At 52.1% G+C, this 283,256-nt stretch overlaps 3 protein-coding genes across 8 annotated transcripts; 2 read left to right on the forward strand and 1 right to left on the reverse strand.

Annotated features, from left to right (window-relative positions):
* The first annotated feature begins 30,405 nt into the window (after nucleotides 1–30,405).
* Nucleotides 30,406–112,007, forward strand: CCDC85C (coiled-coil domain containing 85C). Its single transcript, XM_060097889.1, has 6 exons — nucleotides 30,406–31,210; nucleotides 91,110–91,183; nucleotides 101,979–102,086; nucleotides 106,858–106,953; nucleotides 107,801–107,899; nucleotides 108,816–112,007. Exons 1-6 carry the CDS (start codon nucleotides 30,406–30,408, stop codon nucleotides 108,903–108,905), a joined length of 1,272 nt encoding a protein of 423 aa, XP_059953872.1. The 3' UTR covers nucleotides 108,906–112,007.
* Nucleotides 112,008–112,471: 464 nt separating this feature from the next.
* Nucleotides 112,472–131,991, reverse strand: CCNK (cyclin K). Of its 5 annotated transcripts, XM_060095659.1 has the most exons (13): nucleotides 131,900–131,991; nucleotides 131,612–131,740; nucleotides 127,194–127,442; nucleotides 126,635–126,716; nucleotides 124,975–125,106; nucleotides 121,049–121,154; nucleotides 120,491–120,548; nucleotides 119,351–119,520; nucleotides 118,728–118,999; nucleotides 117,977–118,010; nucleotides 115,106–115,177; nucleotides 113,212–113,833; nucleotides 112,472–112,856 (listed from the first exon to the last, which is right to left on the reverse strand). In XM_060095659.1, the coding sequence occupies exons 3-13, from the start codon at nucleotides 127,388–127,390 to the stop codon at nucleotides 112,820–112,822; spliced, it is 1,782 nt and encodes a 593-aa protein (XP_059951642.1). In that variant the 5' UTR covers nucleotides 127,391–127,442; nucleotides 131,612–131,740; nucleotides 131,900–131,991; the 3' UTR covers nucleotides 112,472–112,819. The 5 variants fall into 5 exon arrangements, with proteins under 5 accessions (XP_059951642.1, XP_059951643.1, XP_059951641.1 ...); XM_060095660.1 differs by having other exon boundaries at nucleotides 131,548–131,978; XM_060095658.1 differs by having other exon boundaries at nucleotides 131,612–131,950.
* A 215-nt stretch (nucleotides 131,992–132,206) lies between these two features.
* On the forward strand, nucleotides 132,207–204,410 carry SETD3 (SET domain containing 3, actin N3(tau)-histidine methyltransferase). Of its 2 annotated transcripts, none has more exons than XM_060097890.1 (13): nucleotides 132,207–132,323; nucleotides 144,852–144,961; nucleotides 147,492–147,584; nucleotides 149,728–149,876; nucleotides 152,091–152,163; nucleotides 152,469–152,725; nucleotides 190,854–190,912; nucleotides 191,779–191,893; nucleotides 196,582–196,656; nucleotides 197,697–197,863; nucleotides 198,745–198,830; nucleotides 202,147–202,307; nucleotides 203,032–204,410. In XM_060097890.1, the coding sequence occupies exons 2-13, from the start codon at nucleotides 144,859–144,861 to the stop codon at nucleotides 203,476–203,478; spliced, it is 1,785 nt and encodes a 594-aa protein (XP_059953873.1). In that variant the 5' UTR covers nucleotides 132,207–132,323; nucleotides 144,852–144,858; the 3' UTR covers nucleotides 203,479–204,410. The 2 variants fall into 2 exon arrangements, with proteins under 2 accessions (XP_059953873.1, XP_059953874.1); XM_060097891.1 differs by having other exon boundaries at nucleotides 198,751–198,830.
* Nucleotides 204,411–283,256: the final 78,846 nt, after the last annotated feature.

The following is a 283,256-nucleotide window of genomic DNA, read 5'->3' on the forward strand; positions in this document are numbered from 1 at the left end:
ACTGAAGGAAGAGGGGCGCGGTGCAAAACTCGGAACTCGGCGCAACCTCTGTTCCCGCCGTTCGGGCAGCCCCTTCCTCCTGGCCCTGGAGTCTTTCCAGTTACAATGGCAGGGACCCAGCCTCCTGGGGCCTGGGTGCGGACTGTGTTTCCCGTTGCCGTCTGGGACGCAGCTGGCCCCCACCCCCGGCACTTTTTAGCGCAGGACGTGCAGGAGCCCCCCGGCCAGAGGCTTGGACCCCTGGATTCCCGGTCCTACCTGTGACTGGGCCAGGGGAGGAAGACGATGGAGCCAGCGGTTGGGAGTGCTCACAGAATCACTTAAAAATGGGAGTGCAGCCGTGTAAAGGGCTGGTGGTGTTGCCCTGGGACTCACAAGAAGTGAAACCTAGGCCCAGGGTGGGGAGAGAGGATGGGGCAGACTCTAGAATCCAACCTTGGCCCCCACCCCAGGCTTCTTCCCTTTCTGCCCGCCTGGGTCAGCAGATTCCCTGACAGCCTGGGACTGCAGGCACCCCCCGCCCACTCCTGTATACCTCCTGGGTGGGCATCCAGTCCATCCTCCAGCTCCTGCCCCAGCTTCTGCCCTGTATCACGCACCTGGGTTATGGAACCAGCTTCCCCAGCAGCCCCAGGCCTCTCCTCCCTCCCTAATGCCACCACTCCACAAAACCAGAGAGGTTTTTCTGGAAAGCAGATACTAGAGTCCTTCCCCTGCTAAACCAGGTCTGAGGCCTCTCGGAGCCCAGGGCAAGGGTTTGCACACTCTTTGGAGCAAGCCAGCCCCCTAAAAATGGACCTTCTGAAGCCCAGAGATTGTTACGGCCCCCTACAAAACTCTAATTCAAGAAATTCTGGGATCATTCTTTGAGCAACCCTGGTGTACAGCACACAGAGCAGGCCAGGTCTCAGCCTCGGCTCCTGCTGCTCAGACAGGACCCCCTATATGCACGCACACACACACACAGCCCCCCCTCCCCAGAATCTCATGGCACCAAACCGCCCCCCACCCCTGGGCACTTTCCCCAGTGGACCTCGGCACTTGCTCCCCCCAGGAATGCCTTTCTCCATCTTCTCTGTCTGGCAAACTCCTACTTAGCCTTCATGGCCCCAACTCACAAACCCAGCCTGGGCAGGTCTCTTTGGGCTGCCCTGGGGAAGGGGATCTGTGTCTTTGTGCCACCCCTCATGGCAGGACTGGGGGTGGATTCGATTCTGCAGGACTGTGAGCTCCCTGAGGTCTGTGGCTTAGGCCCAAACAGGTGCCGTGTATGAGCCAGAGAGTACCCAGAAGATCAAACATCTCTAAGTATTTAAAACAAGGGGAATTTAATGCAGAGAATTGATGACCAAGAAGCCATACAGGGGACAGTGAGGCAACCTTGAGACTAGCAACAGCAGGAAGATTCCACAAGTCCCTGACTGGCGGAACAGCAGGAAATGCTACTAAGGCCAAGGGGCGAGGGTCACCTGGTCAAAGCTGGACACCCAGTGGGTCTGTCTGGTGGAGCCGGAGGAGGCAATCCCTTCAGAGATTCTGCCTGAGACAGAGGGAGAGAAATTCCCTGGCTTCTCCCTTCCTCTGGCCTTCCAGCTCCTTTCACTGGCCTACCTAGCAGGCAGAGGCTGGAGCTGAAGCCTGGGAAATGCAGCCCTCAGGGGCCCTCCTGCACACGATCTGGGCCAGGGCAGAGCCAAGACAGGAGCTGAAAAGGGCTTCTGCAATGGCCCCTTCCTCCCAGCCTGGAGTCAGACAGGGTGATGATACCTGTCTCAGTCTGCTCAGGCTGCTATAACAAAATACCACAGACTGGGTGGCTTGCAAGCAACAGAAATTTATTTCTCACAGTTCTAGAGGCTGGAAGTTTAAGATCAGGGTGCCAGCACAGTTGGGTTCTGGTGATGGTTCCCTTCTGCGTTGCAGATGGCTTTCTTATTGTATTCTCATATGGCAGAAAGAGTGATAGGAAGCAAGCTCGTGTCTTTTTACAAGGGCACTAATCCCACTCATGGGGGCTCCACCCTCGTGACCTAATCACCTCCCAAAGGCCCCACTTCCTGATACCATTGTCTTGGGGGGTAGAATTTCAACATATGAATTTTGGAGGGACACAAACATTCAGACCATAATAATAACATCAACACAGGGCCCTGGAAAGGGTGTATGGGGATGGGAGAGAAGGGGGGGACACGGAGCCTGGGCTATAGCCATGAACTTTGGGGACAGCCTCATCAATGCCCAATGTCATTCCCACAGGAGATGGCCAGGCAGACACCCTCCCCACCAACATACACACCTGGCGTGGCCAGTTCCCGAGGCACAGTCTGAGACCAGAGCATGGTGTCATGCTGAGCCCCCATCCCCATCCGGGTGGAAAACCTAGAGATTTGTTCATTAGTTCATTTAATAAATGTTTATTAAGCAGCTATGGGACACTAGGCTCGAGGCCCCTGTGCCCACCTGGCTGTTTTCTGGTGTGCTGGGCTGTCTGACCTCAGAGAAGGCCTGCTGCCTGAGGTCATGGGGAGGGAGGCTGGAGGGCCTGGACTCTGACTGGTGCCTCCACCATGGACTCACATTTGCCAGGGTCCCCAACATGGCTGTTGTGACAGGTCTTGGCAGCATGTGGGCACAGAGTCTTTGTGTTGAGACCCACTAGACAGACGAGGAAACACAGGCTGCATCACACAGCAAGCTGGTGCTTGAGAGTCTCTGGCACCTCTCTGGCGTGTAGGAGTTTGGAAGTTGTTACTCCTGTCTTGCCAATAAGAAAGAGGCTGAACAAACTGAAAACTGGTGACTTTTCCCAGACCCATTCGAGAACTGAGGTCCGCGGGTCAACCGCCACCCCCAAATCTGGAGAGACAATTAAGTCCAGAGTCCCAGCAGTGACCTGCTCACCTGCAACAGAAGTTGCTGGAACCAGAGCCTGTCGGCAGGCTTCAAAGGTCATGTTGACGAATTGCTGGACGCTCAGTGCAGAGGAACTCCTGGGGTGGGGGTGGGATTTCACAGTCTAAAGGAGGGGCCATGGTTTGGGGATTTTACCTCTAGGAAGCCCTCAAGCCCCCCTCACAGCTCTTGCAGGGGGAGAGGAAAGTGGCCCTCGTGAAATACTCCCACAGTGGTCTCCATAACAAAGGCCTACTCTCCAGGATTAAAGGCTTTCCCAGAGCCTGTCCGCTACCCCACCAAGGCAGCCCCCCAACTCCAGCCCCGTCTAACCTGCCTGTCTTACCTAAGTGGGGGACAAGCTAAGACGCACCAGTGAATGTCATAGCCTCTGAGGCCTGGGCTCCTGCCAGAGCTGGGGGCCATGGGCTAGATGGCCTGGACGATTTCACCAAATGCCATCTGGAGCCAGGGACATTTGTAGGCGGGAGGGGGACACTATCTAAGCAGCAGGAACAAAGCTGGTTCTTTGAGCCGATGTTCCCTCAAGCCCCGTGTGATGGAAACAGTGGCGGAAGCCAGGGCTGTGGCTAAGGAAACCGGATTTTCTTCCCCAAACATTGGCTTCGTGTGTGCTGTCAGGAGATGCTTCAGGGCCCAAAGGCTGCCTTCTTGCCCATCCAGGACCCTCCTGGCACAAGAGGACACCCAATCCTGCTGTCGACTCCCCTTGTGACCCTAGGCAGGACCCTGCCTCAAACTCAGCCCCAATTTCCCTACCTCTTGAGTGGAGGTAGGGTGGAGGTGAAACCAGGCCACTGCTGGCCACTCAGCAGGCCACTGAAGCCCATTGGCCCTGAGGATTGCCTGAGGGTCCAGGCGCATTGCCCACATTTCCAGGAGCCCAGAGGGCACTGTCGGCTGCCAGAACCAGGACACACAGGCCAGAGGAACACCCAAAGCCTATACCGGTCAGACTGGGTCAGTGTGGGCAGCCGGCCATGCTTCAACTCCTGCCGACCAGACACCCACTAATTACACAGCCATTAGTTTCTTCCCCAGAGTGATGGGAAAGGCCATGGGCCAACCTGTCTGCCCAGCGGGGCCACTTGCCCTCCCTGTCTCGTTGGGGCAGCCCAGGTATTGGCTAATCCTTTCTCCCCAGGGCCACCCAGCCGCAGCAGGAGAATATGCTAGACGTCATCTCATGAGCACTGTTGGGGGAGGGAGAGGTGAGCTGGTCATTGCTCAGCCACCCGGGAAGCTGGACTACCTGTGTGATGTGGATCACGGCCTGGCAAAGGGCCTAGGGCCAGAAGAGGCTTTTGTAAACTTTCACACCTACAGGAAATTACACAGCACAGAAGAAAGAACACCCAAGAACACACCACCAGACTTTACCCGTGTTAATATTTGACCACAACTGCCGTAGACGTCTTAAGTCTTTTCTCAAAACAAGAGGAACACTGAGCCACAGTGTGAGAGGCGACGTGGGTTAGTAATCCAGAGCGTGGCCTCTGCCACTTACTAACTGTGTGACTTTGGATGGCCCGATTAACCGCTCTGTGCCTCAGTCTACTCATCTGTTAAATGGGCTGGTAGGTGAGCCTGTTAGAAGAGTACCTGGCACGTAGTATGTACTCAGTACAGACCTAGTCGGCTCCCGCCCCCTGCGCCTCACATCAGCCTCATGGCCTTTTCCTCTGCTCCTGAGGGAAGCTTCTCCTGAAGGTGGGTGCGTACAGGCACCACAAAGAATATAGAACATCATCTAACAGCTTCTTAAACTTGCTACAACTGAGCTCGTGCTGTGTACTTTTCCTCCTGTGCCTTGCTTCTTTCCCCTCACCCCGGTGTTGGAGACATGTCCACGTGGATCAGGGTGCTCGCTCATCGAGCTGCCACCTAGGACCACATCGGACCATCAGGGCTCCCTTCTGCCTATCTCGCTCGTCACCAAAAGGCAGCTCAGGCCGTCCGCGAAGACCTGCTCACCTGCCAGTCTGCTGGTCTCTTTTCAAAACATCTATTTTTAATTTTAAACTTGGAAGAAGAAGAAAAAACCAGAAGACAGAAATCGCGTTTATTGAAGACCTGCAGGGGTGGGTGTTGGGCCTTTGTCTGTGCCACCTTGTGCAGGCCTCACACAGCACGGCTGCACACATGAGCTGTGTGCCGCCAGGTCTCAGGCGCCAGCGGGGGCCACACGGACCCGCGTGCCGCCTCCACCCCACCCCTGTGCCTGCAGGATCCCCTGGTCTCCCCAGTTGCTCCGAGTCTCTGGGGGTGCGGCATGAACTCAGGGGCAAGCTTGTTGATGTCTCGCAGCCCTCGAAGACCTCCCTCCCCTCTTGCCTGTACCAGCCCATGCTGCCACTGAGGTCCCCGCCACATGCAGATGGAGACACTGAGGCACGGGGTGCTGATGACAAGGAATCACGATGGGGTCAGGACATGGCGGGGCCAGGATTTGAACCCCGGGCTCAGTGTCAGGATGCTTTCCGGAGGCCCTGAGGGTGAAGGCAGCAGACTCTGTGACCTCAGCCTGCTTCCTCCCTCTGACTGGCTACCAGCTGTGTGGCCTCATCGCTCCAGCCCCGTCTTGTTATCCCGCGGAGAGGCAGCAGCTGCTTGCTTACCCCCCCTGTGGCTTTGGTGACGCCTCCGGTTTAATGAACTATAGCCCCAGCCACACTCCAACCCTCTCCTAGGAAAGGGTGCTCTTGGCTGGTTCTCAGGGCAGCACCTCCAGCCTGTGGCCTGGGTGCAGAGAGGCCAGCGGCTGGGGCGGGATGTTCACTCCAGGCTGAACTCGGAGCCGTGATGCAGAGGTGGCCCCAGGAGCCGGTGCCAGAAAGGGGGTGTGGAGAGGGTGGCCGTGCCGACAGGATCGGGCTCAGCCCTTGGATATCAGGTTCCCTGCGTCAAGGAATAAATAACCCTTTCTTTAATCGGAGGGGCCCAAGGACCAACCTGAAGGCCGAGGGGTGGGAGGCTGAGAGGAAAGTCGCCTGGACACCATACAGTCCTGGGCTCAAATCTGCATTCTGTTTCTAAGTTGACCTTGGAGAAATCCCTCCCTGAGCCTCAGTTTTCTCATTTGCACCACAGGAAGATGGCCCAGCTGTTCTGGGGGATTCAGATTTTAAATGTTCTCTTCTGATTTTTCCCATGCTCTGTTCTGTAGAGTATGGGTCCCGGGCGCTCTTATCAGGGGCTGGGCTGTGTGGGGTGCCACAGTCAGGTGAGTTTGGGAAACACCACATTCCAAGCCTCTCCTAGAGATTCAGGATGTACCTCTGCATGCTAAAGGCTCTGAGAAGTCCTGCAGCCAAAGCCTGGTTTATTTATTTGCTCAAATAAGACTTCATAGGGACTTCCTCAGTGGTCCAGTGGTTAAGACTCAGCGCTTCCGCTGCAGGGGGCGTAGGTTCTATCCCTGGGTGGGGAACTAAGACCCCACGTGCCGTGCAACTCGGCCCACACAAAAAAAGAAAAAAAAAAAGTAAGGCTTTTTTTTTGGCCACACTCTGCGGCATGTGGGATCTTAGTTCCCCAGGCAGGGATCGAACCCATGCCCCCTGTATTAGGAATGCCAGTCTTAACCACTGGACTGCCAGGGAGGCTAAAACCAGGACCCAGAAGTAAGGCTTCTTATTTTTCCCAGCACACATGTTAACACTCTTCTAGTCTGTTGCCTTGATATGTCTCTAAGTCAGAACCCTCACATCTCCACTTCCTCATCTGTAAAAACGAATCACATGCTCGCCCTAGGAGGAGTGGATAAGACTTAGATGGGAAATGCAATGGAAGGGCCCCCAGAGGGAGGCTGGTAGATCATGCCCCTGCCCCCCCAGCATCTCTAGAGCACGGGCACCTCCTCTCCCAGCCCTAGATAGAGGCTAACCCACGCTCCTGCTCAGAAGCCCTGGGGAAGATGTTCCCACATGCTGAGCACACTTCCCCTGGGGGTCTGGGGCTGGGAAATTTTTCTGGAGCAGACTGTGAGAGCTTCTTCCTTCTGGGAAGCCTCCTTTCCTCATCCCGAGGTTCCATGAGAAATAAATGCCAGCTTTGCTCCTGTCCTGACAGGCTCCCAGCAGTGGGAGCTGCAGCCTTGCTCTAGGACAGACCTTAACTCCTCTGGCCCACTGTGGGCTGTTCAATCGTGTCCTGGAAGTGCAAGGAAGGAAGGAACGGCAACCAAAAGACATCAGGGCACTTGTTTCAAAATCAAAGGTCTGGGGAAAATCCTAGCATGCGGATGTCAGCTGGAAACCAGGCTGTCATTTTATAGACAGGAAGGCTGAGGCTACCTGATCTCCTCTGCCTTCCCTCTGCTTCCTGGAAGGACAGTGGCCCCTGGAAAGAGTCCGTGAAGACAGCCTCCCTCACCTGATGACCCTGGACTTGGTAAGTGGGATAAGTTAAAGCTGTCTTAGAACTTTGCCAGGTGTCTCTTCTAAATCTGCCCCTCCTCTGCCCAGAACCCATCCACAGCGCCTGTATGGCACCCCAGAACAGTCTGCACCCTAATGCTGGCCTCAGGGAGCCCCTGGCTGGACCCAGATCTGACTCATCCCTCCCAATCCTGCAGGTCTCAAGCCATAGGGGCCCACACTCCATTGGTTGTGACATGGCTCTGGGGTCCCCCGGCTTGGGATGTGTTGCAAATAGTTCTGCTTAGTTACTTTGGGGGGTCTGCCTGACAGCATAGATTCTCCCTTAGGTGTCCCTACAATGCCTGGCAGCTGATGCTCCCCTGAGGCTTCAGCTGAAGCAACAGAGGGCTTGATAGGTGCAGGTGTGCTGGGCTTGGGTCACCCACCCTCCCCCTCCAGGGTCATGGGCTGCAGCATCTTATAGGGCTTCCCTGGAGTGGCTGCCTTCCCCAGTGTGCTCCTAGCCCCTCATGTGTGGCCCTCCTGCCCCTAGAAGGCTCCTCATCCATCCAGTCAGGCCCACCCATCACTTGGCTGGACATGGCCAGACTTGCCCAGGTGGGTCCAAGTCCCAGCCATGGATAGAGCTGAGACCCCAGATGGAAACCTCTCTCCACCCCTCTCCCCCTCATCAGTAGTTACATTCAAATATGTGTATATGTATATATATTCATATATATATATATATATATATATTCATAGTTTGGATTTGGAATCATGTAAATCCCGTGGCTCCATCCTGTCCACTCACTGGCAGCGGCCTGGGTGGGGCAGACCCATCTCCTCCATCACCACCTCTGGCTCCTCTCACCCCACAGTGTGCGTCAACCATCATCTTACTTGATACTCACAGCAACCTTCTAGGGCGAGCATTATTATCAACCCATTTTACAGATGAGGAAACTGAGGCTCTGGGATGTTGATACTGAAGACTGATCAGAGGCACCGGATCAGAACATGGCAATGCAAGGGCATTTCTGTAGACACTGGACAGCAGGAAGTGGGGAAGGGGAGGCAACAAGAGGAATTTATGGGTACTGTGAGTGGATGGGGGAGCTGGGCAGCAGGGCCTTCTCCCTGTTGTTACAAACAGCTGCCTGCCCTGTGTGTGGTGGGCGAGTCCTGTATTGGCTGGGGGCTTGTACACAATGACCTCAGAATCCCACCTGTTGCTGGGATTCCAGAAACTGGACTCTGAGTTTGTTGGAGGCTAAAACCAGGACCCATGGCTCCAGGGGGTGCTCAGCCAGTACTAAACATCCTACTGATACCCAGAAGGTCATCCCAGGTGAGGGAGTTTAAACCAGGGAGATATGTTTCTGTCCATAGAGAGAGGGTCTTTCCAGACTGGGAGCTGATCCGTTAAGGAGTCAAGCTTCCCATTTGCTGGAGGCGTGCAAGTCAGTGCTGCTATAGCAGGGGGAAAATCCGATCACTTCCAAGTTCCTTTCTGCCCTTGAATCTGTGAGTCTATGAATGTTTAGATCTGTCATGTACTTTATTTATTTATTTATTTATTTATTTATTTATTGACTGGGTTGGGTTTTCGTTGCTGCGTGCAGGCTTTCTCTAGTTGCGGTGAGCGGGGGCTACTCTTCATTGCGGTGCGAGGGCTTCCTATTGTGGTGACTTTTCTTGTTGCAGAGCACGGGATCTAGGCGTGCAGGCTTCAGTAGTTGTGGCATGCGGGCTTCAGTAGTTGTGGCTCACGGGGTCTAGAGCACAGCCTCAGTAGTTGTGGCGCACGGGCTTAGTTGCTCCGTGGCATGTGGGATCTTCCCGGACCAGGGCTCAAATCCATGTCCCCTGCATTGGCAGGTGGATTCTTAACCACTGCGCCACCAGGGAAGCCCCTTTTCATGTACTTTTAAGTATAGGCAATATTTCTATAGAGTTCAAAAACCAGAAAGCACAAAACTAAACCAGTGAAAAGGGCTCCTTCCCACCTGTGCCCAGGCCTCAGGTCCCCTTCTGGAAGCCATGGGTGATACCAGGTTCTGTGCCATCCTCCGGAGTCTGTGTGTGCCAGCACACTCGCTCTTAATTTTTCAAATAAATACATGTTCATGTTATTTTTTTTTTTTTGCTGTACGCGGGCTCCTCATCGCTGTGGAGCACAGGCTCTGGACGCTCAGGCTCAGTGGCCATGGCTCACGAGCCCAGCCGCTCCGTGGCATGTGGGATTTTCCCAGACCGGGGCACGAACCCGTGTCCCCTGCATTGGTGGGCGGACTCCCAACCACTGCGCCACCAGGGAAGCCCTCATGTTATTTTTATTTGTGCTCTGCCTCTTGTTTCTCTGACCATGGTTTTTTGGCGGCAGTCTGATGGTTCAGGACAGTCCCCTCCAGGTGTCCACATGTATAAAGTGGGGGTAACCCCTACCTCATGGGGCTGTTGGGAGGTGACCTTTCCCTGGTGACACCCAGCAAAGCACCTGGCACGCGTTCAGCTCCCTGAGAATGGTCCTATGTCAGGGGGTGTCCGGGAGTGAGCCAGCCCTGGCCTGCGTGGCTGCAGGAACTCCTCAGGCCACCAGGGGGCCCCCGTGGAGCAGCCCGGTCCTGCTGGTGGCCGTACCATATCCCGAGGTGACCAACACAACACCGGAGGCTCCTTGGCGGGAGGGAGGCACCTGGGCTGGGGCTCAGCATCTTGAATTTCCAGGAGCACTGCCTCTCCCTCCATCCTGTCACTGTCCTCCTTGTCCAGGAATGCAAGGGCAAGAAACAGAGGTCACCTGTGACCCCACTTACCTCTCCTGAAAAGAGCAACAGTTTTAAAGACATCTTTTGGGGTTTTTTCATTCAAAGACAGAGAGGAAGAGGTTGTCCCATGCACAGCCACAGCCCACCTGCCCCGTCCCGTCCTAACCCCTTAGCACCTGGGCCCTCGGCCGCCCCTGGATGCTGGGACCCCAGCCTGCCTTAGCAACACTCCCTGGGGACTGTGGTCCCTGTGGGACCTCGTCACCTTCATGTTGTCCATTTGCTGAAGGAACCTTGCAAATCCACCCTCTCCTCCTCCTTGCTCAGGCTGGTGCCTCCCCACTGGGTGCCCCAGGTTTCCTCAACCCTGTGTCTGTGAGCTAGCCTTCTGGGCAGCCTGCAGGCCAGGCACCCGTCCTTCTGGGAGCCTGCAGGGCCAGCTTTGGGCTGACAAAGGCGCTGGCGCTGCGTTCCCCATTCGGAGGCCGCAGACTTGGTCTCTAAGCCCAGAGCTGGGGCAGCTGGGCGGGCTGTGTCCCAGAGGCTGGAAATGGGTCTTCAGCAGTTTCTACCCCTGTCTCTTGGTCCCAAATGCAGGACAGACCAGAACAAGATGGAACTGGAATCCTGGCTGGAGCAGGGAAACAGGGAACCTGCTAGGCAGGCTCCACCGGGGCCTCTCAGCTCCATGGGAACCAGGGGGCCTGAGGGGCTCAAACACACGGGCCTGGGCCCCCAGGGCCAGCAAGCCCTCTGACTTCACCAGGCCAGAGCCGATTCCCCCTGAGGCCACAGGGCTGTCCCAGCCACACATGGAGACCACCATGCCACAGGGTCTATCACCACCAAGTCCCGTCTCGGTGAGCCCACCTCTTCTCCAGCATCAGGGCAGACAGCCCCTTTCAACTGACCCCACCTGGAGGGACAATGGTGCAAACGTTTATTGGACACCAGCGCGGGCCAAGCACACTTCCAGCCCGCAGTCCTCACAATGACCTTGAGCTTTGCCCTGTTGTGCAGATGGGGAAACAGAGCAGCAGCTGAAGTCACTTGTCCAGGGTCACACAGGGAACAAGCAGAAGCGCCAGGATTTGAGCCCAGGGACCATGCGCTTGCCCAGCAGGATGCACTGCCTTTTGGAGCAGGGCTACTTAGCTTGCCTGGGGGGTAGGTCTGGGGGGACTCTGCTTTATGAAAACAGTGAGTGCCTCTGGTTGAACTTTCAGGGTTCCCATCCATGAATCCCTGCTGTATCCATCACCAAATGCTTCCAGGAGCACATGGGCAGTGAGTGGCTGCCCGAGTCCAGGATCTGCCAGAGGGTGGGGGAGACCCCATGTTGTTGGCCCAGCCTGCAGACTCAGGCCGCATGACGGGGCCTCACATCTTCAGTGTAGTCCTGGGGCCAGATGGGACAGGACTCTGCCGAACCCTGGACACCAGCCAGGCACCTGGTCCCAAGGACGCAGCCACACAGACCTGCTTGCCGAGGGCACTGCTCTCAGTAATAATAATTACAACTATTATGAGTATTCTATTGTGATGATGGTAATAACCTTGGAAGCAGCTTTGGCGTGGTGGCCAGGAGACCAGACTCTGTGTCAGGCAGACTGGCACACCTTGGCTGCAAGACTTTCTGCCAGTGACGTGACCTCCCTGACCTCAGTTTCCTCCTCTGCAAAGTGGGATGAGGTTGTGGAGAGGTGTCAGTTCCCACGGGCTGCCCGGGGGTGGGGCTGCCCAGGGCAGAGTCCCGGCCAGCCTGGTGGGGACTGAGTTGCAGCCACAGGAAAGGAGGCCCCGAGGTGCTGCCACGTGGTGGAGCCTGAACCCACCAGCAGCCCAGGGAACCTACAATTCCAAGTTCCGTGGGCTGCAGCACCTGCCTGTCATCAGCAGACGCCCTCGGCTGGTGGCTTCTGCACTTCATCCCCAAGGCAGGTTTCACTAGGTCAGGGACTAGTTTTTTCTCCAGGCTCCTCTCTGTTAAGCAGATTTGAAATGGATGGGTTGCCCATTTTATTTATTTATTTTTATTTTTATTTTTTCGGCTGTGCCGCGAGGCAGGCGGGATCTTACTTCCCTGACCAGGCATTGAACCTGTGCCCCCTGCAGTGGAAGCATGGAGTCTTAACCACTGGACGGCCAGGGAAGTCCCTGGGCTGCCCATTTTAGAGATATGGTGACTGAGGCACACGGGAGGCCGAGGGCTTGCTTCGGATCTTAGAGAGGGGCCCAAGGCCAGTAGTTCAAGCAGGGATTCCGAATTTGGCCTCCTCTGTGCAGTGAACTAGGCTTCTGGGGGAAAGAAAAAGGGACACAGATCACAGTTGCATGAACACGGGGGCGAGAAGGGAGTCGGGTGGCTTACAGAGGCCACCAGTGCCGTGAAGAAACTCACGCTTACAGGCCAGCTGCTCCAGCTGCCACCAGCCTTCTCTCCTCAGATCCCAGGATGGGGACACGGGGGAGGAGAAGCCAGGTCCCACTTCTGCCACTACCAGGGTCAGAGAAGGGGCAGGGTGTCCCCAGGTCGGGAGCTGGGGCTATAAATGCCTCATCCTGTGTAAGTTGATAAGGAGACCAGACTTGTCCTTTACTGAGCCCTTCTGCCCAGACACCGTGTCACCGTGTCACCGGTTTTGCATGTCTCCGGTCGCCACAACAGCCCCTCGGGGTAGGCACTGTTGCTACCCTATCCACAGGTGAGGTGAAATCCAAGAGGTGAAGTGACTGTTTAGGCCACATAGCTGGTGGAGGGCAGGGCTGCCCTGGAACCCAGGTCGGGGAGTCCCCAGGACCCTTGCATTGTCTCATCTCATGCTCCAGGGAGCCCCCGTGCCAAGAAGAAAGAGGAACAGCTGGGTGTTGAGAACAGAGCGAGGTGGAGAGTTAGCTCTGGGCTCAAATTCCGGCTCCGCTAAGCCCTTGTTCCGAGATCCCATCCCCTTGCGTGCAGGCACCAGTAACTCCCCCGCCTCGCCAGGCTGCCTCGCAGACTTGAAGGCAGTGCAGGGGTGCCCAGCTCACGTAGTGGATGCTCGTTAACAGTACGTTTCCATCTTCCTTTCCCTTGATAATAAAGCACTTAGTAGGTGCTCAATAAAAGTTAGTTTCCAACTTCCTTTCCCTCGGTAATAAAGCAAAGTGTTCCCTCTCCCAGACAAAATATTTACATTTTAGTAGAAGCCCTTGTCTTAAGAAGGAACGTGAGGGATGGTGGAATTCGGGGCGGCGGCATGCTGTGTCAGGCCAGGAGGCGGCCAGGAAAGGCTCTTCTGCGAGCGGCCCCAGGGAGGCTGGCGCTGCCAGGGTCCTGCCCTCCTCCCCTGCCAAGCAGGGTTATCATCATCTCAAAAGCACCACTTCTAAAAATCACCCACATTCTCCCGAGCTGAGCTCATTTCACAATCTTGAGATAATAGAGAAGGATTTCCCTGGGCTCATACATACCTTTGGGAATCGTGGTTCTCAGAGCCAGCCTCATAGGGAAACAGGCATTCAAAGAAATACAGAATAAGGCTGCTCCATCACCATTCATCCCTATTAAATCACACACACACACACACACACACACACACAGCCGTACATCATTAAAATGATAAAAGCCCGTGCTGGCAGCTCTGTAGGAAACAGAACACCCAGGAAGGCTAGCATGTTCTTCCCCAACTCTGCTGCCTACAGAAATGGGGAGCCCGCTTTCAGGCCCAGCACATGCATCTCCTCTACCACGAAGCCTTCCTAGCTTCTCACTGGAATCACTGCTCCTCCCGGCGGCTCCCATAGCACCTTAGTCTCATTTAAGGCGTGGCTCTCTGTCCCCTTCTCTAGCCCCAGCCGGGCTGAGAACTTGATGACCGGGACCGTGGCACCTGGCTCATTCAGCCAGTGAACACAGAGAGCCCGCCCCACGCTGCGCATTTTGCCCACGTGATCTGTGATCCTCAGTAAGCCTCGACCCAGCGAGCGTCCTCATGGGACAAACAAGGACACTGAGGCTCAGAGAGGTTCAACCGTTTGCCTAGGCCCAGCTGGCCCCGAGCCTGGGCTCTTTCAACAGTACAGAGCTTTCTCTTTAGGCGCCGGGTCCTGCCTGGGCTTTGGGAACCCCGGGAACCCCAGGGTGTAAGTGGGGGGGCTGGGCAGACAGGGCCAGCACTGTGCACGGGGGCCACGACCAGAGAAGCCAGGGCCCTGTGGGAGCCTGATGGGTTGGGAGGGGGGTGTGGAGATGGACTTTACAGACCTGTGTCCTGGCGTGGGAGTCAGCCAGGTGAGGAAGAGGGACAGGGCTTCAAAGGGACAAAGGGAACACTGTGGCCCAAGGCATGGAGGTGTGACAGATAAGAGTGTGTCTAGGGGACAAGCTCTTTATGCTGTGCTTTTGGAGGAATGGAAAATGTAGGCTGGAGGGCAGAGCAGTTAGGAGGGAAGTCATGACTCCCTGGACAGAGTGACCCAGGGACAAAGTTCACTGTGTAAATCAGTGCAATCAGATGTAAGAGGGTCTCTAAAGATGGGCCATAGGTCTCTGCCTTCAGCTCTGTTCACTTCCATCCAGGATCTGCATGGAGCCACAGGAGGCTTGCTTATCAGATGTGCAAATGACAACGCCCCATGAGAACACAGCATTTCCAGGAACCTCAGCAGGTGAAACAAGGCACTGAAACCAACCAACAGAATGGAATTGAACAAGGAGAGCCAGAATAACCTGCCTTGAAGCACAAAAGGTTGTATGCACAGACTGACATGGTATTGGTGAGGCTTTTTCCCCAAAAAATTGTCTTTAAAATGGGCATCTCCTGTGGCTGAGATGGGCAGACCTGTTTCCTGGGCTTGCCCACAGAGGGTTCTTTATAAACTTTCTGTGGTCTGTGGGACCCGGACGGCTGTCCTGTGCCATCAGGTGTCCTGGCCCTGGGAGAGTCCTTCAGAGGAGGCAGCCAGCGGCCTGGCTCCAGGAAAGGCATCCCCAGCGATGCCTGTAAGGCTCCCCTACCCCCTCACAACAGCTGGGGTTGGCCTAACCCACATAAGCCCCCAGTCCCACCCAGGAACAACCATCCCTGCTGCCCTGAGACCAAAGAGGGCCACGGCCGGGTGAATGGAAGCTCTGGGGCAAGGCGACAGGAGTAACTCCCTTCCTGTGGGAGTGGATGGACGGTGGCTACCTGTGCCTGTGATGAAATACAGACAATGGCTGGGAAAACTGGTCAAGGGGAGACTCAGGAAGCGAGGCAGCCTGGCGCACAGCAGGTGCTCAGTAAACAGTGATGAGTCCTGAATGAGTCAGCCATCTTCAGATCACCAGGCAAGCCAATTTAGCCCCTGTGCCTCAGTTTCTGCAGCTGTAAAGTGGGTATAACATCCAGATCAGAGTAAGTACTGGGCAAGCAGTGGCATAGGCTGGGCACTCAGCCCAGGAAGACCCTTCTACCCAGCCAGTACAACCTCTAAGCCTCCGAGAGGTGGTCCACGCTGCCTTAGCTTGTGCACCTCCAAGGACAGAGAGCTCACTTCCTGGAGTCTGAAACAGAGCAGACACCAGCCTGCCTTCAAAGAATTCATAGTGGGGGGTGTAGAAGGGAGCACACTAGTGCCAGGCTCTGTAGGACCATGGAACTGAGAGGCTGGCCTCCTAGGGCTGACTCCCCCTGCTCCTATTAGAGGCGTTCCCATAGGGGTGGGCCAGAGTGTCCCATAGGTGGGCCCTGGAGGCGTGGCCCCCACCTCAGGCAGGCCAGAGGGGCCAGGGGCCAGAAGCCCTTCGCTGTCTGAAAAGACAAGGAATGATCAGCCCACTGGTTTCCAGGCCTTCTTTCTGGCCTCTCCCAAAGCTGCTGACAGATCTGCCTCCCCAGGGAGGTGAGGGATGGTTATCTCACTTCCTGTGACCCCCACGGAGAAAATCCATCACCTGCTGGTGGACCAATCCAGGCGGGCCCCAGAAAGATGGCATTGAGTCACCTGGGCCTTCCTTGCTCTGACAGCCGTGAACGCGTCAAGCCGGTAATTAGCTCTTACAGGAAAGGGCCAGATCTGTCATTTTCCTCCGGAAGTGCCAAGGGGGACTTGCCGGCTGCCCCTCCTTGAAGCCAGAGAAAGGCCGGATCCTCATCCCGGCGCTAGACTAGATCAGGGGTGTGGATAGGAGCGGGAAAACATCTATCCTTCCGCTCAGGAATCCCACTTCTGGGAACCCATCCCAAGGAAATAATCCGACAGGAAAACCAAGCTGTGCACAAACATGTCCCCACGGGAGTTATTTATAATAGTTCAGCCCCGGAAAGAAACCTCGTGTCCAGCAGTGGGGGAGCAGCCAAGCACCTCTGCTGCTTAAATATCACACCCAATTGTGAAACTGGGTGAACTGGGGAGTGGTGCTTGGAGGTCCTGGCTCAGTCACCCTGCGATTCCTGATGGCCCCATCCCCAGCCTGGCCCCATCAAACAGATCAACTCCAGGCTTTACCCCGAGGCGGTGGATCAGAATCTCCAGGGAAGGGGTCTGGGTGACAAGTGTCCCACGTGATTCTTATCACCAGGCAGGTGTGGGAAACCCTGCTCACAGCTAAAATTGCAACTTCAGCAATGCATTTATTTAAACCTTGGTAAGTCTTAGTTTTTGCATCTGTGAAATGGGCCTAGCACCGGGTCTGCCCGTGGGATGCTGGGAGGGTTAGTGAGATTATGGACACGATGGGCCCATTGGGATACGGGGCTCTGTGAGCTGCTGTCACCACTTATACAGGCTATGTGTCCCTCTTCCTCTCCCCAACCCCGTCCTATCACCACCAGGGGCATTTACAGCTGTGCATTGCACCCAGGCCACACAGGCTGGTTTGAGGACATCCAGTGCCGAGGGGTGTGGGAAGGCTGGTGTGATGTTTCTGCAGGGTCTTCTCCCTGCTCCCCACTGCCCGGCCGGGCTCAGTTCCAGTCAGTGGAGGGGAGGAGGGAGGCTCTCGTGAGAGCACGGCCAGCCCTGCGCACCAGGGTGTGTCAGGCTCCAGAAGGGGGAATGCCGCCACCCTTCCCATTCCTTTCCTACCTGGGCCCCCAAGAGCCAGGGGTGTTCCTGGGGGTTTCTGAGCCCCTGCTCTGTACCCAACCTGGTCCAAGCATTGGGAGGGGCCCCGTGGAGGGAGGCTCCTGAGGGAAGCAGGTGGGCTGAGTTCCCAAGAATCTTCCAGAGCGAAGGAAAGGCCAGGCAAAGGCCTGGGGCTATTAGCTTTTCAGCTGAGGGAACAAGGCTAAGGGGACATTAGGGAGGTGGCCGCACATGCAGGTCCGGAGCTTCGGGTCCTAGTGGGTTTATTTTTTAAATTTTTTTATTAAAAAAAAATTTTGGCCACACCATGCAGCATGCAGGATATTAGATCCCCAACCAGGGATCGAACCAGTGCCCCCTGAATGGAAGATGGAGTCTTAACCACTGGGCCACCAGGGAAGTCCCCCGAGTGGGTTTAAAAGGCATGAGGCTATAGAAGCAATTGTAAAGCCGGGCTGGGTGTGCCTCTCCAGGCAACCAGGAGGATCTAGGTGCAGAGTCCAGGGAGGGTGAGGGTGCCCCACTCCTTGGATGGATGAGTCTCTTTCTTCCCACTAACTCTCGGTATCTCCGTGTGTTCACTGGAGGGGCAGGACCAGGTTGGTGGTCCTGAGCCATTGCGTTTGCTCAAGGGGCATTTTTGTTTTTGTTTGGTTTTTGGTTTTTCTTTTTTGCCGTGCCATGCGCCATGAGGGATCTTAGTTCCCCGACCAGGGATGGAACCATGCCCCCCGCAATGGAAACGTGGAGTCTTAACCACGGGACCACCGGGGAAGTCCCCTGAGGGGCCCTTTTGAACCTTAAGAGTTTGGGGCTACAAACCTAGATAGACTGGACAACAGCAAACTCGTCAGCAATGAGCATGACTTGGAGCCCATCTCAGGAGCATGGAGACCCCGGGAGCCACCCCTGCCCCCGTTGGCTGCACCTTCTGCGTGGAGGTGCCTGTCCACTGCCCTGCCCGGCTCTCTCACAGCCCCCAGGACGCCGCATCTAAGTGCAGTCCCAGCTGACGCCAGCCCTTCCTCTTTGGCAGCTGGTGGTACCCCCTCGACAGGACACCCCCCACCTGCTGGGCGAAATGCTCCTTCTATCGGACACTGGGGGTGGCGTGTGTGACTACATATTAGGAAAGATAAACTGTAGAGTCGAGTGAAGAGTTTGCAGCCTCCCTGCTGAGCGCCTCCAGGCCAGGAGGGGTGACTCCGGCCCTGAGATTCCAGCGAGGCTGCCTCTCCCTGGCTCTTCAATGGGTCTTCCACCGGCCTTTGTAGCAGGTGCACCTGTCATGGCAGGGACCTGTTACGGACCCCCAGATACACACCAAACCTCAGCTTCTGTGGGCACGAAGGGGCGTAATAATTCCTGCTCACCTCGCAGGCTTGCTGGGAGGATGGGAGGAGGAAGCTGCCCAGAGAATGCTTTGTAAACTGGAAACAGCCGTGAGGAATGTCGGGGCGGATTAGGCTGGGCGGGCCGCCAACGGGCGAGGCTGTGGGGCCTAGGCTGCAGCTGATGAGGGTCAGGTCTGGGGGCTTCTGTCAGGGAGCATCGCTGGTCCTCCTCTCGTTTTTTTTCTTTCTTTAACTTTTCACTTTATATCGGAGTATAGCTGATTAACAGTGCTGTGTTAGTTTCAGGTGTACAGGAAAGTGATTCAGTTATACATGTACATGTATCTATTCTTTTTCAAATTCTTTTCCCATTTAGGTTGTTGCATAATATTGAGCAGAGCTCCCTGTGCGCTAGACAGTAGGTCCTTGCTGGTCCTCCTCTCTTGTTTAACACGCCCCGGCCCGGATGTAGGTTTTATTATTATTAGATTAATTATTTTTATATTGCAAACAAAACAATGTGTGAACTTAGGTTAAAAAAAATCAAATAACATGAAAAGGTTCAGAAGGAAATGAAATATTTCCCTGGCCCTTCCTCCTCTTCCCCACTCTCCCGAACAACCTGTTTCCACATTTAGTTGTTCCTTCTGGTTTTGGTCTCCACGTTTCTCAGTAAGATGCTCCCGTGGCTACTTCTTGATTTTTCAATTCTAGACTTTTCTAGAATTCCTTCCTGTTGTGACAGGTGAGGCTTCAGCTCCCACTCCCTCAGCATCCCCTCAAAGAGTCTACCCAATTCTTAGTTGACCAGTGGTCCAGGGTTTTATTATTATTCTGTAAATGTTACCTGTGAAAGTACCTAGTAGGGCTTCCCTGGTGGCACAGTGGTTAAGAATCCGCCTGCCAATGCAGGGGACACGGGTTCGAGCCCTGGTCCGGGAAGATCCCACATGCCGCGGAGCAACTAAGCCTGTGTGCCACAACTACTGAGCCTGTGCTCTAGAGCCCACGAGCCACAGCTACTGAGCCCACATGTCACAACTACTGAAGCCCTCACTCCTAGAGCCCGTGCTCTGCAACAAGAGAAGCCACTGCAATGAGAAGCCCGCGCACCGCAACAAAGAGTAGCCCCCACTCACTGCAACTAGAGAAAGCCCACGCGCAGCAACGAGGACCCAACACAGCCAAAAATAAATAAATTTATTAAAAAAAAAAAAGAAAGTACCTAGTGGTTCCTTTTATGGTGGAGCTTTGTTTGTTTCTGTCCTGGCGTTAATGCGCTTTAAAAAAAAACAAACTTGGGAATTCCCTGACGGTCCAGTGTTTAGGACTCCTCGCTTCCACTGCAGGGGGGCAGGGCTTCCATCCCTGGTTGGGGAACTAAGATCCCGCAAGCAAGCCGTGTGGTGCAGCCAAAACAAACAAACAACAAAAAAACTTGTAAGGTCTTTTTTTTTTTTTTTGGCGGTATGCGGGCCTCTCACTGTAGTGGCCTCTCCCATTGCGGAGCACAGGCTCCGGACGCGCAGGCTCAGTGGCCATGGCTCACGGGCCCAGCCGCTCCGCGGCATGTGGGATCTTCCCAGGCCGGGGCTCGAACCCATGTCCGCTGCATCGGCAGGCAGACTCTCAACCACTGTGCCACCACGGAAGCCCAGTTGTAAGGTCTTTATGTGTCTCTTCTTACTTTTTCTATCTGCTCCACTCTAACCTAGTGGTAGGATGGTCAAACGCCCAGGCATTTGGATATCTTATCTAACCCCTCCGGGCCTGGGCTCTTCCAGGCTGAGCCATCCACCCCCTGCTCTGGGGCCTGGGCCTGCCCCTCTCCCTGCTCCCCCCAGGAAAGGACCTGCCCTCCTGGGGAGCCCTCCTGTACCCTGGTCTACTCTCAGCATCTAGAGGAGCATGTGCTTCAAAAGCTTCCTGAGAGGTGCACAGCAGTTCATTTTTTTCCTTTTTTTGGCGACCTTGCATTTCTGAAAATGTTTATATTCTGTCTCATACTTGACTGATGCTCTCTGTGGGCATAGAATCCAGGCAGGAAATCCTTTTCCCTCAGACTTTTAAGGCAACCGATTGCTCTGTGATCTTCTAGCATCCAGGGTTTCTAATGAGAAGTCCAATGCCAAGCTTTTTAAAAATGTATTAATTTAAAAACACGTGCACAGGTGCTTCCCTGGTGGCGCAGTGGTTAAGAATACGCCTGCCAATGCAGGGGACACGGGTTCAAGCCCTGGTCTGGGAAGATCCCACATGACGTGAAGCAGCTAAGCCCGTGAGCCACAACTACTGAGCCTGTGTGCCACAACTACTGAAGCCCATGTGCCTAGAGCCCATGCTCCACAATGAGAGAAGCCACCGGGATCAGAAGCCCGCGCACCGCAACGAAGAACCAACACAGCCAAAAATAAAAACAAAAAAAACAAAACACGTGCACAGAGTTTCAAAAATCAAATACAGTTATAAAACTTAAAAGAAAAAAAAAAAACAAAAAACACTCCCTTGCCTCATGGCTCCACCCCTGATTCCTGCTTCCCAGAAGCAACTACTTTCGATTCTTCTGTGACTTTTCTCCACATTTGAAAACAACACACTTACACTGCTCTTGACTCTCCAGTTTAGGTAGTACCACTGCCTTTCTCTTAGGGACCAGGAAGGTTTATTCTACTCATGCGTCCACCCTCACATATGCCACCCCTTCCCCTACCCTCCTAGGATAACTGTATCGCAATTTTTTGGTTAAATCAACGTTGTTTACATATTATACTATTTAAACACTATGGCCAACAGACCCACGATATGTCCTATGACTGTATTTCCTTCCTTGTAGGACTTCTGGGTTTCCCTGGTGATTAGTTGCCTCCTTGTTTTGACTTGCTTGGTTTTCTTTGTGCTTGTCACTATTTCACCACCAGACTCTCTGACAGAGCTCTAATGTTCCTCTCAAGACAACCAAGGCCCCAGGGACTCCACGACTTGTGTTCTCTTTCTTGGCCAGATCCTCCTGGTGCCCTCCCTCCCTGTTCCAATCTGCATTGACTGCTTCTGGCCCTGAAGCCCTCCCTGTCCCACTTCCCTATACCATCACTTTGGGATTCCCCATTTCCTGAATTTGGGTCGTCTCGTTTCTTTATTTAATTCCTAAGTTTAGAGGAAGAATGTCTGAGAGGTAATTTTTATTTTTTTAATCTGAACATGTCATACTCTACCCTCATACTTAATTGACCGGATACTGAAATAATTTTCCTTCAGAATCTCGAATGCATTGTTCCATAGTCTTCTAGTTTTTGGAGATACTGTAGAAAATGGCTCCTAGGTCAGCCTGCTGCCAATGAACAAGAGCTTCATCTAACCCAGTGCTTCTCAGCCCTGCCTGATGGACTCCCATCCTCCAGATATTCTGATGGAATGGATCTGGGGTGGGGTCTGAGAGTCTACATTTTACCAGCTTTAAGGCGATTCTAACCAGTGCCCAGAGCTGAGAACTACTGCGCTGACCCACTGGCCTTGTTCAGAGTTAGTCTGACTAGCTGCCTCCTTAGGACACTGACTTGTTTACAGGGGCTCTGAGTGCTTGGGATGCTAAGATGTGATTCTTTGTTGCAAAGCTCTGTCCTGGTATTGGGTCTTGGGGGTGCTGAGCCTGCTCTGGAAAGAAGGCTCAACTCTTCTCTTAGGGTCTCAGAGTCTCAGGCTGGGCTCTGGGGCATTCCCAGGACTACCCTTAGCAGACCAGCACCCCACCTGCCCCATTGTGTGGCTTGTGGTTTGGGCCTACCTTTCCTGGTGCATTTGAGTATCTTTCTACCCCAGCAGGAGGCTTGGAATGATTCCATTTCCAGGTATGATCCAGAGGTTCAGAGAGGGGCAGGACTCCCCAGGGCTACCCTGCTGGGAAATATCAAGTCAGAGACACAGATTCTAACTCCAGGGCTTTTCTACTTAACCCAGCTTCCTCCTGTAGCATTCATTTATTCCACAAGCACTCACTGAGTCCCCAGGCTCTCTTCTGGGAGGGCACCAGGGAGCAGCGATGAACAAAAAGGTGAACTTGATGGTCCAGTTTTAAAGTTATTCATGTCACAGCTTCTCTGCCCAGCTGTGGGCTCAACTGGGGGCTGGGGGGACAACTTGACTTCAGCCCAGCCTCGCCCAGAGCAGGTCACAGGAGGAATTACTGTTACTGCTGTTGCTATATCAAACAGGAGGGGCAGACAGAGAGGGCGGGGAAGGCTGGTCCTGCAGTCGGCAGCAGCCACATTAACAATTAAGGTCTTCACCGACTTCGTTTCACCATCAGGGCATGAAATATTCAGGCACTGGAGGAGGCTGGTCTCCGGTGTCTGCAGAGGGCAGGGCCGGGAGGGGCAGCGTTGCTGGCTGTAGATACTGGGCCAAGGGCAGCCGCCAAGGCCTGGGGTGCAAGGCATCTGGAGGCTGTAGGGGCTGGATGGGCGTGGCCCGGGGTTGTCTCATGCAGAGGGCGCAGCTGCAGACACCCATGGAACACCACGGGGACCAGGCCTCTGAGGGCCCTGGAGAAGAGGGGGCTTTGTCCTCAAGGACAGTGCAGCTGCAGGGAGGCAGATGAAAAACACCCATCACAGGTGGGCCTGCCCGCCTGGGCTTCACGCTTCTCAGCACAGTGATGCCGGCAGTCACAGAGATACACAGCTGGCCTCAAAGACCATGTGTCTGGGGTCTGGAACTTATCACCCGGAGTAAACCCTGCGTATCTGACAAGTAGCATAAGTCTTGTAGCATTGTATTTGTGCATGCGTGAAAGAGTCAATTTGATAAAACAAACATTTCAAAGAAGTCATGGTAGGCAAGGCTGCTATACTGTTTCTTATTTTTTTTCCTCCCTTAATATACTGGGTGCCTCGAATATAAAATTTGACCTGGGTTTCTCCTGTGCTCTGAGAGCCATGAGGGTACAGACCCCAGAGAAGCTTGTGGCTTGTGGGCATCAGGACCCATGTACAGGGATGTCCATGGCAGCATTGCTGGTTACAGCAAAAAAGCTAGAAACAGGAGAAAAGTAAAGGTAATGTACTCATGCAATGGAAATTAGATGGCAGAGTTCTCAGCTGGGGAGATTTTGCCCCCAGGGGCCATTTGGCAAGGTCTGGTGACATTTTTGGTTTTGTTTCTTAATTTTTATTTTATATTGGGGTATAGTTGATTTACAATGTTGTGTTAGTTTCAGGTGTACAGCAAAGAGGTTCAGTTATACATATACATATATCCATTCTTTTTCAGATTCTTTTCCCATTTAGGTCATTACAGAATATTGAGTATAGTTCCCTGTGCTCTGCAGTAGGTCCTTGTTGATTATCTATTTTATATATAACATATGTATCTCTTAATCCCAAATGCCTAATTTATCCCTCCCCCCACTCCCACCTTTCCTCTTCGGTAACCATAAATTCATTTTCTAAGTCTGTGAGTCTGTTTCTATTTTGTAAGTAAGTTCATTTGTATCATCTTTTAAGATTGGAGACATTTTTGGTTTTCACAACAATAGGGGCAGGGGTGTTACTTCCATCTAACTGGTGAAGGCCAGAGATGCTGGTAAACATTCCGCAGGGACGGCCCCTGCCCACCCCGACAATAAAGACTTCTCCAGTCCAAATTGTCAACATGCTGAGGCTGAGAAACCTCTTTATACAGCCAGCCGCACAAATAAATGAACCACAGTTACATATATCAACATAATAATACATGACTTAAAAGCTTGTTGCCAGAGAACACATGGAGTATAATACCATTCAAATAAAGTTCAAAAGCATGCAAAATTAAGCAGTATATCAGAAGGGAGAAATACAATATTGTGAAAGCACAGGAATAAGCAATGCAGCAGTCAGGATCGTGCTTACCCTGGGCTCAGGTGGGCTGGCCAGGTGAGCAGGAGGGGCTCCACGGGCCGGCGAAAGCGGTGATTCGTTAAGCCGGGCAGTCGGGTTCCAGGCCCCTGCTGCTCTGCAGTTTGTTGTGATAGGAAATCGTTCATAATAAATATAGTGCCTTTAAGTGCACTGAGGTGGGAGCTGGTCCTGCAAAGAGCTCCCCTGATTCAGTTTCCCTGTGATTGAGCATCCCTCCCTGCCCTGCTCCTCGGGGCAATGGTCTGAGTGGATGTCAGCAGCTGAAAGGGGAGGAGGGTATTTCAGTGGCTCCAGCTGGGAAGGGAGAGACAGGGAGGGATGCAGATGCTGATACCTGCCCCTCCCCACCATTGGTCCCTAAAGGCACCTTTCCCCCACCTCTGCCCTGGCCTCTGGCCAGCCTGGCTTTGCAGCCTCCTGCCTGTCTCCCGGCCTCCGCGGACCCTCTCTGATCCATTCTTCCCCTCACACCTCCTGTCACCTGCTATCAAACAAAAGTCTGCCAGTTTTCTCTTTGCTCTGTACTCTTCTGTGGTTCCCATTGCCCTCAGGTTAACCTTGAGGCTTTTGCCTGTGACATCAGCAGTTCCAGGCAACCATCCTATGCATCACTGACTTCCTGATCCCTGGAACAGGGCCTGACCATTGGGTAATGGCGTGAGTGAATGAGCCCACCCTCCCCCCAGACCACCCAGTGCTGCCCTCCAGGGGGTCGACATCCCCACAAACTTGCCTACTGGTGGCCCCAGCATCAGTGCAGTCTCCCCACCTAAAAATGTGGGAGTTGAGACACTTCATCACTAAATCCCATATTCCATGCTGCGCCCACCCCAAAAGGAAGTTGGTGGCAGCCCAGGGCCATGGCCGGCATCCTTTGTAGCCCCGTTTGCCAGGGGCAAGCACTAGGCTTCCTGGACAGCCCTTGTTTCAATGTACCTCAGGGTTTGCATCTGGAAAATGGGTGCAATTTCAATGTACATTATGGGAAGACTGTCCTGATCCAGAGGGTGGGGAGAACACACAGGGAAGGGAGGCACGCACATCTCTTCGGAGCTGGGCAAGAGCCCTGCTAGCTGCTTGACACTGGCCCTTGTGGAGGAAGGCTCGTATGAGAAAACTGTGGCTCAGAGAGGTTAAGGAACTGGCCTAGGGTCACCAGCAAGTTGGTGAGAGAGGAGCTGTGAGATGGAGCTGACAACATGCAGTGATTGATCTGTCAGCAGGAAGAGCTGGAAAGCTCTTCCCAGTGGTCCATCCAGAGGCTTGGGGAGTCTCTCTGGCTTGGTGACAATGTGGAAGGCTGAAGTAGGAGGAAGCTGGGTGATGGACATGGTCTGGGCACAGCGTAGGCCTCCACATTGTAGAACCAGAGTCACAGTGAAAGGGATGTCACAGAGCAGTTGCAGTACAGGAGGCTGTAGTCTATGGGGTAAGGTGCACTCTTGGGCTGAGATGGTCGTGGGTTTGAATCCCAGCTCATTCACTTGCTTGCTGTGTGACTTTGGACAAGTGACTTAACCTATGAGCCTCAGTTTGCCCGTTTGTAAAATGGGGATAGAGGCTCCTAACTCACAGGACTGCAGCGAGAGCTCAATGAGACAATCCTTGTAAAGCCTTAGCACGGTGCTGGGTAGATACATAAAAAGTGCTCAGCTGCGGGTTCCCTGGTGGCCTAGTGGTTAGGATTCTGGGCTTTCACTGCTGTGGCCCTGGGGTTCAATCCCTGGTCGGGGAACTGAGATCCCGCAAGTCACGTGGCAAAAAAAAAAAAGTGCTCAACCAACACTATCCTTTATTTATAATAATTACAGTTGCTTTTCCATGAGCCCTGATTTTTCATCATAGCCCCTCAACTGTGCATGGTGACTTCCCCTGTTCAGGATCCTCCCTGAGGTGGGGTGCAGGAAAGAAACCCCAGAGCCCAGCCCCAGACCTGGCCAGCTGCCACTGCCTTGCTGACTTGCAGAAATAGTCAGCCACCACACAAACCTCCACTGGCCACACCAGAGTCCTTGAGCATCCACCAGCCTCTGAACACTGCCCATAAGTTCACACACAGTGGTCTGAGCTTCGTGGAGACAAACAACCCAGCCAACAGGAATCCACATTAAATCCTGAAGAGCTAATGAGACCACCATTCTGATCATCACGTGAGGGCTGGTTTAGAATCCCTGGCACCCACTGGGTGCTGGGTAAGTGGTAGGAGGTGGTAGTTATTATTATTGCTGTTGTTGCTGCTGTTTACTATCAGAGCCCCAGGGAGGGGGCCACGCTCCCCCTGTGACTATTCCCCGCTGTTCTCTGCCTCTCCTGTACGTTCCGGCAATAAGGCATGGTTGTGTCTACATGCCCCCCTCACCACTGCTCACCTCTAGGCCTTGGCTTTGCTCTTCCCTCCACCTGGATTATCCCAACCCTCACCTTCCCCATCTACAGTCTGATAAACTCCTACTCACTCTGCAAGATTCACTGGGGGGTCACCTCCTCCAGGAAGCTGCTCCCAGGGCCTTCGGATGTTCCCACAATGATGTGTTTTGCCCCGCTCATCTGTGATACTTATGACAACGCGTGTACAATGCATATGTGATTGCACATACACATCTGCATCTATGCATAAATACTTAACCAATTATGTTTGTGTGTTCAGGAAATCAGTGAATGAAAGTGACCTTGGGCAAGTCATTTCCCTTCTGTGGCTCAGTTTCCTCATCTTCAAAATGAGGGGCTCAGACTCAATTGGTCACTTACTGAAGGGTCACACATTCACTCAGCAAACAGCAAATAATGGCTGCTCTGAGGTCTCTGTTCAGGGCCCCAGCCACAGAGGAGATAAGAAAGCCCCTTCCCCTCCCAGTGAGGAGACAGTGTGCTCTCACCATTTCCCAGGTTCACAGACACTGCGATCGGGAATTATTTTGTCTACTATGTATTAGTGTACTGGCTCTCAAAAACATGTGTGTGGCTTTAAATGGACACACACAGCCCTGGAGATTCAGAAGAAAAAAAATTGGGGAGTGGTGGTCCATCTTTATTTTTTAAAAGACCCACAACTACTTTTATTGGGCATCTAGAGAATTACTGTATTAGAGGTCCATGATTTGGTTTTACTGATTTCATAACAAAGCAGAGCTAAAAAAGCAAAGACACTTGACATTTCAGATCCTGGCTCGGGGTACAGGGTCTGTTGGATGGTGAGTGCTCGAGGGGGCTTTGCACCTCTTGCTGGAGGCTCCCTTAGGGAGGGGGCTCTGGCTTAGATGGTTCCCCTTGCTTCAGGACCCTTTTTGAGCTCTGGACCCTCTCAGTCTCCTGCCGTCTATCCTGCTCTGCCCCAGCCTGTCCAGCCACGGTGCGGAGAGCAAAGACTGTCCCTGGGACCACCCACCCAGTAGCCTCATCTCTAGAACCTTGTCTTTGCTGCACCAGGGGGCTGTTAGGGATGCTCTCCTGAGTCTCGGTGAGGGGGACCCATGGTCCCACAGTCTGTAGATGATGCAAGCAAGCCCCGTCTAGATGAAGGCTTTTTTTTTTTTTTTTTTCTCTTGGAGAGTTCAGCTGAAGCTGCCAGCTCTGCAGGATCAGAGGGCAGAGATGCAGGCCATGGGAGCCACCTGGGGTCACACACAAAGTTGGGGTGGCGGCTCCCACAAGCAGGGTTAACCAACTCAGCAACTTCCCTAGTGAGCCCATGTGTCCTATGCTCACCCCTCACTCTCCCAGCTCAGGCTTTGTTCTGGGGAGAGCCTCCAGTGAGCTATTTAATCTGGTTGGCCTTTTGGGGTAAGAAAGACCTGTACCCTTCCCAAGCGGGAGCTGGAACCCTTTCTCTCCTCAAACTCAAACTCAGATGCCCTGGGCTGGGTCCTCGAAGCACAGTGCCCCAGTGGGGAGGGTGACCGCCCGCAGGCTCACCTGCCTGGGGGAACCTCACCTACCCTGGGGCTTGACCCTCAAAGCTCCGCTCTGCCTGGCACATCCTCTCCCTGAACATCTATATGGAGAGAGGGGGAGAAGGGTGGGGAATGAGGTCCTGAATCTGGACCTCTCTGCAACCCCCCCCACCCCCATCCCTTCTCCACACATGGGCCAGAGTGAGTCTCTTAAAAGGAAATCAGGTCATATTGCATCCTGCTAAGCCCCCACTGCTTTCCCAGCTGCCTTAGAATCATGGATGATCCGGCCCCTCTGACCTCATCTCTCACTCTTCTTCCGAGCCCCCTCCCAGCCCCACTGGCCTTCTTTGAATAGGCCACTAACAGGCCAACCCTAGGGCCTCCTGCACTAGCTGTTCCCTTCACCTGGAGTGCCCTTCCCCCTTATCTTTGTCCTTCGTGTCACTCAGATATCAGCTTAGACGCACCTCCTCAGAGGTCCTCCCTGACCACGGGATCTAAAGTAACTGATAATCACTTTCTGCGACAGCAGCTTGTCTTAATCCCCTGCACAGCACTTCTTACAGACTCATAGCTATCTAGTTTGTTTATTATCTTCTCTCCCCTCCTCCCCACAGGGTGCAAAGTCCCCTCCCCCCCAGAGGGCAGTGGCCTCCGCCGTTGTCCCCTACAGAATCCCCCAGTGGTCTAGAAGAGGCCTGGCTTACAGTAGGGGCTGTACACAGTTTTCCAATGAATGGTTGAGCAGCTGTAAATGGGGACATCAGCTGTTGCGCGGGCGCGCGCGCCAGGCCGTGGCGCTCACGGTCGAGTGCGCGGATTTTATCTCGTTGCGGGTCCCGGGGGAGGGACGCCCACCTCTGGCCGGCTGGCAGCAGACGCGCAGTAAATGCACTTCAGGGACGCGAGGATAAACGAGACGGACTCACACAGCCAGTGGGAAGACCCGGGTGCCGGGCCAGGCTGCGGTGGGGAAGGCTTTTCGCCGCCGACTCGGCGCCCCCACAGATAAGACCCCAGTGGGAGACCATCCTCCACCTTCCCCAGTGGTCTACCACGTCGTGAATCACAGATTCTCTCCCGAATTCCGGGACGAGCGGTCGGGTTGGCGGGGGAACGGTGCGTGTCCCCGGCGCCCTCGCACCCTCCTGGCAAGGAAGAGGGTACGGACCGTGCTCCGGGACGGTTGACAAGGCCGTGGCCTTCCCGGTGCGCAACCCGGGGCTGGAATGGAAACGCCGCAACCTCGGCGCGCTCCGGCAGGGGACGGGGGTGGAAACGGGGGCGGAGGAGCCGGGGGCAGGGAAGGGGACAAAGAGCCGCTCTGCCGCCGGGGAGAGCGATCCCCGTGTCAGAGTCCTATTGTCCGTCGTATCTCAGACTAAGCTGGACTCTGGTGCCCCCGGGAGGGAGAAGGGGAGCTGTCCTTCGGATCTTGGGTATTTGTTTATTTGGGGCGGGGGAGGCCGGGCGGGGCACGCGGGCCCAGGAAGGGGCTGGGCGACCATTTCCGCGCGTCTCCTTTAAGGGAAGCCCTGCCCTACCTTTCCCACCTTCCCCCTCCTTGCAGCCGTACCTGCATTTTAAAAGCACCCTGTAGCCCTGGGATTGGCCGAGGCCGCGTCCTCCCGGCGCAGAAACTTGAACCGCCAGTGGACTGTACCATCTCCGCCGCGTCCCCCGCTTGCGCCCCGCCCCTCCCGCACACCCCCGGAGAGGCCCAATCGGACGGGTGTGGGGGCGGGACCATGGCTCGACCGCGCCTGTGGCAGGGGCCCGGGCGGGCGGGCGCACGGCGCAGGGGGACGTGGGGGCCGGCCGTGCCTCGCCCGCTCCCTTTCCCGGAGGCGGGGCCGGGCCGCGGCGCCCCGCCCCTCCCCGCCCGGAGTGGGCGGGGCGGCTGGGGCTCCGGAGCTGGGCCGGGGGCGGGCCTCCGCTTGCTTCGCCTAAGCCCGGAGAGCGCCCGGCACTGCAGCCGCCGACGCAGCAGCGGTCCCAGCTCGCCGAGCCTCGAGACACGCGGGTTCCCGGGCGGCCCGGGAGGGCGCTGCGTGAGGGCGCGCGAGGCGGCGCGGGGCAGGCCGCACCCGCCCCTGGTCGCCCCCCGCCCGCGGGCGGACCGGCCCAGCGCAGCCCCGGCAAGGGGAGCGCCGGCCGGGCGAGGGCGCGGGCGATGCCGCGGTGACGGCCCCGCCATGGCGAAGCCCCCGGCGGCAGCGGCGGCGGCGGCGGCGGCGTCGTCGGAGGAGCTGAGCCAGGTGCCGGACGAGGAGCTGCTGCGCTGGAGCAAGGAGGAGCTGGCGAGGCGGCTGCGGCGCGCCGAGGGCGAGAAGGTGGGCCTCATGCTGGAGCACGGCGGCCTGATGCGCGACGTGAACCGGCGGCTGCAGCAGCACCTGCTGGAGATCCGCGGCCTCAAGGACGTGAACCAGCGGCTGCAGGACGACAACCAGGAGCTGCGCGAGCTCTGCTGCTTCCTCGACGACGACCGGCAGAAGGGGCGCAAGCTGGCGCGCGAGTGGCAGCGCTTCGGGCGCCACGCGGCCGGCGCCGTGTGGCACGAGGTGGCCCGCTCGCAGCAGAAGCTGCGCGAGCTGGAGGCGCGCCAGGAGGCCCTACTGCGTGAGAACCTGGAGCTCAAGGAGCTGGTGGTGCTGCTGGATGAGGAGCGCGCGGCGCTGGCGGGGGGCGCGGGCGGCGGCGGCGGCGGCGGCGGCGGTGGCGGCGCCGGCTCCCGTAGCTCCATCGACAGCCAGGCCAGCCTGAGCGGGCCGCTGGCGGGCGGCGCGGCCGGAGCGGGGACCCGCGACGTGGGCGACGGCAGCAGCACGTCGAGCGCCGGCAGCGGCGGCAGCCCCGACCACCACCACCACGTCCCGCCCCCGCTGCTGCCCCCCGGGCCGCACAAGGCCCCGGACGGCAAGGCTGTAGCAACTCGCAGGTCCCTGGACGACCTGTCGGCGCCACCGCACCACCGAAGCATCCCCAACGGCCTGCACGGTAAGGACGTCACCTGCCGGGCGGCGCGGGTCTCGGGCCCAGAGTCCCTTACCCCGCGGGCGGCCGCCGCTCCAGACCCCTCCTCCAGCTGGCATCCAGAGAGATCCCGAGCCCACCCGCAGTGGGGCTTTGGGTGGTGATTTTCTGGTTAAGTGATGGAGGCGTGTCTCTGCCCCCCTGAATACGCAGCGGGCCCGGGACCGCCAGACCCCAGAAAAGTTTCTCTCCTGCGGAGTTTATCCGTATCAGAGTCTGGCACTGTAGGGCTAGCCGGAGGCACCGCATCCCTGCCTGGAAACCGTTGTCCGGGAGCGGGAAGTTTTTAATGGAAAAGAAAGAAAGAAAGGCCCTTTGAGGGAAAGTGAAATTCCCTCTCTTATCTGGAGCAACAGGCAGCCCCAAACCTAAGCAGTGTTCACCTGTGTGCTGGGGCTGGAATTCCACCTGACCTTCTCCCTGCTGCCTGCCCGCTGGGAAGGATCAGAGGCAGGTGGGCCAGAGTACCCGGGGCTAAGAGCCTTCCTCGGCTGCTGTTAGTGCTGCCTTTCTCGGGGCTCAGGGACCTTTCTCAACCCAGGCTCTAAAACTTTCCAGAGGAATACGGGCTTGGAATGAATCCTGGCTTTTTGTCTGCAGGCCTCGGTTTCCTTATCTGTAGAATGGAACCGATAATCCCTACCTCCTGGATTTGAGGTGGAGATAAAAGCCTCTGAAGGGTTTGTAAACTGTTGGTCACCTTACAGGAAGTGCCACAGTCTGCGGCGGCCAGGGTGTGGGTGGGAGGACCTTTGGCCTCAGGAAAGCTCAGCTACTGTCTTCCACGCCTGTGTGACCCAAGGCAGAGGGCTCTGTAGGAGCGGAGCAGCCGGCCCCCATCCCCAGCCTTCTGATCAGTGCTTCTTCCTGCTGCCTGTCTCCTCTCCCACCTCCCTGTCCTTCCACATTTTTTAGTGGCTTGACTCCTACCTCTGGTGGCAGTTGCTGCTGCCTGAACTATTTGCCTGAAGGTGGAGATTAAACAGCCCTTTCTGGTTCTCTTTAAAGGCTTTCCTAGTTCAGAGAAAGTGTATCTAGGCTTTAAGTGACTGTTCTTCCCCCCGAGTGACAGCCAGGAGGTGGGGTGGGGTGGGGACAGGGCGCTCTCTCTTTGGTTTGGTGGCCAAGTGGCCTCTGCAGGTGCCTTGTGGGGGTGGGGGCTGGGGTGGGAACTGGACCCGGGGAGGTGGGGGTGATAGCCCAGCACCGTTTTTCCTTCGTTTACCTTCCCAGCCTGTGAGTTCAGGGCAGGACTAGGTTTAGAGGGATATTTTGTTACTGATTAGCAATCTAAGGCTACAACTTGGGTTTCTCTCGGTAACTCTGTATCCACCCCACCTCCCACCAGCAGTCTCCTTAAGGCCAGTGGGAGTAGCTCAGCGTTAGGCGGTTTAATACGTTAAGGTTGCACCATCTGGGCAGTGGGGAGTCCCAGGCCCAGCCTCTCCGGCCTCGGCTTCTTGGGGGCCTTGGGAGGGTCAGATTTCTGGGCCTCGGTTTGCGCGAGTGCGGTATGAGGCGGGGGATTGCTGCAGTCCTGCCTGTGGCTAGGAAATGAAATGTTTCTGGTTTTCAGCTGTGTCATCGATGACACTTGGCCAGGGCGATTCTCAGCAGGGCGCTGAAGCGCGCAGTGTCAGAGCGCATTTGCTGAGAAGTTCTGTCATGTTTTGGACAAGGCAACGCGGACCCCGTCTGGCTCAGGGTTTTGCTGCCTCCGTGAACAGAGCAGGAGTGGAGGACTGGACTCTACCCGAGGTTCCCACCCCACTGGGGGAGGGCGGGACCGGTGGAGCTGTAGGGTTTCCTGCAGAAGCCATGCTGCCACCAGTCCCGTGCGCACTCGGAACAGGACTGCCACAGATTTTGTGGTGGCAAAGCTTTGTGTTGGGTGGCATCAACATTCGGCATGATTATCATGAATTTCAGTTATAAGTGGGATCGCTGTCGTTTAGTTTTGTCTCATAAAGTCAGGCGTGGCCTTGAGTTGTTCTCCCAACAATGTGAGTAGGATGTCTGGAAACAAGGAAAGGCCCATCTCTTAGAAACCACTTTTCTGTACTTGGACCTGTAGTTTTGAGCGGAGAGCGAGCCAGAGATGAGGCAGGTGACAGGCCTCAGTCTGGGTGGTGGCGAAAGGAGTCAGATACCAGGCTTGTGCCTCGGGCCCTTATCCCCATTGTACAGCCAAGCAAGTGGAGGCTCAGAGAGGTTCTGAGCGTTTCCTGGGAAAGCAACTGAGATTCAAATGTCTCAGTCCCAGTTGCCTGGGTGGTGCCCCGGGGGTCCTCTACTGCCCAGGCCGTGGGCTGGCTTGCGTCTCCGGCAGCCTGCTGTCATTGTGGCCGATAATATTCATCCGCAGACACTGCTGACTCCCTATTCTTGGTTCCTGACCCACGTTTGCCCTCCTTCTCCTGTCCTGGGAAGTGTCACTTCCTTATCGGTGACCACTGAGCAGATGGCTGATAACCCTGTTACCCAGAGGGCTCAGACTGTCTCGTGTTCAAATCTACACTCTTCCCTCTTCTCTTTGGCCAGTTACTTAACTGCCCTGAGCCCCTTTCTGCTCTTCTTCTGTAGAGTGGGGCAAACCCCGAAGTGCCCCCTTTATCCCTACACGCAGTGGGCCTCGACAGTTGTCAGAATCCTTGCCGTGCCTACTTCTTCCAAGTCTCCTCATGAGAAAGAGGGGGACCTGTTGGGGGTTTGCCAGATAGACATCGGTGTTCTCTTTGAAACTGTGTTTGCTGTTTAGACAGACCCGCTCGCTTGAATGTTTGCGACTGAGCCGGTGTCTGGTGGCACCTGCGGATGTGCTGGGGAGCGGTGGCCCTGTAGTCCTCTCTTGGAAGCTGCAGGGTACCTGCAGCCCTTCTGGATGCCAAAAGGGCCCTAAGCAGCTGTGGTGGGTGGTGGCCCATCGGTATTCCAGGCCGTCCCTGGCTGGGGCTGGGCCTGGTGGGCCTGTGAATGGGGATGCAAATAGGCCTTTCTCTTGGTTGGTTTGTTTTGTCTTGTTTTGATAGAGGTCTGGGCTGGGCTGACTAAAGTCTGGACTGGGATGCTCTTTACTTTAATCCGGTGGGGCAAACTGAGGCAGGCGAACCCCAAACATCAGAAGGTCAGCTTTGGCCACTTTGACCTGATGCAATTTTCAAACAAAAGTATTTCCAACAATTCTCCCCTCCCCCTCCCCATCCTGGGTGTCCTGCCTTCTTTCTCCCTTCCCCCCACGTCCCCATTCACATCTGTCCCAGTCCCCCCATCACACCATGGGGTCCACTCCCCTTTAGCTAACCCACAGACACCGGGGCCTCCAGCAGCCTTTGTGTGGGCCCTGTTTACTTTTAAAAGTTTGGATTAAAAATTTGAGCTTCTCAAAATAAGATGGGTTTGTCCTCCTGCTTGTGTTTTTTGTTGGTTTAAAGGGTGGTTGGAGCGAGGGTGGTCTGGGCCTCTGGCCCTGAATAGGTCTTTTATGAGGGGCCTCCCAGCTCAGCAGCTCCTGGGCAGGATGCTAATAAGGCAGCTTTTCCTAAACCCAGTCAGGCCTGGGGGCAAAGGTCAGTAAGGACAATGGGGCAGGTTGAATAAGCTTTTCCCCCTCCCTCCGCATCCTGACTCTGACCATCCATCACTGGCCTTGGGGTACCGAGCCCCCAGGGCCACATACCAAAGGGGGCTGGAGCTCACTGGCCTGTAACCCAGGGTGGGACCAGGGTGTGCCCGGCACTTCACAGTTTACCACAGAGGGTGTCCCAGTCCCAGCTCCATCCTGTTCAGAGCTCCCAAATGGTCCCATATCGCAGGTGGGGAAACTGAGGCATGGAGCGGTATGGTGACTTGCTCCCGGTCCCGTGGGCTGGCTGGGGGGCCTGGGATCAGTCTGGGGAATCAGTCTTGGCCTCCAGTGTCAGTCTGGGCCTGCCGCCCTGTGCCTGCTGCCCCTCTGGACCGGGACAGCCTGAGACTCCCATGGGAGACCCCCACCAACAGTGGAAGGCTGTCTGGAGCTTGGTCCTGGGCAGGACCCCCCCTGTAGATGGACCCAGGCAGGATGGGGTGGGAGCTCCAGGGGCTGGACCTGTGTAGCAAAGGTGTGGCACCTGTTCTCAGTCCAGACCCAGAGGCTCAGTCATGCTGTCCTGCTTCCTGGCATGACGTTCACTGGTTCACGGTTCTGGAGATCAGTGGGATGGGGAAAGCGCAGGCTTCTGCGCACGGAGTCCCTCCTCACTTATATGTTTCATTTCCTCGCTTCCCTGCCAGGCCGGTTTCCCTCTGCTGTTGTGGCCCCAGCAGACCCCTTACCCATGGCCTGGCCTCTGAGTTGTTAGGACACAAACTTGGTTTCGTATCGTTCCCGGAGCAGCACGATTAGCAAGGAAATCTTCTGCTGCTTGTCATCTGTGTTTTGCACCCGTGGGGATTTTCTGCGCCGTGTTTGTCCTTGTTATCAGCACAAGGAATTGGAAGGCTACGACCTTGCTCGAGTTGCAGGACCCCTGTGGACCTCTGTTTTCTCATCTGCGAAGTGGGAAGCTGTTGCCCGCCTTTGGGTTGAGGGAGGAGGGAGTGTGGTGATGTGTGTAAACTGTGCAGCGTGTGTGAGGTGGCAGCTTACTGCACCTCGAAGCCTCACCTGTGTCTCGAGGAGGATACTACTCTGGTCCTAGAACTGAGCCTTAAAGGATGGGTTCAGTGACCCTCCACTGTCACCTGGACCCTGCAGACTTGCCTCCTCGGGGTGGGGATGGGGGACCCCCTGACACATGCTCGTGAGGGGGGCCCTTGTGCCCACCCCGTGTCAGAGCCAAGTGAGTTGTTGTCTAGTTGAACGGAAGGGGGCTGGCATTCCAGCAGCAGCAGCAGGTCTGCAGGTGGATCTGGACCATGGGTGCCGAGAGCCCAGGGCCTATGAGGTGTTCTCATGACGCGTGGGGGAGGCCTGGGGCCTGGAAGCCTCCTCATGGGAACAGAAAGAACCAGAACATTGAGCCGGGGGAGGAAAAGCTTTGGGGCTGGAGAGCTGCTGCTGGGCGGGGAGGGCTGTCAGCCCAGCGGGGTCAGTGCTGTGTGTAGCCCCCCAGGGTGGACCCCCAAAGTTCCAGCGATTCGGATTTCAGCCTTCACAGACAAGAGCGGTCCAGGTGGACTAGGTTGCATCTGGAGGTGGGGAGCTCCCTGTCAGGGGAGGCATGCAAGCACAGGGCATTCCTGAACCCACTGTAATGGGACATCCAGAGAGCTGGGCATCTGGTTGTGTGAGTACAGAACAGCGAGTAGAGAATAGTCAGGGAGGTGGGCAGGCAGGGCTGGGTGGCTGAGAGAATTCACCCTTCAAGCAGGAGGGAAGACAGGAGCAGACGTTTATTGAGTGGTTACTCAGTCTGAGTTCTGAGTGCCACTCGTGGTGATTCATGTAGCCGGGCTTGGGGAGCGGCGGTTCCGGAGCATTAACCTGGGGTCCGTCGTGGTGGCGGCTGGGCTGGGGACAGAGGGGCAGGAAGCTTGGGGCCTCCAAGGTGGCCATGGCTGTGACCGTGGTCATGGGAGAGAACCTTCTCTGAGGTTCTCAGATCAGGCAGGTCTGCCCCAAAGCCCTGCCCCCAACCCCCGTCTGCCTCCTTGTGACTCTGACCTGTGGGGTCAGGGGTCAGTCCTGAGCCGCTGGGGGGCTCGCGTAGAGTAGCACCCGTGGGCGACAAACTCTCTCTCTCTGCAGCCTCACTGTACCTGCCCACAGAACAGTTACACCCACGGTTGCTCTGCCCACACTGCAACCTGGGTGCCCGGGATCCAGGCAGGGAGTGCTCTGGGATTTCCTCAGAGCTGGGGAGGCAATGAGGGGACCTCAGTGGCTTCCCCAAAGCCTGGCGACAGAGGAACAAACTTGTCTGCTAAAGGGACGTGACGCTCCTTTGATCATGAACAGGGGGGAATGGTGCCCCTCTTCCCAGGCACCCAGAGCTGGTCATTGTCACACGTTCCCCTCTTGCTGTCCTCTGCTGCCACAGGCCGGTGGGGGCAGGTGGGTGGAGTGTAATAGGGCAGGTCTGGAGCTGGGTCAGTCCCCTGGTGATGAGTGCCTGCCTGCTCTTGAAGGAGTCACTGTTGGTCTCTGCTCTCTGGGGAGCAGGGCAGAAAGATCAGGAGTTTTATCGATTCGTTTGTAAGTGTTCTTGGGATCACCCTGTGTATGATGTTTAAACAGAGGTGCGGAGCATCACTTAACCAAAGCAGAAGCCGGGAGCCCTGGGATGTAGGTGAGGGTCTGTTTCCCTTTCCTCCTTCCTGCTTCCCCATTGGCCAGAAGCCTTCGTCATTTGTTATTTCCTGAATTCAAAGGTGGGCTTTCCCCTCCTCTGTTGCAGTGCAGGGTGCATCTTAGAATCAGTGTGTGTGTTTACTGCACAGGTTTCCCCTCCCTTACTCTGGAAAATTGGGCATCTGTGACTGATAGTATCTTAGAGTGGAGGAAATGCCAAGCCTGGGAAAGCCGGAAACCCTGGCGCAAACTGCCCGGAGCCCTAAAGGCGCTCAGAGGAGACTTGGAAGGGAAGGGGGAACCGCCCCAGGCTTGGCCACAGCGGTGCTGAGATGCACTGGGGTCCCCATTTCTGCTGAGGAAAAGCCTCAGGGCAGTGAGGCAAGTCACATCCGATCATGTGGGGTGGGGAGGGGGCCGTCCAGCGTGATGCTGGAGCCTGCGCTCACCTGTGCCCCCCTCGTCCCCGTCTGACTGTTCATCAAGCCCCTTTCACTCTCGGAAGTGCCCTAGTTTGGCTCTCAACCCCTTTAGGTGGGCCGGGAGCTCAGCAGAGGGGGTGGCTGAAGCTGGGAGCTGAGATGGGCCTGGGAGGTGGAGCCGGTCAGTACAAGCAGGGGAGAGCAGGGGAGAGGCCAGGCGTGGTGGGAGGAAGAGCTGGGGAGCAGGCACATCTGTCTCCGAGGGCTGACGGGTGACTGGGCGATGCTGGGCAGGTGGGGTCTGTGGCACGCCTCCCACTGTACCTGCATCCCCCACCCCCCGGCCCCCCGAAGTCCCTGGGCTGCGCTTTTCTAGCTGTGAGTGGTTCCAGCGGTGACCTTCTCTGTGAGTTTTTCCATAGTTACGTGTGAGGGGTGCACTCAGAAACCGGTACTTTTACATGGACCATCCCCTCCCTTTCCCCTGTGCCCCACTTAATACATACACGGGTGGCCCCATCAGCTGATATGGTCACCACATCTGGGGCTTTGGGGACACGGCTGTGCCCTCCAGGGCTGTTCTGTGTGGGTTAGATGACACAGGACGAGCAGCTTGAGCCCCCTCGTGACCTGACCTAATGCAAGCCCCTTGTTTGCCCATCTGTAAAATGGGAAGCTTGGATGGGCCCCGCCCAGGGTCCCAGAGACCCTAGCATCCTCTACAACTGGCAGAGCCACAAGGAAAGGGCCACCTGCCCTGCCCATCCTGCCTCTTGTCGTTGCCTTTGTGGTTAGGTCTCTTGCCTGGTGACTGGTCCTCAGCTTGGGGCAGGTCTGGGTGGTGGCAGTGCTGTGGGTGCCCTGACACACAGGCACTGCTCTGTCCAGCGCTGGCTGAGACCGAGGCCCCTGGCTGGCCAGCCTGTCCTCGTGAGGGGCTGCGGCGAGTGCCCCGGTGGAATTACCTGCCTCTGCCATCCGATCGCCTCCTGCAGGACTGGGTAGCAGGTTTGGTGCTAGAGGAGAATGCCTGGCTCTGGTTCCCTGGTGTGGGGTTGCCTGGGACGAGGCCACCTGCTCTGGACTTTTGCCATTTGCTGTCCTATTTCTCCCCAAGACCCTAACCTTCCCCAGGGCGGGGTCCAGTCTTCCTGGCACATGGTGGGTGCTCAGTAAATGTCGGGCAGCCCGGAGGCACTGGACGAGGTCTCCCTCTTGTTTTAAACCCGACAGTGATCAAGCTGCCTTGGCCACTTGCCTTTCTTTTTTGCATTTGTTCCATTTGGCACCAAATGGTCTTCAGCTACTTCAAAACAAACAAACAAACCTGCCCCCCACTCCCAGGATGATAACTTGTACACCCCGCTGTCCCTCCTCTCCCCAACTTCCCTGTTTTCTTTTAACAGTTACTAAAAAATACGTTTGCTTTTTTTTGCTTGTTGTTTTTGGTTTATTTTTATTGTTATTTGTTTAATTAGTTATCTGTTTTATACATATTAGTGTATATATGTCAATCCCAATCTCCCAGTTCATCCCCCGCCCCCCCCCCCCGGCTTTCCCCCACCCTTGGTGTCCATACGTTGGTTCTCTATGTCTGCATCTCTATTTCTGCTTTGCAAACCGGTTCATCTGTACCATTTTCTAGGTTCCACATATATGCATTAATATATGATATTTGTTTTTCTCTTTCTGACTTACTTCACTCTGTATGACAGTCTCTAGGTCCATCCACATCTCTACAAATGACCCAATTTCACTCCTTTTTATGGCTGAGTAATATTCCATTGTATATATGTACCACATCTTCTTTATCCATTCATCTGTTGATGGGCGTTTAGGTTGCATCCATGACCTGGCTATTGTAAATAGTGCTGCAGTGAATATTGGGGTGCATGTGTCTTTTCGAATTATGGTTTTCTCTGGGTATATGCCCAGTAGTGGGATTGCTGGGTCATATGGTAATTCTATTTTTAGTTTTTTAAGGAACCTCCATACTGTTCTCCATAGTGGCTGTCTCAATTTACGTTCCCACCAACAGTGCACGAGGGTTCTCTTTCCTCCACACCCTCTCCAGCGTTTGTTGTTTGTAGGATTTCTGATGATGCCCGTTCGAACCGGTGTGAGGTGATACCTCGTTGTAGTTTTGATTTGCATTTCTCTGATAATTAGTGATGTTGAGCATCCTTTCATGTGTTTGTTGGCCATCTGTATGTCTTCTTTGGAGAAATGTCTGTTTAGATCTTCAGCCCATTTTTGGATTGGGTTGTTTGTTTTTTTAATATTGCTCTGCATGAGCTGTTCACATATTTTGGAGATTAATCCTTTGTCTGTTGATTTGTTTGCAAATATTTTCTCCCATTCTGAGGGTTGTCTTTTTGTCTTGTGTATGGTTTCCTTTGCTATGTACACGTTTGCTTTTATCAGTGGTTCCCAACCTCGGCTGCATATTAGATATCACCTCAGGGAACTTTAAAAAGTGCCAGTGCCTGGACCAGCCCTCAGAGATGGGCCCCAGTTGGTCCTGGAGCCTCCTGTGGTGGTAGAAGTTCCTGGGGGTTCTGCCGACTGCAGAGCCACTGTGGGAAGCTCTGGGAGAGAAGCTGCTGGGCCTGCAGGGCTGCCCAAGCTGGAGATGGCCCATCAGCAGGTGAGCCGGAGGGAAGGACGTGGCCCCACACTGGGGCATCACGGAGCCCGGCCCGCAGCGGGGGGAGGCTGGTGTCAGCTCACGTTAGCTGTGAGGGTGGAACAGGCCCGTTTGTACACTGCCTTGCTGACATTCGCCGTGTGGATGCCCCGGGAGCTGGCTTTGGTTCGCCCGGCGGGGCTGCCAGACAGCAGTGGAAAGCTGGGTTTGAGCCTGGCCTTGCATTTCCTGAGCACCTACCCCAGCTCTGGACACTGCCCGGTTTGCTCCCCCAGCTCCCCGCCCTGGGAGCTAGAATAGACTGCCAGGCATCGGCACGGAGGCGCCGCCTTTGCCACCCCTGTTGTGGGGTGCTAGGCCGCCCCAGACAGGGTGGGGGCCTTTTAAGGCTGCGGTCAAGGGAGCAGAGGCAGGCTGGGCCAGTGGCACCCAGACGGCAGCTTGCGAGGAGAGCCGACCCATTTCCAAAAATAGCCCATCCACTGTCAGGGGAAGCATCTCTTTGTCTTCCCAAATCTGTCTTTCCGTCGGCTCCCGGGTTGTAAGGCTAGAAGGAGGCACGCTCTTGTCTTGGAATCAGAGGCTCCGGGAGCCACCCTCCCACCCCCCCTACAAGGGCCCGATTGTCCGGCGGCCCTGAATGCGCCCGCCCGTCACGGAGCGCGCCGCACCGGCCCCTCTCCCTAATGAGCCCGCTCTGGGAGTGGCCCTTTGTGGCGGGTTCCGGCCACGCTGCCTGTGCCAGGGCTCTCAGAAGGCTCGATTTCCCGGCCGCTTCACATCTCTCGGAGCTGATGGGACAATGGGAGGCTCCCGCCGTGCCCTTTCTCCTTTTTTTTCTGTGTTTTCTGGAACGTGCACACACCGCTCTTATATACGGGACAGAAAATTAAGCAGCAGGTTTCTCCCTCTCTCAGCACCCTCTGCCCCGGCGGGGAGGGCTCCCGGCTCTCCTCGCCTTTCCCAGCCCTTCCCGTGGGACCTCCCCCCACCATTGTCTCCCTCCTCTTGTTCCCGGGTCTCTCCGGGCTCCTTCCCCTGAAAACAGGCTCATGTTTCCTAGTCCAAAGCAATAAACAAAATCCTCTCCTTTCTGTTTTCCTGCCCCCGGCTCCCTTCCTTCCCCACCCAATATTCCGAGGAGCACCAGAGGCCCAGCCCACCTTCCCACCCGCAGCTTCTTGGCCCCTGGCAGTCCTGGACCCCGGGGAAAGGCAGCTCCAGCCTGGTCCAGTGGCCTGTTCTCATCCTGACCTCTTGGTGGTGTTTGATGCCCACTCTGGGCTTGTCTTCTAGAACAGGGCAGTGTGGCTGGTCACCGCCGACCTCCCTGGCAGCAGCTTCTGGCTTTCTGTAGCTGTCTCCTGCCCGTACTGGGAAGCATCACTCCCGGGCTAAGCCCCCAGTCTTTCTCTACCTTTCGCTCCTGACCTGGAGACCCAGCGGTCCAGTGTCATCCTGGTCACCATCCTGTTGACTCTGTGCCCTCTGAGTTTGGGCTCCTTCGTCTCACCTACACTCCTGTCCCCTCTGCCTAACGGGTGGCGACCCCACTTCAGGGTTTCCTGGCTCTAGCCCTGAGCTGCCCACTAGTCACATGAGGCTGTTTCAACTCAATTTAATTAGGACTGAGTAACATGAGCGTTTCAGTTTCTGAGCTGCACTCAGCCCCCTTGCCAGTGCTTTGCACCTTGTCATTGCAGAAAAGGAACATCTCCGTCCTTCCAGAGGGTTCTGTCGGCAGCGCTGATCTGGACAACTCCTTGCTGCGCCGTGCACTGCACTCGTGCACAGAAGGAAGCTCTGTGTGTGAGCGTGGTGTCAGGGACTCTGCCCCGTCCTGCCAGGCTCCACGCACGGTCCCGGGGTCCGCTTGCCTTGCCGGTGCACAGCAGGCCCTTAGGGTTTCTGCTGGCAGGAATTGCCCTTTCCTACCTCCTGCACCCACTGAGATCCCGCCCTTCCCTTGAGGCTTAGGTCTGCCCTTAGAGATGGACAGTCACAGGATGTGTGACCAGCAGCCCTCGTCCACTCCGCGTCTGCAGGAACCTCAAGCCAGGCTCTTGCCGTTTGCCCTGCAGCCATGGATGCCACTCCCGCTGGTGGCCTTGTGTGTGGGTTCACGTGTATGTGTAGGACACCCAAGCCCCAAGAGGCCACAGGGCTCCAGGAGGCTGCAGAGGTCTCCCCCGTAGAGCCCAGTCCCCCACTCCCAGCCACCAGCTCCTTATCCTCGAAATGAGGCCAGGAGGCCTGCGGGATCCGAAAACAAAGAAAATGGCTTTTCAGACGGTGGGGTGAGGTGGGGTAGGTTGCAGGGCGATGGACACAGGCCCTCCTCTCTCTCTCGTCCCTCCCCTCTGTGTGTAGAGGAGGTTGCAGACCTGCTCCGGCCGGTCCCCAGCTCTGAGCACGGTCCCCCTCCGGCCCTCCATGCGTGGCTGTGACGGGCAGCAGGCATTCTCACCACCTCGGGGTTAACTGAGCTGCCTGGGTCCAGCTGCGGGTCATTACGCCAGCCGGTCCCTGGCGGGGGAAGCCATTACGCACCGCACCTGGTGCTCTGGCCCTGGCCTCGACCCCACTGCTTACTGCCCTTCCCGTGCCCTTGAGCCCACTGTTGGGTGTGTGTGTGTGTGTGTGTGTGTGTGTGTGTGTGTGTGGCGGGGAGCATCAGGGCAACCGGTGAGATGATAGCAGGATGGCTCCCCCATGCCCCCTCCCCGCTTTGAAGGCCTGATGAGGCATTGGCTTGGCCCCGGGAAGAGGGGCTAATATTCGGGCTTCCCTGACCTTGGGGGCCAGGAGGGTCTGAGGAGAGCCCCATTCTGAGGCATCTTACTCTGGAGATGCAGTTGACGGCGGTGGGCTGGCGGGAGGGGGCCATCCTGGGTGTCAGCTCCCTGGAGGTCCCCAGCACCCCGTGCAGCCACTGGGCCCCGTTCCTCCTGCTGTCGCTCCTCTCCTGAGGGCATTTCCTGGCCTGGGGCCGAGGGTTTCCTGTGAGCCCTGCTCCACGCCCCCCTGCCAGCCCCTTCAGCCCCCCCGCCCCACATGTGGGAACTCCTGCCGACCCGCAGCAGCTCCTGAGCGTGGCCAGGAGGCCCCAGAGATGCTCCCTGCCCTCCCTCCGAGGTCCCCACCCTGGAGGGTGGTCCCCAGCACGGTGCTGTTTTCATCTTGCCTCTCTCCCTGCAGAGTCCTTAATCCCTGTCCCCCGAGTTAAGGCCTCGTTCCCGTGAGCTGGCCTGGTTGTGGGCAATGTGATCCGCTCCCAAGCGTGTGGGGCTGAAACACTGTGGGTAATGCTGGATGAAAAGACCCCTTGTTTGTGGTGCAACCCAAACTCATGAGCGGGAAAGTGGCAGCGGGGGGAGGTCGGGGTGGTGGCCGGCCCCCTGAGTCTGCCCCCTTGCCCTCCAAAAATGCGGCACAGGTGGGGTCACTGGAACCTCCTGGCCTGGGGATTTATTTGGCGGGTTGTGATGGGAGGGAGACACCCGGGTCAGCTCAGCCTCCTCTGGTCCCTCCGCAGTCCCTGCTGCTTCAAGGTCAGCTGTGTCCTGCTCTGTGTTGACTTCAGTGGACACACGCTCAGTGGTCTCCTTAATCTGGGCATGACAGGCTTCGGGGAGCCCTGGGCCCCCAACATGACTGTGTACTTATGCAGGTTCTCAGAGGTGGAGAGTGGTCTGTTCCCAGGAAAGATTCAGAACCACAGTGGGATGGGTAGTGAAATCCCTCCCTGAAGCCTTAAAAAAATTTTTTTTAAATTTATTTATATATATATATATATATATATATATATATATATTTTAAAATTTTTGTTCAGTTTCTTTTTAAAAATTTTTACTGAAATATAGTTGATTTAGTTAGTTTGTGTTGTGTTAGTTTTAGGTGTACAGCAAAGTGATTCAGTTGTACTTATATATAAAAATATACTTTTTTTTACATTCTCTTCCGTTGTAGGTTATTACAAGATATTGAGTATAGTTTCCTGTGCTAAACAGTAGGTCCTTGTTGGTTACCTATTTTATATACAGTAGTGTGTGTATTTCAATTCCAAACTCCTAGTTTATCCCTCCTCTCCCTTCCTCTTTGGTAACCGTAAGTTTGTTTACTAAGTCTGTGAGTCTATTTCTGTTTTGTAAATAAGTTCATTTGTATCATTTTTTTTTAGATTGCACATATAGGTGATATCATATGATAATTTTCTTTCTCCGTCTGGCTTACTTCACTTAGTATGACGATCTCTAGGTCCATCCATGCTGCTGCAAATGGCATTATTTCATTCTTTTTTATGGCTGAGTAATATTCCATTGTGTATATATACTGCATCTTTATCCATTCCTCTGTCAGTGGACATTTAGGTTGCCTCCCCTTGAAGCCTTTAAAAAGTAAAAATGAATGAGCTTCATGCACGCACCTCGCCAGGAGGCTCCATGCAGGAGTCAGAGAGTGAAATCTAAAGGCATTCTTGGTTTGAGCCTGTGGTCTGGCGGGTGTGCATGTTGAGCTCTGGCTCACGCCCACCCCATCCTCTGTTCTCAGAAGTCACACCTCTTGTTCCTCTTTCCTGAAGTTGTCTGTATTCATGTGAGGGTTTAGAGTTGGGTAGGTGTTTCCACGTACGTCTCTGCTTCCTGGACTTTTCTCTGCGTGTTGCTTCCTTTCTGCCTCGTTTTCCCTGGGCCTCAGTTTACCCAGCTGGGAGATGAGGCAGTTGGACCAGGTCCATGGGGGCTCAGAGACCCTGGAGGAACTTGAGAAAGTTCTAGATGCAAGGTCCTCCCTGGGTATCAGCCTTGCCCTGGTGGCTGTTCCCGGCCTGGCCCCTTCTCCCCATGCAGCCGAACCAGTGCCATTGGGTCTTCTTTTCTGTGTGACATTCCTGCCACGCTGGGGCTTTCAGCGACCACGGTGGCCCAGTTTCTAACCTCAGTCCCTCACGTTCCAAGTGCTTGCCCAGGTGGGGGACTGATCTGACCCAAAATCAGAAAGCAGGGGCCAGGAGGGATCGCTTGCTGCCCTCCTCCACCGCACCCACCGAGGCTTCGCTTTCCAAGCTCCGCCCCCGCCCCAGAGGCACACATGCCAACTCCCTGCGGCTGTGGGCACAGCAGCCATTGCCAGCAGGAGCAGAATGAAAATGGGAAAGTCTTCTAATTTCCTTCTTTTGAATTGCAACCTTGATCCTTCCTCTCTCCTCCTACAGACCACGCCTCTGGTGACTTTTGAATAGGTCTGTGGGCTCCCTTTTCTCCAGCTGAAAATATGTGCAGTAGTGCTTCATTTGCCTTAATGAAAATGGCAGGCTTAGGGCCCTGGGGAGAGGAGGAGGCCTGGGGGCGAGGAGAAGGCGGGTTTGGACTGCCGGGCCAGCGCCCAGCCTATGACTTTGACTCTGAAGCGTGCTCATTCACTCATGTGCAAGCTGGTGTTTTCAGCCTCCTGGATGCCAATGGGGCAGGGCAGCTTTGGGGGGAGGGGGGAGTCCTGCATCCAGCCGAGAGGCCACGTCTCCCGGTGTCATCCCCACTGGCCCTTCCGTGGTTCGCTGATTAGTGCCTGGACGAAGCGGAAAGGATGGTCACAAGGGGAGAATGGGGTCTAGGAAGCCTCAGGGGGTGTGCGGGGGGCTTCCGGTAAGGGGGGGCCGAGGGGAGATGGAAGGGACGCTGGGCTGGGTTCTCTGTGTTCCCCACGAGGACGGGGAGGGTGGCGTGGCTTTGGTACTCGCGTGGCAGACATTTCTGAGGCTGTCCGTGGTGTGGGCCTCCAGGCGTGAGTGACTGCCTGCTGCTGTGTCCTGTTCCCGCACCTGGGAATGAGCCTGCGGGAGGAGGGGTCAGCCCATCGCAGGGACAGGGAGGTGGGGAGGGGCAGGGAATCCTCAGGTGCACCTGCTCTGCCGTGACCACCTCCCCACGGCATGGTGCCCTCGGGTGTCGACCACGCCGGGCCCTCTGCTGGTCCAGTTGGGCCGGGGAGCCCCTCAGGCAGGGGAGCGGTGAGTGACAGTCTGACCTTGTTGAGGCCCCTCCCCCATCCTCCCCTCCCCCTCCCAATCCTCGGGCTCCACTTTGTCACCAGTGAAGCAGACCCTTGGGTTAGGGATCTCGAAGGGCCCCTTCACAGGGGGGTGGAATAAATCCACATACGCCATTCTCAATTTTTTTTCCTTCGAACACATCAGAAAACCAACATACACCACCTCCCTCAGAGGTCTTGAACTAGACGTAGTTCTGACCATTTACTTCAGGCACCGAGGCTGTTTTTGGTCACGATTCTTAGAGGACCAGGGGGGAGAAGGTCTTGGAAGGGGGAGTGACCCATGGCAGTGGCGGCTGTCAGAGCCCAGGGGGTCCTGCTCTGAACCGCCGGGCACTGGGCCTCCCCCGAAGCAGGTGGCTGCCTCGGATAACGTGCCCTCGTGTCCTACAGCTGTCCTTAGGGTTTATCCTTTTAATACTCGGGGTGCGTGAGGTGTCCCGCAGGCCCGGGAGGGGAATTTGTGGGGAAGGGGGTGTCCCAGTGGGAGGCTGCCCTGCTGGGGGGAAGGTGAGGTGGCCTGGCCGGGATCTGGGCCCCTGCTCTGCCTGTACCTGTCCTGCTGGGACCATCCCTCCTACCCTCCCCACAGGAGCAAGCAGAGCCCTGGGTCAGGAAGGCAGGGACCCACCCTCGCGAGCTCCGGAGGTTTGCCTGTGGCTCCAGGACTTAGCTGTGGCGCGCCAGCCCTGAGGCCGCCTGGTAGGATTTGGGGACCTGGACCGGCAGCGGCAGGGGTGGTGGAAGGGCCCGTGGGGCCGGGAGCAGGGCCGGGGGCTGCCTTGCTGGCACAGCACTATTCCTGTCCACGTCCCGAGAGGCTCAGACAAGGAGATGCTTGTGAGCCAGAGAGTTGTGAGTTGGCATCTGGAAATGATGCCTCATTACAGAGCTTGCTTCCTAAAAATGCGTGCATTTATCATGAAGGGCCTTCAGGAGGAGTCCTCGGGGCTGCTGGGGCCCGGACGTGGGCGGGGGGGGGGAGCTGGCGCGGCCCCGTAGCACAGATGAGGACACGCGGTCCGCAGGCCCCTGGGATTTCGCAGGCACCACCGCCCCGTCCCTGTGCCTTAGTTTCCTGCCTGTCTCCCGGGGGCCGAGTGGGGATGTTGGTGGTCTTCTCAGCTCCGTGCTGGGCTGTCTCAAGCAGAGAGCCTCCGGCTGTGAGGGGTGGTGATGGCGGATGGGGCCCGGCCCCTGGTGCCTGCTCACCACCGCGTCCCTCCCCGCAGGCTGCTGGCCCCTGCTCGGGAGACACTTAGGGTCTGGTGTGTCTCTGAGTTGCGTGTGTGTGTGTGTGTGTGTGTGTGTGTCTGTGTCTGTGTCTGTGTGGTGGGCAGTTTTCTGTGGGAGCCCTGGAGGAGGGTCGGGGCCTGGTTCTGGCCTCAGCCTGTCCTGGACCCCCTCTGTGGGCCTCATCTGTAAGGGGCCCCTGAGGTCCCCCAGCCCTGCCCGTATCTGGGCCTTAGAGTCACGTTGGGTCATCATTACCATTTGGTCTGAGCACCGCCCAAGGCAGGCAGGGCCCATCAGGAAAGAAAGACCTGCCCAGAATGGGACGGTCCTCCCTGCAGGGAGGAGGAAGGAGTTCCCCGGGTGGCTGGCCTGGCCCCTGTCCCTGTGCCCTGAACGTGGCCACCTCTCAGCCTCCCGCCTGAGGTCCAGGGAAGAGGGGCTCTGGCATCTCACACACCCCACTGCTGTGCTAGGCCAAGGCCAACTCACCCAGCGGGTCCCAGCTGAGGCTGTGATTGTTACCTGGCTGGCACCAGGTGCCACCTGATAGGGTCCAGATGGAGGGTCCTGAGCTCTGGTCATGGGTCCACCTGTGTAAACCCAGGCACGCCACACAAACCTGTGTGCCTCACCTTTCCGCCTCTGTTAGATGGAGTGACCCCATCCAGTTCATCTTAGGGCTCTTGAGGACGGACCAAGATGCTCACATAGCAACAGCAATAGTACCAGTAGTAGGAACAGTAAGAACTCGTGGGTGCTCGGTGCTGTCTACGTATCCGCTCCTTTAACCCTCACAAAGCGCAGGCACCTCTGTTTTCCCCCTTGGACAGGAAGAGGAAGCGGAGGCCCAGAGAGGTTAAGCTGCCCAGGTCCCGGGGAGAAAGGCACAGAGCAGTGCCTGGCTCTGGGGCCCGCATCCCTAACCATTGCCTTGCACTGCCTCTCCGTGCACAAGCCGCATCGTTCCCATGGATGCATTTTCTTCTCCTAACACAATTGCCTGCTTATTATAGACAATTTAGAAAACTAATCACCTTGGGTCCCAGCACCCAGACGGCCTCTGTGTACCAGTGCGATGTGGCCAGCGGTGGTACTGTCAGTAATCGGTACATTTTCTCACTTCCCGTGGGAGGACTGGCCATTGAAATGGGTGAGTTAAGGAGACAGTCAGGAACATTCTAGGTCTGAGTGCAATTTTTCTCCTCTCTGTGGGCAGTGGGGCAGTGAGTGGACTTGAACCTTGCGCATCGGTAGAACGCTTTTTCTGGAACCTCTTGGCTCCAAAGCCCCTTTTGCAGCATGACGCACGTTATAGATATCTCCCAGTGCATCACATGCCCCAGTCTGGGGACACACAGCCCTCTCTTGCAAGCCTGAGCTCAGCCTTCCTAATTTATCCTGGGGTCCCCTGACAGGAGTTCCCAGGGGGCTAGAATGTCTGCTGATGCGTGAACCCCACTGGGGATGGGGAGCGAGGCAGCCCCTTCTTTGTCTGGACTCTGTGGGTGGGAGTGCGTGAGGAGCTCCGGACTTTGTTCCGGACAGATGTCGTGTCCGGCTGGGGTTGGGGACACCCCTACAGTTGTCGTCTCACCTGGTCCTGTCTCACCTGGTCCTTTCAGGCTGCAGACTCTGACCCCCCGTGGTTTATCCTGGAGGAGATGCAGAGTATTGTCCACCCCTAAATAATCCTTTGCTTATTGTGTGCTTATAATGGGAGGCTTGGGAGGTACTGGAAGGTTCAGCATGGAAATTTGAAAATTGCCTACAATCCTGCCCTCTGCAGAGAACAGAAATTAACATTTTCCTCCTTTCCTAAAGGGGGAAATGCCGGGTGGAAAAGGGAAGTCTGTGTACACCTTCTGTGAATTTTTTTTTTAAGAAGGTATTGAATATAGTTCCCTGTGCTGTACAGTAGGTCCTTGTTGTTTATCTATTTTATATATAGTAGTGTGTATCTGTTAATCCCGAATTCCTAATTTATCCCCTCCACCCCCTTTCCCCTTTGGTAACCATGAGTTTGTTTTCTATGTCTGTGAGTCTGCAAATAATGCCAATTGCAGTAACGTGGATGGACCTAGAGATGATCACACTAAGTGAAGTAAGTCAGACAGAAGAAGACAAATAGCATATGATATCAATTATAGGTGGAACCTAGAAAGGATGATACAAATGAACTTAAATACAAAACAGAAGTAAACTCACAGAACTAGAAAACAAACTCTGTTAACTTTTTATTTTGAAATAATTATAAACTCATAAGAAGTTGCAATTGTAGCGTAGACGGCTCTCGTGTGCCCTTCCCCCTGGCAGTGACATCCTCGTGAGAACGGGGCATTATCACTTTTAAAAAAAATTTAATTTTATTTATTTTTTATACAGCAGGTTCTTATTAGTTATCCATTTTATACATATTAGTGTATATATGTCAATCCCCATCCCCCAATTCATCACACACACACACACACACACACCCCTTCCGCAGCTTTCCCCCCCTTGGTGTCCGTACGTACGTTTGGAGAACGGGGCATTATTGCAACCAGGACAGTGACGTCAGCACCACACAGTGACCAGACCTCAGACCCTCCCTCCAACAGCGCCTGCCTCTCTGTGCTCTCACTCCTGTGTGTGTGGAGAGTTCTATGAGCTCTTGCCACACGTGTAGAGTTGTCATACACACTTTTAAAAAGAAATGTTGCTGTTTAGAACTGTTTATCGATTTACAGAATCATTGAGAAGATAGCGGAGTTCCCATGAACCCTGCGCCCAGTTCCCTTGCCGCTCACTTCCTCCGCTGGCGTTGGGGCCTCCGTTACAATTCACGAGCTGATATTGATACACCGAGCCGAGCCCACACTCCACATTTCCTCAGCTTTTCCCTAACGGTCTTCCTCTGTTCAGGATCTAATCTAAGACATGCATTTTAAAAAGCAACTTTTGCCACGTTGTATTACAGTTTGTAATCCCTTTTTTTCCCCCGGGAGCATATTGAGAATATCCTTTTTTTTTTTTTTAATTTTATTGAAGTATAGTTGATTTACAGGTTGTGCTGAGAGTATATGATCAGAGCATCACTGGCAGTTCTTACATGCCAGTTTGAGTGGCCCTCTGCTTGTCCCATCTTGTGGGCGTCCCCGCCGGGACCTTCCAAAGGGGCACCGTGCTGCCTCTTGGCTTCTTTGGTCATGTCAGCACCCCGTCCGCCCCAGGGTGGTCCGCGGCGCAGGCCTGGCACCCCTTCCTTGTGAGGTGGGGCAGCTTTGGGGGAACACAGGCCCCTCCCAGGGCCCCCCTGGGTCCCCAGACTGGAGGAGGTCACGCGGGAGGGCCGAGCGTGGCAGCAGGGTGGATGGTGTGGAGGAGGAGGGCTGGCTCTGCCCCCCACGGCCCCACGAGCCTGGGCGGTCCCACCACCTGCGTACGACCTTGCAGCCCAACGATCGCTTGGGTTAGAGTAGCCACTGGCGTCCGGGGCCGGTTCCGAAGGGTCGTTGGCCCCCACCCGCTTTGTGGCCTTTCCAGGCAACGCCAGGAGCGGCAGGGCCCCGACAGGATGTTTGCTCCACAAGCCCATGGAGACATCCCTCTGGAAATCCTCCTTTGGCCCTGGTGCAGGCAGGCGAGAGAATTGAGGACAATGGGACCTCAAAACAAAAGGCAGTTGTTGGGCAGGGTCAGTGGATGCCCCAGGCCAGGGCAGGCCTACCATCAGGCGGGTCACTGGATTGCCGCCCATCAGGGGGCTGGCCCCGAAGCAGGGGAGTCAGGCGCCAGGCCTGAGACACCACACTGAGTGCTGTAGAGCTTGGAGTTTAACTTTGGGGCCCGTGTGCTTTGCAGGAGGTCCAGACACACAGTGGGGCTGCCCGGCTTGGCGTGGCGTGGTCCGTGGCCTACTCCCACCTTGCCCAGGTCTTTGCTGCCCCGCCGAGCATGTGGTTTATGGTGAACTGGTGCCACCCTGAGTGTGGGTCTGTGATGTCCAGGTGTGGGGCGCTCCTGCCCCACTCTGTCGCTGCTGGTGCTGGGACTTCACCCGCCAGGCCCACCTCTGCTCCAGTTTCCTGGAGCCAGCCTCCCAGGCGGCCTCCCTGCCTCCAGGGTCTGCACCTGCAGCCCCCTCTCTGCCCTTACAGAATGTTCTTCCGGAAATACAGCCCCCACCTTGCGCCTCACCCAAGGGACCCTCAGCCTCAACATCAAGCCCAGGCTCCTGGGAGCACGGCTGGAGGCTCTCTGTGATCTGACCCTGACCCCTTTTCCACGCCCCCTCCCATCTCTTCCAGAAGCTTCCGTGACTCCAGGCCAGTAGCGGTTCCCGAATGCTATCCAGGCATTTCCATACCCCCCTGCTGTTGCCCTGTGTCTCCTCCACCTCCAACCCCCTTCCCCTCCCTTCCCCTCCCCTCCCCTCCCCTCCCCTCCATTTCCATTTGGAAAATCCTGCTGGTCTGCAAGCTGTGGCTGAAATGCTGCCCCCTCTTTTCACAGTTCCAGCCACCCTTTCCCCGCAGGGCTCAGTGTGGGTCTCTCTGAGTCATGTCTCACTCTGCCGGGGCTGCCTGCGCCTATTTCCGCATCAGCCTCTGCTGTGAATTCCCAGGACGGCCCCACGTCTGAACCGTCGTTGGTCTGGCACCCACTGCCCGCGTGGGGAGCGCCCCGTGGGCGCCTGGTGCCTCCCCTGCCCGACGCCGAGTGCCACACCGAGCTGCCCGTCCCCTGCTTCATCGGGGGCCCCGATGGCCAGGCCGCCTGCTTCCTGTCCCGGTGGCTCCATCCACCTTGGTGACGGAGTTCCTGGAAGGCGTCTGCCCTCCAGCAGCGGCCCAGGAATGTGAGGCTTGGATGAAGCGGCCAGCCTCGCCCTGGTGACTCGCTCCGGGGTGTGTGTGGTTTGCCACAGTGGCCGCTGCTGGGGTCACTCCATGTCCCAACCCCAGGCCGACGCCCAGAGCTGGGGCACCCAGCCAGATGGGGGTGGGCAGGGGTGTCTCAGGCCATCTGTGGGCGGACAGCCTGACACCCTCTGTGCCTTGGCGTCCTTGTTGGTAAGATGAGGACAGTGAGGGTCACGAGAGGTGGCGGCGGGCAGGAGGTGGTGTGGGAGCCCCTCCCCCAGCGGCCCTGCCCTCGCGGCCTCTCAGCAGGTGGGGGTGGGCAGGGCCCTGAGAGTCACCAGGCAGCCGGCGCCGTCCCATGCCCTCCTGGGTCACGAGGGCACCCTGCCTGCCCTCAGCAATCCTGGACCTGCTCCTTGCCTTCTGGGCTGTGCCCCATCCATCTGTGTTTCTTGCCTGGACTCTTTGGGGCTGGGTTTTGGCAAGGCTCGGAGGAGGATGGGCTGAGTCAGTCACTGGTCCCCCGGCTGCCAGGGGCATCTGGAGCGCCCGGGGCCCATCATGGGTGCCTGGGGGTCCTGAGGGGTCCTGTGGGGCGAGCTGGCAGGAGGCTGGGGTTCGGGGTGCCCCCTGCCTGCCCCTGAGCCCCGAGTCTCCTGACTGTGGAGTCAGCCACCAGCTTCTTGGATTAACTCAGCTGCAGCGATGACCCAGGAAGCCGAGGAAGCGTGGCCTCTCTCAGCGTCCCCTTGACCAGGTCCTGGGAACAGGGCCCCCCCTGAGCTGCCCTGGGCCCAGTGCCTGGCGTCGGGCAGGAGCCAGGAGAGGGGCCCTGGATTTGAAGGGGAGCCTCGGGGGTTGGCTTGGGGAAGACGCGGGGCGGCCGGGGTGGAAGGGGTGTGAGTGTGCGTGCGTGTGAGAGAGTGTGCGTCTATGTGAGTGTCTGTCTGAGTGTGAGTGAGAATGTGTGTGTGTGTCTGTGTGTGTCTACATGTTTGTGTCTGCCTGAGTGTGAGTGTGTATGAGTGTGTGTGAACGTGTGAGCCTCCAGCCTGCCCACACAGCCTGTCCCCGCTCCCCTCGGTCACGTTCAATAGCCTGAAAGCATCCCTCCCCGCGGCTTCTATTTCTTGCTTTCACGTCACCTTTATTTAAATGCTCACAACTGCTGGGCCTTCGGTGCGGTGCTGAGTTTATCACGTGTAATCGGGAGAGAGGGCAGTCTCATTATGCTGCCTCCCCCCAGCCCCTCCCCAGAGTAGAGCTGACTTCTGCAAGCTTTTTCCTGGGGGGAGGATTTCATGATCTGCCGGCGAGTATGACTGCACCCACGGAAGGTTCTAGGTGACAGGCGGGTGCTGTCTGTATCTGTGTTGGTGTTTACACACTCACGCCACCCTCCTCCATCCACAAGTCCTGTTGAATGCGTGGGAGGGTGGGCGTTTGCTGAGCCGTGCCCCCGTGGGAACACCGGCCCTTCCTCTTCGCTGCATCTGAAGCCTCGGTGCAGGTGAGGAAACCGAGGCCTGGAGCTCAGAGGGAGCTGCCTGCTCATGCAGCAGACACCTGGCAGACCCGGGTGGCCCTGAGCCCTGAGGTGCCCCTGGGAGATGGTGCCCGGGAGACGCTGGACCAATGGGATGGAGAAGTGGAGGGGCTGGGCGCCCACCATGGGCAGCGTCCTCGCCATGGTGTCCCCATGGCGTGTCGGTGGCACACCCTGGAACCTGCAGGCCAGTGGAGGAGAAACCGCCATAGGGGTGTGCTGGGCTGGGGGGTCCAGTGTGACTTGCCGCCCACTCGCTGGGCAAGTTGCCCACCTCACCTGGACTTAGTCTCCGCGGCTGTTAAGTGGGCTCAGGGACACTCAGGTGGTTCCGTGCAGGTCGGGGGCCCACACCCAGCACAGAGCAGGCTCTCAGTGGTAGAGATGCCTTTGTTCATCCAATATATGTTTATTAAGCACCCTGAGTGTGAGAGACGAGCAAGATGTAGACTGGAAACCCGAGAGGAGACAGGCCAGGAGTGTTGTTTCTGGGGTTGGAACCGGGCCAGCTCGGCGCAGGTGCAGCCGCATCCCCTGCCGGTGTCTGCTGTGACGCTGAGGCCTCCAGCCGGCTGTAGAGCTGATCAGGAGTGGGGGCCCCTGGGGCATATGGTGGCCCCCCTGTGAGCCCAGGCAGCCTGGGCCCGGTGGGACAGCTCATCCATGGGTGTGGGCAGGGGCTCTGACAGGGGCATCCAGGGTGGTGGGGTGGGCAGGGCGGTGTGGAAGGAGTTGCTGACGTGCTGTGTTGCCTTGGGCCTGTGTTCTTACCTCTCTGAGCCCTGATTTCCTGCTGAGCGACTGAGAGTCTGTCCCTCTCCCCCCGCCCCCCGAGTCCCCAGGGTGTTGTGGGGTAAGAGGGCTGTAAACCTGAACGAGGCCTTGCAAATGTTAGCTGCTGTCCAAGCGTCCCTCATCAGGAAGCCTGTTCTCAGCAGGTCTGGTGGGAAAGGGCTCGGGGTGGACGTGGGCCCTGGGGGAGCTGCAGGTGAGCTTTGTAGCCGTGTGCACCCTGCATGCTCCCGGCATCCCTGTGTGGATGTGGGCCTCAGCTCCTTGCTGATTACTCCCTGGATCTCACAGGTTCTCGGAGGTGAGGCTGCCGTGCCAGAGAGGTAGGTGCCACAGGTGAGGTTCGTGGCGTGTGAGTGGATGGTGCCGTTCTGTCCTGGGGACGGTGCGTGACCAGGCAGAGGTGGGGGTGAGCCTCCCGGGAGCCCCTTCTCCCAGACCAGCCTGGTCCCGTGTGTCGGAACCGGAATGGACGCCATGCACTGTCTGGCCGGCTCACCCCACTTGCAGGGACCCTCAGGATCACGCTCGCTGTCTCGAGGCCTCTGGCCCTGGGTTTTAGATGTGGTCAGTGGGGAAGGTGAGCAGCCACACTCAAATTTTTATTTTACTAAGGCATCTAGAAATCCCCGCCCCATGTCACCGCTTGATTTGGTGATCTGTCAACCCCTTGGATGTGCCCTTGGCCCCCTTTGTGGGATGGTGGTTTCTCTTAGGGGATGGGGGGAGATGTGACTGTCAGTCTAGCCACGCCCATTAGAACTGCATGGACAGGGGAGATTTGTGGGGTGGGCGCAGGACGCACACCCTGGTTTTCCCTAGGGTTTCCTGTCGCGACTTGAGTTCTGGGAGGGAATGGAGGGCATCGCCGGCCCCCAGGTGTCTGATTTGGCCTGGGAGGTGATCTGGGTTCCTGACTTCCACCCCGTCCCTCCGGCCAGCAGCCGTGAAACACGGGCCATCTGTGAGGGTCAGCCTGTGGGGGGCATGCCGACCCTCTGTCCTAGGTGTCCCGGGGTGGGAAGCTGCCTTCCCGTTGGTTTTGTTTTCTCTCTGATGGCCTGTGACTGTCGCTGTGACTCAGGGCAGGACTGCGAAGCCTGGAGTAGGTTAACCTCTGCTCTAGGGCCTGGGGCACGAGCGTTCCCTGCACGGAGCACGGCTTGGAGCTGGTCTGAGGCACGTGAGGGTGTGGAGGTCTGCCACTTCGTGTAAACGTTTGTGAATCATCTCCTCCGGTGTGGTCAGCGTGGGTTTTTGTAGAGCTTTGTGCTCCAGAGAGCTTCCTCCGTTTCTTGCTGGGTCCTCATGGCAGCCCTGCAAGGCCCATTACCGACAGAAGGGGACCAGGCTCACGGAGCGATTACTGGGTGCTGGTGTCCTCCGAGCCCTGCAGGGTGCGCGGTGTGCCACGGGCCCAGGTGGCAGAGGGGGCCCAGCACCGTGCGTGTGAGCCGCGGGGCCTCTGTGTCTCCCGAGGTCCTTGCCAAGTCCCCTGGTTCGGTCATGCTAATGCCTGCAGAGCGTCCTGATCCCCCGCGCTGGCCCAGGGTTAGGAAGCGGGCCCCACCCCGTGGCTCCCGTGTCACGGAACTCGGCCGGATCCTGGGGGTGGTGCCAGTTCAACAGGAAGGAGGAAGCACAGGCCGTCCCCGCACAGGCCGGGACTGAGCCCCATTCCGGATGAGATCCTAAAGGCTGCCCTCTGGCTGCAGTCCCCACCTCCAGGAAGCCTTTCCTCCCTGTCGCTGGTCGAAGCCATTTGCTTGGTGACCTTGGCAGTCACTCGCTTCTCAGGGACTCCGGGCATAAAAGTGGGATGCCGCGCGGGGTGGCCAGCGTCCCACTGAGCAGCTTCCACAGCCCATCCCTGGGTGAGGACCTGATCCATGGCCTCGTCAACCTCCAGAATGCCCTGTGGCGGGTCCTTCTTTGGTCCCTCTGCACTTGTGGGAACATGTTGAGGAATGTGCCCAGGTCACGGAGCTGTGAGTGGCGCGGCCGCAGGCAGACCCCAGCCTGCCCGGCTGGTGTACCACTCAGGGCAAGTGTGAGGACCAACAGAATCATTTCACTTTTTGTTTTTTGGCTGCGCTGCGTGGCATGCGGGATCTTAGCTCCCAAGGATCCAACTCACACCCCCTGCACTGGAACTGTGGAGTCTTAACCACTGGACCGCCAGGGAAGTCCCGGAATTGTTTCACTTTGACGAAGCCCCTGGTCAGTGCTCGGAACCCCAGCAGGTGTGCCTTTCGCCCTGATTGCCTCTCTTCTTTTCTACCCTTATCTCCCTACATTCCCTAAATTCCAGGCCCTTCTGCCTCCCAGGTCCCCTTCAGCTTTATCCCCTCCCCCGCCCGCACTCCCCCGGATCTGGATTGAACTTGTTGGGTTCTCTGTGCCTCAGCCTGGGAGGTGGGGAGGGAGTATGCTCTGCGTGTGCCAGGCCCTGGCTGGGGGGAGAGCCAGCTGCGGTTGGGATACTGCTCAGCCAGCATCTCTGCCTCCCTGATCCAGGAAAGATTTATGCTGAGATCTAACTGCTTCTACTGTGAACACACAGAAAACCCCCAGAGCAATTTTCGGTTCTTCATTGAGCTGCCTGCCCATCCCCCCTCCCACCGACCCGTCCTCGGCTGCGAGGTGGTGGGAGGCCAGAGAGGCAAGAGCAGGTGTCGCAGAATTTAACCCCTACACAAAGCTGGCAGGTGAACGTGCCCTCCACGGGCAAAGATGTCCGGCCGAGATCCCGGGTCCCAGACGGCAACTTCTGAATTCAGCCGTCCCCGTCTGTCCTTCACGTCCCAGGATAAGCAAGCAGCAGGGTTCCAGCAAGGCAGGATCTGGAGACTTCCCTGGACAGCACCCCACTTGTGTATGGGCTGTGGAGACCAGAGGCTTTCTGCAGGTTGGGGGGCACGTGTTAACACGCCCAGCAATCTGAGGCTCAGAGATGGGGAGGGACTTGCTCAGGGTCACCCAGCAGCTGCCTGGGCCTCACCCAGGCTCGTCTGTCTTCGCCTGCCCCGCCACCCTTCCACGGGGCAGGTGCAGAGGGCATTGAGGGTCTCGGTGGGGTCGTGGTGAGGGCGCATTTGGCGACAGCGGTTGTAAAAACCAAGTCCTTCTGGAAGGCGGACACCCCTCCTCCCCCCCCACCCCAGCAGCACACACCTGCCAGCGATTGTGGAGGACAGGGGACTGTGTGTCATGGGGGCCATGGTGCTACCTGGGCTCTTTGGAGACAGGAACTTGGAGCCAGGGCCGAATGCTGCTGCCCAGGGCCCCGACCCGGGCGGGAGTCCAGCCTCCTGGGTACGCGCTGCCGTTCGAGCCAGAGCAGCTGGGCTGTGGGGACCTCATCACTGACCAAGCAAGGCCCTGTTCAGCCCGCTCCTCTAAGGGGACATCAAGGCCCAGAGTGGGGGAGGGTGGTGACGACTGTGAAGCCTGTGGCCTCAGCCAGTGCCTGCAATTTGGTGACAGCAGGGGGTCCTGTGCTTCTAAGTGAGACCAAATGACCTTCAGTGATGTTAAAACAAACCTCCCCTGAGCAGTCAGGCAGTGCAGGCTGCGGGGGGGTGCGGTGGGGGGGTGGTGGTGGAGCAGCACCCCTTCCTAGTCCGTGCGGGCTGCTGTAACAGAATACCACTGCCTGGGGGCGTTATGGAAACAGAAGTTACTGCTTACACTTCTGGAGGTTGGACGTCCAAGATCAAGGGGCCAGCGTGGTCGGGTTCCTGGTTCACAGCTGACACCTTCTCGCTGTGCCCTCACAGGGTGGCAGGGGCAAGGGAGCTCTCTGGACTGGAGCCCATGGTAAGGCACTCATCCCATTCATGGGGCGCCACCTTCATGGCTTAAGCGCCGCCCAAAGGCCCCGCCTCCAGCAGCATCACTTTTGGGGATTAGGGTTTCTGTATGAATTCTGGAGGCGCACAGACATTCAGACCGTAACAACCCCCCCCACCCCCCCCCCCCGCACCAGGCAGAGCCAGCTCCCCGGGGGCTCCCATTAGAGTCGTGACCACCCACGGCTCCTTCCTCTGCCGGGAGCACCCAGGGGGCTGGCGTTCCCTCTGGGTGGTCGGCCCAGCTGCGGGCGTGGTGAGCAGTGGCAGCAGTGGGGCGGCAGGGACTCTGGGGGCTCCAGGAGACATTAAATGCGCGGTGGCCATCTCTGCCTGGTTGCTGAGCGCCCCCGGAAACCGTGGCAGCCTTACTTGTCCTCTTCGGCACCAGGCACGTGGCGTCGTCTCCCGTGGTCACCGTGGCGCTATGAGGTTTTCATCGTCCCATCTTATACACAGGGAAGGTGGAGCTCAGAGGTCCAGGAGGCTGGTCGGAGTGGTCCCGATGTCCTTCACCCTCTGCGGTGCTCAGGGCGTGTGCTGTCATCTGTTCATCGAGCACCTATTTCATGTCGGGGCCCCGTTTCCACGCTCTTGGGATATTTCCAGGAGAAAAATAGAGGTCTCACTGGGGAGACAAACTAGCCAACAGATCAATGGACAGGAGGGTTTTGTGTACTGGTGAGTGCTGGGAGTGGACCAGAGATGGTGGCAAGGGTTGCGTCTGGGAGGAGGGCCGCCTGGACTGGGGCTTGGATGAGCAGCGGCTGTCCCTGGAGGTCTTCCAGCCTGGGGAGGATGTGGAGGTGGGCGGGGATGAGCCCGGTGCTGTTCAGGACAGCATGGAGGCCACTGTGGCTGGAGTCTGGTAGCCGAGGGGGCAGAGTGGGCGGCACTGTTGGAGTTGGCATTTTATCTAAGTTGGGCAGAGATGACATCTTCTCATCTCACACTTCTCGAGGTGTTCTGGTTTCCCGGTGGAGGATGGGCTTGGAGTGGGGTGTGGGTGCCTGTATTGGAGGACCCCTGCCACCGGTGTCCTGGTGACAAAGGCCCTGTGCACAGCTTTCAGCCTAGGGGGAGGAGGTGACACCCCAACATGCTGGCGTTGGAACTTATGTATTATTTCTTACAGAAAAGTAATTCATTTTTTAAAAACAATTCATTTTGGGGGGCTTCCCTGGTGGCGCAGTGGTTTAGAATCCACCTGCCGATGCAGGGACTCGGGTTCGAGCCCTGGTCCGGGAAGATCCCACATGCCGCGGAGCAACTAAGCCCGTGCGCCACAACTACTGAGCCTGTGCTCTAGAGCCTGCAAGCCACAACTACTGAACCCGTGCGCCACAACTGCTGAAGCCCATGCGTACCTAGAGCCTGTGCTCTGCAACAAGAGAAGCCACCGCAATGAGAAGCCTGCGTACTGCAACGAAGAGTAGCCCCCGCTCGCCACAACTAGAGAAAGCCTGTGCGCAGCAACGAAGACCCAAAGCAGCCACAGATAAATAAATAAAATAAATTTATAAAAATAAATAGATTTATAAAAATAAATAAATTAAATAATAAAGAGAAGTAAATCTAACACCTGGCACATACTCCTTTTTTAAATTAAAAAAAATTTAAATTAATTTTTTTTTAAATTTGTGGACAGGCCACAAATTACCCTGTGCCTGTGATTCAGGTTCCCACCCACCTTTTTCTCCAAGGAGTTCCTGGCATCCTAAATCTTGCTGCAGACAGAGGGGAAGAAAGGAGTCCGAGGTGGTACGGAGCACTGTAGCATCCATGGACCAAGTTTGACCTTCCTGGTGGTGGAGGACCCGGCCGGCTCGCGTCCCTAGCGTCCCGCCCAGGGACGCCCTGTTACCTTGGCCTTAGGCCCGCCCTTCGCTTCTCTGATCTGCTGCTCACCTGTCACGTGGGGCTGGGGAGCAGCTCAGCAGCACGCATGTACAACGGGCACTTGGTCCTCCTAGCAGTCAGAGCTGGGTGTTTTTAATTAAATTGTTGGCTGTTACTATTGCTGCTGTGGTTGCCCCGGCTGGCAGACCTCGGCGAGATGGGAAGGCCTGGTGGCCCCGAGGCTGGGCTTCCTGTGACTCCGTCCTCCCTGTGCGTTGCCCTCTCGCTGGGGTGGTTCGTTGGAGAGAGTGAGCCCCTGGCAGAGGTGGGGATGGCGGGGCTGGGGGGACAGTGAGTGGGCGGTGGTGGAGACCCTAAGGCTGGCCTTGCCACTTGGAGCTGGGGAGGTGGGAGGGAAGGAGTCCTGTTTCCGTCACCAGGGACCCCCCCAGACTGCGGCCAGCCCCAGTGCCAGCCCCAGCATGTGCCACCCTCTCCATTTTTGCTTTTGCTCTTCAATTTGTATCAGGGCCTGAGTCTTTCTGCTTCTCTCTGAAGCCACACATACCCATAAGGTTTGTGTTTTCTGAGGTCAGTGGCCAAGGAGGTCAACACCTGGATAAGGTGCACTTGGCTCCAGGAGGACCCCTCGTTCCCAGGGGCCCGCAGGGCATATCTTGGGGTCCAGGGACGTGTTTTCATTTCTCCTGTCTGGACTGTCAGGTTGTAGCCCCATGCTCCCCTCTGACTGTCCCCTGCTGGCCTGTCACCACCTTAGAAGCCTCTGCCTGGGCCACTTCTGGTCCCTGTGGTGGTTCCTCATCTATAGAGTGGGGTTGATAAGGGACCCACATCACAGGGTCTGTGTACAGTAAGGGGCCAGGCACGCAGGCCACCCCCACATTCCTGACCATCCTGAGCCCGGTGGGAGGAAGCTCTGTCCAGGGCCCCTTTGAGGGGTCACAGAAAACCCCAGTGTTGGCTGCTGTGTGGCTTTGGGCTGGCCGCTTAACCTCTCTGTGCCTCTTTCCTCATGGGTCTAGTGGGGGACTGTTAGAACCTTCCTTACTGCAGGGTGTGGTGAACGCTGGATGGGATGAGGTGTGTAAGGTGCTCAGGTGTGTAAAGGAGCGAGGCCGTGATGTCCACACGTGGATGTCACTCCCTGCGGAGGGTGATTTGGTTTCGGGAAAGCATATTTCCAGCCCCACACCAAGGGTTCCTTCTTTGGAGCCATTCTCACTTCCACAGGTCCCCTCCTGCTCTCATCGTAAGCTGCCCGGTGGAGGCTGGCCCTTAGCTCAGGATCTTTCCAACCAGCTCAGTGGCAGCAAATGTCCTAAATGAGCCCGCGTCTGTGACAGTAACTTTAATAGTGATGGTCCGCACCTTTGTGTGCAGGCACCACGTGCAGCCCTCCTGTGTGGTACCTCAGAGGCGTGAGGTCGGAATGAAGGTCTCAGGCTCTAACGAGAACCCCTGGGCTGGCGGGGGATCCCAGTGTGAGGTCGGATGCTCCTGGTTTTCACGTGTTGCTTCTGGAGTGTCCTGGCTTTGTAGCCTCAGGCAGCTGGGTCCCTGTCTCTTGTCTTCTTAGGGCCTCTCTGGATAGGAGACGTTGACTTTTGCAGCTGCGGGTTTTGCCTTGGCACCAGGGGCCCCCCTGTAACTGCCAAGGGCCCCGGGCAGTGGTGGTGTACGGCCCCCCAGCCACACGCACTGTTTCGGAACCCCGCCTGGTGCAGCTGAGCGAACACCCCGCTGGCCAGTGGCCTGTTTGCTGGGGGCATCAGCGCTTCAGAAACCGGAGCCCTGTGTCGCGTGGTTTCCAGCTTCCTGGTTCCTGAGCTTAGCTTCCTTGCCATGGGACCGCACTTGGGAGTTAGAATTTGGCTCTTCCTCTGTGGATAAGGCATGAGGACACGTGGGTCTTTTTGTCAAAGTTGGCTGTTGCGTGGCTGGGTTTGGGGGCAGGGGCTGGCCTGTCAGGCCGAGGCTTGGGATCTGAGCATCCCTCTCTGCCCCCTTTCTCCCTGTAGCAGCCACCCCCTCGCGATCCCTGGGACCCTCGGTCAGCCCACCGAGGGGGCTGTTTCTGTGGCCCATGTTCCTGCCGCTGTACCAGGCACCGGCCTCCCCAGGAGAGAGTGCCCTGCCTGCCTTTCAGGACCACGTTCAAGGTGGAGCAGGGCTGGGGACCCTGGAGAAGCCGGATGGGAATGCTCCCACCCTCACATCGTTTCCAGTTCTGTCTCTGACAAGGTAATCCTCTCCTTTGTTGACAGCCTGACTGAAGTCATGTTTTATCTGCCCTTTTCTCTGAGCCTGTGTCTGGCTTTTGGCCAAACCACTAGTAATCACACAACTCGCGGTAATCCTTACAGTTGTGGGATGTGTGGCCCGACCCTGTCCCCCGGCCCCAGAAAGGCCCAGCTTCCTCCTCCCTGAGGACGCTGCACCCTCGTCAGCTGGTCTGCGTCCCCGTCCGTGTTGGCACAGGGTCCGGCGGCGACTTCTCTCCTTGAGCGGTGCCCTCACGTCTGCTCACATGCCAGCCCATCAGGAGGGCGCTGTCTTCTGAGGGTAGGCGTGTGTCCAGGGGTCCACAGAGGAGGCCCCTGGGGCTTGCCTGCACCCTGCAAGGCAGCTAGGGAGGTGGGATGTGCCTCGCGATGCCTGGGACAGAGGTTCCAGGGCGAGGAGGGGCAGAGGAGGTTGGAGAAGGTTGGAGGGGCCCCAGGGGCCCCGGGATCATCCTCCTCCCCAGGTCCTCGGAAATGCACACACCTGGCTAGCAGCCCCCCACCTTGGGTCTGGAGGCCTGGGTTACACAGCAAAGAGGTCTTTCCCACTGCCGCTCTGTTGAACAGCTGTGGATGCCCCCAAGTACACAAGGCTGGCCGTCCACTCCCAGCAGAAGATGGGCACCAAAGTAGCAGAGGCAGGACTATAGATGCTGGAACTCTGGGACCCTGGTCTTCCCTAGGCAGAGGCAGGAGGGCACGGGCTGGCCCAGTGTCCTGACTCCGGCCAGTCTGGGCCAGTGGCCCCTTGAGGGCTAGCCCTGGGTCAGTGAGGCCAGAGTCAGGGAGCAAATTCATGGGTAGCAGGGAAAGGTCACAGACACTGGCCCCTGAGGGTGTCCCGGGCCGGGGGTCCCTTCTGCCGTGAGAACAAGGCTCTCGTGGAGCCCTTTACAAAAAGTGTGCTGTCCTGTGTCATTGGTCCACATGCTGTGTCCTGGCGCCTGCGTCAGGGCGGCTTTTCCAGGGGCTCCTGGGACTGCTCCTGCCATTTCATCCTTGTGTCAGCCAGACTGGGGCTGGGGGCCTGCCTTCCGTGTTCCTCAGAGGAGGGGCCCCAGTGGAGGCCCAGACACGGGCCGAGCTGGCAGCTCGGGGACTTGGGGCAGCTCTCCACGTGACTTGGGGAGGGCAAGGGGGTTTGGGATCTGCGGGCCTCGCCCCACCTCGTGGCGTCTGGGTGTAGCAGACGTAGCAGCACAGCAGCACCCTGACCGTGGCGGGTTGCGCAGAAGTTCCAGCCTCCTCAGCCGCTGCCGCTTTGGGGATCAGAGCCACTGAACCCCTTCCTTTCGGCGGAGGGTGAGGGACAGTGAAGTGGCCGAGAGCCCACTGCCACTTGCAGAAGGCAGGTGCCCAGCCGGGAGGGACATGTGGGGTGGTGGACCGTGCTGGACTCCGGTCTAAGGGGGTCGCTGGGCATGGGGCGGGTGGCGGACGTGCTTGAGGCCTTTTCAGGGCAGCAGACACCTGGCAGGAGGCGGGCGCCTGCCCAGACCCTGACACTGAGAATCTCCCCTGCTGTAAACGGCTGCAGGGTTCCCAGGGTCAGGCGGGGAGCTGTAGGGCCTGGGCACCTCGCTCACTCTCCAGGAGGGGGTGAACAGGACGCCTCCCCTCCCTGGATGGCTGACGGCGGGCGGGGGCGGGGAGCAGGGAGGCAGGAGACTGTAGGTTAGGGATGAAGAGCCCAGCTCTGAGAGGGTCAGCCCTGGACTCAAGGTCTCAGATCCACCAGCTACCATTCTGGGTGATGTGGGCCCTTGACACCACCCCCCGGAGCCTCAGTTTCCCCATCTGGAAAATAGGGCGATGATGGTGCATCCCTCGTAGGCCTGAGTAATTCGTGTGATGTGTTTGGCGGAGTGCCTGGCACGTAGCAAGTGCTGAGCAGACTTTGGCAGGGGCCGTGACGGCTGTGAGTGAGCCTTCCCTGCAGTCGGTGCTCAGGAAGAGACCAGCTTCCTTTTGCAGTAGCACCCAGTTTAAGCCGGGAGGATGCGGGGTCCCTTGCCGCGCCTCTTCCGATCTCCGGGGACCCTATGTAAAGTTGCCCCGTTGCGGCCCACAGCTGCCTTCCCTTGCCTTGGGGTGGGGGGCCGCCAGCATGCCCCTCCTGCATCATGATGCCTCTTCTTTGGGGTCCCCCTGCTCTGCTGGAGGCCTGTTTGTGTTTGTGGCTGTTCCAGTGTCTGTTCTGCTCAGGTCCAGTTCTGTTAATAGAACAGCAGACAGTGGTTATGAAGCAGCAGGGGCTGGCGAGGGAGGGGGCATGAGGGTGCCGCTGGCGTCCTGCTGGGCTCCCCTGTCCATCACACGGCAGGAGGAGGTGGCAGCCTGCCCACTCCCAGCCTGGGCACGTACCACCCTCTCTCCCAGGGCTACATAAATCATGGGGGCACACTGCCCCTGGGTCAGTGCACACGGAACTTGTTACCGGTCTGATTTTTAGGCCTCCTGTGCTGGTCTCAGGTTTGTGCCGCTCAGGTTTTGGATCATCTCTGGTAGAGGGTCCTAGGTGGCCCGGCTTCTACGAGGGGGACTGAAGTTCGTCCCTCTCAGCACAGTGCAGGGCATTGTGTGCCAGAGGGGTGCCCGGCCCGGCGCCCCCCGCCGGGGGTCGGCTCTTCCCCCCGCCACGTGCATGCTCCACGTCCTGGGAGATCCTCTGAGAGCCTGAGTCCCGGGCTGTGGTCGCAGTGGAAGAGAGGACCACTGCAAGGAAGGGGACAGCACGTCCAAATGTCCTGGACAGGAGCGGAGGCATTGCACTGTTGGCAGGTGTGGGAGGGACTCATTGCTGCTCACGCCTCTTCCCGGGGCTCCCGGAGGCCCGTGGCGCCTGGCGTGGCCCTTTCCGGCTGACTTTTCAAAACCATCCACTGCCCGCTCCCCCGCAGGTCTGGGGAACGCCGAGGGAGTCCCGGCCCAGCCCTGTAGTGGGACTCAGCCACCCTCCCTCCTTCAGTTTCCTTCTCCTCTCCAGGCCCCTCTGTCTCCATGTCCAGGGACCTTGGTCCGGTAGCTGGCCTCTGGGGCTGGGGTTTTCTTGTGTCCGCCCCCGGGCTTTAACTCCCGGGCTTTCAGTGGGACGGAGCGGTGTGGTAAAGCTGCGCTCTGCTGTGTTGTGCAGGCTTGTTGTGTGGCCCCCTCCCCCTTTTGCAGTCTTGTTTGCCTCGGCTGGCAGGCAGGCGTCTGTGCCATGTGAGATGCTCTTGGTGGGGCATGGAGCTGTGTCTGGGCCTGCAGGCAGACGATCCGGGCACACATCCTGCGCCCTCATCTGTGGAGTACACTTGGTCAGTGGTGGACTCTCTCTGAGCCTCAGTTTCTTTGTTGGTTAGGTGGGAGAAGTTAATGCAAGCTGGTCCATGAGGCTGTTGTGAGGCTCAAACGAAGTGCTGGGGCAGACGAGTTTCGTGTCTGTAAATAAGCCTCCACAGGATGGACGTCCCAGCTTCATGTAATCAGTGGGCACGTCTGCCGCCTGCCCCGAGATGCTGAGCCGCCAAGGGCGGGAGCTACGGGTGCTGCATCCCCGAGCGAGGCCCGGGGCGGGGAGTGGTGCGCCTCTGTCTTAGGACCCCCGTCCCCCTCTGCAGCCCCCCTTATCCCTGCCCACCCAGGCCCACCCCCATGTCTTGGGTGCGGGATGCAGGGAGGCCCCCATCCGCTGAGTGTCACGGGTCAGCTCTCCCTTGCTGACGTTGTATCTGACCTGTCAGGTCCTGTGACTACACAGCCTCTCAGCCCAGTAGCTGTGAGAGGACTGCGGACTGGCTGGGAGGAGGGGAGGAGGGGTGGCAGGCGTTAACGCGGTGCATGGGGACCAGGGTCCCCAAGCGGCTGTGCTTTAGCCTGCTCTGGCTGTCATTGGTAAACCCAGCTGGGGGACGGTGCGATCAGTGGCCCGTGACTAAGCTCCCAGAGCAGCCGCTTGGCTGCGTGCTCAGAGGCCTGAGGCCACCTGGGGAGGGTCCGTTTCCCTTCTTCTTCGGGGCTGGTTGTCCCCGGTGGCCGCTGCTCCCGCCCATATTCCTGGCAGTTCCAGAGCATTCCGGGGACAAGCACACGTTCCTCACAGACTGTTTCCTCTGCATCCGCCCCCACCTACTCCCCACCCTCCATCCAGTCGCCCTGTAAACGCATGCAGTCTGTCCAGAAGGTCTCAGATTGGCCACATGCCCATCTTTCTGTAAAGACAGTTTAATGCGGAGCGTCCCCGAGGGGGCTTGACAGGCTAGACCTTGTTCCTGGTATCGGGAGATGAGCCTGGATGAGCCACCAGCCAGCTCCCCTGCCTCAGCTTCCTGACAGCTTTAACCGGCCACTTCCCACCGTCAGGATCCATGCCAGGCACCGTCCAGGGAGATGCACACACATGACCTGAGAGACGCACACACAGGTTGGCCGAGGCCCTGCCCTCAGGGAGCTCGCAGTCAGATGGTGGAGGCTGATTCGGGGAAAGGGTGATGCAGTGAGACAAGAATCACAGAGGGCTTGAAGCTCTGGTGCAGGTAGCCGGAGAGCACGCGACCCCAGCAGGGCAATTCTAGAAGGCTCTGTGGGGGAGGGGGGCCTCAGAAAAGTGGTGACCTGTGCCTGCTGAACTTGACGCCGGGATACACACATCTGCCCAGCTGCAGGGGGGTGTGTCCCGGGGTGAGCCGGGTCCTGCTCCCCTTTTCCAGCCACGCCAGCCAGGGGTGCGGGGGGGCAAGGGGGGCCAACACCGGCCAGAGGAGGCACTTCCCCGGGTGAGAGGACCAGAAAGCAGTGAGCAGGCGGCATGCGGAGCTTAAAAGGCCTCCAGCCGGCCAACTCCTTCTCTTCCAAGAGCAAAGGACAAGACAGAAAATTTTCTCATACGTGCGAATGGGAGGCGGAGGCTGTCATGCACGCTAATGGGAGTGTGAATGGGGCCAGCCCCTATGGAGGGCAGTTTGGTGACTTAGAAAATTGCAGAGGCATGTCCCCTTTGGCCCAGCAATCCCACTGCCCGGAATTTATCTTACAGCGGACAGCACGCGTGCAGTTGGGGCACACCCCGGCCCTCATGGCAGCTGTGCTCGTGATGGTTGAGATTGGAGACAGCCCAGGGGTCCACTGCCTAGGACTGGTGTCTGCCATCCCCCCACCCCCTGCCCCATGCGCCCTGGGAGCCATCCTCAGAGGGAAGGCGGGACTCGGCCAGCCCAGTCTGGCGTGTGCCCAGGAGTTGCACAGCCCACCTGCCCCCTCGTGTGCCATTCACAGGACCCCTTTCCCTTGGAGAAGCACGCTGGGGCTGCTGGCACATGGAGGCCAGGGCAGCCCATGGGAGGGGATGATTTATGCCTGCCTGCTGGGAAGCACTGCTCCGTGCCTTCTGCCAGCACTGGGGGAGTGTGGTGCCTGGCGTCTCCCTGCCTGCTCTGTCGCCCTCCCCATTCCGTCCCGGTGTCTTGCAGATACAGAGTCACCACGTGGTTCTGCCTACTTCCCTGGCGGCAATACACCTGCCTGAGGTCCTCTTGGTGGCCCAGCTGTGCCCTAAGCCGCCTGTGCCTGAGGGCCAGGGACCAGGAGGCGGTCAGGGCAGGGACGAGCGAGGCGTGGCTTGGGCCAGTTCCCGGGTGTCCTGCCCACAGCCCCTGCTGGGTCCTGACAGGATGAGCGATTGGCTTGAAGGGGCCGCTGGCCACGCCATGCCATCTGGCAGGGCTATTGTGGACCACACAAAGGATGGAGCATGGCAGGGCAGGGGCCAGCCGAGCAGTGGACAGTGGAGCGGGAGGGAGGGCGCCAGCGTCCCAGCCCACACCCCGCCGGCGGGAGCCGGCCCGTTTGTTCCTGCCGTGGCCGCGGCTTCAGAGCAGAGACCTGGTTTATCACTTCCTGGGGCGCCGAGGGGTGATTTCTCACCGTCCCCGCCCCGAATCTTCGGCTAGAATGCTTTAAACAACTCTGGTTCTGAGCTGATTTATTGCTCTGCTAAGATGCAAAGGCAGTTTTATGTACTGGGTAATTAAGTGGCATTATAGATGGCTCGAGAGTAAGTGGCTGCTGTTTTAATAATTAAAATAAATGACCCCTTGACTGCTTCCCAGCTCAATACTTTTTCCTCAGTGTCGAGACCCTGGAGAGAGGCGGGGCACGTGTGTGGGTGCATCCCCGTGTGAATGTGTGTACGTGTGGGGGGGTGCGTACGTGCACACGTGCGAGCTCACGTGTGTGAGTGTGAGGTGTGCAGGGGAAGGAGAAGTAGGTGGCTCGTTCGCAGTGTCTGGTCTCCAGCACAGCCCTCGGGGAGCACGTGTCACTCGGGCCAGGCGGTGCGCTGTCCCGGATAAACCTCTCTTCCGCTTGTGAGGCCAGGCTGACCCGGGGCGGGCGCTGGACATCACCCCGCCCCTGTGAGGCAGGCCCTGATTCAGACCCCAGCTCTGGTGCCCTCTGGCTGGTGTCAGGCTGCCCCCTTGGAGGCTGTTTCAGTTCCCGTACGATGTGGTGACAGTCCCCATCTCTGTACCGGGTGCCAGGCACCTAGGGGCATGTTAGCTCTCCTCTAAGGATTGAGAGGCAGTGAGCTCCAGCTCTGTGTGGCACTGGGTGGGGGTGGCCACTGCCCTTGAGACCTGAGTGAGCAGTAGGCTTGCCAGAGGGGTGCAAGGTCATGGGCAGCAGAGGCAAAATGGGGAGCAGGACTTCCGGCCTGGGAGGGACCTCGGCCCCGGCTGGCTGGATCGTCTGTTCCTCTGAACATCTGCTGCCTGCCGGGGGCTGCACAAGCCCAGGGGGCAGCGGGCCAGCCTGCTGGGGGATGTCATTGTCTTCTGCCCCAGACTGTGCTTTTGTTTTGTGGGAGGGTGGCCTTCCCCCAAAGATGTGGGCCATGGTGAAACACATAGGCACCTCCGTGGGGCTGACCCTTGGCTGGCTGCCCTCCGGGCATTTCTGAGGGAGGATGGCATTGAAGGAAGCAAGAGGCCCAGTGGGCAGCTCTGCACCAAGGTCATCACGTGCGTGGCCGGGGAGGGGAAGGAGGGGACGTACACATCGCTGGGGGCGGTCAGGTCCGGTGCTAGGCTCCCCACGTCCTGTGTCCTGCGGAATTGAGTTGAATTGAACCTTACCGGCTCTGCAGCAAAGGTGCTTCTTTCACAGCCGGGAGAGTGGCAACTCAGGGGCCCAAATCACAAGGCGGGGCCGGACGTGAAGTCCCCTTCCTCCTGCCCTCCCTCCTGGCCCCCCATCCTCGGTCCGTCCTCCCACTGACGTGTCCTAGGCCACAGTGCGTGCGGGCACGGTGCTGGGAGCTCGTGGGTGGAATGTGGCTGGGCCGAGCCGGGCCCCCAGGCAGAGGCGGCCCTGGCGCAGCCTGGCCCTCGGAGGGCGTGTGCTGCCCTGCCTGCGGGCGCCTCACTCGGGCCCCCTCCCCTTTGCTGCTGCGAGCTCCCAGGGCAAACCCTCGTCCTCAGAGTCTGCCTCCAGGGCCTGGCACGGTGGGGGGCACCCACTGAGCGTCATCTTGGCCTGGGTCTGCCCATCGGGGCACAGCTCTGTGGTTCGAAGCCCCTCTTCCTCTGGCCCTGTGACCCTGCCGCTCTGGGAGGCCCCAGCGGCCCCCCGGCATGTCTCCCCCAGGGCGCGAGTGTCTTTTCAAGCTGGGTAAACGGAATGATGCCAGTGAGGTTTGGTTGCCAGAGGAGCTCGCCCAGGCTCAGGCGGTCCCAGCGCTCACATCCAGACACGTCTAGGCTTAGTGTTGCCTGTTGCAGCAGGGGCAGCCATGGGAAGGCCACCCTCGGGTGCTCTTGCTTCCTGAGGGACCCTGGAGCTGTGGGGGACATCGCTCCAGATGGGCACAGCCTCCCAAGGCTGCCCCGTGAGCACCCCTCCCCACAGGGCCGCAGGCTGGGGCCCTACTTCTTGTGGGCAGAGGTGAGGTACCTGTAGGCCCGGGAGGGAGAGCGTGGCATGGGGTGGACACGGGCAGGGCCTGTCTGCACTGTGGTTCCCCGAGGACCTGCTGCTGCCTGTCCCCACCCCTCCACCGACCCGCCGCCTGTGTAATCCCTGAATTTTGGAGCCTGGGGACTGAAGATGATCCTGAAGACCTGGGAGGTTGCCCGGCACCAGGCAGGGGCGTGAAATAAGCCTTGCTTCTTCTCCTCGCTCCCCTCGGAGCCCGGGAGAAGGGCCGGTGCCGCCTGGGGCTTCTCTCCTGTGGTGGGATGGGCTCCGGCCCAGGCTGCGTTTGGGCCTCGGGGTAGCAGGAACTCGTGAGAAGCAGAGAACCACGTCAGAGATGTTCTGGTCCAGCCCACCGTACAGGCTGGGACCACACAGTGAGGGGTGGCAGGCCAGGGCTCCACCTGGCCCGGCGCAGAGAGGCCATTGATGCCCCCACATGGTGCCCTCCAGGGGCAGTGCCAGCTCATGGTGCCTGCACGTGAGTGAATTGTCCTGGCTGGACCTAGGGCGCTGGCCTGTGGCTGCAGCCAGTCCCCCGGTGCAGCTGGAATCCCCCCAACGCTGCCGGGGACAGTGGGCGGGCCCTGGCTTCTCATCCTGGCTCTGTGACTCTCTGAGAGGCTGGACCCCTCTCTGGATCTTGGTTCCCTGCAGAAGGGATTTCTCAGGCTCCCGTGGGCTCCGGCGTCGGGGCAGAGCTGGGCAGTGGCTGTTAATTAACCAAACTGCGCCCTTGGGGGTGTGCGACCAGCACAGGGACTCTCTAAGCTGGGAGTTTTCTTGCATGTGTGACCTCTCGCCAGGCCGTGGACCCACCTGGGCGGAGGGGCATGCTTTGAATAGCTGACTCCCTCCAGGGCCCTCTGAGAGGGAGTGTCTCCTTTGCACCCTTACTCAGTGGCATGGGAACGTCCGCGGGGAAAGGGCAGCACCCACTGGACATTACCGAGCCCCCTCCCTGCCTCTCCAAAGTGAGCCTGGTACTGTGGCCTCGTGGGGCTGCTCTGAGAGTCAAGATGGGGAGTGCTGAGGGCCTGTCCGGCGCCTGGCCTGCTGCAGTGGAGTGCCCTAGAATTGCTCCATGAGGGCTTTGTCATTCCCCTGCCTGCCCCTGTGCTTTTATTCAAGGCGATTTTGCCAGCACGGCTGCCTTCCAGTGATCTCACCACGTGTGTGATCATCACCGTTTCCCGGATGGGAAACTGAGACTCAGAGGCTTCATCCCAGGATCTCCCAGTCCAGAGCCTCCCGCCTGCCCCTGTGCTGGTCCGAAGACCCCTCTGTTGGCCGGGACAAGTGGGCAGCCCTGGGTGGCAGCCACTCAGAGGCAACTCTGGCCCGAGAGCTCCTGGGTCTCCTCCCTTGTGTCCAGGGCACGTCTGCCCGGGGAGGCAGCTGGTGTGAGCCAGTTTCGACAAGGAGAGGGATTCCGTGGCTGCGCAGGGCGGGGAGTGAGGGCCAGGCACAGGTTTGGTTGATTTTATTTCTAAGGGGATACCTATGCATTAGAGAAACAGGAAGATTTGGAAAAGTAGAAAGAAAATCAAAACATGTTGAGCCCAGTCCCCCCCGACCCTGCTCTGAAGATCTCCCACTACGATGGCAGTGTTTTATTTCCACCCCCCCCTCCACCCCCGGTGCAGGCGTGTTTTGGCTGCTGGTTATCTCGCTGTGTGTTTAGTGTGGAATCTGGCTTTTTTCACTCAACATTGCATCAGATGCGCTTTTCCTCTTGGTCTTCGTAAACCTTGTTAGTGTCTATACAACACCCCTTCAAGTGGGTTAACCAGAATTTACGTGACTGGCGCTCTGTTTTTGGAAAGCATAGGTTGTTTCCTGACGTGTTGGCAGCTACGTTTCCTGCACGCAGTGCTTTAGGTCAGCGCTCGGCCTCTGCCGGGAAGGAGGGCTGTCGGTTTGGGGGCTGTGGCAGGGACTCCAAGGTCCCTCCGTGGACAACGCTCTGGGCAGCACGGCAGGGTGACGCCCGGGGTGGCTCGTGGCTCGTGCTGGAGGTGACGTGTGTGGCTGCGAGTTGCTTGGCATGTCCCATTCTTGCCCTTATACGTCCCTATAGGAGAGAGTGTGTTCGTTTCCTAGGGCTGCCTCATCACTTGGTCATTCCTTCTCTGTAGGTGGGCTGTTCTTCCCCTGAACCATTTGAGAGAAGTTGGGGTTAACACACCCCTTCAGCCTCAACACTCCGGTGTGCGTTTCCTAGGATCGAGGACTTTCACTTAGGTGGTGACAGTACGGTGGCAGTGTCGGGAGATTGAAGCTGTCACGCTGCGCGTCCCAGCACGGTGCTTTAGAGCAGTTGCTCTCTGATCGGGGGTCCAGCGCAGGATCACACACTCCCTTTAGCCTCCCTTTAGCCTCCCTTCATTCGGAAAGTCTCCTCCATCCGCCTTTGACATGTCATCTGCGTTTTGAAGACCACAGACCAGCCCCGCGTTTGGCTCAGGGTTGGATGCAGGCTGTGTGTTTGGGGCAGGAACGGCCCCGAGGGGATGCTGTACTGTCGGCCTGTCCTGCCAGGAGGTACCTGGTGCGGCCCGTCTTGGGAGCAAACTTCCATCCGTTGGGTCAGGAGGTCTCCTCACTGTGAGGTTAGTACATACAACTTTGTAATGAATAAGTAACCTGTGGGAGGCACTTTGAGGTCACACAGGTGTCTGATCCTCACCGGGCGCTCACAAGGCTTGCGTCCACTGGCACCGCTCTGGCGGTGGTAATGGTGACTTGCTAACTTCTCTGTCCGTCTGCACCCAGCAGCTGGACTTCTGCTGTGAGGGCCCTTCCCCTTCTCCCTCATCGGGCTGTGTGTGTGGACGTGTTTTGTATCAGTGTGGATTCTTCTTTTATCCAACATGATTGTAATCCCTGGCTCTCAGTGTCATCGTCATTGTCAACTTGCCCGGGACAAACAGCTGGCTAGATGCCGGGGAGGAGAAGAGAGTTGGGATTTGACATGTGTCCACTGTAGGGCCTGGGGGCCAGGATGGCCTGTGACCTCAGGCAAGTTGGTGAGTACCTCGGGGTCCCTCGTTACCCTGATGTTAGCAAGAGAGGTTGGGCTGACCTTGAAGGCCCTTTTGCTCCCTTTGGGGTCCCCTTCCAGGCCTTGTGCTGTCCCCCTGCTGAGACTGGGAGTTGGCTGTGGGGCAGCTCCTGGTGGCCAGCTGTCACCTGTCGTCTGTGGGTGTGATGACGCAGAGGGAGGGTCCTTGGCCCCTCCCACCTCACTTCCCCATGGCGCTTCTCCAGCAGGGCCCTTCCGCTGCGGGACTGAGGTCTGTTTATTCTCGTTAGTAACCAAACACTGACCTCATCCTGGCACCAGCTCTCCTGACCTTTGGGTCTGTTAGCGTTCATATCTTTCTTAAAGAAACACAGCTGCGTGGGCTGGCGTAGTGCTGCAGTGATGGCCCGTACCCACTGTGCCCACCACGTCCACCTGTGCCCACCTGTGCTCACCAGGCCAGAAGGGCCCTTGGAGGCTTCCAACTCCCTCATTGTGCAGAGAGGTGTTCTGGGGCCCAGAGAAGGGAGGGGACCTGCCCAGGGTCACACAGCAAGTGATGGCAGGGCCCGCCTCCTGGTGCATAGCACCTACTCCCCCCACTGCTGCTGCCCACCTGCCCTTTACAATGCCGAGCCTCACCGTCCCCTCTCAGAGCCCGGGCTGGGTGTTTGATGCCCGGGCTGGGTGTTTGACCCCCACCCCCCCAGGAGGGGGCTGATGTCTCCTGCTCTGTGTAGCGTACAGGAACGTGAGGCTTGCCAGCCTTCTCCGGGTGCTGTCTTGGTGTGTGACACAGCCCTGCAAGAACGTGCAAAGGGGCGTGAGGGGCGGGCACACTCCAGTAAGAAGCACCCTGCAGCCCAGGACCCAGCGCATCCCGGGGGAGTGCCTTACCTGCCAGCTCCGGCAGGGACTGGGGGTCTCCCCGGCAGCCGAGGCTTGGCCAGAGGCGCCGTGGAGGAGCTGCTGTGTGGGGACAGTCACAGTCACCTTCGGCTGAGGGTGAGGGCGTGGGGGGAGGGGGCGTTTAGGCGGGAAAGCCGGCGGGGGGGCAGATCTGTGCAGTGAGTGGAGCAGGATGACTCCAGCCGTCAGGGGTGGTGGGAGGAGGGTCTGTCTGCAGGGGCTCTGCGCGCAGTCACAGAGCAGCCCAGCGGGCCACCCTGAGAAGCAGGCCTGCCTCTGCAGGTGGCGAGGCCGAGGCCCTAGGGAAGTCCCCTGCTCGAGCGCCACACGGGGATGGGAACTCTGAACTTGTGCTTGTGGAGGCTCTGGAAGGATCTGTGAGAAGATTGTCTCCACCCCCGCAGCCCAGTGAGCAGGAGCATCATTCCTCCCATGATGAGGATGCAGGGGCTCAGAGACGTTGAGTCGCTAACGTGAGGTCACAGGGCAGGTCCCCCTCCCGTGGAGGACCACACCCCCGGTACGTCCTGAGTGGCCTGGGGTGACCAGGTGCGCGGCGAGTAGGGTGTTGAGCTCCGGGCCTGCCTGTCCCGTCGTGAGCCACCGACTGAGGTCACGGTGGGAAGTGGAGGGTTTTCCAAGCCCTGCCCAAGGTGAGCAGGTGACCTTTGAGTCCTGGAAGCTTGTGCACCCTCTCCCTCGTGCGGAAAGCTGTGGGTCCAAAGGGCAATTTCAACTCAGTTTACTGGGTGAAAGGCAGCCCGGGCCGCAGGGCCATTCAGAGAGCTGAGCCGATAAGCGATGGCAGGACCGGAGTGCACCTGGGGGGATGCGTGAACCCCAAACACCCAGAGCCCCCTGTCGGCACCAACACCTGCAACGCCGTGGCCCTTCCCTGGAAGGGTGGTGTGCAGGGAGCAGGCCCTTCCTTTGGGAGGCTCGGGAACCTGCTCTGTCTTCTTGGTTCCCAGGGCACACTGAGGCTTGGGCGGGGGTGCCCCTGTCCAGCAAATGCAGCCGGCCCGGACCTGCTGACCCCATGCCCAGGCCCTCTCTGCTGCGTGGCAGGGATTGGGGCGGTGCCCGTCTCCTCACTGCCAGCTTTGCTGGGCCATACCTCCCTGGAGCCAGCCTCGAGAAGGCCCCCATGATGACCTGGGGTGGACACGCAGGTCTGTGAGCTTTCTCAGAGCGGTTGGGTCACACAGCAAGCTCACGGCACCCCCAGGCAGCAGCCCGGGTCCTGTCCATCCGCCCTGGATCCTGGAGGAGACCCCTCCGTTCTCCCGGCATGGGAGCCATCTGGGCGCAGGCTCCTCTGGCCTGGGAGAGCTTTGTCCTTCCTCTCCCTGCGTCTCACACCTGGACCCCCAGCTTTGGGGTTTGCCCCATCTTTGCAGCATTCGCATCAGACCTCCAGGCGACCTGTGACCACGGACGTCCTCCCTGGTCTCCCTCAGCCTGGGCTTCTCTTTGCCACATGGGCCTGGGGCCCGGTTAGTGCCGGCTTGGGCCATTTCTCCTCTTGCCACATTTCTTTCCTCTTTTCTGGACCCACCTTTCTGCCTGGATTTGGCTCGGACTGTCTCTCTGAGACCTGTTTCCTAGGGGGCTTTGAGCTGGGGTGGGGGCAGTTTGCTGGGAGGCGGGAGGCTGAACCTGGACTCACCTGCTCGCTCACTCCCTCCCTCCCTCTAGGCTGCCTGCTGTGCATCCATGAACACAGGGCTGGGCGCTGGCTGTCAGTCACTAGGGTCTGTTCAGCCCCAGTGGTCCAGGCACACAGGACCCTCACCCGCCCCAGGACTCTGTTTATGGTGGGGAGGTCTTCCCTGCAGTGTATGGAACCAGCCTCAGTTTGTTCCCCTATCACAGCCAGCTCAGCGGTTCATGTACTCCATGCTCTACAAAAATCTCAACTTAAAATAGAGAAGAGGGCATTCGCCTTATGAACAAACAATACCACCTTTGCTTCAGATAACCTCCGAGTGTGACATTCCTAAATTGGATTCACACCCCACTTTTAAGAGTTTGTGGTGATGCACCAGCCTTTGCTAGATTTGAAAGGGAGGCAAATGCAGGGGGCTCGGGTGGGCCAGGCCCTAGGTGGGCAGTCCTGCAGTGGAGGTGAGTGTGGCCTGATTCTGCCGTCTCCATGGAGACCTGGTGCTGGTGTGCCCTCAGCTGGCAGCGTGGAAGCCTCAGCTCGCCGTTCTTTCCCATCAAAGTCATGCCACTGGAGTGTGGGCAGTGGAGAGGTTGGGGCTGGTTTTTATTGAGCATCTACTAAGGAAGTGCCAGGCACGATGCCAGGGGCTTTTAGAGCTGCTACCTTTCTTAGTCCTCACAGCAGCCTTCCAAAATTGGTGGGTTTTTTTTTCTTTTTCTTTTTTTTTTTTTTTTGGTACACGGGCCTCTCACTGTTGTGGCCTCTCCTGTTGCGGAGCACAGGCTCCGGACGTGCAGGCTCAGCGGCCATGGCTCACGGGCCCAGCCTCTCCGCGGCATGTGGGATCTTCCCAGACCGGGGCACGAACCCGTGTCCCCTGCATCGGCAGGCGGACTCTCAACCACTGCGCCACCAGGGAAGCCCCAAAATTGGTGTTTTAAATCTCATTTTTAAATGAAACCGAGGTTCAGAGTGGCTCGGCAAGTCACCTGCAGTCGCACAGCCACAGCTTTTAGTTCCTCTGTTAGATTCCTATGGCTACTGTCACAAATTACAACCTTGGTGGCTTGAACAACACAAATGTATTATCTTAGAGCTCTGGAGGTCAGAAGTGCTAAAATCAAGGTGTCAGCAGGGCTGCGCTCTTTCTGGAGACCTGAGGGGGAATCCTCCTCCTGCCTTTTCCAGCTTCTAGTCGCCACCCGCATTCCTTGGCTCGTGGCCCCGTTCCTGTCTTCAGAGCCAGCAACAGGACGTTTCTCTGACCATTCCTCAGTCACCTCTCCTTCTGACCACAGCCAGGAAAAGCTCTCCGTTTTTACACAGTCATGAGGTTAAATTGGGTCCACCTGGATCATCGAGGCTAATCCCCCCTCTCGACCGCCATAACCTTAATCGCATCTGCGAAGTCTCTTTGGCCACGTGAGGTCACATATTCATAGATTCCAGGGGTTGAGCGTGGGCATCTTTGGGTGGATGGTTGTCTGCCAAGTGCAGTTCATAAGCACAGGCTGATATCTTTATTGTGATGTCATTTGGGGAGACTGAGGCCCGAGGGTGCTGCCGGAGCTGCAGCCTTTCACCAGTTTTCTCCTCTTGCGACACGCCCTGGCCACAGAAGGAGGTGGTCCTTCACCGGCTGGAAGGACGCGCCCTCCCCAGGACCTTGGGGGATGCACCCCGGAGCCCAGTCTTGTCCATGATCTTTTGGTCAGCAGTCACCTGCTGTGGGGTTTCTGTGACGTGGGAAGGGCCGTTTGCCATCCTCGTGCCGAGTCTGTGTCATTTGACGGCCAGGTCCTTGCTGCCCTGCCTATTTGCAGGGATGCTGCCTTGTAGGGGCTCTGAGTCGCATCTCTGTCCTGCCCTCTGACCCTCTGGGTCACCTGGGCCTCCTGCCCGCCTCTCTCTGGGCCTGGGGAAGGGAAAGGGCTTGTTCAAGGTCACAGAGCAGTTGGGGCAGAGAGGGAACCCGCTCTTGTGCCCTAACTGTCTGCGGGAGGGTGGTTTCCCACTGCTGTCAGCCTCCCAGCCCTGTGGCCCTTCCTCCCCATAGGCTCTTGACCTGCTGCCATTTGACTGCTCCCAAGGGGTGGGGGGCGGCACCAGACGAGGCTCGTTGCCAGGGATGTTGTGAGGTTTTCCAAAGGCAGCCCGGGAATTGGGACCAAGGGAGTGGGTGTTCCAACATCCAAAGCTTCCAGTATCTTTTCTGGAGCGTCTGTTGCGCTGCCCCAACTTTCTTCCTTTTACTTAAAAAATGTTATTATTACTCTTATTGTTAAGAAATATATAAAAAGAAACAAGCTTGGAGAATAATGAGGCTGTTTATTCCACTGCTCACCTTTATCCGATTGCCAACAATAAAGCATTTTAGCATCAGATCCTTCTGAGAGATAAAGTGTTGCAGGTAGAGTTGAGGCATCTCGTGGGTCACCTCCCCACCCCCACCTCCCGAGAGAGCCTCGCCAGGAATTCGGTATTTAACCATTCTCCTGCACAGATGTTATTTCTCTTACAGGTTGTACGTCCATAAGCAAGGTACGATGATGCTTTGCAGGTTTTGGGACTTTATAAATGATGTCACATTTATATGTGTCCCTCAGTTCTGCCTCCCCGCCCCTCCCCACATCGTGCTTTTGAGATGTATCCTTGTTGATGGTACCTGTCATTCCAATTCATTCGTTTCTAGTTCTGCATAGTATGTCATTGTTTGGTTAAACCACAATTCATCTGGTCTCCCAGGGAGGACTTTGAGGTGGTCTCCATTTTTTTCGCTACTTTAGCCGGCGCTGGGACACATCCTTGTACCTGTTTCTGCACGCCTGGACCGCCGGGGGTCCTTGAAGGCAGGTGCATCTTCAGTGGCGGGAAGCCATGCCGGGCGGCCGTCTGGTCTGCGGTGCCAGGGCGCCCCGTGTCCTGGTTCCTGGGTCTTACGCTCTTGCCGTGACATGAGTGACCACTGTTCACTTTCTGTCGGTCAAATGGCTGAAATTGTCTCATTGTCCTGGTTTGCAGGAGGCTGGTCTTCTGACTGCGCTCACAGATCTGTGGTCTGCTGTTGGGCAGGGTTATTAATGTTCACACAGTTGAGTATGACAGGCCTTCCCTTTATGGTTTGTTCTTTTTGCTTCTTGATGAAGAAATCCTTTCTTACTTGAAAGCTGGAATTGCTCTTTTTATTTTTTAATTTTTTTTTTGTTTTTCTTCTTTTTCTTGTTTTTCCTCCCTCCCTCCTTCCCTTTTTGGAGTTGCTCTTTTTATTGAATTTGTTCCAATATTGCTTCTGTTTTATGTTTTGGTTTATTGGCCACGAGGCATGTGGGATCTTAGCTCCCCGACCAGGGATCGAACCTGCACCCCCTGCATTGGAAGGCGAAGTCTTAACCACTGGACTGCCAGGGAAGTCCTGGAGTTGTTCTTTTTTAACAACAGCTGTACTGAGACAAAATTCACACAGTTAATACATATATGAAAGTATACAAGTCAGTGCTTTTTACTATGTTCACAGAGTTACCCAACCATCACTGTCTAATTCCAGGTCATTTTTATCACCCCAGAAAGAGAGTCTGTACTCATCCGCAGTTACTCCCTGTGCTTCCTCCCTCTCAGCCCTTGGCAGCCACTAATCTATTTTCTGCCTCTGTGAATTTGCCTACTCTGGACATTTCATATAAATGGAGTCATACAATATGTGGTGTTTTGTGACTGGCTTCTTGCCTGTAGCATAAGTTGTCACCCCCTTTGTATCAAACAAGCCCAAGGTTTTAGAGTTATTTTTCCACATAGAACTCTCTATCCTTCTTGGAACTGCTTTCTGTGTGTGGTGTGAGGTTGGGATTGAATTTTCACTCTCCGCACCCGCCGCAGTCCCTTTCATGAAACACTTCGGCCTTCCCCCACCGGCACAGAATGCTGCAGGGCATGCGTGCCAGGCGTGCAGAGCTTCTGGGGGCCCTCACCACCCCAGGGATCCCTCCACCTTTCTTGTGATGACTTATTCTTGCTTTTACTGAATCAGCAAAGCACCGTCCAGACATGGTGCTGCCACCAGAGCTAACTGCTTGGAGCCCCCTCTTTCTCTTGCTTCCTATGCTTTGAGCCCCAGCTCTGCTGCTCACTCACAGGGCGGGGTTTCTGCTGAGGTGTCAGATCTCCGGCTGGACTTCCAGCCGCTCCCCTGTGTCCGATGATGCAGCCAGAGTTTCTGTGTGCTGGGCCTGCTCCACCTGCCACAGCTCCCCGCACCTCACGCCTCTGCAGGCGGCTGGAGTGTGCCCTGCTGTCCTGCCCCCCCCTCCTGCCTCCTCTGCTGGACAGTTGGCCCCATTCTGGGCCCACCAGCTTTTCATGCTTGGTAGAGACCTGCATGATATCTAACAATGAAAGCAAACTCCCTTTCCCCCTGAAACCAGCAAGGTCTGCACTTCTGGCTACCAAGGGGCTTGGCACATACATTCAGGGGCTCCGTCAGTGTTTACCCGCCTACCCCCTTTCCTCACCACCTTCAGACATCCGTCCCGCATGTCCTGGCCTCCTCGGAGCCCCTGTGGCACAGCTGTGTTTGCAGGGGTTGAGCCCCAGTGAGTAGTCAGGGCCAGGAGGCGTGGGGTCCCTCGGGAAAGGAGCCCGAGAGGGGGACAATTTGAACAGTCACTGCTCGGCATAGATCAGGGGTCCCCAGCCCTGTGTGCACGTTAGAATCACCTGGAGGACGTTTAAAATGTACATGGACATCCAGGCCCCTTCGCTGGAGTCCAGTTTAGTTGGTTCCAGGGGAGAAGAGATCAAATGTTAAAATGTCCCCAGGGAGACCCAGGCCAGGTGCGACTCGCCTTCTGTGTGGCTAGGTGGCCGTGCTGGGGCCTCTAGGTGGTCTGTTCAGCCTCTATCAATAATTCCCAATCATTCAGAGTGAAATCAGGTTGTGGGGGGAGGGGACATGAACAGTGCTGACACCTGAACTGTCACCTAAGCACATAGGTTAACTTCTGGGCCTGAAAACTGAAGGCACAGGAAAGGAATTCTTTTTTTTCCTGTTTTCCCCTGGTTTTGAAATAATGACACAGTTTCAATTTGGGATGGTCGGGCTTCCCAAGTGGTAGATGGATAACTAAGTTTGAGTTTTCAGCTTGAGGGCACCAGTGGATTCAGGCGGATCCAAACCGGGGTGTATTCTATTTTTTTGTGTGTTTTTTTGTGGTACACGGGCTTCTCACTACTGTGGCCTCCCCCGTTGTGGAGCACAAGCTCCGGACGCGCAGGCTCAGCGGCCATGGCTCACGGGCCCAGCCTCTCCGCGGCATGTGGGATCTTCCTGGACCGGGGCACGAACCCGTGTCCCCTTTATTGGCAGGCGGACTCTCAACCACTGCGCCACCAGGGAAGCCCCAAACCCGGGTGTATTCTAAATGAGCCGGGTTGGACTCGGCCTCCTGCTTGGCCGCTCCCTCGAGATTTCAGCGCAGGTTGAATTAAATGCCGGGCGGCCCCGGGTGGACAGAGCCCCGATCCGTGGGGTCCTGGTCTGTGTGTGTGGCACACGGAGGGGCAGGTGGCAGCCAGGAGACAGCCGTGCGCCTGGTCACGAGAGGCCGAGCGGCCAGCGTGGGCAGATGCCAGTTCTCATCAATGCAGTTGTTCGTTTCTCTCCGTGCCCATTAGTTTGCTTGCCTCTGCCGGCTCAGGATGGAGAGGGTGGGGTCACGGCTGTCCACTTGAGTTGGGGATGTGGGATTTGAGGTTTCCAGGATCCCACGGATCAGGGCATGGAGCGGGGAGCTTGGGAGGGGCTGGGGGCCAGCCTTTCGGACACTCGTGACCCCGTGAGGCCCAGAGTCTTGGGGCTTGCAGATGCCCTGGGGTGGGGGTCCCAGGGGTGAGAGGGCCAGGAGAACACCGTCCAGGGTGGAGCTCCCTGGAGCCTGGGCCCAGTCTTAGAGGCTGAGAGTCTCCAGAACTGCCCCACGAAGAGAAGTTTTGCTCAGGGAGGGGAGGGGAGGGGAGCCATGAGTCTTCCCAAGCCCTGCCCTCCTCTGCCTCGGTGGGTGGCCTGGAGGAGCACCGGGTTAGGGGATGGAGACACACGCAGACACACACGCACGCACGCATGCACACGTCTTGACTTTCAGCCCTGCTTTTATGACTCTGTGACTGGACCGGTTACTGGGCCCCTCCCGAACCTTGGTTTCCTTGTCTGGAGAATGGACGAAAATTGCTGTGTCTCCCTGGCAGAGTCAAGGCTTGGAATGAGCAGCACCAGCCACCATGGTGATGATGTTCTGAGAGGCCCAGGGTGATTGTATGGGACCCCCAGGGCTGCTGGGGAAGCTTTGAGGCAGGGTGGAAGGAACCTTGGCTCTGGACAAACCTGGGTTCAAATCCCAGCCCTGCAGTGTTTTCACTGTGTGACTTTGGACTTGCTCCTTAACCTCCCTGAGTCTCAGGCTCCTCTGCAGTAAACAGGGATAGCTCGGTGTGAGGATTACGGGGGCGTGCTGGGAGGGCTGGGGTTTTGCGTGGCGTCTGCTGGCACATAATAGGTGCTCAGTAACATTTGTGTGTGCGAATGGGAAAGAAGCATCCCTTCTCCATGTCCTGTGTGGACTGGGGAACTCTTATTCACGCCCGAGGCTCTGGTAGTCATCTCAGAGTTTGCAGCCGGCTGCCTTGGCCTGCCCACAGTGCAGACCTGCTGGTGGGCAGCTCAGGTGGGCAGGCCCGCCTGGAAGAGGGAGGGGCAGGGGCACCCTCCCCGCTCAGTGCTGCCACTCCCAAGAGGTATCCTCGCAGGAACCTGATGTTCCTCTGATATACCTCCTCAGCCTTTTCACCTTCATCCATAAATAATATCTGTCTCACATTCAGCCCCCACCTCCTGGGGCCGCGATGTATGCCAGGAGGCAGATGCGCCCTCAGCTGGGACTCGCCTTCCATCCTCCCCATCCCCATCCTGCCTTGTCTGCCTGTCAGAGTCCTGCTTGCTCTTAAGTGCTCAGCTCAGATGCCGCCTCCTTCAGGAAGGAGTCCCTGATTTCTCCCCATCGGCGCATCCTTGCTCTCGGCCCCCCTCATCCCTGGGCTGAGCCTCTTCACTCCACCCTTTCCCCTTCCACAAACGTGGTTATTCCTGCAGCTCCTGCATTAGGCTGAGAGACCCTCGCAGTAGGGGACCATATGCCCTTACACAAGCACGCGTGATTGCTGGTCCTGCCGGTGCCTGGCTCTGTGACGTTGGGTGGACCCATTCACTCGCTGAGCGTTCTTTTTGTCCTCTGTATGATAGGCTTTCTGCCGCCCACCTGGCAGGGTCCCTGGGGGATCTAGAGGGTAGTAGAGTGAGTACATTGGCGCTGGGGTCGGTGAACAGCTTCCCTCCTCCCAGCTACGTGGGGGAACTTCAATGTTCCAGGAGCTTCCGTCCAGTATTGAGCTTCTGCTTGCTTTTCACTAGTGATGGGGAGCTCACAGCCCCCTGGTAGCCTGGACTGTCGTGAAACAGGTAACTTGCCTTTCTAGTCCTGGATTTGGGGACCCGCTGCTCTGCAAGAATTCAGTCCTTTGGTGACCTTTGGGATTGTTCAGGGTCTGGGGAGTAGGTGGGCCTGGGGTTGGAACATCCTCCAAGTCCTTTAAGAAGACAGGACCGTTCCCAGGCTCTGCTGGATCAGTGTCCCGGGCCTTGATGGGGATGCTCATTCATCAGAGGTGAGGGCAGCAGGAACATCAGCCCAAGACCTGCCGAGCCTGGTCTGTGGGCAGGGTGGGAGGGCAGCGGCCGCTCTGGGGCTGAGTACCGGCCTATCTCCCAGCAGGACTGGGTACTGCAGAAAATGTGGCCTTTGCCTTGAGCCCAGGGCTGCACTGAGCCCGAGGTAGGGAAGGCTGCCTGGGGAGAGCAGGTTGCTCCGTCACTGCCTGGTCTGCAGCTGTCACTTCACTTCCCGGAGCCTCAGTTTCTTCATCTGTAAACAGGGGTCGGTCACCTGCTCACAGTAAGAGACGATGAAGACGATTGCCTGTAAGTAAGGCACACTGTTGGTGCTCATTAAGTGTGCTGCTTCTTGCTGGAATGACCTCGCCTTGCTCTGTGTCTGTCTTACTCTGTTCGAGCTGCTATAACAGAATACCACAGACTGGGTGGCTTATAAACAATAGGAATTTCTCTCTCTGGTCTGGAGGCTGGAAGCCCAAGGTCAAGGTGCTGGCAGACTGAGTGTCTGGAGAGGGCCACTTCCGGGTTCATAGACGGTTGTCTCCCTGCTGTGTCTTCGTTTGGCGGAGGAGGCAAGAGAGCTCTGTGAGGGTCTCTTTGGTTAGGGCACTAATCTCACTCACAAGGGCTCCACCCTCGTGACCGAATCACCTCCCAAAGGCCCCACCTCCTAACACCATCACATTGGGCGTTAGGTTTCAACATATGGATTTTGGGGGACACCAACATCCAGACCATAGCACTGTCCCTGGTGCCCAGAGCTGGTCAGAGCTCCCTGGGGGTGGTTCTCCTGGTGGCCTTGCCTGTGTGAATTGGTGTATCACTGCATCCTCATTTCTGTGCCTGTGGGGGGATGGGGATACCTCCCCATAGGGGTGAAGTGTCTGAGGTTACCTGTGAGAGGTGACAGCTCCATCACATCCTGGGCAGGTGGGAGGCAAGGGTGGAGACTGAGGCGCCATGGTGCAGAGTGGGCCTGCCCTACTTGGTTTTGATTTCCACGGCCCGCAGGTATGTGTGGCACTCACCTACCCCCTTGGGGGCCAGTCCTGGGGCGGGGGAGAAAGGAGAGAAGCCCAGGAACCGACTCACGGGAAGGCAGACGCTCTCAGGAGCTGCTCTCATCCTCTGGGGCAGAGAGGGAGGGAAGCCTGGAATGATGAGGGTGCTTCTGTTTAATGAGGCCCTTCCACCTCGGTGAAGCCACCGGCCCGGATGCCACAGCCGATCCCTCTTAATGAAGTGGAAGAAGGGAATTGAATCAGCCGGGCTGCGTCATGGAAATGCCAGCCATCTCACGGCAGAGCTGCTGGGTGTGAGCAGGGGCCCAAGGTGTGGCGTTGCTGAGTCTCCTGCTGATGACCTGCCGCAAAGCCTACCTGTCCCCGAGACCTTATAGGGACCCCGCTCAGGGAGAGGGGGCTAGAAGGGAGGCAGGGCTGGTGGGGACCCTGGGAGAGGCAGCAGCTGGAGGATCAGGCCCCCATGTGGCTGTGTGTCACGGTGCCACCCCCCAGCCCCCTGCCCCCAGCCTCCATCCACTTCCTCCTTTGCAGAGAGGGAAAGTCGTACTTTTTCCCAAGCTGTGGCAGATACTGTTGGCGCCCTGCCCAGATCCCCGTGGCACTTACCGCTTCCGTGCCCACTGCCCGCTTCACCTGTGGGCGCCTGCAGCTCTGCCTGGGAGCTTGCCCTGTCCCCTCTCCAGGTGGGCACTCCTGGGGCATGAATACCGCTTTCCTGCCAGGAGAGCCTCCCACCAGGGAGCCCTTGGGCAGGCGAGTAACGGTGAGACCCCCAGCGGGTTCACACCCTTCTCCTCAGCTCCCATTCCCCGCCTCGCCTCTCCACGCCCTCACCTGGGCTTCCTGGGGTCACCTCCCACGTAACCCGCTTGTATGCGAATCCTTGTCTCGCCCAAATTAAGATGAAAGTCCCGGTGAGGTTGGCACAAGACAACAGGGTAAATGCCGTGGGCTAAGGTCTGAGGGACAGTTGCCCTTGGCCGCTGGCATGCTGTACCCTCTGGGGCCTTGGGCGTGCCAGGTCACTGTCACAGGCTGAGCGCTTCTTACTGTCATTGCAGCTGCTGCTGGGGGGAGCTCATAGGATTAAGAGTCAGCTCTTTTGGGGAAACCTGTTCGACCCAGCCGGTAGGACGGATTCCTGTTAGGTCTTCAGGTTTTCTCCAAGGGCCTACTACGTGCTTTAGCAGTGAGCTAGGTGGGGAGGGGGTGACGGGGTGATTGGACGTGGCCTCTGGCCCCCAAATTCTTGCAGTTTGGACCGATGGTGAGGCTGGGGTGACATTGCCTAGGCAGGCAGGGGGCCAGGCTGGGGGTGGGGGGAGATGTGAGCTGGCAGCTTCCGGGAGGGCAGAGTGCCCTGATGGTCAATGCCAGCACCTGGCACAGGACTCCTCGGTGGAGCCAATCAGTGCCAGTGGGGAGGGGCTTGCAGACCCTCGGCTCCAGGACTCCCACCCACCCATGGGCTGCACTGGTCCTCCACGCCCCTGGGAACAAGGACCTGTGAGGAGGGGCGTAGGGAGGGCTGATGTTCAGGCTCCTGGGGGCGAGAATGGTGCGGGGAGCTCTCCCTGTCCCTCCAGATGGAAGGTGGATCGTGAGTCCCCCAGAATTGGACCAGTGGGCCCTGGGAGGGTCAGGGAATGTCCAGGGGATACCTTGGCCAGCCTGGCTCGGGGTCCTTTTCATAGTCACCTCTCTCATTCCCATGCCCCCCCCCCCCCGCCAGGAAATGGCGCTTCCCTCAGAGGCCGGGGCATGGAGGCGCCCCGTGGGATTGTGAGTTGCCCGAGGCTGCTGGGAAGGGTCGTCCTCCCGGGGAGCTGGGCCCTTCCTGGCGTCCCCTGCCCTCCTGCTCTCCCCCCAGCCACCAACCCCGACTTGAGGGTCCACCTAGCTCTCACTCTTCCCCACGGCAGGGCACCTGCTCTGACCCCCAGGTGACCAGATGTCCGGCTCCCTGGCTCCTGGCAGCATGCAGAGCCTGGCTTGGGGAGATGGGGGTAGGGGCAGTGGGGACGGGGTCCCGTGTGGCCGGGGAGGCTTATCTGGGTCTTTGAGGAGGCGGCCTCATAGCCTGTTAAACTCTGCAGGATCGGGCAGGCTCGGGGCTGAGGCTGGGCCTCGGAAAAGGCCCCCAGAGCAGAGCTGGGGGCAGTGGGCAGAGGGTGGCCGATGGGGCCCACTTTCCACGCCGTCCTCTGGGCCACCCTTCTGTTTGCCTTGACCTTAACAGGGGACTCTGCGATGTGAAGGTCCAATCGTTTAGTCCCTTCTCCTTTTTTATAAAGAAAGATTTCTCCCTATTCTAAAGGGAGATTATTTGAAAATTAACAAGAAACAGTGTGAATAAATAAACAGTCATGCGTCTCCTCGTGAGCAACTCCTCCACATTCAGTATCTCTGTGTGCCTCGTTCCTGGATTTCTGTTTCAATACATCGATATTTTTAAACATAACAGCAATTCTACAAGTAGTTTTGTGTCCAGTTCTTTTCCCTGGCATTTAAGTGTTTTTCTTACCGTTGAGAGAAACTCTCCTAAACGTCATCTGCTGACGACAAGGGTATAAACTCTCTGCTGCTGTTGGACAAATAGTTGTGTCCAGTTTTGGTCACTGTAACACTGTCTGCATTCTTCATGATTGGAATTAATTCCTTAGGATACGTTCCACTGGGAGCACTGGGTGATTAAAGACATTTTAAGTTTCTCACATTGTTCTTTTGGAATTCAAAAGAAAAACCCAACAAACCTTGATGTCTGAAGTGTAGTTCATCCTCTGCAGCCTCTTGGGGTTTGGGGGAACCCAGACAGATGGGCTGAGCGGAGCGGTTCCTTGCTCTGGGGCCACGGACGCGGCCCGTGGTTTGTGGGATGAGCGATCGCCTGTGTCCCTTCTCGCGGCGCTGGCTCTGTCGCCGCTTCTTCCCGACTGCCATCCTGGGAGGTGGGCGTGAGGCTGTGGAGCGGCGGTGTGCCCGGCCCGCCTGCTGCCCGGCGCGGGCGCTAAGCTGGTCGGCACGTCTGCTGACTCCCACCCAGGCCGTGGCTCCAGAGGCAGCCTGGCAGAGAAGGGAAGGGCTGGGAGCTCCTGGCTCAGCCCATCGGAATGGCAGAGGGACACAAACTCGCCCCCATGGCCAGGAGACCATGGGCGGGCGGTGTGCCCGCCTTCAGGGTGGCTCGGTGACCGTCCAGGGCAGCGTGAGAGCTAGTGACCTGACTCAGGTCGTTGGTCACACACAGGTGGCTGGTCCTTCTCCTGACTTCAGGGCTGTGCCTGGCAGCACACCCCCTGGTGGGGCTGCGGTGAGCGGGGGGGCTGGCTTGTGGCTGTGCCCGAGGGTTGGGCAGTAGTGGTGCACCCAGGGGAGATGCTTGACCAAGAGCCACGTCTCATTAGGGACCTCTGCCGGCTTCTCGCAACGGCACGGCGCTGTGAGCCCCTCCCAGAGCGGCGGGACGCCTGGGGTCCTGAGCACTGACCTATGGGGGTGGGCCTGGGTGGTGGGGAGAGGGTCTGGAAGTCTGGGCCCTGGGCCTCCCTGCTCACGTGCCAGCAAGTAGGGACACTCTTCCTTGTGGCCTCCTCGTCTGGAAAACGGGGACGATGCCTTTTGGCCCCTGCGAGCCTTCAAGGAGGGGCCAGGTGCAGGGGCTGCCGTGTGTCACACAGGGGGTGGATGGGGGGGACCTTCCCTCCCCCACCGACCCCACCCAGAGGGGGACCACATAGGGGTCAGTGGTGGTTTTAACGTGTAAGGTTGAGGGAGCTGGGAGGGTCTTTACCTTATCCGCTGTTTCCCGGGTGGTGTTCCAGGGAACCCTCCTGCCGGCAGCAGGTGGAGGACACAGAGGATTGGGGAGGCCAGGCTGCACCCCATCTCCGTCCCCCTGCTCAGAGGGCCCAGCACCCCTATAACACTGAGCCCCTTCCTGTCAGGCCTGTTCGTGAGGGCGGGTGCGGACATGATGTAGGAACTGCTGGTCAGTTTGGGCTGATGGACGGGTAAAGGCTGGGGGCCAGCATGGGGTGTGAACTGTAGTGACTGCGCAGGGGGCTTGGGGCCCTGGGGAGGGGGCCACTGGCCGCCCCATCCTCACAGGGCGCCCGTGGACTCCTCCTCTGCCGGCAGGCTCTGTCGGGGAGGGGCGTGGCATCCATGTCATACACCAGGACGCTAAGGGCCCAGGACTCGTCCGCAGTCGTGCTGACTGCTGGCGTGGTTGCATGACGGTCCAGCTTGTCCTCTGGCTGCACCTCAGCCCCCTTTGCCCACCTGGGAAGGTTAAAAGCCCCTCCGGTGGGGTGGGAAGTGGTGTGGGGCATTAGGGAGCTGGCTTTGGTCTAAGGTCTGGTGCCTTCTGAGATGAGGGGCCGCTGGTGAGATCCGGGAAGACCCTGGGTCCTGCTGGGGGTCGGGGCCGGTGGGAACAGCACACTGGCCCAGGGGTGGGCAGGGTCCAGGCTGGCGTCTGGGCTGGGTGGCCTCTGGCCGGGCGCTCGTGCAGGTGAGAGGCGCATAGCCGTCCCTTAGCAGGTAGCAGCAGACCTCCTGGGGGAGGTACCCCATGCTGTCACAGAGGCGCTCAGACCTACCTTTCTTCCCTCGGCACGGGCACCTGCTGTGACTCTTCGGTCCCCTTGCCTACCCGACCCTGTGTTAACCTTCCCTGTCCCGTGTTCTGCCTCCCTCCCCTTGCCCTCTCTGCCCCAGGTCACCCTTGGCCTCCACCCAGGCAGGCTCCCTTGTCCTGGCCTGGAGTGAGTTAGTCATTAGTTTTCTCCTCTGAGCTGATTTCCAGCCCAATGGAGAGGCAGGACCAGGGCTGTGGGTAGCCAGGGTGGCGGAATTTCTCTCGTTTCTTCTTTTTTTTTTTTAAATAGAGACAGGATGCTTTAAGGTGGTTTTTAAAAATTAATTAATTAGTTAGCTTCTATTTTGGCTGCATCGGGTCTTTGTTGCTGCTCATGGGCTTTCTCTAGTTGCGGCCAGCGGAGGCTTCTCTTGTTGCGGAGCACGGGCACTAGGCACGCGGGCTTCAGTAGTTGTGGCACGTGGGCTCAGTAGTTGTGGCTCGCGGGCTCTAGAGCTCAGGCTCAGCAGTTGTGGCCTACGGGCTTTGTTGCTCCGCGGCATGTGGGATCTTCCCGGACCAGGGCTGGAACCCGTGTCCCCTGCACTGGCAGGCGGATTCTTAACCGCCACGCCACCGGGGCAGTCCCTCTCCCACTTCTGATGTGATTGTGCAGCGGGGTCAGCGTGGTGAGGGAAGGTGGATTTCACCCCCTCCGCGTTCAGGAACTGGGGGCGTGTGGTTGGAGGTATCTCACTGGCCCCTGACTGCAGGAGGGGTGGTGAGTTATCTGCACTATGCGGCCCCCCGAACAAATCGCTTGTAGAAGTTCTGTGCGTCAGGCAGGATGGAGCGGAGGAAGCCCAGATGCTAACTTGGCATGCTCGGGGCCTCAGTTTCCCTCCTGAGCAGGGGAGGGCCTCCCTGGACCCTGGGCCGTGGGGTGGGCTGCCCCTGGGTGAGGGTCCCACCAGGGGAGCGTTTGTGAGAACTCGTTTTGGACCTAAAGCATTGTGGAAGCTGAAGGAATCAGCCCAGGACAAGCTGGTGAGGGTCCCATCATCCCCTTTCCGCAGGTCAGGGAAACCTGGGCTCAGAGGCCCACCGGAGGGGGCCCAGGGGAGGGTGGGCCCTCCTGTTGGATACAGTTTGCTGACAGGTGACGTGCCCCCTTTGTGTCGTTACAGATCCCTCGTCCACGTACATCAGGCAGCTGGAGACCAAGGTGAAGCTGCTGGAGGGTGACAAGCTCCTGGCACAGGTAGGCTGGCCGTGGGCCAACCCCACCCCGAGGGCCAGCGCAGGCCCTGCTGCCGCCCACCACCCGGGGCCTGACCCTCGCCCCAGCACGCCTGGGGCTCCCTTCCCCCTTCCCACCCCTAACCTTCCACCTGCCCCCGACTCCTGCCCGGAGTCACCTCCTGGGACACCCGGCCGAGGACGGCCACCTGCCTTCCCTCCATCACAGCCTTTCCCTGTCTGTCCCACCCCGTGGTCTGAGAGCTCCCTGGGGGCTGGTTTTGGGTCTGTCTCAGAGATGGCACAGAACACACACACAAGTGCTGAGGAAATGGACTGCTTTGCCCTTTGGATGGGCGCATCAAGGCCCAAGAGGCGGGCTGGCCCGTCCCCGCGCAGACCCACATGGAAACTTCCCTGCCCGTGCCGTGCCAGGTCCTCTCTGGGCTGGGGTTGCCCTCCTCCCTCCTGCCTGGCCTGAGTCCACAGACAGATGAGGCCAGGCCTCGTCCCCGGCCTGCCCCGGGCCTGTCCCCAGCACAGGGACGGCGGGTTAGAGATGGGTGATGGGGTCAGTGCGGGGAGGAGGTGGTGCCGGATGAGAGGTGGGGGGAAGGCGTCTGTGCCCTTGGTGAGTGCGGCTGGAGCGTGGAGGGGACATGGCTGCCAGGACGAGGGGCCCTTCCTGCTGTTGGCAGGGTGGTGATGGGAGGCTGTGATCACCCCGGTCGGTCGGGGTGTCTGGAGCCAGCTGGCTCCGCTGACCCTCCAGCCTCTTTCTCCCTTGTACTCATCCCTGACTTCATCTCAGTATCCCTCTCCCCTGCCACATCTGCTGGCCCATAAGTGGCCGGCCAGGATGCCCAGAGTGTTTCTCTGGGAACCAGCCCCAGGGAGGGCTCAGCTGCCTGGCCTCGTTGCTAGGCGACCAGTGGGCTTGGCGCCACTGCCCTGCTCAGACACCCTCTCTGCCCGCTGGGCGGCGGCTGGGATGCTCACAGCCCCAAGTGCAGCCCGACGACTGCCATCCCACCTCTCGCCCTCGCAGGGGCTGCTGGAAGTTCCCCCTGGCTCGGCAGGACCCTGCAGAGTATGTGGCTCACGTTTGGGTCTTTGCTCCCCGACATCCCATGGCCAGCGCACTGTGTCAGGCGCATAGCCAGGCACTGAATTGCAAGGCTTGTTTTCAAACAAAATGTGTCATTTGTTAAGGTGCTGGAAGGGCCTGGCTACAAGATATGCTGGCTCCTCGGGGCTGGCAAGGGCAGGGAGGGCTGGGGCCTTGCCTGGCTGTGGGCTAGGGCTCCTTAGACCTGAACGCTCCACGTGCGCTTGTCCTGGTTGCTAAGGGGGGTGTGTGGGGCGGGCTGCAGGAGCTGTAGGCAGAGGTGATGGGGGCAGCCTCAGGACTTGGGGGCCTTTGCCCTGGAGCTGGTTCCCATCCAGCGAGCAGGGGAGCAAGTCACTCACTTCAGCCACCGTACAGCAGGAGGAAGGCCAGGACCTCGCTCTGGCAGTGGAAGCCTCCAACCAGGGGGCTCAGCAGCCTTGTGAGCCTGCCCCAGTCCAGCTGTTCTTTGTGTCACTGTTTCTGGGGAGAAGCAGGTTGAGAGCTTGGAGCCCAAATTTGGGATGCCATTTGCAGTGCTGTTCTGCGGTCCAGCCAGGGCATGGCTTGTGGTCCTGTTTCCAAGGACAAGGACAGGAGTGCCCCTGTGGCCCCTGCTCTCCTAGGCCACGTTGTCCCACCGTGAACAGGCACCCAGTTCCACGTGGCAGACTTGACCATGGACTTGTGCAAAACCTGCACACGCTCAGGCTGCGGAGTGGCAGTCCTTCCTCTTCCTCCTCCCTCTGGGAACCCCCTGGCCTCATAAGGGGTCCCCCCATAGCTGTGTCCACTTGCCCCGTGCCCACAAGTGCAGAGGTGGAGGTTGACGGGGCCCTGTGTCTGGAGCATCAGGGGTGCGGCCACCACCTGGGCAGGGGGTGTCTCTGCCTGGTCCCTCCCCGCCAAGCCTGCTCTGACCCGCTCCCAGGGGTCAGACTGGGGACCTTGTCCTTGTCCTGGAGGCAGCAGCAGTGGGGTTCTGTCCCCGACCTGCTCTCTGGAAACACACAGCCGTCAGATGGGGGCGCGGCCTCTCGCCTGGGCCCAGGCGTGCTGGCTTCAGGCAGATTGGGCTTTAGGGACAAGAACCTGCTTTGGCCCGGCTCCGCGCTAGTACAGGAGAAATGCTGGGAACTCAGAGACCATCCAGTGTGCCAGGGTTCCAAGTTTCTTGTTTCTTGAGTAGACGTCTCTTTCTCCCCCAGTGAAGCCTCGTGAGGCTGAGCGGCTCTGGCAGTAGCCGGGGGTGCTTGTGTGTGTCATGGGGGTGGGGCGCCTGGGTCCTGTTCTCGTCTCTTTCTCACGAAGACTCTGCTGGCGAGTGGGGGCCTTGCCCAGGGTCTCTCAGTGAGCGGCGTCAGGGCCATGCCCAGCATCCCGAGAAGGGGGGCAGCCGTGTGGTGCTGGGGCCTTGGCCCCCCAGTGCACTGCATACCCACCTGCCCGGGTCCCCTTGCTTCAGCTGAGGGCTGACCCTCAACCTACAGTATGCAGAAGCACCCAGGGGCCAGGGTGTGGGCAGGGCATCTCCAGGGTCATGGGCGGGGCTCCTGTTGCCCCTGCCCCCTGCTGCCACCAGGGCTTGGCCTTGAGGGTGGGTGGGTGCCCTGGAGGAGGGCATTGCTGTTCTGAGCCACGCAGGAGATGTGAGAAACAGTGAGAGAAGGGCCGCTTCTGGCCTGCTCAGGGCTTCCTGGCAGCAGTTGATACCTTGCCTGCCTCTGGGTTCCTAGGCTGGCTCAGGTGGCATCAGCTTTATGAGGACCCTTGAGCCACTTCCTCTCCCCTGGCCTCTGTTTGCTTACCTGTAAAATGGGCACTCGCTCACTCACTCCATGTGTAACTGATCACCTGCTGTGTGCATGGCCCGGGGGTACAGTGGTGTCCAGGCAGAGGCCTAGCCCCAGGGGACACTCTTGTGCTGCCTACTTGTCCTGGCCAGCAGGCCCATGTATATGGGAGGGCTGTGGAGGACAATGGAGGTGGGGAGAACTCCGTGGGCAGGGCTCAGCCCACAAGTAGACCACTGGTCTTATTTTGATGGGGTCCAGGGAAGATGGGGTTTCCTTAGCCTCCTTCCTCCTGGCCTCCTGCCAATAGCCTTCCCCAGTCACCCCCAGGTGGCCTGGCACTTGCTCTGGGCTCTCTCAGCCCCATAGGCTGCCCTCTCTTGCTGATGGGGTATTGGGATCCTCCTTGTGAAGCCTGGCCTCGACCCCTGCTGGACTGTTAGGTACTCAAGAACTGGGCTGCTGGGTCTCAGTGCCCAGCTGGACTTGGTGGATGCATCTTGGGAAACCCTGGCTGCACCCACCTGGTCTCCCAGGCCAGGAGGGGAGGATGGTTCTTGCCCAGAATAAGGAAGGTCTGCTTAACCAGGGAGAGTGGCTTCATAAGGTAGTGAGTGTACCATCTTTGGAGGTAATCAAGTGTGGATGGATGGATGGATGGATGGATGGATGGGGGGTATGGATGGCCATGTTTGGGAATATTGAAGAAGGAGATTGCTGCCATGGGTGGGATTCTGGCCACAGTCTCATGGGCTCTAGCTTGTGAGATTTTATGATTCTGGCACCTATATCTTTTCAGTGAAATCAAATTGCACAGAAACCTCCAGCTCTGTGCAAAGTGGAAAATCTGTCTTTGGCGAAAAGCAGGGGAGAGCAATGTTATTCTTTTAACGTCTTCGGGTGACGTGGCTTTGGGGTTTGGGTGGGAGGGCAGAGAGCCTCTGTGGATTCCCGTTCCCCGCTGCCCACCCTCTCCCTCCACGGCCTCTGTTTAATTCCAGAACAGCTTTAATTAAAAATGTGCCAGAGTGTTCACAGGCTAAATTACTGTATTGCAGTTCATATTTTCTTTCTCATGTCGGCTTTAAAATTTCATCAACACAGCTGCTTCCTCTGCAATGATTCATCTGGAGCCCCGTATGTGATACGATTTTTCCCGTGGATTCTGTGCCTAGCCGGGCTGGGCTGGAGACGGCTGTCATTGACGCGGGGGCCTCCGCTCTGTGGTTCCCTCCATTCAGTTCCCTGCTGGGCTGATCAATGAAGGCGCCGCATGTGCCCAGAAGCCAGCTTCACAAAAGAGCAAGAAGCAGGTTGGGCAAGAGTGGGCGGCCATCTGGGGGAGAGGAGGCGGTGGTCCAGGCCCACGGCTGTGACCCGTCCCAGCCGGCCCCCCTCCGCCTGGCCCCTGTGCCCGCTCTTCCCATCCTGCCACGCCACCCAGGGTCACCGTACACTCAGGTTGGAAGTGACCCCAGGATTTACACCAAGCATGGATGGGGAAACTGAGGCCTGGGTGGAGGAGGATTTCCTGGGACAGGTGATTGTATTAGTTTGCTAGAGCTGCCGTAACAAAGAACCACGCACTTTGGCAGAGGGGGGTGCGTGGAGAAGGGGCTTAAGCAACTGAAATGTATTGAATGTATTGTCTCACAGTTCTGGGGAGCGTGGGGTCAACAGGTCAGCATATGAATTTGACTGGGACACAATTCAACCTGTAGCAATGGTGGTGTTGGCCTGACGGTATAAGAAAGTGGGTTTGAGCCCCAGAGGAGTCTGGATTCAGATAATCCCTGCTGTGTGGCTTTAGGTAAGATACCTTATGTCCCGGTGCCTGGTTTCCTCCCCTATAAGACAGGGCTGATGGTGATGCCTGCTACAGCACTGACTGGAACCTGGGGGCGCCCGGGCAGTGCTCACGCTTCTCTCCTTTTCCTGGTCTTGGGAGCCTGGGATTTTTCAAGGTCTGGCAGACCACGCCCATTCAGCCGGGCTTGGTCCCTGATGGACTGCTCCTTTTTGCCTTTTGTCTGAGTTTTGAACCATCCAGGCCTTGGGACTGAGGAACAGTCTGCTACTATCTGAGCCCATTGCTGATACCTCAATACTGTTTCCTGCATCCCCAAGGAGGGTTGTTTTGGTTGGTTGGTCCCCTTGCCCAAGCCCTGCGGAGATGCTGGCCTCACGGTATGTCTGTGGTGGCAGTTCTGCTCGCTGGCATCTTCTGTGACGTGCTGCTTTGTTGACAGGCTCTGGGCCATCCCTGCTTCGCCTTCGTTTGGTGTCGGGGTTGGCTGTCAGGTCCCCGCCCCCTCTGTCGTGAGTGCTGTGCTCTCCGGAGGCTTCGTCTGCTTCATAGCAGAACCGTAGAACCAGTGCACGCTCTTCCGCAGCCACAGGGAGGAAACGCCCTCTTCCCGTCATCCAAGCAGATGGTCAGTGTAGCAACGTGGGCGGGAAGAGAGACTAGGAATTCTACCTCTGTCCCCTATGCCCGAGGCTTAACCAGTGTCCACCAGGTGAGCCAGACGCCAGGTGGTCAGCATGGTAAGAGGCCAACCCCAGAGCCAGAGGGCCTGGTTCCAACCCCCAAAGTGCCACTTGCCAGCTGGGTGGCATTGGGCCAGTGGGTTAACCTCTCTGTGCCTCAGGTTTCCCAACTGTGAAATGGGGACACTAACGGTGTCTGCCCCAGGATTAAAGGGCAAATCACGGAAGGCACTGAGGGCCGGGGCTGGCTGGCGATAAGGGTCATGGGTCAGCCACTGTGACCTCGCCTGTGGGCCATCCAGCAGCTGGGTGTCCTTCTGGACCCCAACTGACATGCAGGCAAACAGAGACCTGGAAGTTGGCGAGTTGCTCAGATCCACTCAGTTGCGATGGGATTTGGATTTTGCGACACCTGTACCCTGCAGAGTCCCCCACCTGCCTCCACGGAGGTTACATGGCCTGCCCCTCACTCACCTCATCGGAGCAAGTAATGGTCCTGCCAGGGGACCCGTGAGGGGATGACGGTCACTGCGGTTGAGACCTGGTCAGCGCGGTACCCGTCAGTTACAGGCCACATGGTTCTGGGCGGTACACACATCTGGGTTTGAAAAATGGTTTAGGACCTGAAGTTGCATGGGAGTAGGGGGCAGTGCCAGCTGCGGGTGAGAAACATCAGCCACGCGTTAACCACATGTGGACGCCACGCTGCCTCGTCTGAGCACTAATCCGAAGAACCCACTGGATCCCCGGCCACGCCGCAGCCCCTTTGATTCACAGCCTGCTAATGAGTTCTCGTAAAATTAAAGGGGAAAAAAAGCAGGTAAATCTGGTGGGTGGGACCCGTATGTTCTCGTGAGAGACCTTGCAGGCCACCTTCGCCCTGAGGACAGGCAGATACCTGGCCTCGCCCCGCTGGCTGGGATCTCGGGGTGCCTCTCAGAAGGGCAGCCGTGTTCCGGTGTGAGCCTCGGGGAGGGCTGTGAAGGGGCCCCAGTGCCTGGCGTGTGGCAGGTGCGCTGTCAGTGTTTGTGCAATCTGGAGTTTCTAAAAACGCGGGGTGCCTGTGAGACGCCTTGGGGACCCCGACCTCGGCCCTTGGCCTCCCTACTTCAGCCCAGCCGAGGTCTTGGCGGCTTTGGGCTAATGGGTGTCCAGGGGAGGGAGGGCAGAGGTGAGGGTCGTGGTTGGCATTGCTGGGTGACACTTGCTCTCTTCCCTTCCAGCTGCCCCGCCCCTACGGCCGCCCGAGAAGCTGGCTTCAGGTAGAGCTGCCCGGCAGGGCTTGTTTGCAGTGCTGTGTGGGGTGGGGGCCGTTTGGAGTGCTGTGTGATGCACTGTCTGCGCTGGGTGCCCCCCGCAGCGCCCTCCCGTCTCTTCCTGGGAGCTGACCACCACCCAGGGTGCCCTGGTCCTGCCTTTAGATTCATCGTGGGATCCGCCCTCTCTGAGCCGGCGTTACTGCCCAGCTTTACAAATAACAGCCAAAGTGTTATGAGACGGTAGCCTCTCGTGCTGCTCCACCCAGGCCCCTCCTTACCCACCTCTCACCGGATCTGCCCAGGTTGTGAGGTCAGGGGGCAGGTCGAGATCTGCACTTTGCAGGAGAACCTGCAGTGCCCGGTAGGGTGAGGGCTTGCCAAGGCCACAGGAGTTAGTGCTGGCTTCCAGCTGGCCCAGGTCCTCGGGCGAGGTCTCCAGGGATGCCTGGAGGTGTGAAGAACCCACCAGCGCCCAGTGCTGGGCTCCCACCCTCTCCGAGCGCTACAGCCTTGCCACCCCCGGGAGGTAGGCGTTACTGCCCTGTGTTAGGGTTTCGGAAAGCGGGGCTGGTGTCACTTGGTGTCACTCCATCCCCATGATGGAGACACTGACATCTCCCTGTACCACGAGGGCTGGCAGGCTGAGGGATGGCTCCCACTGATGGGGTCCTGCCCCTGGTCACTGCATACACATCGGCCCATGGGCCCTGGGTCTGGGGACCTGAGCGGTCACCTGCGGACAGATTGCCAGGTGGGGACGCCCGGGCACCCCCGTGTCGGTGCTCACCTTCCATCTCCGCAGTGGCAGGCCTTGCTTCACCTGTCAGGCACTGCCTCCCTGCCTGGGTGCACACAGTAGGACCATGTCCTGTGGTAGCCTACAGCCCACCCGAGGGGCTGAGAGCCCTTTGGGACCAGGAAGCCAGGGTGAGTAGCTGCCTCTGAGTGAGCCCAGAAAGCGGCCCCGCAGTGAGGAGCCCTGAGTGGAGGGGCGGGGAGGTGGGCGCCTGGCCTTGTCTTCTCTGAGTTCTGCCCTTGGCCCGTTTCTGTTCAGCACGTCCTTTGACGGCGTTCCCCAGGAGGATCTGCAGGTGGCCTCAGGGGAGCCCCCGGCTGTGCAAGCAGGAGTCCCTGGGTAGGCGATGACTGGGTGCTCCCGTTGCCGGGGGCCTCCTTGCAGCCCCACAGAGGCCCGGAGAGGCTGGGGTGGCCCGAGTTCACACCACCCGCCGCGACCCGCTCTGAGCTGGATAGCGTTGCAGTGATGGCCCTGGACAGAGGCCCCGGGTGCCCTTAACAGTGGGATGGGTGGCTCTGCAGCCTCCTGGGTCTCTCCCCCCGGTCCAGAACTCTTGTGCTGCTTTTTTGTGGGGGACAGGGTGGGGGGGAAGCGGCCGTTGCTGCAGCTGCAGTGCTGGATCGTTTCCTTCCCTTTTAAGGATCCGGGCAACCCTGTTCCAGCTCCTGCTCTGTGTGTCAGATCCGTTTCCCTGTGTCCCGAGGGACCCCGTTAGGGGGCCTGGCGGGGCAGGGCAGTCCTCTCCTGGGGAGCAGTGGTGCGCCCCGTGTCCTGCCCGCCCCGCCGCCCCAGAAGGCCACTTCAGCTTCGCTCCACCTCAGTGGTGAAACCCTGGGGATTTCATCTTCCAGGGCACCAAGAGGCAAATGGCAGGGATTTTAATTTGGGTTTAAGTGCAATCATGTTTCTTCACGTCGATGCGTCATTAGCTGCGTTGCCCCAGCATCCTCCACGCCGGCTTTGTGGCTTTTTGCTCATAAAGTGCTGTGGACTCGCAGTTACGGACACATCGCCGAAGGCAGGGGTGGGCATTGCATGCTGCGAAGTAAAAACTCCCCACCCTCTTGCACACACACCTGCTCCCCAGGGAATTATCTGCAGGGAGGGAGGAGACACACAGACCTGTGTTTTCAGTAGCAGCACGTGGGCGGCTTCTGAACCCATTTGGTCCGGGATCAGAGACGCTGTGGAGGAGGGGAGACTCGGCCCAGAGCAGAATCTAGACGGGGTGCGGGTAAGGACAGGGCAGCACCCGCCGTCCTGGTCCCAGGGGCCGACGGGAGAGAGCAGTGGCTCCAATGCCTGGCCCTGTGGTCAAATCCGTGTGTGTGTGTGTGTGTGTGTGTGTGTGTGTGTGTGTGTGTGTGTGTCCGTCCAGCCGGGCCTTACACCTGGTCCCTTGACTTTCTCTCGCCAGGCAGGTGGGGATGTGCCTGCAGAATTGTGTCGGGGCCCCAGTGAGAGGCCTGCGGCCCCAGGGGTGGACATTCAGCGTGTTGAGTTGAGAATGCGCTTTTCCCCTGGAGAAGATTTTGTAACTGTCACAGAGACCTGGCCAGGAAAATAATTGGTTTTGGGATTTTTGCCTATAAATGGAGCTGGGGGTGAGACCCCCAGGGAGGCAGGGGTGCCCTGAAGGGGGGATCCCCAGGGGAGGGTGAATGAGTGCTGGGTGAGGGGCGGCGTCTCTTTCTTGTTGGTGCTCGGCTCAGATAGACCCCTGGCTGGGCCAGGGAGGGTCAGTATGCCTCGGGCTCTAACGCCTCAGGTTAACCCAAACAGGACTTGGTCGGTGTGTGACAGTCCCATTTTAAGATAGAGGACTGTGACCGAGGTCCCCTGGTAAGACCCTGCTGCAACTCAGGGGACCCCACTTCTCTCCCCTCTGTGTCCCTTGGTGACCTTGGCCACACTCCGGTCCTCCCTAGGCCACGGGAACAGTTCTTAGCTAGGCGGCTGATCTCTGCTCTCCTGGGGTGGGCGGGAGCCTGCGGTGGGGATGGGATGGGAGTGGGGTAATGAGGGGGAGTGACTACCTTTCTCCTGTTCCCCCGGGCCGCCTCCACTCCTGCCTGCTCTGTGTGTGCCCAAGCCCTTGAGACCTGGGGCGTCTGACCTGGGTCTGATGGGGGCGGGAAGGCAGAACCCAGGGAGTTGATGAGGCTGGAGGTCCTGTGAGAAATGGGGGCCTGGGTCCAGCGGCCGGCGGGGGTGGGGGAAGCTGGGTGTGTGCGGGGGGGCCCCCGGGCAGAGCAGGGGAGTGCTGAAGAGGAGGAGGGGGGGGCCCAGGAGTGGCTGCCGCCCGCCCCGTCTTGCTCCCCCAGCCCTGGCCTCTTCCCCTCCAAGGGTTTGTTTGGGCAACTCAACGGCCTGCTGCTGATTTATGGGACGTTCCGCTGCATTTTATCTGCCCAGAAGTGTTTCCGCAGTTCCTTTGAAGTAGAAGAGGGTGTTGGGGTCAGAAGCGCCACCCAGGGTTGTAGTGATGCAGAGGGTCCAGAGGCCAGGGTTTCTGCTCAGCGGGACCAGGGGACCTCCGCAGGATTGAGCGTGACCGCTGGGTCCTCCCCCTCTCTGGGTCCAGCCCCAGCTTCTGGGGGCCTCTGCTTTGCCCCAAGGGGAACCACCTGAGGCCAAATACGTGCTTGTTCATTCATTCATTCATTCACTGATTCATTCATTCACTCCTGCTTCCCCTCTCCTTCCGAGCGTGCCCTGAGCATCCATTAGCCGTGAGCCCGGCTGCGCTGGTACCTGTGGATACAGAGGGTGAGGCCCGGGGCTCGCACTCACGAGCTTCTTTCTGACGGCGGAGGCTCACGGGCAGCGTGTCAGAGCGCTGTGCAGGCTCATCCCTTGGGCAGCCCCAGCCCGGTGGAGGCGGGAGGATTTCCCGGAGGACCTGGGCCCCAGGGGCTGCAGAGGCCGTTCCCCAGGCCATTCGGGGACCGAGTGCAGGATGCTGGAGCGGAGGAACGAGGTGGGCGGGGCGGGGCGAGCCACGCCCCCATTCACTCGCCTGTTTATTCAGCCATTCAACAAACGTTTGTAAAATACACAGCAGGGAGCGAAACAAAGCCCCTGGCCTCGTGGCTCTGACTCTTGATGTCGCTTGATGACGCTTGATGTCGACGGCTACTGATGACAGTGGCAGTGAGGACAGATAAACTGGGGGGGCGGGGGCGGAGGGAGGACGCACGGGCCGGGCCTCCAGGCAGGTGGGAGGAGCAGAGCGGAGGGAGCCCCGCCTGGACCGGGCGGGCGTGTCTCGTCCAGCGGCCCGAAGACCTGACGGGAGCATCCTCGGCCCCCTCAGCCCAGCCCCTCGCCCCTCACGTCTAACCCCTCTCCCCTTCTCTCTCACGCAGCAGGCAGGATCCGGAGAGTTCCGGACGCTGCGGAAGGGCTTCTCCCCGTACCACTCGGAGTCCCAGCTCTCCAGCCTGCCGCCCTCCTACCAGGATGCCCTGCAGAATGTAAGTGTCCCTCCCCCAAGAGCCCCACTGTTCCCATGTGGACCGCCCACCTCCGGAAGTGGAGGGGTGAGGCTCAGACCGGCTGGTGACCTGCCCAGGGCACGAGGATGGTCCACGGCTGAGCTGGGATTGGGATCCTCAGCTTCTGCCCGAGCTGCTTCCAGGGCAAGGCTTGGGCTCAGGTCCGGAGTGGCCTTCCTCATGCCTCCGCCCTCCCAGGACGGCGCCTGGGCTCCTGACCCTTGACCCTCCACCCTCGACCCTTAGAACCTTGTAAGGGCCCAGCGTGGTGGTGAGAGGTGGAGGCCCAACTTGGGATACCGTTGCCGGCAGTGCAGGCTGGGGCAGAGGCCACGAGGCCCAGCCGCCGTCTCTCTGTGCAACTCGTCCGCCTGTGTCACTCCTCGGACACAGCAGGGAGTGGCTGCCCTGTGTGTACGTGAGGGCGACTACCCCAGACTTTGTAACGGAGGTGGAGGAGGAGCTCAAGTTTATGACCGTGGGCTTCCGTTATCACCAGGGCGCCTCCAAGGTGATCCTGGCTTCTCGCCTGGGCTCTGACCTGCCCTGGGTGGGACAGGGAGGGCAGCGTGCGGCCCGCCCCCTGGATGTGCATCCCGGCTCTGGACCGCTCCCTGTGGGTGAATGTGCCGTCATCCCTCTGTGACTGAGGGATGTATTCTTGTATTCAGAATACACAGCTCTACAGAAGCAGAAAGTACATTAGTGGTTGCCAGGGGCTGGCAGGAGGCGGGAGGAGGTGATGAAAATGTTGTTGGATGACTGCACAAATCTGTGAATGTGCAAAAACCACCTCCCAAGAAGCACGCGTTCGCGTGAGCTCTGTAGACGTTTATTGAGCATCTGCTACATGCAGGGCCGTGCTGGGCGCTCTCCACACACAGAAGCCCTGCAGCAAGGCAGGGACTTGATGAGAAGTCCCCACAGAACAGATGAGAAACCGAGCTGGCCTGAGGTCACTTGCAAGGTGGGCCTGGACTCTCCCCCAGGGTCCCAGCCCGGCTGTCTCCCTTCCATGCCGGCCAGCAAGGGCAGCCCCAGGGTTCCTCCCTGGGCCTCTGCGCTGGCAGGAGCAGGCTGATGCCGCCACTGGCTGCTGGCCGAGAGCTCTGCTGTTTCTCTTCTGAGGCCCTCGCACCTTCTGCAGGAATGTAGCTGCTGACGCTGTGCAGGCAGCAAAGCCTGCTGATGACAGATAATCCAAATATTTATCCAGGAGCCCCGTGGCTGAATGAGGCTCCACGAGGAAGGGCTCTGAAAAGCCCAGCGTTGCCGCCACAGGAGTGGCTCCCCCAGCCCTTCATACCCTCTGCCCTCTGTTCATTCTGATTGACTGTGGGAATCCTAACAGCTAACGGTACTGGGCACTCACTGAAGGCTTCTTGGTGAGCTGCAAACTGTAAAGTGCTGTGCAAGCCTGGCTGGCTCCTAGGACGTGCAGATGGGAGCAGAGGGGAGCAGAGCTCACTCCCCTAGGCTGAGCCCCTGAGGCCTCGACAGTGCTGCTTAATGCTAGGGGAGGGCATGAGTCTTCCGGAAGGCTTCCTGGAGGAGGCCTTAGGAGGGGCTCCCTGCGCCTTCTTTAGGCTGCCTGCATGCCATGGGTTGTCACCCTCTTTGGAGGGAAGGAAGCTGAAGCCCACCGGGGTGGGGTGGGGTGGGACGGGACGGTTTGCCAGGGTCACACGGCTAGTGCGTGCCAGCACCAGGCCAAGCTGGGCTTGGAGGCCAGGGGCCAGCGTGCAGCACGAGGCTGCGGGCAGGTTCCCGGGGCAGACGGAGAGGGTGATGGTGTCTTGTGGGAGGGGCAGCCACAAAGGCTGCTGAGGAGTCAGTAGAGGGGCCGGAGCTGAGGTGGAAGCTCAGAGGCCAGGCCTCTTGGGGTGTTTATAGGGCGCTGAGCCCTTGCTGGGCCCGTGGGTCCACAGGGAGAGGAGGTGTGTGTGTCGGGGGGACCCCCTGTGCTCTGATGCTGCCGCGGGCCTCGTCTCTTCCATAGCTAGGTGTGGGCACATCTTCTGGAAGGCTACCTGCATGTCCACATGTCAGAGAATCCCGGGGTGAAGCAGGTGACCCTGTGGGGTGGGGACACCTCCTCCCTGCCCAGCTGGATGTCCCCACCCTCCCCGACCCCATCCCTACCCACTTCTCCCACCCACTGCCTGTCAGTGGAGCGAGCAACGGAGTTTGTACCCATCAGGGTCTCAGAGGAGGAGGCTTTTGACAGCTCCCTCGGGAAACTGGTTTCCCTACTCTTTTTTGGTCAGTTGACTATTTTTAAGTGTCCATTGCAGTGGATTTTAGAACCTTCACAGATTTGTGCAGTCATCACAGCAGGACATTTCCATCACCCTGGAAAGAAACCCCGTGCTCCTTAGCAATCCCTCCCCGCAGCGCCCCGCCCCCAGCCCCTTGGCAACCACGAATCTACTTTCTGCCTCTCCACGTTTGCCTTTTCTGGATATTTCATATAAACCGGAATCATAAAATATGCCATTCTTTGTGACTGGCTTCTTTCACGTAGCACCACGTTTCTGAGATTCATGCACATTGTAGCATGTGTCAGACCTTCATTGCTTTTTATTGTCAAATTTTATTGTCCACATAAATTTGGACAGAATTTTATGTCCAACAGTTGTGTGGGTAGCCCACATTTTGTGTAGCGTTCATCAGTTGCTGTGCATTGGTTTGTTTCCATTTTCTGCCTGTTGTGACTCGTGCTTCTCTGAACACCCCTGCACAGGCACGTGGGTGGACGCCTGTGTTCAGTGCTCTTGGGGGCATTTCCCCGCTTTTGGCTCCAGCGCTGGAGTCCCACAGACTGGGGTTGGAGGCTCGGCCCCCTGGTTTACTAGCTCTGTGGCCCAGCCTCCCCTTCCTCATCTGTAAAGTGGGAGCATAGAAAGACAGCGTCTGTGCAGACGGTTGCCATCAGCACTCCGTGGGCTGCTCTGCTCTGAGTGGGCTCTTAGGAAGTCGGGGGGAGGCATCACTGGGCTTTCCAGGCTGTGGTCCTCCCGCCATGGCAGGCCTGCAGGGGTGAGCTGGGTTTGGGAAATGCTCTAAAGGTCGCAGTCCTGACCGCTGTCCGGTGGTGGCTTCAGTCGCAGGATGCCGGGGCTATGCCGCGGCTATGCTCTCATTAGCGCCTGCCGTCCGCTCGGTGGGGTGGCCCAGGAAAGGGTTGGATTGCACAGCCTATCCCGGCCACTCCTGGCCTTTGCTTCAGAATCGGCCCTCTTAACAGTGCGGGCGGTCGGGGAGCCCCAGGCGCAGACAGGACCTGAAGCCAGAGGAGCCCAGGGCCGGGCGCCTTCCTGGGCTGTACTTGTGCGCGGTCGCCCCCTGCTGGCCTTTAGTGGGGAGGGCAGCCTTCTGCCTCAGGGTGCACACCTATGTGTGTGTGACCCGCCCCCCACCTGTCTCCCAGAAGCCGCTTTGGTTCCCCCGCATGACACACCCGGCCGGGAACCGGAGACCGGGCAGCCTGGGCCAGAGTTAGGGAAACAGCATCCCAGGCTCTCCTTACATCCTGGGACACAGGGACCCTAGCTGTCGTGCAGACAAGGAAACCGAGGTGCAGAGTGGGTCGGGCCTGCCTGGAGAACCCTGCCCAAGCCCAGCTCTGCCGGCATTAAGGCTGTGGGGTCTGGCCTCTGCCTGGAGCCAAGAGCAGGGTGAGCCTGCGAGGCCCTGGGAGCAGGTCCGGGCCACACGGGCAGGTGGGGAGAAGGCAGAGGGTGGCTGCTGGTGGTGGAAGATTCCAGGCCCCGAGGGTCCCCGCACAGCGTGGCCTGGCTGGGCGGGGTCCCAGGGCGATGGCCTCATCAGCCGAGCTTACTGAGTTGGCCTGGTCCCTGGAGGGGTCATCGGGGGCCAGCGACGGAGAAGGAAACCAAGACTCAGAGACAGGAAGGATGCCCAAGGACGCCAGGGTCTCCTCCCCCTCACGCACTCCCTGGGGTGTTCTTGGGGTTTAAGCTCTGCCTTCCAGCATCTGCTGGTTCCCCTCAGGTCCCCTCCCAGCGTCTTCTGACCTCCCGGCTCCTGCCGCCCCGCGGTTCCATCGGTCTCCTTGTGTGTGGGCTCCTTCTGTGCGGCCCTGATCCCTTCTTGACCTTGCTCTGGGGCCGGGGTCCCCACTGCAGCCCCAGCCCAAAGCCCTGCCTTCTGCCCCATGGACACCTGGCCAGAAGGAGCTGGCCAGCTGGCGAGAAGCCGGGCAGACAGACACGGGCGGGCAGAGGGCCAGGGAGTGGATCCCTTCCTCTCCCGGCCTGTCTCCCGGCCCCCCAGGCTGATGTGGGTGGTGGGCACATGGTTGCCAATTAGGGTGCTGGCAGGATGAGGTGGCACTGTTCCTGGGTGGCCCGACAGAGCTGGGAGGGTCAGGGCTGGAAGCCCCAGGAATGCCCTGGGGGGTGGAGGCCGGGGAGGGAGGGGGGCCTTAGGAGGCAGGCCGCCTGGGGCTGGAGCCCAGGTCCTTTGCATCGTCCCAGGTGACCGGCACAACAGACAGCAGACCTTCCCTGCGGGCTGTTTAGAGGAGCTTGCGGGGTGTGTGTGCGGAGTCCCGATGCTGCCCCCCCGCCTCACGTCCAGCCTCCTCTCCCCCGTCACCTCCACCCCCGTTTCCTCCCGCCTGGGCCCTGGCCCCGCAGACGCAGTGCCCTCTCCCAGCTGCTGGCACACCTGTGGCTGCCACCTGGGAGCCAGCCAGGGCGCGCTGAGACGCACTTCCTTCCCACAGGGCCCGGCCTGCACGGTGCCCGAGCTGTGCCTGCCCACCTCGGGTGGCTACAGCTCTGCTGGACAGAAGCCCGAGGCTGTCGTACACGCCATGAAGGTGAGGACCCAGGCCCTGCCGCTCCCTTGGGGGCCCCCAGACCCCTGCTGCACTTCAGGAGCCTGTGACCTCGGGCCCCACGTTTGCCCTCTCTGAGCCTGGGGGCAGCTGAGCGGCAGGGCAGGGACTTTGGTCTCTGGGTGGCCGTGGCTGCCTGGAGCACCGTGGTGGGGGGATTCCGCGGTGCTGGGTAGTGGCCAGGGAAGCTGAGGCCTGGGGGAGGTGGGGGGAGGGCTGGCACTCTCCAGGGTCGGGGATGGGGGTTGGGGGGCGAGGCTCAGGGCTCCCAGGCCCACTCTCCTCCTGCGCCGTGCTCAGGGCCTCAGGGTGTGCCCTGCGGTGCATCTCCCACCACGGCATCCCCGTCCCTTCACGTGTATGCGCGCCGTGGACGCAGCGCACGGTCCCCCGGGTGTAAGGCCCGGCACGGCTGCACAGACACGGCACACTCGCGCCTGTGCGGGCGGTGGCCGGGACACACCCCTGACGTGCGTGAGCCGGGCCGCCCTGAGGCCCAAGTGGGGGCCCGGGGTCGGAGAGAGTCCCCCCATGTGACCCCACCTGTCCTCCCTGTTCCCGCGTGACCTGTCTTCAGCTCTGCCCCCGGTGCTGACACGGGGTGGCTGCCTCCCTCGTGCGGCGTCCTCGTTGTCGCTGTCCTGCGGGGAGAGGTCGCGAAGCGGGCAAGGACGACCTGGCCCTAAGGCCTCTCCGTGTCCCTGTTCCCCGCACACCACCCCTCCGGCCCGGGACCCCACGGCTCCCGTTGGCAGCTGGGGCTCAGGGCGACCTGCCTGAGGCCTGCCTGGTGGCTTCCGCCCCTGACCCTGGGCCCTGTCCCCTGCAGGTCCTAGAGGTCCATGAGAACCTGGACCGGCAGCTCCAGGACAGCTGCGAGGAGGACCTGAGTGAGAAGGAGAAGGCCATCGTCCGAGAGATGTGCAACGTGAGCCTCCTGGGGCCCGAGCCGGGGGTGACCTGGGGGGGCGGGCCCTGTGCGGCCAATACTCCCCCAGGAGGGGCCGGTGACCTGGGGGGTTGGGAGCAGGTGCTGGGGCTTCGGGAGCCCTGGCCTCTCTTTGTCCGCTTGACTTCCTCCCCCCTCCCGCCTCCCTTCCCTCTTCCCCTCCCCTCCCCTCCCCTCCCCCTTTCCTTTTCCTCCCCTCCCTCTCTCTCCTTTCCCCTCCTTCTTTCCTTCCCCCCTTCCCTCCCCAAGAACAGGGTCCCTGACCTCTGGTCTTGCTCACCCCATTTATCCTGACCCTTGGCCCCTGTCCCCTGATGTCTGTCTGGCTCCCCGCCTCCCAGCATGCTGGTGCCCCTGCTGGCTGCCAGCGCACAGGTGCTGCTCACGGGGCTGCAGGTGGAACGCTCCATTCTGCAGGACCCTCCACCCTGGAGCTAGCTGCCTTGGCTTGTGGAAGCTGGGCTTCTCTGGGTCTTTGGGGAGGCAGACGACATCCCCCGACCCGCCTGGCCAATACGCATGGTCTCCTTGGACTCGTGAGGGAGCCAGCAGGGAAGGTGGATCACGGGGCTGCACCTGGGCCTCGCTTGGGGTGGGGTGTCCCGAATCCCCGTCCTCTGCCGCCTCCTGGGTCTGTAGGCCCCACTGGACAGCTGCGAGGCCAGGTCTGCCCTGAGATGTGACCTGCTCGGGGTGGGAGGTGTGGTTGTGAAGGGTGGACGTGCAAAGACGTACTCTGAGGGTCTCTGGGCCTCACGTGGCCTCCGTGTCCCCTCCAGGCCCCATGGCTCTCGGGACGCAGGTGATCCTGAAGAGCAATGGGGCAGTCTGTGCGCACAGGCCCCTGGGCAGGCGTGGGACGGGCCCTCCACTCACAGCTCGCCCCTCCGCACAGGTGGTCTGGAGAAAACTGGGAGATGCCGCCAGCTCCAAGCCCTCCATCCGGCAGCACCTGTCTGGAAACCAGTTCAAAGGGCCTTTGTAGGGCCGTTCCTCCGTGGACGTGGACTGGCCCTGCCTGGGGTCCCCAGACGTGGGCAGGCCCTCGCGCCGAGCCACCGTCTTCTTTTTCCGTGGTGAATTGTACATAGGACGCTGCCTGCTGTGGCCTGGCTGCCGGGGGTGCGACTCCATTTCCCACCTCTCACACACCAGCAAACCGGGAAGACTATTCCCCGCAGCAGAGCGGCCTGGACAGCCTCGTTCCTGCTCTGGGGCCTGGGCTCTGGGCTCCATTGGCGAGAGGCTGAGGCTGCTCAGAGATGTCTGGCCCAGGAACCGTGCCAGGCTGTGCCCAGCCTTGGTGGAGGGGCACCTCATCAAGACCTCCATCCCCGGCTACCACCTGTGCTGGACAGAGGCCGCTGGCAGCTGGACTGATGCACGGGGCACCACTTCTGACCTGCCTGCTGTGGCCTGAAAACTGGCTCCATAAGTACTGGGTCCCCAGAGTCGTGGAGGAGGAAACTCACCCGCGGCCCTTCCTCTGGCCCCAGGGCCCAGCCTCCCCGCTGCTGGCTCTGCTTGTTTTTAGAGTTCACGCCCCTACCCCTTGCCACACACTCTGCAGTGTCCCCTCACCCTGTCCTAGGCTGTGCCCTATCCTTTTGGGTCCCTCCTGCCCTGGGCCCGAGGCGCCTACATGTCTGTGCTTCGCATCATGGGCTGTGTGGAGTCTCTCCGCATGGGTGGCACTGGGCTGTGGCCGGGCCTCTGCTCAGGAACGGTTGCCCCCAGAGCTTGGCCCCCTCTTGGATCACTGTGGACAGAGTCGCGTGGCCATAGGTGAAGGAGTTCTGCCCTCCTTGGGAGGAGCCCTGCTTGGCTCTGGTTTTCATTTTCCTGTGTGACCCTCAGCAAGTCACTCAGCCTCTCTGGGCCCCTGGTCGGGAAAGGAGGGCTCAGAGGTTCGAGGCCATCGGCTCTAGTCAGCCTGTGTCCTCACTCGCAGCACGCCAGCCAAAGGGTCCTGCTGGAGAGGCGGCTGGTGGGTGGGCTGGGAGGGGCGGAGGCCCCAGCTGAGTTCCGCTGCCTTGCTGCCTCCTCTCGGTGGACGCTCACTTCCCTTCCTGAGCCTCAGCGTCCTCCCCTGCAGAGTGGGCAGCCTGAGGCCCTCCTTGCAGGGCTCTGGGGATCAAATAAGACCTTCAGTGTAAAAGGATCGTGTATAAACTGTAAAGCGAGACATGTAAATTTTAAAGTTTGTGTGCGAGGGCAGTGAGGCCCCGAGGGGGTAAGTGATCAGTGGCGTATCACAAACGAGATCCCAGAGCCTGGAGGGCGGGGACGGGCTGCTGTTGTAACCAGCCCCCGTCCACCCACCGTCTGCAGTTCCTCCCCCATCGCTGGACTCCAGCGGTCATTAGAGCTCTGTGTGTGGGCGAGCAAAGAGCCCGAGAGGCTGGCTTGGCATCGGACAGGCCTCGTCCGAGGCTCACGCGAGGGATGGGGACCAGGTGAGGGGACGGACGAGGCTGCCCCGTCCCTCTCCCCAGCGGGGACTCTGAGCCGTCCCCACCGCCTGTCTGCCATCGGCACCCTTGGGTCGACACTCAGGGGAAAGGCCCGCGGCCCTCACTGTGCCCGAGGAGTGCTGAACGGGTGCCGGTGGCGGCGTCGGGCACGGTCCTCTTGCCCTGGGTGTTACAGGAAAGCTGTGGGCTCTCTGGAAGGAGCTGGTCCCTAGGTCACGTGGTGAGTTCCCTGTCACCAGGGGTGTGCACTTGGAGCTGGGTGAACATCCTTGGTCATGTTCTGGGTGACTCCTGCCCGGGTGGGCAGTCAGCTGGAGGGCAGAGGCCCCCTCCCGGGTCTTGGAGTCCGAAGAACCACGGAGCTGCTCGAGGGGGTCTGGGTCTCTTGGGTGGGAGCCACATCTGAGAACCCGTGTGTCACGTCTGGGTCAGGCTGGCTTGGCCACCACGGAAAATAAGCAATAAGTCAGGTGTCCTGGTGACTGCAGGTCTCCTGCAAACTGACCCAGGGAAGAACAGCCTCCAAGGGACCTTCCCCTGCCAGAGGGAGGTGACCCTGTCCCCTAGTGCTGCGGTGGCGTCCGGGCAGTGGGTCAGGCGTTCCCTCCAGAAGCAGCCTCCCGCCCGCCGTGGAGGCAGCAGCAGCCGGTGCCGACGTCCCCTTCCTGCCCCTGCCTGTGTCCCCGAGCCTGCACCGCACGGGGGTGGCTTCTGAGGACAGAACCATACCTGTGACGGCGTCTCATTTAACATACGCTGTCGAAAAGCCTGCAGTGCCTCTGCGCGCCCCACGCCGGCCTGGGGCCCAGCTGCAGCGGGAGCCCACGGCTGGGAGGAGGGTCCCGGGGGCCAGCTCGGGGTGAGTCCCCGCTCTGCCACGAGCAGGGAGCGTGCAGAGGGTGACACCGGCGACCCTCCCCCCTGGCGCCTCAGCTCTGAGAGCTCGTGGTGGGGTGTTGCTGGACCTGGTGTCCTTTCATAAACACTGATTCTAGCGCCTGAAGCCCCGTGTGACACCTGTGCTGTGGCTTCCTTTCCCACTGTGATGGATGCCACCCTTCCAGCCTCATCCCAGGTGGCCAAGCCCATCCTGGAGTCGGAATCCACTGAGCACATTTTTATCCAAAAGTTATTAGCCACACATCAGTGTTGTTTAAAGAGAAAAAAGTGACCTTTCTTTTTTTCTTGAAAACTTGAGAGGAAACAATACATACTACTGACTTTTTTTTTTTTTTTTTTTTTTTTAGAAACAAAGGAAATGCATGACTGCAGAGCGGTAGAGGTGTATATTTTTCCTAACGTGGGGGAAGTACTTGTGCTGCTCTCTGGGAATGGGCGGTCCGCCTGGCCCCTGTCCCCAGGCCGGCAGCCGCGCTCTATCTACCTTCTGTCGGATGTGACCGCCCGAGTACTGGGGCCGCCCCCGCCCCGGCTCTGGGCAGAGCTGGGAGCCCTGGACTCCTGTACCCGTTTCTACCTTCTATTGAACCACTTTGATTTGGGGAGAGAAAAAAAATTAGAACTTTTTGATAGTGTGGTAAAAACATTGATTTGAACTATTTTAGTAAAAGGAGTAACAGAGAAGATTGTGATAGTGTATACTTTGCGCTAGATAAATAAAGGCTCTTTGCAAGCCTCCGTGGTGGGTACGCGGTGCTCATTTGTTTTGGGTGATGGGGCCCCTCAGGGTGGATGGCGGGGGCCGCTGACTGCTGCTCCATGGCCTCTATCTAGTCCTAGGCCAGAAATGCAAAGCATTTCAAATCCAAACCCTGGTCTAACCCAGGAACCTGTCTATGGAGGGACACTTGACAGTTCCAAACCGGCTTGAAACTCAACTGCTTCCTCCCAAGAAAGCCCATGTAGGCGCTGGATGTGGGAGGCTGCCCCATGTAGGTACTGCCCGGGGAGGGGCTTGGGTCTGGCCGGTGGCCAGGCCTCTCCTGGGCAGCGTTCCTCCACTGCCTGCTGCTTGGCCCCCAGGGTCAAGAAGGAGAAGATCTGCTTCTGGGCTGCAAACCCAGGGGCTGCTAAGGCTTGGAGCCCCACCTCGTGCCCGTAACAAACAAAGGCGTCATTTCAGAACTGATTTTATTTGGGTAACTGACTGAAGGAGTCTCATTTGTAACCGAGATGGAATTCACAGTATGTTGTTACATTCACACTTAAAAAATATCTCTCTAGGTACAGGAATTTGCAAGTTGATGTAAACATACATTACTTCCAAGTACATTTCTCCCCTTCTTCCTGGAGGAAAAAGACTAGAGCCATCCAGCAAGTCAACCCCTTCAAAAGAACTTAAACGCAAAGGATTAAGGATCTCTAAATCAGAAACGTGGTTCCGTTGACTTACAGGTGTCACGGGGGAGAACATCATGGAATGACAGCAGGGCCAACAGCTTGACTTCCGACGGAACCGGACTATTTAAAAGGGAGTTTCCGGGAAAAAGAGGCACTGACTGCTAGAAGGAAATTCACTCCTTGTTGAAGCTGTTTATTGAGCCAATATGGCTGGTTAACATTCTCACTAGTGTAAAGTAACTCGGCGCAGGACTCGTGGATGACGCCGGTTGAGACCAAACGCACAGTCGGGTCACAACCGGCTCTGCCTGGGCTCCACTGAGAGCTGCTGTCCCCACTCCCCAGGTGTGGAGGACCACCCCAATTTCATCTCGGGGGGTCCGGTCCATTTCTTCCCATACTGCAACTGTCTAGCATTACACAAGGTACCCTGCGGCTTACCCACTTAAACTACTTTTCAAGTTAATTAGAAAAACTTTTCTTTAAAAAACAAAGAAAGAAAGGGCGCCAGGTTACCTCATCCAGGCTGCCCGCCCCAGCCCCCCGACTGGGGGCATGCCAGGTGGCGGGATGGGCGGGGGCACAGGCGGCTGCCCTCCAGGGGGCACAGCTGGAGGCGGGTAGCTAGCCGGCGGCAGGCCCAGGCCTGGAGGAGGGTGAGGGGGCACCGCGTGGGTGGGCGGCATGCGGGGGGGCGGTGGCGGGAAATTGGGGTTGTAGGTGGGCGGTGGGGGCGGGTAGCCAGGGGCGGGGGGAGGGATGGCGGGCGGCGGGAAGGAGGCTGGCGGCGGTGGCACGGGCGGTGGGGGCGGGTTCGGGGGGTAGACGTGGGGGTGATAGGGCAGGTGAGCCGGCGGGCCGTAGGCGGGGGGCAGAGCCCCGTAGGAGGGGCCCTCGGTCTTCATCATGGACTGGAGGCTCTGGTAGCCCTCTCCGGACATGTAGGAGCTGCTGGTAGACATGCCGGTGATGTAGCTGGAGGGCGGAGGGGGCGGGGGCCGGTGCGGCAGCGGCGGAGGCTGGTGCACGGGGGCCGGGTGGGCCGGAGGGGGGATCTGGACTTTGGGGAGGTCGCCGGCTTCCACGGGGCCCGGCGGCTCAGCCTCGCCCAAGGCGGCTGCGAGGGGTGGCTTCCGGTCTGCAGAGGGGAGACAGGCCACTGCCAGTTCTGGGACAGCTCCCGGCAGGGCGCCCCTGGGGGCTGTGCGTGTAGAGGGGGCGGTCCACCAACTCCCTCAGGGCAGGGAAGCCCCCCACCCCCACAGCTCACGGCCACCCCGGAGGTTCCTGGCCCTGTCAGAGCACCGCAGGCCGTCTTCCAGAGGAGCGGCAAGCAGCTGTCACCTTTGTGGCCAGACAGCACGGCCCGCACCCGTGTCCCCGAAGGCCCTGCACCTCGCCTCCAGCCACTCTGGGCGTTCCCTCCCCGCTCCCCAGCACACCAGGCACAGGCGGTCCCGGGCGCGCACGGAACCCCTTCCGCCCAGACCCCCAGCCCTCTTTCTAGTACAAACGTGCACGGGGCCCCTTCTTTCTGCCCGTCTTGCCCCCAGAGGCTGCGAGCCCAGGGCCAGGGCCAGGACGCAGCACCGTCTGTGGGCGGCACTGGCATGTGGCAGGACGCCTGAGAGGTGGTCACATGAGTGACGTGGAGTTAAACACACGCCGGGCCAGCCTCTGACATCCCAACGGCCCACACGAGCGGCATTCCGGCCCGTGCCCTGGGTGGCGGGGGCACCGCTCCCCGCCCAGGCTCCCTGGCGGCCAGCTACTGGCCGGAAGAGCTGAAGCCCCCAGAGGCTCAGAAGTCGCTGGAGTATCTCCCACCTTCTGGCACACACACCCTAACTCCTGCCTTCTCTAGTTGTACGCTTCACCTTCCAAAGTGTCACCACAGCTGAAGAATGAAAGTTCTTTACAACTTTTCTCCTCTATTTTTAATGACGCTGAGGAAGCGTCCCAGTTCACTGTGTGCCTGTGAAGGCCTTTTCACTCTATTCTCCACATGACTCCATGAACACCTGCTTACTCTCCAAAGGGTACCCAGAAGACACCCTGCCGACGGGAAGTGGATGCGAGAGCCTGGAGTCTAAGGTCGACAGCGATCTGCCCGGATCTCGACAATGTTTCTAAGTTGGCAGGGCTTTGTTTTCCTAAAACTGATTCTAAAGTCATTTATCCTCCACCATTTCTGGATGCGAGAGGTCAGAGAATATTCAGGTATACTTAGAATTCACATCCTCAAGCTATCTGGTTGTAAAAAACAATTTTTTAAAAAATCCTGGGTCATTAACGTCTCTCTAAATTTCTGAAATTCTTCCATAAATCCTCCCCAGGATTTCCCAAGTGTGCCCTTCAAAAAGGCAGAGAGAAAAGCTGCCCCTCCCAGCTGCCTGCAGGCAGCACTTACCTGGAGGTGGATGGGCTGGAGGCAATGGAGGGTGAGGGGGCTCAATTTTGGCAATTTTAGGTGGTGGTGGTTCTGAAAAGAAAAAGTACATTAAAAAGCTACTCTTCAAATAGAATAAGTATGTCAGAGAGAGCGAGAGAGGAGAAAAAGAAAAAGGCACTGTTAAGGAATTTTCTGGGGGAAAAGGCTGATATGACCAAGGCTTTAAGGGAAGCTGAGGAAGGCACCAGCTAAACCACCCTTTTAAAAGAACAAAACAAATGAAACAAATACATCCCCCCTCCAGCTCCTGCCACCCCGCGCCTCTCGCCTCCTCCAAAAGTAAAAACCCTCTCGCTGCTTACAGTCTGCCAGCCCACTGTCCACCTCTGCCCGACTTCCTCCTGACCACTCAGGACGAGCCCTCCAATGACACGAGAGCAGCAGACTGCATCTCAGTTACCAAGTGGTGCCCGTCGGCGTCCTCACTAACACACAGAGCACCGAGAAAGCCCCCAAGTGCTCCCAGGAGAAGCCGGCCCCTTTTAACTCTTGTCTAGGCACCCTTAAGTTTGTTTTCTCTCTCACAGATATTTACTCCTAGTTATAGCAGCACCCCTGAACTGGCGTCGGTAGAGACCTGGAGGCTGGTGAACGGACAGAAAAGCAAGGTAGTTGGGACCGCCTGGGGCAGAGGACGGAGCCCACCCTTCAGGGTTGAGCGGCTGCATGTAACCAGCATCCTCAATGACAATCCTAAGTCGCCAAGACAGGCTACGCCACATCCAGCATCTTCCATCTGTGACGGTAGAGTGTGCGCACACAATCAAAAAAGAACGCCATCTTCTCGCTTGTATGGTTTGGTTCTTTCTTCCTGAAACTCACTTTATTCTGGCTCGTACGCTGCTCCGCTCTGGCACTGCTCAACGTTCTTGGCTTCCTGTGTCCCAGATACAGGCTGAATTCAAGGTCCAGGGACATCCCTCTCTCTATTCTCTTCCTCAGAGACCAAATCCCGCCTCTCTGGGCAAAGGAGCTGGAGATCTCTGCCTCTGCCTTCCATCTCTCCTCCCAAACCGCGGAGCAGGCTCCTGGGCCCTGTCCCGAGACCAAGCAGCCCACGCCTCTCACGCAGGCGCCCCCCTCCAGCCCCTCCCACAGACGGCTGAGCTGAGGTCATCTAGATCAGTGCTGTCCGACAGAAATATAAGGAGAGCCACACAGGCAATTTTACATCTTCTAGTAGCCACGGTGTAAAGTACAAAGAGGTGAAATTAATTTTAATACGGTCTTTGATTCAAACTGGTATCAAGAATTTTATCGTCTTAATGTGGAATCAATGTAGAATTTTATTAATGACATTTTTAATGTTCTTTTCTCTAACTCTTAGAGATCGGTGTGTCTTCTGCGCTGAGGGCATGTGGTGTTTTTGGAGTAGGCCACCTGTCAAGTGCTCACCAGCCCCCTGCAACCCAGAGCACAGTGGGGTCCTGCTTCCAGGCCCCAAGGCACCCCCAACACCAGGTCTCGCGCCGGGCTCGCAGGCTCCTGCCCATTCCCTACCCTCTGTGCCGTTACTGCTGCCAGGGGAACTCTCTCTGTAATGAACTCAGACCGTGCCATTCTCCTGCGCAAACGCCTCCAGTGGCTCCCCTGCCTGTGCAGAATCCACCCTCCACCGGGGGGGGCGCTATCACCTGCTGCTAGCACATTTTCAGTCCTAGCAAAAGCTACTCCTTTTCAACCCTTCACAGTCCAGTAAGACTCCCCTCTCTGTTGTCTCCCAAATTCTCCACCCCACTGTTCACTCCGCTCCTTTGCCTGAAGGCTCCACCCTGTCAGTCCTCGCTGCTCAAGGCAAGTCCCCCTCCAAGGCCACCCGGGCTCGTCTCTGCCTCTTGCAGACACAGCGCCAGCTCAGCTGACCCAACATCCACGCGGCACGGAGTGCAGCCCCCTCTTCTGTGTCTCGCACTTACTGTTTGCCCATCTGGAGCTAAAACAATCTCCCCTGTAATGAACTCATCATTCCCCCAAAGATCCTGAGAAAAAGGAGCTTTACTGTAACTTGAAGATCTCACAATAGTTCAATAAATAATTCACTGGGTTCCTACCCTGGAACTAAGTGACAGAGAAACAGAAATGAGTAAACATGGTCTGTGCCAGCACAGGGTTCAGTACTACGGGCTGACCTGGAGACAAAACACTTCTGGTTTTCTCCTCTGTGATCTTTCAGGTTTTGCTCACACTTTGTTAGTTTCCAATATAGAAACAAGTGAATCAACTCTGGGCTCCACAAATATGGGGAAAAAAACGTGTTTAAAAGAAGTGTGCCCCCCGTAAGCAGCAGGGCAGCACGCCTACTGCGGCTCCCATCCTTTCTACCCATCGCTCTGCTGCTTGCTGCTCAGTCTGGGGGTGCCCGGGGCCCTTCACTCTGTCGACTGTGGTGGGCTTAACTAACCTCCAAAAATAAATGTTGCTGCAGCAGTTCGCCTACTTTCCTAATTATATTTTGATATACAGTCGGCCCTTCGCATCCGTGGACAGGGAGGGCGGACTATGAAACCCAAGCATCTGCGAGTTCTGGCATCCAAGGCGGGTCCTAGAGCCAATTCCCCGTGGATACCAAGGGATGACTTATGTTACCAAGCACATTTTTATTGTCACTAATTTTTTTTTTTTCTGTATTGATACTGTGAAAGTACAATCCAAAAATATACAGTCAGGGAATACACAGAGAAGACAACACAGCTAGCGTAAAGTTTTTGATGGGCTCTAACGTTAAATTTTAAGGCCAATCTAAATCTGAAAGAATTTTTGACTAAGAATTTAAAGTCTTGATAAACAACATATAAAACTAAAAAACGAAACACAAGAACATAAAATTACCTGCTGCTTTGTTCTCTTCTTTGGGAGAAACAACCTGTTACAAAAGAAAATGCACAACTGTTAACCAAGACCCTAGATGCCGTGAGGAAAAACTGATTATTCAGGCACTGAACAGAATCACAGCCAGAACGTGGACTCAGACAAAAATTAATTTTGGCTTGAACTTGCAGAGCAAACCATGGCACCTAACAGATCATTTCTGCCTCCTTCCTCTTCCCCTTTCAAATCAGACAGCAGGCAGAATTACTAACTTTTCTGACTAGTGAGTTCTGAGCACTAAGCTTCGCACCCTCCATCGAGCTGTCTTATCCGTGGTGAGGGTGCTTGCTGACTGCCCCTATCCCGCGGGGCTTCCTTGGGGTCTGTGTCGCAACGTACGGCTTCCTCCACTGGCGGGTCTGCTACCATGCAGAGAAACTTTTACAAATACCCCCGTGTCCTTTAAAGACGGGAGACACCTATTCCGGCAGTCAGTGTGCAGATGTGGAAACTACACCCGGGCACGTTTTGGGGCCCTGACACAGGCAGCAGCGGCTGGAGGAGGACAGAGCCGTCCTGGCTCCAAGAGGTACCTGTCCTCCGACCGCGCCAGCGGTCAGGCTGCCCGTGGCCAGGCAGGCAGACGGGGAGGTGGATCGTGTCACTCCCCGCTTCGGGTGTTCCGTGCGCTGCCTCAGGAAGGGGAACACACACAAGGTGGGGTGTCGCCACGGGAAGCCGGCCGCACCCAGGGCCAACCTGGCGCACTCACCACGGCGCGCTTCACCTGCCGGGGGGGACTAGGCTGCGGGGACGGTTTCTTGGGCTGCTGGGCCGGTGGCGGTGGCTGCGGCTGGGCTGGCTGCTGCGAGTCCTTCTGCGGGGGCTGGGGCGGCTCGGAGCCTTGAGGCGGCTGTGACTGGGGCACTTGCAGCGCTTGCGGCGTGGGCTGGAGAGGTGGAGGCTGCTGCAGCTGATGGGGCGCGTGATGAGGCATCTGTTGTTTCCCTTGTGAGTACAGATCCAGGATTTGGTGGCAGATGTCTAAATGACAGGAAACAATTACATGTGCCACAAACTGACATTTTAAATAAAATTCTACCTAGGAAAAAACATACTCCCATTTCCCTTGCAGGTGCGGTTCCCCTACAAGGGCCAATATGTGGCTGTCATATCTGTAATTCACCAATCCCTGGTGTGCACAGCACTGGTGTGCGTTTTTAGTTCACCAAAACTATGTGTTTGGATAGAATGAACATTACATTAGAGAATTTAATTAAAGAACAGTTTGCATGTACCTGTTTGGGAGAATCCATGCTCGGGACTCATTCTTCCTCACAGGGAAGAATGATCTAAATCTGGAACACCCTGCAGAAAGCTCAGCACGCCCCATACCTTCCAAAACATCCACAGGGACGTCTTGCACAAACTGCTCCCACCATCTCCGGTACATGGGTTTGGAGGTCCATTCCTGTATTTCAAATTTGCACAAACGTCCCGCAAGATACATCACTGCCACTGCTATGATCTCTGGTTCCCACTGTAGTGACAAGGTCGTGCAGAGACTAGTTCAACAAGAAAAAGAGGTGACTTGACTGGGATGAGCAAACGTTTATGATTAACCCAATGCATGGAGATTAGATGCCATATCTAGATGTCAGTTTGCTTATTTTTCCCTACACATGATCAAATAAAGTATTATAAAGAAGCAAGTTTTTCGTCTTCTAAACGTACTGAGATAAGTTACTTTAACTATAGCTACTAATTTGTTCCTTAAAAAATCAGAATTCCAGCACATTCAAAAATTGCTATGTCGGGCTTCCCTGGTGGCGCAGTGGTTGAGAGTCCACCTGCCAATGCAGGGGACGTGGGTTTGTGCCCCGGTCCGGGAAGATCCCACATGCCGCGGAGCGGCTGGGCCCTTGAGCCATGGCCGCTGAGCCTGCGCGTCCGGAGCCTGTGCTCCGCAACGGGAGAGGCCACAACAGTGAGAGGCCCACGTACCACAAAAAAAAAAAAAAAAAATTGCTATGTCATGAAATACAAATGAAAATGCTTAAGTTCTTCAAACGGCTGGAACCCTAGCACTGAACCATCTCCTTACATGATGGCAACTCCACTCGCGGGCATTCTGTTCCCCATCCAGCACTTCCTTAGATCTCTCAGCTCCAAGAACATCAAGGCTCTACAACCATTACAGGGAAGTATAAAGTTGCAAATATATAGTTTGCAATTTGCAAAACAAAATGGATTTAAGTATATACTTGTCAAAATTCTCTGGTGTATTGTTTTGGACTTATGTTTCAAACCGGTGATAAGATTTCAGCATCCTATACCACCGTGATGTGGCAGGGTATCCCCTCTGCCGGGAAACAGATGACCTGGACTTTGACCCCAAGTCTGCCATTATCTGGCTCCTTAAGCTGGGGCAAGTCAGTTTCCTCACTACAAAATAAGAGGTTTGGATTAGATGACACATAAAGTCCCTACCTATTTTAAAACACCATAATTAAACCAACATTTGAACCCATGTACCTGTCGTTTACGAATGTCCAAGCCATTTGAACCAACTTTTGAATTTTGTTTTTATCACCTAGAAACGGGGAAGAAAAGGCAAATTAGTAATAGAAAGGAAAAAAAAAAAAAGAATGCATGAGAAGCAACGAGTACTTATTTAAAGCCTACTGTGTGCTTAGCACCACCCCCAATACACAGCAAAGAGCTTCTGCCTGGGAAACAAGGACAAATGAGCGGGCCCACGTCCCACCTCTGTTCGCTTTCTGCATGACCTACACTGAACCACCATTTATGGGAAACCTGGCTCCAAGGCTGATTTTATTAGGCTATTTAAAAAATCCTTACTCATTTTCCTGCCTCATATCACTTGGCAACTGGATGACAGAATCTGTTTATACATAAAAGGAAACAGCGTTAACAGCTATAATACTGAATTGTCTGGAAAGCTATGGCCTAGGTACTTCACACACTGAACTTTCTGCTGTCCTCTTTTGAGAAGCGTCATCTGAGTGTCATCAAATTATTATAAAGATCTGATTTCAGAATGCAAAAGTTCTCTTAACTGTTTTTTCTTACCTTTGAGTTGTTTCGCATACTTGAGTAGGAATTGGTATGGATGTTCCACCTGTAAATCAAACTTTATGGTCTGTAGTAAGATTCTCTCCAGAACCATTACTTCTTCCTAAAAATGAAATAACAAATGTTGAGACAGTAATTTCAATCACAGGTCTGAAACAGCATTAAAAAAGTGACATTTCCTTTTATTCTCTCTTCAAGCTATATTTTAGCAACTATTTTTCATTCCTTTTCCCCTCTCTCCCACTCAGGCCTTTAACATGCTCAGAGACAATGATAAATTCTGAAAAGAACTAAAAGTAGGAAGACAAAACAATCAGAGTTAATTTTTAAAACCTACTTGAAACAAAGTAAACATTCTTAGAAATGTTATTACTTTCCATACAGATAAGCCCCCTTTACAAAATAGACCTTTACTTTATAGATACTTTAGTTTCCTTCCAGACCTCCATTAAAAAAATGCAATCTTCCAGGCATTTACATTGAAAATTTTAAGCAAGAAAGATTATGACAGTGGCAGCTTCATGCAAACCTGGACAGTGAATTGTGTGTGTGTGTGTGTGAGAGAGAGGGAGAGGGAGAGAGGGAGGGAGGGAGGGAGGGGGAGAGGGAGAGGGGGAGGGAGAGAGAGAGAGAGAGAGAGAGAGAGAATGGAGGAACATCATTTTTGTGTTTTAATCTTTCATCTACCTGAAACAAGGTATCCCAATGTCACTTACTGAGTAAATTATCATTTTCTCTTTTATTAAGCCACATCCCGAACTGTCTATACACACACACACACACGTGTGCACACACACGCAATCTTTTCTGTTCACTGCTCTGTTTGTCTACTTCTGTACCAGGATCAGAGATTTAACATTTGGAAGGGTCAGTTCAATGATTATTCCTCTTTTAAAAACCTTTCTTGTTTTAGCCATGTTCCCCCCACCACCTGCATCTTAATATCATTTTATTTAGTATCATTCTAGGAAAAATGAAAGCTACTGATGTTCCGATTGGGAACTCACTGAATTTACAGGATAATTTAGGGAAATGGGCATTTTAAACTACACTGAATCTTCCTATCAAAAATTTATTTATGAAAATCTCCTTTTCAGTCCTTCAGTAGTTTTAAAGCCTCCCCGCCCCAACACGGTTTCCACAAATTGATTATAAGGTTTATTCCTGGGTATATTATTTTACTGCTGCTACTGTAAATGGAATCTCTTCTTTTATTATACTTTCTAACTAATGTCCATAAACAACTTCGTGAATCCAACCTCTGTAGAGCCTGTCCGAGCACTTACGATTTTACTTGATTGTAAAATACAATTAAGATGCTCTGTGTGGCAAGAACAATCCCAATCACCTGTTTGAGTCGAAGAAGAAAGGGCCTTGGAGAGACTGGCAATCTCATCATTAACAGCGGCGTAAACCCGTTAACTCTGGGCCGAGAAGCCACGTAGATAACTGGCTTTCAGGTTAAAGGATGGCATCCCACTTCACAGAAGGTAGCGGTGATTCTACCATGAATGTCATTCCAAACGGCAGGGCAAGGTGAATGTCTTCCCACCCTTGTTTCCCAAGCGTTCTCTCAGGAAAGCTTTTAAAAATCTTTAGGTTTTCACACAGTATCAAAAAAAAAATCCCACTAACACTGTCCCCCCACCCCTCTTTTGTCACCACCTGTTTCCCAGAAGTTTCAACATATCCCTTAAATTTAGAAACAATCTTTTACCAAGTGTCCAGACTGTAGCCCATATAGTATTACGAGACAGCCCAAGGCCTGGCCTCCCTTTGTGTTTCAAATACTCAATTAATGGAATAATTATAGGTCTGTGTGCCAACATGATTCCTCAGGGAACTTTCCCTCAGCCCCATACTTCCTGTCTGGAGCACCTGTCTAGGTTCCCAGATCGAATGCCCTCACCGCACCTTTCAATAACTTTTATAGCATTTATCACAACTCATAATCAGATAGCTGGCTATCTGAATATTTGATTAAAATCTGTCCCACCACTCAACTGTAAAATCCACGAGAGTAAAAGCCAGGCCTGCTTTGCCACCTGTTAATGTCTAGTGCCTAAGGCAGAGCCTGGAACAAATATTTGTTGAACACATGAGAAATTAATGTAACAGGGAGAAACCACAGAGTTAGGGCAAAGCTAAGTAAGACAAAAAAAGCTGCACATGATTCAGGACCGTATTTTTTTCTAATTGCTTATATTGCCGCCTCCCCCCAAACTTCCCTCCTCTCCTCTCCGGCGAGGAAAATGTCTTCCACAATGTCCTCACCGCTCCAGATCCAGGTTCCTTCCTTTGGCCCCGACACCCAGTCATGCCTGGGGAGACTGCACATGAGAGAGAGGAGGGCAGGCTGCAAAGCCCCTCTGCCCACCTGAGTCAGGCTGGCCTGGCTTAAAAGCCTGATTAGCATGGCTGTTGCCCTCTTCCTGACTTCTGGGCCCTGGAGCTGCAGCACTTTTGCCTCACTGTGCCTGGCCGGGATCTCGGTTTCCTGATGTGCTGGTACAGTGGGTAAAGGCTGAAAGCAGAAGGGGACTCCTCCAAAGGCGCCCTGGACAGAACACGCCAGCTGCTGCCACGCGCCCGTGCCCTGCGGCGCTTCCAGATCTTTGTGACTCCTTCTGGGTAACCACAGCTCATCAGCCACAAGGTCCCTCTGCCCCTGTGACCAAGACCTGACTAAAGCACAACACATTCCTACAACTGTCTCCCCGCTGGGTGGAAATCAAAAACCCACGGGCGTTGGAAACATTATCTGATGCTATGCTACTTTTATAAAAGTACACTTTTGACCACTGTTAGTATGAATTCCTCATAGGTTCACATTTTTATAAACAGGTGAATGGGTTTATAAATAAGTTCACGGGACAGAGTTATCCACACTGACAGCACTCACAAACCACAACCACAGTATGTGCAAAAGCATTCTGGGCCTGTTACGTCCTGGAAGGCGCACATGTTGTAGACACGCATGCAGATTCTGCTGGGCGGGGGGGGGAGGGGGCGTACAGCTGACCAGGAAAAATGGCCATGGACGTGCTGAACGGCTTCGTCTGGCTTAGTTCTGCTTTGACTGTGATTCCGAGTCTCTCCCCACATCCTTAGTTTGTCATTTATTCAACAAGTACCTGTTGAATGCCTACTCTATCCAGCCACTGCACTAGGTATCAGGCAAAAGAGACAGGGTCTTAGCTCTCACAGATCTACAATTGAGAAGAGGAATGTTCTCTGTGTGATTATCTGGTTAAAATCTATCCAATTATGAGCCGTGAAAACATTATGAAGGCTAATTCGCAAGTGCCATAACGGTTACAATGGGGGACCCTGACAAGAACAGGGGAGGAGGAAAGCTGCCACCGACCCGAAAGTGGTCTTTTTAGAACATGATAAAATCATGTACACAATTATTTGACCACCGTTTCTTGATATTAGCAGGGGTTGTGGGGAAGGGACAGGATGGATAGTATATCAATCTGGGTGTCTGCAAATGTTAACACCTTCCACCACTCTTGGGAAGCAAAAGACACACAGCACACGTAGACACACTTGTACATTCAGCATCTGTACATTCTGTCTTCCCAGAAGCCAGCTGGGGATGAACCCAAGAAGCCAAACTGCTTCTGGGCCTAGGAGTGCTAGGGGCCATGAGAGGACTTTGCTCACACACGTTCTATTTGCTACTGCCCTTAACGGGCTCACAACCCAGCATGGCACGTTAACAGATGCTACCTAAGTGTAGGCTACGTTATCTTCCCTCCTTTCTCACAGAAGCAAGGAAGAATACCTTCTGCATAAGTCCTCTTAGGGACACAGGGGACTGGCAGATACAGGGCCACAGCCATTGTCAACACAAGGAACTCTATCATAATGCTGTTGTGAGGAATCAAGGCCCGAAGGCAGGAAGTTATGACTCTTACCTTTGGGTCATCTCCAAACTGGCCAAATTGTACATCATTTAATAAACTACGAGCTGTTTTGATGATATCTTTACATTTTTTTGGTGTTTCTTCTACTTTCCCAGCCAGAAAGAGACAACAAGCTCCTGTCACCTAAAAGGAAGACAAAAGCTTCTGAGATCCTGTTATCAAAGCTCACACAGAAACAGAAAACGCATTTTGGCCCTTCACAACAAACTGGGCTCCCTCACTCTCCTACCGGCTTCTTTCTCATTTGCAAATACTCGGACACTCTAAAATCTTGAAGGAAATGTCACATACAAATACTCCACCCGCCCCGCCATTTGGCTTCACAAATTATTTTAAATGTAGTTTTCTGAATAAAATGCCATGTAAACAAAGTAGCCACCAGAAAGGGAAAAAAGTCACAGAAACACACTTTTCTTTTCCCATTGCGATCTTAAAGACACTGACTCCCTGACTGGTGCACCCAAACGCATGTCCTCTGGGATTCGCCTCTGTACCACTGCCCACGCCTTCTGTTTCCTTCCTCATGCTGCCCGGCTCCTGGTCCAGTTCCTACACCACTGCGATCTTCTCACTGCTCCACCTTCAGCTTTTCTTTGCCCGCTCGCTCCCGTCTCTCCTACATGCCCCTCCCTTCACAGAATCCTGACCAAGTGAGACATCAATGAGATCCTGTGCCGGGGTACAAAGCGGATCCTGACACGGTCTCCTTCCCCTAGAACATCACAAATTAATGAGGAAGATGTGTACAAAACTAAGTAAAATCTTAGCAAAAGGAAGACCCCCAGCAGACTAACTTCCTGTTACATCTAATTCTTCTTCTTCATGAAACCCTTCCATCACCTCAGTTTACCTACTGAAGCCACAGTTCCCTAGTCCGGCATGCAAGGCCCGCTATGGTCTGGTTCAGTCTACCTCACCGCCCAGGGTCCCACCGTGCCCCTCCTGCCGCCAGGCCTCCTGGCTGCCGCGCACGCCTCCGCCAGGCCTCGGCTCACGCCGCGCTCTGTAGGACTACTGCTCTGTCCCGTCTCAGCACGGGTAAGTCCTACTTACAGTCAAGGCTTCACTCAGTGCTGGCCCCTCCTCCCCAGCATTTTCCTCGATCCCTCTATGATGTAGTGAATCTCTCTCCCTTGAATGCTACAGCCTTCCTTCTGCACCCCTCCTATGGCCTCACTCTCTACAGTGTGTTCTGTACCTGTCGTACCATCTACCCTGGACTGAAAGCTACTTGAGGCAGACTCTCCCACAGAGCATACGACAGTCCATGTCTTAAGGAGTAACTGAAGAATAACGGATATGGCGTAAAGAACTACTATGCCGTCTTGGCCTTTGTTGGGTCTCAACTGTAAGGCCAATTTTATCTTGGGAAAAGTAACAAGGAAGCAAATTTTCACACTAAGTACAATATGATTATGGTTCACACTGGACTAAATAAAAAACTTAAAAATACTTTAATACAGTTAACTGGGAAAAAACAAAGTTTAGACTGTTTTTGTTTATATATGATTTTGTTTATATATAACATGTACCATACAAAAATAAATACTTCCTGGAAATTAAAATAAAAAGGGAGACTACAATCTGTCCACTGAACTGTGTGGAAATAATAACATGTGATAGAAAATTATAATAAAATTCAAACACTTACATATCTTGGGAATTGCTTGAAGGAATGAAACATATAGAAGCGATGAAAATAAATTATTCCAGTTGCCAGGGTATCATAGTGTCTGTTGTTCTGGTTAAGGGCTTTGGCCAAGAATTTTTACAGTTTACGTCTTGGTTAAATGTGGGAAAAACAATAAAGGCAAACAATAACAACAAGAGCAATGGGAAAGCAAACGCTATCAGTGGCAAAGCAGGTGAATGGGAATCTCCGGGCGTCGGAATTCTGGTACAAGCTGAAGTCTATGCTTTAATAAGGCAGGGCTTCACTATCCTTTAGAAATACTTCAACTGAGGTCACTGGGTGCTATTTTCCATCCTGGTGGCCACCTGCTCAAAGGCTAATTCTACACATTTAAATGATAAAAAGGAAATAGAAAATCCCTGCAGAGCCAAGCAAATCTGAAGTAACGTTTAAATAAGAAAGCTAATTAAGAGCTGCTTTAGTCAGGGATGTTACTTGGTCTTTTGTCTATAGCATTTAATTTAATTTGTGGTGGTGGTGGGGAGTCTGTCTATCATAGATCCCGGAATCAGGATACAGTCCCAAACGTGTGCCCACATCAAAGATGAACCGAGCCCCTTCTCGGCGGTAGCGGGCCTCGGTGGCTGGATCGAGTCCTTCTAGTTGAGAGGGTGTATGAGCCAAGTCTTTTTTATCCCAGTACCAACATGGTTTTGTGTGGTCCAGGTTTGCCGAGGTTACTGAAGGGCTTGAATTTTCTTTATTCTCCTTCATTTATTGAAGTAGACTTGTTCTTTCCAACAGACTTTCTGAAAATGTTAGAATCCTAAAAGAAAGAGAAGAAGCAGGAATGTTGGAAGGGGATACCTCACGTTAAATAAGCCCAATCATTATAAACAGTCTACGATCACAGATTTGTACTTGATAAAAATTTTTCAATAGAAGAAGCACTACTGATTGGTAGTTAGAAGCCCAGGCTCACTTCCAAACACAAATTTCACACTTAAGTGACCCACAGTATGATAAATCCCAAACTTCATCGCTTAAAAGGAGGAGCTTTCCTGTCTCATTTCCTTCTGCCTTTTTTCACTAGGCCCAGCTCCCTTATGCTGGTCTAGATTCTGTTCTTCAGTAAAACCCAGGTCGGTCCTAACCCCCCCGCAAAAGATTTATGCTCCAAAATTTTCCATTTCTTCCATCCAGCATCCAGTCAAATTTTTCCCTTTTTTAGTTTACTTGATTTCATTTAGGTCCTTTCACTTAGAAAAGCCACCAGACTGGATGAATTCATATCTGCACAAGCCACTGAACTGAGCAATGTACATCAGGTGTGGGTGTAGTGATCTGGGGAGAAAGGATGGAGGGAGGTGGTCCACAAGGGAAGGAAGGAGTTCCTTTAAATTTTTCTTGCTCTCTCATCCTCTTCTCTTTCATTCAGAATGAAGAGATTCTCTAAAAGCTGTATGCTGAGAAAAGAAAACAAAAAATAAGGACTCTCACCTAGAGGCCGTTATAATATGGAAATTGTTTGTAAACTGGATCAGAGAATAGACGTTTTCATACAGGGCGGCAAAAGGGTTCTAAAAGAGGTAGCTAGCACCAGGTTGGTCTGGTTCGTCAAGAAAACCGCAGTTCGGCAGCCAGGCTCTGGGCCGGGGCCGTCAGCTACTCTGGAAGCCTAACGTCTCCTGTGGGCTGCCTCATTGATGGGGGGAACGGTGACATGGAGGGCTGACCACTCTCCTCCTTGCACCTGGGAGCTCTAAAGAGAAACGTTCCCTCCAACAGGAGGAATTAAGTACTACCTGGAGAAGAGTAACCTTCTTGAACTAATTTACACTCCGTGTGACTGAACTGGGCAACGGGTGGGGGCCGGGGGAGACCGGTTAACTAAAGCCTCAGTGTGTATGAAGAGTTCCCAGTCAGATGCTCAGTAAATATGAAGGTAGCTGGGAGTTAGATGTCATACTAGATATGTTTTCTCACCTATCAGATTGGCAAAAAGTCCAAAAGTTTGACAATATACTCTGTTGGCAAGGCCAGGGAGAAGCAGGTAATCTCCTATGTCGCTGGTGGGAGTACAAAGTGGAACCACTCTCACAGAGGGGAATTCGGCAAAATCTAACAAAATTACATACACATTTGCTCCTTGATTTAGCAATTCCAATTCTAAGTATTTACTCTGACAATAAGGTCACAAATATGAAACAACAGGTGCACAAGATCATTCAAAGTATTGTTTATAACAGCAAAAACTGTAAACAACGTGAAAGACCATTAGGGCACTGGTTGAATAATATGGTACATTAACACAAATGCGTACCATGTAGCTATTAAAAAAGACTGAGAAAGATCTTTAAGTACTTGTATAGAGAAATTTCCAGGATCAGCAAGGTGCAGGAAAGCATACATGCTATGTTAGTATCTAAATAAGAAAAGCGAGGAAATACAAAGTAGAAATATCTATTCTTTTTTTTTTTTTTTTTTTTTTTTTTTGCGGTATGCGGGTCTCTCACTGTTGTGGCCTCTCCCGTTGCAGAGCACAGGCTCCGGACGCGCAGGCTCAGTGGCCATGGCTCACGGGCCCAGCCGCTCCGCGGCATGTGGGATCTTCCCGGACCGGGGCACGAACCCGCGTCCCCTGCATCGGCAGGCGGACTCTCAACCACCGTGCCACCAGGGAAGCCCCACAACTGAGTTTTGATAAATTTAATAATTCCTGGCAAATTTACATCTTGTTAGTTTTGGTCTATAATTTCAGCCTTTGAGAACTCTTGAATCCTGAGTGTCATCTAACATACTGGCTAACTATCACTACAGGTTTTGAGTGCATTTATTAATTTGAGAAGCATGCCTCATATATTTAAAGTTGGTAATAAAAAAAAAGTGCTAACCAGAGTAAGGGCAAGGCCAGAGCCCTGCAACTTATCTCTAAAGATCTCTCTTCAGGTTGACATCAACCCATTAACCAACATTTGGGGTTTGGTAATTTGAATGGACATATATCCATCTAACCGGACCTTACCCAGTGTACTTCTCTCTTGTGTCTATTAGGATAGGAAGAGGGATTATGTTCGGTGTCCTCAGGAAACCTAAATGGACTCATGTCTAGCAATCCCCCACCCACCACCAGTCTAGTAAACTTATAACAAAAGAAAACATGATTTGTGTCACCTGGGTTTTTTAAATTGAAGCTCTGCTGGTTTGAGGGTATGAGCCCTCTTTCCCAAGTACTTAGAAGCTCTCTTTTTGTTGTCCCAACAAGACTCTAAAACAGATTACTAATAAGCTCTAGCATCCAAAGCCACCTAACTGCTCTCTGCAAAAACCGACACATTTATCAGACTCCAGTCTTCTATCATTAACTGCACTTTTAAGATTCCTCAAAACCTATGAAAAATAATTTCACAATCTTATCTGCATGTATTTTGGTACATCATTTATTTGACCCTGAAAATAGAATTAGATGTAATCCAATTAGATATTCTTTATAATCTCCTCAATTACTTTGAACTTAATCCTTCTTGATTTTGTCTTGACCTAGTTTTAGAGACAACAAAACATTTTTCCTTCTAGATACTTAGCAAGCTCTCATTGCTTTCAAATATAATCTCCTGAAACGAACAATTTATTTTGTAAGCCAAAATTATGACCATTGTTTTTCTTTATGACGTTCAATTTTAGAAATGGCATTTAAGATTTAACGATCTCATTAGCAATTAAAATGTTTCTTTATTGATTGTTGGTGTAAACTGCGTTTCCAAAATGGAACAAATGTTTAACATGCTTTATGCAAGAATCAACTAATATTTCTCAACAAAGCATCACAAGATAATCAAAATGAGACAAAAGTAAAAAAAAAAAAAACCAAAACAAAACTAAAATTAGACACCAACGGTAGTCACTCTGAAGAAACAAAGCAATCCTGGATAACTATTACATTCATAGTCAAGATTATTTAACAGGCAGGCATCTAAGAACACTAAGAATCTTAACCAAATGTCTATCAATACCGCAACTATTACCATCATCCATCCATTCATTCAGCAATGAAGAGAGCTTACTATCTGTCAGGCAGTGCTCTAGGTGCTGAGGATATAAAGCTCCTTCCTGGAGATTTCATTCTAGCAACATCATTCATACTAACCTTAACCAGCGCCAGAATTGCAAGGCAGTGTGCTAGGTATCTTTAACGATACACAAGCATTATCAAGTTTACCTTAAAAACATAAAAATGGCCACCTTCAACTAAATGCTGTGAGAAGCCATTCCTAACGTCAGAAGATTTAGCGAAAGCTCCGTTTGACTGGCAAGCCAAATTTCGGGAGTGCTACCGACCATGCTTAGTGCGGGGAATAGTCTGAGAGCTTTTAGATATCCTCTTGCCTTACGCCTCAACCTTCTAAAGAACAATTCCTCTGGTAACAAACCAAACAACCCAGGACAGGCTCGGTAAGCGCGATGTGTCGGCAAGAACGAAACTAACCGCGGAAGTGCCTTTTCCTCATTCCTAGTCCCACCCTTGTTACACGGGTCTTCAGATTCCGAAGTCAGAGTACCCCAGATGTGGAACGATACCCAAAGTCTCAGGCGTTACCAAGGTAGGGACCGACACACTGCGAAATAACCGGAAAGACGTGGGTAGTCTTCGGTTGTACCGCTGAGCGTGCGCGCGCATAAGACCCCTGCCCTTTCTCCCCACCTTCCAGAAAGTCCCCGAACCCTAACCGCCCCTCACTTGGAGCGTCGCTACCTGCTCTACCGTCCGCGCCGGCCTCCCTGACCCGCTCCTGCGCCTCAGACCCTCTCCCGGAACGCGTCTCGCGGCCCCGCCGTCGCCCGCTAACTTCGATCTGCACCCGGGGGGTAGCGGAGGGAGGCGGAATCCGGAAAGAGAGACTCCGCCAGCGGATGGAGGCAGGTGGCCATACCCTAATCCGACCTCCAGGTACGCGGGACTTGAGTGGCGCTGCCCGCGGTCCGTCGGTCACTCACCCCTCGCCTGAGGCAAGCCCCTTAGCAACGTCTCTCCTTGTTGACTGCGGCCATCTTGGACGTGGAATGTCGGGGAAGCTACGTCATCGCGCTGCGTCCGGGACTGGAAATAAGCGACCGGAGGGACGCCTGTCAACCAATGAGAAGAAAGTAGAGCTCTCAAATGTGGAACGAGCCGCCAGTCTTCTCCTGGCCCCTCCCCGCGGGTCAGCGGTCACTGCGTGAGGGAGGAGGAGCCCACCAGAGGGCCCATCCCGTCGGAGAGAGGGAATTCGGGAGCAACCGAACCTGCTAACGGAACTTGGGCGCGAGAGGCGGGGCCCGGGGTGCCGGTCCTCCAATTAACGCCCGGGTATGGGCTCAGCTCAGCCAATTATGGCCCGGAACCTGGCGGGGGCCGAGCACGCCGCTCTGGCCCCGGAGCCCGCCGGCCCAATGGCTGGGCAGGAACCCGAGCGGACTGGTCGGGGGGCGGTGGGGCGGTGCCGCGCCCATGCGACTGAACCGCGAGCCAATGGGCGGCGGCGACGGCGGCTCGGGGGCGGGCGGAACCGGGTTGGGCCGCGACGGCGGGGCCGTCTCAGGCAGCGGTCCCGCCCCCTCCTGTCCGGCCGCAGCCGCCGCTGCTGCCGCCTGGGGCTTGGTTGAGGTGGACTGTGGGTCCCGGGGGAGTGTGGCACCTCCGCCGCTGCGCGAAGGGGCAAGCGGGCAGGTGAGTGCCGGCGGCGGCCCCTCCGCGCGCGTGGCCTGCGGGGCAGACTCGCGTCGCAACCCCCCCACACCGCCCGGAGTGCTGCGAGGCTGCCCCCAACCCCGGCCGGCGCCCCTCGGCCGTGGTCCAGCCCGCGCCCCGCCAGCCGCTCTGGGCCCAGGGTGCAGGGGTCGGTGTGCGCCCTGGGGCCCGGCGGGCAGGGCTGGGTGCCGGGGGCCAGGCGAGGTCGGCGGGCGCCGCATGGCCTCTGCCCTCCGGCCCTCCTGGGGCGGGGGCGCGCTCACCGCTGCCTAGCGTCCCTTCCCGGCGGCCGTAGCTCCGTTCCCCGCTCTGCCCGCCCAGAGGTGGCAGCAGGTGCAGGAAGCGCCCGGCCCCTCGGCACCCACCGGGTGCGGCCGGGGTCGGTCCCTCTCGCTCTCGTCGGCTCGGCTCTGCGTGGGGCCGGCTCGCGCACCCGTTTCCTTCCTCTCTCCCTCCCTCTCTCCCTCCCGTCGTCACTCTGCTGCTTAGGCGAGGACGGTGTGGCTTTCATGTTCCTCTCTCCAAACCTCAGGTGCCCTCGGGGGTGCTCGGGGACTAGCCCCTGCTTCTCTCCCTCACTTTCCAGTTATAAAAACAGTCGTTGAAAATAGGTCATGTTTCTTCCCACGCGCCCTGGCCATCTTCCCCACGCTCCGTGCCCTACTAGGGAGAAGAATTCAGTGCTTTGGAGTTTGTCATTCCAGCATCAAACTCTTCCTCCTCGTGGCTCCAGCCTGGCGATGCAACTGTGTATCCTCTATCCCTAGTGTCTACTCGGGGGTGGGGTGGGGGGTGGGCGGGGGAGGAGCCGATTAGCGTTGGGCGCCCCTTGCTGCGGGGGGGAGGGGTGCTTACCCCTGCCGTGTGTTGACTGGTGTAGGATCACTTGGGATCCTAAATGAGGGAGGTGGCGTTTTGCATTTCCAAACGAAGGAGGTGATGTTTCCAAAGAAAAAGTCCTTTTTAAAGTATGTTGACAGGTGAATTTTGCTTTTAAGAGCCTCCGAAGAGTTAACCCTTTAGTGATGGATCTGCACAGAGCTTGATTGTGGTGTGGTTACAACAGCCGTGTGCGTTCGGCAGAACTGGCAGAACTGGCCACTGAGAAGTTTGAATTTTGCCGTGTGTAGATGATAACCTCTTCCTCCCCGATTTTCTTCTCCAAAATGACCCTACTGCTATTTCAAAACTGAAGGAACCAGAAATAATTTTGGAAAGGTTTTTCTTACCATTTTAAATGAATGAATTTAACTTAAGAATATAGCAAAATAAACGCAGCTTTCCTCTGTACCCTTAAAATTTGGCAAGACTTACTTGAACCATGGTATATTGTATCCATACAGAGTCTACTATGTATGCAGTCTCATCTTAACACATTAGTTGCTGGGGCTGCTGTGATTGATAGTTTGGAAAAGTTCCAGCATTTTAAGGAGTTTTTCTCGGGCCTAGAAAAGCAATTTGAAAAGCCAAGTTCTCAGAGAGCCGCACAACAGCTTGTTATTGGGCTCCAACGGCCTGGATTTTCCTTCTGCTAACCCTTCCTGTCTGCCCTCTTTTATATATATTCAAAGTTGTAAGTTAATGTCTGAAATGAAACTCTGGTCTGAACGAGTAAAATGGTTGCTGCTTCTCATCTCTTCTCCAGTGATCCCTGGAATAGGAATGGTGTTGGACTCGCAGATTAAAACATTTATGTCTATGTGTGCTGTAGAAATGAAAGTTTCTGTTCAGTTCTGTCGATAGGAGTGCAATAAGATTGTCAGGAAGAAAGTAACACTTGCTGAACATTTAGGCCCCGTTTTCAGTGACGATTAAACCTTTGCTTTAGAAGCCACTGGAAACTGAGAGAGCTGTAAAGGTTGCACTGAAATAGTTTTCCATTCTAAAATTCAACCCCTGGAAAACTGTTTTGTTCTGAGAGCTCTGATAACTGATCACAACCGTTTCCTCAAAACTTGCCGCTCTCATGATCCAGGAGAGAATGGCAAAGGAGATGACAGCTGGAGGAGAGTATCTGCAGTACGCTGGAGTCTGCTCGCAGTAAATATTTAGCAGATAATCATTGAATTCAATGGGAACCAGGTACCTACTCTGTGGCACGTGGAATTTTAGTAAAAATATGAATGGAAACCTTACCTCCTGGCTCAGGGTTTCTCTTTCTTTTTACTAGATGTCAGTTTAGTTTGAAGCTTTCCAAGTCTCTCAAAATGTTTGAATTACAGTCTCCTTTTTTCTTATCACTAATCTGCAGTAGCTTTTAGAAATGTAACTAATAATACTGTATCTTTTTTGGTGTAGTTTGATGAATATCTATCACTGGGAGGTTTTTTTTATCTTTAGAAACTGGTTTGTCTTCTCTGGCTTCTGTGAGGAGTAGGGAGGAAGAGTTTCAAGTGTGTTTTCTCTTCTTGTACCTCAGTCCTCGGAGTGGGACCTAGATTTTGTTCCCGCACAAAGGAAATGGAGTCATTTATTACTATGGCATTAAACATTTTAAACAGAATAGTGAAGAGTGAATATATCTTTATTCTTATGATACTTTGGAAGTTGCTTGTGGCCAGTTAATTTGTTTTCTCAATGAACAATAATTATATTTGGGCCCATTAATTTATCAGAAAGAATATTTTGATTTGCTGTGCATCCTTTTTTTCTTGCTACAGTTGAAGAAGTGTTTATCTTGGATATCAGTTCATTCTGAGTCATATTTAAGCACTTAAGGGTGTCAGATTAAGGATTCCTTGGCTTTTAAACTTTTCTGGTTTTCACTTTTGTTGCATATACAAGTGTACCTTACTTGGCAAAATTGACTTCTGTACGTTGGATTTCCTTATGTCATCTCATTTTCCTACTCATAAAATTGGAGATTGTTAAATATTTTGATCTGCAAGTATAATTTACATAATATTTATTCTCAAAGTAAAATTTCTAACAAAATATTAATACACATTTATTTTATTACAAAGGAGTTGAGACTTGTTTTTTTTTTCTAAGTCATTTTAATAGTCTTATGGGGAAAAAGTTGATTAACAATAGAATCCTTTTTGTTGTTAAATTCATTCAGTAACTCAAGCCAGAGATTAGCTGTGTAGACTCCATTTACATTTGGGAGTTTCTTCTAGGTTTAGGAGTAAACAGATCGTAAAACCAGAGGTACAACACAGCTATTGATAATTTTCAACTGAAATATATTTGAATGGAAGAAAAATGATTCCAAATGATTATAAAATTCAAATACCAAAGTTAAGACTTTGAAAATTTTTTTCTTATTCAAGTCCTTTCCAAGTAGAAGTTAATTAATAATCAAGATAAGTCCAAACACTCTTGACTGGCAATGGAAGACAAGTCCAGCTCTGAAGTTAAGATTTTGAAAGGGAGCTGAGTGATACTGATTACCAAGCCAGAGTAACATTTTAACCTCTTACATGCGTAGGCTGAGTAATGGGGGTTCAGAGGGACGGTGGGCAGAGGGACAGGGCAGGAAAAAGTGCTGTCACTATTTTTTAGAAGGACTAAAAAATTGTCTAGAGAATTAGATAAGCAGGTGTCTACATAGAACTCTTAATAAGTATTCAGTATTTTAGCCTTATTACCTATCTACCATCCTGAATTTCACTTTCCACTTTGTTTACGATACAGTTCATTAGAACATAACAAGGTCTAAAAATTCTATGACCAAGTGGTTTAAAGGTTTCAATCTCAGAAAATAGGCCTGACTCTTCAGTATCAATAGTTTTCTTTTAAGCACTGTTAAGAGAAAGTAAGGGTTAGTGTTGAAAAATACTCATGAAAGTTGCCTTTATCATAAAATTTGGAAGTTTTGTTCATGTTCCAAATTTAAGCTGAGGCCACTCCTTTGTTTTTGGACGAGGCCAGCGTAATGACTCTATAGTTTTAAAAGGCCAAAGGGGTAAAAGCTTTACATGGTATGTTTTACAACTGCAAAGGAATACTGTTATTTTGAATTTCAGAGATAATGAACCTCCAGAGCCTCTCTAAGGGGGTTGGTTTTGCACTGAATCCATGAAATACTATTGGGCATCAGTGACGTTTGACATCGAGCTGTGCTGATGAGGCTCTGCTACCAACTGTCTGTCATGCTGCATAAATTTATTAACCTCACTAAACTTCGGCTTTCTCATCTGTAAAGTGGGCATAATATCTTTCTTTGTCTAGTGTGTAAAATGCTTACCTCAGTTCCTGATACAGGAAATGTCTGATGATGCAGTTATGATGAAGACGGTCATGTTGGGGGCCTGCCCCAGGGCACACACAGGTTCAACAGCCCAGAAACAAACAACGTGACAGCATGAATAATTTGCATTTAGGTTCCAAAACTCAGTTGTTTAATGTAGCACATGTATCTGGCTGAAGGTCAGTTTACGTAACAAAGGGTGTAGTTGGTTACCACCTTATCCTCAAGACTGTGGGACCACGTCTCACTTATCCCTGCATTTCATATTAGATACTCAAACAATGTGCACTGAATGCAAGCATGAATTGACTCATTCACTTGGCTGGTAGAAAAGTAAGGCAGTGTTAGCTATACCGACCTTCCTTGAGTGATGATGGGGTTGCATCCTGATAGCATGTTGAAAATATCCTTGTCGAAAATGCATTTAACATACCTAGTGTACCAAACATCACAGCTTAGCCTAGCCGACCTTAAAAGCACTCAGAACACTTAATTTGCCTACACTTGCGCAAAATCATCTAACACAAAGCCTGTTTTATAATAAAGTGCCGAATATCTCATGTTATTTTTTGAACACTGTACTGAAAGTGAAAACCAGAATGGCTGTCTGTTCAGAAGGGTTGTAAGGGTGTTCGTTGTTTACCCTCATGCTCCGTGTAACCGGCGGGGAGCTGAGGCTTGCCACCACTGTCCAGCGTCACCAGAGGGTATCGCACTGCATATCACTAGCCTGGGAAAAGATAAAAATTCAAAGTTTCGGGCTTCCCTGGTGGCGCAGTGGTTGAGAGTCCGCCTGCCGATGCAGGGGACACGGGTTCGTGCCCCAGTCCGGGAAGATCCCACATGCCACGGAGCGGCTGGGCCCGTGAGCCATGACTGCTGGGCCTGTGTGTCTGGAGCCTGTGCTCCGCAGCGGGAGAGGCCACAGCAGTGAGAGGCCCACGTACCGCAAACAAAACAAAACAAAACAAAAAATTCAAGGTTTCTACTGAGTGTGTATGCGCTTGCACTATCTGTATTAAAGTTGAAATATCCTAACGTGAACCACGGTAAGTTGGGGACTCATCTCCTTGGGTTGAATTTGGCAGTGGAGAGCAAAGCACTTTGATAACCATACCTGCTACATAACATTAGATATCTTTATTTTAAAGATGTTCAGGCTTGAGGGTTAACATAGATAGCCCCAGAGGTCTCTTCCAAACCCGATGTTCCACAATTCTAGAATCTAGAATCCTTATGGGAGGAATGTGGGTGGTTTGAAAGTAATTTCTTGACAGATTATAGCTAGCTGTTCCTTCACCCTTAACATTTTTCTTTTTTCTTTTAGAAAGCTATAATAGGAAATGGTTATTCATGATACTGAATGATTCTTTGCTTTATGAAGAGTTTGTTTTGCAACTTCCTTTAAATAGGAGGCTCATTTTAAGTGTATTTACAACTTAATTCAATAGCAGTTTAAAACTAAGACTATTACGTATTGAAAAGTCAATCAAAGATGGTTTAAGCGTCTCTAAAATTATCATGTGTATTAGTGGAAATATAGCAAAAACATTGTAGAAAGCAAGTTTAAATCTCAAGTTTGTATATATCTATATCTATCTATGTATCTATCTATATATGTATATATGACAGCCCAGATTGTTCTGTATAAAGATTGAAATTTTAATTACATGCAGCTTATAGGTCTACATTCATCTTGGTATGTATGTAGCTACTGAGTTGAAACTAATTCCATCATCTTGCCTGTCTGCTTGCCCTGACTTCTTGGTACTTTTGAGCTGTGACACATCAGCGTCTCCTTTGATAGAGATTGGAATGATGGGTGCTAGTTAGCCGCTTGAACCTGTATAAGTTAGTAAGGCTTGACCCTGTTACTAGATCCTGCTACTGTGCAAAGAGAGGGGTTTCCAGTATTTCAGTTAACATGGTACCAACGCAAGGACCATGTATGCTGCATCAGTTTTTGTAGGAGAGAGACCTTAGCACAGTTAAATGCTTTTCAATTTGGGAGTGCTTTCATTTTCCTAGGCCATCATCCTGTAGTTTGTGTATTTAATTCAGAATGTAGTCATCTGATCCTAATGGCCTGCGAAGTATTTTAGTGAGATTCTTTTCTCCCTCCAAAAATTAGGCAGGCTTCACTCTCCCTTCAAGTCCATTTACAGCTGGGAGCCTGAGGTGGGAGGAAGCCCTAGGACCATTCTCTTCCTTAGTCAAACCAGCTGTAAAGTTGGGAAGATGGAGCATACATTGAAAAACAGATGCTGGGTTTGAGCTAAGGTTTTCTGGGTAAATTGCCAAATAAGTATAATCAAAAATGTTTATTCTAGTTGTATTTAGTTGAAAGCAATTCAAGAATATCACAAATATACATTCATTCCGTTTAGAATTTTGGGGGGAAAGAAAAAAAATACCCACACAGCTGAATTCCATCTCAGTCTGTTCAGTAGGTGTGAAGTATGCTTTGTAAAAATGGGTTAAGTATCCCCCTCATCACGCCCACCACCCCATCAGCCAAGTTCCTTAAATGCACTGTGTTCTTATTTCTCGTCACCTAGGCAGATTGTGTATGAAGGAATCACTTCACTGGTCAGAAGTGGTTGTTGATTACAGATGACACTTGCATATTAGTCAGCAATTTAAATAATAATTGAATATGCCATCTATTTTACTGTTTTCTAAAGTTTGTTGTATCTCTTAGGTGGAGAGATTGTTGATGGACTTGCTAAATAGTTTATGGTGTTATAAAGAGCCAGATTTTGAGGATTTTGTAGATTTTTAAAATATCTTCATGGTGAAGCAATGTAGATATGTGTGGAACTCTTAGCTTGCTGTTTCTTTTTATAGATGCCCCTTCCTTTGAAGGACTGTCACTGTAATTGTTTACTGTAGAATCCTTTTGCCTGTCAATCCTATTGCTTTTCTGCATATTATTTTCTTTTGTCTTAAGTATTGTTTAAGTCCTTTTTTTACTGTATATTTGTTTCCCCCAGATAATTCATTAAGAATTTGGAAATTATACCTGCTTTCGATGTAAACTTTGGGGGAAAAAATCTTTCATTTAGCATTGTACCTTTGGCTAAAATTTGGAATTTAACTTTGTGTGTGCATACGCGTATCTAATTTAGCACATCTTTGTATTTTTCTAATATACATATTTGAAATAAATGTTGAAGATAAATATTTGGTCTTTGTAGGAAGTTGATGAATTAAACTAATAGGTAGTGTTTTTCCACGGAGATCACTAAGAATATTCAAGACGCCTATTTGGCTCTTTCATTTGTTGAAACTTGGAATCTAGCCCCGGATTCAGCTGAACTCACAATGAAAATTATTCATTGTATGTAACAAGTTTTTGAATCATAAATGAACAGGGTAGGTAGTTATTTTAAATCCATGAAGTTGGGGAAATCTTTGTTAGCTAAAAAAGGCAGAAGGGGGTTGAGTTTAGGAAACCACTCAGCCTGGATTCTAACACTTTCTCAGACTGAATTGTAACATCTAGTCCTTCTTCTTTACCTGTACTTTATTCCTTACCCCTCTCTGGTTACTTTGCCCGCACATTTTAGGAGTTATCCAGGCTGAGTCCAGGGTCCTCACCTCCTCATCCTTGAGGCCTGCAGGGCTGGCTGTCCCTCATCTGGCTGTGGTCATCTTCTGCAGCGGCCAGTGTGGTCCTGGCACGTGGATGCAGGAGACCTTGTTTAGTTGTGAATGTGCTGGATGTAACACAGGGTTTCAGGTTGAAGCCGTAGGTCCACTGCTTGTTGGCTCTGGGCTCTTGGCCAAGTCATAGCCACGCCTGAGCCCCCTGCCATGCCAGTGGTCACCACTGGCCTCTGCAGGCTGTGGCGGGAATGTGTCCGGCCAGTGCAGAGAGCCGTTACAGATGCTCGTGCCCCCAGTCACAAGTGCCCCTGGAGCTTGAAGTTGTGCTTGAGTAGCAGCTCTTCCATTTCTATTGGAAACGGACTTATTCCTGCTTGGTTGTTTTCTAAGAGACCAAAAACACTTTAAAAAATTAGTTTGTGTTTATTGGAGAGATTCTTTTATGAACTTTAATATCTTAAAGCTTTTCTAACAACTAACTACGGTTTCCCAAAGGAAACTGTTTTTTAAATGTGAATTTTATATGTGTACATTTATGTTTTGACTTTTAAGAGTCCTCCTAGTTCTTAGAAAGAGTAGTTAAGTGTTAAGTGAACGTCTCATTTTGGCTGCTGTTCTGTCACTGGTGGGAGAACGTATCACAATGGTTCCTTGCTGTATAATCTCACTATCGTGATGGGAAATAAATCTTACCCGTAAGTAACACTAGTAAATTCAAATAAGATTTTCCTTCATTCAACAAATATTTGACCCTCAACTGTGTCCGTGGCACCATCCTAGACCCTACAGATAATTTAAAAATGGAAGCTTTGGTTTTTTTCTGCCACAAGACAGAAACCCACACCAGTGGGTGAGGTAGGCACATAAATGGATGTCAGCTACAGCGCGTGAGGCCGTGGAGGCTCCAGGGCTGAGCTCTGCAGGGTGTGGAGTGGGGAGGGGGCCGTCGGTGAGCTGGGGTTTGAGTCAAGACTCAGACACCTTCACCAAGGGCTGAAGGCACGTAGGCCGCAGAGAAGAGGGAGCGTGTGGCTCAGAGGATGGCATGGCGCCGAGGGGCTGAGGGAGCCGTCAGAGGGTGGCAGGAGGGCCTGATGCTTTGTGGGTTGAAAAGAAGTAAATGCAGGGCTGCCACCTTTGAGGTACTTTTAGGGGGGGTGTCACACAAATGCGAGAAGAATTGGTGCCAAACCATATCGAATCCAGAGGCAAATGAATCTTATAGACATTGACGTCTGTAAAGTTCAGAAAAACAGCTGCTGGGCCATAGAACTGGGTACAGAGAACCCCCGCCCTCCAGAAACGTTAGTTCTTCAAGTACACACTTAAGGCTTGAGGACCTGCCTCTGATTCAGTGCGCCGGGGGCTGAGTAATTAGGAGCTCCGGGACAGTGGGTCCAGGTGACTGGAGGCTTTCCTGGGTGAGGTCACTGTCAACCCGGTTTCTGAGTAGAACAGATTAAGAGCGGGTCTGGACCTAGGGTCCTGTACCCCAGGGAGGTACATCCCCTGGGGAGAAGGACAGCCATCTTCCTACCCCTCCTTAATTGAGAAGCGAGTTAATGCCTACTGGAAGATTCTTACTGTCTAACCTGGGCAAGCTGCTTTCTCTCTTTAGGGCTTATGTCCCTGTGGGAGGGAAACAGTCCAAAGAGAATTCCAAAAGACCGATCTCGAGGTAGGCCAAGCCTTTAGCATCTGTTAATCACCTTAAACTTGACCCGTTCTTACTGATTTGCATGGAAGTGAGGGCTGCATGGAGGAGCCTGGAATTTCCTCAAGGCCATGGGGGACATTTTGACTGAGTATGTGAAAAATTTTGCCAGGAGGAGACAGGGGTAGCTTTATTTCAGAAAAAGGGGAGAACAAGAGCAGATCCTAGAGCTGTGTTGTGTAAGGGGTGATGGGAAGAATAAAGCCTGGCAAGTAAAATGGGGTGAAGCAGTGAAGGGCCCTGAGGGCTGTGCTGGGGAGGTTAGGGGTCACCTTAGAGCCCTGGAAAGACCTTGCGTGGAGCGAAAGAAGCCTACACGTTGTCTAATTTCATGTGTATGAAGTTCAAGGACAGCTGCTCTCCCAGGTGCTAATTTCCTGATGTGTTTTGAAGTTTCACCTGTGTTGTATATCGGTACCTGTTACTCGGTGGGGGCAGATTTAAGTGGCAGGGGTGGCCTTGGGCAGGGAGAACGCAGGACACTTACAGTCCAAGCAAGAGGTGAATTCAAGACGAGCAGGTGGCCAGAGATACTCAGGGGTGTTACCACTTGGCCGGATGTTGTCGGTGTCGGGTCTGGAAGACGGGTCCGCCCTCCTGCTCCCTGCGGAGCCCTGTGCTTTTGCTCTGCATGTCACAGAAGCAGTGGGGCAGTGGCCGAGCACAGGCTTTAGAGTCAGGCAGACCTGAGTTCTAAGTGCACCTCTAACCTTGGACAAAGATGGAGGACTTCACCTTTTTTAGAATGTCATCTAAAAGCTGAGGCTAATACCTACTGACAGAGTGTCCTGCAAGATCGAATGAAGAGATGATCTTAGCCCAGTGCATGGCAGAGGTTACGGACTGCACACAGGGTCACTACGGCTGCTGCTTTAATTAACGATTGTTATCTCAGGACAGGTATCTAGATGCCAGAGAGTCATGGGAGTTGGAGGGATTCCTGAGGGAAGACGTGGGGTGGGGAGGGGAAAGGGGCTGCAGGCAGAGGGAAGAAGCCTCTTGTAGCCCTCGGGTCCTCGCGCTGGGGGCGCTGGCGTAGCAGGGGCGCGGCTGCCTTGGGTTCACTGTGCCCCAGGCCTGCTAAGAGGAGGGAAGGGTCTTGGAGTTCCTATCTGAGTGATGTTTTTGAGTTGTTTGGCGCCTAACACACAGAAGGTCCCGCTGGCAGGGAGAGGCCGGCCAGCCCATCTCTGACGGCGGGCTTCACAGTTCTTATATTTGGAAGTGTGATTAAAGCCCTACTGTCCAGGCTTACTGATAGTCTTAGTTGTTTTCAGGTCAAGTTCAGTGGTCCTCCGCAGAGATGCCGTTGGTAGATGTGGAGAGGGCCTGGTGCCAAGAAGAGCGGCAGGTGCTCCGTCCAGGGCTCTCAGCCGTGAGCGAGTAAACCCGGGAGCTTCCTTCTCCTTTAGTCCTTGAGCTTAAGGAAAGGTGCTTAAACCATTCCCCTGCCTGCTCCCCCCACCCCACACTTTTTTTTTTCCTTCTGCTTTTGATCTCAAAATAACTAACTCTCTTCGCTGCCGAAGTTTTAGGTATTGTTACCTGTTCACTTTTGTTCCAGGGTGCCTGGCACTATGTGTTCCACTCTTGTGGCTTTTTAGATACGTAAGTTACAAAGTATACTTCACGCATCAGATGCATCAGAGAAGCTGCGTAAGATAGCCCTTTAATAGAGTGCTATTTTCTGTTGTTTTAGCATGACCTGTATTTGCATGGAGTCATTGCAGTGGAATCAGTGATCAGCTAGGCTGTGGGAGGATATGCGTTTTCAACCTTTGGTCCCATCACAGCTCTCCACACCACAATAGTCATTTCTCTTTGTAAAAAACAAGTAGGTCAGAGTTTGCCTTTTGGTTCTCCCTTGAGATTAATTGTAGCTTGTTGGCAAGGGGTCCGTGGAGCGTCAGCGTGGTGTGTGGTATTCATTAGTGTGTGGATGGCTCCAGTCGCTTCTCTGGGGGGATCTCTCTCCATCTTCCTGGGTTGTCATCCTCAAGCGCTTCTGTCTTAGGAGGAATGCTCAGATCAACGTCCTCGGGCAGCAGCTGCAGCCCTCCTGCAGCTGGGGGTCCTCTTTCCTACCGCTCCCCACAGAGGCCTCTCCACCTGGGGTGCTGTGCCCCCTGCCTTGCCTTTGAGTTGCCCACCCTTTCTTCATACATCCCAGTCCCTTTCTTTCTTCAAGACACATCTCCTGACTCACTGCTATAAAATGTTTTCAGACAGATGTCACCGACATCTCTGCCCAGTGTCCATCGGTGCATCCCCTGTCCCCTGTCTCGTCTGCTTGTGGCATATCCTCGCCATTTCTTATGTGTTAGACCGTTGAGGGCTCCAGGGTGGTTGAAGTGCCAGACTGGGAGGCAGTGGAGACCTCTTTCGAGGGTAGGGTCTGCCATCGGCTTCCTGTGAAACCCTGGGCAAGGATTTTCCTTGAAACAAGATGAAGGAATTGAATTAGCTCTCTGAAGTTTCTTTGGTCTCTAAAATGTCTTCAGCATTTGTCTAGAGAGTCTCATCTGTTGCTTATGATATAGTTACTCTTTATGGGAAATTATTCTTTTAAAGCAGAGGGAGGAGAGACTATATAGGTTTTTGTGGCCATGTGATAATTTGTGATACACGAATGTAGATGTAACTTCTATCTATGTAGTATCACAGAATCCTAGGATATACAGTGAAGTCTATGTAATTTGAAAAAAGTTCTAGAGTAAAACTTGCTTCTACTATAGTTTTTGTAGGTGGAAAGGAACGAGCTTTTCTTCCAGAGACAACAAAGCAGGTTCTTTTTTTCACATTTGAGGGCCTCCAAATACTAGTATTTGTTACACGTTGCTTTTTCTGGAAGGAAACTTCAGGATATGGCACCTTTGAGGTAAGATCTTCATGTCTCAAGGCTGAGCTGCTGCTGTGCCACGTTTTATTACTCAGTTTTGTTCTCTGGAAATGTAATGCTTTTCTCTTTGTTTTTTCTTTTTCTTCTCCGTAGTCAGAAAATGGGTAAGAAGAGTCGAGTAAAAACGCAGAAATCAGGCACTGGTGCTACAGCAAGCGTGTCCCCGAAGGAAACCTTGAACCTAACCAGTGAGCTGTTGCAGAGTAAGTCTTGGCCCGGCCTTCCCGCCTCTGTGTGGGACACGTGGGTCTCTCTCCTCACACCCCTGCACCGCGTGGGGGTCCCTGGTCTGGGGAGCAGGCGGTGAAACAAGCTTGTGTTCAGGCCCCAGCTTGTTCAGCCATGGGACCTGGCACGTTACAGATCTTCCCCAGCCTGCAGCTTCCCTGCCTGTAAAAATGGAGGTACGGTACCAACAGGTTCCAGCAGGTAACTTTTACCTAACAGGTACGGTACTAACTGTAACTCTGGTTAAGGAGGCTTGGACGACAGGACGAATGAATGAAGAGCTGCGACAGCAGGACCACCAGCCGCCTGCAACGGTGGGCCAGGCCAAACTCCACTGCTTTTTTTTTTTTTTTTTTCCCCCACTGCTTTTTAACAGTGTGGCCTTGGACCAGTTCCTTAACCCTGCTGAGTCGCAGTGTTTGCATCAGTAAATAGAGTGTCTCGAGCCCCATGTGAGCTATGGCACGTGGAGGTTGAAGGTCATTGGGCCGTGAAGCCAGAGGTGAGCGCCGCGTGCGGCTCAGAGAGCAAACCGTGGGAACTGGGCTCCCTCTCCTTTACTTTCAGTGATTCGTAATAGTTTTCCAGTGTCACATATGGAGGTTATCCGTTCTTGGTTCTAGGCAGTTAAATATCTGTTAAGTGCCGACACTTGCTTTAGCAAGTTAGTGTAAACTGGTAACTTCTTTTTTTAAATTGTGAATTTAAGTCGGTGCTCTGTATGTTTCAGATTTAGCCGTGGTCACTCGATTAACTCACTACGTTTGTCTCGTTTTCTTGGCCCCTTATGTTTAGATGAGGTGACAGGCTAACCCCCCAATAAAAATTTAGCTTTCTTTCCCTGACACAGGCAGGCAGGCAGTCAGCAACCAAGTCAGGGTCAGGCCCCTCCCCGAGTGCTGCCGTCCTCCCCTGTGGGGTACCCCCCAGAAGGTGAGTGTGGGCTCCCACAGAGCACGGCTGTGCCTGCCCCTCCCCACCTGTCTCTCCTGCTAGAGTACAGGCGTCCTCAGGACAGGCTCCCATATTCTGGGGCCTCAGTCAGTGTTTGTTGATGGAAGAGTGAAGTAAGACTGGTTAACCTAAGTTATGAGTCAGTGCATAACTAGTTATTGTTCATTATTATTAATTTTTAATTAATTTTAATTGGAGCATAGCTGCTTTACAATGTTGTGTTAGTTTCTACTGTACAACAAAATGAATCAGCTATACATATACATATATCCCCTCTTTTCGGATTTCCTTCCCATTTAGGTCGCCACACAGCATTGAGTAGAGTTCCCTGAGCTATACAGCAGGTTCTCATTAGTGGACTATTTGATACATGGTATCAATGGTGTGTATGTGTCAGTCCCCGTCTCCCAGTTCCTACCCCCCCAACCCCTGTTGATTATTTACCACATCTAGTCTTCTCTTTGGGGAACAAAGGGGGCCAGGAGGTTTATCAGGAATGTGGTCGGGGTCTCTCTCTTTAAACTGATACTTACTGTCTTAAAAGGTCAGGGCTGCTGACAGGCCGGGTGCCCAGGGTGCAGCCTTCCACCGCCATGGCTCCGGTCTTGGCGGTAGGTCTTTCGGTTTTGGCCCGACAGAACCTTAGCTTCTTTTTTAGCGGCAACTGTGCCATCTCTTTTGGTAACTCCCCCGGAGTGCTTATTATAGAGCCTTACACAAGGATGTGAAATGTTTGTTGACTGATTGTCCTTATGTCCAATTTAACTGGTTCCCTTAGGGAGCCATTGTTATGGAGTTTAACTAGAAAAAAATGTTGACTCTTAATATACCTTCTTTTCACCATCCACAAGAGTTTTCAGGGAAATGTTTTGCATTTTAGCTTAGCTTTTTAGATTCTCCTGTTATGAGTATTCTGAGGAAAATTGATCAGAGCAGCAAGAATGAGGTAGATGCAAGTTAGGTGCTCACACCTGTGTCCTGTGGTCACAGTGTAATATGTGCCTTGGGTGGTTTCAGAGGGTTTACGTGCTTTAAAAAGTACACCTGGTTTATGGGCTTCCCTGGTGGCACAGTGGTGAAGAATCCGCCTGCCGATGCAGGGGACACAGGTTCGAGCCCTGGTCCGGGAAGATCCCACATGCCGCGGAGCAGCTAAGCCCACGAGCCACAACTACTGAGCCTGCATGCTTCAACTACTGAAGCCTGCGTGCCTAGAGCCCGTGCTCCGCAACAAGAGAAGCCACTGTAATGAGAAGCCCGCGCGCAGCGACGAAGAGTAGCCCCCGCTCGCTGCGACTAGAGAAAGCCCGCGCGCAGCAACGAAGACCCAACACAGCCAAAAAATAAATATAAATAAATAAATAAATAAATTAATTAATTTTAAAAAAAGTATACCTGGTTTATACTTCTCACCTCTGTCATCACGGTTATATATCTCTTGTCCTTTAAGAATAAACCAACAGTAACAACAAAACCCAGATCCTTTTTCTTCTGAAGACTAACAGGTTAAGCTGAAAGAAATGTTTGGGTGCCATGGTTTTTGTGTTACAGAATGCAGTAGTCCTGCCCCTGGCCCAGGAAAAGAATGGGAAGAGTATGTGCAGATCCGGTCTCTAGTTGAGAAAATACGAAAAAAACAAAAAGGTAAATTTCCTCAGATGATCATCACATTTTAATAACATCCTGTGGAAACCTGGCATAAGCAGAGAGGCTTTGAGAATGAAGGTCTCGGCATCAACCCTCAGGCCTCCGTGCCTGTCTGGATGGTGGTTGTAGAAGGGTTCCTAGATATTGGGAGGGAAACTGCATTGGGAATCCATCAGGATTTTCCCCATTTTTGAGGTGCCGTTGCTGCTTTGGAAGGGGTAAAAATGTTGAGCTTCAGTGGGGACAGTTTTTCTATCTGGGGACTAAGATGGTGTAACTTTCATTTATTTTTATCTTATGAAATACTTATTTAAATTTGTTTTTGCATCCTGTGTTTCCTTTAGGGTTTGAGGTCAGTGCATGGTGTTGTGTGGTCAACACACAAATATATACGGATTGGTTAATGTCTTGTCAAGATTTACAATGAACTCAAATATGTCTTGATTTAATAAGAGATGTAGTTATATTTCTCAAACTGTGTTTTTCCAGGGTGTATTCAGTAGGCATCTTAATGATTCTCAGTCAGGCTGGCAATGGGGCCAAGTGTCAATTCGGAAAAGCGTATTCAATATACCTATTGTTTTTGTGCTGTAAAGCACAAAAAGTAGATTTGTATGCAGGCCACACGGAAGGTAGAAGGAGAAAACATAATAAGGAGCCTGCGTTCAGAAAGACAGTTTGTTTTGTATTTGCCCTCTTAGGGAGTAGTTTTACCGTTCTCCCGTGTATATCTGCAAACATGCAGTCTTTAGGTTAGATAGTCTCAAACCCTCAATGGGGACGGGTTCTTTTATAATGTGTTAATTTGCATTAAATGGTAGATTGTGCTAATCCTGGCTCACCAAATTGGTTGCTGAAAAGTTTTTTTATATCCTGAGTTTCTGTGCTGAGAAGAGACCGTTTACTATAACTGGCACTGAAGTTAGAGCATTCACTAGTTCTCAGTAAGGGAAGAGTAAATTCTGTTTTAGAGTATCCCTAACAAAATCCGTTTTCTCCATTTAGCAGGTACCTTTGCAGACCTAGCCTGGCACGGCCCCAGGCCAGGCAGTCCTGCTTCACAGATCTAGTTAACCATGAATTGTATCTTGGGGACATGGCCACAGGCCCTGGGCTGGGTTCTGTGCCCAGCACCTCATGTGGTCGAAGTTCCTGTTCCTCTCCCTTTATTCCTCAAAAAAAATAATGATTTTTCCTATGCATGGCTTTTCATCTTTTTTGATATTTCAAACGTGCTGAAAAGTGCCAAAAATAACACCTAAGCAGCTACTATCTCGATTGGATACATGCCAGAGTCTTGTCGGTTCAAGTTCTTCTTTCCTTCCTTCTCACCTACTTGTCCGATCTCTTCCCCTCCCTCCATGCTTTGATTGGTTCTTATATTTGTTTTTAAGAAATTAGGCATTTCAGGCACAGCTGAAGCCCCACACTTCCATCCCACTCTCTCCCCTCCCCTCCCCCTGGGGGGGTTGTCTTTACAGTGAATGTGTTTCTGCTTCATGTATAACCCCATACAAATAGATGGTAGTAATTGGTATTTTAACAATTTACGTAAATGGCATCATACCACTGGACTTTCAGAAAAACAGTGTTAAGTTTTGTGTTTCACTTACAGTGATACATATAGATGCTGCTCATTTAAGTTGCTGGACGAAATTCAGAGCGCTCCAGTTTTGTGCTCTTGGAATCAGGGGCTAGGGCTCCTCCTTACAGATGTCTCCTTGTGCGTGTATGTGAGCTACTGATTTTTGTTTTCGTGGGAGTTTTGTTAAAGAAAGTGTGCACCTGAGAAATGGCAGGTTGCTCTAGAAACCTGCAGTGGTCATGAAGGCTTTCCCCATCCCTGTTATTGCACTTACCAGAACCTGACCGCCAATATTCATATCACCTGGGACCAGCAGCTATTGCTCTGTAACCAGCAGAGCGTTCAGGATTTTGACTCACCTTTCCTGTCGCTAGTTAAGGTATATGTACTGTGACGTCTGGTGGTCAGTTTTGATTTTTTTTTTTTCAAGATCGGAGTCCTATTACTGTTTCTAGGTAGTTCGTTCTAGTGGCCTGTTTTTTTTTTTCTGAGAGCAGCATGACTGATACATGTTCTAAAAGGAGCTCTTGTTTTCTAAAACACGGATTGATACAGGTCTGTCTGTTACTTTTGATGGAAAAAGAGAAGATTACTTTCCTGATCTAATGAAATGGGCCTCTGAAAATGGAGCCTCTGTTGAGGGTTTTGAAATGGTGAACTTCAAAGAAGAGGGCTTCGGTTTGAGAGCAACAAGAGATATCAAGGTGAGTTTGTAGGTGAGCGTCTGGGTGGTGTGGCATGGAGGGCCCAGTACCTGGAGACAGGTGTCTTGGGCTGCCCTGAGAGCACACTGTGGACGTGTCGGCATCGTGCAGCCCACCTCCCTCTCCCTGACCCGCAGTCTCCCGGCTGGCCCCGTGGTCCTGAGGGGCCTCAGCCCAGGGCTCTAGACAGCCCCTCCCAGGTCGTCCTCCTTGGAACTGTGCTATCAGCCAGTGAGTGGGGCAAGTCAGGTCACATCTCTGAACCTCTGTTAGGAGACCAGAGAACATGCCTCACGGGCTTTTGAGATTTGAGTGAAGAGGAGGATGTGGGCTTGGGTGGTTTGGAGGGAGAGCACACAGGGCCCTGTGATGGACTGGATGTGGGGTGGGGTGGAGGATGGGCCGTGTCGAGATGCGGACCGGTTTTCTGGAGTGGGTAACTGAGTGGCTGGACGTACCACTTCCGGAGACGGCAGCCGCAGAGGGGAGGGGAATGAAGAAGAGAAACATCCACGTGCTGAGGGACAGATGCTCCTCTCCGCTCTCGGTCCTTCCCTCCAGATGAAGGGAGCAACAGCCCCCGGCGGGGCTCTAGGCCTCTCTCTGGCCCTCACTCATGCCGCTCCTAGAGAGGAGGTGTGACGATCTGACGGTTCTGGAAGAAGGATCTGGGCTTGGCCTTTTTGTCCGTGGGAGCTGGTTGCCATATGTGTTCTCTCCCCTGCTCTCTCCACCCTGGGAGTTTTACAGGGCAGGCCACACGTGGGGAGTCCTGTCGGGGCTCCAGTCCTGCCTGTAACTAGGTGGGGAGTCTGTCTAATTCTGGGATTCCGTAGGTGATATTTTGTGTCACCATCTGTTGTATTCTTGTGTCTCTCTCAGTTGGTTCAGAACTTGGGTGGAGGAAATGGATGTTATTTATCTGGGTCCCTTCAAACTTGCAGCAGCATTCTCTGGTCAAGTCGTAGCTTACTTTTCAATGATACCTTGATAAGCCATACACTGGTTTATTAGATACCTGTTAAATATCTAGTGTGTGAATAGTACCTTGCTTGTTATTATACCATGCTTCCAAAAACACCAGGATCTCTTTCTTCATGAGGCTGATATAGTAAGGGACGAGACACACATAAAAATAGATAGTAGACCTTGGTAAAAGGCAAGAGTAAACCAGCTGTCACACGTTTTTCTCATCTCTGATGAGAAGCATCATTAGTATGGATGCTGCCCGGAATATCTTAGTGGTGGTCCGTCTTCACTATGCGCATGTTTTTTTTTTGTTTTTTGTTTTTTTTTTGCTGTACGCGGGCCTCTCACTGCTGTGGCCTCTCCCGTTGCGGAGCACAGGCTCCGGACACACAGGCTCCGCGGCCATGGCTCGCGGGCCCAGCCGCTCCGCGGCATGTGGGATCTTCCGGGATCGGGGCACGAACCCGTGTCCCCTGCATTGGCAGGCGGACTCTCAACCACTGCGCCACCAGGGAAGCCCCTGCGCATGTTTTTTTTAAGCTTTATTGAGGCATAATTGATATACACAATCACACATATTTAACGTATATGTTTTGATGAGCTGGGACATATGCATATACCCGTGACACCATCACCACACTCAAGGTACTGTGTTGATGTGCATGCTTCAGGCAGTATAGACACACGTACAGGACTTCCTGAAAAGAAGCATCTCATGTTGCCAAAGTAGTGAGATAATGCCTTGGGAAAAAATTAGTAACCAAAGTATGTCTTACCGGCTCGTGCTTTCGCTGGTATCCGTGTGCTTTAAGGTCAAGCATGTGGAGGAAGGAATGTTACTCGAGCTTCAGAAACTCAATAGCAGTTCACACTGGCAGGTTAGGGTTTTTGTTGGAGGTAGAATTTTGTTTTGTTTTGTTTTTAGAACTTAAGTACAGCAAAGAATAAATAAACACCCTTGTGCTCTATTCCCAAATTGTTATATCTGCTTCGAATTGCTTTTTTGATTTTTTTTTCCCAGTGTATATAGTTTTTCTTTGGAAACAGGATTCGAAACGATGCTTCTACTCCTTTAACTGTAACATAAATGTTTACATTTAAAAGTGTATTTGATAATTAGAAATAAAATGCTTATAGGCAACCTTAAGCTGTATTTCATTGTGATTGGATTTCTGACCATAGATGTAGCTGGATTGACGATTGTAACATGTCTTGGTGATTCTACTATTATTTTTTTCCTCCTAGGCAGAAGAATTATTTTTATGGGTTCCACGAAAATTACTAATGACTGTTGAATCTGCTAAAAATTCAGTGCTGGGTGAGAATAATTTCTGTTTGTTCAAGGCACAGCAAAAATGATAAAAATATATAACATTTCATTTTGTGGCACTAGGGACTATATATGGTCGTTTTCTCAACTAGTGAAATATTTCCCCAAATCCACACGAAGTGTTTTCCACACTTGTAATCTGACATAGTAGGAGAATGTCAAAAGAAGAGGGCCCCTTACCTTAAATGTTACATGACTGCCAAGATATTCCTGTAACTTTAGTATATATTTTGAATGAACACTTTTTAAAGCAGCGTGTGGAACTGATGCTGTCGCCTTCTGGGTTAATTCAGGGCCCTTGTATTCTCAAGACCGAATTCTTCAAGCCATGGGAAACATCACACTGGCCTTTCACCTGCTGTGTGAGCGAGCCGACCCTAACTCTTTCTGGCAGCCCTACATTCAGACCCTCCCCAGCGAATACGACACCCCTCTCTACTTCGAAGAGGAAGAGGTCCGTTACCTTCAGTCCACACAGGCCATACACGACGTCTTCAGCCAGTATAAGAACACAGCGCGGCAGTACGCCTACTTCTACAAGGTCATCCAGGTGAGCAGCTGGGAGCTGTGTAAAGCATGTGTCACAGGGTAGGGAAGGAGGGAAATTGATTGCTTAAATGTTCCACCTAAACATTTTGCTTTTTAAGGTAAAAGGCATCGAGTGCATTGTTTCTGTTTTTACAGAAATGTGGTTGGGATACATCTGACTTCCTCAGTGCCCAGTGTTAAAACAAGCAGTGGTTGCTCCTAAGTTATGAAAGTCATTACATTTTCTGAAAACGAAAGATAACCATGGACTTTTAGAAGCTCTACAGTCTATCTAGTACAAAAAGATATGCCCCATGTCTAAATTTTCCAAGAAAATGAAAGTCCATTTGTGGGTTCTTCATACGTATATTAGTAGTAAAATATTGACAATTGATTTCTTTACGTTTTGCAAAGTGTACTGTGTATTATATTAATTTTAATTAGTTCTACGTAGACGTGTCACATGGAAATCTCTATAAGGTCACGAACATTTGAATTATACCTGATTGCTCCTTGCTGTGTTTTGGCAGTTCAGCCAGCGTTCTCTTTCCTTTCCAGTTGAACAGCATTCAAACAGCTGAGGGCCAGTGTCAGGGTTCCCTTGGGAGCTAAGAAAGGGCGAGTGTCTCTGCCTCCTGACTCTCCCTTTTCTCATATGCCCTGGTACAGCTCCTGGGCTGCTGTACCTAATAGGTGGCAAGTGGGAAAGTGAGCTGCTCCCTTTCCCTTTTCTTTGGGTAATTCGATAACCTGGATTAGGCTTGATTTGGTTGTTCCTTAGCTGGTCTGTCTCTGCTATGTTTTCATTGCTACAGGAAATAATGTTTTTGTGTTCATCATTTAACCTTACAGCATGCTTACTGCACAAGAATGCTACACTCAAAAGTATATCCTCCCCTGTATGAAATACTTAAGATACATAGAAAACTATGACTCTTGTCTTCAAGTAGAAATTGCTGCTTTTCTAAACTTTAAACTTCAGGAAGCCTTTAAGAATTATCATATAATATGTATATAGCATTTATTTTGAGTGTGCTTGATTTGAAAAATGTTGATGGAGCCAGGCCAAAACTCTGATTATTCGGTTAGTTTGCACCTACAATCCTGCAGTCTAAAGCGTGACGTGGCTCTTCGTGACCTGAAGGGGTTGTGCTTTTATTCCTAGTTCTCTCTTTTTTTTTTTTTGTGGTACGCGGGCCTTTCACTGTTGTGGCCTCTCCCGTAGCGGAGCACAGGCTCCGGACGCACAGGCTCAGCGGCCACGGCTCACGGGCCCAGTCGCTCCGCGGCATGTGGGATCTTCCCGGACCGGGGCACGGACCTGTGTCCCCTGCATCGGCAGGCGGACTGTCAACCACTGCGCCACCAAGGAAGCCCTATTCCTAGTTCTTAATTGTGTTTCTTCAATGACTAGTAAAAGCGAAGCTGACCCTAGCAGGTCTAAGCCTTTGTCATTTCCTATTGTTAGGCAACAAACTGGAAACCAGCTCTTTTCACAAATGTGTTTCTAAAATCGGGGCTGTGACATGGCGAAGGCTGGTGGCCTACCCTGAGAGGAACTGCCTCTGTGGTCAAGTCGAGGGTTCTGGAACAATGCCGAGTCTCCTGACAGCTGGCTTGGCGTGGTCTTCGGATTTTCATTACACTCATTGGTCTGTTTATTTCAGTATTAACAAAGTAGTGCAGTTTTGCTTCAAGGTTCAATGAGATTTTAAATGACCGTGAGCCACTAAAATACTCTGTTCATTTTGATGGAACCGTCTCATGCCAGGTCTCTTAATAACCCTCTGAAATAAACCCCTTTAGATGATGTTTAGGTGATTGAATTATACCACAGTCTGTGTAGTAAATAGTACTATTGTGAACATCTCAGGAACTAGAGAACATTTTAAAAATAAACTTTAATTCAGAAGTTTTTCTAAGAGTAATAAAATTCTCACATGACTAACAAGAACAATTTGGATAACTTATAATGAATCCAAATATCCTTTTAAAAAAACAACCACAGTCTTAAAGCATTAATGAATCTATCCATTATTCCTTTTTAGTATTCCTTTATTTATTTATTCTTCCTTTTATTTATTTATTTATTTATTTTTTGCGGTACACGGGCCTCTCACTACTGTGGCCTCTCCCGTTGCGGAGCACAGGCTCTGGACGCACAGGCTCAGTGGCCATAGCTTACGGGCCTAGCTGGTCCGCAGCATGTGGGATCTTCCCGGACCGGGTCACGAACCTGTGTCCCCTGCATCGGCAGGCAGATTCTCAGCCACTGCACCACCAGGGAAGCCCTATTCTTCCTTTCTATTGAAAACTTTGATTAATACATGTGAAACAAGGTATATCCAAATATGGAATTATCAGACAATCAAATGTTGGCTTTTTTGCATAATTAAGCCAATCGTGAGTATTTGAAAATAATGGTTGTGATTTTAAAAATGGGTGAAGGGGATCAAAAGGTAAAAAGAAAAAAAAATTATGCAGACTCATAAATTTTAAAAATGATTTAAAGATGCAGTCAAACTGTACTTTGCTTGACTGTCAAAAGCATCAAACCGAAGAGAAAGCAAGGTGTGTCTGTGAGCACGTAATAGCTTCTCCTGTGTTACATCAGTGCATCTCAGCTGGGCGGTTGAGAGGGTATTTGCCCGTGAGAGAGCATTTGGTAACAGTTGGAGACAGTTTTGATTGTTAGGTTTGGGGAGGGGGGATGCCACTGGCATCCAGGCTGGGGTTGCTGCTGAACTCCTCATGATGTGCAGGGCAGCCCCCAAACAAGGAACTGTCCAGCCCAACATGTCAATAGTGCTGAGGCCGAGGAACCCTGCTTTGTATTTATATAGAGCGGACAGAGCACCTCAAACACCTGTGTGATTCCAAAAGTCACCATCAATGGGCCTGACTGACACTGGTGGCTGGTCACTGTCCCCATATGTCAGAAAGTCTTCATGGGCCCGTTCCAGACCCCCCCGGCTTTAGCTGCCTGCTGTAGTAGCTAGGAGAATATCTTTTAAAGTGCTTTTCCGCTTGCTGTCATTTAACAAACATCACTTCTTTTTAAACACTTACAAATAGAAGACTAGGTTTGGAGATGTTTGACTTGTTAAGGATATAAGTACAGGGGAACAAAGATTGAAAAAAATCTAAGTGTAAAATGCAGATTACTCTTTACAAACACAGACTTGGACCAAGGCGTTGAGTCGAGATCCTTGAAATTGCGTTTTGAAAATGAACTTTATGTGGTGGACTGTCGTCATTTCTCCACATAAGCTGGTGAGCGTTCCGTGGGGAAGGGGGCCTTTAACCGATGGGAGGGGAAGGACCTTGTGCCCCAAACGGGGCAGCCCCGACTGAGGGTGGTTTCAGGAAGGGTCGAAGCAGCAGTGGGATAATCTGCCCAAGAGACAAGAGAGGCTGCACAGAAAGAGCCTGAGCTTTGTAGTCAAAACAAACCTGAGTTGAAATCCTAATAAATGTATTTATTATTAAATTAAATATAGTTTGGCATTTGTTGCTTTACCCTGCCCCCCTGTGTTTGTCTCCTGATCTGTAGGTAGAAGACCCATTTCTCAGTGTAACTGCTGTCAGCCCAAGCTGGGCTGTTCATCATAGCCCCCAGCACAGTGCCGGGCTGCAATGCCTGTGGCATGAGGCAACACCAAGGAGGTCACGGTTGAAGCCACCCGAGCCAGGGCGGCATGGTCGTGGAGAGGGTGGGCTCTGGAGCTGGCCTGCCAGGGTTCAAATCCCCACAGCATCATTATTTTTTTTAAAAAAAATCATACCTTATTTTTTTAAATTAATTAATTATTTTTGACTGTGTTGGGTCTTCGTTTCTGTGCGAGGGCTTTCTCTAGTTGTGGCGAGGGGGGCCACTCTTCATCCCGGTGCGCGGGCCTCTCACTGTTGCTGCCTGTCTTGTTGCGGAGCGCAGGCTCCGTAGTTGTGGCTCACGGGCCCAGTTGCTCTGCGGCATGTGGGATCTTCCCAGACCAGGGCTCGTACCTGGGTCCCCTGCATTGGCAGGCAGATCCTCAACCACTGCGCCACCAGGGAAGCCCCCCACAGCATCATTTTTGCCAGGTCTCTGTGCTTCTGTTTCCTTTTCTGCAAAATGAGATAATACAGCACCTGTCTCCCAGGGTTGCAGAGTGGACGAAATGAGTTGATCTACCTGAGGCCCTCAGTACAGCAGTACTTGTCGTAGAAATGCTCCATTTCTGTTACTGTTTTGTGTTTTGATCCTTCAGGCCATGCCGTTTGGTTGTTTTGTGTTTATTGTTTTAAGTTGCATCTCCCCTGTCCCTGCAGTACCTTATGGTAGTATTTCTTAACTTTCCTACTAAAAACTCCTATTGGCCACGGATAATGAAGAGTATTCCTGCAAGACGAGGGCCTAGACCCAAGTGACTCTTCACAAACTCAGATTGCTTTGATATCTCATGCTTTTGTTGTTACTATCATTGGTTTTTTATCTCATGTTTTTAAATATTAAAAATTCGTGCAGTTGTTTGTTTGCTGTGGTTTAACAATCGTGTGAAATGACTTACTATCAGGTCAGACTGGCACTGCAGGAGAACAGCCCAGTTTCTCCCATGACCCTGCCTGCCGCTGTGCATCCCTGGAACCCACATTCCAGCGGGAGAAGCATGGCTTTATGTGGAGTAAATGCCGTGAGCCCCACAATGTGGCCAGTCTAAGGGTGGTTCTTTTTCAGTACAAGAAAATGTGACAGTCACTTAACGTTAGTAAAAATAGGCAGCAGAAGAGATGATTGCAAATTGAAAATACATCAGAATGAGCTTTGGCAGAAAATTTCTTAGTCGATGATTTGATTTCTGTGCCTGTTGGAATAGGACCTCAAGGCAGCCCAGAATGAGACGTACTGCTGAGACAACCAGGAGGTCTAGGTTATGGAGGAGAAGGTTTTTGCATAAGAATTCATGAGAAAGAAAAACAGATTCAAGCAAGAGTTATCTTTTTAAAAATAATATTTTGAGTCTAGCTGTTTTTCTAGTTTCAGGACGTTCCCACTGCTTATAGAAGTCTTCAAAAACAATTGAGAATAAACATGAATGTTAACACGGTGCTGCTGTTACTTTATGTATCATGTTTTCTCACTTCAGTACCAAACTCTTATGCTTTTCCAGGCTTGGATGTTGGGCTTTTTCTCCCTTTTAGTAGACAGATCACTTCAGCAATGCGTTATCCCTCAGGGGAGGGTGAGTAGGATTATAGCAGGTCATGTTTAACATTTTCAGTACAGCGACCTGCCCTCAGCTTGATTTTTTCTTTTTTCTTTTTTTTTTTTGCATTGTAGCTGTTAACCTTTTTTCAGCGTCTTGGGAGCCCTCTTCCCAGAGACATGTGTATGTGTGCTATAATCACAAACCCTGGCATACCATTTGGGGGCTCAAATTCCAGAACCTGATTTGCAGTTTTTTGTTATGACTTCCAATTTAAAGTCTTTTTTTCTGGGGATGCAGACCAAACTCTGGTCTGAGCTGAAACTCATTCTTTTTCTCCTGAGCTGGCCGCTGGCCTGAAGGTCTGCCAGCCCTGGCCTGGCCACTGTCTCCCGGGGGCACCAGCAGTGTGACGCAAGCACGGCTGGTCCCCGTGTGGCGGCGATCCCAAGTCCCTGGGAGAGGAGCACAGAGACTTGTTCATAGTCATCTTGCTTCAGCCTTTAGGATGTTTATTCTAAAAGAAAACTGGCGCTAATAGTAACTTCTAGGAATTATAAATGCCTCTAGGTAAATTTCTCTGCATTGAATTCTGAATGTTTAGAGAAACCTCTCTCTCTCTCTCTCTCTCTCTCTCTCTCTCTCTCTCTCTCTCTCTCTCTCTCTGCTTGTTGTTGCCTAAGAACTAGGAAAATAATTTCCTCCCAGCATATTTTCTCTGTCAAAGGCTTTTGAGTGCGGCTGCTTGGTAGTTCAGGTTACTTTCTGTCTCTAGTTTGCTTCACAGAGTTGGTTTAAAAGTCTTTCCAGGCCTCCGCTCGTCCTCTTCTGTAAAGTAGCGCTTGGGCTTCACGGTTCTTTAAGGTTTTTACATTGTATCTGCATTGTATTCTTCTTGAGATGTGTAGTATACAGTGTGTCCTTTAGCTATCTAACAGATGATAGTATGTAACCAGAAGCCTCAAACTCGGAGTTTTTTGTGCATACCTGCAGTTAAGATCTCACACCTGCTGGTGAAACATTCTACTGCAGCTTCATGGTTGAGAAATGTCAGCACCCAAACTCAGGAAGCTGAATTTAGATATTGTGGCTCAGCCAAATGCTGGAAAAGGCTCGTGGGGATTGAGAACCTGAGTGGTGGTAGAATCTCTTCCTGTCAGTTTGTGAAGGGGGACGCGAGGGAAGAAGAGCGGGTTAATAGTAGAGGCAGAACTTGGCCTTGAAAACGGCTGCAGAGCTTTAACCTATAGAAGTACCCCTGTCAGACCAGGACGTTCCAAAGTTCAGCTCCAAGTTGGGACTTTTGCATGGAAATATATGACTAGTTTTGTGATAGAAATCAGCGGGAAAAAAAGTAGGATTTGGCTTAAACCCAACTTTGAAGTGGTGTGATTGTGAGAAAATGAAGAAAGTCATACCTTGACTTAACGTAGATGAATGATAGTCCAAATATTTCTCACCCGTGTCAATGAGAAAGAAATGAGCAGATCCTGTGAGTGAGCTGTTTGTCTAGTTGATAATCCCATGTAGTGGGCTGGGCACTGCGATGTGGAGCACCAGCTGTCCCAAGGTTAAGAGCCCTCTTGGGATGAGCACATTTTCCTGTGCTGTTGAACTTGAATGTGATGCTCTTTTAAGTAAATTCAAGTGTACACAGTTGAACAGCGTAGAGGCATATCTATAAAATTACTATTTTCCCATTTATCTCTTCGTTTAAGTGATTTACCCCACCTTACTTGGATCTCCTCTTTCTGCGCTGATCGAATCTGAGAGGTACAGGGGAAGGGCTGATGGAGAAACGCCTGTGTGTGTTAAGTGCTGTGAATTTTACTTCAAGGCTTCCGCCTTTCCTGCCTGATGCTGCAGGACGGGGGGAGGCTGTGTTAAGTTGGCCGTCCTCCCGGACAGGCAGCTTCTCCCACCTGGCCAGGCCCGTGGTGGCAGGAGACCCGCACAGCCAGAATCACAGCGTGCTGCGAACAGGGCCTGCCCAGAGGCCAAGGAAGGTGCCACTTCTGGTTCTCGGCATCCCGTGGCAGTTGTGGCTGAACGTCAGTTGCTGTCCCATTTCTCGCTGTTCTCCTTGTCCCTGACGGAGCCACAGGAGAAGAGCACAGATGTGAATTTTTGTTGGAGATAGATTTACCTCTGTTTTCCTGAAGCTCATAGAGAAAATCTGATCATGCATGAGGCCTACAGGAATGAACATCAGATTTGAGTAAAGCCCCTGGGCCTCAGCATACTTTAAAGATCCAGCGTCTTGACACATGCAGGCAATGTACGTGGGCATCAAATGCTGTCCTAGACACGTGTGGGTGCGCGTACCCAAGAGCCCCGCAAGGGAGGATGTGCACATGCGTTCATGGAACTTGACTTCCGCTGGCGGCTGAGGTGGTGGCGGGCACCCCCGGTTTATGTGCAGGTTTACTCCACATCATCCCTGAGGCCGTGGGGAGCTTGGGGGGCTCTCCGTAGCTGGCTTCTCCCTCCGTTAGCCCTTCCCCTCCGCCTAGAAACCTGTGTCAGGGTCTTCCTTCCAGATAAACCAACCCACCTTCTCCTCCTGACCTTGGATTCACCACCCTTTCTTTTTGTTTTTAGCCCTCTGTATCCTCCTGATTGTTCACTCAGCTACTGTTTATTGAGGATCTCAAGCATGAGGCACCGCACCTGGGGACCGGGACTGATGTCCCTGGGGATACAGAGAGGTGTTTTTGAACTTTGTATTTTGAAATAATTTTTTCGACTTAGGAAAAAGTTGTAAACGTAGTACAAAGTTGAAAGCCTGGCTGTGGGCACCACCTCCTGGATACCCTGCTCCTGCCCTCGTTCCCACGTAAGTTCCCTTCCGGAGGCACGTGTGTTCCGTATGTGACGCTCTTGTTCTCAGCTAAATTCCTGACAATGTCACGACTCCTGACGCAGGGTTGGGGGTATGGGACACCGAGGAGGTGAGTCAGAGGCGAGGGTGGGCATGAGAGAAGGCTCTTCAGTGGCTGGGGGTATCGAGGTAAACATGGGTTCTGTGGTGAGGACACTGGCTGGAGATGCAGGATGTGATGGGGAGAGAATGAAGCCCTCTGATTCCAAGCTGTGCCCGAAGTCCGAGGGGCCTCTTCCCATCCTGTGAGTCGTGTTCTGTGCTGGGTGCCCTGGAGCACTGGCCGGACCGGGAGGTGGGAGTGGCTCCTGAGCTTGTTGTATGGACCCGTGGTCACTAACAGAAGATGCTTCGTGGGGACAGAGCTGCCCCTTCGGTGTGACCCTCCCAGGGCTCTCTCCTCAGGGCTTTAGTCCTGACAGTCACCCTGTGAGGGAGGCAGTGTCCATCCTCCCTTTGCAGAGGTGCAGTGGGAGATGTGGGGTTCCCAGGCCCAGGTCAGAGCAGGCCGGCCGGACCCGAGCCCTCCCAGACAGGGCTCGGCAGGTCACAGTCTTTCTCTACGGCTCTCTCTGGTCTTACTTTTGGGGCAAAGAAGTGGTCTAGTGGTTTTTTAAAAAATAAATTTATTTATTTTTATTTATTTTAATTTTGGCTGCGTCGGGTCTTCGTTGCTGCACGTGGGCTTTCTCTAGTTGCGGCGAGCGGGGGTTACTCTTCGTTGTGCGTGGCCTTCTCATTGCAGGGGCTTCTCTTGTTGCGGAGCACGGGCTCTAGGCACGCGGGCTCCAGTAGTTGTGGTGCACAGGCTCAGAAGTTGTGGCTCGTGGGCTCTAGAGTGCAGGCTCAGGAGTTGTGGCACACGGGCTTAGTTGTTCCACGGCACTTGGGATCTTCCCGGACCAGGGTTCGAACCTGTGTCCCCTGAATTGATAGGCAGATTCCTAACCACTGTGCCACCAGGGAAGCCCCAGAAGTGGTCTAGTTTTAAAGGCAGAGCAGTCTTGTTCAAAATCTCTCTTGGGGGACTTCCCTGGTGGTGCAGTGGTTGAGAGTCCGCCTGCCAATGCAGGGGACACGGGTTCGTACCCTGGTCCGGGAAGATCCCACATGCCGTGGAGCAGCTGGGCCCATGAGCCATGGCCGCTCAGCCTGCATGTCCGGAGCCTATGCTCCGCAACAGTGAGAGGCCCGCGTACCACCAAAAAAAAAAAAAAAAAATCTCTCTTGGGCTCTTATTTTGCAGAAAGCTGTGCCATCCCCTGGGCCTGCACAGGGCACCTGCTGGGGTTCCTTCCAGCTCCTGGAGGGACCCCCGTCCAGCCTCAGTCTCACTCTATGCAGAGGTGGGAGAGGGTCACACGCAGAGGAAGCCGTAGGCTGCTGGCTTTCCCCCACGCTGGGATGAAGCTGGTGGTCCTGTCTCTCTCTCTCTCTCTTTCTTTCTTTTTTTTATCCTTACCAACTTGACTTTTAATGTTATAAAAAATTGGAAATACTGGAACTTAGGAAAATCACCGCAGGCTTGCGTGTTCTCTGGAGAGTTTCCAGCGACTTTGTGATCCTTGTAGAGCCTCTGGCTGTCTTGCTGAGATGCACTGACCCGTGTCCTTGCTTCTTCCCGAGAGCTGACCTTGTGCGTTTTACTAATTTGTGTTCAATGTGTGTGAGTGTTGTCCTTATCATGTCCTTATTTAAGCTTTCTGACTTTGTAGATTATTCATTCTAAACGTGTATCTAATTTTCACCATTTTTATAAATACAGGCTGCAGATATGACATTTAAAAACATCTAATTTGTGGTTTTAACTGTTTGCTTGTTTTGTATAATATTATAGCAATTCAAATAGATATAGACTTCATCTGCTGGGAATCTAGTGTTCTTTGTTTTTTCCAGTTTTTGTTTCAGCAGCCTTTGAGGGACTCAGGAAACGAAATGCTTTTTCTCTGTATTCCTGGTTCTAAATGGGGGAAGCCATACCTGCGTCCAGTCGGTGGCGCATATTCCCTCTTGGCAGTTATTAAGAAAGGTCACCGTTTTGTGGTGTCTGGACAAGTGAGGAGGCTGGGCAGCCCACGCTCTGTGTCCTCCTGTAGGAGTTTTCCAGGTAAGATTCCCAGATCTCCGGGCTGCTGTGGTTGCTAGGGCGCTCCTGTCTCCTGCCCTTGGCTGGCCCGCTGGCCCTTCTGTCTGGCTGTCCTCCTGTGAACGACAGCCTTCCTCCCCTTACTCGGCTTGTCACCTGGGCCCCTTGAGAAAAGCTTCCAACTTTGCCGATCAGAGTTGGGAACGGAAGTCCAGCAAAGCCATTACAAGGGTAATCATTCATGGCAATGCTGGCTATGTGTCCAGCACTGTGAGAGCTTTCTTGCCTTTTATTCCAGGAACTACTGCCTTCCCATGAGAATCCGAGACAGAATTAACCAAACTAGATTCAGCAGAAACTTCCAGTCCTAGGGCCCAAGTCTTTGGGGGCATCACCCCGTTTCACAGGTGAGGAAATGGGCTGAGTGGCGAGTTAGGATTGAAGCCCAGATCCTCCCGACCCTAGAGGCTGTTTTTCCCGCTTCCCTCGTCTCCACAGGCTCATCCTCTTTACAATTCCTTCTCTCCCCTTCTAGCCCCCGCTTTACCAGTCCTGGGTCTTTCCCACAAGTCTGATCAGTAGAACTTTTTCGAAAATACAAGTTTAAAAACAAAAGCTTCAAAATTGTTTTTTCTTGAAACCTGCTTTTTTTTTTCCAGCCCCCTAAGGTCTGTATCTGGTGACTACATTCCCTGTTCTCTGGGATAGGAATTTTAGTTTTATTTTTGTTTTGTTTTGTTTTGAGTGTGTGTGATAAGACAAGAGCCTGCTTCTATTTTTTGAGACCTCTGACAAGCGCCCTTACGAGAACACTCTCCTGAGTAAGCAGACACGTTGGCAACCACTCACGCTGGGTGACGTTGACACGCAAATTCTGTTCCTTCCCTGCAGAGCTGTGCTGCTTTCATAATTGCTTACGACCTAAGAAATTCTGGCTTAGGCTGCAGACATCCCATGGCCACTCTGCATATCCTTCTCACCTTCTCTCAGGGAGAAAAGCATTTACAGTAGAAGCATGAAAAGGAGTTAGAGGCAGTAGAGGAACCTCCATAACATCAGGGATTATATTATTAATTCATCCTTTTTACTCGGGTTGGGCCGGGACCTCTCGGCAGCTGGATGTGGAGGCACGGCTGGGACTGTCCACCCCCTCTGCATTTTAGTACCAAGCGGAAGAATGGATTGAGCTCACCCTCCAGTGAACTTGAGGGAATGTGTAGACCTGCATGGAGTGAGATGGTGAGGACGATCGCTTTAACAGAATCGGTAGGTTAGTGAGCGTTCACAGACAGGGAACAAAGGCACCTGTGTTCTGTTGCCCTTATTCCATAAGGTGCTGTGGGTTAGACACAACCGCAGTCCACTCCTCCTGACTTCCTTGGAATTGAGAGCCCGAGCGTAGGTGGGGCTTTGCTGTTGGTATTCATCGGGCTGTGTGCTTCCTGCATTTACAGAGGCGCTCTGATTTGTGTATTTAGTGCTTCATTCTAGCCCTGGTGGGTTAGATCAGGTGGATCACATCTTTTACCGTTATGGAAACTCATTTTAGCAGCGTGCTTCTGCTGGGCAGATTATCTAAAAAGTTGCCCATGCGATATAATAATTTTTAAATAGTCTTATTAATAGCAGCTTCTTCCGACTCTGCCTAGCCATCCATTCTGCACCCAGCTTGCCAGTTTTCGGAGGAGTTGGTGTCCTGTTCAAGAAAGAATAGTTCCTCCGAGTCTGAGCTCGTCACCCGCTAGGTAAATCTGGTCAGGTTAAGTTGGAGTCTGAGTTCCGTTATCTGTAGAAAGGAGACATGGGTGCCCGCCAGCCAGGCTGTGTGGGAGTGAAGAAGAGACGTCTCTGCGGGGCTCAGCATACAGGTGCCAGCCCTGCAGACTCAGCGGGTCGGCCACACCCTTTCCAGGGCCGTCCTCTGGCCTCTGCTAGAGCACAGTCCCTGCTCAGGGCCCGATCTGACAAGGCAGCCCCTCCCAGCGTGAGGACTACTTAGAGGACCAGTCCTTGTATGGAGGCAAAACATGCCTCCCTGGAACGTTCATCTGAGTCGTTTCCTGACTTGAGAGCAAAAGGGTAGATTTTGTCTTACGCCACGACTCCTTCCCTCCCCGTCTCCCACCCCCACCCCTGTCTGAGGCATTCGTTCAGCAAACACCTCTCTGCAAGGTGCACCTGCTTAGAATCGACGGTTTACAAAGTTAGTCAGAAGCTTGCTTGCTGGGCCTGTAAAATTAATTCAGTAAAAAGTGATATTTGAGGGCATAGATTGAAAGAGAAGGAAGAGTCCTTTCAGCTGAGAAGTTGAGGAGGACTTCTTTTGGTTTTTGTCATTTTTAAATGGGAGCAGTGGTGGTTGGAGAAGGTGATCTCAGAGACGGGCCCCCGCTGCTCTCTGACCTCGCCTTTGGCCTATTTTTTCCTCAAAGCACATTAGTATCTGACAGCATATGTGTATTTCTTCATTCATTTGACTGTCTTCCCAACCAGAATGTCCGCACACTGGGGGCAGGGACTGTGTTTTATCCTCAGCTGGAAGGTGCTTAACACATAGCAAGGGCTCAATCGCGGTTTGCTGGGTGAATAAAGCCACCAGCCAGTAGCCGAAACAGCAGCAAATAGCATTTAATAAAACTGGTCAGACACTGTGCCTTAGTTCGTTTCCTCCTGTCAACACCCAGTGAGAGGTGTGATTCCTCTTTCCTTCTGAAGAGCAGACCTGCCGGGCCTCACGGGTGGGCAGTAGCCAGGCTGGGTCTCAGGTTTGGCTCAGACCCCAGAGCCTGTGCTCTCTCCAGGCTGCAATCCTCCCTGCCCCCCTGAGAGTCCCAGAACTCAGGCCACCTGTCACTCAATCATCTGTTTTGTGGCTCTTCTGGAACCTGCAGGGGGTCAGGAGCAGACTTCTCTTCTGGGTTCCCTAGCTTAATTCCCTTCTGTTCTATGGGGATGTTTGCCTGTTTTCTGCGTTCAGATAGCTTTCTAATTTTTTGTGGTTTGTAGGAGATCACCAGCAATGACTATGGCCACATGTACAAGTTTTTTCAATATTCAAGTCAGTTATTTTTGTTTATTTGTTTCATTTTTGGTCTGGAGGAATTCTGACTTGTTTAAAATGGCCAGTGGCTTTCTTACTGTCGTTTCTCTTACTTTGGAATTCATTTTCCTTCCAGTGATGATGGACACCCTGTCCAGGCCACTGTCCTGCCTTCCAGAGGGTCTCTCCAGTCTTAACCCTCCTGTCTGGGTCTGTGTGCAGAACTAGAGAGATCTTTTTGTAACATAAATTATATCATGCTGCTGGTTTACCGTTACACTTGGAAAAACTCAAAGGGCAGGGCTGCTGAGATGGCCCCTCCTCCCACTCGAGGTGAATCCTTGGGTACCCTTCCTCCCCGTCACTGCAGCCGCTCCCCCCGGCTGTGATCAGTTCGCCGGTCTTGCCCAGCCTCTCTGGCCCCATCTGCTCCCTTTCTGCAGGGGCTTCCCCCAGTTCTGTGCACGCTGCCTCCTTCTCAGGCTTCTGGTTTCAGCTAAAATGTTGCAGTTTGAGTGAGGCTTTCCCTTACCCTGAAGTAGATCTGCCTTATCCACTACGTTAGTGTGTTAGTCAGGACTCTTCTGAGAAACAGAACCAACAGATGTGTCTATGTGTATAGAAGGAGATTTATTTTAAGGAATTGGCTCACGTGATTATGGAGGCTGGCAAATCCAAAATTTACAGGCCAGGCCAGCAGGCTGGAGACCCAGGAAAGAGCTGATGTTTTAGTTCAAGTCCAAAGGCCTTCCGCTGCAGACTTCCCTCTTGCTTGGGGGAGGTCAGGCTTTTGTTCTGTTCAGGCCTTCAGTTGACTAGATGAGGAGGAAAGGAATTAGGGAGGGCAATCTGCTTTACTCAGAGTCCACCAATTTAAATGTTAAGCTCATCCAGGAACAGCTTCACCGACACATCCAGAATAATGTTTCACCAGATATTTGGGCATGTGGCCCAGCCAAGTTGACAGATGAAATTCACCATCACAGTTAGCATGCTTTTTTAAAATTTGTGTATTGACATTATCTGTGTCCTCCTCTTGAGTGACCCTGCTCTCCAGGCGCCACCGTGGCACTGTTGCCGGCATAGTGCCTGGCACACAGAGCTCGGGCAGAGCTTGTTCAGTGGGGAGCTGGTTGCCTGCCGGCCCTCCAAGTGAGTCTCGCATGGCCAGGGCCTCGTGGGAGGTGAATGGCCGAAGTCCAACCTGTCCTCCGCTCCCTAAGCTGTGTCCCCTCAAAGCTTTATCCTTACAGGCAGGCAGCTTCTTCCAGTTTGTACAAAGGTCCTCTGATATCCCTAGACCTGATGGGACATCAGAGGAGCCATGTAAACGAGGGCTGTCGCAAGTCTAACAGAGCATCACTCTGCCCAAAGCTCGGTGGCCCTGGCCTTTCTTCCTCTGTCTTCCCAGATGTGAAACTTACCGTGAGGGGAGGATTTATCAGATCCTCTGCTTTTAGCAGACTTAATCTAGTAACTGTCCATAAAACTGGTTTATACTCTCTTGGGCTACTGTATTTTTCTCTGTAAAAAATAAAATACTGTTGGGCTTCCCTGGTGGTGCAGTGGTTGCGAGTCCGCCTGCTGATGCAGGGGATGCAGGTTCGTGCCCCGGTCCGGGAAGATCCCACATGCCGCGGAGCGGCTGGGCTCGTGAGCCATGGCCGCTGAGCCTGCGCGTCTGAAGCCTGTGCTCCGCAACGGGAGAGGCCACAGCAGTGAGAGGCCCGCATACCACAAAAAAATAAAATAAATAAAAATAAAAATAAATAAAATATTGTCTATATTTTCCAAAAGATGAGGTGACGTGAAATGTACCTCACAGCACTGTCGGCTTCTGTTGTGCCTTCATTCCTACCCGGTGTTCACGACCGGGCTCTTATGCTCAGGTTCAGAGTCTTCTGCAGACGTGCTCTGGGCCGTTTTTCTTCACTTCCCACCAGAAGTCCTCCACTGCCACGTTCCCTCTGCTGATTCTGCTCCAGCCAGGGCTTCCTGCCTGTGCCGGGCCTGACGGCCACTGCTTACATTGCTGCAGTGCACTGCTTCTCCTCGGCGTGTTGTTGTGTGGCTACCCGAGGCTGTATGCATTCCTTCTGACCCTCTCCCCAGCTGTTTCCTCCTGGAAATCACTCAGTATCTCCACCTCACATATGACTGTAGCAAAATGCCCTACTGTTATTGACAGTTGAAGCTTGAATTATATTTTTGGGGAGCTGTTACTTTTAGGCCCACCTGTGTTCTTTAGTCCTTGAGCTTTGTCATGTGTTACAATTTGGGTAATGTTTTCATTTCACAAATCAATTTTATTCCTTTGGCGTACAAGAAAAAGTGAGTTCTAATTATTAGTAATTGAAAACATATGGATACTGTGTTTATTTTTATTTACATTCAGCCTCATCAGGAACAAATTATAATAGTATTCGTTAAAAATTTTAAGTCAAATAACTACCTATTTAAAATATCTTCTAATAATAATGGTGTTGTGCTGAATGCTGGCTTCTCCTCCAGGTCAGTGGTAGGTGCTCTAAGGAGATAGAGAAGTAATCTGAGTCCTTGCCTTGTAGAAATTTATAGTAGAGATGGGAGGAAAACAATTGGCAGGAGACGTTGAAGAGCGAAAATGGGAAACTGAGGCAGTGACTGCCGTCTGCGCTCCTGGGGGGCAGTCAGGTGGTCCCTGAGTTGGGGCTCAAAAGGCAAAATTGTCTGGTGGAGGGAACTACTGTCAGCAAAGGTGTGGAGTTGGGGGGCGGCAGGACACATTCCGAGGAGGGGACACAGCCGAGGCCAAGCAGAGGCCGCAGCCGCTGGATTTGAGGGAGGTCATTTCGGGGTTTGCAGCAGGGACCAACTCCCAGAAGTTGGGTCCCTGCCTCTCCCTGGGATTCCTATAGCTTCTGTGGCTCAGGCCATTGTGGGGTGAAAATGGCTGTGGCCTCAGTAGTTGTATTTTATGACACCTGCCCAAGTGCCTCAAACTCTCTGAGCCTCAAGTTGCCACAATTACCTCCCACCCTGTCTCACAGCTGAGCTATCAGGGAGTAAAATGTAGTTTTAAAACGTAGCATTCTGTTAATATAATTAACCAGAAGCTGGATTTGAGCACACTTCTGTGATGTCAAAAAGGAAAGTTCCAGCACTGGATGTGAAAGGCAGGAGGATGAAACAGAAAAGCCCGTTCCCAGGAGCTGGGATGGAGGGTGCATGAAGGAGGGAGGGTGGGAGGGCACGAGGGCCTTCAGCAGGCTTTCGGGTTTCTGCCCTGCATGTCACAGGGAGCCCTGGGCAACAGAGTGATCAGGTTGGCCTGGGTTTGTTTGCTTGCTTTAAGATAACCTCATGGCAGGGAGGCCAGAAGACCAGTTAGCCTGAGGAATTTGAGAAGTATTTGAAGGTTGGATTGACCGTATCTGCTGACAAACTGGATGAGAGGAGTTTGGGAGAGAGTTAGTTTAGGATGACCTTGAGGTTTCTGGAGTAAACTGGTTTTAAGTTTACTAGTCCCCCCTTATTCCTAAGCTGACTTTACCAGCCTTTCTCTATTTCTAACCTTTATGGTTTAGAAAGGAAACTTTTGATCCTAAATTTCTAGCTTATTCTAACTTGTTTGAATGCAAGACACCGAAAGTAATCTTTGTATCTGAGTTTTCAGTCCAGACAGGTTTATTTTGTACTTTGGAATAGATATTTCAAGCAGAAATCTTTTGTATTCAGAAGTCAAGCCTGGAGCAAATCTTTATTGTGAAATTATAAGCTCATGAAGGTGAAGGTTTTAATGGAAGTGCTCAACCAACCTTAACCATAGTGACAGACGCACAATAGCACGTCTGAACGAAAAGCTGTCAAACGAGCAGCGTTCAATTTAAATATATCAGTGATTTCAAGACTGTCTCTAATGAGTTCTGAAATCTTTGTGTCAGCCTCATGTTTTTTCCTTAAATGCTGTGAAATCATTTAAAATTAATAAGCCAGTCTTTATTTGGTGGCGTTTACATCAGAACTGCTACCATCAGCTTGGAGGTCCTTGCTCTTGTGTGGTCTTCTCCTCAGTCTAGTGGCTGTGGTTTCTAGAAGCAGAAGGACAGCAGCTTCCTGTTAACAGGTCAGTACGCTAAGCAGAGGGACCTCCTAGAGACAGCCGCTGGGTCTCAATGCTGGCACTTCGTCACCTGAACGTGGGCGGCGGTGTGACAAGGGCAGTGTTTCCGTTACTGCTAATGTAGATGTGAAGTGGAGCTTCCTCGAGGGGGTGAAGCGTTGGACCAGGGTGTATGGGGGACCTCGGAGTATTATTCCCAAACTGAGAAAGGTCTGCTGGCAGGGGTCACTTCTGTCCGCGTCACACACCACCCCCCCGCACGTCGCAGAATCACGTAGAAGTCCCGCTGCGCCTAGGCCTTTTCTCTCTGGCAGTCAGCCCCTGTCACCCAGCACCACTGATGTGTGCGGAGCACTGGTAGGTGCTGGGGCTGCAGACGTGGTTTCTGGCCTCCAGGAGCTCTCCGTCTAGCGGAAAACCAAATCTCGTCCCGTGAGAGAAGAGCGAGGGGTAGGGGGCGCTAGCCCAGAGGCAAGGGGAGAGCAGAGAGACTGGGGAGTCAGGAGAGGCTCCTCAGAGGCGGGTGAGGTAACTGACCCTGAGGAAGGTCCGGGGTTTACTGGGGGGGAGTGGGCAAAGGGCACAGGCTGGCCACTCAGTGCAGCTGGGGCGTGGTGTGCACGGGGCAGAGGAAGTGAGGGTGGAGAGACAGGCTGCACGGGGGCGGGGAAGCGGGACCAGCGCTGCAGTAGCACTTCATTTGGTGCCCAGATACTCATTAAGCACACTGAGTCCTCACAACCACCCTCCCGGGTCTGGCTGTCATTCCCGTTTGACAAAACAGAGGCCTATTTGCTGGTCTGTCTGTTCCAGGACTTGAACTCATACCCAGTTACTGGTACAAAAGAACTTAGATTCCTACCTGAGTCTGCTGTACCTTCCGGATCTCCAGTATCATGCTGACTTCACCCTGTAACCAAGGGAGCTGGTCGCTCACTCTGTAAGCATTTATGGGCTGCCCACGGCTCAGTAACTAATCTGGTTTGTATTTCAGCATAAGCAGTTACAACGCTTTAAGCGGTGGACATGTACTCACGAGTCCTGCTAAAGCGGAAGCACCACAGAGGCAGGGGTTGGCCTGCGGGGATCGGGCACCCAGCCCAGTGAGTTTTGGCACGCAGCGAGGGCTTGGTAACCAGTTACTGGGTAAGAAATACAACTCTCGGGTGAGGCCGAGAGTAGGTGGTGACCGACCCACGGTGTCAACACTTTTGGACGCAATCCTGGATTTTCTTTCGAGTGTGTGGGTAGCACTTGCTTCCTGGACAGGCTGCTCTAGGAATGAAAAGCACATAAGAACATAGCCATGGACTGGATCAAACCTGCATTAAGAAAAAATCTTTCCAAGCCAGCTTCACCTACTGTTTTTCTTCTTGATTTAAAGGAGGTGCTTAATTTCAGCAAGACACTCATCCTGGTGCCTTAGCAGAGGAACAGAGAGTGACTCTCAGTGTGGCCGGAGAGATGGCAGGTGGCGTCAGGCTCTCTCCCTGGGCCTGTCCTGCCTAACACTTTTGTCAGGATGGTGAAAAGACCTAGGAGGCGTGCTGGTCAAATTTCTGGGTGGTGAAGAACCAAGGAGACTCCCTATGTCGGCTAAGCCTGTCTCGATTGACAAAGCTCTTGGCCGCACTAGAAGGATACGACTGAGCAGGAATCACTGGGAAGGCAGTGGGCATAGCAGGAGGACTGATGACTGGACCTCAGAGCCCTGGAGCCCTGTTCTCTGAGAGTAGCTCATTTTGTGACCGTGGACCAGTCACTCACACTCTCTCAGCCTCACTTATTAAGAAAGGGAAACCTGCCCTGTGTCCCCTACAGGAGGGTGGGGCAGGTGAGAAGTGAAGGGAAGCTGTTTTTAGGTAATAGAGCATTTTACAAATGCATGTTTTTTTAATTCTTTTTTTTATTAGTTTCTGCTTTGTAACAAAGTGAATCAGTTATACATATACATATGTCCCCATATCTCTTCCCTCTTGCGTCTCCCTCCCTCCCACCCTCCCTATCCCACCCCTCCAGGCGGTCACAAAGCACTGAGCTGATCTCCCTGTGCCATGCGGCTGCTTCCCACTAGCTATCTACCTTACGTTTGGTAGCGTATATATGTCCATGCCTCTCTCTCACTGTTCTTAAAAAAGAAGCTACCCGTCCCTGCCCTTCGGGGGTCCTGAAGAGGCAAATCGTGGATGAGGTGTGACGTGAGCTGGCTGGCCAGCCAGGGTTCCTCCCAGTTCAGAGAACCACGGTGTGGCTGCTACAGTCACGGCCCTGTGGGTGCAAAACTCAGCCCTGCTCTCTCCTCAGTCTAGTGGGGGAAAGCTAAATGGCAGTAAAGCAGGCAAATAACAGTTTATGGCAATAGAAGGCTCTTGCTTGTTGGTGTAGGGTCAGTTACCAAAATTCTAGGGAAAAGCTGCTAAGAGAGCTTTAGAGGCAGGAAAGATACAAGTGATTTGAGTTATCACAATAAAATATAGCTACACTTTAAAGGCAGTAAAGGTCAGTAATCGCTTCCAAACATCAAACATTATAAACTTTTTTATAATAAGATTTATCTTCAGTCTCTCCACACGTTGTACATGGCAAGTAATGGAAAAAGGTAAAAATAGTATGTATCTATTGATGGATTATATCATATATAACAAATAGGCTTTTGCTACGTCAGTTATTTAGAATGGTCAATATCAATGGAATAAATATATGATAGAAAAAAAAGGTAGGGCCATCTAGTAGCTCTCTGTGGTAGTACCTTCTGTGGCAAAGATGAACAGTTTGGGAAATGTTCTGTTGACTTTTTAAATGGAGATTTAATTTATACACTAAAGCACCCATGCATTAAGTATAGATTAGTCTTTATACTAAGTAACTAAATCAAAATCAAGATATGGAACATTTTTACCATCCCAGGAAGCTCCCCAGTCTCCTTTCCCAGGCTGTGTCCACCCACCCTTTTCCAGAGGTGACCCACTATTCCAATTCTGTCACCATGGGTCAGTCTTGCCTGCTCACGAGCTTCCTGTCATTAGGGTTGCACAGCGTGCACTCGCTTGCACCTGCCTTCCTTTGCTCAGTGTAATGTCTGTGAGATCCATCCAGGTTGCTGGGTGTAGCGGTAGTTTATTCCCTTATTGTTGCTGCATAGTTTTCCAGTGTGTGAATGTACCACATTTATCCATTCTCTTATGGATGGACATTTTGGTGGTTCCCACTTTTTGGCTGTTGTAAATGAAGCTGCTGTAAGTAATCCTGTATATGTCTTCTTGTGGACCTATGCATTCCTTTCTTCTGGGTGTTCTTGGAAGAAGACTTACTGGGGTATTGGGTGGTCATATATGTGACCACCCAACCTCAGTAGACGTCGATGAACCATTTTCTGAGCGACTAAACCCATTTGGTGGCGGGAGAAGTGCTCGAACGTTCTGGTTGCTCAGCTCCCTCCCAGCCTGGGCTGCAGGGCCGTCCTGTGGGCATGCATGTAGTCCCGACTTCCATTCCCCAGCGACTAATGGTGCTGAGTGTGTTTTCACCTGCTTATTAATTACTTGGGTATCTCCTTCAGGGCAGTGCCTGTTGGAATCTTTTACTCATTTAAAACAAAATTATAATAATATACTTTATTTAACCCGATATAGCCAAAAGATTATCCTTTAAAAATATAGTCAGTATAAAGTGATTTATGATATATTTCACTTTTTTTGCAGTAAATCTTTGAAGTCCAGTGTGTATTTTTGGGGAGAGTAGTATATTATGTTATTAAGTTTTTAAATTGAGGCAAGATATATGTAACATAAAATTTGCCATTTTGACCATTTTTAAGCGTACAATTCAGTGGTGTTAATTACATTCATCATGTTGTGCAACCATCACCTCTGTCAAAACTTTTTCATCACCTTAAACAGAAACTCTGTAAATGTTAAGCAGTAGCTTCCCCCCACCCGCCCTGCCCCGTTGCCTGTTTGTGATTTGGCATTTTCTTCTGATTACGTGCCCTTTATAAGACATGTTTTGACTATCTCCTCCCAGTGTGTGGCTTGCCTAGTTGCTTTCTTAATGTATCATTTGATGAGCAGAAGTTCTTAATTTTAATGAAGTCCGATCTATCAGTCTTATTTTTTTAAAATGGTGGTTTTTTGTGTCCTTTTAACGAATTCTTTGCCTAACCCAGGGGCTCTCAACCAAGAGCGGTCTGCCCCTAGGAGAACAGAGACATTTTTGGCTCTCACAACTGGGCCAGGGATGCCGCCAAGCCTGCAACGCCCAGGACATTCCCCACAACAAAGAATCATCTGGCCCGAAATGTCAGGAGTGCTGAGGTGGGGAAAGCTTGGTCTAGCACAGGATTGTGAAGATGTTCTTGTACGTTTGCTTCTGGAAGTTCTACTGCTTCACCTTTCACATTTAAGTCTATGAGCCGTCTCTCTTTAATTCATGCATATGGAATGAGAAGAAATTGAGAAAAATCTTGATTCTTCCACATCTGTGCCCCAAGCCTTTTATTTAAAACAAAACTCAGTACATTAATTATCAGGAGCTTTATATGGAGTATTTAAACATCTAGAGCTAAAGTTTCAGTGTTTGCTGGTCTAAAGGCAATGTTTGAAGCATGAAGTAAATGGCCTGGCATGTGCAGAAACTGAAGATTTTTTTCCCCTTCCAACTTGCTGATTAAGGACTTGATTTAGAGTTTTTGTTCTTGTGGTCTTTTAACTTTCAGGTTACAACCGTAATGAAAATGCCCACACGAAAGATGCAATTCATAAAATATATTGACTCGGAAGTGTGCTGTTTTAATTAGACTGTAATCTGGTTGTTTGCATATAAGTGTCATGATTAGACATTTGCCAGAGAGAAGGGAATTTGGTAGTTTTTCCATTGTAGTTCAGTTGTATGTCTACTTGTCAGGTCTTCCACAAACCTGACCACTTAAGTATTCAAATCCTAGTAAAATAGGTTGTGATGTTTTAGGATCGGTAGGAGAAGGAGAGAATACCTTCAGAAGTGGTGCCTTAAACCACGTGGACAGCTGTTCTTCAAGAGGATGGCAAGGGCCGAAGTGTTGTTACGAGAAATTTTCCCTGTGTTTAATGGTCATGTCCGGTACATTCAGAGTATTCTTATATTAAAATCTAATTTTATATAAGAATTTACGGCTTCTGAGTGGTCAGGTGGGGAAAATATCACCTTGTTCAGCATACGTTGTGGGATGGTAATTGTTCAGCTGTTGAAACTGACCCTGGCAAGGGGATCAGTGGTTCTAGGGTTAGATGCTTAGATCTTGCTTTAAAATCCGTAAAAATACATGTTGCTATTTTAGGGCAACACGAGTTCCCCTTTTTCTGCATTTGTGTGAATGGTTGTGCCAGAAGACGCTGATTTGGAATCAACAGCTGGTTTGAGTCACCGCCCTGCCTCCAAATAGCCTAGAGATGGCAGGTCACCGAGCCTCAGTTTCCACATCTGGCATTGGAGGCGCCAGTCACTGCCGCATGTTGGTCCTGGAGGATTGAATGAGAAGCGTAAGAGCATTTTGTGAAGTACATATCTTCACAGAAATGCGGGGTGCCCACTTTGTGGGCCCACCCAATCTTTTTTTAAAATTTCTTACCATGTTATGTGTTATATTTATATAGAGGCAGCACCTGAAGTTAGATGAATGGATTTGGAAACCCCTCCACTTCCTAGCTGGGTGACCCGGGGCACGTTTCTTCTGGGGCCTAGTTTCTTTATCTGTGAAATGGGGGTGATGGTGGTACCTATCTCACAGGGTTCCTGCGAGGTTTAAATGGGTTAATACTATAAAATGCCTAGGACATTTTATGTGCGTGGCACACAGTAGGTACTCGATAAATGTTACTTATTATTTTATTGTTACTCTAGAGTTGATTTGGGTGATAATGACATTGAGCACCTGCCTCAGTCAGACCCTTGTCTGCACACAGTGGCCAGTCCTCTGGAAGCAGGCTGATGAGTTCCTGACATAGAGACTGTGGTCCTCAGCACTAGGGAGTTAGGTGGGGTGATGGGCACGGAGGTGCTATCGTGGGGAGGAAAGTGATACGTGAGCCAGCGGCACTGAGTTTACCTGCGTCTTCACTGCTCAGCAGATTGAGAAGTTTAATTGTTCATTAATGAGTCGCCTGCTTAATTTCACTAATTTCTATTTGATGGGGCCATTTTGAGCCCCTGAAGGGCTGAGAACAGACTTTCTTCAATTTTGTTTCCACAGCTCCTAGCCTGATGTTTGGCACATGATAAATATATGTTGAATAAATTTTAATTATCAGTTATTTGCAGGTCAGGTCCAAAACTGTGTTAGAGATCCTGAGAAACTAAGTAATATGGCTGGAGTTGGAGACCTTTAGAGGAAAAAGTAATATGGCTGAGTCGTTGGCCTTGCCGTCAGCGGCCTTTTTGACTTTTTTCTTTTTTTTTAAGTGAAATTATTTTAAAATTAGAAACCATACGTATGTACAGTAGAAAATATTAGAAAATACAATAGCTTGAGGAGGAAAATTAAAGTTTTATATATTCTATTTGGCAGAGTTTCAATGACCCGGAACCTCAAGTGGGCAGATCCGGACAAAGATGGGGCCAGAAACCCTAGTGTGAAATTTAGCTTCTCCCAGACTGCATTTTGCCACCATTCATCTGTGCGTGCATATGTACCTGCAAGGCATGGGGAGGGGTTTAATCAGATAGCAAAGATCTTCACTACCTCCTCCTTGGTGGCAGCTGGCAATATACCCAGTTCCTAGATTCAACTCAAGTGAGGATAAGACCTGCAAACTTGTTAAAAATGGCACTTCCTGAGCTCCACTCTTGGTGTCCGTAGGTCTGGACTGAGGCCTGGATGCAGTGCACCCAGACAGCAGCGTCCTGGACTGTAGGACTTTGGAAGAGCAAAGAGCTTGCTGTTGGAGCCTGTCCAGAATGTCTTACAATTCCCTTTATGCATCACAGTTTTCATCTGTTTTACAGAATAAAAACAGGTGTATGGAATTGAAGAGACCAAAATAAATCCATAAGCTTATGAGGTGGGCCTTATGGAGGCCTTCACGTTGCCTGATTTTCATAAGTAACTTTGGAAATTAAAGAGACTCAGATGGGTTTCTATATTGGATTTGATCCTCTGTGAGACTGCCAGTGTAAAAGCAACTGTTTATCACATCTTAACTAGCCAGTGTCTTTGTTCAGAGTACATAGCATATGTTTCAAAGAACTGGGATGTCTCCAAAAGCTGTAAATTTAGGATTGAAATAAAGTATTAGTTTTCAGGTGACTGAGTGAGTGCTGAGCACAAGTGGGGCAAAGGGGACAAGAAACTGTATCCCCACACTAATGATGATCGTAAAGCAGACCAAATGCCCCTCATTCTAAGCACAATCTCCTGCCTCCAATAGGAAGAGAATTGAGGTGTTTTGTCCACCTTTAGTTTCTGTGGCTTGTCTCCTTCTCAGAATTTCCCTTTACCGTCACCATCCTCTTTTTTCTTCACCTTTCTCTCCTTGTCCAGGCCAACCCTTTTACCTGTGCTCTTGGTAACATAATGCCCACGTGTCTTTGTTCTGTCACTTACTCCCCATCCTGTGCATCTTCTTCCTTTTTTTCCAGTAAATACGTTCATCTCCCCTTTCCTAAAAGGCAGAAAGGTGCTAACATTTACTGAAGACACTTGTTACTACAGCAGCTCCTAGCCCATCCTGACCGATAAGGTATGTATGTGCTTGTGTGAACTTTCTTGAGAAGTACTCCCAGGCCCATAGTTGTCTGTTTTTTAGAGGCTTAAAACGATGCACCCTTATTCTCTCATGGGTGGTATGGGAATCCAGGAATCCAGGCATAGCCTCACCGGGTCCTGTGTTCCAGTGTGTTTCACAGGCTGCAGTCAGTGTGTGCTCTCATCTGAGGGCTCGACTGGGGCACGACCAGCGTCTGCACACCATCTCCTGACTGGTGGCAGGATTCTGCTCCTTCGGGACTCAGTTCTCACTGGTGGTTGGCCGAGGCTTTGCCACCTTAGACCCAATGTTTTTATCAGGTTCACCAGCCCCCTCCCCACACTCTCCACTTCCTCTGCTCTCTGTTTTGATCCATCCTTTGGTACATTACTTTCCCTAAAGAAGACCTTCTTCATCATTTCCATTAATTTACCATTGTCTCCTGAATTTAAGTCCCTTCCTCTGCAGGGCTACTAACTTACTGATGCCTCTCAAGTGCCAGCAAACCTAGGGGGTGGGCCCTGTCTTCCCTTTACGCGGGAGGCAGCTGGCCAATAGGGCCCCTCCAGAGCTGCTGCCCTGTGCACTGCACCCTCCCCTGCAGGGCCCTCGCGTGCCCACCAGCCTTTCCCTGATGCTTCCCTACACGAGCTTTTCCACCCAGCACGCCTCAGCCCCTCCTCCTCCTGCACCGATGTTCCTGGTACGGTCTGGGGCACTTCCTCCCTCCCCACCTGGAGACCTGACTCACGTGGCCCCTCCTCCCTGAGTCACCGCCTGACCTCTCTGTTGCCAACAACGTCTGCGGCCCCTTCTCTGTGATTCCAGCACACGGCATGTGTTCTGGTGTAACACGTCATGTTTTGCCCTCCTGGATGCCCTGCAATGGTGTCATTACTCTGAACCCGTCTTACTCATCGTCCCCCATGGGGCCTGACCCACAGCAGGAACAGCAAACTGGAGTCCGTCTGTGTTTATCAGCTCCTTGCGTTTGACGGGTTCAGAGGGAGAGCCCAGGGCTCCCTCTGCCCGTCCCTTCTCCCTCCCTGGATCCACCTGCCACCCGCCGCCTGCCGGGCTGGATCACTTCCCCCTGCTCTGCACTCTTACCCTCAGCCACTCTCATCCCGACCATGACTGTGTCTAGTACCCGCCACCCAGCAGACAGGAAGCTCTGGGAGGAGGGCAGGGGCCTGAGCTGTCGTGCTTACTTGTTCCCCATTCCCTGGCACAGCATTTCACTTGAGAGCGGGCACTCTGTAATATTTGTTGAATCTAAGGGAGTGGGTAAATGAGTGAATGAATGAGTGGATCAACTCAAGAGCAGTTTAATATGGTGTAAGGTCAAGCACCGGCTGGTATTTTGCAGACTTCTGTGTTAGAAACGCAGAGGTCACTGGAGGGCAGCTGAAGGTTTGAAGGAAGAGGGATATCAAACCATCTTAGGGTTGGCATAGTGAATCAGTGGAAGGGAGGTAAATCTTTCTGATCTGGAAAGTAATATCAAATTATAGTTGTGAAAATTGGGGGAAACTTTTCCACATCACGTTTTTTTCGGGGATATATAAGATTACTTCCAGGTTTTGCAACTTTTTTTTTTTAGAAATTAGAAGATGACTAGAAAAAACAATGGCCATTTTGCCGAGGATAGAGTCTTAATTGACAAAGCTAATGATCTAGAAAAACCTATGTTGGAAAATGTCACTTTATTATATGTGTCTGGAAGTGCAGATGGGAAAACAGGTTTTTTTTCTTTTTGCAGCAGATTCATTAAGTGTTTAGAAAGAGGTTCTCTGTGTACCGCCTTCCCCAGCCTGAGTAGCTTGAGACTAAATCTAAACTCTCTTCTCTCGTGTCTGTCATGAAGCAGGTGGCTGTGCTGCCCTTTATAGCAGACCCGCAGCCTCCGCACCATCCCGTCTCAGCCTCTGCTCCCGGGCCCCAGAGCATCGGCAGGAGTGTCCAGGTGACAGTTAACTCCGAGCCAGGTCAGACTGTAGCCTGGCCGGAGAGATGCCTTATCACACCTCGCTGACTGTCTCATCCCCCGGGTGTTGTTTCAGAGTCTCTGCAGCCCTGAGCTGCCCCCAGGCTCGCCCGTTCCCAGTTTACTAAGAGAAAACTCAGACCAGATGACAGGAATTTCTTCTATTTCTTGTTGTCTCCATCTCAGTTTCTTTGTGTCTTTGCCTCCCTCGGTCCCTCTGAGAAGGAGTCCTGGCCAGCAGCTAAGGTGAGCCCAGTGGTCCGTGCCCAGAGCTCTGTGACATTGCTCTGGGCGCCGTCTCTCCATCCCCATCTTTCTCATCCTTTCCTTCCTGCCCGGCTTTAGCCCTTGGGTTTACAGAACGTCCCTGTGCCTTTGAGATAACGTCCTGTCCCCTTCTGTCTTTAACCACAGCATGTACCAAGAATATTCCATGCTTGAGAGTTCTTCGAGCCCCTGTGGTCTAGGCCCTCCCACTGCCTCACCAGTGACATGCCCCCTGATGGGTCCCTGGGCCACCAGTTGTCCGATCCCGTGGCTGTCCCACTGCCCTGTCTCCTCGACCTCCCTGACGTTCCTGCTGACCCTTCAAGCTCGCTCTTCCCCGGGCTTCTCTCACTGCCATTCCTGCCCACCCCCCCGGAAAGAAGTGCTCCCCAACTTTTGGGACTCTGGGTTAGGAGTTAGACCTGGTTTTCAAAACCCAGTTCTAAAATCTTCTCTCATCTATGACTGTAATCAAAAGTCATCTTATATCGAAAGGTGACTTAAGTTAATATATTGGATTTCTTGCTTTCGGTTCCAAGTGAACAATTTGATAATTGCCTGTTTTATAGGTAATGCTTAAAAGCTATGCACTGATTAAACTGTTCTTTCACTGAAAATTTGTATCCAGATATTGACTGCTCCAACAAAATGGTATTATTCTTAGAAAGTGAGACAGTATTTTCTCTGATAAAAACGAGAGTGAAATCCATCATAACTATTGATCAGTAAAGCATCTAATTAAGGAAATATAAGGCAAAGCATATTTTTTGTGGAAAAAGAAGTAGACTTGCATTGTCTCGCTTGTCCTGCTGGGCTCTCACTTGGGCTTGTCTGCAGAGATGGAAGCTGGGCAGAGCCTGGTACAGTCCTGCACGATTTGATCGGCCCTTTTCCTCTTCTTGATTTTATACCTGGTTCTGTTTCAAGGTAGACTCTAACTTTACAGAAGAATTTTTTTTATGACTTCTTTTCCCTAAGAAATTTTGATGCCAGTAGGGAAATAGCCTGGTTTTTAAATTTTTATCTTTTGGTAGAACAATGCTCGAAAGAGTTATGGTACCTTTTCTGGACTCAAAAGGAGAGAGGGAAATTTTTTTATCAACTGAAGCTGAATATAAAATAATTTTGCTTAATCAGAAAGCAAGCTCTCAGCTACTTTACCCAAAGGCAGGGACATTTTAAATTACATTTGGTTAGTCAAGTGAGTTGTCTTGACTTACTGTAATAACATTCTGTTGTGCCTCTAATAAATTATAGCCCTGTAATTCAGCTCATTGTAGTTTTTTTTTTTTTTTTTTTTTTTTTTTTTTTGCTGTACGCGGGCCTCTCACTACTGTGGCCTCTCCCGCTGCGGAGCACAGGCTCCGGACACACAGGCCCCGCGGCCATGGCTCGCGGGCCCAGCCGCTCCGCGGCATGTGGGATCCTCCGGGATCGGGGCACGAACCCGTGTCCCCTGCATCGGCAGGCGGACTCTCAACCACTGCGCCACCAGGGAGGCCCTCATTGTAGTTTTAATGGGGGCATTTTTACCAAAAATGTTAAAACATTTTTTTATTTATCAAATCTCAGGGTGATAGGTTTGAAAGTTCCCTTTTCAGGGGGTACAAAAAAGGTTTTCTACACTTTTCTGAGCAATAGCTCTTTATCAGTGACTTTATATTGTTCATACCTCCCTCCCTCCCTCTGTCTCTCTCTGTCTTTCTGTCTGTCTCTCTCCTGGAGATGCAGAGAGCCTTCCTGTGTACCCAGCCATGGAGCAAGAGAAGTGTGGTTACCTCTTGTTCAGTGGCCTCTGTACCTCTCCTCCTTGGTTGGAATATTTGTAGTTGTGCTCTCCTGACGGGGACCCAGAGAAGTAGTGTTGGGGATTTTCTCTTTGGTACCTTTTAGCACAGTTTAAGCATCAGGAATACAGAAAAGGAAGGTACAGGAGTAGTCTGCCATGGCGGGGGCACCAGCGCCCTCACCACTGGGCGCGTACACGTCCCTGTGGACCCCGGCACCTGCGGGGGTCGCGAAGACGCACTGAACCTTGGTGCTGTGGTCTCAGCCACCCGCTCTTACCCACCTCCCTTGTGACCAGCAGCTGGCTGTGTGCAGCAGGGACCTTTACCCTGGATTTTGTTATCCTTTGGATTTACCAAAGTAAACTCATAGCAGCTGGTGACCAAGTAGCATATGTGGTGTGTGGATCCATATGATGTGCCTGAGCCTGTGAGGGTTTCAGAGGCTTGCTCAGTTGTGGGAACCCTCCTGAGTCCTTGGGATTGATGTATTACGTCAGAATTTGGCCCATCTTTATCAGAACCCCAAGTCTGAAATATGCGGGTTTTCAGGTTCCGTGGTGCACCCCTGGGTTCATCGGCTTACAAGCTATTCGTGACTTCAACTTCCTTTAGGCTTAAAGGCAGGACATTTAAGGCGCCGAAGTTCATTTCTCTAACCACTTGACAACTAGGAGAGTTGCAAGTAGCCAAAGAGATGGTACCTGTGTAAGCCCTTGGAGGTAATACTGGTTTAATGATTGATAAAGCTGTGGGGTGTCTTAGAGGCTGTTCAGAGTTATCATGAAAACGATAGGCGTTCCAGATAATGTAATATTGGAAGTTGTTGGGACACCAATGTGGCATAATTCTAGTAAAGAAAATACCAGAAAGTGAATTCCAAATATGACCTCTATGTTTTAAAATGTATTAAAGGAAAAGAGTGTACCTATCTACATGTATTTGGTACATATGTGTTTTCTGGGACCAGGGTTCTTCATGTCCAGAATAACAGGGGAATTGGGCTAGATGATCTCTAAGTTACCACCTGGGTCTGAGATTTTATGACTATAGATAGTGACTTTAACTAAATATGGATCCTTTCTGGTGGTTTGGAAATAACAGACATAAACATTCTTAGTTTTGGTAATGTTGCCTGCCTCTAAGCTTTGTAATGTCCTTTAAAATATCTCTGTGCTGAATTTTAAATGAGAGCAATATTTACCAAGCATTTTCCTAGAATTTCAACAGGAAAAAAACGTGTTTACCATATCAGAACTTAACCTTAATTTATAAAAGCGGGACAACTAATTATCCTTTGCCTTTCAATAAGCTCCAGAAAACTTTTGCCTGGTTATTATCCCAGCCCCATCATTTATTAACTGGGTAATAACCTTGGATATGCTGTTAATTTCTCTGTCCCTCAGTTTTTGCAGCAACAGAATGGGTCTACTAATAGTGCCTATTTCACAGGAAGCAGGATGATTAAATTATGTAATACACGTAAAGTTCGCAACTCTTGCGCAGACTGCTTGGTAAATGGTGACTGTTAATCCTTCCCTTCCTCCTTCCCTCTCAGTTTCTCAGTCTCTCTCTGTCTCTGTCTCTGTGTCTCTGTCTCCTAGAGATACAGAGAGCTTTCCTGTGTACCAAGCCATGGTAATTCGTTTTCTGGGACAAGGTTTGTATGCATCTCTGAATGTCAGTCTCCCTATCAAGGAGATGGGCTTCATAATGGTGGTCAGAATCCTCTCCTCTTATGAATGACTGGTGCCCCTAATCATGCTAGCTTGATTAATTTAACCAGAGTCCGAAGTCTCTCTCCTGAACTGTTGAAATCTAAAGTAGCCGAAATGAAAAATAAAATTCTATGAAGCTGATGATAAATAATTCTAGCCTGCTTTTCTGATGCAAATGCATCCTTCTAAAAATGAAAACTGCTTTTTACCATTCTGTTTATTTCTAGTTTCTTTGGTGATAAGTTGAGGAGTTGCTCGCTTGCTGGAGTTGTTATCTTTTTGCAGACCAGAAGAGAGATTCGATCATGGTTTGGAGTCCTCAAGTTAATCAGCAGATTGAGATATTTGGGGTGGGGGAGTGTCAAAGGCCAAGAAACAAAAGATTTAAGAGCTTAGAGAAAAGATAGAGGCTGCTCTCTGACCCCCTTTTCAGATGAGGAGACGGAGGCTCGGGGTCAGGTGATCTGAGGTGACCAGGGAGGATGAGGCTGTCTCTGTTAAGGTGCACCGTTGTTGGGGTGAGTTGGAGTGTCACGGTGGAGGGACATTTGGGACAGGGAACTGCTGAGCTTGGTCCATTTTGCCCCTTATTGGATTCTTAGAGTAGAGCTTTCTCAGATGTGCTTGAAGATAGATTTGGGGGGAAAAAAGAGAGAAGATTCTTTGACCCTAGATGGTGGGAAAATACCCTATTCATGAGAGAGGGCAGACAGAAGAAGAGGAAGCCCAGGTCTGTTTCTCGGGAAGCCCGTGGGCAGTGCCTGTGTGCCGTGCTGCAGGGGAGGAGCGTGGCAAGCACGTGACCCCGGGGCAGGGTCTGGTCACCGCCACATCGCCTGCTTGCCCTGGCGCGGCCTCTTGCCACCTTCGGAGTCGCCGCTCCTCTGTCCCACCTGTCCCTTTGGCCATGACGGGTCCACTGAGAGGAAATCTCCTAGCCCCCAGGTCCCGGCTCTCCCTTCGCTGCTGCCCAGGGCAGAGGGCAGGGGCAGCGTTTCCCTCTCACTGTGGAGGAGAGCGTTTCTCTGAATGAGGCATCGTGCGAGGCACTGGGGGTTCCCTAGTGGTCCAAAAGGACGTGGTCCCTGCCCCGCTCACCTCCTCGGGCAAAGAAACGTGCACTGAATGTGCCTGTGTGCGTGTACACACGCACACATGCACACGCACGCACGTGCACACACGCGCGCGCGCACGGTGGAAAAGAAGGGCCCGGGGCTGGGAGGACACAGCAGAGAAACCTGGTGGTTGGAGAAGGAGGGTCTGGGCTGTAAACTCTGGCATCACCTTTCTTTTTTTTTTTTTTTTTTTTGCGGTACGCGGGCCTCTCACTGCTGTGGCCTCTCCCGTTGCGGAGCACAGGCTCCGGATGCGCAGGCTCAGCAGCCATGGCTCACGGGCCCAGCCGCTCCGCGGCATGTGGGATCTTCCCGAACCGGGGCACGAACCCGTATCCCCTGCATCGGCAGGCGGACCCTCAACCACTGCGCCACCAGGGAAGCCCACCTTTCTTTTTAAAGTCACTTATCTGACTGCTGCCAGGCAGGACCCCCCTGAGGATGGTGACTGTGTCCTCCTGTTGCACAGCACCTCGCAGAGCATCCAAGATAGTCAGTAAATGCAGTATTTGTTGAATTTCTAGTCCTAACCTCTTCAGCTTTTTTCTGAGTCAATGAATATTTGTTGAGTGAACAGATGATTGACAGTCAAAAATGTAGATCGATTATGACTAAATTTGATTCGTGGCTGATTGCCCCTCTTCAGGGCATACAAATGGTAACCAATAAAGTTTTTAAACAGGCATATCTTTTTCAGTGTTTCAGTAGATTTCAATTTAATCTAAACTGGAGGTAGATTATAGATTTCAGTGTTCCAATGAAAAAACCAATTCTTCCATCCTAAAGTAATTTTATAAATTTGTTGAACAGCATTGATATTTCTCTACTAATCTCATTTACTTAATTAAAATTTTTATATTATAAGATAATACCCATTTGCTATAAAAATTAAATACAAGTGTAAGGGAAAAGCAGACAGTTTAAATTTAATGTGTATTGATGTATTTATTTGATCATATTGAGTGAATTCAAAGAACTTTATGATGAAAAATTCCCTGAAGAGTTGGGTGTAATCTGTGTTTAAAAATAAAAGTCTTTAAAATTGATTTTTTTCCCTCAAGAGCCAAACGCGTGAACCGTGCTTTGATTCTGATTTATGGTCATCAAAACTAAGTTCTAGATTCAAAAGATATTTTGCAATTTGTCATTCAGTTAAACTGTGTTATATCCAGTTAGAAAACGAAATACGAGCAGGAGGGTTGAGGACCGACTAGAAGTTGCTGCCTGACATGCTGCTGCTAGTTAGCCTATTTTTGGAGCGGGAGGGGGAACCTCAGTGTTCTAAGTGTAGATTTTCCTTCGGCCCCTCGCCTGCCCCCTGCCTTTTCATACATGTGCCAGATACAATCTTTGACATGTTTTAGTTAGGAAGTTCAAATTGCCTGCTACTATGGTTTTTTATCGGAACAAAATAAGTACAACTTCTAAATTATGGTTTGTCATTCCTGATACTGTAGAGCCATTAATAGGTCACTGAACTACCATACATATTTTTCAAGTTAACAATTGATTATATATTACAGCAGGTTATAAATTCTTTAAAATACAGTATTTAGGAGTCATTTTTATGAACTGAGCTACTTTCCTTTTAATATATTTAAATGCCTCATTGAAGGTGATTATTAAATGTATTCAACTCAGTTTCCATATAAAAACTGGTCAAGGTTAGAGATGAGTATTCTTTAGAAAAGTAAGGATCTGATTTTGAGGAGTGTTTGTGTCCTAGAGGCCATTTGTGTGTTTTAATCTTTTTTTGTTTAATTTCCTTAGAGGGTTTTGAATCTTTCTTTAGGTTAAATGTGTTTTTTTTTTAAAGAATTGTTTTGGGAAATACCTCTCCATATATTTATGAAAGTGCTTGTCTTTATTTTATTTTTTGAAATGTTTACTGTTAAATGTTAAAAACAAGAAAGAACTTTAACTCAAATGTATTTTGTTCCTGTGCAGAGCTGTTTCAAAGCTGTTTCACATACTAGATGTTTCTGAATTAGGAATTCACATAATAATGAATTCTGCTTATTTTGCTTCTCCACCAAGATTTGTTGTGTGAGCTTAAAATAAGACTGCAGCTGATTCGTGTAGCACATATTAACTGTTTATTTAGTTTAAGTACATGTCTGTATCTTTCATTTCTGATCAACCCGAAAAATTTGCATGCTACACAGCAGTCATCTTCTTTATACTTTATTAAATATCTGTCAATTATAAATATCAAGGTTTTACATTAATGTCAAGATAGTACATCAAAAATTCATGGAATATGTGACTTTTTCCAAGGGTATTTAATACTTAATGCATTTGTGTCATTTTTCTTTCCCGAGATATTGACAGGTTTTATTAAGTGTTTGTTAGGGAGATTTCATTTTTATCAAGGGACTATAAAGAGAAGCTGCATGCTAAATCAATTTTTAAAAGCCAGAATATTGTTCATTTTTTCAAACTCTTGTAAATCCATAGGTTTTATTTAAATTTCTTCTTGGTTTATTTTTGTTTTATGTGAGTGATAGTTCAAGACAGAACTTTAATAAGGATCAAATATGCTGACTGTGGTGGTTTTTAATTTCCTTAAGCATAGCTACCAGACCCATGCAATATGGTAAATTCTTCAAAATGTCATACTTAACATATTTAGCAATATTACTTCTTTTTATTGAAGCCAAACAAACGATTTTAGATATTAATCTTCCCCAAACAGAGTGATTATTTTGTACTAGGTACAATATTACTGTGTCTCATCTGGAACACCTCCTGTGATAGAAGAGGGAATGGGAGAGAGCTTCCCTGGGTTGCCAGGCTTGACTTAAGGAAACAAGAATCCTCTTTTAAAAGTAAGCTCTGTAGGGCTTCAAGTCTGATTATGAGCTACAGGAACTATTCATATCTCCAACTTCAAATATTTATAATGCACAAGAAAGTGAAAATATCGATCACTTAAAAAATCTGGGCTTGTTTCTAAACCTGTATTTATGGGGTGGGTGGGGAGTGGGGAGGAAGTTAATGCTTGGTGGACCCTATGGCCTGCTCCTTTTGGGCCCTGGTACCTGAGAGACCCCATCGCTGTCGTCTTTCTCTGCTGCCAGACAGACCCTCACTCATCCCACGTGTAGCTAGATCTTGGAAACAGCTATCTCAACTAAAACTAATTAGCCACAATGAGTAAGTTTTCTGCTTTCATTTACAGTTTTATTTTTAAAGTACAGGTTAGGAATGTCTTCTATTGAAGATAAACAAAACCCTTACAAGATTTTGCTCTATAAAGTGAGGAGTGTTCAGTTATCCTCCCCATAAAGTGTGAACTTAATGACTTTCATCTAAGAACATTTTTAGGAGCTTTCAAGTAACTTCAGGTTAATATTATAATTTTTGGAAAATGTATTTTTAAACCTTAAGGCTTGATGTGTTAAAAAAAAAAAATTCTGTCCAGAGCTTAAATAGTGTTTGGAATAGACATATTTCTTATTCTTGTTTATTTTTTCAAGGTATGTGAAAATACTTATTTTTAAAGTTAAATGCTTTTCATGTGAAAATCACTTCAATATTTGAATGTTTTAAGGGCCTTGTAAAACTATTACATAATAATTTAAAGAGGTAGGTTGGTTTCTTGTTTTGTTTTGTTTTTTTTAGAAACCAAATTTCTCTTGAGTAAAGCTGAGCCAGTAGCCATTCTGGATAAAAAACCCAGTTTTGGCTTAGGATAAGTTGCTCTGGGGGCCTTGCCCTGGGAAATAATTCAAGAACTCTTGCAGCTGTAACCGATTCCACCATGAGGCCAGTAGGTGGCGCTGGTGTCACAGCAGTGAGGGCCCTGCTGAAATGTAAGATACTTGCCTTTCTCTATAGCCTCAAATTCCACTTCAGTATAACTGTTAAGTGCATGTGTCTGTGGTAGAATAACTTTTTTTTTTAAACCAGAATTACGTACAGTGGGCACACCTTATTTTTCAAGCAGATAAGAACAACTATTTCTAACAGATTCTGCAAATATTACATAACTCTATAGCCAAAATAATCTTCAAAATTAACCTGAAGAAAGCATTTGTGTATTTTTTTTCCCTTGCATTTTCTTTATGACTTCATCAGGCCTGTGAACATAAACTTGTATTTTTGGTAAGAAATGTATATAAATAATAGGAAGGGAGACATTCTGGAGAGTTAATTTTCCATCTTTTTGGTCCTTGGGGAGGCTGCCCTTGTTTGAAGAGTTTTCTTCGCAGAGTCCAAAGCTATTTAAAGATCTTTGAGTGTTTGGAACATTCTTCCACAAGTTGTTTTGACATTCTAATTTTGAAAATTGTCATCTCTTCTCCTATTCAGTAAGTCAAACTTTTTGAGGGGGAGGGGTCGAATTTTTAATACTCAGGGGAGTTAGCATTGGAATTTACCAGCTTTCAAAATACCACAGGGCATTCCACAGTTTAAATGAATTTAAAACATTTTAAAATAACAAAAGCAACAATGCTTTCCCACCTCCTAGAGTTTGAGAAGAGATGGGATGTGCAACATTCCCAGTAGGTCAGACTATGTGAAGCTTCATTTTATTATAAGTGAAAGGAAATTTTAGCAATGGAATTTCTTTAAAGTTCTGAAAAATTTCTATGGTACTTATCATCAAATTAGTTTTGGGTGGAGGGGCACTTCTTATCTGCGGAATTTGTACTTTTATGAGGAAAAACCTGAGCACCCTTATGGTCAAGTTCCATAATTAAATGGAAAGCTTCTTTAGGACTCTTAGAACACAGGCTTGCATTTCATTCATTACAAAGAAGAGGCAATAAGAAGCTTCTCCTTGAATCTTTGCTTTGCTTGACCATGGTATTGGGTTTTTTTTTTTAAACCAGAGATAGTTTTTTCTAATCTTCCCAGCTAGAATAATGCAGCTAGAGAATGCCCCTGAGCGATAGGTTATTTTATATTTTGACCTAAATTATATCTTCTTTAATTTCATTTTTATTGTCAGAACATTTACATATTATGTGACTGTATTTCCATATGTTGACTTTTCTTCCAAAGGGTTAAAACCGGGTTTAGGATCAGAGGGGAGAAGCAGGCACCCGGGAGCTAGCACCCAATTGGCAGCCTTTTGTAATATATAATTTGCCTAAAATTGCGCGCCGAGCACAAGCTTTTGTTTTCTAATTGATTTACGGTTCGAGCCACTTTTACCTCATCCCCTACTGTCCTGCATACGGTGCCAGCTAGTACAGTGCAGTGAGCGATGATAAATTACCATGCACTTGTGGTGGTAATGCGTCAAAAGTAAAAACTGCACACTACACGGGGCTCCGTGCATTTACAGTGCTGCAGAGACAGTGCAGCCGAATCGCACTGGTATCTCAGAAATAACCATTTGTTCATTTGATCACTTACTGCGATCTGTCTATCAGTCTGTAATGGAAACCGAAGATTAAAATTATACTGTTACAGCTTTGAATTTCTTAGTTGAGACACAGTTTTTTAAGTGCTCGAAAGACCCAAGGTGGGGGGAGTATTGTGGAGAGAGAGGATGTGAGATGTGTACAATTTTCTCTAAAGTGTGAAGTTTTGGTTATTTTTATCCAATGTTCTTTTGTCCAGAGACAAAAAAGAAAAGGAGTGAAATTTACATATGCCGACCTCGATTTTATCTTTATTACATTTGTTTGTAAAATTTAATTCATAATTTCACAGAACTGTGTTTTTCTTGATTTTCTGTTTTTGAGCTGCATCTGCCGTGTTGTATGATTCATTTGCACATAAAAAGTTGATTTCCTTCCAAATGATTTTAAGTCAGAGATAAATGAAAGAAGTTTCAATTTATTAGAGTGCCTTTAATTGTTCCTTTTATTGATATAAGAAGAGACTTGGACGATTCATGAGGGCTGTACAGCACATAATGTCAAGACATGCAGAGGGAGTCCGGGACAGACACCTGACATGGAGACTCCGGGTTTCCGTGTAGACGAGAGACTCATGGTGTGGGTGTGCCTACCTTTTGTAAACTCAGTCCACCTTAAATTTTATTTCTGTGCCGTGTCTGTGGGTCCTGGTATCGAAATATGAAGCAGCAGATTTATGGCGGCTGCTGGGCACAACAAATTAAGTTGACAGTGATGTATGAGAGCGTAATAGCGCGATGATCCCTCAGTAGCGCGGCTGGATGCCTCCTGCTTCATTTGGCTCTTGTTAGGATCTGTTAGGCAGCTAAATAATGAAATTTTGCTGACTGATTTCTGTTTTCCCTTTTTCTCTTTTCACCTCTGCTTTCTAAAACTTCTAATTCCCAGACCCATCCTCATGCCCACAAACTGCCCTTGAAGGATTCTTTCACTTATGAGGACTACAGGTTGGTGTGAGGGGTGTGTGTGTGTGTGTGTGTTGGGGTGTGTGTGGGGTGTGGTGTACGTATGTGCGAGGCATGTGTTGGAGGGTGGTTTCTGAGTGAAATTGGGATCTCAGAAGTGCGAAGGGCTTGGGTAAGAAGTGACTTGCATGACCATTTAAAGCCTTAAAAAAGAGATTGTCTTTCCGGAAGTTACACTGGACCCCGGGGCAGGAAGCAGCGTTTTAATAGCCCTGTGGAAATTGCCATTAACCTGTACTGCTGGGGCTTAGTTGATGTAGCCAAGTGATGCTCAAGATTAACATTAGCGTGGGGTGAGGATTTTTTTTCTTTGAAACAGACTGTTGTAGCGCTTTAAAGTAGGGACTTTTTTTTAACAAAAAGATTTAATGCAGTGCACAACATAGTAAAAAAAAAAATAGCAGTCCACATTTTGTGGAGTTCTTAGAGGATTTCCGATCAGAAAGGAGTTACAGTGTTTGCTTTTCACTGAGGCTCAAAATAGGTACAGAGTCAGCGTTTGGGTAAAAGAGGGGTGGGGTCTCTCCGCAGCAACGCGGGCTGGGACCCGCTGAGGCCTGGCTGGCTCTGTTCTAGGCCCTCCTTCCAGGCCGCTTTCTCCCGGGAACCTCCTCCCTTAATCTCTCACTCCTAGATTTCCCCTGGCTCCCTTTTCTTTCCATATCCCCCCTCCTCTTCTCTTTACCCTAGACTTAATTTTAAATGATGATGAACATCACCTTTGCGACTTAGGAAAGGGTTTTGAAAATTCGTGAGAGGTCAGGCACACCTCGGTTTTGGTTGCGTTGTGACTGCCGTGGGCTTTCAGATGGGCCGGCCGTAATTCGCCTCTTTTCTGATTGTTACAGGTGGGCGGTCTCTTCCGTTATGACTCGACAAAACCAGATTCCCACGGAGGATGGTTCCCGGGTGACCCTGGCGCTGATTCCTCTGTGGGACATGTGCAATCACACCAACGGCCTGGTAAGGACCTCCTCGGGTCGTGTTCATTAATCGGCGAAGTTCTGCCTACAAGTCACTGTCCCCTACTGCCCCCTCCAAGAGGAGCAAACATCGCCAAACCTCGCCCCCCATGAGTAGAGGCTGGCGTTTTTTTCTCGCTGTGTTTACTTAATCCTGAAAACGTGAGTCTTATATCACTTTCAGAAGCCACAGTGAACTGCATTTCTTTGCTAAGCCACGATTCCAGCCTAGACATACATTTTCTTATCTTATTGGACGACAGACTTAAATGAAAGTTTCTTTTTTCTTATTCTTTATAAAATACCAATTTATTGAAAAAAAGTCCTTTCTCCTTCTGGGTTTTCCTTTTGTGTTGCTTGTTTTCTCTCTTTGCTGACTGTATTATCAGTTACTTAAGTTTCTCTGATTCTTTCCTGCCCGCTCTCCCTTCACCTGCTATGCGGACACATCTTTGGCCCCGTTGATTAACCTGCTTTTGTTCAGGAGCCAGTCCTGGTGTCCCTGGCCGTGGGGCGGGAGGAGGTGCACTTCGGCGTTTGGCTCTTGGCCTTTGATGCAGGAGTCAGTTGGCATCATCAGACGTTGGGAAAGCAGGGAGATGCTGTGAGGATTGTTAATCCTGACGCATAGAGGAGGCTGCCTCTGTCTCTCAGCATTCTTCAGGTTCTGAGCCTCAGAGCAGGTTTCTGTGCTCTCTGTGCTGAGAAAGATTTCCTGATATTACTAGTTGGAAATATGATCGACTTCAGAACGTTTTGAATTTTTAAATATTATAATCGTATACTGGTTTGGTTAGTTTTTGTTCATCTTTTCTCAGTGTCGGCTTTCTTTGTTATTATTAGCAGTATTATAAATAGACTGGTGCTATAGATGAGTATTTCACATCTAATTCCACAAAATGGCCAGAACACATGCCACGTGTGCCAGACACTTAAGAGAGGAACCCTAGTGCTAACCGGGGAAGGTCTAGCCACAAGCACACCCTTCAATTGGAGAGAAAGAATAACTATACTTTTATAATTATATTTTTGCCTTAATTTAGATATGCTTAATTTAACTAGCCATTTTGAGGAGTATTAGCATATTTTATCATTTATTTTCATTAATGAATACACTTTTATATTTTGTTCTTTTTGTTTTCTTTCAGAGCTATTTTAAATGATTATAACATTGAAGTTTAAACATTTTTCAAATAGCTTTTAATATTTGACAGTGACATTTTTCTTTTTCTTCTTTTGGATTAGGTCATTGGTTCCCAAACTTGATTGATCATTGGGGTTTATTTTTTTCTTTCTAAAATTTAACAAGTACATACTTTACTGTAAACAAAGAAAACCAATTAAAGAAAACAGAAGCCTCTGCAGTGAAACTCGGAGGTCCCCTACCAGTCCCGGGCCCCGGCAGCCCCGTGGCTGGTCCACTCGACGCTTCCTGGGTAGCGGGTTACTGGCTTTCTGCACATCTCTCCCATTCTTTTGCTGTGCATTTGCACCTTCACATACTCACATACACACTGGTTTTGTGTGGCTTTCATGTAAACTACTCACTCTTTTCCCCCCTAAAAGTAAAAAAAAAAAAAAAGTTTTTATCTCAAAATAAAAATCACGGATTGAAGACAACTACTAACGCTGTCGCTTTTCTGATACTGTTCATCAAGTCCCAGCCACTACAGTCCTGGCAGAAACATTGCTAACCTTGAGAAGGTTTATACAAGACGTTAGTGCTTTTTCTTACAGCGGTTATCTTCTCCGCACACTTAACTCTACTACACCTTTGTTGGACGGTTTCCCATCGTAAAAATAACACCTGATGGGAAATTTTGTCTGGTAGGATTTCAGAATCTCTTTTAGCACTAGGAAGTTGTGTGTCATACATATTAACAGTTAATCTCTTTTAAAATAAGGTACTTGAAAGGAAGCCTCAGCGTTTCAGACAGTAGATTTCTTTTGTGTGTGTGTCTGTCCTGACAGTCGTCTGTCTGATCTGACTACCACTGAGGGAGCTGATAGAAATTTGTAACCCAGCAACGCTGCGTGCTTCTAACAGCGTCCCCAAACCTGGTTACGGGGGTAGAAATGGAGGAATCAAGCCTGTGACAGTGATTCCAAACCAGCAGCAGCGAGGAAAAGCACGAGAAAGTAAGAGGCTGGATGAATACCTAGGCCGGGCTGGAGACTCCAGCGAACGTGATCTATTTCCTAGCCGCTCCGAGAAACAAACGTAGACAAGTTTATAAGGCGGCGTGTTGGACTGTGAGGCATAACGTGTCTAAATTCTGCGTGGGTTGTTCAGAACTAACGGGGACAGGTCTGCTTTCCCTTTTGTGAGGTTGTTCAGCTTATACAGAGAAGGATACCTGTAAGTGGGCTTCGGCTGCTGTGTTAGTTCCAACAGGTAAAGCGTGTTGGAACGATCAGCCGTTGTATTTGGATACGTGACTCTACCAACCAGGATGAAAGGGCTTTGGAAGATTCAAGCAGAATTGCAGGGGGCTCTTTTTCGAGGCCTTTCTGTTTGAGTGTTGAAGATCTGAAACATTTAGATGTGCATGAGGCTTCCAGTCTCAAGGTGAAAGCCCAGGTGTTTACAGTAGCAGACGGGGCCCCCTGCTCAGCCTGTCCCCGCTACACCCCAGTCTGTCTGGGCCCTACACGCCCACCGAGGGCCTCTGTGCTGACTGTTCCTGCAGCTTCCCCAGGCCGGGCCATCCTGAGCACCGCGCATAGGATGGCCACGCCTCCCCGCCCACGGGCCTCCCTTCCTGTCCTGCACCGTCTGTCTCCTGTGCTTCCGCGCGCTCCCCTTGTGGACTGCTGGCCCTCCCCCTTCCCTCCTGCTTCCCCTGACTTCCTTCTGCCTGTGCGTGCTCCTGTCAGGCCCCCGGGTACTGCCTGCACCATGGAATGCCAGCCTTCTAGGGCTGGGGGGGTCATGGGCAGTCCCCACTCTGTACCTTATCATCAAGGTCAGGTTTGGGGGTCAGAAAAGTGATTTTGATGTTGGGCAGGAACTTCATGGAGCTGATTTTTTTTATCAAGTTTTTAAGCTGTTCTGTGAGTGAAAATGAGCCAGAACACCTGCCTTCAGTTAGCCCTCGTTGCTTTCATATTTCTCATTGGTCTTGGTTCTGGGCATACTGGGTTTAAAGCGGAGTGTTATCTGCCCTTCCATCCCCCAAATGCCATTCCCTGGACTCAAAAGTCATCTTTTGAGCTGTTGATACCTTGAATAGCAAAGTAGCACTTGTAGCCGTCTTGAATTTTGATTCTCCAGGATAAAATGAGGAGATTGAAGTAATTAATGAGCATTTACAGACAATCTAAGAGATTGGGGGGCTGCTCTGAGGAACAGACTTCTGAGAAGGAGCTTTTAAAATAAATTGGAGAGCTTATTCTTTTCCCTGCATCAAGCAAATATTCTCAAGGGCAAGGGCAGAGTCAGGTGTTGGGCCCGGTGAGCTAAGCTCCAGGCACCAAGGTGGAAAGGGCTAGGCTGCAGGTCTGGCTGGTGGGGGGTACGCAGATATAAATACCCTAATATTGGGTGGGAGAGGCTTGGGAGGGTGGGATGAAGGGGGGCATCTCCAGAGAAGCCAGGGCTCAGGCAAAGCAGGAGCTGAAGGTGGTTGCAGGCACGAGGGAGCGGGGACAGCGCCCGGAGTGGCAGGCGAGTGGCGTGTCCAGAGACCGCAGGGAGGTGTGGGCCTCCTTGTAAATTGGCCTGCTCAAAAATTTGGATGTTTTCCGCAAGGCAAAGTGGAGCACCACTGAAAAGTTTTAAACAGGAGGTCAAACACGTATGCCACACGGGATGCGGGAGGGACAGTCCTGGAATTTGAGACCAGTTGGAAGGGTCTTGCACGTGATGAGCTGGGTGAGAAGAGCCAGGGGACGGCAGAACAAACAAAATGCAAAGGGTGACTCGGAAGGTAAAATGCTGACCAGTTGAGGCCCAGAGAATTTTGCAGTGCCGAGACCACGACATCGCCTGCCCCCCTCCCACACCCCTTGACAGGAGAGATTAGGAAGAGATGCGGATTTGCAGTGTGGTTAGTGGATTTGGGGATTTAGAAACTCTCACAGTATAGCTTTCAGCATAAGGAGAGTGAATAGGGTACAACTAAGTTGTTTCATTTTTCCTTGGCTTACCTGAGAGTTTTAATTTCTCTAGTTCCAGAGTAAAATACGTACATAATTCGGAAACAGAGCTTTTCTTTCTCCATGATTCTTTATCCAGTGGGGAACCCGCCTTGTGTTCTTAATGGCCAAATACTAAAGATGCTGTTTGCAAGTCAGTTCGAGTTCTCTAGAGATCCCGCTTCCCTCCTTGCGGGAGTGCAGGTCCTGTGGGTAGGTGGGTGGGTGGAGATGGGGGGGGCGGGGATGAGCTCAAAGCCTGTAACTTTGTAATGAATGATTATGTTTGGTTGAGGCCAGCAAGGGATAACCTATACAATACATTTTCTGAAGAGTATGTCCTTCACTGCAGGTACCGGGTCTTCCATAAGGATTTCTGGTGTGAGTAGAATTAATGAAAATAACCAAGCAGTTCTTTGCTCAGTTTGATGAAGCAAGCAGAATGCACCTTTAAGTAGCTTTGCGTGTCTTTTATCCTCTAATTGCCGAAAAGAGGCCCTCCTGAGCGAGAGCACTTAGACGCTGTCCTGTCATCCTTCCTCCCGTGTACAGATCACCACCGGCTACAACCTGGAGGACGACCGCTGTGAGTGTGTAGCCCTGCAGGACTTCCGGGCCGGAGAGCAGGTGGGTTCCGCGCGGAGTCCCTCACCTCAAACTGTGTTGATCGTTTTTAGAAAGTATTTAACTTGGGCAGAAAATTTTGAGATTTGTATTTAAGGCTTGTTTTTTGGAATACATATTGAGACCCAAAGCCGAAATAAACATGCTGTGCTTTGAATGGGACCTTTGGGTCCACCAGGGAGAAAGATGTGAACGCAGTTATTTGCACAGCCCACCTACTGTGTGTAACACCGTCAACTGAAAATAAATTCTGTGTTATGACAGTAGAACAGATTTTTCGATTGTATAAACTGCATTGTTTTCATATCTTTTTCTGTTGATTAGAACCTTCTTTAAAAGGAGGCAGTTTATTTAAGTGGCAAAACCATAAGGGAATCAGGAACCACAAGAGCTGTCTTCTTGTACTTTAATCTGTGAAGTTTTAAGTAATATTTGGGGTGGGGTTGAGCCTTTCAGTAAGTTTGAACATGTGAACGAATGGACACCTGCACTCTGCCTGGCAGTCCTGCGACCAAGCAGGGAACACAAAAAGACAGAACTGACACAGACCACTGACGTTCGAGCTGGGACAAAGTGAAAAATACTAGCCTAACAAAGTGCCCGGAGACAGTTCATAAACCCTCCTGCTATGTGCAGAATTGCCGCAGCATCTAGAAGTGGATTTCTGACAGACACTGCCTTAAACCCTGGTTCCAGGAGACGCTCTTGTAGTTAAAGGAGAGGGAGAAAAGACCATGGTGAATTTTAAAGTGCAGTCGTAAAGCAGCAGTCTCACTGTTCCTGGGAGTGTGAGGGGGTATGAGAAAGGCTGGGATGATGGGGTCCGGCTCCTCTGGGTGCCAGGTCAGCGTGTGCTCTCCTCAGCCCACCGGTCCCCGCCTGGCGGCACATGATATTCAGAGCAGGGTCACCTCAGAACTGTTTGTCTCCTTAGTGTGAAGTCGCATTAAATATATGAGAACTGATCCTTTGCCCTGCTCTGTACTGAGAATGGATGTTAAGTTTCTTTTATATCCCTTTATTTTTTCTTTACTGCATCTCAGATTTACATTTTTTATGGCACTCGGTCAAATGCAGAGTTTGTGATCCACAGTGGTTTTTTCTTTGACAATAATTCACACGACAGAGTGAAAATAAAGCTTGGAGTGAGTAAAAGTGACAGGCTGTACGCCATGAAGGCCGAGGTCCTGGCTCGCGCTGGCATCCCAACGTACGTAGAAAAAATCTGTCAGCTCTTTCCTGTCGTACTTGAAATATTTCCATTCTCATGGTGTTTAACTGGTGTGTTAATAAAACTTCTCTACTGTAGTTTGTCTTAATCCCTTTATCCCTATTATACTGCAAATTTAAACCGTTGAGATGGATGCATGGTGATTTACCAGCGTTTTCAGATCAACATAATTGTCGTTGGAAGCGTCCACAGCCAGTTCTAGGGGATGGGGCCTGAAATCCTCGTTCAGTTAAATAAGTGCCTCCATGTCATTAATGCCTTTCACCTTGAAAAGGTTAATGACCTGGATCAATTTGTTTCATTTAATTCTTTGCCACCATTAGTTTCTGTAATGAAGTCATGATACTCAGTGATTTCAAGAATTTCTGGTTAAATCAAATCTTAAGATTTTCTTGCATTTGAGGTGCAAAATGATAAGGACAAGAATTATGATTTATTAGTTCTCCAGGGAATGGAGAGAACCATTCTTAATGAAAATGGATTATCTAGACCTTTTTTTATTGAACTTGTCAATATTTGATTAATGATTAAAATGTGAACTCAACATAAATTATTGTTAACCTTTTTTAGGAACCATGGGTATGCTTAATTCTCCTGATGTGTTGTGTGCACCCGAGATGAAGGCTATTAGACTAAGAACTGCTGGCAGTGATGGTTACCGCCATCCTCCTCGGCCAGCCCAGGCCTTCTGCATTTCACCAGGGCTGAAAATTCTGGTTTTAGAGTTCTGGTGAGGAGGTGGGGTCCCTCATGCTGACCCAGGCTCCCTGAGGACCACACAGAGTGCAGATTCAGAGATTTCACTGTGGGGCGAGGAGGCCACTGCAGCAGGGGCTGATCTCTCTTCTTCCTCTCGTCAGCTCCAGTGTCTTTGCATTGCATTTTACGGAGCCACCCATCTCTGCCCAACTTCTGGCTTTTCTCCGAGTCTTCTGCATGACCGAAGGTAAACCATTTCAGAAAAAAAAAAGGTTGAGTTTTTTTCTTTTTTTTTAATTCATGAAGTGTGAGGCAGAGGGACTCAGATTAAAGATAAAATTGCTGAAAATTGTGGTCTTCCCCGGTGGCTCAGTGGTTGAGAGTCCGCCTGCCGGTGCAGGGGACATGGGTTCGTGCCCCGGTCCGGGAAGATCCCACATGCCGCAGAGTGGCTGGGCCCGTGAGCCATGGCCGCTGAGCCTGTGCGTCCGCAACGGGAGAGGCCACAACAGTGAGAGGCCTGCGTACCACAAACACACACACACAAAAAAAAAAAAAAAAAAAAAATTAAAGCACTTTGGGGGGAAGAGGTAATATTGGAGAAAGAAGAAATTGATCTGTTTTATCCTGGAAGTATTTTATTAAATCCTCAGTGTGTTGTCAGTATACGCTTGTAATAAACAAATAATTCTCTACTGCATTAGAAGAAAACTTAATACATCTTGGATTGTCTACCTATGTCAAAATTCGACATTTGTAGATGGGAGTTTTTGATGTGCCTATTACCCAGGACGACAGAACCTAAATGTACTCACGGTGAATGGTCATTCGACACTGAGGTCGGGTGGTCGGCCATGACCCACGTGGGCCAGAGGACTTCATTTGTTAACCAGCTCTGTAGTGTGAATCCGAAATCGCCAGCCGGCCTTTCAGTGCCAGGCATCCAGTTGGAGTAAATAACACTGCAAACAGAACCTGTTTAAACTGCAAAATATTCCTGTCTACAGCCTCTTATTTCAGGCACAAAAAGAGTTAAATATATGCATTGAGCATTACTTTTATGTTTCCTTAAGACAAGCCATTTGGGATCTCTGGCACTGAAATGTGATCTGTTGCGGTTATGTTTTCACTTTTCATCTGAAAATATACTCCTCCAAATCCCCTGGTTGTGAGGTTCCATTTTTAATTGTGTGTGAGTTTGCTGTTGTTGTAAACTACCCTGGATCCTGTGCACAGCGGATTGGGTGGGAATGAGGGACAGTGAGTGCGTGCCACCTGATTGAAGAGACAGACAAGTGTTCTTCTGGAGGAAGCTGTCCGAGCGCTAGAGCAAGGGCAGCCGGGGCCGGAGTGGAAATGACGGCCGTGGAGGGAGTCTGCTGGGCTCTGCTGTCTGGCTCCCTCCCTCCACGTCTGCAGCCAGAGAAGTGCCGCCCAGGTCCTGGCTTGACATTAGAAGTAGAAGAAACTGAGTCCTGAAACACAGACAACCAACTGCAGAGCCCAGAGCGGTGTTAGGCGGTCCTTGTCCCTCTATCGCAGCCACACGGCTCTAGACTCCCGGTCACTCAGGTGGGAGCTTTTGGTGATTTTGTGCTTTGGCACTGGTTCCTCAGTTCAATTCAGTGAACACGAGTTAAGGGTTAACCGTGGGCTTTTCTTGCGTGTAATATAGGGTTACAAGGTTGAACGTCACAGTTCATATCCTGATGAGAGATGACGACGATGCTAATCCCTATAATTTGGGAGCCCCCTCTCCGTGCCAGGCATGATGCTGAGTGTGGTGCAGGCTTTGTTCATCCCCATCAGCCTTGCTGGAGGGAGGTGGGGCTTCCCACTTGACTGTCGTAGAAGCTCCCACACAAAGAGGAGAGTAACTTGGCCACTCAGCTGGCCGGCGATGACCCTGACTTGGGACCCAGCTCTGCCGCCTCAGAGCCTGTACCCCAGGCCCCCACGGGGCTCCTGCGGGTTTGCAGGACCCATAGCCCACGGAAGAGATTCTAGTGCTGCAGGGTCTGCAGGGGCCAGGCTGGGGGCCACCAAACCACACTCTTGCGGTGGGCAGGGAATCCAGGAAATCCACGAAGGGTTTGTCAGCGAGAGGGGAGAGGGGAGAGGGGAGAGGGGAAAGAAACCTGCTCCCGGAGCCTGTGGTTCATTTCCTGAGTGTTCCAGGCAGGTTGATGGCCTTTCGTAGGTTTTATTTCTCCAGGCATGTGAAGCCAGTGCAGTATCACTGTTAAGAGCAGCAGAGAGAAGACTCTGCTTCAGCCCCTCAGCTTCCCAATGTTAATTAAAGGGTACAACTCGGGTAGGTTGAGGAAGAAAACAAAAATTGTAACCTTAGTATTGGGGACGTCTAAAAAGAAACTTCTTCCACTTAAAAAGCATTTAAAAAATCTTCATTGCTTTATGCAAAGACTATAAACTGAAGGACCAAAAATCTAAAAATCCTGAATTTCATCATGACCTTTTGCTAACAAATGCAACATAAGAAATTTCTTTTCTGAATATTAGATTAACTTCTATTTCCTTAAAAAAAAAAAAACAGTAACCTGCTTTTGAATCATCTTAGGTCCGTTGAGACTCTTTAGCTCCTCTTTAGTCATAGACAATTTGTCTTGTCAAGACAATTGATGCATTCTTTGAATCACTCTCACTAATACTAATAAAAGTTTGGTTTGCTGGCAGCAGAAGCTCTTCCATTGGAATTGTAAATAGTGACAGCTGTAGGGCATTGTGCTCTAACAGAGATACTGTCTCATAATTACATAAGAAGCACGGTTGTACTTCTTGAGCGTGAATAGGATCGGCATGCTTTGGTCTTTTGAAGATAATGTGCCAGGAGGTAAAATGCTCAGAGCAGTTGCTGAATTCTTTCCTCTTCTTACATATATTTGAAGGTAGTTGAGATGTGCACTTGTGTTTATTTGTAACTCCTTTTTAAATTCCTGACAAGTGAGGGATATAGACACGTATTTCATAAACTAAGATTTTTCTAGTCCATTTTTGGGTTTCAGTTTGTGGTTTACTTGTTGTAAGACGAGACAAATAGCTTTGTCAGGTCAACTACTGGAATTAGCATCCATCAGATTTCCGTCTAGAAGGATCACTGGGTTGTTGTGCTGTTGTCTGTTTTCACTGTTTACATTGCTCACCTACATGTCTTTTTGACCCAGTTGCTGTGACTGGGCTCAGAGTTTGCAAGAAGGGAGTTGTCAAAATAAGGCATGTGTCACTACAGATGGTCTTTAAGAAGTATCTTCTGATACTGTCTAAAGGCTCTCGGGATTCCTCTTAAAAACAATGAAAAAGGTGGAGGGTTGGCCCAGCAAGGCTTGATCTGGATTCCAAATCAGGAAGACCTCCCCTCTTTTCTCCCTGAAACAGCTCTGGCTCTGCTCTGAAGAGTCTAGCCATGGCCTGGCTGATTGATCAGGGAGAACTCTTCACCACAGGAAGATGGCATTGTTGGGAAAGATGTTTTGTGAGGTGGGCTGCTGGTTAAAATGAGAAGTAGTGCTGTTTCCCTTAACAGATGGCTATTTGTGTTCTTGTAGAAGAATTGAAAGAACATTTGCTGGGAGATAATGCCATTGACAGAATCTTCACCTTGGGGAACTCTGAGTATCCTGTTAGCTGGGACAATGAGGTCAAACTGTGGACATTTCTTGAAGACCGAGCCTCACTTCTTTTAAAAACATATAAAACAACCATTGAGGTAATTCTGTTGATTAAGGGAGGATTTGTGCTTTGTCATGTTTTAAAAGATGTTTAATAAGAGATTCTTTCTTAAATGTAAATTACTGTCATGCTTTAGCAAAATCATTGTGTATTTGACATTTTTCATTAAACTTATTAATATTTTTCTATTTTACATGTTCACCCCTACCAAAAGAGTCACACTGAGGCAGTGTTGATTAGAATATAAATTTTTTACATTATTTAACATTTTTCCATAATTTCTAATTCATATGATACAGACAAACACAAGTCTTCATCCATGCTTTCAGAGTTGACTCTTGGGTCACTGACTTCAAGTACCTGTCATTCAGCCATCCTTCAGCCAAGTGCCGAGCCCTGGGCTCCATCAGGGCTCAAGACGGAAGGGTCTTAGAAATAAGTGAACTTCTGTCAGTGTAGTGTCCATGCACCATTTGATTTAGGCTCTTCTTTTTTATTCTATAATCATTTACTTAGGTATAATTTACATAGAGTAAAATTCACACTTCTGAAGTGTACGCTTGGGTTTAAGCGTGCAGTCATGCAGCCACCTCCACAGTCAAGTTCCAGAACCTTCTGTCACCACCACCACCCCCGCCCCCAATTTCTCTCATGCCTTCGTCCCCGGCAGCTCCCCGGCAGCAACTGATCTGCCTTCTGGCACTGTCGTTTTAGATGGTTTAGACTTGCTGTAGTTAATTCTGCTCTGCTTCCTTTTCCAGGAAGATAAGTCCTTCTTGAAAAACCATGCCCTCTCCGTTCGTGCCACGATGGCCATCAAGTTGCGCTTAGGTGAGAAAGAGATTTTGGAAAAAGCCGTCAAGAGCGCGGCCGCGAACCGAGAGCACTGCCGCAGGCAGCTGGAGGGGCACGCCCCGCTCCCCAAGTACGAGGAGAGTAACCCGGGGCTGCTGGAGGGCGTGGCGGACTCGCGGCTGCCCCTGGTCCTCAGGCACCCGGACGGAGAGGCCGGCGCACAGGAGGCCTTGACCCTCACTGAGGCTGTCCGCAGGGCAAAGGCTGCAGAGCACGGGCTGGTCAACGGCGAAAACTCTATACCCAACGGGACCAGGTCAGAAAAGGAAAGTTTAAGTCAAGAGGAAAGTAAAAGAGCGACCGGAGACGCCAAAGAATCTTCTTCCGACAGCGCCGAGGAAGTTGGAAAGTAGCGCTGAGTCTGTCGGGGGACCCAGTTTAGCAGAAGTGTATGAACGGCCCCGTTTACATCGCTGTGTTTCCTTGTTCACGGTTTTCTTTCTGCAGAGAGGAAAATATGTTTTTGCTGCTTTATATAAAAATGATTTTTTTAAGTTATTTAAAAAATCTAGCTTCCCTTTCAGATTAAGATTGCCATCTTGCTTCTTGGCCAAACAAACAAGTTATCAAGCAGAGCACAGAGGGGAAAAGGTGCCTCGGAAGATTTTGCAGCCCCATTGCGGGCAAATGTATTTTCTTCCTGGGGAAGAATTCAGTTCCTCTGTCAGCTGTGCTTTTGTGGGCCTGTCATCTTGACCACCAGAATCAAAGCCTGCCCTGCCTCCTGCCAGCGGTGCTTGACGGCGGTGCTCTGGAGGTGCAGTGCGAAGGTGGGGCATTTGGCTGCACAGCGGAAAACAGGCTTGAGGTTAGGAAACTTGAGAGGCTGGGCAAAAAAAAAAATTTTTTTTTCCTAAAAAAAATAACACCCCAGTACCAAAAGAAAAGGTAAGGTGGCAACCTTATTTTTAATAGTTTTAAATGTTGATGATAATCCTAATTATATAAACACACACAGACACACACACACACACACACACACACACACACAGATATCTAGTGATTTCTAAAGATTTGTTTACTTTTTGTGTTTTGTTTTACTGTATTGAGAACTTGTCCTTTCTCCTTGAATCCAAGTAGGACATGCATCCTCCTCCTAATTTTAAATGTTGGCTCTGATTGTAAAGTGGTGCATTTGCCCTCCAGCCCTGGTGCCAGAGAGCTTGCGAGGGCACCATGTTCAAGGCAAGGCCGCTCCTGGCTTCTCTGGTTGTCACAACAAGCTAGAGATTTTCAAAGCTACACTTTTGAGTAAAAAGCCTTATTAAAAGGAAAACGTAATTAATATTTTTGTCTATTCCTTTTCTTTGGAGCGCGACAGGCCCCTTGAATCGAGCTTTTATGCAAACCATCCTGCTTAGTCACGGGGCAGGTTTCGAACCTGACCCGTGCTGTGTGTTGCTCCCCCCTGGGGACTCAGAGATGGATGAGAGGCGCTTGCTCAGCCCCTCCCTAGCCTGCAGGGGGTGCTCAGGGAGGGCCGGTGACACCAGGAACACAGGAAGAGGAGTTCTTACTTTCAGGGGAAGTAGAGGCTTGGGGTGGTGTGCTGGGGGTGAGGTGGGATCCATCCCCAGAAAGCCACCAGCCTTCAGGTTACGGATTGCCAGTCTTCCTTAACTACAAATGTTCACATCATCTGTGATGTCCTAACTATTAAGTACATCGCTTATTTTGGAGAAGGCTATGTGAATTATTCCCCCGACCGTCTCGGTAAACATCGCTGCACACAGGTAGTCTTCAAGGTGCTCTTGGTGTTTCTCCTTGGAGAAGACACAGCTCTGCCGATAACTTGCTTTATTCTCTACCAAGGACACCCCACCTCCCAGGGCTCCGCATGTCACGTGTACCTGCTGCCTTGGACGCTAGAGACAGGTTTCATCTTTATGTTAGGTCGGTGCCTGTAACTTCCTATGCTGTTAATGTGAACACAGTCTGAACTGCCTCAGAAGAGGTTGCCAGTGACATCAGCTCTCCTGTCAGCCCTGTACCTGAGATACTTTACCAAAGATATGAAGTAGTCTGGGAAACCTACGTACTAATTTCCAAAAGGCAGAAGCACGGTGGTACTCAAGGAGTTTTCTCTCTGGAACAGGAGCCCCAGAAGAGATGAAGAATGCTCATGACTGATTTGTCTGTTGATGACTTTCTCATTGGATGTCAGCTTTCAAGTCTCATGTTAAATATATGTCCTTTGGGGAAAATATATGTATATATACATACATATATACACACACACGCACACACACATATATATAAATATATATATATATATATATATGCACACACACACAAACACACAGTTCAGATGTAAAGTAGCTTCATGAGATAGAATAGTTTTCAAAATACTCCCTGGAGAAGATTCAAGTTCAGGTGGAGCTGGACGGGGGTCAGGACAAGCCCTGGTCCTCACAGCACCACTGGAGGGTGCAGGGACCCCACGCTCGGGCCTCAGTTCCCTCATTTACTTGGGAGGTGAGGGAATGGTACTAAATTATCAGTGGTCCCTGATTAAAAATTCGGACACTGTTCTGTTCATGAATTCCCCATCCACAGGGCCTCTTTGTTAAGGTTATTGGACCAAAAAACGATTGTATAGGTTACGCTCCAATCAAGGAGACTGACAAAAAGGGTGCTCATAGAACGCTTTCCATGTTGGAAGACGGAGCGTGTTGAACAACATGAGTTCCTAGGTCGGATAGAAACCTTTGCAGGACTCCAGCGGGTCAGCGAGACCACAGTGCATGTCATCAGCCCTCTGCGCCCATGAGGGATGCAGCGCTGCTGCACAGACACTTGGATTCACAACTGAAGCATTTGAAAACTGAGGAAAAGTGATTAAATTGGCATTGAAGAACCCTCACTGCCATCTGTCATGAAAATAGACCTTTCTCTCAAATCATTTTAAAGTTTACTTTCTTCTTAATGCTTTTGGATAAGAGGCTGCTCAGGCTAGTCATTGGAAAGATGCCAGCTTCTGCTTCTGTTTCGTTAGCTCTGTGTGTTATTTGTGTAAACAGTTAGCAATTAGATATCACGAGCCTAGAAAAATCACCCCGTTTTTCCACTCAGTCTGGCAATTGATGGGTGATTTCCCCCAATAGTTTCTAGAATAGGCTCACTAGAAGATGTATTTAATTTTTTGGAGAGGTGAGGTAAGACATTAAAGCTATAATATACCCAGGTTCCCAATATGCAGGGTTATGCTAAATTAAACTTTCACTTAAAAATGAGGGAATTCGTTTTCTGTAAATCATCACTATGTTTTTGATGGTTAAAGCGTACATGTTGGAGTGAAAGAATTAAAAAACAAAACAAAACCCAAAGAAAGTGCCTACAACTTGAGTTCAGAACTAAAATAGCACTGGCTGTAAAGAAAATAGGGAATCATGGTTAGTGGTGGTTGGTCTTGGGGGTGAGTTTCAGGAAGCCCAGATCTTGGAGTGTTGGCTGTAACCATGGCTACGGTGAGAAGCTTTTTATGTGATATACCGTGCCATGTTCACATTATTACCGACCTGGCAAAATGAACATGTTTATTAATAGGATGTAGCGATAACCTGACCCAAGAATCTGGCTCACTTTTATTTAAATGTCAATTTCAGGTAAGTATACAGTAGAATCCAATAACCTCATTAGGGGTCACCCTACTATTTTAATTCGCAGCACCTTATATACTGTATTCCTAAAATTCTGTGTGTAAATTGAATTTGAGTAACAAATTGTATTTAGATGCACTGGTGAATTTGTTATTTAAATGAAGCTGCAGTGCTGGCCCTGGGTATTTGAAGAACTGTCACGGGAAGGAGGGAGGGGACTCACTCTGTCTCTGCAGAAGGCGCAGCCAGGGCCAGTGGGCCGGGAGGCAGATCCCCGCAGAGGGAGGGGCGCTTCCTAACAATGCAGGCTGCTCTGGACGTGGACACGGACGTGAACAGACCGCCGGCCGTGGGAGGAGGGTATTCTAAGTGTCTGGGGCACTTTGATTTTATTTATCTTTATGCAGAGGATGGGGAGGCTCTCCATGGTGGCTGAGAGTGCAAGTTCCAGGCCACATGGCTCTGGGGTCCTGACCCAGCCCCGCTTCTCTCCTGGGACCTGGGGACAGTCCTTGGATGTGTTTGTACCCACCTTTAGTGCGTCTTGTGCCTCCTACCTCTAGAGGGTCTGGGACGACTAGATGAGGTAACGGGTGTAAAAGCTTCTGGCACAGTGTCTGCCGCGTGCTAAGCGTTCAGTAAATGTGAGTCATTACTCTCTTCCAAGTCTGAGCCACTCCTGGGAGGCAGGAAATGTTAGTGGGACTGGGTGGGGGGAGCTGGGGGGCAGCAAAATCATCCCTGCTCTGCAGGCAGGCTGCTGGCATCTGTCCACCGAGACAGACCTGGACTGAGCAACAGTTGTGTTCCTGGTGTAATGCCAGGTTCTGTGTAATTCAGATTCCTAAGAAGCCCTTGCTGCCCCCGCAGGTGGTGAGGCAACCGTTTGAACAAATAACAGTAACCCTGGGCAGAGCATGCCACGCTTCTGGAGACAGGGTGGTCTGCGCGCTCTGGAACTCGGGAAAAGAAGCGCTGGAGGAAGTGGCACCTGGGCTGTCAGGGGTTCGTGTGTGAGCAATGGAGTGGGGACAGGGCAGTGCCAGGCTGGAGGTGGGGGCTAGGAAGTTGAGGTTCCCCTGAGGAATCTTGCAGGAGGCTCCTGAACTGGCTGGTGCCCAGGGACCCCAAGGAGAGCTCCTGCAGAGTTTCACCTACCTTGTAATGAATGAACTTCTTTAGATGGAAAAATGTAGCAATGGCCAGCTGCTTGAAAAGACCGTTGGTATTTCCTGTAGAAACGAGATAAAATGGCCGAGAAACCTGTGTTCATGGACGCCTTAGCCTGACTGTGGGGTTAGGAAAGTTAGCCCAGATTGTCACACTCATTTCAGTGACAACTCCTAGGTTTATTCATTCTCCTAACGCCCTCGTACGACTCAGGCATACCTGTGTGTGTGTGTCCATACATATATTTTATATGTATACATTTACACAAATGTGTGTGTATATGTATACATGTGCACATAAGATTTTCTCAAAACTCGTATTCTTCAGTTTCAAGCAACAGAGAAGGTGCTCGGCATGGCTGAGGGCAGACTTCACCCAGCTGGTGCGATGTGAGTGCTGGTGCCTTTGTGGCTCATCTTTCATTTCCTGGTGCCTCGTGCGGGACCTGGCACCTAGTGCGTGCTCTGAAAAGGTTTCCTCACTGGTGGAGCACCCCCAGCAGTGGGAGACCTCCACCTCGGCGGCTGTGATTTATACGCTCCTGCGGAGAAGCTTCAGGCTGACATTAAAATCCCGCTCTTCTGCCCTGGCTGGATCAAATCAAGGGCGCGGGAATAACCCCCCTCCCCCCTCACATCCGTCCTCCCCCCTTAGGAAGCAGGTGCTATCCCAGACACACTGACACCACCAGCTCTACCAGCAGCTGTACAAAGGTGGTGTTTTACAGAAGAGCCTTTACAGGGTTATTTTTGCCAGACTTGGGTGCTGAGGTGGAGAGCAGGCTCGCGGTGTGCGTGTTTGCTGCCTGTTGAGATGCTCTGGGAGCTAGTGACTCATGCGCCGACGCCATTAACAAAAGCTACCGAGTGTTTCAGGGAACGGGCCGGGCCATTCCGCGTAAGTTAACTGGGTAGAGCTCTCAGAGTGCCAGGAGCCAGGTAGCACTTGGCCTTCCGCTCATCCTTTGCGGCGACAGGAGCGGCTGTCTCCTCTCCCAGGTCCTCAGCCCTGCGACATGAGTGGACCGGCGGTCGAGCAAGGGTGAGCAAGGGCCCCCACGGGACCCAGCGGTTTTCCAGGTCGGACTTCTTGGAGGCTCAGACGGCAAAGACTTCAGACCTTCAAGGTGCGGGTTCTTCCCCACAGGGATCCAAACAGCCTTGGTGTGCTGCTATCTTGCACTGCACCCCGGTGGCAGGGGCAGGTGGCAGAAGCCCTGTTTTCCAGATGACAAAACACAGGTCCAGGTGCCGTGTTGAGCTGCCGGGAAAGGGACACACGGGTGGCCACAGGCTCTCATCCCACTTCCTCTTCCTTAAGCTTTGATTCAGTGACCCCCGTAGATTCACCCAACAGTTGTCGGAGTATCTGATCAGTGCTGGAGGTGCAAACAGTGTGCCCCCAGCCACTCGCCCACAAGGAGCCCCAGGAGCAGCAGGCCTGGCACCCAGCCCATGTCTGGAGGCTGCAGGGGGCCTCCCAGGGAAGTTACACCCAAACTACATCTTGAGGCACATTCCTTTTTTTCTATCCCTAACAGAAAAGAGACTGTCCAGGGCTTTTAATTCCACAGTCTACAGAATGGTAGATTACCTGTAATTCTCTCTTAGACTAGTTTTTATTCCATATCCCCCCCCTCCCCAAAAGGTTCATTTCTATTACCAAATAATACAGAATTTAAGTCTGATTTCTTTTCACAACTTAAGTGCTTTGAACACATGCCTCAGGGAACTAGAATCTTCTTCATGTTTACAGATACTACATTTCCAGATTTCCTAACATTCTGGGATCTTCCGAATGAGGGTGGAATGATAAGAGGGGAACCCCAGCATCATAGCTCTGGGGTGACTCCAGATAAATGACCGTGAAATCCCTGTTTCCTTTGCTGAAACAGAAACCCGTTATGAGACTGGTACGTGAGAGCGTGAATGGTGGGGATTAGCCCCGTTTCCCCAAACTAGTCCGCAAACACCCATCCCAGAATGATGACATTTAAAAAAAAAAAAAAAAAAAACACACCTGTGAATCCCGTGGGGTTTGACTAGGCCACACCTACTTCAGTCTATCTCAAACGGACAATTAAAAAGGAAATGAGGGGCTTCCCTGGTGGTGCAGTGGTTGAGAGTCCGCCTGCCGATGCAGGGGACACGGGTTCGTGCCCCGGTCTGGGAAGATCCCGCGTGCAGCGGAGCGGCTGGGCCCGTGAGCCATGGCTGCTGAGCCTGCGCGTCTGGAGCCTGTGCTCCACAGCGGGAGAGGCCGCATCGGTGAGAGGCCCGCGTACCGCAAAAAAAAAAAAAAAAAAAAAAAAAAAGGAAATGAGAAGATCCAGCGTCAGTGACACACCACATCTGGGCGTAGAAGCTTGTCACCTGTTTCCCTGTCATTCCTGTGATAAGTTTACCGCCCACGTTGCTTTTGGCCACAGCAGCTAGGCTCTCTGTCCACGACATTTCAGTGTCTAGAAATCCAAACGAACAAATACTCTCCCCTGAAACAAATATAAAATGACGCCTGTAGGCATCAAGTAATTCTGCAGGCTATCTCTAAGGAAGCCAGAATTTCCAGCAGCAATTAAATTGCATGACTGGATACAGGAAAAATGTTATAATTGCTCACAGGTAGCAATTTATTAGGATAGATGTTACTTATGACATGTGTCAAAAAGGTCAGAGTTTATATTTCCTTGGACATTAACCTAATCTTTGAAACTCTAAAAGTTACACTTTTTGGTCATTAATTTTTTTTTACAAGCAGAGATTTTGACAATTAACCCAGTTAATAAAGGTCAAATTTCAATTTTTTTTTCCAATTTCTGGAGCACTCAAGTTACTCCTTTTTGAAAATGGGAAGATAGAGGATAAACAGTTATTAAATGAATACAAGGATGTAGTTCTGCTGTCAGGGTGATGATTATAAAACAGCTGTTACTGGAAGAATAGAATTGCTGTGTATGTGATGGGGAGGAAAGTAGATTACAAGCTGAGGAAATAGAAAAATTAAGCCCCAATAATGTGTGCAGTTAGTAGGATAATATGAGTATATGTGCTTGTTAAATCATCTCAGGATTCTAGTCATTCAATTATGTAGACTTCAGGCTTCCACTACGGAATCTGCACATTTAAAAATAAGTGCTTTCTGCAAACTCGCAATGAGGTGCAACATGAGTTAGGAACGAAGGTGTCACCCTCCAGGTTGCATCCCTGAAACGACCCACAGGCAGACGGGCAAACAGAGCAATCAAGGCAGTTCAGCCACCAGGGACCAGAGGCCAAGGGTGAAGCTGAGTAATGGGTAGCCTGCCAGCCCAGTCCCTGCACCACCACCGCGGGCAGCCCTCCCAGATCGGGGTCCACGAGGAGGGGAATTCTATCATCTCTTCATGGCATGGGAAACAGCAGAGAAAGTCCACCAAGACCTCCTCTGCCACCAAAACGAGACAAGCCAAACCTCCCTTATCACCCTCATCCAAACCGAACCCACACCCCTCCCTCTGGCCCTGGGTCCCACCTCCCCGCAGGCTTTATAGGAGCTCCTACCTGGGCAATCTCCTTTCCCCTGCTCCGTTTGCGCCCCCTGGTGGCAGTGCCAGCTGGGACGAACCGCCCTCCAGGAAGCCGCCGGGGGAACCCAAGCCAAGTTCTAGCAGGTACATTCGCAGACCGAGTCAAGAACTTGATCCGAGAGGTGGATTTTTTTTCGCATTATGTGTATTTGGGGTTTGTTGGTGCTCCTGTTGTGTTGTATAAATAAACGCTTCTCAGTACAGATGTGCTCAACGTTAAGGAATATGTAAGACCCACAATTACATCTGTTTATCCAGCAAATACCAACGATGTGCATGGATCCAGGACCCTGCCTTGTCTGCGGGTGCCCTCTGGCCCTGGACGTCTCCCCGCCATCCAGCTTCTCCATCCTTAAACTGTGGCTGAGGCCCTGCACGTCCACGGCACATTGTAGTGCCCTCGCCCATGGGATTTCACTTTGCAATTGATACGCGAGGCCCCGTTTACAGCTCTCTGTGCCCGCGGCTCCTTGCACAGTGTAGGTGCCCAGAAGAGGCCCAAGAGAAAGGAAGTCCAAGGCAGTTGGCTCAGCAAGAGGGCTGGAAACTGTAAACAGCAAAAAATAGTCTTCGACAAAATATAATTTGGGAAATTGTTAGAATGGTGACTTTCACTATAATGCTTTATTCCCAACAATTCCACAACGTTATGCCTGCGGGCACAGTGGACAGATGGATGGATAGGAACTCACAGGGTGATCACATACTCTTAAGAAGGATAGATCACTCTCCCAAAGAATTGTGGTCGGGAGGCAAAGACACCACTCGCTTTACAGAACTGGTAGCAGCCTGTCCTCGGGGACACATGCTGCGCAGGGAGTGCCACCTGCGCGGGGACACCAACGGAAAGAAAAAGCAGGCGAACGGAGCAGCGTCTGCCAATCCCGAAATATCCCTGCAGGCTGCAAACCTGCGTTAAATCCGAGCACACCTGATGCTCTGGGCCCTTCGTGGGGCTTGGTTAAAATAGGCTGTCGTGTCTTTGCCAGGAAACTGTAGGGAAGGTGACTCTGGCCTGCATTTTTTCCCTGTTGACCTCCTCCACTCGCGAGTCACCTGCCCCACAGGCTGTAGGATGCCCCCCTCGGGGCTCATCCTCTTGCCCACCTCTCCGCCCCGCATCCTGCTCCCTCCTGTCGTGCCTGTTCCACCGCATTCTTTCTACCCCATGTCTCCTCTTCCTTTTCCACAACAGACTTTTCCAGAGATTTTATTGTATCTACGATTTGCCCAATACCTACAGGGTGGGTGGGCAGACCCTCAGACTGGAAGGAATCAGGGCTGGTCTGGGTACATCAGAGCGACACAGGGGTGGCCTCCGGGGAGGTGGTGTGGGAGCCTGGCCCCAGCAGACAGCAGCACTTTCCCCAGTGGACAGAGAGGCAGCTGATGCCTGGCTGTTCTGACGCTGGGGGGCTGGAGACAGGGGTGGGGCCGAAGTGGAGGAGGAGGCCCCTTGGAAGGCTGAAGGCTGGTCACAGAGCATCCTGCACCCCCACGCCAGGCAAAAGAAACGGGGCTTTTCTCCTCTAGGGAGGGCCCCTCTGAATTTTGGGGAGATCCCTGTGGGGCCCTACACAGTGCACTGGGGGGACCAGGCTGGAGTAGGGAGCCGCTCAAGTGTCTGCAGCAGTGAACCCCAGGGAAGGTGAAGGGGTCCAGCCAGGAGGTCCAGGAGGAAAGCAGATCTGAGGGAGGTGCCTGTTGGGGAGAGGCGAGCCCAGGACTGCTTGGGCCATAGTCTGTGGGCTGGAGATGCCATTAAGCAAAAACTGCTCTGGGGATGGGGAGCAGGTATCCTGGGGGAGCAAAAAGCTCCCTCCCCACCTCTGCAAAGACAGCAGGCTGCAGTGACAAGTGTGAGCCCTGTGGACTCACACTTCCACCTGTGGACTCAGTCCAGCCCTTCCACCACTTGACGGGGTTATTTAACCGAACTCCAGTTTCTCCACCTGGACAATGGGTCAGCAGTGAAAGAGCATGGTAAAATGCCAGCACTGAATCTACAAGCCCAGATGGTCCCCTTCCCCACCCTCCCTCCATGTATGCTCGGAGGGGCACGGGACCCTGACCTTGTACCTCACTGTGGAATAAATCTATGTCTTCATGAAGCATGGGTGGTCAGCTCAATTTTGGCAGATCTACCGGAATCTGAAGTGTTTGGGGAGCCACCTGTGTAAGTGAGTCCCTTTGTAATCCTTTCAACTCCACAGTAAACTGGGCTGTCTTCTATTTCCAGCAGACCCTTCCACCTTCCCCTGCCTGCTCCTGCCCTTGCCCACCCCCATCAACCCCCCCTCCCCACTTTAAAGGACTGCACTCAGGGGCAGGTAAAGACTCTCTAACTTTCCCTCAAAACCCAGTGGCAACACAAGATGGATAGATTTGACTACATAATTGTTTTAAAAAATTTTATTGGATTATAGTTGAGTTACAAAGTTGTGTTAGTTTCAGGTATACAGCAAAGTGATTCAGTTATATATAGATACATATATTCATTCTTTTCCAGATTCTTTTCTCATATAAGTTATCACAGAATATTGAATAGAGTTCCCTGTGCTGTACAGTAGGTCCTTGTTGGTTATTTATCTTATATATGGTAGTGTGTGTGTATTAATCCCAAGCTCCTGATTTATCCCTCCCCACAACGTGTCTCCTTTGGTGCCCATAAATTTGTTTTCGGTATCTGTAAGTCTTTTTCTGTTTTGTAAACAAGTTTATTTGTATCATTTTTTTAAAAAGTAGATTCCACATATGAGAGATGTCATATGATATTTGTCTTTCTCTGTATGACTTACTTCACTTAGTATGATAATCTCTAGGTCCACCCATGTTGCTGCAAATGGCATTACTTCATTCTTTTTTATGGCTGAGTAGTATTCCATTGTATATATGTGCCACATCTTCTTTATCCATTCCTCTACTGATGGACATTTAGGTTGTTTCCATGTCCTGGCTATTGTAAGCAGTGCTGCAGTGAACATGGGGGTGCATGTATCTTTTCAAATTATGCCCAGGAGTGGGATTGCTGGATCCTATGATAGTTCTATTTTTAGTTTTTTAAGGAACTTCCATACCGTTCTCCATAGTGGCTGTATCAATTTACATTCCCACCAACAGTGTAGGAAATTTCCCACCATTTTGAAAAACTGCATTAAAAAGCCCACCATAAACAAAGTCAAAAGATGTTCTCTCCCAGTAAACTGGAAGAAGATATTTACAACATTTACCAAAGGACTAATATTTCTATTATATAAAGAAGTTTTAAAAATTGAGAGAAAAATGGGAAAAAAGACATGAACAGACAATTCACACACAAAGTCCTAAAGCACACAAAAAGTGTCCAAATTCATTCATCATGGAGAAATGCAATTTAAAGCAACACTGGCGTACCATTTTCCCCCTATTGGACTAAAAAAAATTAAAACACGGCCACTTATTCTGTTGGTGAGCCTGTGGGAGAACAGGTCCTCTCATGCACTTTTGCATTTGCACTCCTGCAAATTAGTACGACACCTTTGAAGGGAAACTTGGCAAAACCAAGCAGAATTACATACGCACTTACTTGTCAGTGCAGCAAACCCACTTCTAGGAATCTGTCTTGAAGACACACCGGCAACATACAAAAATAGACACACACAAGGTTGTGCACTACAATGTTGGTTGTTATCGCAAAATACTGGAAACTGCTCAAAAGTTCATAAACAGGAGAGGGGTTGAATCAACTCTGGAACCTCCACACAGTGGAGGAGGAAGATCTCCGTGAACTGACGTGGAGTGGTTTCTAGGACACGCGGTGAAGTGAAGAAAGCAAAGCGCGAGAGAGTTTCTGAGGCGTGGCATCCTTCATGTGGAAAAGGAGGTCTAGGGAAATACACTCATTTGTGTAAAATAGATACAGGAAGAAAAACAGATACTAAAGAGGTGAGTTACATGAAGTGGGTGAAAAGGAGTGGGGAATGGGGCCAGAGGGCAGGGAGGGGGCTCGTGTGGCCAGGCTCTGAGTCTTTCCTTTGGTCCAGCTATGACTCAGGACCTTTGCAATGTTCCCCAGACCTTCATTTGTCCTTCACATTCCCCCCAGAATAAACCAAACAAACCTGGATATGATGGTAACCCCAAATGAAATAACCCCCCCAAAATGAACCAAGCCATATTACAAATGAATAGCACAACCACGCTGAAGGGTGTGGGGAAGGAACTAATATAAGCAACTTTGAAAATCAGTGTCTTGACTGGTTACTATAAGGGCACAGAGGAAAGAGCTGCACACAAACCTAGTCAGTAAGTGCATTTCTTGAAGGGGAACAGGTCAGCAATTCTGAAACAACCCTCTACAGCCATGAGAATTGAACAAAGAATCATTATATTGTAGATAATAAGCACTGGGTTTCTCCCTGTTGGAGAAAGAAGTTACAAAGAAGGAAAAGAGGGAAGCTAAAATAATCCCTGTGATCAGTATGAGCTCACGGTCTTTACTGTGTATAAGACAGGGAGACCCAGAATCACGGATGTGTGTGGGTGTGGTTTAGCGCATGTACAGCACACGTGTTTCCCAGCTGTGTCCACTGAGTGGGCCTGGAAGCAATGATGCCCCAGTAACAGCACCCTTAGTACCTCGTCTTGGTTTCTAATCACCATCCTCCAATAAAGACTCCTGGGAGAAACGGTCTCAGGACTGGAGCAGGGAAAATACAAAACGAGCTCGTATGGGGCATCTTGTGGTGTCAAGAAGTTAGGAGGTGATAAAAAAAGATGGGGTCTTGTTGAGAGAACACAGGAGTCAAAATGAAGAGGCTCCCAATGGCTAAATTGGAACAATTTGTGCAATAAAATAAATAATGGTAGTATTGGATTATAACACATAGATTACAACAATTGCCCACGAGTCCATACTGATATAAACCATCAATTCAATAAATAAATGGAGAGAAGGGACAGTCTTCCTTACAGTCAAATTCCTGTTTATTAATACAAAGAAAAGAAGAAAATAGAAAGTGACCTTTTGGCAAACATCACACTAATAATTGTTGTGGACAAGATCCACCGATGGATGTTAAAATTAATGGGTGAATGTTTGAGAAGAAACAGAATTTGCAAGGTCTCAGAGTACCTCCCTCAAGACACGTATTAATTAGAAAGGAAAGATAGGAACTTGACTGTGGAGAAGCCTGGCAGACACCACCTTAAACAAGTGATCAAGGTCAACGTCACCAATGAAGAGACACGGACACCATGAACCCCTGATATGAGGACCGAGCAGGACCCAGAATCACCTCTGTGGGATTCTTGCCCCAAATGCACAACCTCGGTCCAATCCTGACAAAACATCACACAAGCCCAAACTGAGGGTCATTCTACAAAATCACTGATCGGTACACTTCAAAAGTGCCGGGATCATGAAAGACAAGGAAAGATTGAGGGACTGTCACAGGTTGGAGGGGATGAGGGAGCCAGGACAAGGAAGTGACGTGGGATCTTAGACGGGACACTGGAACGGGAAAGGACGCTCGTGGGAAACCTGGTGACATCTGAGTAAGGTCTGAGGTTTAGTTAGGAGCTGTGTATGAAGTTCATTGCCTGGGCTGGCTCACTGTTCTCTGGTCATGCAAGACATGAACTTGAGGGGAAGCTGTGTGAGGGCTATATGGAAACTCTGCACTGATTTTTTTTTTTTTTTTTTGCGGTACGCGGGCCTCTCACTGCTGTGGCCTCTCCCGTTGTGGAGCACAGGCTCCGGACGCGCAGGCTCAGCGGCCATGGCTCACGGGCCCAGCCGCTCCGTGGCACGTGGGATCTTCCCAGACCGGGGCACGAACCTGTGTCCCCTGCATCGGCAGGCGGACTCTCAACCACTGCGCCACCAGGGAAGCCCTCTGCACTGTTTTTATAGCTTTTCTGTAAGTCTAATATTATTTCAAAAATACAGAACAAAGCCCTGTGTCCTGGTTACAACTGCCTGGGCCTGAACCCTGCCCTGCCACTCCTCACGTGCATCAGAGTCCCAGTCCCGCCCACATGGACAGAATCTCAGTGAGAGAGCCCAAGGGAAGCTCTAAGGACTGTGCCCAGGGCCGGCCGCTGCATTCTCAGGGCTGCAGGAAAAATCAGCTGCGAGCCTGTGCAGAGAGCGTCAAAATTTTTTTTTAAATTTCTTTTTTAAAAGTACAGCAAGAACTGCAGACAAATCTGTAGCAGCATGTAAGGGTCCAAGTGGTGCTTTTTTGTTTTTGAAATGAAATGCTGAGAGACTGGTAGCCCAAACAGGAAACAGGACAGGGTTTTTCGGCAATTAAACTCAGCCAGTAGCAGCACATACTGGTGTTCATCTCCAGGGGAAGGGGACCACATGCACAGAGCACTGGTCTGTCTGCTGGGCTTTCCAGGTGCTAGCCCACCATTCCCAGCCAGCCAGGGAGGGAGGGTCACCTCGCCACGTCACCGACGGCTTCCTCCAAGGCCCCGGCCCTGCGTCCCCCTGGCCTGGAGCAACCTGGAATGCCCTTCCTGACACCATCTGCCTGGCAAACCCCTCCTTTCCTGGCTCTGCATGCCTGCTGCCCACCTGTGCCCTCCCCCACCTCGTGGAAATGAACACTCGCCTGGGGCACCAAGCCTATCCCCCACTATCACCAGGACGTGGGTGTTGCACGGGTGCTGGATTATGGTCTCCCTCTGAGGCCGCCTGAGTCCCCCCACTGACCCCCCCACCCAAGGGTAACTGGCAGGGACAGGAGGAAGAAATAATGGGATGGATCACCAAGTGCTGCTCATGCGTTGTGTGCTGCCCATGTGCCAAACGCCGCCCCCTCTGAGGTTCCAGGGCCACCTCGCTTGACAGCCTAGGAAGCTGAGGCCCAGTGAGGTTAGTGCACACGTGTGCCTGCATATGAGAGTGTGTGTGTGTGTGTACGTGTGTGAGTGTGTGTGCATGAACATGTGACTGGGACCCGGGCAGGCTGGCTGCAGAGCCTGTGCCCTTGCACCCACATTGACACTAAAGGCTGTGATTACCGCCTTTTTTCCAGACAAGGAACTGGGCGCAGAGAGGACTGTGACCCACCAAGGGCACAGCCAGGGAGAGGCCAAGTGGGGCTGCCCACTGAGCAGCCTGCCCTCGGCTCAAAGCCTCTGGCAGCTTAGGAGAGGCCCCTCCGACCTTAAATAGAAATATCCAAGAAGCAAGGGAGACCCTTTTCCTGCAGGACATAGCTTGGACGGCACCTCGCAAAAGCGGGAGGTCCTCCCTGCAGCCCCTCCCCTTGGCCTTCTCAGCAGGACTTTAATGATTTGTTTCTATGGCCACCTCCACCACTAAACTGTGAGCACCTCAAGGTCAAAGGCTCTTCAAATTCAGCGTTGAGACGTCCCTGTTTCTAAACCCCCGGTCGCACGTACTCCAGTGCCAGCTCTGAGGATGCTCATTTCTTCCAGTGAGGTGTAAAGACATAATGGTGCTCCCACTGCCTCCCGGAATCCTTGAGACTTGAAAGCACGTCTTATTTCTCCACCAAGTTGCCAGGATCCCTCCACCCCTGAGCCCTTGAAGGATGTTACTAAATCTCCACACCCAGGAAGAAGGTGGATTTTTTTACCCCCATTTTCTGGAGGAGGAAAACTGAGGCCTCAGAGGCCAAACTCATTCCCTCCCACCTGATGGGAGAGGAAGATGCGACTTGAACTCGGCCTTTGGACTCTGGTCCCAGCCTCTTCCGACCACACTGTCACCAGCCTGCAGAATTCCTTCCAGGGCTGTGCATTTCCTGTGTGGGCCCCGGAGGTTCTACTGCAAGGATGAAACTTTTCACCTCTCTTTTCCCTTATTTAAAAACAAACCAAGCAGGACTTCCCTGGTGGTCCAGTGGTTAAGAATCCACCTTGCAATGCAGCAGATGCGGGTTTGATCTCTGATTGGGGAATTAGGATCCCACATTCCGTGGGGCAACTGAGCCCGAGCGTGCCACAACTACAGAGAAGCCCACGTGCTGCAACTAAGGCCCGACGCAGCCAAAGATAGATAAATAAATAAATATTTTTAAAAAACTAAGCTATTTTTTACTACCCACACGCTGTATCTAGCTATATTAAAACACTCTCTTCCTTGACTATATTCTGTTATGTGGCATTACTTTTCCACCAGCTATTTATCTTGCAAAAAGAAATCCGCAATTCAAAAGCAGTTTAGTCTCCATCACAGTAAAGAGGCTCAGCATTTATTAGTCTGAGTCCACAGGACTGAAATGAATGGTGTGCACAGGTAGCTTGGGGACCGGTGAAGCCCCTCCAACAATGGGACAGACACACGAATGTTTCAAGAAATAAACAGGCCTATAGAGCACGATGTGGGTGTCAATTGGGCACTTCTTGGCTTTCAGGGAACTGCTCAGTGGGGGGCGAGCCGGGTGAGGCCTGTTCACGTGGGGAACCTTCACACCCTCTCATCCAGGGGCGACTTGCAATCCCATCTGACCTTCACCGTGGCCCCGAGATAGGCGGGTGCAGGGGTTTGTCCATCTTGTGGATGAGGAAAGCAGGTCAGAGAGATGAGCTGGGACAGGAATACAGGACTTAAGTCTCCGGCCAAGTTAAGCTCCCAGCTTTCGCGGCTCCTGGACCATGTGGGTCCCGCATGAGGGGAGGGAGGAGAGGGCCTGGGCCCTCGGGGGGCTCCCGTTCTGGAGGGAGAATCCAGGGCATAGCTAAGATGATTCCAGAGGCTGACAAGTACCTACAAGAAAGGAAAGCAGGTTGGTAGGTGGGCAGGTGGCTGAGGAGGGAAAGCTCTTTACTGGGCGGTCGGGGAAGGCCACTTGGGCGGCATGACCCACAAGGGGCTACAGCAAGTTCCCTGGGGTGGGAAGGAGCCTGGGGTGTGTGTGTGTGGTTTAAGGCACAGAAAAGCCATCATGGCCGGGGCAAGGGGGGAGAGTCGAGTGGGGTGACAAGATGAGGAATTGGCTGGGAGGGAAAGCAGGGAGTGGGGGTTGGTACCTGGTTCCAGCCAAGCCACTGGGTGGGTGGGTGGAAGCCATTTACTGGGATGAGAAGGACACAGAGCAGAGGGGCGGGGGGTCAGGAGTCTGATTTTTGCCAAATGGCATTCAAGGTGCCTGCTGGCGACCCAGCCAGCTGGAGGGAGATGGATGACAGCACCCAGAGGTGGAGCTGCAGATAGACGTGTGGAGGCGTGGGAAAGGCCTGAGACCCCTGGGTGACTGCCTTTGTCCTGGTTTTGCAGACTTAGGTCCAAAACGGTACTTGGTCCAGGCTGCATCCGCCTGGAGAGGTGGGGTGATGGATGGCGCGGGCTCACAGCTGAACATCCTGCCCCTGCTCTGATGGCTCATGTGGGTGGGGAAGCAGGCAGGCCCCAGAGGACCAGTCTAGGCTCCTGCATCCACGGGGTTCCAGCCAGGTTGGCTTTGCAGGGACAGGGCTCTTGAGCTTCCTGAATGTCCGCTGGGACCTTCACTCTCTCCGAAAGTATCATGTGCACCTGTGTACAGTCCTGGTAAGGGATCCTGGGGCCCAGAAGCTGGCGCCTTGGGCCCGGTGTACCCTGCAGTGCCCGCAGGCAGAGACGAGGGGCGTCCCAGGAAGAGCCGTCAGCCATGGGGAACACTGGCAGCCCCTCTGCCAGGTGAGCGACCACTGGAAGCTCCGTGGTGGATGGGGGAGGCAGCGTGTGGGCACACCTGGGGGAGCTGGGGGAGGGGAGACGAAGACAGTGATTATCCAGACAGACAGACTCTCTTTAGGGGTGCGGGCAGCAGGAGTGAGCATCTGAGGAACGATGAGAAGGTGAGGGAAGGTAGTTCTGCGGGGGGGGGGGGGGGGGCGCGGAGCCGGCCGCCAGGCACGGCTTCCAAGAGGACCCTCCGGCACAGAGGCATGCTTTTCTCCGGTCATCGCTGGCTGCTTTGGCGCGGGCATGAAGCATGAAGTTTAATCCATTTGGCAAAACCCCTGCTGCGGTTTGGGGTTTGGAGGCAAAGGGACAAGGTGGTGAGGCGCACGGTCGGGTGAGAAGACAGGTGGGCACCTGAGAGGTGAGGCTGATGAAGGGACGGGGTTTCCTGAGCCCCAGAGCTGCGGAGTGAGGGTGCAGCGGGGGGCGCTGGAGGGCAGGAGGGGGTGGCCGGAGGGGGCAAGCTGGGGCTGCTGTTTGGAGGGGTGACGAAGGTCAGGTGGTGGCCATGGCTGGGGGACTGAGATGAGGTGGACGGCAAGACCACAGGAGGTCACGAAGCAGGAGGTCACGTCGCTGGGCAGCTGAGAACTTGTCCCCTGGGGGCTGCAGGGGCCCCCGGGGAGGCGATGGGGGACAGAGAGCTGCATTCCAAGCAGGGTTCATCCTTTGTTCGCCAAGGACATCCATCATTCGAGGCTTGGCCGAGGGTAAGGGACCCCCGGGAAGGAAGCCCCTTCTCTTATCAGGAGGCGGAACGCTGCAAACAGAGCTGGTCACCTCAGCTTTATTGAAAATACTCAGTAATTTCTGGTAATGACCAGCCGGAACTGAAGAACAAGCTCTCCTGAAAGGTCGTTTCTCCGAGAGAAGAAAATTACTCCTTTTCCTGGAGGCTGTCATCTTTCGCTTTAATTAATGTGAAACGTGTGCACGCTTAGCAGTGGCTTCAAACGTTTGAGTGGACTTCCTGTGACATTTTTAATAAAAAAAAATGTAAGTCCTCCGGGGATAACCGAGGTGTTCATCAGAGCCTTCTTGGGTGCACGGATGCTGGCACCGCCAGCGGCCCGGCGAGGACCGTCTCCCTCGAGGAGGACAGCATCACCCCGGGGAGGACTTCCCTGGCACGTGTGCTGCTCTATGCGTCCGTTCGCTGGGAAATGATATGGAAGAACAGGATTGTCTGTTCACTTCATAGCTGCCTGGGCAAGTGAGCTAACCCCCTGCCTCAACTTCTCCATCTATAAAATGGAGCAGTAGTGGCACCTATTTCATGTGGCTGTTTTCTGGATTACATCAAATACTTCATGTGGGCTGCACAGAGCAGAGACTCTGTGACTGAGGCTGGAATGATTTGTCACTTATGCCCATCCCCACGCACCTGGCGCTGTGCTAGGCGCCAGGATGACCTGGATGGATGGGCCGAGGCTGGTGGTTTTGCTTTTCAAATCCAGGGTGGCTGTCAGTCTCTTGTTCTTCCCCAGGGGTCCCCAAGGCCTGTGCCCCATTGTGTCATGGTTGTTTATGTGCCTGCCACACCCACCAGACTGAAGGCAGGCCCATGTCCAATTTATCCTGGTTCACAGGCATCCAGCTCCGGGGCTGGCTGATCACAGGGCTCTGGGAAACAAGAGCCAGTATGGACCAGGGCTCTGAAGGGTAGGAAGGGTGTGGTCCAGGGGCCCAGTTTGGGGTGCCGGACTGCCTGACCGTCACTGGGACCTCAGATTCTCTCCACATACCTGCAACGGACTGTCCAGTCCAATTCCTTTATTACTATTTCCATTTCGCCAACAAGAAAATTGAAGCTGAGTTATAGGATTTTGGCCCAAATCACAAAGCCAACCTATTCTTTAAGGAATCAAGAGATGAACACAGGGCCTCCCTGGTGGCGCAGTGGTTAAGAGTCCGCCTGCCGATGCAGGGGATACGGGTTCGTGCCCCGGTCTGGGAGGATCCCATATGCCGCGGAGCGGCTGGGCCCGTGAGCCATGGCCGCTGAGCCTGCGCATCCGGAGCCTGTGCTCCACAACGGGAGAGGCCACAACAGTGAGAGGCCCGCATACCGCAAAAAGAAAAAAGAAAAAAAAAAAAAAAAAAAAAAAGAGATGAACACAGTCCTAGGAGCAGCCCTTCTCCAATAAGCAGGTTGGCTTTGTGATTCCCAAACTTCCCCTTTAAAGACCCCCTATAAAGTGCCTACTACATGCCAGCACCTCACTGGTGATTGAGACAGACCCAGTCACCCCTTCTGGAGCTCATAGTGCAGTGAAGGCTCTTCCCTCAGCTACACCCACAAAGGCTCAGGTAAAGCAAGGGTAGCGTAGAGAACTTTCTTTTCCTGAACACTATTTGAGGGTGCCCACACAATGCCCTATCAACACCAGCCCCACTTCCTGCAAAAAAGCAACAAATCAAAGCAAAATACCTTAGTGTGTATTTCCTACAAACAAGGACATTCTCCACCTAATCACATTACAACCACCAAGGCAGGAAATTGACGCTGATGCATTACGACCATCCGATGCTCAGACCCCATCTAAGTTTCACCAGAGGTCCCAGAACGTCTTTTATAGTGAAAGGATCCCAGATCATGCCTCATGTTTAGTTGTCTCACCCCTTTAACTGTCTTCATCTGGAGAGGTCCTTGACTTTCCCAACCTTGACTCTTCCGAGGACCCTAGGCCTGTTCTTTCCTAGAATGCCCCTCAGCTGGGGTTTGTCACATGTGGATTCAGGTTCCGCACCTTCTCAGCAACCCTACGGAAGCGAGGCCGCGTTCTGCTCCCTGCATCCTAGGATGTGGGACAAGATTTCTATTTGTCCCGAGCCAACTAGGGTGACTTTGTTCATTTGATAGTGGTCATTTCTGCCATATTTACCAACTGTGGAGTTACTTTCTCAGTAATTAATTATCTCCTGTGTGTGTGTGAGTGTGTGCGTGCGGGGGTATTACATTTGTATGTGTGTGATATGTAAATAGCCCTTTCCTCTTCTATTACTGTCATTATTATCATTTATATTTTTTACCATTATTTATTTTGATATTGAACTTGGTCCTGATTTGGCCAGTGGGTTAGCCTTTCAAGCTGGCCCTGGTCCTCAACATTCTTTGAGCACCTCCTTACCTCCTGTCATGAGATCTTCCAGACGTATCTTGTTCTTTCTCTGCCCCAGCCCCGGATCAATGGATCATGCCCTGTTTCTGTTTAGTGGAGAGTGGTGTTAGCAGCCAAGATCTGGACAGGAGGAGTGCTCGTTACTACTGGGGGTGTCGGTTGCCAGGCTCTCTCAGTGGACAGAGCTAAACACACACATGTGTACACACTCACTTACCTCTACATTTCTCTATCTCTTTATATAATTCATACCTCCAATTCCATTCCAACACCACAGAGTTCATCCTAGTTTTCTTTTTTTTTTTTTTTTTGTGGTATGCAGGCCTCTCACTGTTGTGGCCTCTCCCATTGCAGAGCACAGGCTCTGGATGCGCAGGCTCAGCGGCCATGGCTCACGGGCCCAGCCGCTCCGCGGCACGTGGGATCTTCCCGGACTGGGGCACGAACCCATCTCCCCTGCATCGGCAGGCGGACTCTCAACCACTGTGCCACGAGGGAAGCCCCATCCTAGTTTTCTACCTTCCATGTTTGTAGCTCCCTTCCCCAACACTGAGACTCCAGGCTCCCATTATCCTCAAAATAATTGCTTATGGGATCAATCCTCCAGTAGGTTTTCAATCTCCCATTGCCACCACCTTCACCCTTGTGTACAGGAACCCTCCTTACCTTTCTCCCTGCTTTGGCTCTGATACCTTGTGCTCACCTGCCCCGACCCCCTCTCATCCCTGTGGGGCCTTTGAGTCCCCATATCACTGGCCCTCAACATGGCAAATCTTGCCCTCTTGGACCCATTCAGTCTCGACACCCATGCTGGGCTGCTACACCCTTCCGTCCTCTGGTGTGGACACCCACCCTGCCCAGCTTTGTCTAATGGCTTTTGGTCTGAATATTCAAGAAGAAAACAAGGCAGGCAGGCTGCATATGAAATTTTAATAGATATTGCCATATTAGTCTCCAAAGTGACTTTATCCATTTGTAACCTCACCAGCAGTGTATGAGAGGACCTATCTCCCTGCACCTGATGTTGACACATTTAAATATTTGCCAAACTAATGGGAAAAAGATGTCAAATTAATTTGCATTCCCTTTTTTTACTAATAAGTTGAGCATCTTTTAACATGTGTCTTAACCCTTTATAATTTCTGTTCTGCATCTTATCCATTCATATCCTTTTCCTATTTCCTTATTAAAGGAATTCTTTGTATATTTTGAATACTAATCCTTAGTTTGTTATATATGTTGTAAATATTTTCTCCTTATCTGCCACTCCTCTTTTAACTTTACATTATCTTTCTTCATACAGACTTTTAAATTCCTAGTGAAATTTATGAAACTTGCTTTTCTTTAAATCTTGTTTAAGGTTCCTCAAGTTCATAAATACATTTTATGTATTTTTTCTTCTATTATTCTTGCAGGGTTTAAAAAATTATATCTTTATGTCATTAATTTTGGTTAATGGCATGAAGAGGAAATTTAATTTTAAATTGTTCCAATATTTATTGACTAATCCACCTTTTCCCCACTGATTTGAAATGCTACTTTTCTTCATATACTAAATTCCAGTATACACATGGGTCTGTTTTCTTGATCTTCTATTTTTGTTCCAAGTATCTATTTATCTATTCATGTGCTAATATCATATTATATTTATTAAAATTATTTTATAATATACTTTGACATCTTGTCAGGCAAAATTCCCCTCTTTGTTTTTTCTTTTTTCAAGCTATCTGGGCTATTCTTGAACATTTACTCTTCCATCTGATTATTAGAATCAGCTTGTCAAGTCCCATTAAAATCTTGATCAGGTTTTGATTGGAATTGCGTTGAATTTATGGATCTATTGGGGGGATTAAAATGGAGCAAAAATATTAATTCTTAGCATTGTGATATGGCCCAGAGAATGTGCACACTCACGAACGGGCTCTCTGGCCCACCGAGGCTAGCTCTGGCCCTGGGGTCCCAGCGCCTAGTGTGTGGCTTGGGTCATGCAGGGCCACCGGGGCCCCCTCCAGAGGGTCTGTGGGGACCTCCCTGGGATACAGAATTCTGGCCCAGAAGGACTGATCCCAGCATCACTCACCATCATCAAATGCTCACTGAGCACCTGCCGGGGGTGTCCAGGTGCCAGGAGTGAGGGTGACCCGAGGGCCAGGCAACAAACTCCTGCCTGGGGAGTAGGGTGTGGGATCCAGAGGAAAGAGCCACTGGCTGCTGTCTGGAGACGACAGCCTCTCAGGTCAGCTTTGCAGGATGGGTCGGTTTTCCCGGCAGCACTGGGAATGGGGCAGTGCAGGGAGAACACAGTAGTGTGGGCAGGAACTGGGGGGAACGGAGTGGCCTGAGTTGAGGGGAAGGGCAGCTGGCCATGAGGCCCCTCAGCATGAGGTCATGTCAAGGTCTGCTTGGGTGTACTGTGTGCCATACAGAGGGGTGCCCAGGGCAAGGGCCAGGTGGAAGACTGGGGCTGCAGGTAGGAGGCCTGGGGGTGTATCCTGTCCGTGGGGATGGGGACCAGGAGAATACCATTTGGCCAGCCTGGGGGTAGCTGCATGTTTCAAGGGCCGATGGAATTTATTTCCATGTAGCTCTCAATGTTTATTAAAGTAAGTCATAAAAATACTTTACGGCTTCCCTGGTGGCGCAGTGGTTGAGAGTCCGCCTGCTGATGCAGGGGACACGGGTTCGTGCCCCAGTCCAGGAAGATCCCACATGCTGCGGAGCGGCTGGGCCCATGAGCCATGGCCGCTGAGCCTGCGCGTCCGGAGCCTGTGCTCCGCAACGGGAGAGGCCACAACAGTGAGAGGCCCGCGTACCGCAAAAAAAAAAAAAAAAAAAAACTTTAAAAATCATTAAAACTCAACGGTAACTGCAGCTATTGTTTATGAGTCAGACCAGGAGGAGGTTTTTTTTTCAGGGACAGTTATTTATCACTGACACTGTATAGAATTGCAGGCACATGGTGATAATAAAAAGCAGACCGACTTTCAGTCAGTTTTATTATGTTTTAAATTCTATACAAACAATGTACCTGGCAGACCATTCCTACCAACCCCACCCCGGGGACACCGCCACCCTGACCCCATGTGTCCCTCCAGCCACCTCCTCCTGTCTCTATTCCCTTTCACAGCAGGCCCCAGGCTCCTCCTAAACCACATTCTGTGTGAAATGTTTGCTTAGTTCAATAGCAGGCCTCACAAAAGAGCATTTGTGAAAATGCATGAGGTATAAAGAGTAACTGCACAGGAACCCTGGGGTGCCCAGCACCCAGCTTAAGAAACAAGACTGTACATCGACTCCAAGGTCCTCTGTGCACTCTCCTAGGTCCCACCCCCTGCCCACCTTCCCTCAGAGCAATCACATGCCCTAATTTCTATCCATTTATCATTCTCCTGTTGTGCTTTATTGTTTTATGTGTATGTGGCCCTAAACATGACACTGTTTAGTTTTGCATGTTTTTGAGCTTCATGTAATTGAGTCATTTTGTGTGTATCTTTCTACCCTCTGCGTTTTTTCCTCCACATGATGGTACTGAGATTATATACACCGTGCACACAGCAGTTTATGCTTTTTCGCCACTGTGTAGCATTCTGTCCTATGAATAGACCACAATGTATGGATTCATTCTTCTGCTGATGAAATTTGGGTGGTTTACAGAGTTTTGTTTTTGTTTTTGCTTTGTTTTGCTCTCATGACAGTGCTGCTTTTACAAGGCCAGTCTCATGGTGTTCATGGGCCAGAATTCTCTGAGGTATATTCCCTGGGGTAGAACTGCTGGGTCATGGGATGTTCTTTTCTTCAACTTTATTGCATAATGTAAAAGTGGCTTTGGTAATTTTGACTCCCACCAGCAAAGTTCCCAGTGTTCCAAATAGTGGTCAATAATTGATACTGTCATTGGCTAGAATGTAAAATCTTAAAAAATTTGGCACTCGTATATCAATGATATGAATGATCATGACCAGGTATAGAAGTCTGAGGTCACTGCCTTTCCCCCCGCCCCCCAACAGACTCTCAAACATTTTCAGATCAAAAGGGCACACCAAGTTTCAGGCAGGATTCGTCTGCTGAAATTCCTAAATTCTAGGGGAAACTTTTTTAAAGCTCTCAAAATTCCAGGCAGAGGAAAACAGTTAAGTTACTAAGAGAATCTAGACCAAAATCAGAGTTCTCATTTCCTGTCCTGGAAATCAGAAGACAGAAGAATAATGAATCATTACAACAAGCGCATAAAGTCAGAACTGTTATTATCCCCACTTTATAGCTGAGGACACAGACAGGTTGGGTCAGTTCTTTAAGGTTACAAATCTAGTAAGTAACTTATGATTCAGACCTACAGTGACTCCAGAATACACACTTTTAACTACTACACTCTCCTAAGTAAGATGCAATATAAGAAAACTACTTAAACATGTAAAGACCTTTTACCCAAACTGAGAAGCAAACAGAAATTCTAAAGCCACTGTCATTAAAACTAGGACTAAGAGAGGATGCCTGTTACCACCGCTGTTATTCAGCACCGTCCTGGCTAATGCACTGTTCTAGAAAATGAACAAAGACGATCTAAATATGTAAAAAGAAGTGATACAATTGTCTTTATTTTCAGGTTATAAATTATGTATATATAAAATTCAAGCAATTCAACAACAAAAAAAGGCTAAGGTGGCTGGATACTAGATAAATAAGCAACAACAAAGTAGCTTTTCTTTACACTAACAATAAACAAAAATGGAAATGGAAAAACCATCACATTCACAGTGGCAACAAAACTATTTTTTGAAATATCTGAACAACATTAGGAATAGTCTATTTATGATAGCATCAAAAGAATAAAATACCTAGGAATAAACTTAACAAAAGTAGCACAAAACTTACACTCTGAAACTATGAAACATTGTTGAAAGAATTTAAAGAAGGTCTAAATAAGTGGAAAAACATCCCATATTCATAGATTGTAAGACTTAGTATTGTTAAGATGGCTATACTCTCTAAATTATCTGTAGATTAAATGCAATCCTTATCAGAATCCCAGTTGATTTCTTTGTAGAAATTACCAAGATGATTCTAAAATTCATATGAAATTGCAAGGGACCCAGAATGGCTAAAACAATTGTGCAAAAAGAGAAACAAAGTTGGAGGACTCACAGTTCTGATTTCAAAACTTAGTACAAAGCAAGTGCAACGAAGACTGTGAGGTATGGGCATAAGGATAGACATATAGATCAGTGGAATAGAATTGAGAATCTAGAGATAAACCCCTGTGTCTATGGTAAATTGATTAAAATTTTTTAATTAAAGTACAGTTGATGTACAAGTACAATATTATGTAATATACAGGTGCACAATACAGTGATTCACAATTTTTAAAGGCTACACTCCATTTATAGTTATTATAAAATATTGGCTATGTTCCCCATGTTGTACAATATATCCTTGTAGCTTATTTGTACCTCCCACTCCCCCACCCCTATATTGCCCCTCTCTCCTTCCCTCTCCCCACTGGTACCCACTAGTTTGTTCTCTATATTGTGAGTCTGCTTCATTTTTGTTATATTCACTAGTTGTATTTTTTAGATTCCACATATAAGTGATATCATACAGTATTTGTCTTTCTCTGTTTGACTTATTTCACTTAGCATAATGCCCTCCAAGTCCATCCATGTTGCTGCAAATGGCAAAATTTCATTCTTTTTTATGGCCGAGTAGTATTCCATTGTATATAGGTACCACATCTTCTTTATCCATGATGAACTGATTTTTTTTTTTTTTACAGAAAAGATAAAAGACAAAAAATGGTGCCAAGACCATTCAATGGGGGAAAGAACAGTCTTTTCAATGAGTGGTGCTGGGACAACTAGACAGTCACATGCAAAAGCATAAGGTTGACCTTACACCATATAAAAAAATTAACTCAAAATGTCTCAATGAACCTAACTAACCCAAACCAAAGCTTATAAAACTCTTAGAAGAAAATACAAGGGTAAATCTTAATGCTCTCAGTTTTGTCAGTGGATTCTTAGATATGACACCAAAAGCATGACCAACAAAGGAAAGAACAGTTCAATTGGACTTCCTCAAAATTGAAAATTTTTGTGCTTCAAAGAACATTATCAATAAAGTGAAAAGACAACCCACTACAGAATGGGAGAAAACATCTTCAAATCATTTATCTGAAAGGGATCTATATCTAGAATATATAAAGATATCATATAACTCAAAAATAAAAGGCAAAGAATCCAATTTACAAATGGGCCAATCACTTGAATAGACATTTCTCCAAAGAAAATATGCAAATAGCCAATAAGCAGCTGAAAAGATGATCAACATCATTCATCATTGGGGAAATGCAAATCAAACTACAATGAGATACCATTTCACACCCACTAGGATGGCTAGATTAAAAAGTCAGATAATAGCAAGTGATGAAGATATAGAGAAATTGAAACCATCATACATAGCTGTTGGGAATGTAAAATGGTGTAGCCATGTTTAAAAACAGTCTGGCAGTTCTTTAAATGATTAAACATAGAGTTACCATATGATCCAGTGATGCTACTCCTAGATATAAGGCCAAGAAGAATGAAAATGTATGTCCATACAAAAACTTGCACAAAGATGTTTACCTACATGATGTTTATTGCATCATTATTCATAATAGCCAAAAGGTGGAAACAACCCAAACGTCTATCAGCTGTTGAATGGATAACAAAATATGGTATGTCCACACAATGGAATATTATTTGGCCACAGAAAGGAATGAAGTACTAACAATTGCTATGACATGGATGAACCTTGAAAATATTATGCTAAGTAAAAGAAGCCAATTAATAGTATATGATTCCATTTATATAAACTGCCCAGAACAGGAAAATCTGTAGACACAAAAAGTAGATTGCTTAGGGCTGGGAAGGATGGGGGAATAAAGGGGTGAATTGTAAGGGGGTGAACTATAGCTAAATGGTATGGAGTTTCCTTTTGAGGTGATGAAAATATTCTAAAATTAACTGTGATGATGATTATGCATATCTGTGAATATACTAAAACCTGTTGAATTATATGCCTTAAATGGGTCAATTGTATGGTATGTGAATTATGTCTCAATAAAGCTGTGTTTCTGTGTGTGTGTTTTTAAAGAATAAGTTGGAATGGGGACTTCCCTGGCGGTCCAGTGGTTAAGAATTCACCCTTCCAGTGCAGTGGGTGCAGGTTCAATCCCTGGTCGGGGAGCTAAGATCCCACATGCCTCACAGCCAAAAAACTAAAACATAAAACAGAAGCAGTATTGTAACAAATTCAATAAAGACTTAAAAAATAGTTTAAAATAAAAAAAAAAAAGAGTAAGTTGGAACAATGACCTGGAAAGATTTTTATTAGTGCTTAAGTGAAAAAAGAAAGTTGCAGAGTATTATGAATCGAACTGTGACCCTGCCCCCGGCCCCATCCCCCCTCCCATCCCCCCACCCGCCATTCATACATTTAAGTCTTAACTCGGAGTACCTCAGAATGAGACCTTGTTTGGAAATAAGGTTGCTGCAGATGTAATCAGTTAAGATGTCATACTGGAGTAGGGTGGGCCACTAATCCAATATGACTGGAATCCTTATAAAGTAAAAGGGGGAACAACACCAAAAGTGAACTTTAATGTAAATCGTGGACTTTGAGAAAAAATGATGTGTCGATGTAAGTTCAATTGGTAACAAATGTCCCATTCTGCTGCGGGATGGTAAAGTGGAGGAGGATGTGTATTTACAGAGTAGATGGGAAATCTCTGTACCTTCTGCTCAGTTTTGGTGTGAACCTAAAACTGCTCTAAAAAAATAAAGTCTAATGAAATTAAAAAAAAATAAAAAGGGGAAATTTGGACACAGGCATGCACAGACAGGGAGAATACCAAGTGAAGATTGGGGTTACACTGTCACAAGCCAAGGAATTACCAGAGGATAAGAGAGAGGACTGGAACGAATCCTTCCCTGGCACCTTTAGAGGGGGCGTGGCCCTGCAGATACCTCGATTCCAAATTTCTAGTGACATTAGATTGTTGTGAGATAATAATTTTCTGCTGTTTAAGCCACTAAGTTTGTGGTACTTTGTTATGGCAGCCCTAGGGAACCGATACATAGAGTAACAATGGAAACAGAGGTTAATTTGTATTAATTCATTCTGTTAACATTGGTTATCTTACGGGATTGGACTGGAGTAGGAGAGGCTATTAGGCTTTTAAATATGCTTTTATTGTTTGGATTGTTATAAGGGACACATACTCTTTTTTTTTGCATTTTAAAAACATTTTTTTTTTTTCTTTTTACAAGAGAACTGGGCTTCAGGGTTTGGAGGCTGTCTTCATTTTAAAAAATAATTAATTAATTAATTAACTTATCTTGGTTGCGTTGGGTCTTCATTGCTGTGCGTGGGCTTTCTCTAGTTGTGGTGAGCGGGGGCTACTCTTTGTTGCGGTGCGTGGGCTTCTCATTGCCATGGCTTCTCTTGTTGCAGAGCATGGGGCTCTAGGTGCACGGGCTTCAGTAGTTGTGGCACACGGGCTCAGAAGTTGTGGCTCGCGGGCTCTAGAGCGCAGGCTCAGTAGTTGTGACGCACGGGCTTAGTTGCTCTGTGGCATGTGGCATCTTCCCAGACGAGGGCTCGAACCCCTGTCCCCTGCATTGGCAAGTGGATTCTTAATCACTGCGCCACCAGGGAGGTCCCTGTCTTCATCTTTCTGTCGCCTTCCGGGGTTAGACATTTTAACTGTCTTTTGTTGGGTCCTCTTTTCCAGCCCCCAAATTTCTTCGCCAAACACATTCTCCGAAGCAGTCAGGAAAATTCCACAGCACACTGGGTATGGGGAAAGCAAGGCAGGAATGCAGCTCCTGCTGTTCTGGCTTGTGGATGAAGACTGTCACAATGAGGATGAGGATGACGGTGATGATGGTGGTGATGGAGGAGGTACAGGGTGGGGAGAATTAATGCACGTTGAAATCTCCAGTTTGCACTTTCCTCTTCCCCATGGAGCCTCACTTAATGCTCCAAGGCAATACCTCCCATTCACAGATTTGGAAACTGAGGCTTAGCAAGGTCACGTGACTTGGGTAGGGGCCCACGGCTAGTAAGTCGTGGAGCTGGGATCTGAGACTGGATTAACCCAGCTCCACCCCCCTTTTCCTCCCAACTCACTGATGCTTCAAACACCACAGAGGTTGGGCGTGGTACGGTGCCCCTCCATGCCTCTGTCCCCACCCCCGCCCCACGTGTCAGGCCACGTCCCTAGCTGCGCAAGGAGCTCCTGTAGCTCAAAACAGCCACGGGCTGGAATAAAACATTGGGACCCATCCCACCACCCTTTCTCTCTGCAGTTTTCTAGCAGCCCCAGTTAATTTGCTGTGGCGTGGCGGCCTGCATTATTCAAGCGCATGGAATATTCAGCCTGTTGGACAGAGGCACTGAGCCTGTCGGGGCCGGCTGAGCGGCTGTCTCTCAAAAGGCCCCTGTGGGCTGGGGAAGCTGCCAGGCTCTGAGAGGCACCCTGCGCCTTGTTGCTGGGACACATGTGGCTGTCGTCCCAGCCTGACCCAGGTGGAGGTGTGGGCTGCCTCTGTCACCTGACGGGTGTCCCCATTTGGGGGGAATGTATTACTGGGCACCTGGGCTCTTTCCAACCAGACTCCTGGACGAACCGGTTCAGCTGCGTCCCCGCCGGTGGAGCCCCACAGAATCCACTGCCGGGGGAGCTGGCCCAGTGTGCCGGGGCCGTGCAGACCTTTCCGGGTCATAGACGCTCTTCCCTCAGTCCCTGCAGGGAGCTGACCTCCAGCAGGAAAACCTGGAACTCAGGACGCCCTGTGGTTTCAGCACCGTGTCAGCCTCGTGACTACAAGCATGCCAAACCATCAGGTTGGAAACCCTGTGTATGATGAGGCTGCCCAAGTTGGCTGGGCTCTTGGTCGCTGTACATCCCCTGCTTGACCAGCGCCTGCTTCCCCTACACCCTACTCACAGGACCACCCTTCCTATGTTCTCGCCTCCGCCCCAGCTAGTGACTGTTCTAATCTTTAGATCACAACATCTCCACCAGGATAGCTTGTCAAAGGGGTGGTGAGGGGCGTGCCGCTCTGACAGTTTCCCTGATAACCAATGAGCCAACCTGACATCAGCTTCCCCTATAACTGGTAACCTTCTCCTCCGCCCAGGAGCCAAGACTGCCACCACGTCCTGCCCGCAGTCTGCCACACCTGGTGGGGTGTCGCCCCAGGACCTCGATTCAGATGTGTAAGATCCCCCATGCGTTAAACCGCTCATGTCCCTGTTGCTGACGGGCTTTTTCTTTGGTCTTGAGGCTGGGCAAGTACAGGCCTTGCAGGTCTGTGGGGTGCAGCCAACACCCTGGTTCTCTGTGATGTTTGGGTTCCCATGAGGTCAGTGTGAATGGGGTCCCTAAGCAAGAGGTCGAATACTAGAACCCATGCTTCCAGAATGAGGGCACACGTCTTCCTAAGCCTTTGCCCTCTTGAGTCCTTGACTGCAGATCTAGTGTCAAAATGCCAGAGCATCCAGTGCCAGAATTCTAGAGTCCTGGCGGGCAGTTCTGGAACCTTGGGGGTGGTTTTGCAATCTGAGCTCCCAGTCACACTGTGCAGAGCTCACCAGCCCCTTCCGGAGCTGAGCCTTTGGGGGCAGACCCCGCCTCTGAAAACGTGGTCTATGGAGCACCTGGCAGGGGTGAAGGCAGGTGCCCTTAAAGATACAATTAAGGAAGAAATCCTGGCAAGTTCTTTGAACTTTCGACACAGCTTCTTGGCCTCAATTAGGGCTGTCACTGCTCTCACCTTCCTGGGCAGATTTATGTGGGTGGAGAGAGACCCTGGAGCCCCCTGCTCCCTCAGGTACTCAGGGGAGCACACCTCCCCCAGGGGGGCCCCCATTGTTCCTGGCTCCCTCTGGGCACATTGTGGGTTTGGGGGCTTGGAAGGCTCTGACTCGGTGGAAGTCTGCCCACGTTGTGATCGCCTTGTCCTCCTCCCATTTTACAGATGGGGACTCTGAGGCTCTGAATGCTCTCATTGGTCTAGACCTGGGTTTCTCAACCTCAGCACTGTTGACATTTTGGGTTGGATAATCCTTTTGGGGGGGGGGTCTGTCCTGTGCACTGTAGGGTACTGAGCGGCATCCCTGGCCTCAATCCATTAGATGCCAGCATTCCTCCAGTGTGACAACCAAAAATGTCGCCAGACATTGTCAAATGTCCGCTGGGGTAAAAAAAAAATCTCCTCCAATTGGGAAGCTTTGGTCTATGGAATGGATTCCTGAGCACTGTGCTGACTCTGCGGTGGGCCTCATAACTGGTCTATGGAATGGATTCCTGAGCGCTGTGTTGACTCTGTGGTGGGCCTCATAACGGCCCTGCCAAGCCTGCCTGTTGCTTGACTGGCCCCTCTTCCCAACCTGAGGTGCCCCATTAGGGGCAAGAGATGCCCCAAGAGAATAATCCCATTATCCCCATTTTTTCAGAGGAGGAAACAGTGGTACAGAGGGTTTTTTTTTGTTTTTTTGTTTTTTTTGCTGCGGTACGCGGGCCTCTCACCGCCGTGGCCTCTCCTGCTGCGGAGCACAGGCTCCGGACGCGCAGGCTCAGCAGCCATGGCTCACAGGCCCAGCTGCTCCACGGCATGTGGGATCTTCCCGGACCGGGGCATGAACCCACGTCCCCTGAATCGGCAGGCGGACTCTCTACCACTGCGCCACCAGGGAAGCCCTGGTACAGAGTTTTAAAAAGAGGCTTACACTGTTCAAGGTCACACAGCAAATCAGCGGCAGAATTAGGATTCAAACTCATATCTGTCTCTTTCAAATCTACCACACCGTCTCCCTGATTCCTGCTGAGATCCTGAGCTCACTCAGTCATTCAACAAATATTTTTTGAGTACAAACTACAGACCAGGCCCTATTCTAGATGCTGAGTCAACAGAGGTCAACAAAACAAAGACTCCGGCCCTCACAGAGCTGATATTCTAGCGGGGTTGCAGGGTGGGGGGAGGTTGGAAAAGAAACAAATACCCAGCTTGGAATCAGGCTGGAAGGCAAATGAGAGGACTCCCAAGGCTGCTCAAATGTCCCCTCCTCAGCTGGGCTGTGACTCAGAGCTATAAAAGCCACCACCAATAATGAAATGGGTGGGTTCCCCCTTCACCCCCTGCCCCAGGAAACTGGGGCTCAGATAAATGCTTAGTTCTAGGTCTTCTCTCCAGCCCCCAGGTACTCACATTCCTATACAGGGCTGAAGAGCCAGGCCAGGGCAGCAGCTCTGGGCAGGCCCCGCTCCGAAAACGTTTCCCTTCTCCCACATCTGTCCAATTGTGAGCAAGCGGTGCACAGCCCGGCTGCGCAGACCCAGACCTCCATAAATTATGCACATCACTCCCATTTCTAGACAGAGGCACTGGAGAAATTACAACTCCCATTAACTCACACTGCACAGGGAGGCCAGCTGTTTCTCCCCCTCCGGTCCTCCTGGGCTGGAAGGGATGGGCTTGGCCGCGGGAGGGCCGGAAACGCTCAGCCACTCCGAGCATTAATGCGCTGCGCCTGTAACTCCTTGGCAGGGAGGGGCCTTCCGTCCACAGGGGGAATGGTGCCGGTGCCTCGCTAGCTGGCCCGGTGCTTGAGAAATCAGATGGAGAGGAAATGGTCGTGGAGGGGCCAGACTACGTGTCGCAGGTGCTGTCTGCACGCTGTGTATATAAGGGGCAGGGGGCTTCAGGCCGCCTTCCAGGGGTCGCCTTCCCCTTCTCTCCCCTCCACTCGTGTCCTCGAGGTCCCCTGCATGTGGCAGCTGGACTGACCTCTTCCGGATGTGGCAGGAACTGGCCAGGAGCCAGTTCCTGTGTAAGGTAATACGAGCAGGGCCACTAGAGGACTTCACTGGACCCAATCTGCAGATGAGAGAGGGAGTGACTCGTCCAAGATGACTGTGTTATCTGGGGCGGCAACCGCCGAGGTGACCGAGCTCTCCTGGCTGCGGGTTCTTGGAGCAGGCACCCGACGGCACTCTGGAGGACAGCGCCAGATACCCGCCTGCGTAGCTGATTGGACTGGGGCTTGGGGGAGGAGCCAAAGACAAACTCAGGTGGGTGGTGGCAGGCGTGAACTCTGCCCAATAGGAACGCCCCATACAGGAGTGTGGCAACTTGAGCCATCAGAGCCTCTCACGGGGGCGCTATAAATGCTCAGGGCTGGCCCACACCCGGCTTCTGCCCTCTGTTTGCGTGTTCCTGCAGCGCGGTGCGTGGGCGCTGCTCCCTGCCTTCCCTCGCAGCTTGGGAGCGCTGCCAGTGCCCTGGAACCGAGCTCCTAGGTGGTGCCAACGCCCCCAGGTGAGAACTAGGAGCTTCCCAGACCAGGCCTTCGGAGGTGACGAGAGGCCCGTGCGGTGGCAGCCGGCTGGGTACAGGTTTAAGTCGTGTCACCACTAGTGAATTCCAGTGTCCACAGACAGACGGTTGAAGTTATTTATACCAGGGCCGAGCGATATTGATCCGCGTCAATATTTATAAAAGACGCAGCTGTTTCTGTATTAAGGGTGTCTGTCTGCTGGCCCTTAAAGATATTAATTCTTAGGCCCAGGGATATCAGAGCTGAGGGCCTGGAAAACCCAAACAACCCAAGTGATGAGTGTCCCCTTGCAGGCTGGAAAGCCGGCCCAGGCAGAAGCAGAGCCCAGCCCTAGCCCAGTCTCGGGCTCACAGTTTTCTTTGCATGGGAATGACTTCTAGGGTCTCTTTCAGTTTGCCTGATCTATGTGCTGTGGGTGAAACTAATTAGAGCACATTTACTGTGCTGGACAGCTTATATAAGCTCTTCCTAAGCCCTCAGTGGTAAGCTTTCTTGTCTTTATATAGATGGGGAAACTGAAGACCGCAGGGTTAAGTAATTTACCCAAGATCATATCTCTAGAAAATGATGACGCTGAAATCTGCAACTCAGCTTCTGATTCCAAAGCCCTGCTCTCTGCTGCCTGTCTGGCCCTTGAGTTGAGTCTTGAGGGATAAGGGTGGGAAGCATTCATTTACTCACGAGTGTACTCATTCATTCAGCATGCTCATTTCACAGTTCTAGTATTGTCCTTCTTAGGCTCTATAATGCCATTTTCTTGTTTATTCACTTGCTTTCTTGTTTGTCTCTGTCTCCCCCTAGAACGTGAGCTCCATGAGGGCAGATCATGTGTGTATTTTATTCACTCCAGTATCTTCAGTGCCAGGCACAGCGCTAGTTCTCAAGAAATGTTGGCTGAATGTTGAAAGCATTGTAGGAAATTATATCAAGAAGTCGAGACTTATTTAGTGGTCAAATGAAATTGCAAGTGATCAAGGTTGGATGGATGCTCAAATGAGTGAAAGGACTAGTCATGTCTGCTCTCGGAGGCGCAGTCTTCTCACCTGTGAAGTGAGGGTGGTAGCATTAATAGCTACAGTCTACCTACCTTGGAGAGGGTTAGTCACAATGTGTGGTAGTCATTAGGGCTGGTCACAGACTTTCCAGATCCTGCATGGGGTACACATTAGGAATGCAGGTCCCTGCCTCTCTGAAGTCGGGTGACTTACTTTGGCTAATGAAATATGAGTACAAGTGATGAGAGTCCCTTACTTTGGCTAGTGAAATATGAGTACAAGTGATGAGAGTCCCTTACTTTGGCTTACTTACTTTGTGACTTACTTTGGCTAATGAAATATGAGTACAAGTGATGGGCATCCCTTACTTTGGCTTACTTACTTTGTGACTTACCTTGGCTAATGAAAAATGAGTGTGATGAACGTCACTTCCAGGTAAAGACTGTAAGAGCCAGTGAGAGACGGAAAGATTCACTGTATCCCCCGCCTCCACAACAACCATGCAAAAGTGTAGCAGAGTGGACCCTCCGGATATATATATTGTGACTGAGATGTACATTTTGTGTGTTAAGTCATTGAGAGTTCGGGTTGTTACTGCAGCAGGTCCTAGCCTATCCTGACTAATGGAGTATGTGTATACAGTGTGTGATGCCAAGGGCAGAGTAGGAGTTCCACAAAAGGCGCAGGTGAGACTCTCCTGCTCATCGTAGTTCAGCAGGCCGTCTCTTTCCTGGATGCCAGGGACACTGTCTAGGGACAATGGAGACATTTGTTTCTCCGGCTCTTTCCCAGTTGGCTCTGCCTCAGGAAAGCAGAGAAACCCAGACGTGAAGTCACCGCTTGTTTTCACGAGAGAGCAAGAAAAAAGCCGTTGCAGTATTGTGTTTGCCTTATTAAGGCTCATTTTCTCATTACAATTTTCCCTCCTAATTGCTAATTTTTCCAGCTTCTCCAAGAGCCATTCTACTTCCGCCTTGTTCCTTCCCCCCTCCAAGAGTGCTTCGAGAAACTGCCACAGATGGGCAAAGGAGAAACACACATGCTTGTTTTGAATTTACTTGAAACCCTCTTCTCTTGGTGCTACTGGGACAGGCAGCTGCCAGGCTCTCCTGGCTGTGTGGCTGGGGACTCAGCCTTGAGGACTAACTCCCTCCCACAGAGGGAGGGGCTGGTCCAGGTCCAGTCCTTTCCCAAGGGCCTGACTTTTCGGTGTCATGGTCCCTGGCCAGGACCTCTGAGTCTTTGGATTTGGTCCTTGGGCTACAGCACCCCCTGAGGACCAGTGCTGTGCCTGGAGCTGCTCCCCTGTGCCTGAGTGCATCCACTGTCCCTCATCAGGAGGGAGCAGGGGTCCCCCACTGTCAGATAGGGAGACAGACTCAGAGAACCGAGGAGCTTAGAGCAGCAGAACGGTGGAAATTTCTCCTAGGACGGTCTGTCCGAATTCCAGGGGTTCCTTCCACATGGCTGGCCTGTCCAGATCAGCAAGGAGCTGGTTGCAAGTGACACCCTTTGTCCCATCCTCCCTGAGCTGGCTCTCAAACTGATGAACCACTACTCACTGGCCATGGGACTAGGTCAATCCCTTCCCTCCTCAGGAAGGGGGCTCTGGGCCCCCACCTTCTGACTGAGGGGATGGGATCAGATGATGCCTTTAGTTCTGATATTTGGACTCCAGGCACGAGATGCTCTCGGGTCTCCTGATCCCCATGAGGCGGGGAGGATGGGGACTTTGACCCGACGTGAGAAGGAGAATCAAAAGAGAGTTGTGCAATCGAGTGGCTTGGACTTGCCATGCTGGCCCTGCCACTGGTGGGCTTTGTGAGTTTGGGCAAAAGCCGCTTCACCTCTCTGAGCCTTGGCTTCATTGTCTACAAGAGCAGGGTAATCATCCCTACCTCACTGATGGGAATGCAAACATTAGTGTAAAGCTATTAGCCTAGTGTCTGGCAACAAGCAAACATCCCCCAAACGGTAGTTGCTACAGCTGTTTATCATCCGCATTCTTGTTGGTGTTGTTATACAGGTTTTTTTTTAATGAATTGGAAAAAGTCCCACCTGTCACCTACCAGAAAGGTCACCGGGTCCAACTTGTGTTTTTTTACAGATTGGGAAACCAAGTCAAGAGAAGGGAAATGCCATGCTCAACCTGGGATCAAAAGAGAGCTAGCAGGGGGCTTCCCTGGTGGCGCAGTGGTTGAGAGTCCGCCTGCCGATGCAGGGGACGCGGGTTCGGGCCCCGGTCCGGGAAGATCCCACATGCCGCGGAGCGGCTGGGCCCGTGAGCCATGGCCACTGAGCCTGCGCGTCCGGAGCCTGTGCTCCACAACGGGAGAGGCCCCAGCCGTGAGAGGCCCGCGTGTCGCAAAAAAAAAAAGAACCAAAAAGAGAGTTAGCGGAACTCTGTTTTACACTCTGCCTCCTCTTCCCCGCAGACAGAAAAAGAAAACCAGCCGCATTGATTTTTCAGACCCCCGTGGGAGGGGACCCCTTGGGCACAGTTCCTGCTGAGTAATGTATTGTCACCAGAATGGGAGAGCCCTGTCCTCCATCGAGTTACCCAGATGCCGGGCAGCAGCAGAGGCCTGAGGAGTTAGCACCAGTGGTCGCGTCCGGGAGCTTTGGGGTCGGGCTAATGTCCTGGGGCGGGGAGAGGCCCGGCCCAAGATGGCTACCTAGGACGTCTGGACTGATCGTAAGTGGCTGTTCTCCAAGGCACACGAACCCACATCATCGCCACTTATGGACCAGACTGTCCTTATCCCTCGTTGCCCTTGGCACAATCGTGGCACGTGACTGAACTTCAGAGTCTCTTTCAAGCGGCACTGCAATCTCACACCCCGTGCCCAGTAGGTCACCGGGATGCTTAGTTAGGGAGAAGGAAGTGAACCGCAGGCTGCTGAGTGGCATCCTTTGCATTTCTTCACCAGTTTTTTTTTTTTTTTTTTTGCGGTACGCAGGCCTCTCACTGCTGTGGCCTCTCCCGTTGCGGAGCACAGGCTCCGGACGCGCAGGCTCAGCGGCCATGGCTCACGGGCCCAGCTGCTCCGCGGCACGTGGGATCTTCCCGGACTGGGGCACGAACCCGCGTCCCCTGCATCGGCAGGCGGACTCTCAACCACTTCACCACCAGGGAAGCCCTCTTCACCAGTTTTTAGTTCACGAAGTTCCTTCCTATCCATTTATTGCATTTCATCCCTCAAATCCCCTGAGAGGTAGGGATTCATAGGCCCATTTTATAGATTGGAAAACAGAGGCTCAGAATTTGAAGCTGGGTTGCCCATGTGGTAGCCGTATGTGGCTATTTGAGTTAAAACGCAGTGAAGTGTAAAATGTTCTTTCCTCGGTTGTGTTAGCCACATTCCATGTGCTTAGTAAGCACAAGTGGCCAGGGACTAGCATACTGGTCACTGCAGTATGGGGTATTTTTGACCTTGCAGAAGGTTCTATCAGATGTCACCATTGCAAGGCTACTTAGTCATTACTCGGCAGAGTGGGGACCAGGAACCCCGGTTTTCTGACTTCTAATCCAGGGCTCTTTCCAGGGCCCCCTGAAAATGGAATTTGGAGTGTGCAGATGGGTGTGGGGAGAGCTCTCAAAAATTCTCTGGGTCTCAGGAGACCACCTTATGGGGGCAGGCAGGCAGGCAGGAGGGAGATTCAGGAACGGTCTTTCATCTTTCTCTAATAAGAGCAATTTATTTCCTGTTTTGCATAAAACTAGTAAGAACTGCTCCACCAACTCCAATGCAAACGTGGCCGCGTTGTGTCATTCTTCTAGTGAAACAAAATGGCATCAATGGGATGTCTGAGGCCTGCCCTTGGACTTCACTCTCCTTTTCCCAGAGTCCCTGGAGTCTGATACTCAGGCGTCCTGAATGGGGTGCCAGTCCTCTTTCTCGGCCCAGTTGGACAGTCTCTGGCTCTGAGCGCCACGCTCCTTCCTGGGGTGGTCTGGGCTGTCCGGAACCATCCTGTCCATCTGCTGAGGATGCAGGGCCACTGCTGCCCAAGGGAGAGGACCTGAGCCCCGCTTCCCAGGCCAAGCATGGGCCACAGCATTTGGGGCTCAGCCCTTCAACCCACAGGCGGCCATGGTCCAGGGGACCCACAGCCCCTGGTGCTCATCAGAATCAGGCTGGCTGGGGCTATTCGTGGGACCACATCCCTTTCTCCACTGCCCTTCCGTCTTTCCTGCCCTGGGAACCCGGGAGTCCTGATTTATTCCTTTCTGCCCACCCCCTGGGGGGACAAGGCTCAGGCACCTCGGCCCTCAGATCAGGGAGCTGTTCGTAATCAAAGTCACTCTGTCACCTCTCCCTAGATGAGCATGATTTTTAGTAATACTTGTGGTGGTGGGAGGCTGTGGAATTTGAGTAAAGGTTTCAACAGCTTAAAACAAACAGACGTGAAAGCCACTGGTCTTGTCCATTTCCCTTGTTTGACGAACAGCCATTGGAGATCTAAGAAAGGACAGGGTCTTGTCCAAAGCCAGTAGTGACTGGCTTGTCACTACCCCTGCTAACAGCAGACAGGACCAAGTCACCCCCTGGAGGCAGAGTAGTAGCCTCCCCATCGAGGGCAACACAGGGGGCAAATACATTTTACCCTACATGCCACCTCCCATCAGCCCGGAGCATTAATCCTTAAGAAGGATTCTGGGGCTTCCCTGGTGGCGTAGTGGTTAAGAATCCGCCTGCCAATGCAGGGGACACGGGTTCGAGCCCTGGTCTGGGAAGATCCCACATGCCGCAGAGCAACTAAGCTTGTGAGCCACAACTACTGAGCCTGCGCGCCACAACTACTGAAGCCCGTGTGCCTAGAGCCCGTGCTATGCAACAAAGAGAAACCACCACAATGAGAAGCCTGCGCACCGCAATGAAGAGTAGCTTCCACTCGCTGCAACTAGAGAAAGCCCGCGTGCAGCAACGAAGACCCAGCGCAGCCAAAAAAAAGAAGGATTCTGATGCCATGTCCCAGCTCAGTAAGGAGGAATGCTTGGAGCAATGAGAAGTGTCTGCCAGGGGCCTGAGAGGTAAGGGCAGCCTGTCGGGGGTATGTGTGTTCTCGCGATTCCCGACTGTAGACAGACATTTATCCCTTAGAATTTAGGCCTTTTATGTTCTGACCCTGCTCACTTCCCTAGGGTTTTTTCCCACTGTTTGACCACGTAGGTAACACGTGCCTGTCTCTCCCACCTCTGTGCCATGGCCCACACTTCCCACTGCGTGGAAGGCCCCCTCCCCCTCTCCACATGTCCAGAGCAGCCCTGTGTCTCCCATCTCACTGCTAGTACCACCCCCTTCCAGAAAGCTTTCAGACTCCCTGTCAGCACTGGTCTCTCTCTTCCAGGGTGCCCACCGCTTTCTATCTCACCCCTCCCACGACCCTTTGTGGGTTCTCCCTACGGCTCTTGTCAGTAGTGCATACTTTCTCCTGCACTGGTCTGGGAGGGACTAATAGGACATTCTGGTTACAGTGACGGCCACCAAGCTGGAGCCAGCTTAGGCGGAAAGAAGTCCACAGCCGAGGTGAACAGCTGAATTGTGGGAAGGGTGAGGATGCAGCAGAGATGCAGGAAAATGCAGGGAATGAAAGGCCCCGGGGGTTTTCTCCCCGTCTCTCATCTCTACCTCTCTTTGTGGACTAGCCTCATCCTCTCTCTCCAGACCACCTTCTCCAAAGGTTCACAGCTCACCACCGTATACAAGATCAACCTCTCTCTCTCGTTACAAAAACCTCAGGGAAGGGCTCTGATTGGCCTGCCTGGGCCAGGTGCTCCCCACTGGACCACTTGGCTGTGGCCAGTAGGTGGGCTGTCCAAGGACATAGCTGTAGGGAGGGTGATGGAGACGCCAGGGCCGGGGGATAGAGGGCCGCCCACTCCTTCTCCTGTGTGTCGAGTGGCTGTGCCCACCGTGGACCCAGAGCACAGGGTACGGGGAAGGGAGGCAGGAGAGGGGTTGAGTGGGTGGGTAAGGCCAGCCATGGGGGTGGTTTTGAGAGGCTGCCGGGGGACGGGGGTTGCTGGGGGCTTCTTTCCATATTTCCTCTTGCAGTTAACCTTCATAATAATCCTTCCGTGTGAGGATTCTCTATTTTCCCAGGTCATGCAGGTGATGACAAGCCAAGAATTCTGAGCACTTAGGTACCTCCTGGGGAGGCATTGTCACTTCTCTTCCTTTACAGGTGGGGACAGGGGCGTGGAGCAGCCCAACGACTTCTCAAGGGCACGGGGACTGGTGGCCGAGCCTGGCTTCAAATTCGCACCATTTGACCCCCTGGCCCATGCCGCTTGGGACAAAGGAGTCAAGACTTTTTTTTTTTTTTTTTAACCCTGCAGCTCTGTGGTCTTTCAAAAACCTTGGGGAAAGGGAGGTGGGGCTGTGGGAAGGTAGGATGGGACTTTTCTCCAAATCCGGGGGTCGCCCTGGGGCATTCGCCTTCTCATTCTTGTTTCTGCCGCCCTGGAGTTTTCTCTGCCTCCGTATGTTAAGAAGAAAGAAAACAATTTAATGACAACCACACAAAAAAACTTAGATCATTTTTAAAAAAATACAAAAAAGTCTGACTTATGTGAAATTTAATTTAATTTATTTTTATACCAGCAGCTGTCAGTTCAAAGAACAACAACAAAGTAGCCATCTGTGCTTAATTTCATCAATCCGCTGCCGATGGTCACGTGAGCGTGGCTCTTGGACTGAGGCACAGCACGTGGCCAGATCTCAGCCCCCCGGGCCCCTGCCCCCCACCCCAGGGCCCTCCGTCCAGGGAGGGCTCTGGTGGCTTCTGCTGGGAGCACAGGGGCACGGCACCTGGGCACTCTGGCCGGACTTGTCACCAACAGGGCGAACTCAGCAGTCCCTCCCCTAGACACACTAGCCCCCCTGACTTTTCATGTTATTTCTGCCAGTGGTGAGTGGGCTTTTCAGCCCTGCTGAACAGATAGGGAAACTGAGTCTCAGCGGGGTCTCTGGCCCAGGGTCACACAGCTGACAAACAGATCCAAACCCTGGTTTGTCACCCTCCCGAACCCACGTCCTCACTAGGTGGGTGGCCTGCTGAGCTTGAAGCTACTACAAAACTCCAGAGGGGTTAGGGGATCAAAGAGAGCGGGGGCCTGGGGAGAGGAGGGGCCTCTCCCATCACAGACCTGAGCCCCCTCCTGCCAGCCAGGAGGAGCGTGTTGCTAATGGACCCAGCTGCCCTCCCCGGGCGCTTCCTTCTCCCAGGGGAGGCCGCATGCCTTCCTCTGGGCTCTGAGAGGACTGTGGGTGCTGTCACCCTTCCCCGGGCACAGCCCAGAGCGGAAGGCTCAGTCCCCACGTGGGGAACTTGCCTGAGGTCACATAAGGAGTGAGCAGTGAAAGCAAGAACGTGCTGCTCATCCAAACCACCAGAAAATCTGTCCGGAAGAACCCCGACCTGCACCGCCGAATCGCAGGACCTCTGGGATCAACCGGGCCTCCCTCCTACAGCCTGAGAACTCAAGGCTTGAGGGGAGAAGGACCCACCCAGGGTCGTGCTGGGTTGGCTGCAGAACCCACCTGGGACAGTACAGCCTCACACTTCATCTGCATGGCAAGGCCAGCTTGTCACCCGCTACGGTGGCCTGGCCTCTCTCAAGTGGGCTGGGTTGGGGGGGCTTTCCTGGGCCCCATTTCTTTCTGATTCAAGGAGCAGACCCTGGGGTTGAACTTGGCCCCTTCCAGTGGCAGAGTCAGGAAGGGTGTAACCTGGCAAAACCCTCCTACTCCCCCCAAAAGACCCAAACCCCTGAAGCAAAATCAGAAGAAACCCCAGTAGGGATTCCTGGGCAAATCACAGCTTTATTTACTGCTGAATTAAGAGAAGTAAGAGTGAGCGAGTCAGAATCATTAAAATATAGATCAAGAAAGTCACATTTCTCGATTTGCCATATTAAAGAGAAGCGGGGGAAACACGCCAATTGGCTTGTCATCTTCTCATTAAATAACAGATGGTGGCTGAGTCACTGCTCCCGGTAGGCAGGACGCTGCTGTCTGCTGGCTCCCTCACTGGGGCCCAGCCGCTAGCTTGGGACTTAGGGGGCCTGTCGGGGGCAGAGGAGAAGGAAGCCCACCTCATTCCGCCTCCTCGTCCATGCAGCCCCATTCCGACCCCCTGCCCCTCCAGCTTCTGGAAGAGCCCATCTGTTCCTTCTCGGTAATGGTGGGAACACATGGAGGGTCCAGCCTGGAGGGAGACAGAAAATGGGCAATGACATGGTACCCTGAAGTCAGGGTTATGGGAGAGGATGCCCAGGGGCCGTGGGCACCCAGCAAAGGAGGTGATGAGCCTGAAGGGAGGGGACCAGGCCCCACACACAACTTGGCCAGGGCTTCTCCTCCCTGAAAATCCCCGAGTCAGCCACCCCCAGACCCTCCGCTGCCCAGAGGTCTGCGTCTCCCCACCTGGAATCTGCTCTTCCTACGGACGCCTTGCCCCTGGGAGCCTCCTTCCTCGTCGGTGCCCCTCCATCCTCCTGTTCCTCTGGCCCCCTCGCCCCTGCCCCTGCCACCTATGCCTGCCAGACCCAGAGGTGGCCATGGAAGAGCAGTGACCCTTCCCTCCAGGGGAATTTCTGGCCCATAGATGGTCATTCCCAGGTCCCTTTCCCCGACAAGCTCTTAGGCTCTCGTCATTGTTGCTTCTGGGGGCTCGAGCGCAGACCCCGCTGCTGTCGGCATCTCCTCACCTGGGCAGGGTGATTCAGACCGTGTCCCCACAGAGCTCTTGATGGGCTGAGTAGACCAGTAGCGTCACTTGGAGGACAGGCGAGGGGCTGTGATGGGCTGATGACTTTTAATGAGGTCCGCTTCAAAGAGCAATATGGGCCAGTTGGAATTTTGATAGGGATTGCATTGAATCCATAGATGGCTTTGGGTAGTAATGGGCATTTTTTTTTTTTTTTTTTTTGCGGTACGCGGGTCTCTCACTGTTGTGGCCTCTCCCGTTGCGGAGCACAGGCTCCGGATGCGCAGGCCCAGCGGCCATGGCTCACGGGCCCAGCCGCTCCGCGGCATATGGGATCCTCCCAGACCGGGGCACGAACCCGTATCCCCTGCATCGGCAGGCGGACTCTCAACCACTGCGCCACCAGGGAGGCCCAGTAATGGACATTTTAACAATATAAATTCTTCCAATCCATGCACCCGGGATATCTTTCCACTTGTTTGTGCCTTCTTCACTTTCTTTCATCAAAGCCTTGTAGCTTTGTACAGATCTTTCATGTCTCTGGTTAAATTTACTCCTGAGTATTTTATTGTTTTTGATGCTGTAGTGAATGGGATAGTTTTAAATTTTCTTTTTCAGATGTTTTGTTAGTGTATAGAAATGCAACTGATTTCTGTATGTTGATTTTACAGCCTGCAACTTTACTGAATTTGTAGATTAGTTCTAACAGTTTTTTTGAGCCTAACAGTTGTTGAGGAGTCTTTAGGATTTTCTATATTTAAGACCACATCATCTGCAAATAATGACAATTTTACTTCTTCCTTTCTGATTTAGATGCATTTTATTTCTTTTTCTTGCCTAATTGCTCTGGCTAGGACTTCCAGGGCCATGTTGAATAGTAGTGGTGAGAGTGAGCACCCTTGTCTTATTCCTGATCTTAGGGGAAAAGCTTTCGAACTTTCACTGTTGAGTATGATGTTAGCTGTGCACTTGTCATTGATGGCCTTTATTATGCGTATGTATGTTTCTTCTCTACCCCGTTTGTTGAGGATTTTTATCATGAAAGGACATTGCTTTTTGTCAAATGCTTTTTCCTCATCTATTGAGATGATCACATGATTTTTATCTTTCATTCTATTAATGCGGTATATCACATTGATTTGTGTATGTTGAACCATCCATGACTCCCAGGGAAAATCCCACGTGGTCTTGGTGTAGGATTCTTCGGACGTGTTGCTGAGAATTTGGGTCACTGGGGATTCTCAGCTCACACTCCTTGGTGTCTCCTCCTGCGCGTCACAGGCTCAGTTTGAATCCAGGCCCCACCAGCTGAGAGGCCTTGTTTTTGCAGGACATGAGACTTTGCTGTGACTGATGGTAGAGGCCATAACTCTGGTTTGTATCTTATTCAGAAGGAAATAACGAGCAATGCTACATGTGTAAAACACCCACATGCCTCTTATACACCATCACATGTACCTAGGGAAACAGTTCAGCTTAAAAGAAGGAACTTGGGTTTGGGAGTTCAAGTGGGTTTTAACTGACCAGACATTCATTCTTCAGACATTTTAGAAAAAGAATTCATTTGATCCTCAGTCCTAACTCCAAAGCTTGTGTGGAAATGTGCTGTGTTGGTTCCAGCAGTAGGAACTGGGCAAATTCCTTCCTTCTCCGCCCCTTGGGCCCCCCCCCCCACCTCCCCCCACAAATGGCAGGAGCGAACCCTACAGCCTGGGCGGTGGTGAGGACTCAACAACACGGATGGGCCTGGCCCCCAGAGGAGGACAGTAGTGACAGTGGGTTTTCAGGTCACAAGTGCGCCAGAGGAGGGGTATTCAGAATGCCCGGGTCATCCAGGCTCCCTCCAGGAGCCCAGCTTTGGGACACTTGGATGCAGATGTTGCAGCTTGTCCGTGGAGGCATCTTTGCCCTCAGTGCAGGTGTTTATGAAGGTGCGTGTCTGACACCACCTGGCATCCATTGGTAACGCGTGGTCACACTCACCACCCCAACCCTGCCGGAGAGTTCCCGGCCGACCAGCAACTCTAGGCTGCCTGCCCTGACCTTAACAGTCTCTTCTTGTCTGGGGGATAAATTATGAAATTCTTTGCATATTTTGTGCAGCAACATCTGGTCTCCTTGATCCGCAGCCCCTGATGAATGGATGTCGAGGTCTTTTTCCTGTCTACCCTCGACGGCTCGTATTTTCCACCTGTTTGAAATCAATATTCTCCGGTGTAAATCGTGACCCGTCCCCCGCACTGCACCCAGCCCGTCTCTCTCCAGACAGCTCCTCGGCACAAGTGTTGGCTGGTGGCTTCACGCCCTGCTGGTTCGGTTTGTGAAATGATTTCCAGGACCTTGGCCGGCAGCCCGCCGGGCCCAGCATTCTCATCACCTGGACATCCCCCGACACCGACAATTCAGCATGTCCAAAAATCTCATCCCCTCTCCCCAGATCTGCTCCTCTTGGCTTTCTGATCACTGCGAAGGCTCTACCACCCACCCACTCACCCAACCAGGAAAACTGCCCACCTACAACCCCATCCAGGAATTTTGTGGAGTTGCCTCCTAAGATGATCTAGACGCTCTGCTTCCTGGTCCTCAGCACTGCTGAAGAGCTCTTTGATTCCCTGGCCTCCCGTCATGCTCCTCTAAGCCGCCCTCTGCTGACCACAGGGATAACCTGTGATCCACACCTAATCATCTCGCTCCCCTTCTGGTTCTCTGGTGTCTTAAAGATGAAGCCTGGGCTCTTGAGCATTGCCTGCAGAGCCCCCTTGCTCAGGGCCAGCCCTCCCCTCTGCCGCATCCCCGCTTCACTCCCCTTCCTCCTGTTCTAAGAGAAGAACGAACACTCTTCACCCTCTGGTGGCTGAGTGACTTCGGTGACTCTTTTGAAACCTCTGTGACAAAGTGAGAGAGTGGCATGGACATATATACACTGTCAAACGTAAAATAGAGAGCTAGTGGGAAGCAGCCGCATAGCCCAGGGAGATCAGCTGGGTGCTTTGTGACCACCTAGAGGGGTGAGATAGGGAGGGTGGGAGGGAGACGCAAGAGGGAGGAGATATGGGGATATATGTATATGTATAGCTGATTCACTTTGTTATACAGCAGAAACTAACACACCATTGTAAAGCAATTATACTCCAATAAAGATGTAAAAAACAAACAAATCCTCAGTCCTTTCCAGACTTAATCAGCACCTCTGTGCCTTATAAATACGTCTGGTAATTTCCTTGTCATCTGTCTGTGGAGAAGGCCAGGTATTCACCAAACTCTGAGGGTCTGAATCAAAACTTAGAGGGGAGCTTCCCACGGACCAGAACTCAATGTATGGCAGCACCTCACGTTACCCTAAACCATAGCCTGAGGGCTGAATCCGCTGCCTATGTTTATAAATAAAGTTTTATGGAAACACACACCCATTCGCTTTGGCTGCTGGCACGCTGCGCACAGCAGCAGAGTCGAGTAGTTGTGACAGAGACCGCATGACCCACAAAGCCCCAGATAGTTCCTTTGTGGCCATTTGCAGAAAAAGTTTGCCAACCTCTGCTTTAAAATAATGTACTCTTCTGAATTATTTATTGATGTGTTTGATTCCTTGTGAGTCTAATTCACCAACCTGAAACACCTAGCACGGTGTGGGTCAAAAGATGCCCGTTCAGTGCACGAATGGATGCCGCTCAGATGGCCGTTGTTAATTTCCACTGGCGCGTTGTTGGTGAGTAACCTAGTGAAAATATCAACTTCCTTCACCCAGACTTTAGTCGTCGGAATAACAGGCAATGCAGATGAGGCCTGGGTCCACGAGCCTCCCCCCGGGAGAGAGTCCTTCTTCTGCCTCCATCCAGAACTCTCTGAGAAGCCTGGAGAATCTTGCATGCTCCTGGCCTTCAGGGTCCCAGCGGGGGGCGGGGGGGGGACCGTGGGGGACAGTAGCAGACAGCGGTGCCCAGGAAATGCAGGGCGACCTGCAGGAGCAGTGGGTGTCTTTCTGGGGTGCTGATATCAGGTGGGTGGGGGGGAGGATATGTGGTGGAAGGGCTGGAACCAGAGGGGAAAGGAGGGTCCACCCCATGACTGTCCCACAGCTACTGCTCTTGTGCATAAGGCTGCCTAAGACCCTCCAGAGGGAGTCCCCCAAATACCTGAGCTGGTGGGTATGCGTGTGTGTAGTGTGTAGACTTTGTGGGGGGGCTGTGGGCTTTCATTAGAAGGTAGGAACAGGAAACAGTGGCACATGGGCTCCACGTTTGTTCATTAAACGAATATATTGGTGGAGCTCTCACCAAGCTTCCCCACCTTGAACGAGGGTTCAGTAAGGGGTTAGGCCACAGACAAAGGCCAGTCGTTTCCTTTTGGCCTAACCTACCCCAACCATACCAGGAAACCCATGTTTTGGGAAAAAAATGTCTACTAAATACAATAAAATGTTAAGGTGATATTTGATTTGCACTTGGGGTTTTTAACCAAAGATGCATAAAACTGCTAATGGGTGCTGATGTAGCCAGCCCGATGGAGGTCCCCTAAAAAAAGTTATGTGCTCTTTTAGCTTGTTGGTGAGGCTGGAAACATGGGTTCAACTGAGTTTCCGTTCGTACCTTTGGAATATGGAATAATGTTCTGGTCCCACGATTACTGTCATGGGGGTCTTGGTGATGCCAGCCAGCCTGATACGTGAGGCCTCTGTGCACAGGGCTGAGTCCTGGGGCAGAAAGAGGCAGGAGGAGGGCAGTGGTGGGTCCCTGAATCACAGTGGGGTTGGGAGTTGAAAGAATAAGCATAAAGGGAAAGTATTAGGGGATTCATGGCTCAGGGGTGTCCTGAAACATGTTTTCCCTCTTAGGAACTTAACCATCCAGATCCACGCACATTTTCTAAATGTCATTCCCTGTTGTGGTCTCTGATCACCTTTGGGGATTTCTGTCCAACTGTGCCCACCTGGAACGTGGGACCTGGCTTCTCTGGCCTGGCCTGTTAGAGCCCAAAGGCAGGACCTCTTTCTTCATTGTCTTCTGGAAAGGCTCTCATGCGGGCCCTGCCTCCTCTTAGATCCTTCGTGTGGACTGATTCTGCTCTTCCCTTGGGTCTCTGGCCTGGTCTTGGCCAACTCTGAATCTTGGCATGCTGAGCCCTTTGCATCTACCACATTCTTAAACTTGATCTTCGTGGTTTTCCAACCCAGTTCCCAGCCTGTGGGATCTCTCCCCGAACTTGTGAAATGACTGGTGGTCCCCAACCAGCCCTCCTGGAACTCCATCAGGATTTCTGGGACCCCCCACAGACGTTACCCAAAACATTGCCTAGAACCCCATCAAATACCATGGGGCAGTTCCAAATGTTTGAAACCCTGGCAAAATTCCACAGTATTTTACCATGTCTTTGTTTGCTCTATACCAAAGACCCCTGAGGATAGCCCTCAGGGGTTAAAAAAAATACGCTGCCTGGATAGGGTGATGGAGTCAAGATGGGCAGATAGCATAGGATTCGCTCCTTTCCATCTACCTAAAATGGCTTGCAATTCAAGCAAGCCAAGATGGACACCTAAACAAACTAAAGCCAGGATACACAAGACGGATGTTTACTCATCAACGTGACACTTAGAGACAAATAAAACACAAATGTAATAGCGTAGTGGGCAGTCCTAAATACTGTAATACAAGCACGCCCTCTCCCACCGCCCCTGCAGGACTGGAGATGGGGGTGGGCCACGTCAGCCCAGCACTATGCTCAGTGCAGGCTTTGGAGTCCGAGCACGTAGGAGTCCAGCGCTAGCCCCATCGACCTCCTCAGGTGTTTGAGGCTCAGGTGAGACTGTACCTGGTTCACAGAGGAGATGATACCTGAGCGCAGGAGCTTTTGGGCTCTTGCAGTGGACCAGCCTCTCACTGGAGCAACAAGGAACAGAGGCCAGAAAGAAGGGCCTCACCCAAGATCACAAGACAGGCATCTCTTGATTCTCCATCTAATTAACTAAAAATACAAATTGAAAAATGCCCACCTGTGCATGGCGCTCTAGTGTCTGACAGCTGGCAAAGCATTATGCTTCGATCCTCACATTTATGCAGTGATGCAGAGGGCAGGGAGGAAAGAGGCACAGAGGAGTAATGGCTACTTGGAGACTGAAATTTAGGTTCAGACACACAGATGGCTGGATGCTTCCCCCCCCCGCCGCCTCCCTGTCACATCCTTCCTTCACCTGGTAGGCTTAGGTCTCTCTCCACCGACCTCCCTGCAGAGAGCAGAACTCACAGAGCTGCGATGGGACTTGGAGATCCGTAAGTCCAGAGGCCCCGGTTTGTGGATGAGGGCACAGAGTCTCGGGGACATTGTAGGACCTGCCTAAGATTCCTCAGGTGTCCAGGGCAGGTCCTTGGATGCCAGGGCAGTGTCCTTCCCATCAGTGCACATGTCTAGCTGCATGTCTGGCCCCTCAGGGCAGACATGGAGGACTTTGGGGCACCTGACTTGGCACTTTTTCAGCACTGATTGATTTGCCCCATAGTCACATGAGGTCCCACTTGGTCACGCCCCTCTGCTTGGAAAGCTGGGTGGCGATGTTTGCATCTCTGCAGATTTTCCCATTTGCTGCTGAATTCTGAACTGGGCTCCAGGGGTTGGAGCAAGCCCCGTGGTGTGATGGTCATCAGAGAGTCCCTCGATGGGCCCCGCTTCCTTGGGGACTGGCTTATCTGTCTTCGGGAAAAATTACCTCTGCCACCTTCCAGGTCAAATGGCAGTCAGTTAATTTCCCCACATTTGTGGCTTTTGGGCAGTCTTCTCATGGTTACCTCCCTCTTGGGTTACCTCCTGAAAACGGATTCCATCCTGGGCCACCTTGGCCACGTCTTTCCCTCTCTGGCTTTGTTCCTCATCTGAGAAGGAAGGCTGTGTGTGTGTGAGTGTGTGTGTGCGTGCACGTGACCTGTAAGTGCCCTTCTGGGCTCCATACTTTACGGCACTGGCTCTCTGTTTGTCTAAGACAAAAGTGTGAGGCTAATGGAGTCACACACAAAATCTGTCCCAGTTTCCCCCATCACACCCTCCTGCTTTTATACCTGAGGATTCCCCAGCAGAAAAGGAGCTCAGGTCCCATGAACACTGAGACCAAGTTCCACATTTCCAAGTATAGCTGAGTCTTTCTCATTTAGCACTTGGGATACAAAATTAACACACCGCTCTTTTACTACTCAAATTAATCAGACTCAGAGCTCATCAACCCTGTGGGTCTTGGAGTGAAAGGTCGTGCTTCCCTTTCTAAAGTCGCCTTTGGTCATGATCCAAATACTCTAGGCAGGGACTCAGCAAAGGCTTTGGTCCTTGTATCATAACTGAATCTGACTCAGACAATCCCCCTTGAGGCTGGGGGTCTTCATCACAGCCACTAGAGAACGATGGTCCCAACATAGATTGGCTGGGACTCCCAGGTATGGCTTTTTAGATGCTCTTTTTTGTGCCAGGGTGGCTGATCAGATCGTGTTCCAGCAACAAGCTCTGCACTCCCCCCACCCCTCCCCCTCCCCCAAGAAACCCAAGTCACCTGGTAAGATCTCTTGTTCCTTACCATGCTTTCTCCTTTCAGGAGTCCCTGGAATCTTCTACTAGCTAACTTTACATGGGGCCATCTCAGTGCCTTGATTTTTACCTCGCACATAGCTATCCATCCCAGCTTCCCTTGTAGCTAAGTGAGTAATTTATGGCCAAGTGGAATATAAAGAGTAGTGTCCTGTGGGACTTCCAGGAATTCATCTTAAAAAGTTAGGAGCATGCCCATCTTCGATCCTTCCTTTGTCCTGCTGTCTGGAACATAGATGTGATAGCTGGAACTCTAGCAGCCATTTTAGATCATGAGGGTCACACTTTAGTGAAGGTGGAGCAGCGTGCTAAAAGAACCAAGGTTCTTTTTTTTTTTTTTTTGCGGTATGTGGGCCTCTCACTGTTGTGGCCTCTCCCATTGTGGAGCACAGGCTCCGGACGCGCAGGCTCAGCGGCCATGGCTCATGGGCCCAGCTGTTCCACAGCATGTGGGATCCTCCCGGACTGGGGCACAAACCCGTGTCCCCTGCATCCGCAGGTGGACTCTCAACCACTGTGCCACCAGGGAAGCCCAGAACCAAGGTTCCTGATGGCCCTGTGTCCCTCATATCAGTTCTGTATTTCCTACTTCTGGATCTCTTTAGTGTGAAAGAGAAATAAATTTCTCTTGTGTTCAAGTCGCTGTTATTTTGGATCTTCAGTCACATGTGGTTGAACACGATCCTTACTGATACACCAAGCAAGCTTGATTTCTAAACAGAGAGGAACTCTGAGGGTATTTGCAGACCTCACATGTTCCCTTCCCTGTGGCAGTGATAGAGCCTGTCTTCTGTAAGGGGACACACAGATCCTTGTGTACCTTGCTTAAGAACAAGAGACAATAGATACAATCTGTTAATCCCATCTGTTTTCCATAAGAGGGGAAAATGGTTACATGGTGATGATGGAAATTCTCAGGCCGGGTGGAGGGGATTTTTAGTGTTCCATAACAGGGACATGGGGGACGGAGGGAACACAAAGAGGAGACACTCGTGGAGCTGATCACAAGGGGTTTATTATCTAGCACTGACAGAGTTTGTAATTTTCAAAGCCCATTTCATTCATTATAACCCCATTATCTCCTGTTCTTCTTTCTCCTACCAAGTACTCCCAATGACAACATTACTATCCCCACTTCCCAGATGGAAAACTGGAGGCTCAAAGCGTTGTGAATGGTTAAGCAGGTCTGGCCCTATTTTGTTATATTTTGTCTTAGAGGAGGAAGAACAATCTAGCAACCACCTATCCTAGACTTCCCATAAAATTTCCAAGCTCATTCAATGTTTTTTTTTTTTCCTACCAGAGAACCTTTGTCCCAGAAAGATCACACACACCGAGTTTTGGATTGGAAAGTATATTGAAAACAACTTTAAAAATCATCTTCCAAAGTAACAAGTATTTCTGGGAAGGATGGAGAAAGTGCTGGGAAGTTCAGAGGGAGTCAGGGAAGACTTCCTGGAGGAGGTGGTCTTTGGTCAAAGTATAGAGATAATGCTGAACTGAGATGGCAGAGGAATACTCTTTGGGGATAACTAGGACTCCGGAGAGGAGGTGATGGGGAGGAGATGGTTATGGAATGTAAGAACATTCTGGAAGATGGAAGAGCATGTGAAATGCAAAGACCCAGGGGCTCCGGTGAAGTATCAGGGAGCTGGGATTCGTGTGATACACCTGGAGTGAGCGTGCCGGGAGCAAAATGGTCCCTGTGAGAGATGGGGCAACCTCAACTAGGGCAGGGGCAGCAGGAAAGGAGAGGCGGAGACAGCAAGGAGGCCGACTGGGCAGGACAGGGCTTCCCACTGGTCAGACGTGGTGGGTGTGAGGGACGGGAGATGGGGGTGCCCAGGTTTCCACCTTCAACCCCGAGTGGATGCTGGTGCCCCTACACGTAATGATGGTGAGGCATATGATCAGCACATACAGGTTAGTAATTAATATGTGCCCCCATCCCCATAGGTAGACTTTAAATATTTGTTTAAAATTAAGTGTATGAGCTCAAGGAGAAAGTGATTTTCTGTTAATAAAAATGGCATTCAGAGAAGATTCACTTACTAATTCTCTTCCAAAGAGCTGAAAAATTTCAACCAAACATTTCTGATACATTTTTATTTGTAGGTCTTGTTCTCAGTTCAGGTGTGTATGTATGATTGTATATATATATATATATATATATATATTGGCTGTGCTGTGCAGCTTGCAGGAGCTCAGTTCTCTAACCAGGGATCAAACCCGAGCCACAGCAGTGGGAGCCCGGAATCCTAACCACTAGGCCACCAGGGAATTCCCTGTATCTGATATAGGGGAAAAAAGATCAAAAAGACAAACAGCAAAGTATTAACAATCTTATCTATGTTTGGTGTGATTATAGACAATCAGTTATTTTTCTTTGCGTTTCCCAAGTATTCTTTACTAAGCAGAGAGGTATTAAAGAAACAGGTTACCTACCAAGAAAGAACAAACAGGCTCATTCCAGATTTCTCCTCTGAATACTAAACACTAGAAGAAAATAAACGCTCTCTTCAGGATTTTGAGGGGAAAAATTTGTGGACCAAAAGTTATGTCCCCAGCCAAGTGCCGTTCATGAGCAAAGCCTACAGGCAAATATTCTTGGACGGGCAGAGACTGGGAGAGATACAGCTCATGTTACCTTAAAAAACTATCCAACGGTGGATAGCCAACTGACAGATGAGTCCAAATGAAGATCTCAAGAATGGAAACCAGTAGCATAAAAGGGCTGGCAAGAACATGGAAACCAGGAACTTCCCTGGTGGTCCAGTGGCTAAGAATCTGCACTTCCAATGCAGGGGGCCAGGGTTCGATCCCTGGTCAGGGAACTACATCCCACATGCCACAACTAAGGCCCAGTGCAACCAAATAAATAAATTAAAAAAAAAAAAAAAGAAGCATGGAAACCAACTAAACATACAAATGTATGTATAAATGCTGCTGTAAACTGGGCAACACAATAGAATGCAAAAAAAAAATCATGAAAAAAAGATTTATAAAATTAAAAAAAAATGTTTCTTTTTAAAAAGCTGCATCTGTAACCCCCAGTTGAAACAACAAAGACTTGGGGACTGGCAGGAAGGAAGGAAAGCAGGATGAATTACTAAAAATACATAGTGATCCGTCAAGCCGTATTACAGTGTTCTTACATTTGTTCTTGATATAAGCCTGATTTGATATAAGCCTATAAGCTTGATATAAGCCTATAAGCCTTTGATTATCTTAAAGGAGACCACGAATAGCATTAAAAATTTGCACCAAAATATATTAGATGAAAAAAGCCATGGTAGAAGGGTTTTTCACATTTGTAAGAAAGAGGAAGATCCATACACATGTAATGTTTGCACAAAGCTGGACCACTGCCGGGGAGGGAGCCTGAGGTCCATGGGTTGATCTCGGGTAAGTATTCAGATCTTTTGGAGCAATGTGGCAGGCATTTTAAAAAACGGCTTTATTAAGGTATAACAGACATCAATGCACATATTTCAGATGTACAATTTCATACATTTTGGCATAGGTGTGCAACAGTGTAGCCGTCACCTCACCTGAGATTGTGAGCAAATCACCACGCCTAAACATTTCCTCCCTCATCCCTCCCTCCTTCTCCATAGGGAGGGGTAAATGTGAGCATCACTTTATATAGATAGCAAGAAATAGAAAACAAAGAATAATAAGGGAACTAAGAAACAGAAAGCATAAAATAAGATGACAGAAAGAAGGCTGTAAATGTTAAATATTTTAATAAAAGGCAAAGACTGTCCAAATAATAATATCAATGAAGTGTCTACCTTTTCACACACAAGTAAAATCACACACAAGTAAAGAAATCACTTTATTTTCCAGCATCTGTGGGACATTGACCAGGTCGAGCATATGCTAGGTCATAAAAATCTTACCATGTTCCCCAAAACATAAACTTCACAGATCACATTTTCTGATCAAAACAAAATTAAACCATCAATAACGATTTCTTTTTAAAAAGTATTTTTAATAACAATGGGAACATAGAGGGATAAAATACATTTACAGAATATTTTGAAAGTAATGAAAATAAGAACTCTCTAGCTAATAAGAATAAAGCTATTATCCCAGGCAGAGTCATAGTTATTAAATGAATTATTTATCCAAAAAGGGAGCTAAAATGTGTATGATTTAAGCATTCAATTCAACAAGTTAGGAAAGGAGGGAAAAGCAACCCCAATAAAACAAAAAAGATGAAGCCAAACTTTTTTTTTGGAATTTTATTTATTTTTTTATACAGCAGGTTCTTATTAGTTATCCATTTAATACATATTAGTGTATATATGTCAATCCAAACTTAATGCAGTAAAAAACAGAGCTGACCTATAAATGTGAGTCCATTTGAAAAAATAAACTTCAGTAATCTGGTGACTTTAATTAAATAACAAGGTACAAAATACAAACAATATGACAAAGAGGATGGAACTTCAGAGAGCTGGTTTACAAAAAGAATAATAGACATAATTATATGAATATTTCAGTGAAAATAAGCAGTTATCTGGAGTACTGCAACTTACCAAAATTTTTGAGAAGATATCAAAAACTTCAAAAATGTCAATAATGATAAGTCGACATTGAAGGTTTTATAAAAATACTTTCAAAAGAAGGTTGTGGGCTAGGTAGTTTTATATGGAAGTTGTTTAGGATATTTACAGAACAGATGAGTAATTTTTCCAAAGCATAGAAAAGACCAAAATTGATATCATTTATATGTGGAATCTAAAATATGACATAAATGAACTTTTATGAAACAGAAACGGACTCACAGACATAGAGAACAGACTTGTGGTTGCCAAAGGGGTGTGTGTGTGAGAGTGCTGGAGTGGGAATTTGGGGTTAGCAGATGCAAAGTATTATATGTAGCATGGTAAATGACAAAGTCCTACTATATAGCACAGGGAACTATATTCAATATTCTATGATAAACCATAATGGAAAAGAATAAAAAAGAACATATATATATATATATATATATATATATATATATATATATATATACATATATATATATACATATATATATATATATATATATATATAACTGGATCGTTTTGCTGTAGACAATAAATTAACACAACACTGTAAATAAACTGTATTTCAATAAAAAGATGAAAATTTACCCAAATGATCTTGCAAAGTTAAAATAATCTTGTCACCAAAATCTACCAAAGGTAACCTCAAAATGAAATGATCAACCAGTCTCACTTGTGAAAGCAGATGTGAAATTCTAAATAAAATCCTCACAAGTCAAATTCAACAGCATGTTAATTATTCATCCAAGCCCAGTAGACTTTGTTCTGGGAATGTAAGAATGGTTTAATGTTAAGGAAAATCTATTAGTATAAGAAGTTGTATCAATGGGTTATATAAGAAAAGATATATGATTATCTCAATAGACGTCTGAAAGGCTTTTGACCCAAATGAACATTTATTCTCATTCTCAAATAATATATTTCACACAGAATAGTTTTTACTATGTGCAGCCCACCTTGCTGAGGACTTGACATGGTTTATATTATTAAATATCCATAGCAGCTCCCTGAGATGTGTCTACTCTCCTACATAAGTCTGATTCCTCCACCTGTGCATTAAATCTTATCTCCTCCCCTTCTCAGGGACCTTATGCAATCAATTAATTACCCCTCTCCTATACGTTCACCTTAGCCCCTCCCCACATCTGGTTCCTTCCTTCCCATCAATATTTAAATAAGCTCAAGATCTTTTTTAAAAAAAACCTTGACTCTGCATGACCCTCCAATGAAGACTTCTTGTAAGAATTGTTATGTTCACTCCATTTTCTCATGCTCCACCCACAGCCCCCTCCAGGCTGGTTTCTGCTCCTTTCACAGTTTTCCCAGGTGACCTACAGGCTGCCTAGCCCGCTGGTCCCTTGGCAATCACATTACAGGTGAAACGATGCTTAGAGGATGAAGCACCATCCGGTGAGGGTGAACAGCAAAGGAGCGTGTGTGAGTCGGGGTGAGGGTTGAGCTGTGCTAACAAACGTGCCCCCCCACCAAATCCAGTGGCTTCATGAAGATGGGAGGGGTCCCGCCTCCATCGGCCCTGGGCAAGCAGACTCCTTTAGTGGGCAGCTCTGCTTCTGGTGGTGACACAGGGATTCAGGTCCATCCTTCCATCCTGTTTGTCATTGAGGAAAATGATCATCCTTCACGTACAGATGGTTTTTTCCACTTTACAAAACATGGACATTTTACAGAGCACAGGACCCCTGGAAGCTATTTATTATTATCCCAGTTTTGGAGGTATTGAGACTGAAGCTCAGAGCCCTTGTCAAGCAGACAAGCATCCCACAGCTAGAGAGAGGGGGGCCAGGACCAAAGCTCAGGTCCTGCCCGCTGGCCCCTAAGTCCACTGCTTCTGACAGGCAGTCACCTTTCACAGACTTACAGCCCTGTCCACCTCGACCCTTTGGTCAGGGGGGAGCCCGCCAGGAGGTGCTTTCCTTAGATTGGAGGCTCAGCAAGTCCCCATGGTGTCTGGAACTCTCATCTCTCCTGCTCTGGAGTTTTTCCAGTGGGCCCGGCAGCCCCCTCCCATATGCATTCAGGGTTCTTCCAAGAGCCTTTCAAATGTTCCCCAAGAAAAGGCCAGACCCACTTCTTGGGCTCCACGGCTGGCCAGACACCACCCTCTTCTATGCTGCATGGAAATAAAACATGGAGGTGACAAGCAGCTTGGAGGAGTTGAAATGTCAGCGTGACACCCTGAAATCTCCTCCGAGCACGTAACTCGGAGATGGTAAAGGTTGCCCAGAAAGCAAACTGTTAGCTAGGAACCGGGGGAAGTTCCTCCTCTGGGTTCTTGGAGCCAGGAGCTCCAGAAGACTTGCTGCGCGTGCCAGGAGCCCACCGTGCACTCAGGCAAGCTGACGACAAGTGCCAGCACCCGCTACACCCCTTCAGGGCTCCAGCCCTGCCAAACCACTTGTAGCTCCTGTGTGCCCTCCTGTCCCGTCCCCTGCAGCGTCCCCCTCCTGACTGCCTCTCCCGCCCCGGCTCCCGGCTCTGCTCTACCAGGGCGGCCTCCCTCGCTCAGACTGATCCCAGGCCTCCAGCTTCTAGAAGGTGTCTTTCATTTCCACACCCTGGGGGCCTGGCGCAGAGGAGGGCTCCATCAAGATTTGTCCACTGAACAGAGGACACTTCCAGGAGAACGGTGTTTCGAGTGGACCGAGGTCACGCCCTGAAGTCCTTCCTGTCACCAGGCCGGCAGCTAAGAGGAAGGGCCACCGCGTCTGGGCCCCAGAGGCGAGGACACTGGGTGTGGAAAGATGGCCAGCCTGGGGGCATCTTTCCCAACACTGGGCTTCAGTTTCTTCGTTGGTAGAATGATGGGGGTCAGTGCCCTCCAGGGCCCGCCCAGGACCGGCTCTGTGCCTGAGTGCAGGGCATCTGAATTCCTCCTTCTCCTCACGGGATGGCTGCCAAACAGCCTGGCCCTGGCCTGGCGCCCAGCCTTGACTTCTGCTGCTGCCCATTCCCACCCACCCTCCGCTTGTGCCAGACCCTCGAAGGCCCCTGCAAGCGAGGAGCCCTGAAGCCTGAGCCCCGTCCTCTCCACAGAGCGCCCACCCTGAGGAGATGTTCACGTGGCCACATCTGCGTGCTGTGTGTGCATCTTAGGTAGCAGAGAAGGTGCGTGGGTGTGGGTGTGTTGGTGCCTTTGTGTGTCACCCCATAGATTCGCTTAGAGGTGGGCCGGAATCAGGAGGGCGGGGTCCGGGGGAATGGACATCACTCCGAGGAGGGAGGGGGTGTGTACACGCGCATGGGTGCAGGCACCCAGGACACCTGTCATGTGTGTGGTTGGTAGATGTGCCTGTGCGTGGGAGAGGGTGTATGTGTGTGTTTGGCTGTGTGGGGGTTTGTGGATGTTTGTGAGTTTGTGTGTTTACATGCGTTTCTTTGTGAGCACGTTTGTGTGCATGTTCACCCGTGTGTGTGTGTGTGCATGTCCCATCTCAGACCTGTTCAGAACCAAGAGGACGTGTTCTGGTGGACAGGTGGGGCCGCTGGTGAGCAGACATCCTGCCGGCATCACCACTCACCTTTCCTTTTTTATCCATTTTCAAGTCTTGGTCGTCGCGTCTGAAAATGCTGGAACGGCAGCCGAGGTTCTCTGAGCCAAAGTGCCGTGTGTGAACTGTGAAAACTGTCTACCCCGTGTGGGAGGCAGAGACGGTTTCCTATTTTAATCCTCTCGGAGACTCCAAAGGTTAGCAGTTTCTGCAGGTCCCACAGCAGGGTCACGAGCACAGGCCCCTCCTGAGCACCAGCACTTGCTGGCTGCAGGCAGTTGGAGAGACCCTTTCCCGAGTGCGTGGTGCCCTGTGAAGGGACATTCACAACGTGCTTTTCTGTCGGCATCACAACCTCAGAGCCATAAGGGAGCTTAGAGACTCAAATAGTTGAACCTTCCCATTGACAGCGGGGGACAGCTGTTCAGTGAGCAAGTGACACATCCAAGGTCACAGGGGAACAGAAATGGAAACCCAGGTGCGTCCAGCCCCAAGGAGGGCATAGAGCAAGCTTGGGACATGCTTGGGCGTGGCGGGATGGTGGGCAGCAGACTCAGGTAGGGAGAAGGCAGTGGGAGCCATCGATGGTTCTTGAGCAGGAGAGGCATTTGCTCTTTGACACATTTTAGGGAACTCAAGCTGACCTCCATGGGGTGCAGAGTAGAGTGGGTGGGAAGGTGGGAGCCCCCCTGGGGCTCTGGGGGAGCCTGCACAGCATCCAGGGGTGTTGAATGAATGAAGTAAGTGCAGGGCTACCGCAGGTGGAGGAGGACAGGAAGAGTGTCCTGGGCAGAAGAAACCGCAGGTGCAAAGGCTGTGGGGGAGGGGAGGTCCTAGGAGTGCTTGGGGGCATCAGGCGCTCACGCGTGATTGGCGGGTCCCCATCAGCGGTGGTGACGGAGACTGAGAGCCAGGCGGGGGCTCTGGCCTCTCTCCCGAGGGCCTTGGGTAGTCACTGGTGGCGTGGGTGCGCACCCTGCTAGACGCGTATTTTGGAAGGACACCCCGAAGCACTGGGGGGTGGGCTCTTTTCCAGTGGGGCTTAAGGTTGGGACGGCAAGGTGCTGGAAGAGGTAGTGACCCCAATGTGGGAAGCAGCGGGGTGGGGAGGTGGTCCAAGGTGGGCCTCTGTGCTTGTCCCCCCGCTGCGCCCCCGCCAAGCTGTCTCTGGACATGCCAGGGGGCCAGGGAGATGGCCATCAGCTGCAAAGTCCAGGGGTGAATCGGGGGAGGGGCAACGGGCACTTCGGTCCTCCAAAGGGGCCCAGGCACCAGGAATACCCAGCACTTCGAGGTCAGAGGGCACAGGGCCAAGCACTGGCAAGGGAATGGAAGACTTGGGCTTTCCCATGTGCTTGCAAAGAGGCCTCCTGGAAACGAGACTCAGGGTGTGGGCAGCAGTGTCTGTGAAAAAGGCAGCCCTCCTGCCAGGTGTGACCACACCTCTGCAGGTGGCTGCTCTGTCCCTGCCCACCCTGTCTGCTCCCCCCTCTGTCCCTGTCAGGTGGCCCCGAGCACTCTCAGCCTTGTCTGAGAACACTCTCGGTGCAGTGTCCTTGTCCTATTGACTCCCTAGGGAGGTCACCTCTGCAGGCTCCGTCCTGGGCGCATCCCTCACCCAGCTCCTTCCCTCTCCACCTCCCCAGGAAGGTGTCGGTGGCTCTATTTTGTAGGTGGGGATACTGAGGCCCAGAGAGGTGAGTCATTTGCTTAAGTAGCACAGCTGATAAGAGGGGCTACCGACACACACCTGCCTGGCAAACAGGGGGCAAGCTGTTTAGGAATGGGGGCTCTGGAGCCAGAGGGCCTGGGTTCAGATCCCACCTCCCCCCAGCAGGCCAGCTTCTGACCTGTATCCTCATCTCAAAGTAGAGGGCGGTTCCAGCGTCTGCCTTGCAGGGGCGGCCGAGGAAACACGGCAGGTGTTAGAGGAGGTCTGCTGTGTAGATGGGTCACCCTTCTTCCTGGGAAGCAGGAGGCCAGTGCCTGCCTCACTGCTGTCCACACTGATTCCCACCAAATTCCTATCAGAATCTGTAATCATTTGCCAAGGCTGCCATAACAAAGAACCACACACAGAGCAGCTTAAATAACAGAAATGTATCATCCCACAGTTCCTGAGGCCAGAGTCCAAGGTCAAGGTGTCGGCTGGGCTGGTCCCTTCTGAGGCTGGGAGGGAGGATCTGTTCCGGGCCACACCCGGAGCTTCTGGTGGTCTTTGGCATTCCTTGGCTTGTAGACCCATTACTCTAATTTTTTTTTTTTTTTTTACGGTACACGGGCCTCTCACTGTTGTGGCCTCTCCCATTGCGGAGCACAGGCTCTGGACGCGCAGGCTCATCAGCCATGGCTCACGGGCCCAGCTGCTCTGTGGCATGTGGGATCTTCCCGGACCAGGGCACGAACCCGTGTCCCCTGCATCGGCAGGCAGACTCTCAACCACTGCGCCACCAGGGAAGCCCCATCACTCTAATTTTTGCTTTCATCTTCAAGTGGCTTCACCTGCGTGTGTGTGTGTGTGTGTGTGTGTGTGTCCGAATTTCCCCTTTTTAAAGAACACAGTTATATTGGATTAGGGTCCACTCTCATGACCTCATCTTGACTTGGTCATCAGCAAAGACCTTATTCTGTATTAGTCTCTGCCCGTGAGTGTCATGGTCTGGTGAGGGGTTCAGACAGGTCAAAGGCAGGGGCATGATGGGGTGATGCGTGCCCTGAGAGTGGACACAGGGTCTTGAGCACAGGGTGGGGTGGGGAAGTACAGCTACACAGTTCTGGGGCTCCCGTGGCCCCTGGTCCGGCACACAGTAGGTGCTCACTGCCTCTTAGTGGATGGATGAGTGAATGAGAACAGATTAAGAGAAGGCACTGCGCTGTCTTGTCCCAGAAGCACTGAAGCCACTTGAAGAGGCAGAACGGAATTTCTTGCCCCAGGCTCCAGCTCCTTGGGTGTTGAAAGACCAAATTCCTGGAATTCATCTCTTCTGTCTCTTGGGCTGTCCCTTTATCAAGCATGGAGAGCTGGGGAAATGCTGGCAGCGTGTTAAGGCTTGACGGCGGGGTGGGGGTGGGGGGGGCGGTTAGCTGGGCTCCATGTGCAGCCTGGATTCCAGACGCTGCCGAAGCCATCTTGATGTATGTGTGGTCTCAGCGTAGAATCTCTCCATTACCCAACTGTCTAAAAACTGGAGGCAGAGTCCCTTTGAAATTGATGTTGTTTTTTGGAGCCATAGGATCGATAATTACTGGTGTGGAGACGCCCACCATCCTGCAAATGTAAAAGCCCCCACGTGGCCCAAAGTAGGGGCAGGTGGACAGGGCTTTTCTGACTGCCGAGATGCTGCCATTGCTTTCTGCAACGTTGAAGCCGGTGTCTTGGTGGTTTGGGGGGCAGGGGTCCTGTGATGGGGCCACAGAGTGCCTTTAAGATCTCTTCAGTTGGTTCAGTGACCAGAGTGGGGGTGGGGATCCTCTGTCAGCCACCCCTCCTGCCTGTGCAATACTGGTGAGTCACTTTCCCTCTCTGAGCCTCAGTTTCCCCATCTATACAATGTGGACTAATATATTGGGTGTAGGATAACTTATTAGTTTGAAGTTTAATGGTTCTTTATGGCTTGAATGACTTTTATTACTACGGTGGAGGGTCTAAAGATCTTCTAAGCTGTTCTTGTGGGGAACCTGATAATAATCTGTCATTTGGGAGGAAGACTTGGCAGCAGCAAGATGACGTTGAGCTTCACAGCAGGTGGAGGAGTTGGTGGTTGACCCATTCACTGCCCGTCCAGGAAGGATTCACTTCGTGTCCTGTGTTGTACAGGCAGAGACAGGGGAGGACCAGACCGTTCTCCATCACCATCCATCTCTCTGCCTTCGATCCTCTGCATCTCTGCCTCCATCCCTCCTTCTTCGGTCTTTCCCTCTAAGAACACTGCACATAAAATGGCAAAATGTGGGCTCCAGCCAATGTCAAGATCAACTAGCTCCTTTCAGCGTTAGCCAGACAGCCTTGGCCAACGTCTGATCTTGGAAGACCACACCATTCTTTCCAGTATTTTCACCGCTGAGTTGGCACCCTGGAAGTCAGCATTTGTGAGCATTTCAAGCATTTGGGGAGTACGTTCCAAGCTCTATCAATGAGCAAACCTTCGCTGTTTGTTGAACAAATGGATGAGTGTTTATTCTGGGGCAACTTGAAGGCTGGGTGAGCCTCTCTACCCCGCTCACCTTGACACCAGCCAGCTTATGTGCTCTGTCTATAAAGAGAGTCACAGGATTTTGGGTAGAAGAACAAACTTTAGATTGACAAGTAGGACTCTGGCGATGAGGAAACGAGCTTGAAGGGTGAAGCGGATCGTTCAAGATCGCACAGTAACTTTGTGTGGAAGACAGGGTGCAACCGGTTCTCCCACCTCGCAGGGCAGACACTCTTATGGGTGATCAGACCCAGGCTCGGCAAGCCTGTCTGAAGGTGTCTGAGGTTTGTAGGTCTGTCCCCTAAGCAGAAGCATCTTGCCGGCTGCGTGGCCATCGTACGAGCATTTCTGTCTCAGGCTCTTCACACGCTGGGCTTAAGCATCTTCAGGCACCTCTGGGGCCACACAGACACCCTGGGAGGAGTGACTTGGAGCAACTCAGGTCTCTGGGAAACAGGAGCCATGAGCCCTGTGCTGTGGACATAGATGACATTACTCAGTAAACGCGCTCTGATCCAAGAGTTGGCACCAAGTGATCAAAGAGAGAGAGAGACAGTTCTTTGGCAGGACGGGGGACGTGGGAAGCCACACAGGGGTCCTGCACACACAGTAGGGCCACTCTGAGGGAGATTCATGCAGAACACAGGGCAGGGCAGGGCACCCGGCCCCAAACCTAGCCTCTCTGTTCATCTCGCAAACCTGAAGGAAGCAAGGGAATCAGAATAAAGGAAAAACAATAGTAGGAAAATAAGATGAAGTTGTGTAAGTCGTACCTGGGACATACTTACACTAAAACAATTGTTTCAAGTGTTCTGAAATTCACATTTAACTGAGCATGCTGCATTTTTATCCACTAAGTCTGGCAAAGTGAACCCTGAGGAGATGGGGTGATGGGGCTGCCCGAATCCGCAAGGTGCCAACTCACCAGGAAACTTCCCAGCAGCTTCCTGCATTGTCTTAAATTAGAGGAAAAGGCCAAAGTGCAGTTCGGTAAAGCCTGGTCTAAGGGTCTAAGTAAGCAGGTTCTCTGGTGCTGAGGCCTCCTCTGTCTGGTTTAATGTGTTAATTTGCCTGGGCCATGGGGTGCCCAAGACATTTGGTCAACATGATTCTGCGTATTCCTGTGGGGATGTTTTAGGGTGAGGGTAACATTTAAAAACACTGATGTAGAAAACAAAAATTATGGTTACCAAAGGGGAAAGGTGGGGTGGGGAGGGCTAAATTGGGAATTTGGGATTGACATATACACACTACTATATCTAAAATAGATAACCAACAAGGATCTACTGTATAGCACAGGGAACTCTGCTCAATATTCTGTAATGACCTAAATGGGAAAAGAATTTGTAAAAGAATCGATATATGTATATGTATAACTAAATCACTTTGCTGTACACCTGAAACTAATACAACATTGTAAATCAACTATAGTCCAGTATAAAATAAAAATTAAAAAAAAGACAGATCGGGGCTTCCCTGGTGGCGCAGTGGTTGAGAGTCTGCCTGCTGATGCAGGGGACACGGGTTCGTGCCCCGGTCTGGGAGGATCCCACATGCCGCGGAGCGGCTGGGCCTGTGAGCCATGGCCACTGAGCCTGCGTGTCCGGAGCCTGTGCTCCACAACGGGAGAGGCCACAGTGGTGAGAGGCCCGCGTACCGCAAAAAAAAAAAAAAAAAAAAAAGGATCACTGCAAAAAAAGTAAAAGTAAAGCAGATTGCCCTTCCCAATGTGGGTGGGCCTCACCCCATCAGTTGAAGGACTGAATAGAACAAAAGTCTCACCCTCCCCCGCGTAAGAGGGAACTCTTCCTGCCTGACTGCTCTTGAGCTGGGACATCAATTTTTTCCTGCCTGTGAATTCCAGCTGAAACGTCAGCTCTCCTTGCATCTCCAGCTTGCTGACAGCCAACTTGCCTGTCTCCATAATCATGAGAAACAATACCTTATAATAAATCTCTTTATATAAATATGTACATCCTATTGGCTCTGCCTGGAGAGCCCTGACTGGCAGTGCAGCTATGGGGACAGTGAGCTCAAAGCTCCTATCACCCTCACCCCTGGAGCTGCAGCTGTTCCCTGTGGACAGTGCCACATGCCTCTGTGCTGCCAGGCACAGGTGGCCTCTCTGCGGACTTCCAAGGCACTGGATGGACCCGGCATAGGCCGTCACAGCAGACGCCTGTCGCCTGACTGTGTGATGTCTGAGAGGCTCTCGGAGCTGCTTCAAGGAGGAAACAGACTGATTTTTCACGCGGGAGATGTGCTCTTTGTTTCTTCTAAAATTTGCTGGAATGGCATAAATCTGCTTTTTAAAAGCAAGGGAAATGTCATCTTCCAGGAAGAAAGACAGGGAGGAGGCATTTATTAAGTGTCTCCTATGAGCCAGGCTTCCTACGGGCACCATGTCCTTTCGTTTTAACCCTTGTGAGGACCTTGGGAACACAGGACCTGATCATTGTGGTCCTTGGTTTATGCCAGATACTCGTGACTGGCCCAGTGTGTTTTTATTTTAAGTATGTAAATAATAAACCCCAAGGACCCACCTCTCAACATGAGAACCAGAACATTTTTGATAACTTGCTTCTATCTGGGGTCTCTGTTCTCCCTGCCCAGGGGAATGCACTCCTGAATAGTTCAAAATTGAAAAAGAAAATTACATAGTTTTTCCTATATGAGGATTAGAAATGGTATGTTGTTTAGTTTTACTTTCCTAAAACTTCATAAAAAAACATTTCTTTTGATGAACTTCTAGGAAACTGGTGGAGTCAGGCTTGCATGCCCATTTCACAGATGGTCACGCAGAGTCACGGCACAGGGAGTGGCGGAGCTGACGTCTGAACTCGAGCCTGTGTGGTTGATTCCAAGGCTGTGCTCCTTTAGTTCCTGGCAGCTGGCCCCTGACGGACAGTCAGCTCCCGCGGGCAGGGCTGGGGCTCTGCCTTGTTCAACATAGAATCACCAGGATCCAGCGAGGGCAGGGCAATCAGTAAATACTTGTTGGGTAAACAGATGACACCGTTCTCTGTAGGTCTGTCTGGAGAAAGGGCATCGTTGAGACATCCTTAGGGACACAGAGGGTGGGAGGTGGTTGCATTGTCCTCATGGGAGCTCACATTGAATTTCCCAGTTCACCTTTTCTCCTCTAATAAAGAAAAACAAATGTTTCCCATTCCATAACATCAGGGAGCACAGAGTTAGGATTTAGGGGTCAGACCGTATTTCCGTGATTCTGCTCTACCTGCTGTAGCAGGAAGTGAAGCCCCCCAGGAAGGTTCCTAGAAGTTTCCAGGAGTTCCCTCAGGTGCCTGCCATTCTGCTCCTCTCTGGCTCTGCCCCCACTCCGCCAGGGGACCCTAAGACACTGCCTTGTGTGGTTGCCAGAGCCTGGGCCACCTGCACTGCTGGACCCCAGAGGCCGACTGTCCCCTCAACATCCCACAGGTGTGGGCAAGGCTCTGCACCTCTTGGGTGCAGCCATAGGTTCCCAGGGCGAGAGTGAGAGGGACCCACCATCCTGTGCTCACACTCACCTCTCCAGGGCCGGAGTTCATTCCCAGGAGGCTTCTCTGTCCTTCAGGCAAATAGACTCCTGGGAACCAGCCCCCTAATCCTCCAGACTGAATAATAACAATAACAGTAATAATAGCTAGCATTCAGTCTCTGCTGTACAAAGACTTTATGTACATCATTTCATCTTCACTATTATCCCTATTTTACAGATGGTGAATCTGAGGCTCAGAGAAGTTAGGTAACTTGCCCTGGGTCACACAACTAATACACGAGGAGCTTGGACTCAAATTATGGTCTGGCCAGGCCTGTGTTCTGTGTCAGTCTTAGAGTGGGGAAGGTGCACAGCTGAGGTGGACAAATCGGAGCCCCCATTCATGGTGCCTCCCCAGCAGGGCCACTGTGCTTTCAGATCACTGTAAAAACTGCCTTGTCCCCAGGGCCCAGTCTTAACATGCGGGGAGCCAGAATGGGGAACTCTGATCATGGGGCGCTAGGCCCTTGAACCTGCCAGGTAAACACTCTGAATGATTTCGAAGTCCTCAATGACTCAAACCCAATCCACACACGGGCCTTTTCAAGTTCCTGTTTGCTTCTGCAAGTTTGGGATCTTAAAAGCCAGCTACGAATTTGAAACTGTGGGACAAGGAAGAGGAATCCAAAATTGGTAGAAAATATTGTCATAAAAAGCATAATAGCAAAATGTAGGGGAGGTATAAGAAAATATGATGTGTGTTCACACGTGATTTCTTGTGTACACGTGACCACAAAATAGCACATGTGTCCTGGCGAACACACCTGAATAGCCATGTGCACACGTGGTCATGCAAATGTGCACATGTGTGAACAGGAACGTTCCTGCACGTGTCCTGGAACACACAAGTTGGTCAGCTCTTACCCTCCCTGGGCTGAAAAGCCACGGGGTAAACGAGATGCTGTCTAAGGACCCTTGGGGGACGACTCTCTCTTACTTTCCCTTTGGACTCTCTTGTTTGTAGGATGGGGCAGGCATCCCAGTTTGTGAGCCGAGCGTGGGTTTTGGAGTCAGACAAACTGGTGTCTGAATTCAGACTCTGCCACGGTCACCAGGTACTAGGGTCTGAATGTTTGTGTCCCGCCACCCACCAGATTCATAGGTTGAAGCTCTAACCCCCAGTGTGGCTATGTTTGGAGATGGGGCCTCTAAGGAAGTAATTAAGGTTAAATGAGGTCAAAAGGGTGGGGCCTGATCCAATGGGATTAGTGTCCTTATAAGAAGAGACACCAAGAGAGCTTCCTCTCTTCCGCACACACTGAGGAAAGTAGCAAGAGGGCAGCCTCGTACAAGCCAAGAGAAGAGGCCTCAGAATGAAACCAACCTTGCCTGCACCTTATCTTGGACTTACAGCCTCCAGAACTGTGAGAAGTAAGTTTCTGTTGTTTAAGCACCCAGTCAGTGATATCTTATTATGGCAGCCTGAGCGGACTAAGACACCAGGAAAGCTTCTCCTCAATACTAATGTGTGTGTGTTCTTGTGTTTTAATATCTCTGAATGCATCATTCCCATGGGTTTGCACCGACCAGAAGCTGTGGCCCCGAGCCCCGAGTAGCTGAGGTAGAGGTCCCGGCCTGTCCCCAGGCTCCTTCCCCACATGCTGGCCTCCCAGGATGCCCACCAGCCCTTTGATTTCAGCCAGAAGCCAAGGAAGACTGGACATGCCTGCTCTGGGGTCTCCATCTCCCAGATGGAGATGAGCCTGTGTCAGCTGAGCCTTCCTGCTGCCCTAGAATTGGTCACCTGGGCTCTTATGTTACCGGTGTGCATCTGAATCAAACTGTAGACCCACTGGAGCCTGTCGTGGGGCTGTGTCTGCTGGCCACAGCCCCAGGAAGAATGCCCAAACTCACAGGAAGTGGCCCAGAGCAGGGACAGGCCTGTGGGCAGCCAGAATTACCCGAGTCACCACAGATGGCCCAGGACAGGGAATCAAGGAGCTTATGACCAAATGGGGCTGACTCCCAGGAAGACAGGTGGAGGAGGAAGAGGCTTGTTTCCTAAGTTGCCATTTATGAAATACTTGCCCTGTGCCGGGGTAGCCAGTGAGCACTCATGTGTGTTCCTTCAGGAGTCCTCACCGCACTCTGGAAGGCGGCACCCATTTCATCCCCATTGTACAGATGGGGAAACTGAGGCTGAGAGAGGGGAAGTGATTTGCAGCTGAAAGGGAAAGAGTCAGGCCTCCCAAATCCCCCGAGGCCAGGGACACCCCTGACAACCCAGGCTGCATGCATCGCTTGGCATGTGGGTGAAACCCCTCTTTGCCTTCAGAGGTGGGAAGATAAGAAATGAATAGAGGGGAGGAGTATGAGGAGGATCAGGGAGTCTGATGGTTCTCAGGCTTGATGCTAGGTGGAGGGGCCTGAGGGGGGAGCCACCTCTGAGGCTGGGCAACAGGAGGGCTTCCTGGAGGAGGAGACACTGTAATGGAGAAGGAGGGGAAAGGACAGTCCAGGCTGGGCCTGGCCAGAGCTGGGGCACAGATGTGCACAGGGCAACAGAGGCAGTGTTGTGGGAGGGATGGAACCGGGTACACGTGCTCCACAGCCCTTGCTGGGTCAGAGCTACTGTCCCCACTTTGCAGATGAGAACACTGAGGCCGAGGTCCCATGGTGACCTAACAGGCCAACGTCAAATCTCAACGTCTCAATTTGTGCCCTGCTCTCTTCACTCCAGCAGGGTGGTTTTGGAGGCCAGGGGCCAGGGTTAGGGCTGCAGCAGGTGGAAGATTCGTGGGGGGTACAGACACAGCCACAGGACGAGGTCAGGAGTCAAGAGTCAGTGCCAGTACCCGGGGAGGAGGGGGGCTGGGACGTCAGAGGACAAAGCTAGGGCTGGCAGTCCACTCAGAGGGAACCAGCCTCCCAGGGAGAGGCCAGGGCAGGGGATCTTGGCTTGGGTCAGCTGGACCATTTCCAGACCTTCCCGCCGGCAGGAAGCGGGGGTGCCTGGGAGGGAGAACCGCCTTGGGAAGGGGGAGCCCCCTTCCCAGAGTCCCCAGGATCCAAACTTCGTTGGGCAGGAGGATGCTTCCTGAAGCTTTGGAAGGAACAGACAAACACGGAGTCCTGGGGTCGCTGCCAAACCCAAAGTTCGCTCCCTGGCGAATGCTGCAGGAGGGGAGAAGCACGCAACATATGGAAAGCCCAGCATCTTCCACGTTGCTGGGAGAGGCAGCCACCCCTCCACAGCCCGTTTCCTTTCTGTTCCCTCTGGTGCCTTCCAGGGACTGGCGTCCCTACAGCCTGGCTCTGCGTGGCCTCCAGCAGTGGGCACCTGGGTCACCGCGGCCCCTGCCCTCAGGCAGTCACAGCACGTGGGGAGAGACACAGAGACAGGAGGTGATAGAGGACAATGTGGCCAGAGGGGAAAGTCACTGACTCTGCCTGGAATGCTCAAGGAGGGCTTCCAGGAGGAAGTGGCAGTTGAAGTTAGCTGGAATTAGGCTGGAGTGGGAGGGGTGACGGAGCTGTGTTTCCACCTATGCATGTATCTGAGATGTTGAAACACAACCAAATGGAGGTTCACAGGTGTTAGAGTTTTGCTTGGGGTTAACACGGGAAGCTATAGGTGGGTGAGGCCAGGGTTTGAACCCAGGTGAGCAGCCTGAGGCCAGGGTCTTTGTCCAGGCACACGGAGCCACCTTGATTCCCGAAGAGGCTTCCCCAGGAGCCAGGCCAGGGCAACAGGTAGGCTGCTGGCAGAGAGGCGTGTCTTGCTCGTGTTGGGACGTGAACTGAGTAGGGGGTCTCAGGACTGACTGAGGAAGGGGACACCCTCCCTTCTCAAGGGCTGGGCTCGGGGAGGGGAGAGGAGGGTGTGGGCAGGGGGGAGAGAGAGAAGGGGGGTTCCAGATACAACATGCAGTGGGCCCCGGAAATCTTCACTCTCCTTCCCTGAGGCTCTCAGTGTGCCTGGGGGATGGGGCGTGTGTGAGTGTGAAACACAAGTACGAGTGTGTGTGTGCACATGCCCGCCAGCACGCTCAATAAACCGGTGGTGAGTAAGTGGATGCACGAAAGGCCGAGGTCCAGCAGACCAGCCCTGGTGGCCCCCAGGGTGCAGATGCTCCCTGGACAGCCGGCCGTGTGCCCAGGTCTTGGTGGCAGCTTGTGCCCTGCAATCTGCTGACGACCCGCCAGTGGGCAGCCGACATCTGTGGTTTGGTGGCCGTGCCACGTGGCTGTAGCATCCACGGGGCTGAGGAGGGCCAGGTGTCTGCCGTTGTCTGACCGTCGGGTCCTCCGGCCTGTCTGCTGAGCAGAGGGGGCAGGACAGGAACAGCAGAGGGGGTGGGGGTCTGGGGTCTGGGGTCTGGGCATCACCATGGGAGATGCCCTGGGGAGAAGGAAGCCTCCTGGGCTGTACTCAGAAGGCAGCCAGGACGGTGACCCGTTGTCGAGCTCTGTCTGGTCTGGGTGAGCTGCCCTCCCTCCTGGATGCCCTCCCACAGGCACAGACAGAGTGACCGTCAGGGCCTGACAGATGAGGACAGTCCAGAGAGGAAAGGGAAGCAGGGGGCACACGGGTGGGCGGAGGTGAGAGCCCAGCCCAGGCTGAGCTCAGGGCGTTTTCTCACCCCCTCCACAAACGCCCTGCCCGGCCGCCCAGCTGTGTGGTCAGCCAGCGGCCACAGGCTCTGACTCCGGAAGGTCAGCCTCCAGCACTGGGGGAGGGGTTTCCTCTGCCGAGGCTCACGTGACAGCATAACAGCCCACACCTCAAAGCTGCCCGGGGGGTTCCTGGGCCACTGAGAAGACCCCTCACCTCTGGGACTGACCGTTCCTGGCCCATCTGTTCCCCGTCCCCCTTGAGCCCCTCCAGGTGGGCCTTCCACCCACCTCGGTGTCCTCGCAGCACCTGCTGGCTCTCCGCACAGGGTGGCTGGTCCCCCGGAGCTCCAGGTCCGCAGACCTCCCTCCAGCCAGGGCTACATGGACCAGGGCACCTGGAGGAGGGTTTACCAGCTAAGGTCGTGCCCCGGACACAGTTTACAGCGCCCTCTGCCCACCCCCCGACCACTGACATAAGATTTCGTGATGAGCTTTAAAATGGGTGTGTGTGTGCGGGGGGGTTGTTTCACCTTAATTCCAATTTTGTTCATTCACTGAGACTTCATTCACGCTGTTCCGTCACGCTGCAGCAAATCCCTGTCAACTGACCTTCCATAAAATGCAGCTTTAGTTGTGATCTAGAAGCAGGCTTCTAGCCTTCAAAACTAGGCTTCCAGATCAAATGTGGTTTTGATCTTCTATGTAAAAATCACAGCCCCCAAATTATCTATATTAAAAACATAGAATAATTTCCCAGGGGTTCCCATCACCCCATGTCAGGCTTTATCCACAGAACTGGGATAACAAGATAAACAGGGCAGGTCTGTGCCCTCAGAGGGCGCATGGCCCATCAGGGAGACAGAAGTTCACAGATGCTCTGTTTCCAAAGCCCTCTGGACACCGATCCCCTTAACCCTCAGTCTAAGACCATCATGTAGGTATTATGAGCCCCATTTTATAGATGAGGGAACTGAGGTTCAGGGTCACGCAGTGAGGGAGGCACTGGGGCTGTTATGAGAATTAAACGCACTAATGTGTGTAGGACGCCCAGTCGGGTACCCACATCTGACTTTCACGTTTAAACCCTTCTCGCCTCTAGGGGGTGCTCTCCCCGCCGTGCACTATACCATGGTCACAAGGCAGCGTGTCGTGTTGATCGCTCTGCTGTACCCGTGCACGAACAGCACTGGTAATGACGTCTATTCCTCCAGTGCCGTAGCATCAGCACAAGACAGGGATGCAGTGACATGTGTCCAAAGGAGGGGAAAGAACACAAAGAGGAAGGAGGTGTGGGGGGCAGGCAGAGGGTGCCCAGTCCTCATCTTATTTCCAGCTTTACTAGTCAGGATAATTTCCTCTTAGGTTTTTCAAACCCTGTTCTATAAACCTGGGGACCTGGCCTGATAGGTTTACGGACCACTGCCAGCTGGGCTGGGCCCAGGCACAAAATGGCTCTGCTTTTCCCCGCTCTCTGGCCCCGTCTGGACCGTGTCACATTGCCCTTGCCCTCTTTTAACCCCTTGGTCTCTTGGGCAAAATCCAGTGCAGCTGAGAACTCCAGGGTCACACCCAGAGCAGGGCTGCCCTCCCATTTGATGGGACACTTGATGTCCCCTGGGTGGCCAGCCCAGTCCAGACACTGGCTCTCATGGGGGAGGGGTGAGTGCAGGGTCCGCCCCCCCGGCACAGCTTCCTGGCAGGGATATTCACCTTGTCCTGCCTGCAGCCCAGTTCGAGGCAGCAGGTCCTCCCCTGCCTCTGGCTGCCTGCCAGCATCCTCTGTCTCCCAGGTAGTTGTCTCAGGTAAGGAGGCAGCTGGAGCTCAGACCCCATCCATCACTAGCTCAGTGTCCTCTTGGCCTTTGGGAGACACTCACATGGTCCCCCACGCCAAACAGTCCTCCTCTGCTTCTGTTTGCCACTGCCGGTCTTTCTCGCTCTCTCTCGTCTCCCCAGAGAGGCCCGGCCGGGGCAGGGCAGCCCACCTATTGCCCCCAAAGATGATCAGCCAGGAGAGGGGGCTCTGGCAGGCAGGTGGGGGAGGGAGGAGGTCATCTCCTGTGGTTGCCTGGGGTGACGGTCAAGGGCAACCCGGCTGCCGCCAGTCTGCCTGCCTCGCTGAGGGTGGGCTTTGGTCCTCATCCAGCAAGGTCCTGTGGGTAGTAGAATCCCATGTAGGGAGGGAAAGTAACTCTGGGATGTTTTACAGAGGTGTGAGCTGGGTTAAAGGACCCAAGAGGACATTGCTGCACCGAGGGGCCAACAGCAAGGGGAAGTGGGGAGCCCAGCTGGAGGCGCGGGTGGTGGCACCTGACAAAAGCGCTGATCAAGCCAGTCACACTAGGACAAATCTAAGAAAGCCAAGAAGTACCCCGGCCTCGCCCTCTGCCCGCCCCCCCGTCCCCAATTGGGGTTTCCCATTGGCTGGACCCAACAGGAAGTGACGGCACAGGGCAGGACTGAGAGGAAGCATGGACTGTGGGATGGGAGGGGGCTGGGACCCGGAGGATGCCCAGTGGTCAGTCACCTAAGCTCCGGGTGGCTCTGGGCCCTGGCTGCCAATGCCAGGGCACCAGGAAAAGCCCTGTTCCATATCCGTGACATTCCCGGTATTTCAGAAAGACCCTAGAAGGAGAGGGCCCCATGCCTGTGAACCTCTGAGGTGGGTGTGAGGACCCTGCCATGCTGGGAGCAGCCCATGGGAAGCCAGACCTCAGCCCTAGTGCAAATGCAGCGATGATGGATTCCAGAGTGCTGCAGGGGGTGGGGAGGTGTAGGTCAATGGAGCCCCCAGAGATTGGAGGCCTGCGTGGCACATTGTCTTGGGCCCCAGATAGAAGGCACATCTCATAGGCCTGATGCATGGATTATAATGAGTAATAACAACATTGGCCACTTACCGTGCGTTTATGGTATGCTATGGTCGTTTCGGATGCTGCTAAGTTACTCACAAAAATGCACAAAGCACCTGTCACAAACAGACATTTTTTCCTGTTGTGACCCTTGCCATCCAGCGATGCTTTACACTACACAGCCTGACCCCTGACAGCCTCCACCATCTAAAGGGAATGACCTCCTGGCCCCACCTGGACCATCACCTGTGTGGGGTCTGCCCTGACCTAAGATACAACACATTTCATCGGAAACATCAAGGGCCCTATGGCTCAGCAGCCGTGGGCCCTGAGGCTCCCAGAGTGGGGATGCCTGGGCGAGGGCCTTCCAGCCCGAGGGCAGAGCTGAGCGGAGCCCCTGCGTCCTGGGCTTCCCTTTGCCCGATGGCTCGGTTCCCACAGTGTGACCAACGCAGCTGTCGTTTCTGAGGCCAGTGGTGGCCTCTGGATGATCATTTACAGAGCTGGAGGGGGAGATAAGGCTGGCATTTGTGCCAGTTTATGTGCCCTTTATAGGTCATAAAGAGATAGCACTGCCGGGGGCCACACTCTGGTGCCAGCGCCCCCCCCCCGTCTCTTTCTGCCTATTTTTTTATTGTCCACTCTTATCTTTCTCCCTCCCCATGCCCCACCCTGGTGCAGATCGCAAGACCATAACCTTCTTCAAACTGCTGCTGGCTTTTCCTGACCTTCCGCCCCCGGCACAGAAAGTAACTTTATTAGTGGGGCTGGTGAGGGCTTGGCTGGAGCCCCAGCCTGGGATGGCCAGAGAGGGGGAAAATTCTACCAGCACAGCAGGGACCCAGCTTTGCGGCCAAAGGGATTAAGGAATCCAATCCAGACAATAACACTGTGCCTACCTCCTCAGCCCCTGCCTCTCTGAGGCAGGAATGGGGGTTGGATTCCAACCCTTTCTCCTTGTCTGACCTTTCCCTGTACAGTGACAACTGCTCTGATCAGAGAACAGGGCCACTGATAGGGACAGGCACACCGGTGTCACCAGGGACCATTAGGGACTCCTGGGCCTCTGTCTTTGCACCTTGAAATGGATTCAGGCCCTGGGTCTATGTCCACACCTTCTCATGATGGTGATGAGAAGAGCTGCCCATGGATGTGGGCAGCCCTCCTCAGTCTGAGAGGAAGTAAGAGGACGTGGAATCAAATGACTCGGGCTTCAAGCAGAACCCACTCCCCCTTTACTCAGGGACTGAGCCTCAGCATCTTCATCTGCCCAATGGAGCTAAGATTCCTACCTTACAGCCACCGGGCATGGGATCACGTTCACTGAGAGGGCACCCCACGTGCAGTTGAGTGGGAAGGGGACAGCTTTGGAATCATAGAGACTTGAGTTCAGATCTCAGTGTTGCCATTGGGCAAGTCTACCTCTGTGCATTCTGGTTTCCTGTTTGCACAATGGGGACCGTGAAGGCCACTTCTTGAACTGTGAGAATTGAAGTAAATTATGTCCTTGGCGGTGGCAAATGCTCAGCAAATGGCAGGAGATGGTGCTGATGCTGAGAGGAGATATGAGTGTCCCCATTTCACAGGCGAGGAAACTGAGGCTCCAAGAGGATGCTCAGATGAATGGTGGAGCTGGGTCAGTGCAGGCCTCCCCGATGCACACACATGCCACTGCTCGCTGAGCCCCTTTCCCTCCTTGACTGACCCCAGCAGAAGTGTTTGCTCCTGGAGTGGGTCCAGCCATCCTCACATTTTGGTCACAGGTTGGGTGGGGGTGACCATAGCTACTGTGGCATTTGCTCTCCTCCCCTGAACGTGTGGTGACAAGCTAACAGCTCTTACCAGGGATCCTGCTTCCCGCTGCCAGCAAGGGAGAGATGTTGAGGGCATCCCAGTGGGTGGGCCTGGGGCACTTGTCCCCCAGCATCTAGACCAGCATCCAGCGAGGGTTGGGGGGATGAGCTGGTTTCCTCTAGCCTTGCATCACTTAAAGTCACTCAACTCTGGTGCCCAACCCATGTTTGTTTTGTCTTTCTGGTTTTCAGCCCTTTGGCCAGTGGGAGGTTAAAGATTACTGAGGCAGCTGACAATAAAAGTGCCCGGCACACTGGCCTTTGACCATCCATGAGAAGGCAGTGGGATCACATTCTACACAACCGTCAACGGCGAAAGTGGTGAGGGTGTGGGCTAGGAGCACACCCTCCTTGTATTAATAGGAAGAGGACAGTCACCCTTGCCTGGGCAATCAGGCCAAGTTTCTCTTTTATCTGAAGCCAGGGCCACAATGTGGCATTGTTCTCTGTCTCAAAGGCCACCATGCGGCCCCAGAGTGGACCCAGATGGACCCCACCTGGCAGAGTAAACACCCACCCAGAGGTGGCCAGTGGCAACAGGGAGAGTTTTCTTCTTTTACTGGAGGAAATACTTTCCTTCCAAGTGACTCTGGGAATCAGAGACCTCGCGATGCCACTAAACCCTTGGTCTTAGTTTCCTCATCTGGACTGTGTGGCTAGCTTACACTCCACACCCCAGGCGAGGTTCCTGATCTTTTCTGTGCTCTGGAGCTAGGGAAGCAGAAGGACCACCTTCTCAGAACCCAGTTTTCTTAATGCATAATATAAAGCCAGTAGATTACAAAGGAAACTGATCATACTGAAATACAGTTATCAAGATGTTTAAAAGCAAATGTGAGATACAGAAATACCTGTGTTTCTTTACGAATGCATGTAAGTTACAAGATCTAGCCAACTAGTAGATCTACCAACTACTGTAATTTCAAAGTAATGATGAGTGAAAGTTATATTGCAAGATATCTACAACAACAAGGTCATAGGCACCACCTGTACCTCTGAGGGTTTTTTTTTTTTTTTTTGGCCTGTACATCTTAAAAAATTTTTTTTTTTAATTTTGGAATAATTACTTACAAGAAATTGCAAAAATAGAAGAGTGGTCCCATTTACCCATCACCCAGCTTCCTCCAATGGTGAAATGTGACAAAATTCTGTCCATTAGCAAAACCAGGAAATTGGTTGACACAAGGTGATGAACTACACGACAAACCTTCACTTAGATAGCACCACCTTTTGCCTGCACTGGTCTCTTGGGCTAGTTTTTGGGTGTAATTCTGTGACATTTTATCTCACGCGCAGATTCATGCCGCCGCCCTCACAGTCAAGATCAGAACTCTTCCCTTGTGGCAAAGAAGCCCCCTCGGGCTGCCCCTTTATAGTCCTGCCTGCCCCGCTTTCCTCAAGCACCTCCACCCCCAACCCATTAGTTCTCCATCTTGTAAAAAGGTAGTAGTTAACATGCACCAGGCTCGGACCAAGCACATTCCCATGCTCTAAAAAGGTGAAAACTGAGGCTCAGAGTGGTGGCTAATTACCTGAGGTTACTCAGCAATAAGTATCTGAATGGGTGCTGCCTGCATCCAGGTCTTCCCCCTTCATCTTCACCCACAGACTTCACAGTCTCCAGTAGAAATGCCCTAGATGCAAGCTGGGAAACTTGGGCTCGGTTTCCAGCTCCATCTCCTGGAAGCTGTGTGATTCTGGGCACGTTCTGAACCTCTCTGAGCCTCAGTGTCTTCACTTGGCAGATGAGGGGAAGGTGTGACAGGCTCACCTTACTGAGGATGCTTGCTGGATGAACTTGGAGAGGAGGGAGCTTGCACTTTGGTGGAGCCCTGGGCATCTCCTCAGGGTGAGCTGCCCCCACCCAGTTGTGTGTGTGTGTGTGTGTGTGTGTGTGTGTGTGTGTGTGGTGGGGATTCAGAGCCAGATCAGCCTGGAAAAGATCAGCAGCTCCTCATGCACACACACAATACACATGCAACACACACACACACACACACACACAGAGGCAATGCTTGGTGGCCAGGTTATCCTTATTTTCCCATCATCTCACACGTCCCTGGACAGCCAGCATACCTGGCACGAGGTCCTGACAGAAGCTCCTGGAAGAAGAGCAGGTGGACATAATATCTGGAAAAATTCTGTGCTACCAGTTGCTTGAGGAAATTGGTGGAAAACTGCCTGTATTTAATCAACAAATGGTTTAATAAATAAATGAACGAGTAAACAAATATCCTCAAAGTAACACGCTATGCAGAGTGTTCTGAATGAGATGAAATCCTCTTGATTGCTAGTGACGGAATTCCAACTCAAATTGGCTTAAGGTGGAAAAGAGTTCATGTGATAAACACCCTCCAGGGCAGGGTACCGCTGGCCTCAGAGCGCCGGGAGATGGGGGCTGCGGCAACACGGCTGGCTGGCTGGCTCTCCATCTTTTAAGCATCTCAGTTCATCTCTGCCAGCTGCCTCCATGTGTGCGCATGGCCCCAGACAGTTCTGGAATCACACTCTCCCAGTTAGTGACCTGAGAGCAAAGACTACTCTTTTCCACTGGGTCTATCCAGAAGACACTCTGGGGAAGGGCCCAACTGGCCTTGCATCCCACAGCCATGTCTGGACCAATCACGGTGACCAGCAGGCTCAGCCTTGGTTGTGAGCTTGTCCCTGTGGATAGGGGATGGGATCTGCTCCCCAGACGCCTAATTGAGGAGCTGTGCTGGGCTGAAAAAGACAGCAACAAGATGAAACTTGTCAGGAAGGTGCCTGGGAATGTCCGGAGAAGCTCTTCAAGGACAGGAAGGGAATTCAGGGACCGTCAGTGTGTCGCCAGCGGCAGCCTGGGTCACTCGGAACCACTGAATGCATGCTTGGAAATGTTTATTGAAATTATTTAATATTCCATCCACATATGTAGCTCCAAACAAAGCCAGGCTAAACTAGAAAAGACATATTATATGGCCACAATTTAAAGAGACCAGGCCAACAGGCTTCACTCATTCATGCATTTATTCACTCATCCATTCATTCATCAAATGTTTGTTGAGTGTCTGAAATATGCTGGGTGTTGGACGTAAACTAATGAGTGAAACAGATAGCTTCCTCAGTTTTCCTGATGGTGTTGTTCGCAAACCTGCAAGTGCCTGAGGGTAGAGTGGGAACTGCTTGGCCTGGTCTTCCAGGCATCAACCATACAGCCCCAGGCTTGCTTTTTTTTTTTTTTTTTTTTTCTTTTAAATTCTTATTGGAGTATAGTTGATTTACAATGTTGTGCTA

Source organism: Mesoplodon densirostris, chromosome 4 (assembly GCF_025265405.1).
Source record: "Mesoplodon densirostris isolate mMesDen1 chromosome 4, mMesDen1 primary haplotype, whole genome shotgun sequence".
In the NCBI taxonomy this organism is placed as follows: Eukaryota; Metazoa; Chordata; class Mammalia; order Artiodactyla; family Ziphiidae; genus Mesoplodon; species Mesoplodon densirostris.

What these genes read in the sequence shown, in the direction of transcription:
- CCDC85C (XM_060097889.1), top strand. Translation starts at nt 30,406, where the DNA reads ATGGCGAAGCCCCCGGCGGCAGCGGCGGCGGCGGCGGCGGCGTCGTCG. An exon ending in ACCAGGATGCCCTGCAGAAT is followed by an intron (nt 102,087 to 106,857) that starts GTAAGTGTCCCT and finishes TCCTTCCCACAG; the next exon opens with GGCCCGGCCTGCACGGTGCC. An exon ending in TCGTCCGAGAGATGTGCAAC is followed by an intron (nt 107,900 to 108,815) that starts GTGAGCCTCCTG and finishes CCCTCCGCACAG; the next exon opens with GTGGTCTGGAGAAAACTGGG.
- CCNK (XM_060095659.1), bottom strand. Translation starts at nt 127,390, where the DNA reads ATGAAGGAGAATAAAGAAAATTCAAGCCCTTCAGTAACCTCGGCAAAC. An exon ending in TCAAGCAATTCCCAAGATAT is followed by an intron (nt 125,107 to 126,634) that starts GTAAGTGTTTGA and finishes TCTTCCTTTTAG; the next exon opens with GTGACAGGAGCTTGTTGTCT. An exon ending in TGGACATTCGTAAACGACAG is followed by an intron (nt 119,521 to 120,490) that starts GTACATGGGTTC and finishes TTGTTGAACTAG; the next exon opens with TCTCTGCACGACCTTGTCAC.
- SETD3 (XM_060097890.1), top strand. Translation starts at nt 144,859, where the DNA reads ATGGGTAAGAAGAGTCGAGTAAAAACGCAGAAATCAGGCACTGGTGCT. An exon ending in AACCAGTGAGCTGTTGCAGA is followed by an intron (nt 144,962 to 147,491) that starts GTAAGTCTTGGC and finishes TTTGTGTTACAG; the next exon opens with AATGCAGTAGTCCTGCCCCT. An exon ending in GCAATCACACCAACGGCCTG is followed by an intron (nt 191,894 to 196,581) that starts GTAAGGACCTCC and finishes TCCCGTGTACAG; the next exon opens with ATCACCACCGGCTACAACCT.